This window comes from Motacilla alba, chromosome 2 (assembly GCF_015832195.1).
Source record: "Motacilla alba alba isolate MOTALB_02 chromosome 2, Motacilla_alba_V1.0_pri, whole genome shotgun sequence".
Lineage (NCBI taxonomy): Eukaryota > Metazoa > Chordata > Aves > Passeriformes > Motacillidae > Motacilla > Motacilla alba.
In genome coordinates, this window is record NC_052017.1 from 16,181,374 (window position 1) to 16,456,603 (window position 275,230).

At 40.2% G+C, this 275,230-nt stretch overlaps 5 protein-coding genes across 17 annotated transcripts; 3 read left to right on the plus strand and 2 right to left on the minus strand.

Moving 5' to 3' along the window:
• Positions 1 to 20,622: 20,622 nt before the first annotated feature.
• Positions 20,623 to 97,776, plus strand: ABI1 (abl interactor 1). 11 transcript variants are annotated; one of them, XM_038128175.1, is made up of 12 exons: positions 20,623 to 20,889; positions 43,553 to 43,720; positions 69,444 to 69,620; positions 79,322 to 79,336; positions 80,063 to 80,163; positions 83,281 to 83,421; positions 85,155 to 85,255; positions 86,180 to 86,254; positions 87,857 to 88,033; positions 90,876 to 90,962; positions 95,082 to 95,267; positions 96,890 to 97,776. In XM_038128175.1, exons 1-12 carry the CDS (start codon positions 20,773 to 20,775, stop codon positions 97,063 to 97,065), a joined length of 1,521 nt encoding a protein of 506 aa, XP_037984103.1. In that variant the 5' UTR covers positions 20,623 to 20,772; the 3' UTR covers positions 97,066 to 97,776. The 11 variants fall into 11 exon arrangements, with proteins under 11 accessions (XP_037984103.1, XP_037984094.1, XP_037984098.1 ...); XM_038128166.1 differs by lacking the exon at positions 90,876 to 90,962 and having other exon boundaries at positions 20,624 to 20,889; XM_038128170.1 differs by lacking the exon at positions 87,857 to 88,033 and having other exon boundaries at positions 20,624 to 20,889.
• An 898-nt stretch (positions 97,777 to 98,674) lies between these two features.
• On the minus strand, positions 98,675 to 122,198 carry PDSS1 (decaprenyl diphosphate synthase subunit 1). Of its 2 annotated transcripts, XM_038128176.1 has the most exons (11): positions 121,908 to 122,198; positions 119,884 to 119,948; positions 118,925 to 119,048; positions 118,403 to 118,533; positions 111,601 to 111,742; positions 110,440 to 110,551; positions 110,242 to 110,351; positions 103,694 to 103,774; positions 103,371 to 103,484; positions 99,929 to 100,009; positions 98,675 to 99,198 (listed from the first exon to the last, which is right to left on the minus strand). In XM_038128176.1, the coding sequence occupies exons 1-11, from the start codon at positions 122,196 to 122,198 to the stop codon at positions 99,058 to 99,060; spliced, it is 1,392 nt and encodes a 463-aa protein (XP_037984104.1). In that variant the 3' UTR covers positions 98,675 to 99,057. The 2 variants fall into 2 exon arrangements, with proteins under 2 accessions (XP_037984104.1, XP_037984105.1); XM_038128177.1 differs by lacking the exons at positions 118,925 to 119,048; positions 119,884 to 119,948; positions 121,908 to 122,198 and adding an exon at positions 113,244 to 113,338 and having other exon boundaries at positions 98,730 to 99,198; positions 118,403 to 118,526.
• LOC119697413 (protein adenylyltransferase SelO-like) lies at positions 122,195 to 144,884 on the plus strand. The gene is made up of 19 exons (XM_038128178.1): positions 122,195 to 122,371; positions 123,557 to 123,675; positions 123,912 to 124,040; positions 124,770 to 124,834; positions 124,939 to 124,995; positions 125,095 to 125,193; positions 129,261 to 129,328; positions 130,003 to 130,090; positions 130,943 to 131,012; positions 131,672 to 131,744; positions 132,308 to 132,391; positions 134,418 to 134,547; positions 135,078 to 135,122; positions 135,211 to 135,292; positions 135,382 to 135,474; positions 138,865 to 138,944; positions 139,901 to 139,944; positions 143,789 to 143,868; positions 144,211 to 144,884. Exons 1-19 carry the CDS (start codon positions 122,197 to 122,199, stop codon positions 144,331 to 144,333), a joined length of 1,704 nt encoding a protein of 567 aa, XP_037984106.1. The 5' UTR covers positions 122,195 to 122,196; the 3' UTR covers positions 144,334 to 144,884.
• Positions 144,885 to 145,039: 155 nt separating this feature from the next.
• On the minus strand, positions 145,040 to 210,415 carry LOC119697410 (amyloid beta precursor protein binding family B member 1 interacting protein). Of its 2 annotated transcripts, none has more exons than XM_038128162.1 (14): positions 201,511 to 204,637; positions 195,750 to 195,821; positions 193,543 to 193,630; positions 191,471 to 191,757; positions 185,864 to 185,941; positions 182,829 to 182,988; positions 179,139 to 179,260; positions 172,265 to 172,339; positions 170,998 to 171,141; positions 167,500 to 167,610; positions 155,266 to 155,364; positions 154,217 to 154,334; positions 150,294 to 150,391; positions 145,040 to 148,314 (listed from the first exon to the last, which is right to left on the minus strand). In XM_038128162.1, exons 1-14 carry the CDS (start codon positions 201,547 to 201,549, stop codon positions 147,778 to 147,780), a joined length of 2,028 nt encoding a protein of 675 aa, XP_037984090.1. In that variant the 5' UTR covers positions 201,550 to 204,637; the 3' UTR covers positions 145,040 to 147,777. The 2 variants fall into 2 exon arrangements, with proteins under 2 accessions (XP_037984090.1, XP_037984091.1); XM_038128163.1 differs by lacking the exon at positions 201,511 to 204,637 and adding an exon at positions 210,188 to 210,415 and having other exon boundaries at positions 147,778 to 148,314.
• Positions 210,416 to 228,331: 17,916 nt separating this feature from the next.
• LOC119697403 lies at positions 228,332 to 244,320 on the plus strand. Its single transcript, XM_038128147.1, has 5 exons — positions 228,332 to 228,462; positions 228,661 to 229,177; positions 234,110 to 234,648; positions 235,925 to 235,991; positions 240,809 to 244,320. The coding sequence occupies exons 2-5, from the start codon at positions 228,673 to 228,675 to the stop codon at positions 242,326 to 242,328; spliced, it is 2,631 nt and encodes an 876-aa protein (XP_037984075.1). The 5' UTR covers positions 228,332 to 228,462; positions 228,661 to 228,672; the 3' UTR covers positions 242,329 to 244,320.
• The last annotated feature ends 30,910 nt before the right edge of the window (positions 244,321 to 275,230 follow it).

A 275,230-nucleotide genomic window follows, 5' to 3' on the forward strand; every position in this document is an offset into this window, starting at 1 on the left:
ACGGGAAAAATTCAAAACGTGCCATTGCCATATTCCACCCGTTTTACGGACCTCAGCTATCTTCAGGACACCTACCACCTGACAGCCCTCTGTGCTGCTGCCTCCCCTCCTCACAGCCGTCCTCATACCCACACCTAGTCACACACAATTCACCTGAATTACCACTGTAGACACATTTTTTAAAAATCGTTTAAATGACTCCTATTTACATTAACATTTTAGGCATGCCTAGAACCCAGGGAACAACTATTTCCATGGTACCAAGAGATGTGGGTGAATACCAGCACAGTGCTACCAGTTAGCTCGGTAGCTAATAAATGAATGGCCTTATTCAAAAGCGCTGTGCATCCAGCACTCTGCAAAGTCAAACAAAAGTATGCTAAACCAACTGCTTTTGTAGCAAATGGAATAATTTACCCAGTGAGCAACAGGATGAAGTAACAGCCCCATTGAATAGAATTGAGTCCAAAAACTTGGCATTCCAGTCAGTTCATTTATCTAGTACACAATATATATTTTAAATTCCTCTGAAGGCAGTTGTGTGCTCACAGTGTATGCCCTCTGGTGGGAAAGAAAAGCTCCAGAGAAAGGGAATTAGAGCAGATCAGCCCCAGCTCTGCTGAGCTAGTACATTCTACAAGGTCAGCAGCCAGCTGGCCTAGGGAGGGCTTTGCTGGAGAGAAGCTGACACTTCCAGAGGTGTTTGGAGAGAAGCTGACACTTCCAGAGGTGTTCGGACAGGATTCCCCACACTGGGCAAATGATGAGCCCGTGTTATGAGCACTGCTCCACTCCTGAATGTTACAGAATAATTTCTCTGCATTTTTCATTTTGAGTGCTAGATTTCTAAAGTACTTGTAAGCTTCATACTAAGCTCTATCATCTTTTTTATCCATGAAGGTAGGAATGACAGAAGCTCAGATCAAAGGGAAGGGCTTTTTGAAGATAAATGGGTCTCTCTATTCTTTGAGCATACAAGGAGTTAATTTCAAAAGTAATACAAAAATTAGGAGCCTTTTGTGAAGCCAGCTGATGTGTAAATTCTGTTTATCCAAGACAATCTATAATGATGTTTGCCTTTTAATTGATTTAAGAGAAATACAGTCTGCATTTTTATAATGAATGTTCCCAGACTTTCACTGGAAGTAGGCTTTAGAAGAGATGCAAATGACAACCTATTTAATGGCTGTGTGCAGAAACAGAAGCTGCCCTCTTTGAACTGAAGATGTGTGAGGGTGTAAGATCTGCAGATCCAGAATGAGGTAATTGAAGTAAGCCAAAACAATCAGTATCATCATGCTCTGACACAAGCATGAAATAGTAAATGAGAGGCAAATTTTGAGCACTGATGAACATTTTGTGAGAACATATCACAAATGACTAGTTAATTTTAATGATCATATTTAATACTAATTAGCATTGTTAATAGATGTCTTTATGCATATTTTGCATCCTCAGTGCTGTGACGTTCATGAAGAGTTAGCAATTAACTGTGGAGTACAGGTAATAAAGGAGACCCTCTCATCTCTCACAGACAGCCAGGAATGGATCTGCAGCTTTAATTCAAGGAGATCCTAGGCTGTGCTCTTTATGGAACACAATTATAATACATGCTTGCAAAATCTATTTATTATGTATGTGTTAAACTGGGCTGTGTTTCTGTTGTTCCACAACAGCAGTTTCCAAAGTAATCATAAGTATGACTTGCTCTTATTTTTTTCTGATCCAGTGTATGAGAAGCAAAACTTTGGGAACTGTTACAGAAAGAGTGGCCAACGATGCCCATCAGCTGGGATGCGAGAGAGGACAGACCACGGCTGGCTCTGCTACCAGCGTGATTTGGCAGCAAGTGCGATGTGTGACACTTGACATGTCTGAGTGATCTGCAGTCCTCATGCTCCTCTCCACTTGGTCTTTCACAAACTACTTATGGAGAGCCTGTGAATCACCAATACAAGGCATTCCTGGCAGAGTTGACACACATATAATCTTGTATGGAGGCATGCTGTTGTAGCTGCTGAAGGAATACTTTTAGGGGATCTCTGAAAAAAAGGCAGACAAGCATGATTTTGAGTGTAACCTGGGATATATCCTTCACAGGTACATTAGGATGGTTATCGAGTTCAGTGCTGCTATGCCACAGGATAGTGTATCAAAGTCTGATGTGCAGACCTCATTTTGTGCTATTCGTGAGCTGCCACTGTCCCTTCATATCATTTTCATTTGCATCCTACTGCATTGGTTTTCTAGCAGTTGCTTCCAGTGCTGAGCTATACCCTAGCCCAGCTTGAAGAGCACCTTCATTTTACTTGAGGGACAAAGGAGTCAGTTAAATTATGCAAGTGAAAAGCTGAAACTGGAACCAATTATGCCTATTGCTCCCTCAAGGGTCTGAATCACAGCAGTGTATTTTACAGAATACTTTAAAAATGGTTCTCAAGAAAGTGGACCATAGTCTCATATGCATTATGAGCAAGTTCTGTAAGCTACCAGATCCAAGAGCATGTAATTTTAGCAAGGCTTACTTTTTGAAGTATGTAATCCAGCAGGGAGGAAAAATGAATTATTTAAAACCTAATAGTCATAATTATGAAGAACGAAATTAGCATTACAATTTCTCAGTCAAATCTACATGCTGATGAAGAATGGAAAGATGTTGTCTAAGAAGGGAAGAGCTTTTTGTGAGGAGCAACTTCCTACACTGTTTACAGTAGAAAGGCTAATATTTCAAATAACATTTACTTAGAGGATTTTTAATGAAATCATGAAGGATATTTGTGTCAAAATCAACAGATCTGGAAAAAGAGAATTATTTGTTTACCATGAATATGAACAGCAGCTGAAATTTGTTCACTTATGTAGGCCAATCCCTGTTTCTCAGCAAAAGCCCTTTGGTCAAAGGACTAGTTTGACACAAACAAGAATGCTTTTGGGATAGAAGTTCCTTGTGAGGTTCAGTTACACCACTTAATAACTCAACTAGAAATACCCATTCATTTCACAGTTGGGGATTAAGTAATGGAATTATTTTCAACTATTACTAACGGCAGCTTCTCAGCCTAAGGATTAGGTAACAGATCCCATTTCAAATCTCTTTTTGAGCTATTCTATTCAGGTATCTCAGGTCTTTCAGTGATCAATATTTCAACCTGTGTTTTTGTTTTCCTCCATGTTCTCCCACTTCACACATATTTCAAAAAAGTAGATGGAGTAACACGAGTATAAGCTTAGATCTGTTTCATGAAATGCTCTTTGAAGAACAAAATATGATCATACTTCCAAAGACATTCAGCAGCATTTGACTTTGCATTGAAGTGTATAGCACTTATGAAAAAGATAAATGGTCAGAACCCTTTACAGGTTTATATCACTGTAGGTTCTAAAGCATAGTACAGTGCCAGATTTTGTATTAAGCCCCTCTTTTTTTTTCTCCAAGGCTACTATTCATCTCTTTGATGAAATTTTTAATAAAGTTCAGTTTTCCTTACTGCCTCAAGGTATTATTCTTGTAAAGCCAGCAGATAGTTATAAGAGAATTGTTCAGATTTTGCATATTCTAGAAAGAACATTCTAAAAATCCCATTCCCTTACAGAGCCATAAACTGGGCTTTGAAAAGTATGTAGTTTCATCTTGCAGCAATGACAAACTGTGTCTTATTATAAACATCAGAAGACAGCTTATAATAAATACTTAATCCTTTCCCTTCAGTAAAATACAGAATTTCTGGAGGTCAAATTGTGCTGTCATTTAAAGTGATATAAATTTGGAAGTACTTGATTGATTTGGGAATATTTATGGTGTTACACATTTTCATAATGTAAATGAGTAAGAATTTGACTCTGAAAAATCGAACTGTGTCTGGTATATTTTTCCTGTTTTGACATTTGTGCTTCATGTCTTCTCAGCTACTGCTGCTAAAGTTTTAGCAGACTATCCCTGTGTAATTTGCCTCTTGGGAATAGCAAACAAAATACTGGGACTGTATCATAATAATGTGCTTATGCAATAGCATATTTATAGCCAGACAGCTCTTGTGATGTTTTCAGTATCTGGAAAGGGGAAAAAAATAAAACACCCTTACTTTATGCACGTTCTTTTAAAATTCTAGCAAAATAATTTTATTATTCTTTCTAGCAAATCTGAAAAATGAATTTGTGAAAATTTGATGATTTTAATGACATTTTTCATGGAACACATTTATCAGTATGCAGAGCCTGGAATATAACTGGCAAACATCTCAAGTACTTTCAGGCCTGTTTTTATCACTGTGGATATTTATCCAGCAGAAAATATACCACTGTGGTTTTGGTCAATGGCTTTCAACAACCTAATTCAACAGATAGGTGAATTACTGGAGTGAGTCCTCCAACAAGCTGTCAGAAGGACTTGAGACTGAATTTAATTGGGTGTCTCAGCACAGGACCCCCACTTCATTGCAAGCCCCATAAGCACACAGCTCTTTTGCTGTACCAGTCATAGTAAAGATCAGACTTCTATAGAAATCAGTGCCAGCTAGTCCCAGTTATGAACCATGGATTTTTCACTCTCATATTCAGATCACGTTTGCAGCAAGCATACCTAACAGAATTTATCTGGGAGGCTTTATTGAGAATGAAGTTTGACATTCAGGAGCCATTTCAGTTTATACTGTTAGATCATTTCTGCTATATAAAGGCATATATTGCTAAATAAAGGCATATATTGCTAAATAAAGGCATTGTCTTTGCTTCACAGTTTTGGGAAGTTCACTTAGATGGGGAAAAGTAAGGAAATCAAGTATCTTAGGTGGTTTTTTTTTACTTTTCTTTGCACTAAAGTATTCTAATCACAATAAAATATGTTCAGCATAAGAAACTTAATATCAAAGCTTCTGTAAATGATAGGTTAATGATGAAAGATAGCTGTCAGTTTTTGTTTCCAAAAAACTAGAAAAAAAAAATAAAAGAACTTGCTGAATAGATTTCCAAGTAAATTACTGTTGGTTTTTAAAAATAACCCAAGAGATAGAGACAATTTAGCTACACAAAATGGAAATTATCTTTGAATCCACAGAAGCCTTTGAATGCACCTGAAGAGAGGTGTTTAAAGGTCTGCTGCAGATAAAGACACAAATGCAGCTGTGAAATGAAGGGGGGAGCTGAGTGGCCACATCACTGTGACAACAATTACATTGGAATCTGTCACACTGAGGTGTCTAACAGAGGGCAGAGGACAGTTTTGGCAGGCATTACAAGTCTCCAACCAAAGATGTTCCCATAAAGAGCCCAAGTCTTCAGTGTCATAGAAATTACTTTAACACATCCTGAAATCAAATATTAATACTACATTTTGCCATGCAAAAGAAACAGAACAGTAAATTATGCCCTGCATAATATTAAAATGTCATGCAAAGTATTAAAAATATCAGTTTTTAATCCTTATGCAGCCATGTCTTCTAGATTACTAAGCTCCCTATTATCCTCCTGAAGGGTTCTCCAACAATCCTATGAACCTGTATAAATAGAAATCAAGCAGCTCCTGGATTTCTTTTATTTAGAATTTAATTCAACAATTTTTTCACTCCAGTGAATTCACTCTTTCACTGCTATGTCTTTTCAATATTTTAACATCTTTTGTGAGTCATTGATAATACTACTAGGTACTTGTATTAATGTCAGAGGCAATAGAAGACTGAAATATTTCCTCCTCCAAACTCAGTATTCTCACTCTTACATCCAGAATTCATTGGCCCGTTTGGATATAGAGGTGGGTGAAGGCCTCAAAGCACAGGATCTCTTTACCCTACTTGTATTCGAGGACCCCTGTTATAAGTGTGTACTCTTAAAGCTGTTGTTTGGAGTGGTAGGAACAAGACTGGGTTTCAATCGCTTTTGCTGTTTGTGAAGCTCGTTTATCAGGTTGTTCTGTCATGCCAGTCTGTTCTTTTAATTATTTGTCTCTGTGGGAATTTTATCAGCAATGATTTTATTGTTTTCTTGGAGGCTAATCAAAATAAGTTAACCAAAATAAGCTAATCAAAATAAGTTAACTCCAACAAGGAGTCAAGATCAATATACCCTTTATGATCACTACTGAAGTCTATCAGCCTTTTCTTATTTAATATGCACCATAATGATTTTCTATTAAAATAATTATTTATTTTTAATTTTTAATTGTATTTTCATTAAGTTTTATTAAATTAGATATTTTACAGAATATAAATACATTTCTACAATGCATTTATCTATTCAATTTGTATTCTCACACCAAAAGATATTGAGTTATCCTGAAAATATGTATACTTCTCCATACATTCCTATTGATTTGCATTAATTAAATTGTTCTTCTTTAATTTTTCTTAGTGGAATCCCCTGTTAGTCATTCTGCCATATACTTGGGATCAATATTAAGTTGATAGGACTATAATACCTATATATCTCTTTTCAATATTGGCACAATCTCTGCTTTCTTTCAGTGCTCTGGAACTTCTCCAGTGTTTGAAAACTGTCTGAAAATTAATATTAACAGTCCATAACACTCTTTGCTGGCTCATTTAAAATTCTTGGATGTGATTAAACTGTATGTGCTTATTTAAGAAGATCTAATTTTAGAAGATGCAGATAACTAGATCGCCCTTGTTTTTCATTTTAATGTAAATAAAAATATGGGTTTTAAACACTATGATTAAAGCTTTTGATTAGTCACGCTCTCTATTCCAGACTCTGTCATGATAAATGTACTGCAGACACTATTTACTCACTTTCTTTTTAAAAAAGATTTAAAATAGTTAAATATTTGCAGAATATATTTAAGGTTTATAATAGAGGGAACAGTGCAATAACCAACTATATATTTGTGTATTTGTACATACATGATAGAGCATAAAGTACTGATGCTCTATATGAAATTGATAAGTACCTTATGAGCTATTGGTAAAAGCATAGAATCATAGAATAGTTTGGGTTTTTAGAGACCTTTAAATGTCATCTCGTCCAAACCCACTGCAATGAGCTGGTACATCTGCAACTTGATCAGGTTGCTCAGAGCACCATCCAACCTGATCTTCAATGTTTTCAGGGTTGGAGCAGCTACCAGCTCTCAGGTGAAACCTGTTCCCATGTTTCACCACTCCCACTGAAAAAAAAGTCTTCCTTTTATCTAGTCCAAATCTACTGCCTTTTTGTTCAAAAACTACCCCTTGTCCTATTGCAACAGGCCCGGATAAAATGTTTGTCCCTTTTAAGTACTGAAAGGCTAAACAAGGGCTCCCCAGAGCCTTCTCCAGGCTGAACAACCCCAACTCTCTCAGCCTTTCCTCGCAGGAGAGTTATTCCCTCTCTCTGATCATCTTCATGGCCTCCTCCAGACCTGCTCTAATAGGTCCATGTCTTTCCTGTAGTCAGGACTCCAAGGATGCAGTACTGCCTGCAGGGTCCTCCCATGGATTAGGTGAGTTGTGCTGTAGCTCACACGGCTGCACAAACCTTCCCACCACACTCCCACCACAGCTCCCCCTTTATTATGCATAAATAAATCCAAAATTGTGTGCTGGACAGGGGAAGGAACAAAAGACATTCACAAATCAAAGACCAAACTACTGTAACCACAGCCCAAACATGTCTTTTGAAGATAAAATAGCAGTTGTGTTGACTTATGCACACATTCAAGCTCAACATCCAGAGCATCCCACTGATTTTGTAATAATAAAATTAAGTCCTATGTACATTTATAAGCCCTTGGCTGTCAGGAATTATGGCATTGTGGCTTATTTTCCTGCCACCTGCCATTCCCCTTATTTCTTGACTCAGATTTGCACTCACAGCACACTCACAGACGGATATTTTCTAAATCATTGTGAAAGAGCTTCATGGTTGCTGGATGCTGTCATCTGCATGACCAAAAGCATCATGGTAATATATTTCATTAAAGAATGTGTGGCATAACTGGTATAGGGAATCAACGATAATAGAATAAATATGCACAAAAATGATAAAATTACTATATTTCTGGCCACAGATATTGAAAATATGAAGCTATCTTACATGTCTTGAAATGGGAAATTTGAAGGTACAAAGAAACAGGTTAAGCCCCCAAATCAATGGTTCTGGATATTTTACATTACTGAAAAGAGATATCGAAAAGTGATTGGGAATGACTTGAGAAAACACATTTTAAATAGTTGTAGTAAAAGCAAGTGAAAGCTCATGCCTGTCCTGGAAAGCAGCTGTGTGGTGGTGGTTCAGTCATTCCAAATGAACCTTCTTTACTTCCTCAGGTCTGCATCTCTTTCTCACATGCCTCAAATTATGTGCTTTCTGGTGGGGCCCACCATATTCAGGGCAGTTTGTTAACACACTGAAGCTCTTTAAAATGCACACCATGTGTGCACAAAATGTCCTCATTTATCAGATTAGCTCACAGATCAGGCACTATTCAAAAGAGCAGGATGGTGCCAGAACAAGGGTGTCAACTCACCCTGCAGTGTAACTGAACTCCCCCTTCAATCCAAGGGTGGGAATGAAAAACAAATACAACAAATTACAAAATTTCAAGCTTTACCTCATTTTAACTGCAGAGGCAAATTACATTTTAATAAAGTAAATAATTTTTAAAACCTCTTTCCACATTTTCAGAGTGCATTCACACATTCCTTGCTAACTACTTCAAAGAGGCTGAGGTGACGATCTCCTGCAGGATTGCTGCCCCTCTGATCTGCCTCTGAAACTGCTCTCTTTAATGCTCCTCTCCTTCTTCCAGACAGAGTGAAGGAGGTTCAGTCAGTTTAAGGGGGCTGACCAAGGCCCTGTTACAGATTTGACCTGGTGGGGGAGTGTGAGGATGGCCAAATCTTGGCCACAAAACCATTCCAGCACAAGCCTCTTGCATGGATGCAGATGTCTGAGCAAACTTCCATGGTCATGGCACAGTTGGGATTGTGCTGGGGATTAGTTACACTGCCCTGAAGAACCAGGCTCCCAAAGCTGAGCTGAAGCACTTTGGCAATACAGTAACAGGTATTTCTATCCTGCTGGAGCAGGCTATTTATGACGTAGACACATTTATCCATACACCCCTGGACAAAAGTCAAGTGTGTCCTAAACATCTGTAATAAGTAGATAGACAGGATTAATTCTTTCATCATGGAACACGGCCCTCGCTGCATAATAGATGTGGCAGTATGTTTTATAGTATTCAGATTTCTGTCCTTTTCTTTCCTTTACCTTCTACAAGCATGATATTGAGAAATGGTTGAGCAAAACCAAATAACTTTAAGTGGTAGGAGATGTGCTAAATTAGTCTGGATTAATTATTGAGTAATATAATCAAATATCAAACCAGAAAATCAAAATGTCAGGAATAGTGAGAGAAGGAAGAAATTCATACCAACCCTCCACCTAAAATCAGAGACTTATTCCTTTTGTGTCCTGATTTTAGCTTTCAGATTCCTGATTCTATGAAAATAAACCCTCTTGTGATTAAATCTCTTCCTACTAACAGAGAAGGATAAGAAATGTGAGATATATAAAATAGTGGCATATTGCTTTAATATATAACAATACATGCCAGCTGAGGGCAAAACATATCCTATCATTACTTTGCCAAACTCAGAAAACAAATTATAGGAGAAATCTGCTTGGCAAGGGAAGGAGGGGAGAAACACACAAAATCCAGCCTGCTATTGTGAGATTTCCGACATAAGTTAAGGAATGAACTTAAAACTGATATAATAGTTTTGGTATTACTCTACATATGAATAAAAATTACTTAGAATCCTAGAATTGTCAAGGTTGCAAAAGACTTCTAATATCATCAAGTCCAATCATTAACCCAGCACTACCATGTTCCCCACTGAAGTGCTCCATCCACATGTTTTCTCAACACTGCTAATGGCAGTGATTCCACCAGTTCCCTGGGCAGCCTTTTTCAATGCTTAACCACCATTCAGTGAAGACATTTTTTCCTAATACCCAATCTAAACATCTCCTGGTGCAACCTGAGGCCATTTTTTCTCATCCTGTCACCTGTTACCTGGGAGAAGAGACCAATTCTCACTTGGCTACAACCTCCTTTCAGGTAATTGTAGAGAGTTGCACAGTCTTCCCTGAGCCTCCTTTTCTTCAGGCTAAACAAACAACCCCAGCTCCCTTAGCTGCTCCTTGTAAGACTTGTTCTCCAGCCCTTTCACCAGCCTTGTTAACCTTCTCTGGACATTTTCTTTTATTTGATTAAAACCTTTTATACAAAAATGGTTATGCATTAGATAGCATAATTTATATAGTCTATTTTATGAATAAGCACTAGCAATGGATTATACATAAATTGTTAGATTGTTGCTGTGACTCCTATTCTAGGCACTTAAAAATAAATATATTCCTCTGTGGCCTTACTAAACCTTTGAAAAGTACATTTCTGCAAATGCAAATGCAAAAGTACATTTCTGCAAATGCATTTTCAGGCAAATCTGTGAAAAGTTATATGGCAGTGTCACCCTGCATTGCACAAGTTGTGCGGTACCATAGCGGACTGTGGAGCAGCCTAACAGCTGATGGATTGGAACTCCAGGCCATTTTCAGTAGGTACATTTAAAATTAGAGGGTATAACAAACTGGATATAAAGTACACAGGACAATTTTGCCATATTCAACATACGCACTGGATAATCTCATATTCGTATCTTAGTTATGCACTGATAATACACAATATTCACACAGTCCTTTGCTAACTCTTACTAACATTGCTGAAGTGGAAAAGCAAGTGATCCTCTGATCCAGAAAATGCAGCTCTCTGCCAGGCACCAAGGAAATGCCTGGCAGCTGCCAGCCTCCAGCCTAAGCCTGGAGTGTGATGGCCAGTGCTGGAAGGTGGCAGGGTTGGGACTGGCTCGCTGCTGCTTGAGCCAACACCTCCCAGCTTTCAGCTGAACCGTGGCAATGGAGCAGCGTCAGCGACAGGCTTGGGTTCCAGGTTCATGCAGTTTATATCCACAGAACTGTAACGGGAAATCCTTTTATAGCAATTTTATTGTTCTAATAGACTATTATAGCAGGAGGCTGTTGTAAATAATACTTAAAGAGGTTACTGAAATGAGGCTTTTTCAGTTATGAAGACATAATATCTTTGAATAAGGCACTGTATGTCATATTTGCTGCTCTTTTCCTAATGCAGAACAAAAAAAAATTTGAATACTGAATTCTATAATCTGGAATGAGATAAGGAACCTTTTGGCCACACAATAAAAATAATTTAAAATTATATGTATTAGCCACTTGAGAAGAGATATTCAGCCCAACTTTTTTTACAAAACTTTTTTTTTCTTTCACTGGAAACCAAAGGAGTTTTTAAAAGAGAGCCTGTTTCAACAAGCTTTTTAGGATAAAAAGGACCTGCTCCCTTTAGTAGCCTATATGATAATACCCAGCCAAGTATGACATCCATAAGATCATAAGAGATGGTAGCACTCTCAAGGGGATTAACTGCCTGATACATCATTTAAACTTGTTAAGAGTTTTGTGTGTGGCCAACATAAGTACCAACATCAAGATCTGATTTTTCAGATCTACAGCAAATGGCCTTTACACAGCAGGAATAATTGGCAATGATTGTAGACTGTAGTCCATAGATTCCTGTGAATTTTTTGGTAATTGTGAGAAAACAAGAGAAAATAAGGTCCCGAGTCCAAGTCTATATCCTGTGTAGGAAGTGTTGGTAGCTTTTTAGTGCTTTCCACAGCCCACCTGTTCTGTGCTATGATCAGACACCACATATCTAAACAATTTTCAATCTCATCATAGTTCCTCTTTACCTTCCTCTTCTCCTCTTTCACCTGTACATGCCCCTTCTATCTGGTCCTTGCAAGTGCCTCCACTATTTGTTCTCCCAGAATTCATCATACTGTTACATTCCAGATGCCAGGGAATACAATCCCTCTATGCCATTATCCATCACAGTGAAATTGTATGAAAAACAAAAAAAGTGCAGAGAAAATCCCTTGACCCTTACAATGCACAGTGGAACATTATCAACACAGCCCAGTTCCTCAGTGGATAAACTCTAGCTCTTATAAACTCTATTAAGAGTATGCAAATATATTAGTTCTAAAACTTTAGGAATGCACCAAATATTGTCAGGTTTTTCAGGAAGAGCAGGAGGTATGGCCCTGAAACTACCTTCTGCTAATTACCTTCCTCACTCAAAACAGAGAGCTCCCGGGGGTGTAACCTCTCGGCTGAAATATCTGTAATGATGCTACGGAAAGCATTTCTTCTTTTTCCTGTCTCACAAATTCCTTGGAGGGGAAAAATAAAGTCTGAAATAGATATATGTGCTACTTGGGCTAAACTAAGACTGAGAAAGGTATAAGCAACTAAAAGCAAAGTATTACAAGGGGAAACAACTGCAGATTTCACACACAGCATAGTGAGGGCTCTATAATATATCTTCAGTGTAAAACAACATCTTGATCTCTTTTTCAGTCAGAACAGCATGAGTCTTTTTTTTTTCTTAGCATGCAAGAAAAGATATCTAGTTGTGAGACATCTTTCAATTGATGTAAAAATATAGATAGGCTCTAGCTTACATATTGAAGAAATTTTGAGACATACAAACATGTCAGATACAGAATGAAGAGTCAGACATTTAAAGGGAAGTGATGGCACATATTCAGAATTATTTTAAAGAATGTTAGAAATATTTATAATACTGAGTAAGTATGTATTTATTAAATGACACTGTTTGAAAAGTCCCCAACCCTTTAGGAAACACACCAGCCAGAAAGATACTGTGGAATTATTATGGTTATGACCAAATAAATTAAAACATTCATAGCTAATGGTGACAGCAAATAGTTGAGCACAGCAGGAAGCTGTCATCAGTAATTTACATATTCACTTCTAATTGTGCCTATGCATCATTAAGATTGTTCGTATTTGCATTTGCTGTCCTCTGAACCAAGTCATTTTCCAGTGGCATATATTCACTTTCACTGCAGGTAACTTTCATTACTGGTAATTAAAGGACAATTTTTACCGCATTATTCTACAGGAAACAAGAAGTGGTTGCTGAGATTGATTAATATCTAAACTAAGTTTGAGATATAATCAGTCTCAGAGGCACAAGAGATTATTCCTGTTATGTAATGAAAAGTAAAAGGAACTACCCCCCCCCATTTGTTTTGAATATCCAAAGCTTATCCTTTAAATTTTGTAGGAATGCACTAGGTGGCCTGATTTATTTTTAAATGTTCCCAACAGAGAATAACCTCAGTCTGTGTGTAATGACTTTTTACCCTCATTTCTGCACAGTCTGTGTTTGAGCTCTGACTGGGACAACACCAAGGAGGATGTCAATGTTATCTAAGTGTGGAAGTGATTTTCTAGTATACAACTGCATCTGAAGGTTGCTGTGCATCCAGTCGAATCCCTTTTGCCTTCTGTGCTATTGAAGATGGTCTTTTTCAAACACCGCTCAACTCTACAGACTCAGCATTGCTTCCAGTAGAAGCTTTACTATTTCACTGGGAGTTGGAACAGACCCAAGAACTGTAATGTGTTTTCACTTGCTGAAAAAAACCCTATTATGTTGTCCCTTATTTTGCCATCCAAATACTGTGTTTGGTAATACTATCACTGCAAAATTGCTGTCAAATATTTATTTTTATTGGGGAAATAGTGCTCCTTCTGTAGTAGCATGATGTTATCATTTAATTATTTTTTCTTTTCTGCTTTGTGATGGAAAACTGCAATTCAATGAAGTATATATTTAAATGCAAAAGAGGCACACCAATTAATCAGTACAGAATACGAATGCTTTTAATCTGCATCAAAAAAACGGTGGTGCTTAGAAAAACACCAATCTTTTAAATAGAAAGAACATAAAAGTAATTCCTATCCATGCTCATATTTCCTCAAATACAATGAAAAATTGCAATTGTGCAATTAGATTATCTTCACAATAATATAGTCTTTCAAAGCTTTGCATTATGCTAAGCACATTTTGATAAGACTTTAATTTTATTTTTTTTTTATAATTATAATTGTTAAAAAAAATCCACAGAGATAGCTCTAATGTTGGCTCTGAAACACAGATGTTTCCTGTTTTCTGGTTTTTATTCATCCACTGTACCAAACACAGAAACTAAGTACTGAGGATAAGAAATAAATTAGTCTGGGTATATACAGGGTAAGTTAGGCAAAGACGGGAGTGTGAAGTAATCAATTCTGAGAAGTGGATAAACTAGGTGATAGCATAGTACAATCAACTCAATTATCTGGGATCATGGGAGACTGGGAACTGATGGAGAAGAGAAAAAACACAAGTAGTGGAGCTGCTGCAAGGAACGCCAGAGACACTTCAGTTCTGTGTGTGGTAATGCAGTCCAGAAGAGCTTATTAACTCTGTGTTCAGCACTAGGCCGTGGTCTCAAGGCATTGTTTGCAGTGTTGCATGAATTTGCAAAGCCATCTTAGGCTCTGCTTCTCAAGGAAGCAGTTACAGCTCTGCAAACCATGTCTGAGCCTGTGAGTCTCATTAAGCCTGGGTTGGCTCTCTATGCATTCTCCCAGGAACATTCTTGGTTGTGGTATTCTCACAGCCTTTATCAAGCAGTGCAAAACAGAACAGAAATTGTGCTAAAGGTGTTTCAAAACATTTTCCAAGACCTTAAGCAGTGTTTTTCTTCCTCTTAGGGATGCTCACTCCAAAGAGCTGAGCAAGTAGGACTGCTGATATGGGCCATCTACCCTTTCAGGGTCTGCTTTCAATTTAGAGCCACAGGAAACTTGTCTTTGGGTCTGTTATATTCCCTTTCTCTGCTAATTATGCAAATATTATTTTTTCCTGGGCAACGTGTCTGTCTGCTTTTGACCAGAAGCTCCATGGAGGGTGAAAAACCTTTCCCAAGAAAATTTTTATTTTGAATGTACATATTAAAGAAATTCTTCCATTTTAAAGGATTGCCATCCTCCAACAAACAGCTATTAACTCAGGAAATCCCAACCTACCCTCTAATGAGTATGCCAAACCTACATGGGTCTATTCAAAAAACTGACTTTCACTCCATGCCTACCCCTTGCAATAAGATGGCTCTTTTCATATTTAAATTACCTTTCCAAAGCCATAAAATAAAAGAATGAAAAAAAATGCTAATAAAAAGGATTACTGCCAGAAGCCCACCTCCTGCTTTAAGTGGCTGCTCCAAAGTCAGCCTTTCCTCAAAATGTTCTTATAACAAAACAGTTTAGCTCCATTTGTTAGTGGGGTAAGAAGCAAGTCATTTTAGCATTTGTCACACAATATCCATCTTCCCAGCTACGTCTAGGAGAAGGAAATGGGCTGTCTGAGGTTCTGCACATTTCTGGCTGTACCACCACGGTCTAGATCCCCCATTTTTCCCATGTTCTTAGGACAGTGGATGCCTTGACAGCATTTTGAGGGATTAAGAAGATAAGCCTACCTTGTGATGGGCAGCTGGAAGTGACAGAAGCAGAAGGGACCTAGATTGGGAGCTGGGAATGGAAAATAGGAGAGGAATTCCTTGATGCAGTGGAAGTGGAAAGGAAACATCAGGAGACAACTTGATGGCCAAAGGCTGAGCTGAGAAATATGCAGGAATGAAAAACAAAATTAAAGAGGCCAAAGGAACAAGGGATCCAGTGGAACACAGGAGGAGAAGAACTGAGATGACAGATGGAGAAAAGGGTAGTGGAGGTGATGGAAAAGGAGGATTGCTGACACCAGTGTACTGCTGAGGAGCGAAGATAAGCATGCAGGAAGGGATGAAGAGGAGAGAGTTTTATGAAAAATGAGGTTGAGACAGAAGGCAAATCCTGCAAGTGAAAATATATTAGAGGAGAAAGGTCATGTCAAAATACAGTACAACTATTTATTTTTTGCCACTCTTATCTTGTGCATTCTTGAAGCTGCAATTTTGAATCTTATTACTTCTGTGCTCCCCAGCAGCTCAGGCTGCCTAGCAATGCCTGGCTGTGCTGCACAGAGCTCGTGGCTGCCTAGCAACTGCCAGGGGGCTGTGCTGGGGTCTCTGACCAGCTCAGGGATGTAGTCCTGCCCCAAACACCCCTGCTCCCCTGGCAAGCCAGGAGGCAGCATCTCCAGCTGTTAACAGCTTTGATGAAAACATTAAAAATATTAATTGGGAAAAAGGGCACAAGGAGGTGACCACAAGAGTGCAAAATGCATGATAAATTGTCTCCAAAATGCAGGAACATCCCCATTCATCTCTGCAATACTCAGACAACCTGATGATGATAACCAAAATATCAATATGGGTAATTATTCTGGTTCTTAAATAAGGCTCTGTGCTAAAGCAACGGAAAACAACCCAATGCAGCTATGCACCTTCTTGGGCAGCTATTAAACAGGCGGAGGAAATACCAAAAAAGCAAATTTTGGTACCAAGAAAAAAAACCTGTTAAACTGTTAAGAGTATTAAGTATTCACAAAGGCTCATCCTAGTACAGCCATACTTGTGTAACTATCATTGCAATCAACAAAAATTTTCTTACAAGAAAATGAGACTTGGCATTTGGCAGCAGAGCTGATGTGGCTGATCTGAACAGCTCTGTGTCCTCTATGCCTCCAGCTGCCCTCTCAGATCCCTCATCTCCCTTTCCATTGCACTGTCAGAAGGGCTTGTGCAGCTAAACAACCGAAACAGGAATCAATCCAGCTGAGAAATGGTCCAACAAAAAATAAAGGGTTATTTTCCAATCAACACAACTGAAGCAAGTACTGTTCGTTCCCAAGGGAAAAACAAAGACACATGCCAATCTATGGCCAAGGAAAGGGAACAGACAGTTACAGAGCTACACAAATTACAGTGCAGGAGAAGTTGCTGTGATACTGCTACTTTGCTGCTGTTCTAAACAGCACTTAGAATATAGTCACATTTTTCTTTCCCAGCCAAAAATGGCCTATTGTCCCAGAAAGACAGGACTGCCCCTGGACATCTCATGCCCCACTGAGGAGGAGAAAATCTCAGATGTAAAGTTGAGACATTGAGAGATGTATAAGCACATTTTACTCTGGATAGGATCTCATTTGGGTGATTGTTTAGGTGGAGATTGACGGACATAATTACATGTTTTCCTCTGCCAGTCCAGCACCCCAAGCCAGGAAAATTTTAATTCCCAGCTCTTTTGCACACTTGAATTATCTTGTGTAAATTAGGTAATTTTTATTTTTTTTCTAATCAGCAGTTTATTGCCTGGTGCAATTAGAAAGTGTGACAGAGCAAAAAAGCCCAAACCCAACAGAATAAACCAAAATGAAAAGAATAACAAAATTAAACAGTTTCTAAAAAGAAACCCCAGTGAATGCAGTTTAGATACACACTACTATCTTCAGCAAATGTCAGCTCAAGCCCAAGGTTTATTGATTGTGGCTCAGCGCTGGTTCTGCTGGATTTGCACTCTTTCAGGTGCTTTAGAATCACTCGGTGTACACACCATGCAGACTCATGGAGCCAGCTTCGATCTACTGCACCTGAGTCAATGCATCCAAGAGCCTCAGACACAGGGAACACCCTGCAAAGACATTCAAGGGACCCTGCAGAGAGTTATTTAGAAAGGAGGGCTGGCATGGGGCAAAAGCTAATAAGGCCTGCTGATCTTATCAGTTGGGCATATCCACACCACAATTCCCAATATATCTTACACTGTGTGGCCCTCACAGCAGCACTGCCATGGTTGTATGGCACCCAGATGACAGGTCCTGCAGGAGTGGACCTGGTTTGGTTGTTTATCTATCCCAGGTCTAATCCGCGGGCACAGGGACAACGCCTGGCCATGCCACGGCAGCTGAAGAAGAGCCTCAGCACAGCTGTCACAAGGTGGCGACCTTTGATGTGCTCCTCCAAGGTCTTCTTGAGTTGTGAGAACATTTTGAAGTACACTTGGTGGGGTTTGTTCAGGTCGCAGCAGGGCACGAGGCTGCAAGCCCTCCTGGAGGGCTCCACTGTCGAGGTGGATGCATCCCCTGGGAGCCCCCAGTGCCTGCTCAGCCGTGTCCCGCCATGGCCTTGCAGGACAAGCTTGCTCACCAAAGTGAAGCACAATGCATTTAGCAAAACACGTGCCACTCATTTTTCTCATACTGAAAAATGTTGATGGGCAAGGCCCCGCACATCTGTCATTCCTTTTGCAGGGGCAGCTGTAACATTTTAAGAAGAGCCAACAACAATTGTGCTAAATTTGAGGATGTTAACAGCTTCCATGAAGCCAGTCTGTGATCTGTAGGCAATTAAAGACTCATTCAAGCCAATGGGTGTTAAGCAATTTGCAGCCAAAATGAACAGAGAAATCGAATTTGTCTTTGTATTAATATAGAGCTGGAAACAAGAAGTCAGTACTGGAAACAAGGAGAAGCCAGTGCCCAAGAGGGGCATGCCTTGTAAGGCTGATCTAGAACAGAGGCTAGACTGAGTTAAAGAATAAAGTAGGTATTTATTAGAAGATCGCAATGGATACACCTTGGGCAGTACAAGAGCCCAGCCAGGGCGACACCCAAGATGAACCCAAAATGGTCACAAAATGGATGACCAGTCACTGGGTCTTTCACTTTTAAAAGTTCTGGTCCATTAGCATATTGGAGTTAATTGTCCAATTATAGTTTCAGCTCATGAACTCCCATCCTTCTTGTTTTTCTCTTTTCAGTCCACATTGTTTATGCTCTTAGGCCTGAAATTTGGATTGTTTGTCCTTCTCCAGTTTGGTCCCCAGCTAGAGAAGAAATTGTTTTGCCTACCTACTCTAAGTGAAGAGAGCTTACTATTCCCTAATATGAAGCTCAGAACTACACACTAAAGCAGTACAGAATCTGAAAAATATAAAAGCTAAAACCTGAGGCATCAGGAGTTCTGGTCACATTTGCCCTGGGACACATTTAAAGCTCACCAATCTCTCAATACAAACAAACTGAATTATTTTACATTAAAAGGAATCCAAAATAAAGTGTTTTATTGGACATTACAAGCTGCCCTAAAGAGAGCTACTAAAACCCCTCTGGAAACAATTTTGCTAAGCTGCCAAGTAAATTAGCCATCAGAAGATAGCAATGTAGATGCATTTCTATCCCACAGCAAGTGCTGCAAACGTACCAGCTCCTTCTGCTCCTCAAAGAGCTCTCAAATACTATTCTTGGTACCTGTTTGGCTGTTCTCAGACAGGGGGTGTTTCTCATAATTCCAGCTGCAAAGAGTTTCCCAGGCCCACTGGTCCTTTCCAGGCTCCTTACCTTTCATCCTTGCTTCTACAGTTCTGGGCTGAGATGCTGGACTTTGCTGAGCACAGAGGTGAAGGGACATCTATTTTTTCCCTCTCCATCTTAATTTAGAGAGAGCAACAAGTACACCAAAGCATCCTGAACAGAACAGTACTGCAAACAGGAGACAGACTACAGAGGACATGTAAAATGTCACATGATTATGTAGAGATGAGGCAGTCTCCTCTTACTATAATGTGAGCTTGAGACTGCTTTTTTTCTGAAACATGCTGACTTTTTACCACTGTGTGGATTTCTCGAGGACAACTACTAAAATGCAAGGACTGACTGCATTTGTGTTTGTGACTGGAGACAAACAGCACATGCCACAAACAGTGGAGCCTTGGAGATGGTTTTTTCTGGGCCTGTTACTCATTGCAAGAGCAGGCACGGACATCTCAGCACAGCAGTCACCTGCTGTTACTGGCTTCTCTTCTGGCATGATTGCAGAATCAGGATTTTGCTTACAAAAAAACACATGCAAGAAAGATTGTACTAAGTAATCACCAGACCTTTGTCTTCCATACCTTTGCTAACAGCCAGAGGAGTCCCTGAACAATGATTAACAACTGAGGTAAAGGAGTGTCAAGAATACTGTATTTCTCCCAGTCAAGTATTTAAGCTTTTCTTATGAACCTAAATCCAGGCAGTCACTAACTGTTAGTAGTTATACTGGGCAGGCCTCGACTAAGATCTACACTGCTTGGATTCAGTATTTTTCCCTCCTCCTCAGGGGGTAACTCCCTGGAAGGGACTAGTTGTCCCAAACTACGATCATTCTAACATCTTCCCAGTCTTTTGTTATCTTTGGAATGGTCTGCCCAGGGAGGTCACGGAGTCACTGTCCCTGGAGGCGTTTAAGGAAACACTGGCCATTATATTTAGGGCTGTGGTCTAGTTGACATGGTGGTGCTCAGTCATGGGTTGGACTCGATGATTTCAGAGACTTTTTCCACCTCAATTGATTCTGCGATCTTCCAAATTTTTAGCCTGCCAGACGGTCAGATAACGATAGCAGTGCGTGCCTCGCAGACCCTTTTGGCCTCTCCTGCAGAGGCGCTGCCTCCGCGCAGCACTGTGGGGTTGGGGCTTTTCTGAGCGGGGCGGGGATGGACAGCACTGTGTCCCCCGGTCTCTGGGCTCCCAGCAGGACAGTCCGGCACGGCCGTCCGGCCGCGGGAAGCAGCCAGGCCGGAGCACTCCGGGCCCCACCACGTCCCTCCGGCCCGCGGGCGGTGCCCATGAGCGCCGGCCGCCCCGCGCATGCGACCGGCCCTGCCTACAACTCCCGGCTGCCTTCGCACAGCGAGGGCGGGCTTTTCCTCCTTTTTCTTGTTTTTTTTTTTTTTTTCTCTTCTTTTTTTTCCCCTCCCCTCGGAGGGGAAGGATGGGTGGGGAAAGCGAGCGTTCACGAAAGCGAGGCGAGGAGGAATCCCACAATACCAGGCGGGTTGCGAGCCCGGCGCTGCCGCTGTCTCTTTAATGCAAGAGGAAGCGATGCGGAGGGGTGGAAAATGGCAGAGTTGCAGATGTTGCTAGAGGAGGAAATCCCTTCTGGCAAGCGGGCTCTGCTCGAGAGCTACCAGAACCTCACTCGAGTCGCCGACTACTGCGAAAACAACTACATCCAGGTGAGGGGCGGCGGGGCAGCGCACCGGGGACCGGCGGCGGCGCTCGGATCTCTGGTGCGGGCGGCGGGGCCGGAGCCGCCCGAGGGGCAGCGGCGCCTGGCTGCCCTCGCCGCGGCTCCCGCCCCGCAGCCGGTCCCTCGGGTTTGCCTTTTCTTTCAACTTTCCCAGCTGAACGGCCAGGCTTCCCTTCCCCCGCTCCAGAGGGGAAGGGAGGGGGTTATTATGTCAGTCCGGCTCCGAGGGTGTGTCTTTTTTTTTTTTTCGGGTTTTTTTTTCCTTTCCCCCCCTCTGTATTTATTTATCATGAGTCACATCCCGGAGACCTCCCAGGGCTGGGGTGGGGGTGAGGGAGGCGCGAGGGCCCCCCAGCCTCTCCGTGCGGCCGGCTCCGACCCGGTATCCCGGGCTTCCCCACGGCTTCCCGGCGGCGGGGCTCCCTCCGGGGGCCGCGGACGGGCCTCGGGGCGGCGGTCGGTGGCGGTGGCCGGGGCGGATGCGCCGCACGTGGGGCGCGGGTGCCGGGCGGCTCCGCACCGCGCTCCGCCGGGGCCGCCGCCGCAGCGGCGCGGGGAGCGGAAGGGGCCCCGCACACGGGTGACATCACGGAGCTCGGGGATCCGCGCCCGCTCCTGCTCGGCGTGTGCGTCCCGGCGGGGCCGAGGGAGCCGCGGTGCTGCGGGTCCGCAGCGCTGCCGTGAGCGGCGTGCGGGGGCAGGAGGCTGCCCGTGGGCTGGCACCGCCGTGCGGGCGTGAGGCGGTGTTTCAAAATGGCAATCTGTGCCTCTCGCAGCCTGCCCGGCTCCAACAGCCTACAACAGTGATTGCAGACCCGGTCTCTCGTGCGGGAAACGGCTCCGTTGGTCTCTCCACCGGTCGGTGTGGATTTTTTTCCATCCCACAGATTGCCAGTGCTTCTTGGCCTTCTTTTAAGTCTGTTTTTGTGAGGCTACTTTAAGCACAATTTACTATTATTATTTTTTGTAGGATTTACATCACGTGACTCTAAGTCTCGGTCTTTAGTCTTACTGATCTGGATGCAGAACCATCCAGAGATGCTGAAACTCAGCTTTTTTTTTTTCCGTAAAAAAATTGAAGGGGAAAGGCAAATAAACTTTATTTACTAGACAGTTCGTAGAGTGAACTTGTTGAATCTAATACTAGATTACCTGTGATACGTATGTAATTCAGGTTACTAACATCTTTGGTATCCATTATTGCTGGTAAGCTATCTTACTGTTTTTAGTAATGGAACAGCAAATATGGAAGTACATCTTTAATAATATGAAGTGATTTTTTAAAATGAGATATTTGAATTAAAACTGCTTTAACAAGCCCTCTTTTCAAGTTTTGGGGTTTTTTTGTGGTGTATGAGGTAGTATGAGTTAATGTCTATTTATGCTTCCGAGTTGTTTGCTCCACCCAGAGAAAGCTGCTGATATAAATGCTTCTAAGAGGCGAGGTTCATTTGGTTTTACTCATGGGAAATATGACAAATACATGAGTATGGTAATTGCAGCACAAGTTTTGACGTGTCTCCTGCTCCTGACTTTTCCCTATGTCAGAAAGGTGCAGAGAATTTTCAGTTACATCATTTTCTTCAGAGTCATAAAACTTGTCTTTCCTTATTTTCATCAAACAAACCAAATAAACACAACACTTGAGCAAATTCCCATCCAGTCATTTGGGGTGACTTTTCCTTTCCTTTTTTTTTTTTTTTTTTTTTTTTTTTTTTAGTTTGGTAGCTCATTTTCACCTCAAGTATCAAGGTCATCTGGATGTGGGATTGGTGGGGTCTGTTTTATCTTTGCACAGCTGTGTTTATCCCTTTTGAAGGGAAGCCGGAGTTCTAAAATTCCTAATGCAGTCTTGTACAGTAGCTTTGGAAAATGTATATACCTTGCTTGTATTTTACATGTATTGTACATTTGCTCAGTAAAAATGGTAAATGTATTGATAAAACTATGTATTTTTTAAAGTGTTTGATGGAGGTGGTTTTTTTAATCAGCACTTGATGCAAAGCCATCTGCTGTCCAGTTGCACTACTGAACAGATTATACTGCCAGTGCATGTGGTGGGGGCACTGCTGGATTAGACAGTATGACACAGGGCACTGGGTTATGAGATTTGGGTGTATGAGTATTGTGGGTTGGGAAGGGAGAAAAGGAAAGGAAGAGGCTTAACAAACATACAGTACAAAATCCATGTGTTTAATGTAATTGAGCATTTTATAAAAAAGCCAGACCAGAACACAGAACCTGGCCATGAAGTGAATGTTAAAATACTTCACTAGTAGCTAGATATTGTAACTTATCTGGTAGCATGTAGCTGGTTCAGTTTAGCCACTTTGAATTTGGAGTGGTTTCTTTTTTTCTGTGGAAAAAGCGAAGTGCTCCATAGTGGTAAAAATTACCGAGTGCTGTTACCCACTCTGAGTTGTGCCACTGAGGTGAAACAGGTTTGTCAGACTATTCTGAGTGCTGGCACTAACGATTTATAGTGATTGTAATAGGAGACAGAATGATGTTCTCAGTGTTGTTGTTTATATTCTTTCCTGACTTAAGCAGGAAAGTAATTTCCGAGCCCTAATACTGCTGTATTCAAGATATATATATATGTGTGTGTGTGTGTGTGTATTTTATTTGAAAGTACAGGAATTTTGTTTTGTCTCTCTTACTTAAGCTGAGAATAATTCTGGTAAAATTTCAGTCATGCTGATTTCTCAAGGAAAACTTGTATTCAATGTCATTAGAGATTCCTTAGGGGGGGAAAAAAAAAGAGAGAAATGGGGAAAAAGCTCACCTGGCTTAAACTTGCCTGCCTGATGGCGAATGTAGCTGTGTGGAGAGTAAGTACCCTTTTACTGGAGCATTTAGGAAATATGACAGCATTCGGGAATCTCCAGTTGAAAATTGCTGTTCTCAGAAAAGCAGGAAGCAGTTTCTTGCTAAGGCACACTGTGACTATGTCAGAATGCTGGCTGGTAACGCAGTTTGCCCTCCAGATCATGTATTCTAGTTATCTAGGAAGTTTGTTTGTTACGAAGAGGAAAGAATTCAGGAGAAGCAGAGCACATAAGCTTCTAAGGAAGACCTGCAGTGCTAAAAGGAAAGTACAGTATGGTGGCAGTCTTGAAGGAGATGGGAGAAAAAGGGAGACAGAAAAAAAATAAAGAAAACCAAATGTAGAAATAGTAGCTGAAGAACATTGTGATGTTTTGGTGGTGATTTTGGCTTTGTATAGAAGGAAAAGGGCATTATAAGTACATTATTTAATCTCTGACAGTATTTAAAATCTGTGATGTTTGTGGTTGAAAGCTTCAATAACAAGCAGGTAGAAAATTAGATCCCTGTTTTAGGTCAGAGGCTTAAACTCTGAATGGTTTTAAGAGTGAGTTTTGAACCTTAAATCTGTAAGGCATATTTTTGCCTTCTGGAATAATTTTTCTTATATATAGATGTATTAATTTTTAAAAAATATTTTCAAAATGTAAGTTCCCATAGCTGATGTCTTCCCCAAATCATTTTGCCTGCAGGTATATTCTGGGACTAGCTCTTTTGGTGCGCTTGTAACCAAAAGGCTATCTGAAAATCTGTAGCATAAAGCTGAAGATGCTAGTGAGGAGTTTCATCAGTGTAGACAATATTGACTTGATCAGTACTATTTAATACAGAAATAACAAGGTGTTAGAGCATTTGCAGTTCTAGTCATGATTCTTCAGCTGAAAAGCACTATCTTCCGTAGAGATCCACTAGTCATTTTTCTGGCTGTATTGAGTTATTTTGGTGTTTTAAGGAACTTATTTACAATAACTAGTTTATGAAGCATTAGAATGACACAGGAAATCAGCTTGTGCATTGTTACTGCGCTGATGACTTCCTTTTGAACAACTTCAGTTGACTGGTGTATCCCAGAGAGGCCTCTCTGTACTACAAAACACTGCTTACAACTCTCCTGCTGTCTAAATCAAGTGTTCCTTATAACCTTGTTTATGCATATGCAGATATACGTAGTTTTTGCCAGTCTCAAGCTTCTAGACCACTTCTGAAGATCCATCTGTAATTTTTGTTTTTAAGCTCAAATATAATTTTAATATGACTGTGAGAATCTCTAAACAAATAGCTTGCACTCCTTGTATAAATTCTCATCTTGATAGTTTCAAGTGGGTAGATTTAGCGGCTTTAGAAAAATAAATTTAGAGACCTTTTAAGGAAGTAAGTGCTGTGTTGCCTAAATGTGTGTTTTTCTGTCATGTTACTTCCTTCTGTAGCTTCTGACTGGTATGTGGAAATTGAATGGTGAATTAACAAGCTATTCTGAGTAAAACAGACGAAAGCACGGACAGATTTCAGTTTAACTGCTATTGCCAAAAAACTAAAGTATCTCTGCAGTTGGTAGAAAAGTAAATGCGTGGCATTGAGCAGAAGTGTGGCATGCAGAAAGTTTCATAAATATTTATGTTATCGTCCAAGATGCATAGAGGAACTATTTTTGCTTGATAAGTTGGATGTTCTATGCTTCTATACTATAGATATTTCCTACACTAATGAACCTTTTTTTTTTGTGGCTTTTCTTTAAACATTGGTAGCTGGTCAGAAACTCAGTTTCATTGCCTGGCACATGGAAAGTGGCTTAACTTAGTTCGGTACAAAGAAGTTCACTCAGAATGTCTAATTCAGGAAATGAGCTGCTCTAAAAGGATAAACTTCTTAAATTGTCACTAATACAAATCCTTTATGTGCTGTTAGAACTTGTATGCTTTTATGTTCATAGGTTAATTAGTTTGAGAGTAAATACAGTAATATAATATTTTTTCTTCCATGAGTTTTCTTGCTAAATTTGGAACATTTGACAAAAAAAGCAAATTAAGTTCACTTTCTGTAACACCAAATGTAGTTCAAAATTAGAGAGCAATGAGATAAAATACAAATGTATCTCTTATGCTTTGTAGTTTTAAATAATATTTTTTTAAAAAAGGTGTTGCATTATACTTTGAGATAATGTTCTTTTTAAGGTAGTTTAAGCAAATGTTTGCCAGCAGTATAAAAGGCACTGGCTATTCTGTGTGTGGTTTTTGATTTTTTTTTTAAAGAATAATAATATAGGTACAGGTTGGTGGGTTAGGCTTATAGCTCTTCTGTGCCTTGTGTAGGTCTTCTGTGCCTATGCAAGTGTCTTTGTGTTTTGGAAAATAAAGCTTTAACTCATAGGAGCAATAAGACTGTAGCTCAACTTCACTGAATCAGCAAATGGTTACACTGGATTTAAAAAAGACGAATCCTAGGGTGTTGTATGTCTGGTTTGTGTCTAGAGGAAGTAGATGATATGAGCTTTTCCAAATTTGAAATGTTTCCATTAATTTTGGTATATTTGGTTTGAGAAACCAGGAGGATGTTGTCTGCTATTGCTGCTCCATTTTTCTTAAGTGCTACCTTAATCAGGTGCAGTAAAGTGGATTGGGATAAGCTTTTACAGGTATGTACTGTTTCTTGCACAAGGGAAGTGCTCTCCACCCCCTTCTGTTTGTGCATTGTTGGAAGGAAGAAGCTTGCAGGATGTCTGCAGTCAGGGTATGCCGAGTGTGATCCTTGCTCCCTGTGCTGTTCTTGCTGTGCACAGTCCTGTGGAATTGCTGGAAGGAAGAAAGAAGTATGATTAAATGGGGCAGCAATCTAATAGTTCCCTCTGGTTCTCTGCGAGGTTGTTACAGTAAGTAGCTCTCCTGGTAAAGAGAAAATAGGTGAGCCTTGGGAAGGTCTTATAAAGGGGAGAATGAAGGCAGTTGTAATGAAGGTAAGAGTACCGGAGCAGGTGGAGTACAAGTAGGAAGTGTTGTACTTCTGAGGGCAAAGTTCCTGTTAGTATCTAATCTAAGTTTAACAGAAGAAAAAAGCCTGAACTCTGAAACGAAAGAACTGATGCAGCCTCCCAGTATCTTTCTTTGGCATTTTGAAGTGTCTTCATTTTACAAAAGCATAAGTGGAGGCATGGAACTTCTAACTGGCTGATGGAAGGTCATATAGGGACATATTGTCAGATTTGGGAACAGAACCTGATTGTGTGGACTTCCAGTGCTGTTCCCCCTGCCACCCCACCCCTTTCCAGACTGCCTCTGTTATACTGCAACACAGCAAAATGTGGGTATCCACAGAAACACAGAGACAGTATGCACAGAGGCAGTGTAATGACTCTTTCAGGAAAATATGCACCTGAAACGATCATTGAACTCATTAGCAGCAATTACTTCTTAAGAATTTAACGTGCCACCTCTCATAAGAGCCTTGAGATCCTAATTTTTTTTGTCTTTCAACCTCAGGAGTTACATAAGGCTCACAGTACTGTTTGTCTGCGTGTTGGTGGGTCTTGGCAGAGGCACGAGAAGATGCCGCTCTATTTCTCATTGGTGAAAGCAGTCTGTGTTTGACATTTCTGGTGACCGAAATCTTGCTTAGCTACAGAACAGTGGGGTGGCAGCTGTGTGGACAAAGTGTCAGTCCTGGCTTAGCAAGGCAGCCTTGAGGGATAAGGGGATATCTTGCTCTCTCTGCCTGTGTTCAGTCCTTATTTAGTGACTTGGAGTCTAAAGGAGTGTAGTGTGGTTTTTCTTGTTGCATGGTAGGAAATTGCTTGTGGGACACTGCTTACTCAGTGTCCAGGCTTGTTCATAACTACCTGAGCATTCTTGCTCTCTTTAGCATCTGTGTTCCCTAGTGTGGTCTTCCTTTGATGCTATTCCTTCCACCCCTATCCCAAATCTGAGCACTGGTGACAGAGGCGGGTGGGCTTGGTCAGAGTGATCCCCCACCCTTAAGGGGAAGTAACTGCGGAATTTGAAATGGTAGATACCGTGCCTCAGTCTGGTTCCTCCCTTTTCCTGACCTTGCTGGTGAAGCAGCGGCTGCAGGGACTTGATGTCTGCTGTGGGTTGCAGAAATAGCCCTTTGCACCTCTTGCAGAGACCCCTTGAGAGCCAAGACCAGGGTGCTGTGGAGAATAGGTCTCGGCGTGCTCCTGAACACAGCTCTGCGTAAGATGGTACTGCAGGTGCCTTTCCTCCTGCACCCCCAGCCTGTCAGTGTGTCCTGATGGTGCGGGAGGTAGGCTCAGTCAAGAGTTTCATCAGCTTAGTGCCAGGTATTGAAATAGAAGTTACAGCATTTTTAACAGGTGGGCTCTTTAAAGAATCAATTTTGTATGCAGCAGATGAAAACAGAACTCTAAAATCTTCCTCCTGATTTTAGAGGGAAGGTGTTACTTTCCTTGGGTTAATTAATAAGAGTGTAGATGCCACCTTTTCTTGAGACTGTGCAAATATACTTGTGCAAGCCCTTAATGTTGTTAACAGGAGCCATGCATGCTTGCTTTGCAGAACATATATTTGTTACTATGATGCTGGTAGTTCAGAAGAAAAGGAGGGGTGGGGAATCCTGCGTGAGACTTTCAGCTTGAAGTGAAACATGAGTGTAGCATTTTCTGGTGCAACTTGTACAATTCAGCAGTTTCTATTAACGTGAGTTGGAATTGGTAGGTAACCTGCTGGCTGAGCTAAAGAAGCAAGTTAAACTAACTCTGAAAAAGACTGACTACTTAAAAAGGGACTTCATTTTAATAAAATTCTTGTCAAAGGTTCCAGATCAAATATGTTTAGTAAGTGCTGGGGTTTGACAAACTGAAAAAGTATCTGAAAATCGAAACTTCCCTTAGTTTGAGCCTCCCCTATGATAGATTCTCTTCACAACCTCCAGAGATGATGTGTGCCATGCTGTATCTTCCAACACTGTGGAATCTTCTGAAAGAACAGTAAAGGTTGTCACTTCTGCAATGAGATTGCATCTTTCTTATGTTTCTTATAGCAGATAGATTTGTGACAGTGTCATCCCTTCCTCTCTGAGTCCAAAATAATTAATTCTGTATGCTCTTTATGCAGCAGGAGTTAAAGTGCAAGCATGCTGCTGCATGTGTAAGAAAACTCTGATATTGTAGAGATGTACAGTTAAAGAATTAATGAGGAAGAGACTCTGCATCCCTGTCCTAAATTTATTGTAACCTCAAAGACAAATAGGAATAAAATATGGTACTGTTCCTACTTTTGTTAAGAGCAGGAAGACCTCTCAGAACTCAGACAGAGGAGTCTTACTAAAACAAATGTTGGTTTGACATCCTTAGAGTTGAATGTAATGTTCCTACTGGGTGGTCTTAAAGTTATAAATAGTTCCAAGAAAAAAAATGTTTGTTTACCACTTGAAGTATAACAATTCTTGGAAAATAATTGAAGTATAGACTCTGCTGGCTACTTTCACACCAGTGTTTCACATGATAATACTTTTTATAAGCTATGCCTTATCAGGCAAGTGTGGGGTTTTTTGTGGCTTTTTTTTCATGGATAATCTTTTACCAGATGCATATCTTCACTTTCATTTTCTGATCTCCTTGTTGTACTTTGGGGTCAGCAAATCTGCCAAGCAGTATTTGTCCTGCAGCAATCATTGTCAGCTGTGCACCTTATTTAACTTTGTTGTAGCAGGTGTGCTACAAGTTAGTACTTGAGCTGTGGTCCTCATGCAATAGTTCTGCGTTTTCTGAAGCCTATGATAAGAAAACATCTGCATAAAGCAAATAGACAAGAGAAGAACAAGGTGTCCAGGCAGATGCATCAGATTACTGCATCAACATCTAAGTAGCTGCAGAATGCCATGCCATGGCTTGTCTTTTCACATACTTAGTAATGTCAATTGCTCTTATGTCACTAAATAGAACTAGTATAGTTTCTCTCTTTCCATGTGCTTCTCCTAGGCTGTGATCTTAATGTGAATTTGCTGATTTCTCTCTCCCTGTTCAAGTCTTCTGCTTGCTGCAGATTGCTTATTAGACCTTTTGTCTCATTTTCATGTTGTTGACTTTGTGTCATTTCAGATCTGATCTGAAAACCTATTCTCCCTTGGCTATTTCTTTTAATTAATCTCTTTCTATTATTTAACTGCATATTTTATTGCCTTGCAACTTATATTATGCAACTATTTTTCATTATGCCTTTCTGACAGTTTCTACTAGCATGGGTTTGCTAGCAATTTGAAACCTGCAGCTACCAAAGACATTTATACACATTTATTTCTAAAATTATCTTGATTGGCACAGAGTTGAGGCACTAAAGTCTTATCTCTGCAGTAGTCTCTACCTGAGGAAGCCATGATGACCAGGGTACAGAGGAAATGGAATGCAGCTGGAAAGACGATGTGGAATGGGACTGATATGATTCTCCCCATTAGTAAAATTCTTATGAGGCCTCTTATATTTATATACAGCCAAACCTTTCCTTTATGAGAAACCTGTCTTCTTCAGGAAACTGATCCTTTTGTTACTCTTTTGAGACTAAGGAGTAAAATAGGCATAATGAAACTCCTCTGCTTGGAGGGCTTTGGTTGTCTTAACAGTGAAGGAAAGTGAATGTGGCAGGAGGAATGGTGTTCTCTTTACACGTGTGTGTCCACAAAGCAGAGCTGGACCGGATCCTTAAAGGGTTTTATAAAATATGGTTATAACCTGCAAGGTTTCCACCGAGAAGCCTCATGGCAGGTGGCTTGGATGGTGTTTCAGTCAGGGTCCAGTGAGTGTCAGAGTAACAAGTAGAGATATGGTGGATCGATGCACTTAAATTGGCAAGATCTTCGAGACCTGGCTGGGGATTGTTCAGCTTTTGCTTTGCTGTCTGACTTGCAGGATTTCTAAATCTCTGGGAGGAGCTATTGTTTCTATGATGCAAACTCCTGGCTTTAGCTGCGTTCGATAAAATATGCGTCTGGTTTGGAAGTGCTTGGCTCTACAAGGGCTCTCTTCAAATACCGTGGGTGTGTTTCCTGCTGCAGCATACCATATGTTCTCCCAGCACTCAAATGATGTGGTTGCCGCAGTAGTCCTGGGATTTGTCTTAAATGGCAATAGATTTAAAATCTAATTTCTAAGGTGTCTTTAACTTTGACTGTTAGAGAAATTGTGGTTGTCATAGATGTATTTGAAGCTCGGGCTCATACAATGAGCTGACTTCGTAAGAAATCTTGTATCTCTTCAGTAGTGGCTGTCAGTTCTAAATGTGTATTTCATTCTTCGTTATCAGTCTGTCCTTTAACCAGTGGAGAATGATAACAGCCAGTGGAAAGCTTTCTAGCACACATTCCCTCTTTGAAAACCTACTGTCCATGAACATGAACTTTAAAATCAGCTGTTCTCAGTACTCTGCAGTGAGTGAATATTGACTGTTCAGAGACTGAGGGAGACATTTTTGTAATTATGAGAGAAGCTTGTTTACTGAGGATAGAAGCCAAGTATGCAGGGGTATGGTACCTGCTAATTTTTGGTCCTCTGCTGGAGAGAAGTTGCTGGTTTTGGTCCTGAATGTCATATGTATAGAGTATTTAAATGTGTTCCTTGGGCATGGGAGGAACTTTAAGAGTAGATAATCTATGTAGAATAACTTTCTGCCTTGCTTATAGAAAATGGGAATGGTTTGAATGATTACTGAAAATCAGTTTGAGGGTCTTGAGAAACTCCCTAGTTTCTGGTGGGAATAAGAGCACAGGAAGAATGGGGAAGAGTGTGTAACTTCCTTCATTGTGTTCAGCCACTCTCTCTTGCTAACTGTGGTTCTGAGAAGGACAATATGAAAAGCAAATACTGTTACTATTTGTTTCCTGCCTACAGCAGAGAAATAGCTTTACTTTTTCCCCAGATTGCTGTAAGGGTTTACTGCAGCAGCAGTGGGCGTGGGGGAGTATGAACTGGAACAGGTACTTTTACTGGCTGCATAACATCCCACGAGGCCTGGGGGAATGAATGTGGGGAATACTGTGAGTCATACTTGTCAGTCTCATAAAGCAGGAGGCTTTTTAAAATCAGCCTTGGAGAGGAAGAGGTGTTTAATGGAGCAGTTGTGCAGGAGTTAGGCAAATAGAGAACATAAATAATGAGCAAAGGTACTCATTTAAGCTTCTTGCCTCCTCAGAAAATGACTAAATGCAAACAACCATTGTGAAAGTTAAGAAAAATGCATCATCATTCAAGTATAATGGGTGCAAAAATGTGGCCATCCATGATGATAAGAAAATTCTCTTTTTGTGAATAGCAAAATTAATTTCTGTAGTTGTTTAACAGAAAACATGCTTGTTGTCGGTCTGTTTGGTTTCTTGTGCTTTTCAGTTTCCATTGAAAAACAACAAGGCAGGAAGATGAAAAGCAGTTCCCTAACCCAAGAGCTGGTGGGGAGGGGAGGTGGTAAAAAGACCAGTTTCCAGTTCTGCTTTGGACATATCTTCAGTGTTTAGGCTGGTTTTGTAGAAAAAGTTTTTTCTTCTCTGTCCCCCTATTCATGCAGGATTTAATTTACATGTAAATACTGTGTATTCTTCAGTAAAACCAAGAGCATGTTTTTAGTGTACAGCTGCATTTTTTTTTCTTTACTGACACAGCCACTTATTGCTGTTTTAAACTAAAGTTTTGAACAGGGCTTATGAAATGTACTTGTTCCAGTCCTGGGCTTACTTGCAGATGCTCACATCATAGTGTATCATAGTGAGAATCTTATCTCTGATACTAAGCCTTACCAGCAGACTTAATGGGTATAAAATTTTCTTGGGCTACTACTTCTGCCTCTTGCAGTGTAGAGAGGCCATCCCAAGCTTTGAAGTAGCTGGAAACGACAGATCCACCATCCCAGGTGCTGCTCCACTGCTGTACATGTCCTCCCGTGGCCTCTCCTGTGTTTTAGCCCAGCTTCCTCCAGGGTGTACAGCTGCAGAGGTAGTGGCAGTGTGGGTATGGGTGGATACATAACTGCAGCGATGTGTTCCTGTTGTCAGGGGACTTTCTCTGAGCACAGCTCCTCTGCAGCTCTAATAAGGCCACTCAAGCTGATGACAGAGGAGATAGCAAGGTGTCCTGATGGCCCTATGACAAGTGCTGAAATAGAATAGTTCAGGTTTTGTTTTATGGCTGGCAGGGGGAGACAGACTGATGTGGGTATGACTCTTCTTATGCATCTGTTTGCACGGAAATGCAGCTCTATGGTTGTCTGTATGACTCTGCACCTCCTGCATATGCTTAAATCTGACCTCTACATTGTACATGAAGGGGAAGCAGTCTTTAAAATAATGTGAAGGTGCATCTTAAAAAGTGCAACTTCAACACTGATTAGAAAACTTTCCTGTCTGCAAGAGGCATTGCAGTCTGTCTGCAGTAGCTGTATTTCTAGAGAAAGCTACTCACTTGAACTACTGCTGTACTAGCTAACAGCACAGCAATTGTCTCACCAAGGACTTTGTTTGGAAAAGCCAAACAAAGCAATTCCCTCGCTCCTGAACTTGATGCTGTACTTCCTATTAAAGAATTTGCTTGCTTTCTTCTGTTGGTTTCTGTAAGTTAGGTTTTACCTATTGCTGGATGTGAATATTACCATATTTATTTAGTTCTGGTTATCTATTCTTCTGTTCACTTTTTTTGGTGGGGAAAGAAATGACTTGCCAAATTGACTAACCATTCCTACTCCTTCTCCTCCATACTCCTGTGCCATCTGTTTTGTTCTGTTGTGTGTGGTTTTTAGAGGAGATAAATTCCTACTTGTTGCAATTTAAATAACCCACTATGTAAGTGAGCTTCTGCGTGTAAGGTTTTGGAATGTTGTTGCTAACCATAGGATAAAATTTTAACATCATAAAAATAATTATGTAAACAGAAGCTGAATGTAGTGTGCTTACAGCCACTATCAAATAAAAATTGTACCGTCAGGTGCAGGAGTATGTCAAAGTCTGAGCAGTATTTGCTGTTTATGTGATCAGATAGAAACAGAAATTAGGTTGATTTTTTTCCAATTACATGCAAGTTTTTATAAAAACAATCATTCCTTGTATTGCAGTCCATTACTTTATTACCATGAGATCACTGTACAGCCTGTGTGCTATGTGAGAGTATGCCTTGTGCTGGGAAATAAGCTACTACAAAATTGTGGGAATCCACTAGTTTCTGGTCTAAGTACTGTGAGATACGTGATGATTTTCTGCTGGACTGAGTATATTCATCTTCAAGACACTAAATAGTCAGCAGTGTAGCGATACAAAGCATGAGTAGAGAATTTGATCCTATAATGGCCATTGTTTTCTTTGTTTTTAAAATACTGTGATGTTTGGGAACTGCCTGAACTGTAAAATCTGGGCAGCAGCTGTGTATCTAAAGTGACTCTCTTAAACATGAGAACTGTTCCTGAATTAGGAACACGTGCAATCCAGAAATTGCTGATTGTCTGAAAGCCAATGTAACTCTAGGCTCTACATTTTGTTGTCTTGAGATTCTCCCTGGAGCTGGACAGACCTGCTTATGACTTTCTGTGCTCTCTTTTCCCCCTTCCTTCGCTGCTTTGTTGTCCTGCAACATTTCTGACATCTCCATGGGGAGGAACCTGTTGCAGTGCAGAGTTTAGCTTTGAGCCTCCTTGTTTTTGGACCAATCCTTTAGCAGATGCTGATGTTCAGTGTGTTTGTTTTGCACACAGATGTTGAGATTACCCTGTTGTGTGGGTTCAGAGCATTGTTGACATAACATAGAATACCAGGTTGGAAGGGAACCTTAATAATTATCTGGTCCAACTTTTCTTGGGCAAAAGAAAGCATTATGTAGATAAGATGGCCCAGCACCCTGTCCAGTTGAATATTAAAGATGTCCAGTATTGGGGATTCCTCCACTTCCCTGGCAAGATTATTCCAGTGACTGACTGGTTGTTCTCATTGTGAAAACTTTTCCTGTTGTGTCTAATTGGAATCTCCCCAGGAGTAACTTGTAAAAAGGGAGATTCCATCTTTTTTATAGCCACCCTTTGAATACTAGAATGTCTTTGATAATGATGTGTGATACCAGGACATGCTGTGATGAGACTGTAATTTGATCCTTTATGCTAAATCTCATTGTTTTAACCTTGCTTGCTCAGTGCTATCTGGTAGGATTCCGGGCCTGCACAGAAGATAGAGAGGACTAGAGAGTGAGAATCTGGGAAAAAAAAAAAAAAGATAGTCTTTGAAGGTTACCTGTGAAGTCATAAACTTTTAACATGTTGCTTGTCTTCAGATCAAGATTTGCTGTATTCTGGGTTTAGACCCTCAGTTTGATTTGTCAGAACAGAAATAAGACTTCATGTGAGCAGTCACCAGTCCTTGAAAGTAAACTGAAGAGGTAAACAAAATCCATAGGAGGAAACATTGTTATGACCATAATGAAACTTTTTCACACAGAGTGAACTGAGGAGCTTTGCCCCAAAGGAGGTGACTAAGCTGTCTGCATTCAAAGGCTTGCATGATGCTTAAGTCCATCAAGTTCTGATTTTTCTCTCAGTTTGGAGAAACTTGAGTTTGGTTCTATGTTGCTGCCACTATATCACAGAGAGGATATTGAAGTAACTAATAAATACTAAAGTGTTTTCTTCTTATTCTCACAAAAGAAAAAGAGTGAAAAATAAGTCTCTGACTTATCAAGGAGAATGTCTTGCTAGATGAGTTAATATTTGAGGGTGGGTGCCATCACTTAATTAAAATGGCTTTCTGTTTACCTTCTTTCAAGCCCTATTACAAAAACAAAATCAATATTTGAGAGACATTCTATTTGTTTCTCTGTGCACTGTAAGTTCTTTAACTCGCTGTTATCTGCTGTCTGGTGTGCCAAAATAATCATATGCTCCAAAGCCTTGGGTAGCTTTCTTAGTGTTGAAGGAAGAAGACTGCTATGGAAGTGCCAAGGATTTATTTTTCTGTCTGACAGTCCAAGGGTGGCATTAGAATCACAGAATAATAGAATTGTTTGGATTGGGGAAGGCCTTTAAGGCCATCAAGTCCAGTCATTAACCCAGCATTGCCAAGTCCACTAGTCAACCATGTCCTAGGTGCCACATCTGCACGTCATGTAAATACATCTAGGGATGATGAATCAAACAGTCTGGAGCTCTGGCTGATATCTCTGATGTCAGAGCCCGCTTTGTGTCTGCTCTGAAGAAAATTGTGTTTGATGTCATAAGACAAATCAGACACTGCAAGAAAGTTCAAGGTGTAGTTTTGGACCAACTGTATGTGCAGCTATTGGGAAGTGCTTTACAGGAATGAAATACGTGGTTTCTGTACTGAAGCTTATATTGTCTGAATCATGTAAAATACAGAATGTAAGACTTGGACCAAATTTCTTGCCCTTGCTGTGTGTGCAGCCTTGAAGCCTTACTAATTGAGTGTACAAGGGTTGTGTGAAAATGACACATGGGCATGTCTGCTTCTGTCACTTGAGTTCAGTGTGGCATGCAGTTATGGCTGTATAGACAGACTGTGACAACTGACAGTAACAATGTATTGTGCCAACATATTTACTAAGACATCTCTTTGATTTCATTTGGCAGAAGAACTGAAAATTACATTTTCAACAGTATTTTTACATACAGTATATAAATTATATCTATATAGATAAGTTTTTAATAAGGGGAGTGGCTTAGTCTAGAGCCAACATGAACCTTGTTTGTTGCATCGGGCAGAAAATGCTACTAACAGAGCAGCTGGCATGTACCTTCCCAGGCTCCATCTGTCAGAGTCTGCATTGCTTTATAAATCACATTCCTAGTGGAGAGATTTATTTCTTGCTATAATGTTTGCAGCCTGGATTAAAATGGAATTCCTCAGTTGTTATTTTTAAAATTTATTTATTGTTTAAGTGAGTATACGTGTGTGTGTGTATATGAATGATAAAAGTATGTCCCTTAAACTTTCTATTGCAATTTACTTCTCCCCTTAATAAAGAAGCTTTTCTCCCTCTACCTTCCTCAAAAAAGAGGATAATTTTAAAAATTGAGACTCTTCTATTTATAGTTAATCAACAGAATGGAAAACAACTTTCTTTTCAAGTAAAAGAAAATCGGCAAGGAGACAGTGAGAGACTAAATTTTGTCTCAGCCCATAGAAATGCTAATTTGTGATCAAGGCTATTCAGGACTGGTCAGGGGAATATTATTGATGGAAGTGAAGGATTTGCTTCTAGCTGATTGTCTCCTGCATACAGGATTTGGGGGAAGGGCTTGTCTGAAACAGAGTTTGGGAATTACAGGCCCTGCTGGTTACACTGTGGTATGTGTTTGTTAAACAGTAATTTGGTGTGTGTGTCTTGACCCTTGAGATAAAGAAGCTGACTAGTCAATGTTTTTTGTCAAGATAGTGTTTCTAAAAAGAAACAGACTGAAATCTTGTTTGTGGACTGTGGTGTAGTGGTGGTGGTGATCATCTCATCTTCTGGTGCCTTGAATGAATGCCAGCTTTATTGCGCAAGGTCTTTACCTGGGGAGAAGAGATTTCAAGTTCTTCCAGTTTCTCTGCGTTTTGTATAGCTGAGTATAGCATCTTATCTGGAGAAACTCAACAGACATGGTATTATTTCATACCAGTGGGTTTTTTTGTTTTAGATGCTGGAAGGAAATTCCCTTGAGTTGAATGGCAGATGCTAGCTTTGCTGTGTTTATTGAGGATTTCTGCCTTAGTAGATGCAAAGAATTGCTGTTTACTGAATGAACTTGAAAGAATTTTAATCATGCTGGTTTTAGTTTTGAGGTTTCCATAGTGAGAGATGTCTTGGATGTCTTGCTCTTAATGGTAAGGCATCCTTCTGTACCTTACCTGGCTTTCAGATTCCTCCATACTCCTGGAACAATTAGTTGCTTAAGTGATCAAGAGCTTTGATATTTCTGTTTGATGCTACTTCTCACTATGTGAAGAGAGAAGTGTGCTGAATAGTCTGTTCTATTTCTTGTTTTCACTGTCAGTGAAGGATTGACTGCCAGCCCCCTGGAGAGGCCTTGGACAGGAGGTGGACATGTTCAGTGACTGCAATATGGTGCTATTAATAGCTTGCAGGCTGTGGGGTAATTAAAATCTTGAGCTTTTACTTGCACAAATTGCAGAAATTCAGGAATGGTAGAAAACTACAACAACATGACAAATTATGATAAAAATCACTTCAGTAAAACCCTTGAACATTTTTGTATTGCATGAACTTTAGTACTGATCTCTGTGATGCAGAATTTTAGTTGAGATTTGCCAGTGGTCTGAAATATGTGTGACTTTTTGGCCTTAGTACTGCTTCGTATGGAGGCTGGGTTGGTCCTGTCATTTTAACAGCCTGTACTTGGACTAAGTCCCTTCCTGTTCTTTGTCCCCACATAAATGCTTGATTTTTAAATTTCCCACAGTTGTTTTTACTGATGATAATAATGATATGAATGGCAGAGCAAGGGCTTCCAGTTACAAGAATATGGATAGTGATCTGCTTAAGTTGAACAGAGACATTAGTTGAGGTGTATTGGTGACTCTCTACACCCTCCCACAGCACTGCAGACGAGGCTATCTCTTGTCCTAGCACATTGGACAAGGGTTGAGTTTGGAACTTCTGAGCTAACCCTTCTGATGGCTTGCTTCACTTTCCAGTGGGGGAATTGTGGTGCTGATCAGTGGAGAACAGTCCAAGTTGTAGGCAGGTAAATTCCAGGCCAGATATAACTCTGTGGATATTGGGATGCACTCAGCACATCATCCATCCCCTTGAAGTGTTGCCTAGCCTAATGTATTGCAGAGAGAATTTCTTCAATGGAATTGCTGTATGGCACAAGTACTGTAAACCTGCTGCAGGAGACAATTGACACACCTGATTGATACTCTTATTTTTACCTGCATGGCATATGTAATATAAGCAACCCCTTTTGTAAATTTTAAAACCTTAGTTTCCCATGCCACTTTGGAATGTCATATCATACAGCACTTAAGGCTATATCTGTGGTGATAAAAACCCTGAATGCTTCCTGCTGAGTACCTGCTACTAATAACCACAGTCTGTGTAGATCTGCTTGGATAGCTTCCAGGTAGGTAGTTGGCTCCTGAAAGTTCTTCAGAGTATAGAAACTTGTGGCACTTGCTGCTGTGACTTGTCAGCGTTTCTCTCTTCTTTAATGTATAACTGATACTCTGATGTAATAACCATCCATAACAGCCAAAAAGTCTACCCTGCTGCACTGTGTTTACAAAGCAGTCTGACAAGCTCTATGAAAAACAGACTAGGTAGAACCTGTATCTGTGGGGTACCTACTTATTTCAGTATATAGCTTCTCAGTTATTTGCAGTGATCTAGGGACATGATATTCAACATAAATTACATTTAGCTCCTGATCCAAAAGTCTCATCTAGTGTATATGGCATATTTAAACCTTTTAAAACACATCACTACTGCTTGGATATGAAATACTTGGTCTAAGAACATATATTGTGAATACTTTAGAGATGTCCAAGCTTATTGCAATTAGCATTCAGAAGTAACAAATAAACCCTCAAGACCAGCTTTGATTTGTTAAATACCTTATCAGATCAGTGAAGCAGCAACTTCAGACTCACATATCTGAAGTTCCACATCATGTTACAAGCCCTTGGTTTAGGGAGGTGTGTTCCTGTTTTCTGAGTGTGGAAACCACTTTTCAGAAATCCATTCCTTCCACTTTGGTGTGTCCCCAGGTATTTCTCAGACAGGTTACAGTACTGATGTCTAGGAGTCTCCAAGGCACTTCAGGAATGTGCATCTTCAGCATTCTGTAAAAGTACCTCCTATTGACTTGAAAAATTAGGTGCTGTAGGTTGTAGTTAATACAAGCCCGTAAGATAAAAATGTTGACTGGGTGGTTTGATACAGGTCTCTGAGCTAAAATGGCAAGACTTTAGTGAAGAAAACAGGACTTGGAAACCTCGACTGTAGTGCTTGTGTTATCAGAAAGCATTCTGTAAATACCAAAGATAGATACATGACCGATGAACAAAAGAGAATACTAATGAATGTATTGATGACTTTGCATAGTTGCATTCTGTGATGCACGATAGAGATTGTTGAATTCCTGTGGCAACTGATTGTAGTAATCCTAATTTTATCTTTAATCGACTAATGATAGGTAGAATTCTTTTTCAAAAAGACCAAAGCATAAAACTGAGCAATTTTCTTGTGTTTGCTTGTGAAGCAAATGCAAATGTACTGCAGTGTTGCATTTTAAAGGGGCATAAGCAGTGACAGCAGAGGCAAATAGAACTAAGTGTAAAGCTGTTTCTCTAGCTTGATTGCTGAGAGTGGTCAAGCCCAGCAACAGAACTCCAAGCATCTGAACAGCTATTGAGCACTCAGTACTTCAGAGCTCTTTAATTATTATTTGGATTATTGGGCTGGTTTAGCGCAGTTCTCTGTTAGTAGTTTATTCTGGATGAGTTTTTCTGTGCTTGAATTTGCACGTATTCCAACAGCTTGAAGAAGAAAAATGTGGAGCAATGCATGCCACGTACTAAGGAGGCATTTTGATTTGTTTTTGCTAGGCCAGCCAGCTTTGGTGTGATCTGATAAGCTGCTTTCTGACTTTTGTCAAATGGAACCGGTTGTTCTGTGGGGGAATTTACCTTACAGAGAGTTTCAAGCACAGTGAATGGAATTGAAGTTGAAAGAGGGAGAAGAGAGATTGGACAGCAGGTCCTGAGGGTATGGACTGGTGTGTTTGTAGGGGAAAGTTTGGCTTCTGAAGATGATTTTGCTGTGTGAGCTGGTGAGATTTGTGGAGGGAGCCTGTACATGCTGTGTGCTGTATGAACTGGCACATGGTGGGAATTAGCCGTGAGAGAGATGGGAGGGCAGATGGCTTGAACAATGCACACACAGTGTTGTGGGGGTGTGCCTGTGTGGGTGGCAGTTGGAGAGGGGAAGATGTGGCTTTTAAAGATCAGCTGTAGAGTGATGGAGAGGTTCCTCATCATTTGACCTTGACATGTCACTGAACTGAAGACTCAGTAATTGAGCTTCTACTCTGTTTTTATTGTGTCAATTGCTTGGGTGCAGAACCAGTTTTGACTTCACAATAGTATTTATGTAAACTCTTCAAGGAAGCTTTATAATACAGGTTGCATTTGACAAAAATACATGGTATGCGGTGTGGACTGCCATGCAGTTTTAACTCCTTATGTACCCCATGAAATTATATGAGAGGCTTTATTTAAAATTTTTTTTTGTATTAAATCTAGTTATGTGAAGGCAGTTTGAAACAGCAATTTTGTCATAGTCACATGGCTGTTAAAGGTGAACTGGGGTAGAGATGGGAGCTTACAGAAGGGAAACTTTAAAAGCTATGATCTTCTGTAAAGAATATCCATTTTGTTATTAAAGGGGATCAAATTTTTGTTTATATCAAGGACAACTGGTGAAAAAACAATTTCTTTGAAGCTTTTAATGCTAGATTGGAAAGTAATTGTGAACCATTAGGAAAGCAGTCAGGTGACAGTCTTTGTATTGTGTTGTCTCAAAATTGTGCTTATGTGTTACATTGAATGTAAACACTTGTGCTGTCTTCTAGTCTACTTTCAGCTTTTGCTTAAGAAGTGATGTGAAAGTAACAGTTGAAGAACATTGGAACTCTCTGCTCCCTCCTGTTTCTGTCACACAGTTCTTGGCTTCTTCCTCTACCCTCCTGTCTTTGCTGTCTGTGAAGCTTTTAGCTTATATCTTGTGGGTGCCAGCAGTTCACATTAAAATAATGCAAAAGACTGTATGTCAAGTTAGTTCTAATCTAAACTGTTAATCGGCAAACTGAAATTGCCTGAGTTATCTGCAAAGCTTGAAAATGTTCCTGATCTAGTTCTTACAGGACATGAAATACATTCCACATCTCAACTATGTTCATTTAATCCTGCTGCCAAAGTAGTAATTTGAGCAAATAACTACAACGTTTGGTCCTTAGGCAAATGAGAGCAAGACATTTAATCAACAAATAATTACAGATGAAAAGAAACTTACTATACACTGAAGTTTTCTTCTTTGACAACACTCAGTAGTGGAGTGCTGTGACTTCGTCACCTCTTAGTGTTTAGCCTAATAGCATTTAATTGAAACTTTGTAATAAGAAAACTGATTAAAGGTTGCAGATCTCCACTTGAGTTTATATGAAGTTACACTAATGTTGACTGCTGCTTTATTGGTTGTATCTAGTTCAGTAAACCTTTTATTTCCGACACCAGTGATCTGCTACCTGCATTTTTACCGTTTTCCACAGTGGCAGAAGTTCAGGTATGAATTATCGGTTGTTTTCTTTAGGCTGTAGTTCAGTAGGGCAGTGTTTTTAAAGTCACTGCTAGTTGTGAGTTGAAGTTTAAAATTCCTCTTTGGAAAGCCAGCTTTCAGAAATTGGTTTCTTGAACCTTTAGTAATTGTTTTGCAGGTTATGTTTTCTGAAGAAGCAAAGTGACTTTTGCTAATTTTTCCTGACAGCTAGAAATGTCAATACCTTTTTTTAGATGAAAGGTAACTTTGTTTGCATTTGGAAATACTAAAAAATGGAGTTTTACATAGTCTGTCTGTAGTACATTCAATAGCTGTTCTGCCTTTTGGCAGCAGATTACATGGAACCAATTCTTGCTGCTTCACATTTTAGAAGGCATCTGTATATGAATTCCATTTGAAGGATGGCATTAACCAAGTGTCAAGTGTCACTAATAAGTGTCAAATATTACTAGGAATGTTAGTCACGAATATGAACAAAATTCCTGGACTGGGGGGAACTCACTGGTGTTTAAAAAATATATAAGTAAAATGTAGCATAGCATAACATGTTGCAGTATTTAGGTAATGATGCAACTTTTATAATGTATGTGAACAGCTTGCCTTCTGGTTTTCTTCTTAAAAATAAGAGACAGGATTTGTCTAAAAATGAATGAGTGTTTGGAAACTGGAAAATATATGGCTCAGTTGAATGCTAATGGAGTGTCTTTGTTTCCTTGCTTTGTGCTTAACATTGTAACTCTTGCATACAATATGTGTAGAGTGTTATTCAAAGAAATAAACAATAAAAATAGAAGTCTAATTAGAAGGGGCTATTAGTATGGACTTTTTCTATTGGTTTCTGAGGTCTACTGTTTGTTCCACAAATACATAAAATTGAGAAGAAACTGGCACTGAGTCATTGTGTACAGCAAGCTCTTCCTTATGCGGTGCATCTCTATTGCAAGTGGAAGGAAATTCTGGATAGTTGCAGTTTGCAAGTTGGGTGACAGATGAAATATGTGGCTTCCACTGCCGTCTCCTAAGTTGTGATACAGGGAGTACTTCAAAAGGGGTTCTGTCTGAGTGTTTTCATGGTAGAGGTGGTGTTGGTATCTCCCATCCTGTCAGAGAGGAGGGACTTACTTGGGCCATGCAACTCAAAAAAATATTTTTCTGTCTTAATTAGCCCAGGCTGCATGACCTCATAAGAAATGGCAAAAGGAGCATTTCAGTGGTCATTGGGATTTGGAGGCTTTTTGAGAAATGAGGGATTGGACAGGCTTTAGAAAATCAACTCTGACAAATCACAGTAGTGTTGTTTTTCCTACTGAATGAGTTGTTTCTTGGAATCTAAATTTATTATTGTTAAATATTTTTCAAATACTTTCTCACCTCTGTATGACTGAGATTTTTTTAAATCTCATGCAGATCAAGTACTTTGGCTGCTCAGCCAGACTTTCTTGATTACTGATTGTTCCAAATACAGGTGGTATTTTTTGTTCTTGTCCTTTTTCTCCATCCTCTTCCTGCCCTAAAGCAGATGTCTTGTTGTTTTGCTTTACAGGCTCCAGATAAAAGGAAAGCATTAGAAGAGACCAAAGCCTACACAACTCAGTCTCTAGCCAGTGTTGCTTATCAGATCAATGCACTGGCCAACAATGTATTGCAACTGCTGGACATCCAAGCGTCCCAGCTACGGAGGATGGAGTCCTCCATCAACCATATCTCCCAGGTAATCTCTTTGTTTTTTTAATAGAGGACTGACAGTATTGGAGGAGGCATTATTGTGTCTCTTATTACGGAGTTGGATAGTTTATGTTGGCTTCTTTATTGTGATAGAAAATGGTAAGGCTTTTTTCTTTCTAATATTTATGAAACATGCTTTGTGCTTAAGGTCATGACCATAATAAAATAGTTCCTGTATCAAGAATGCTGCAATTATATTTGATTTAAATTAATTATTAAGGTTTCAAGATCTGAAGCTGTGCTTGAGGGAGGGCTTGAGAGAAGTATTCTGTTTCTGAAGGAAATCCAGTTAGAAGTGCCATATGGGAGGTGGTATTTTATTTAACACATGCAGTGAGTTCATTTGTTTTCATAGCCTTGCAGGATATAATTTCGTGTGCTGTGTGGAAGGGGAGAGGGGTTCACATGCTGCCACTACCTGTTCAAGCCAGACTCCTTCCCAGCCAAGGCAGTTGAATGAGTGAGGTGACCTGACTTGAACTGTGACTGCAGTATTATTGGAGTTTCTGCAGTGAGGACATGGAAATAGATGACAGGAAAGAATAGGTCTGTCCCTCTCTGTGGCAGCCTGTATTTCCCTGGCTGAAGCTTCGCCCTGGCTGCCTGCTTCTGTGGGGGGGAAGCATTGCTGCTGCTGCCTGCCTCGTACCTGATCATTGGCCTGATTGTATGCTAACTCAGCCAAAAATGTCTGCTGTGTTTAATCTGGAAGTGGCTTGCTGCATAACCAGGTGTGTGCCATCTTAGTGCCACTGGAGGCAGGGACAAGACTCAGTTATTTCACTCTTACATTGCTGTTCTGAAATGGGCTTGAGGGAGTTGTTAAAAGCCCAGTATCCACTCTCTTGTGCTCTTACTGAAATTCAGTCAGATCTTCACTGGGCTTTGTCCTACGTCTCTTTGAGATGTTTTGTAAACAAATAGCACAGGATGCAGCCTAAAACGTTCTACAGTGTAGCCAGTGATTTAAAAACCTTAGTTGGTCAACTGGCATCCTGTTGGTGATACACCTTAGACCAAATACGTGAAAGAAAATGCTTCTTATGGTCTCTGTCTCCCTTCCCAGCCCTGCTAACTCTTAGTGGTTTTTTAGAGTTGTGGTTTCTACACATCTTTGTGAAATGGCAGCACAGTGGTTTTATCAAAAGCATGTCAGCAGGGTGAAGATTCCAGTGCATATGGAAGGGCCCCCCTAGTAACAAACCTCTCAGAAAGGCATGTGAGGTTAACATGTGCTGAGAACTAAACAATGCTAAAAGCTGTGTGAAGTATTTAAAAAGTACCTGCCACTGAAACAGGAAAGTAGGAGGAAATGAAATTGCTGTAGATAAGCATTTTTTTTCTGCGAAGTATTCAGAGATGTTGGGATCATGACTACCTCTTAAGAAATGGCTGAAAAAAGAACTGAATCTACAGATTTTCCCAAGCATTGGATGCCCTCTCATACTGAGCACATCTTTTCTTAAGTGTTTGAGAGCTGCAGTGTGTGTGTGTGAAGCGATTATTGTTAAATTCTCATTGGCCCACTGGTATGGCTAACCATGGAAAAGGCCAAGATGTTTGATACTAGCATAAAAGGTGTTAACTTACTGTACTATTTGCTGCTTGGATTGAAGGCACTATGCTGGAAGCTATTGAGTCACCTGATACATGAACTGTTTGCTAAAGGCTGTGAACAATCAGTGCTTTGTAAAGCTTTTGAGGAGTGTTTAGCAAGGTCACTTGCTTGTAGTTTCTGTCCTGGTTGGTCTTGCCTGAAACTAATCCTTGCTTATAAATGAACCTCTGCAGACTAATTTTGTAGAATTAAACTGGATACAGATAATGCATACATACCAGCTCAGCTATTTGCTTTGAAGTGTTTCTGCTCAAGAGCTTCAACTGCCTTTCTTAAATCGGCTGTACAATTGCTGTGATAGACTGTTGTAAAATGTTTTGGCATCTCCAGAGTGTCCTTCCCTGTGCCTGTATCAGTTGTGAATATTTTCATGTTCTAAAGTCTGAGGATGAACAAATTCTCAAAATGGCATTCTTTTTCATCAAAGAAGTGTTGTCTGGAACCACAGAACTGAGGCATTACCAGGTCAATTACATGATTCTGAGGTTTGCAAAAAGGAATAGCTGTCTGTGAAATAGGGTACAGCTTGATAGTTCTTCTAAGGAGGAAAGTCCTATGGCTCTTCTGAGCCCAGACAGTTTCTGTTTCCATACTGCTTTTCAGTTCACTATGCATATTCTCCAGAATGACTCTAAGCTAAATCCCTGGATAGCTAAGCCTGATTAGTAGCCACTCTGTATTTTTCCTAGCTTTGTATCCTTTTCACTGGAAAAAACACTCATGAAAAGTTAGGTGATGAACTAGTGTGTTATATTGTTACTAGAGCCTAATATTTTAGATGGAAATTGTGCCTGGTTTTATAGGAAAAAAAATTTGGCTTTGGTTTCTGGTTGAGCACAAACACAGAGGCTGCACATGAGTAATCACAGTGTGGTGAGGGAGCACTTTTTTGAGGTGGAGGCATTGAACAGCTCTGGGAATGGCTTTCTCATAGCAGCCAGAGCAAAAATCTGCCCAGCTGCATCTGTGTTTTTTGTAGTTACTGTTGTCTTTCAAGCTGTAATGCCTGGGTCTGGAGTGATCTGCCATGTGATTGTTTACTACACCAAGTACAGGGGGCTGTGCACATGGGGCTCAGCTCTTTGGTTTAAATCCTTCATGTTGACCTGGAGCGTTGCCAAGCTGACTTGACCTTTCCAAGGTCTGATATGGCAGAGCAGAGACTTGGTCACTCTTCTGGAGAAGTTTGAAAAACCGTCTGGTCTAAGGGATCCTACTTAGCCTGTTAGGCAAGATTTGGGGGGAAAAAAGATCTAAGTTTATACTTTGCACCAACACGAGCATCGAGACTGCACTGATGGCATTAACTTAACAGATGTGCTAGACACCATCCTACAAGAAGGGCCAAATGCAGGATCCAGGGAACTACAAGCCTGTCAGCCTGACCTTGGTGTCAGGGAGGGTCATGGAACATGTGACACATGAAACCCGGGAATCAGGCCCAGCCAGGATGGATTTGTGAAGGCAAGTCCTGCTTGACCAACCTGATCTCCTTCCATGACAAGGAGACCCACTTAGTAGATGAGTGAGCAGCTGTGGATATGTCTACCTGGACATTAGTAAAGACTTTGACACCATTTCCCACAGCATCTCTGGGACAAACTGGCTGCTCATGGCTTGGATGGGTCTGCTCTTTGCTGGGTAGAAAACTGTAGAGATGGCCAAGCCCGGGAGCATTGGCGAATAGAGCAAAAGACCTTTCTAGCTGGTCTCTGGTCACCAGTGGTGTTCCTCAGGGCTTGGTATTGGGACTGGTCCTGTTTAATAGCTTTATCAATGATCTGGATGAGGGGATTGAGAGCACCCTCAGTTTGCAGACACAGCAAGTGGAAGCATTGGTCTGCTGGAGGGCAGGAAGGCTCTGAACAGGGATCTGGTCAGGCTGGATGGAATGGAACAGGCTGGTGGTCTGAGGTTCAATGAGACAAAGTGCCAGCTACTTGCAGTTGGACTACAGCTCCATGCGGCATTCCAGGCTTGGAGAAGTATCTGGGAAGCTTCCAGCAGAAAAGGACCAGGGGGTGTTGGTCAACAGAAGCTGAACCTGATGCAGCATGTGCCCAGGTGGCCAAGACCACCGGTGCCATCCTGGCCTGTATCAGAAGTAATGAGGCCAGCAGGACCAGGAAAGTGATTGTCCCTCTGTACTCAGCGCTGTTTCTTGGTTGTACTCAGCTCTTCTTCTCGGAAATGGAAGTTGACTTACAACATGTACTTTAAGATAAATTTTTTGTTGCTTCATTTCCATAAAGTTCAAGAGAATGAAGATGGGACAGCCAGATTTCTCAGAGGAGAGAGGTTGACAGGGGCATCCTTGTTTACTGTGTCAAAACTGAAAAATGTAACAGATCAGCGCTCATGTTTATGTCAGAGCTGCAGCACTGAATGTAGCAACTATTCCTTTTTTTTTCCCCCCTCTACATAAACAGTTTTTAAATAGCTCAGTGTTTAAATCCAAGCATGAAGAAAGCAACAGTCTCCTTTTAAAGAAATTATAATTTTCACCAGGAAACACTACCCCCCTTAAACATTCAGTGTGAAGATTTTCTTTTGCATCTGAAACTCTCCTATAATGCGAAATAGGGATTATTCAAAAAAAAAAAGGTGTTCTGAAAACATCACTGTCAGCAAAAAAAAAAAAAATACACACACATTTTTTGTTACCATTTAAAGTTAGAAGCTTTTAGAACTAAAAAAATAATTTTAAACCTCCCCTGAATTAGTTCAGAAGAATCTTGCCTGTTACCATCCATATCTAATTAATTGCATGTGTAATTCAAGTGCTGTATGCAAGCAGAAAGCCAAATGCCTTATGTTGCTATGGCGTGGGTTGTGTAGGTAAAGTTGGGGCACCTGTGCAGATACACAGATGCCTTCTTGCAGGCTTTCTGAGTCCTACAGCTGTAGCCTGTGTTGAATCACACATAGACAATCCCACATACTAAGGCCTTTCCATTGGGTTAGCTACCAGTCAGGACTGATGTGCGTTAGATTCCAGAGAAGTCCTGCTGAACATGTTCTGCGGCTGTAAGGGGTGAGCTCCATAGTAGCAGCAAGTTGGTGTCTGACAGGGAGGAGGAGCACAAGAGTTGTTACATGCTTAGCCCCTCTCTGGTGTTTGAAGAGGCCAAAGGCAGTGCAGGTACAGTGGTGACTCTTTATGATGGAGTTTTTGTGGGAAAGAGCTTTCAGGGTGTGTGTGTACTTTGGATTAATGTGATAACTGCATTTAGGTGTTGCGGTGTATGATCACAACACAGTTTAATTCATGTTTGAAAGCCAAGAAGTAGAAACAGGGTAGAAAATGTGACAAATCTCTTGATGAATGTGGATTGTCATGCCTAGAAACAAGCAATTACATGAAGTACTTTAGTACAGTTACAGATGGGAGCAAAAGACCTTTTCAGATCCTCTTAATGGTGACTGTGCTTGCAAAGTACAGTGTTCCAGGTTCTTCTATGCTGAAGTTGCCTCATTAAAAAGAAGTAAATGCTGAGACCCCTGACCTTTGTCTCTGGCCTAAAGAACATATGGGCTAGATGTTAATTGGAGAGAAGATTAGCCAGAACTAGCACATGGCTGACTGCTACTAACAGCAGGGTCAGTACTGGAGCCCACAGTGTTCAGAACATTCTTTGGAGACCATTCAGAACATAAAGCATATCCTCAACAAATCTGGGACTAACTCTAAGTTAGGAAAGGTGATTCATACTCTGAAAGGCAGAGCTTCAGTACAGAGGACTCTTACTGAACCAGCAAAAGCCTTGGCAAACTGGGCAAGGTGCAAGGTCCTACACCCTAGGGTAGGGCCCGACATGCATTTGTATGCACTGGGAGGTGACCATGTGAGTAGTAATGGGTTGGAAAGGAGCTGGTGTGCTGATGGGTGCTGTGCTGAGCATGAGCCAACACCACAAGGCTATCTGAATAAGTGAAGCAGTGTGGGGCTGCCTTGGGAAGATTGTGGCTGACAGATGAAAGGCAGTGATACAATTTCATTGGAAGTGTTGGGTTTTTCCAACTGGGAAAGTGCTGGGTTTTTCCAAGTGCTTCCAACTTCATTGGAAGTTTGTTGGGTTTTTTTTTTGGTTTTTTTTTTTTACTTCTGCATTGTTCAAGAGTGATTTAGGGAAACCAGAGACAGTCCAGCAGACAGGGATGCAGAGATGGTCAGGGGCATGGAGCATGCAGCCTGCAAGGAGAGGTTGAAGGAATTGTGTTTGTTTGCTCTGATAAAGAAAAAGCAAAGCAGTAATGTTATGGTAGCCTAGTAGTACTTAAGTCTGTTTCTGTCTCTGCAGTTAGTCTTTTGCCTGATGGTGACAGTTAATGTTAAACAGCTAGCCATAAGCTGAAGCCTGGCAGATTAGTACATGGAGCTGGGAAAAGCCTTTTTATTTTGGGCTGTGATGCAGCACTGGATCTCTGCTGTGACTCCTTTTGGTATTACACTGCAGCAGCTGGATGTATCCTAAAAGCTGACTTTGTATCCTTGAAAGGCATATGATAAGTTATAGAAAGTAATTGGTGATTGGGGAAGGGGGGAGATAATTACAAAGTCAGGGCAGAAGCTGCCATCACATATCTACAAATGTTCTAAGCTCTACTTCCATTCAAACTTTCCTTTCCACATGTCCAGAAGTGTGTGGAGAGACCAAAAGTATCAGCAGGAACTAGTGCATCATCTAATGTTGTATACATTAGAAAGATAATGACTTCTGTCTGGTTCTCTTGGACTGCCTGTGCCTGTCAGCAGCCACAAATACTCTAAATATGGCAAGAAACTTGCACCTTTTGTTTAGATTAAGCTTGCCTTGGGTGACATTCTCCCTCCTAACAAAGTGCTGACAGTTATCTGTGGCCTTTGCTTCACATCCTGTTCTTCCTGTTCTCTCCCTGATAGAGGCCAAGGCTCCAAGAAGTTTTGCTGTGCTTGCTCTGTTTATCTGTCTGCTTATGAAAATTGTTGTCAACTTTGTGCATATCAGCTTCTACATAAAATATATAAATTGCTCAGAAAATAGTATAATGTCTAAGAGTTGCCTTGTCAGCCATTCAGCTGAGAAATTCCCTTCATGTCCACAAATGAATGCATGCAGGATGCCTGTAATCCCTGTGCAGTTCAGCTGATGCAGTCAAAAAGAAAACCCCAGCACATTACCAACGAACAAATCAAAGCAGCCCTCCCATGATACTTAGTTATGAACACCTATGAGAGAGCAACCACAATGTCAGCCTTTCTGTAAAGGGGAAGAGCAGTTGCTTTGATGAAGAAGAAACTGAGCCAGAAACTTTTGTTGTACTCGTTTTTTTGGGATTTTTTTGCCCTGTGGAATGCAGGGTTTTGAACATATTTTTGGGGAATGAGCAAAATTGTTTACTTTAATAGCCATTGGCTGTCATTAATTCCTTCATATGCTTATTCCCATTCCACTGTCTGCTAGAAGGGCAGTCGGAATGTGTAGTTTTCAATGTGTTTTAGACCATTAAAACTTTTGTTCTGCTCAATGATCATTTTGCTGTAAGCTCTAGATACCTCATTAAATACTAAATTAAGAGGCCTGATGCAGCCTCTTGTTTTCTGAAATCAAAGCCAAAAATCCAGGACTGTGAACATGACTCTGAAAGGCCTTTTTGACAATTTTGTGTAACAAAGGACTCATCAGTGTTTGTGCAGTCTTTTTAATGAAAACCTCTCATATCTAGGAGATACACCACACAGACAAAATGCGTCACTAACCTGATATGAAGTCACATATTGGACTGTCCAAGGAATCTTATTGTTTTTTTTTTCCCTTCGGATGCATCTGATTAGCTTGCTGCCTGAAATTGATTTTCCTTCTGTTTCAGGTCTTAGTAACCCACCTGTCTTCACATATGAATAGTTCTTGCTTTACATCAAATTAGTTTTATCTCTGTCATTGTTTTAATTGTATAAATGCAATGTATGAGATGATAAGAACATTGTGCCTAAAAAAACAGCAGGTAGCCAGCTACCAAAGCATTTACTCAGTTGTTGTACCCGTGCCATCCAGTGCAGCTATTTGAAATTTTGGTTTTTGTGGCAGCTGAGTAGTGGTGTGCTTTAGCTGACATTTTGGGGGGAATGGAGAGGGAAAACTGAGTATAAGAAGCTTACTGTGAAGAAGATGAGCAACAGCATTCATTGTACAGTATCACTGAAGCTGCCACTCAAGCACAAGAACAAATCCTGCTGGGTTCTTGTGGCTGGACTTCTTGTGCTGTTCAGATAGGAATTGCTTAGTGTTTTCTGCTGGCTGGTTCTAAGTGCTTAGTTAACTTTGATCTGCAGGTGGAAAACCAAGTAATGATTCACATGAGTGTTTATCAGTCAGTAACAACACTGCCACTCTTTATGCTGCTGCTGGTTTGACTTTATTCTCTTTATTAGTAGCCTTTGGGACCCACTGATATATGTTACACATGTCTTGTAAAAGCCCCCTTACAGGTCATATACATACAGAGAACACTTCGTTAGTTCATGGGAGGTCTATGAATTACTTGGTAGCTGCTCTTCTAAAGCTGGGACAACTTCTGTTGTTTTTTTGTAATTTTGAAAAAGTGTGTATGAAGTGTGAAAATCTGTCCAACTATGTTAATCTTACTAATCACTTGTTGTGTGGCTCTGGAGCTCCAGTCATCATCTCTGCATCACTGGGACAGTTACAGAGCACAAAGGGAAGTTTCCCTTTACTGTTGCGCAAAAAAATGTGAAATGGTGTTGGGTGATATAATTTATGGCTAAAGAACTTAATAGGTTACCCTGAACATTGTTTATTTGGGACAGATTATTTTGCTGGAGAATATTGTTAATTCTTCCCTGATTCTGCTGCTGGTGCCACCATAGAGAAATAGTGGAAATAAAACTGTAAATTTGTTTGTTTAAAAGCTGTATTCTATATAGGGTTTTTATTTTTTGACAAAACACAGAATGTGTTTTGAATGAGCACATTTTGAGTGACAATTAGCTAAGGCCATCATTTGGTATTTAGTCATTCCTGCTTGGAATGTTTACCATGCATATAGAAGTAACCAGCATGAAAATATGTGTGACTCTTTCTCAGTTCCAAAATACAGATTACTAAAGCTGTCATTTTTGTCTCTAATATTAAATTCTGGTTCCAACAAATAGTTATATTATTTAATAATTTTGGCTAATATTGTACCTAATTCCATCTTACGGGCATAAAAATGTAAGTAATATGTGACCACAGAATTGCATATTGATTGTGATGGTTTTGTGTGTTGTTTGCTTCCTCTTTGAGAATCTGCTGAGTAGCTGTGACTTCTTAATGAATGTATCCTTGTATGAGTGCTAATGTTTAATGTAGCTTCACCTGTTCATGCCTAAAAGCATTTGCTTCTTCCCCTCACACAGTGTCCTGGAATGATTATTTACAATGGATCCAATGGTACAATTCAGCATGGTCTCACCCCAGGACTGAAGCACAGCTTGCTATTTCTTCAACTGGCTTCTCTGTCCTTGCTTACAAGAGAGAAATAATAATCAACCTGATCTTGTCATGCTATCTCAAATTCCTCTGTGTGGCAAGACCAGGAGCAGCAAGGGTATGATTAAAAGCTATTAGGCTTCTAAATATAAAGTAAGAACAAGTAGGATGGGGACCTTAGAGTTGAGAGGGGTCATGATGAAAATAATAAAACATATAATTGCTTCAGGAAAAGTCAGTTGGGCCATCATTTGAAAATATAAAAACAAGGAAATTGAATAATGACTAAAGGGCTTGATTTGAATGTAGGATTTTCTGCTTGCATGTTGAACTCAGTGTCTTAGAGGATTATTTTTTTCATTTTAAATTATTATTTTTGAACTGTGTTCAGAACTAGGCTTTATAAGGTAGCAAGATAAGCCTTCAAACCACAAATCAAGCTTTATCAGACTGGAAAGAAGATAAACGTCGTCTTTGGGAAGCTGATCCTTCTTTGTCCATTTATAGGATTTTCTTACGTGTGTTGTTAAGTCAAGTATTGAGCAAGATGCATAATTGTCAGATGTAGTACAGGACTAGAAAAGATGAGTTCTACTGTGGAAAAGGCTTGTCACCTAAGCTAGGCTGAAAAACTGAAGTTTTTGAGCAGGGTACATAATTTTTACTCTTTCATAGCTCATGGGTAGTGTATGATAAGCTAATAAGATGCCTGCTGTTGTGAACTAGCAATTTGCGTATTCCTCTAAATAGTTGTTGAATTTCTTTTAGTTAAAACTTAGATTAAAAATAAGAAAGAAACTTAGCTTGAAATTATGCAGTTGACCTGTGCATGTGTCTTGATAGATTATGGCTTCTGAGAGTGGAAGAATGGTAGAAATATTATGTTATTTCAGTACTCCATCTCATGGCACTTTTTGCCTGCTGTGATGAGTGAGATGCTGGAGTAATTGAGGACAATCTCCTTTTGTGAATTGGAGGAACCTCCAAATCATAACAGAAATGTTCTAACCTCATGCGTGTTATTATGAGTCATTAAGGTAAAGAGAGAAGTCCAGTCAAAAGACCTGAAACAAATCAGCCTTTGTCAGCTATCTAATCCCTTACCTGTGTCACTGTATTTTGATTTAGTTTCTTCAAGTGTTCTAAATCTCATGTTAAGAGCCAGCACCAACAGGGTTGTATCACCCATAAGCTGTTAAGAGCCAAATCATCCTTTATTTTGTTCTACACTTCAAACTGAGGATGGCCATTGCACCACTTCCATATCCCTGGTTTAGCCTCATTCTAAACTGATGTGTAATTAAGCATATCTGGTTTTGTGTTATTGATGGTATTCAGACCTGTAGATATGTCTACTAGTGCCTTATTTTGACGGTAGCATGACAGCTGGCCTCAGAAGTGCTGCATCTATTACAGTTTCAAAGCACTCATGATGTAGTGGTTGTGTTTGATGGTACTCTGGAATCTGAATGCTAAAACTAGAGGAGAGAATTTCTGGGGGTGTTCATGGTGCTTTGGTTAAAATAACAAGTTTTTCCCTTTTTTGAGCTCGGGCTGTGGCACATGAATAAATAACAAAAAGCTCAGGAAGCGGGGGATGGTTTCCATAAGCCCTCACTGAGCAAAACTCGAGTTCAATCACTGGGGATTTTGCTGCTTTAAGCAGCAAATTCCTCCTGCAGTGCAGTGTGCTTCTGGGCTGGCAGCAAGAATATCAAGCTTCACTCCCAGTAAACTTGCTTCATACTTTTAGACCTCCAGATGTGGGAGCAAAAGGGGAGTGAGGGGACCACAACTCCAAGTTACTGGCATCTTATTTTCAGCTCAATGACTTTAAGACTGTATTTCCTCAAGCTGCATTAATATGTAGCCCTTCAGTCAATACAAAAATTTCTTCAGAGGCGCTCTCTACTAGAGCTGGCTTAAATCCTTGGATTAAATATATCTCACATTTAAAAATTATTTGGAAAACTTTTAAAATACTAATTTTCATGTGAAATATTTGCCTAGAATATGTTTCAGAGAACGCTGCTGACTGGTCATTATTGGATAATGACAGGTCACCTACTTTGACAGTATTGAAAAGCATCACATAATCAGTAGAAACTGATTTAAGAAAATGTGGAATGGATTTTTCCAAATGCATTTTTAGAAAGCAGAGGTTCTGCAAACAATTATGTGACTTAAGCAAACATCCTGGGAAAACAGATTGTGAGCAGTCTGCAGATCTTACTTGGATAATTTTCCTGTGTACTCTTCCCCTCCTTCCCATTTGCTGAGATTTCTTAGTTGTGGTAGCTCTTAAAACAAATGTGTAGTTGTTGTTTATATTAGCTGTATACTTCTGGGAATAAACACACTCTGCATTGCTGAGTGGATATACACAGTTTAAATCCAAAAAGTGCATTGACCTCCCCAGACTCTACCAAAGCAGTGGGGGGAGGTAGGCCACGGAAGTTTGCACAGCTGTCTTTAGTAGCCCAGTAAATAGTGTTGTGATGTACCCCTTCATCTCTTGGGGAAGCCAGCAGCACCTCCCTCCCTGATTGAGGTAGCTGTCTGTCAATCCCCATCACTCTCCTGTGCACTCGGGTTTCCTGCAGGCATTCAGTGACTGTTCAGTGTGTGTTTAGCTGTCCAGCACTGCACGGGTCAGTGGCCAGTCGTGTACATGTCTGTGGTGGTTGTTACTGTGGTATGGAAGAGCTGCCTTTGAAACTCTGTGGTGCCATTCAGAGGCTTATAACCCACCATGGTGTTTGGAGTATCCTCAACAGGGCACCCCTCTGCCCTCCTCAGTTAGCTGTAAACATTTCAATGGTCAATGTTTGTGTAGCGTATGTATAACTTCTGCCTAAAGTGACAGCAGGAGATGGCCAGTCTTCTTTTTTTTGCCATTCTCTTGCGACAAACAGTGTTTTGTTCTCTGCCCCTGTTCCCTGAATTGTGGGCTCAATTATCCTGGAGACAAGGAAAACTCTAGACTTCCAGCTGTTTCTTTGACTGGCTTCATTCTCCATGTCTTCTCCTGTAGCTAATGCTCTGCTTCTCCCCAAGTGTTTGCAATCATATTTAATCAATATGCTAATAACTGCACAGTGGAAATTGCTGATTTCTGAGCACATTATCAGTCTAATGAACTGACTGCAGCAATAGTAGGATGATACATTCAGCAGCAGGGATGTAGTGGTGTGCCTGTGTCTCTGTGCCTACACACAAGACTTCTCCTCAAGACTTGCATTGTCTCTTAACCTGCCATCAGGCTGCAGTGTCTGTGTTCAGGTGCTCTTGCACAGGACGAAGTCAAGATCTCGATTTTGGGTGTGTGCATGTACAGGCCTGAGGTGTGATCCAGGTGGAGGGGCTGAATTATGTCACAGCTTCTTCTTGGGCCAGGCTCCCTCTGCCAGTAGGCCCTGCCTTGGTTAGAAAAAGTTTAGGGTGGATAAGGTTGTGGCTCAGCATGGGGTAAGTGCTGCTGCGACTTCTGAGGCCATCTGGATGTTACCTAGAGACGGAACTGCAGTATTTTATATCAGTTGTGACCCAGAGTTGGGAGGCTAAGGGAAATCCATTTACAGAAACAATGTGCAACTTCCTGTTTGAGTTGTGTGTGGAAATAAAAATGGCAATGGAGAATTAGAGCAGCTTTAGCAATTCCATCTCTGCCTTGGCCCTTCCTTCCCACTTTGTTAAACTGGTAAATGTCATACATGCTTGTGATTTGCTTGTCTGTCTTCTGCTTTTACTTAATATATCCCAAACTGCAAGAAGTCTGTATGACTCAGTCCAAAATAGTAGCTCAGTCTTGGGAAACATGTGAGGGAATTTTTGTTAACTCTCCTTTTTAGCCTGAGTATCTTAAGTTTGAACTGATGGAAGTTTATTATGCTTCTAATCTTGTCCTGTGTTGATGTACCTTCTTGCTGAAGGGAGTTTGAGAAAGGACAGGCAGTGTAAGGAAGTTGATCCATTCTGTTCTATGTTTGTCTTTGAAAACAAAAGCAAGAAACTTGTCAGATCCAGATTGTTTTGGTATTCAAGGGACATGGAAGAGATCTTTGCTACAAGAAGATGCAGAAGATAGTACTAAGTGAACTGTAAGGTAGAATTTGTGTACTGAAAACTTTTAGATTGGAATCTATAGTGGCTGAGGATTGTTCCTGCCACCCTATTTTACTCATTTTACTGCCACAAAGTTGTTTGCTGTAGCATCTTGCCTACTTTTTTATTAAAATAATATTTTAAAAGTTTTAAAAGAACTTTAGTAGTTCTCTTCTGGACAAAGTAAAATATTCAACCCTTGAACATTTAGGAGATGAGAAATAGACATTTCATGTAGGGTAAGCTGTGTTTGTGGCACTAATCCAAGAGGGTTTGTGGTGTAGATAGTGTGGCCTTTAGCCACATGATGGCTGTTGAATTAATACTCCTGAGTTACTCCTGGTGCAGTGCTGACCCAGCTGAAAACCAGCACATGTTCCACTAGCTTGTATCACTGCCATCAGATGACATATGATCAAAGAGGGATAGAAGGAACATTGTGCCTTGGGTGATTTGTAATCAGACTATGTCTGCAGGTAGCTAAAGGATACCCATCATCATTGCAACATATTGTCCTTGTTTTATGTGTGGGGGAAACAGTCTCTCTGAGAACTGAGCCTTAGATGTCTGATAGGCCCTGAATTCATTTGGAGAAGGGGGGTGCTTGGGAGAGGCATTTTTGTGTATGTGTTTGTGTATTTGTGTTTGTATGTGTATTTTTTGTTGGTTTTAGGTAATTTGGTGGTTGGGAGTTTCTTGTTTTTTAAACAAAATGTGTCTGAAAATGAATCCAGACCACTTTCAAGTAAATACATGGGATAAATGAGAATAGCTTTTATGTGTGAGTTTTTTACTCTCTAGCATAAAAATTATTTCAAAATATACAATAGATCCACTATCCCATCCACATAACATAACCTTTATTTTTGGAAAATATTTAATTTTTGCTATTAGAGCTGATTAAATAAAGCACTGAAGAGGTGATACATTAAGGCTAAGGCAATATTAGCTCACTTTCTCTTGGAGTGGGTTCTGTTCCACGCTCTTTCAAATTTGACTTGCTAACTTACAAGTAAATGAGAAGTTTTGGGCTTTGGGCTTTTTTTTTTCATTTGTTCAGGCATGAGCATTCTGACTCATCATTGTTACAGCTTTATTAGCCTCTTACCTCAGACAAACTTTCAGAAAATTCAGACTTGTTCTGTTGAGTTTATTTTTCATAGGCTTTTTTTAGATGGTTTCCTTTTCAGCCACCTGCAGTGCTCTTTGCAATTGCACATGTTCATCTCCTATGAAGTTGCTTTTTTTGGCACACAAAATGCTTTTCGTTTGACATACAGTTTTGTTCTACTCCCATGGTGGTTCTTTAGCGAGTTCAAACTACTGAAGAAGCTGTTTAATTTTTCCTTTCTGTTGTGCTTTCCTACATCAAAAATATATTTAGATTTATATGTTTTTTTTTTTTAATTCTAGACAAGTGCATTGCTTCCAGTAAGGAAAAAAGGGACTCAGTCAACTTCTTTGTGATGCTGGCACACTTATGTGGCAGCTTGCATAAGCTTACATATTTCTTTTTCTTCTTTTTTTTTTTTTTTTTTCCTTTTGAATTGACTTAGTCATGACTATCTTCAGGAATACCCCAAAAAAAAAATTGAAGTTACTGATATCTAATTTCACTGAAATACACTTACACATACAGCTGGAATTTTGACTGCATAATCAAAAGCATTTATCTGCTTTTTAGGGCTGAATGCAAATGTAACATGACTACACATCCTAAATGTTGTTCTGTCAAAAATCCATCAGATTGTACTGTTGAAACACTTCTCTTTTGAAGTGTCTTCCAATTGGAAGACTGATTTTAATCAGCAACTGGTGTTAGTTAAGCATTGAAATGTCTGTTCAGTTCTCTGTGTAGAACACTAGAGGAGAGGGGGTGTACCTTGAGAGTTCTCTTATTGGAATCCTGTCTTGGTGAAGGGGAAGTGGTGGGCCAGAGGAAGGGCTGAGTAAAAGAACTGACATTCAGAAAGATGTTATGTGGCAATGTGAAACTCAAGTGAATGGTTACCAGTTGTTAATTTGCCATGTGCTGTAGTTTTGATCTGATGCAGAGCTGGGTCTGTACTTCCTGTTGTGCAGCGCTTCTGAAGTGGTGGGGTGTGGGATTCAGCCGCAGCTAAATCTCCTGCAAGTACTGGAAACCATATTCTAGAGTGATCAGGGATTTTGTGTCAGAACAGGGACTAACACCATGCAAGCTATTTCTTTCTCTTCCCCCACTCCTGACATTGGGTGCTGAAAAGCCATAGACTTTAGGAGGGAAGTGGAAATAAATGCCTTGTCTCCTCTTCTCTGTCTCCCCACAGAGATCTACATAATTGATGGATTTTTTTCTGTTTATCATACTCAAGCTCTTGAAGAAGGTATTGAAATAGCAGTTGCATTTGAAGGAAAATAAAGTTATCTAGAACACAGAAAAATTGTTATACTCCATATAAACATGTATCACGGGTCATTGGAGGGCTAGTGGTTTTTTCTTAATGAATAATATTCATAATACACTTCTTCCTTCAGTGTATGTACATTTATTTTGCTCAAATGTTTAAAACTGATGGTAAGTTTTGCCAAAGCATAGGGAGCATCAAGTTATAGGAGCATCTGTAACTCACTTGTGGGGTTTCATTAGCAATTAAAAACATCAGTGGAACATGTTTAACAGAGAAATCTGGGCTGTCACTGTGTGTCACTGTGCCCAGAGCAGGCAGCTGTGGCAGTGCTGCCCGTACCTGTGCCCACCTGTACTCTGTCTATTCCTGGTGCAGGTGCACAGCTCCAAGCCCAAGCAGCAAAGCTCCTTGCTTGGCATAGCACAGGAAGTCTGGCAGAGCCAGGAATAGAACTTCAATCTGCTGTTTTCCAGGCTCTTGCTTTTAGCCACAGCCCCATCCCACCTCCTCACTCGCTGACATCCTGGCAGACAGCCGCCTCCTGCGTGCGGGGCAGCTGCTTCTGCAGCGCTGTCTGACCTCCATACTCCAGATGTTTGAAGTTCCATTTCCCCCATGCTTATGTGAACTTTAGCAAAGTGCTTCTGGCATTTCACCAATGCAGTGGAGAGGAGGGAGGCCTGTTGTCTTAACTGTTTTCTTTCCATAATAAGGGCCTCTCTAGAGCTGTTAAAAATCTCTTCCTCTGTAGGACTTAAACTCCATTTGCCTTCAGTTGCCATCTGCCAGTCTTACTTCCCACATTCCTCTCCCTGTTCCCAGAGATACTCTGTGGACCTTCCCTCCTTATGCTCTGTGTTGACATCATCTTCCTTTCAGCTGGGGAAAGTGGGGAGTAGTGGGTGAGGGTGTGATGAGACTTCCTTGTGTCTCTCCAAAGATGCTTCTCATTCATAGACCCTAATTCTGTGAGGTGGCATTTCACAGGTGAGACCTACTGGCTTCTGTCAGGTGCCCCATTTTATCAGATCAGCCTCTTGCATGAACATGCCTGAAATAACCATTAAGAGAATAATGTGAGAAGCTTCTTTCCTTCAGTGCTGTCTGAGGGATGAATATGTATCCTCCACAGCAGTCCTCCCATTTGCACTTGGCACCAGGCATGAAGTCAAGCCTGGCTCTTGGACAAGTGGGCTGGTTTCTTTGCTCTGATTCTTGTCCTAGAATGCCGTGTACCCGCTCCCAGCCCCTCTGGTCTGTCCTTGCCCTGTGTCCCCTTTCTGGTCAGCTTCTCCAGCAGAATGCATGACTAGATTTGCTAATAGGGTACTCTAAAAAGCATCTATAGAAATAATCCTTCAGCTGAACAGGCCTCTCTTTTTCCTTTTCTGTGCTGTTGTGTAGGTGTATGTGCCACTCCACAGGTTGTGTTGTAGAAATTGGGATCCAGTTGGGGTCCAATTCTCAGTGAATCCTAGTCTTCCTTTTGGAAGAAAGGTAGCCTCACCGTTAGCCTATCTATGGCTAGTAATCTTTGAGCCTGTTTCTCTAGCTTCTGTTTTCAGTTTCTTGATTTTAAAGACACTTTTTGTCTTTTTTAAACACTTGTAAGCACATGTTCTGTTAGTCAGGAATCGGTTTTTTTGTTAAGTATGTTTCTAAATGAGTGCGGCTTAAACTTGCTATGAGACTCTGTGCATTATTGTTTTACATTCTGTGCTTCTGAATTCTAAAAATGTACAATCCTGAGTGAATGGGATGGCTGTGGTATACTTCACTACCTGACCACTCATCCCCTGTAGCTGTCCTGATATCCTAGGAAAAGAAGAACTGTGCGAAGGTAAAAAGTATCTTCAAATGTTGCTGAAATCTGGTATGCTTTGTGAAAATGGCAATTGCTAGGAGAATCTGAGACAAAAATGCTAGTGTATATAAAGAAAGATTTAAATTCTAAATCAGGGGCTAGCTCCATAGGATTAACTGTCATATAATCTGTGTTCAGACATAATTGAAGAGATAATGATAAACTGTCAAAATAAGGCCCACAATCAACACTTTTTAAGCCCTTCTCTCCATTGGATATTAGGAAAATGCATTGTTAGCATTGTGATTTTATTTTTTTAATATATATTTAAATTTTATGAATAGAAATGTATTTTAAAAGTGTACCTTTACATATGAGTTACTTCTGGAAGTGGGACTTAGTATTTATCTCATTACTTTTCCTTTGATCTCTCTAGTGCCTTTCCCCCTCTGCTGGTGACAAACATTTTTATGTGGACTGTGAAAGTTGCTGTATATATGTGTATTGATGGCCTTAGTTCATTGTGTCAGCCTGTAAAAGCTCTTGAATGTGAGCCCTCTGTGCAGGAAAAGGAAGGTGGCATATCAGATTACATGAGATATGGCTTATCTGGCTCCTCTAGCCTTTTACCTTAAGAGGCCTGGATTTACCAGGACTTCAGGAGATGAAGCTTTCTGGAGAGCCTGTCCTACTATTGTTACTTGTCTGTATGCTGAAGAGAATATGTGAGAAACTTCTGTCTATAAACCTACCAAAAACATTGCTGGGTTTCCAGCTCTGGAAATACAACTCTTAAATCTATTTCAGTTTCTTCCTACATTGCCAGCACTCCATACAAAGCAAACACACAGGTGAAACTTGGATGTCCAAATGCTTCAGAGTGATAGGAAATCTTAATTTCATGGTGCAGGTTCAAAAGGCATGGCAGGATAATCTGAGGATTCTCACATGAATTTAAGTAGTGGTGTTCAGGCAACTATTAGCCATAGTGAAAATTGAATGATTGTTTATGTGAAATAAAAAGGTCTTGAAATCCTTATATTCTTAAAGGAAATTGGGGAACTGCCAAAGCATCTGCCTTTTTCTTTTCATCTAGTAACTGTTGCTTGTTGCTAGCACTGGGTTTCTTCTGTGGATTAACTGATACATTGATAATTAGACAGTGCTTTAGCAGACTTGATTCTGGTCACTGTCCAAGAGGCTGTTAAAATGTGTTGAAATTGTCTCTTGAAGAGGGAATGGTAAGAAAGGCCACTCCCCTTTTTACTATGAAAGTGAAAGATAACCAATATAAAGTTTGTAGAACAGTGCCTTCATATGAAATTTGTTCAAAGTTAACTAGGGACTTGAATTTCACACAATTGATAGCCAAGTGGGCATGACAGAAGATTGAATCAGTCTTCTACCTTAAGAGACAGGATTGACTCCACCAGTCCCTGATAACAGAGCAGTACTTCAGTCAAAGTTGCTTTCAGTTTTTTTATATGCTTCTCAGTTGTTGGTTAACTTAACCAGGTGTCTGTGCTGAAGAACTGGGAAGAGGCAAATGCTCACCAAACTGACCAGTTCTGGTCTGTAACTGAGTTGGTGTGGTCACAGCTGGGGTGTTCAAACAGGTTCTAGTCCATGGAATTGGGGGTTTCAGTTCCCAATGCCAGTACAGCCTCATGCTCTGGGGGAGGTCCCCATGGAATAAATGTGTGTGCACAGTGATGAGCAAGGGTGGCCGATGCCAGTTGCGCCCACGCTCTGCTCTCCGTATCTCCTGTGAGGCCAGGCCTGGACTCTCCTGGACAAGAGAGGGAAGGAAACTATTTTATTTCTGTCAGTAAACTTCTTGAGTTTCTTGAACAGTATCTTGGTGGCGATCGGACAATATGTAAGCAATAGTTTCAAGTCAAATACTGGAGTTACTAGCACTTTCGTCGAGAGTTTGTGAAATGTGTAATTTGTAACATTGTGTAGCTATCTGATTATGCATGATGTCCTAAAACCCCAAACTACCCCCTTGAGCTTTCTCATGCCTGATCTGCCTTCTGCCCATAATTGTTCTTCTCTGTAGAATATTTGTTTGCAGTTTAAATACGTTCATGTTTCCCTGTGTTGAATTTTCTTTACCAAATAACAGCATAAAATGGTGCTCTCACTGAAGAAGTCAGCTGTCTGACTGAGCTCATTAAAGCTGGGGATTTCATTGTTCTTTTTGTAGGTCAAACTGACTTCTTTGCGGGTGGCCTGTGCAACGTGCATTGTCCAGGTCTCTTCAGTGCCTTTACTCAGCCATAACTCATTTATTTAAAAGGTCGTACTAAATATGCTTTCCTTCTGGAAGTAGCAGTGGAATAGATTTCTATTTCTAAAACAGAGCAAGCTGATGTTCTTATTCTCACCAGTTTATTTTCCTTTCAGGGAAGCTTATTGTATAAACTATATAGGAAGACAATGAAATCTCTAGCTTTGGAGAATGACACTAAGGGTTTTATTAAAGCTGAATTTAGGAACAGATTGCAAAGAGTGAGGGTTTGGGTTGTTTTATTTATTAAGGAATGCTGAAAGCACCTTAGCATTTGTTTCTTGTTTCTTTTGGTTAATACACTTTATAGTCTGGGTGTGTGAACTTGTAGAAAATATTTGTTTGTGTTATAAAGTTTTTAACTATATGTATTTTACTGGTATGTATGACCAATCAAATCTGAAACTGTGACTAATTTTTTGTGGGCAGTAGAATGCATACTACCTTTCATACTGAAACATAGAGGTAAGCTTGGAATCCAGACAGTTGTACCAGTGGTTGAGGAAGGAAACAAAACTTTGCACCACTCACTGTCCCATGCATTGCATAGTTCTGTTGACAAAGTTCAGTCTGAAACCTGTGCCTTTGTCCAGTATTTTATGTCACATCAGGCACAGTTTCTGCTGAAAGAAGATACTGTATTTGATGGATTGCTGTGATATGATATGTCAAATGTAGTGTTCCAATTGGCTTGTCTTTGACTAGAGGTCTTTGGGGTTTTTTTTTCTTATGCAATTCTTTTATCTTGTACTGCCAGCAATGCCCTTTGGTTAAGAGAATCTCACTGCTCAGGTATAAAATCAATGAAATACTGTTCTCTCCATTAACTTGGAATTCAGTGATGCAGTGTTTAGCATACAATCATTTAAAAATTAGAAGGGACCAATAAGGATAGAGTCCAATTCCCCAAAGCTCAACCATATGACTTAGTGTCATCTAGGTGCTCTATGAACTCTGACAGGCTTGACCCTGACCACTTGTCTGACACCCTGACCACTTCCCTGGGAAGCCTGTTCCAGTGACCAACCACCCTCTCAGTGAAGAATATTTTCCTAATGTCCCGTCTGAAATTCCCCTGACATGGCTTCATTCCATTTCCTTATATCCAGAGGAATATCAGCAGCAGAGCAGATCAGCACCTTCCTTTGAGGCACTGCCCCCCTTGAGGAAGTTCTCAGCTGTGATTAGGGCACCCCTCAGCCTTCACTTCTTAAGGCTGAAGAAACAAAGTGACCTCAGCCACTTGTATGGCTTTCCCTTGAGACCTTTGACCATCTTGGTCATCCTTCTCTGGACACACTCTGATAATATGTCCTTCTTGCACTGAGCTGCCCCAAAGTTCACACAGGACTTCAGGTGTGGAGCAGATTCCTTTTGGGAAGTACAGCACCAAGTTTGTGCAGAACAGTTTGCTGAGCCTCAGGACATGTGATTACAGCGAGTGCAGTAGGAGGATGAGAGTGGCAAGTGGTAGCAGGTCATGCTGCTTGCATGGCTGATACGTCTGGGTTTTGTTTGTATAAAGTAATTGTAATCTATTCTGCTCACATTTAGGTATGTATAGCACTGATGCCCTGTAATCAGGGCTCTACTTGCCTGAAATAAAGTCTTACTATGAGACCCAACCCTATATTTAACCAGAAACTGAAAAAGCAAAAAAGAGAAACAATGTCAAAATTACAGAAAACTGTTGCCAATAACATTTGCTTAGTCTTCCTTGTTTCCTTGCTTTAGAGAAATTGGCATCTTAAGGAAGTCTGTGGATTGTGATCCTACATGCCTTCTTCTCTGAGTGAGGTTAGGGAAAAATTGAAGTTACTGGCTTGCAGCTCTGTGTGGCACAGGGCATTTGTTTGTATGATGTGAAAGTTCTTAAAAGTATTGCATGAAATGGCCTGAAAAGCTGTCATTAAAAGCGGTGGCGTAAGGATTTTTTTTGGCCTTATGTGTTTGAATGTTAGGTTTTTTAAGATCAAGGAAATGTCCTCGAAGTGACTTTTTGCTCTTCCTTAAACTTATAAAGTTGAGTTTGAGTTGCAGTGGTTCAGGAGTAAAAGGATTGTCGAAGTTTTACTTGTTTTTCCTTTTTTATTTTAATAACCCCATATGTGTGAGCTTTATTAAAATGTCTAGATACCCTTATATTAGCTTGGCCACAGATACTTCAGTCTCTGTTTATTGTAAATTGTTTGTTCTGGGCTAGCATGCTCCAGCACATGAATAGAGTGGTGTCTGCAGCACAGGATAATAAAAGAACAACTATTTGCTGTGTCATTACTGTGCTTCACTTGGCCTTGAGGCTACTTCTGAGGAAGCAAACAGTTAAAATTTAACTCTACATCCTGTTGTTCAACTGTCTGTTTTTTAAAAAATTTTATATGATTTAAACAAGACAAATAGTGGAGTCAGCTAATAATTAACAGTTCCTTCAACCTCCAAGCTTCTGGGTTAGCTGGCATAGTCCCTGGCACTCAGTTGTAATGGCGAAGGGGTTTGTTTGACAGTTCATTTGAATTTGCTTCCCTAAGGAAACACATTGTGCTTCTGGAAAGACAGTGTTTTCCCTCTTCTCCAAATTAATACAAAGCTGGGCTTTGTCTCACTGGATTATGTTGTCTAGGAGTGAAAATCCCTGCCCTTTTCCCTAAATTTTAAATTATGCTATGTATTTGTTTCAGCATAGGTCAAAGATGCCTGAAGCTGGTCTGACTGCTTGCAAGTGCCTGTTAGCCTGTGCTAAGCCATGCTGGTTAGCCATGCTTTGCTCCTCTCCATCTTTGATATCTGAAAGTAGGTTTTGTGCATGAAATCACAAACCAACTACTGTTCAGCTGGCTTCTTACCATATCAGAACACTCACAGTTGCAGATGTCAAGTGTGACCAGAGCTTTGAGAATGGTCTGTTTTGGCTGTTACCTGGTTTATGTGGCTTGTCTGTCTTGGAAATTTAACTGTTGACTGGCTGGAAAGCTTTGCTGTCCCGCTAAAAATTGCCTGTGTGTTGAGTTTTTCCTCTATTGAAACTGAAAAATATCGCCTATGACTAAACAATAAACTTCCACATGAACATCAAGAAATAGATATAAATGAAAATAGAAGAATGACCAGTTGTTGTGTGCTTTGTTTTGCATAATGTTCACATATGACTTAATAATATGCAGATCTAAAAAAAGCCCAATAATTTCTTGAAGAGGTAAGATGCTGTCTGGTAGCTCTGACAGGCAGCCTATTGCTGTGGGCAAAGCCTTTGCTTTGCCTAGGGGTAAAATCCTGCCTTGCTTTTCCAGTGCACCAGATGTGGTAGGAATTCAAGTTTTGTTTGCTTTGAACAACAAATTAGTCTCTTGCACAGGCATATCTGAGTGCCTTTCAGGATTTACATATGTGCCCTGTTGCTGGCCCTGCACTGTGGTACAGATACTCTTTCTCACTGAAATTCATGCCAAGACTTTACAAATCTTTGCTCCATACCTAATTTTGGATAAGCTGTCTGATAAAATTAATATGCTGTATTTTCCTGTTCTAAGAGGTATTTTCATTAACAGCAATTTGTTGCAACATTACTTAAGTTAGTTTCCAAAGCATGTATGGTACAGCATCTGTTCCTGGAATTTCTTATCCTCTGTTCCAGTAACTTACAGAATTTTCATTGTCCATTGCAGGGAGGAAAGGTCAGTTTCATGGACTAGCTGCTAGAAAAATATGCTTTTTTTTGTACTCTGAAGGGCTTTATTTTGTTTTACCTTTCTTCTTTTGCCGCCAGTGTTAAGAGAACTCTTAGATTAAAGATGCATTTTTGTCCATCCACTGAACAAAAAATGAGTTTCTTAGTAACAACAGATTTCGTTTGTGAGGATGAAGTAGAGACATGGATTTATTTCTAGGGACCTAGCTGTATTTTAGAGAACCCTACTTTGAAACATTGTTGTATGTTTTTTTAATTGATGGTCTCAGCCTCCTAAATCGCCATGTTATTCAGGGGACTCTAAATTTTGGTTCTTTTTCTCTCCAATGCAGTGCTCATGTATTAGAAAATATGGAGAGTTGCTTATTATTTAAGAGTTTTGTAAGATGGTTTGAGGCCTGCTGTTATCATTGAACAGAAAGGTTCAGGTTGTGCAGAAAAATTGGAAGAGAGATGAACATGTAGCACAGCCCTCGTAATTCTTTCAGCAAGATCAAGAAAACAATGAAAAGGCAGAACTAATATGTATGTTTCAGTCTCTGAGAGGAAAATAACAAATAATAACTGCATTTGAAAAAAATTAGACTAATCTCATTCTTTAGTCTTCATTCTGTCGTCTGTGAAATCGGCTGCCAGAGAAAACGTGGGTGCAGGGGGTGATACCTAATGCTGATGTAGGTAAATACTTGATGTATTGGATTGTCTTATTTGGAAAGGCATTTTTAAAATTCCTGACTTGCGTGAGCATTTAGAACAATAAAGCTTGTTCCAAAGCTTTACTGTGATATTTAATTAATTTATTCCAAATAACATGATGCAGATATACACACTTAATGTCTTGCATTGCTCTGGAAAATTACAACTCTTATTTCTATTAAGATTCTGTGTGCTTTCAAAGTAAAAGAACCTTTTGCAGTGTTACAAGTAGTCTGTTACTTAGCTTGAAGCTGTGAAAACAAGATTGCTTGGTATCACTGTTTTTAGGTGCTTCTCTACCTGTATTCCTGCTTGTAATCTGCAGAGCCGCCTATCAGAACTATTAAGGAAAGGTTTTACATGTTTATGTCATTTTGTAGTCAGGAGAATTTAAGATTATTTGAGCATGTGTAGCAGTTAATGAAAAAAACAGTTCAGCTGAAGACATTTCACAGTGACCGCTGAATGCTGCTTTCCAAGAAATGTTAATTTCCTGAATACTAATCTTGCTTTTTTTATCTTGCCTCATATAGGAGGAGAAATATCAGCTAATTTTGTGCTTCATCTTTGACTTTGCTTCACTAAACAAAACCTTGCACATCACAATATTCCTTTTAGATTAAACCATTTCTAGATATGTACCTAAATGAGGTAGGATTTAGGATGACAAGGATTTTTCTTTCTTTCTGAATCTTCACTATTTTTTTCTGTGATAGCCTTTCTGGGAGGAATTGATGCTTATAGACTAAGATTTATTATCCTCAGTGGATAAAGTTGCGGCATGAGAGGTTTTGCTCAAAGGGGCATTTCGTTGTCAGATACCATCTCCTTCAATGATCCTGAGGTTCTAGTAGGTACTTAAACCAGTACATTCAATCCCTGAATCTTGAAATAGGCTTCCTGGAAATGGGACTTCTGTGGCATCCAATGCTTGATTTGCACTTGTTCTTCAGCTAGGGTTTAAGCTGTGATTATATTCCATGTAGAAGAATGTGTCTGTTGTGTGAAGCTTAGTTTGATTTTTCACAGACTGCTGGACTGATCTTTGTCTCTTTTTTTTTTTCCCTGAATAAAATGCAGTGTGTTTTATATTCCTTTACTTGCATATTTAAAGCTTTGTTTTATTCTTTCAATAAAGCTGCTATGAACAGTATGACTGAAACTAGCCCCAATGCTGAAATTGGTCCCTACCTGTGCAGACTCTCACTCTGGTATGCACTGATGGCTTTGCTGAAAGAAATTACTGCACAGACTTCCCAGGCTTAGTCCCCTCCGGGGCTCTGAGCAAATTGCTTAGCTTGTCTGTCCTGGTTTCCCAGCTGTGGAGTTAGAGTAATTTATTACCACTGTCAGTCATAAGAACACTGAGGGTTAATCTGTGAGGACTGTATCTGCATAGTGTCTTTAGGGTGTCAAAGCAGTAACATATAATTGTAATTTTATTATTAATACTGGTTATTTCATTAAGGTGTAATTTTCTTACAACGTTTGTCTAGATTAAACTCATTTCATCAATAAACCGGCATCCTTCCAGCAGCATTAACATTCAGACTCTTTGTCTAACAGTGAAACCTAAACATGTAGCTAGCTCTATAAAGAAAACAGCAAATGCCTAAAGAAACCCATACTTTCTTGTTTTTAATCTAGACTGTGGACATCCATAAAGAAAAGGTCGCTCGCAGAGAGATAGGCATTTTGACGACCAATAAGAACACATCAAGAACTCACAAAATTATAGCACCAGCGAACATGGAACGTCCTGTAAGGTATATTCGAAAACCTATAGACTACACGGTGCTGGATGATGTTGGCCATGGCGTGAAGGTAAGAACTCCTGGACACCTGAGGATTCCAAGTAACACAGACCAGGAGCCAGGGTCGGGGCAGAATGTTACTGATACTAAAATGTTCAGCTCCTTTATGATAGGAAGGATTATGGGTGTGATATGCTCCCACATAAAGGCATTTCAATAACATAATGGATTGTTTTACAGTGAGGGTTTTTTTGAGCAATGCTTTCCTAACCCTTGAGACTGTGACAGTCACAGTGTCAGGAAATAATGGCTCATGATCTTAGGCTAATGACTGGTCAAAAAAAACATGACTGGCTTTTAAAATTATCACTACTTCCTCCTCTACCTCAAGTTATCACTGCCACTCAGTTTTTCTAAATAACTAAAGAAATAAAGGAAGTCATCTCTTATGGGGAAGTTGGCTGGTGGGGTTGGGGTTTTTTGGTAGGTTAACAGAAGAAAAAGGGGCTGCTATTTTGCTTTTAAATCTCAGTGGCATTTGATGTCTTACTCCCATTGGACAGCCTAATTTTCCTTTTCTCTAAATAAAAATCTTATAAGATAATGTCTACTTCTCTTGAAATGGTTGTAATTGGAGTGAATTAATATAACTCCATTTGCTCCCTGGTTATCTTTTTATAAAAAATGCTTTTGTATTCCTCTAGACCAGGTGTTCAAGGTATGTTCAGTTTGCAACAATCTTCTCTTGGATGGCATTTATTCAAAACCCGTGTATCCTCTAAAGCATAGCACATGCTCTTGATGTGCCCTGGTCAGTGAGTTGTGCAGCTGTATCAGCCCATCATGTGCCCTTTGAATGAGCTTGAGGAACAGATCTTTGGAATGACTTGGCACAACAGACACCAGGGTACCTCCTGCTTCGTAGTAACCCTCCAAATGTCCACAGGAGTGTAATTCCAACACAAGTTGTAAAGCAGTCCTATACCCTGACAGCTGTAGACTATGAATTAATGTAGTGACTTTAGACTGCCTGATTTTTTTTTTCATTTATAGGTGAACCTGTAATAAACCTATAACTCAGGATTGTTTTTCAGTAATAAATTAAGCCAGTCTTGATGAGTAAGTCTTGTGTAGAAGCCTGACACAGACAGACATGTTCTGAATTGCTATAAAATAGAAATACTGGAGTCGGAGAAACTGATTTTTCAGTACAGCCTGCATTTGAGGAGAATATTCTATGCATAGAGCATACAGAAATTCAATGTCAGGTTATTGGTTTCTGCATTTAAGTGCTCCAGGGATCAAGTGCTGTAGAAGACTTTAAAAGTCAAATTATTACTGTTAGTCTCTGAAATCAATGCTTTGCTGCACTACTTGTGTTATGCAGACTCAAGACAGGTTGCTTGATCCATGGAGGCTATTAAGGGTTAGCTGTTGCATCTTCCAATATCAGTATTTGCTTTTGGGGGTACTGCTGTTTTTATTCATGTGACCTTCTTTTTTTAGTGGGTGCTGTTTACTCATTTCTAGGTAGTTCTTATGGAATAGTTTTGGTAAAGGGTTCTTTTGAAGGTTAGTGGTTTATTCTATACTGAAAGCTTGGTCTTTTCAGAGGTAAAAAAGACTCTAGTAATAACCAAATTGCCAACTCAATTACAAGACAGCTGCAAATTATATCTTGATATTGTTTCTTTGAGTGACTTGCCTAAGTCTGTTTTACACCTGTCAAAGGCATGAAACAGTTGGTATTTTCTATGTAGACTTGTTACACAAATGAAATAAACTGCCAGCTAGACCTCAGGTATTTAGTTCAAGGTGGCTGCCATGTGTTAGAGACACTGTTGAAAAGAGTGTGCTGACTTAATGACACAATTAAATGTTTTAGCTGTCCTATTACACATATCAAGAGTGTAACACATATCAAGGTTCTGATGGAAGTAGCTTACTTAGTCACCTAGATGTAGGCAGTGATGTTACCAGAGGATCAAATCAAAACAACTTCAGAAGCTGGATCAAGTCCTGTTGGAAGTCAGCATAAATGAAAGATGATGCTGAGAATCTGAGTTGTCTCTTGAATCTACAGTTAGGGGAGAACATGCAATAAACTGAATTACAAACTTTTCCAGAGTGGTCTTAAAAGATGCTTCGGACTCTGTTAAGTCTTATTTTCTTAAGCAAAGATTTCACCCTAAGTTGGACAGCAACATGTCCAACAAGGCCTTAGAAAGCATATTTTTCTAGAGAAAAAGAAGTTTGAAGTCTGCTTAGAACAGTTGACAGTTTGACTGACTTGCAGATCCTTGAATGTTTTCTGTTGTACCAACTGTCAATAAGATACAGCACAACACATATATTGGCATTTAGGTATTAAATAAAAATTATGCAACACTTTGAAATCTGTAGATGACAATTATTGCTGTTAGTGGGACTGTGTTCTGGTGTAGGATTTTATAAAGAAACATAAAGGAAAAATACAAGGAGGAGAAATCAAGGATATTGGATTCAACTGGATTATACACTGTTTCTGCTTTTATGTATTTAAATATTGATCCTAGGAAAAATGTTGTTTAAATATGCAGTGTATTTTATGGGGTGACCTGAATTGTTTCATGTAGAAAGTGTAGATAAAAGTAATGTCTCACAGAGTTAAATAATGAAATTAGGAAGGTGTGTAATCCTCAGGGTAAATGCTGTCTTCACCATACGTCTTCCATCTGAGCAAATGCAAAACCACCTCATGTGTATACTCACAGTTCATTTTCTTTGTTTGTCTCTGCTTGTCGTGGCTGTGTAGAAAGGATGCAAAAGCAGATGCATGTGCTTGGGGCCTGGAGAAGGGCTCTGCATGCTCCTTGTGTCTCACATGCATGCACCAATTTTTGTGGGGGCAGGTGAGGGTGGAGGTGGCAGTGATGGGTGAGCAGCTGCTCTCCGTAGCAGTTTCCTCACTCATGGGAGACACTTCCTTGGCAGGCAGTGCTGTTTCCTGCTCCAGCACGATCTTGGTCAAAAAGCTTTTGTGGAGCATCCTAGGATCACAGAGGTGCTTTCTCCTTCAGCCTGAAATCTCCATGGCAGCCCCAAAGTGTCCCAGTTGTTGCACTCCCTGCCCCTTCCCTTTGCAGGGACAGATACAGACAATGTCTCCAAAAGTTGCTTTTTAAAAAAATATATGTCCCTATGAAGCTGAGGCTGGCATCAGTTCAAATCAGGAGGGCTTTTTAAGTTGGTTTGCTAGCAAGAAGGCTTTCCTTTGCAATACAGATATATGTTGATGGCTCCAAGAAACACAGGGAGGCATTTTTGCTGGTCTGTTAAATGGTTGCTCAGCTGTCACCCTCTGGGCATAGGGGAATGTAGCTAAAGTAATTCTTTGTAAACAAGAGTAAGTGTTGTTATCTACCTTCCTGTGTAGAGCTTGGTTTAAAATTATTAGGCAGAGGCTACTTTAGCATTTCCTTCCTCCTCTTCTCCTTTTTTTTTTTTCTTTTTTTTTTTTTTTTTGTGAAAGGAAAAAAAATACTGTGCCAGCAAATAAATAGGTCAAACACAATTACTCATACAGAAAATCCTTAGTTTAAGAGTGGGGAGGAGGAAGCTTTGGAAGCTGCCTTAAAAACCTTAAATTTCCACTTAAAAACCAAATTCCAATTGGCCTTTGAATTTATAATAATCTTCTTTTTGAATAGAAGGCAGGTGGAATTGCAGCAATTTGTAAAATGGCAGCTAAGTAGGAAATTGAAGTGATGATGCCTTATGGTTAAAGGCAGATAAAATGTTGAGTGCATGCCTAATTGAAATGCCCAACAGCTGTAATTGGATCAAGTTTATTTTATGGAACTAATAGTTCTTCAAAACCAAACTTCAATTTTATGTGAAGATTGATCCCTTTTTAGTTTTATTTTTAAGGAAAAAAACTGTAATTTTGTCACCATAAAGAAATTTGCATTTAGCACATGAAAGCTGTAAGAAGCTTTTGAGCCCAGAAAGTTAAACAGGAGTTAAGCATTCAGAAATCTTTCTCAAGCAAATGGAAGTTGGAAGGACTCCCTTAAAGTAGGGATTGGGCCAGAACTTGACAAACACTAAGCTTAGAGAAGGGAGTCTTGCTCTTACCCTTGTGCTTCTCAGCATGTCCTACTTTTCTGCAGTCCATATGCTTATATCTATGTCAGTGCAAAAGAAAAATGCAGATGAGATGCTGATGTGAGGGTGAAAGGCTACCTAATCAAGCTTACTTACCCTCTAGGATAAGACTTTTTCATGTGTAGCTGCTGGAATATTACATTTTAAATAATTCACCCTAATAAAGCCCAAGTGAGATAGAGATTCTGAGTTGGAGCTGCTGCTGCCTTTGTCCCCTTACCAGCCTCTGTCAGACATTCACGCTTCAAAGGATGTCATGTTGCCAATTTCATTAATGTCACATCGTCCCTCTGGGGTCACGGCCAAACTGTAAATATTGCTGTAGGGTAAAGAATGCTTCTCTGGGGGAAAAAGGAACTTCCTGTTGCCAACTCTAATGACTGTTGTGAGTGTTAACACTGTGTGCTTTCCATAGGGCACTTGCTACTGGAAAGTCAGAAGTGTGCCTAGTGTCATCTGACATAATGTAGTTTTTAAGCATTTCAGCTTGCAAAGAAAACTCAACACTTTGAGGTCTCTTTATTTTCTAATTTTTTTTACTGCTAGTCTTAGTTTGTTGTAATTAGATTCAATGTCACCAACTCAACTGGAAAATCTTGAACTATTTAAAAGCAGGAATCAAGGTATCTTTCTCTGAACAAGACTAGTGAGTGCTGAGAAAGCAATGCTAAGTTTGTCTATCATCCACAACAGATTTTTGTATGCTAATGCTTTTTAATTGGAGAGTTAAACCAACAAACAAACAAAAAAGGATAGAAGCAATACTGACAAAATACATCTGGTTGCTGTTAACAGAAGACTAATGACTGGGCTGCAAATATTAGCAGGAGAAGTTAAATCTCCTTGAAGAGAGACTTACCTACAGATGTTCAATTTTTAAAGAAATACTAATTTGAAACCTGCCTTCCCTGAAAATAGTCTGCTTTACTATAGTCTGTAAGGAAATATAGACATTCTGATAAGAAAATGGAGACACGGGCATAATTTCTTTAAAACTGCACTAAACTAGTGTGGCAGAAGTGTTTTACCCTGAGTGTCTGACATCCATATACAATCTGCCCGCTGACCATCTTTGATTACATATTCTACCAAACTCTGTATCTTGATTTCTGTTAGGAAACCATGTTCTAGGCTTGGTGCTTTACTCTATCATTTCCAGGCAATCCCTACCTTCACATACAAGCACCTTTCCAGCTTCTGTTTTTCTTGCTCTGTGTCATCATGTCGTATTTCAGAACTGCCCCACCAGTGAGAGAAGAGGCAATCTTGTGCAAAAATTGCCTAGCTGCACACACATAATAGTATTTCAAAAGGTATTTTGGCCAGTTATCTTTCTGTAGGGGCATTCTCCCATGACTCATAAATGAAGTTCCTTTTTAAGTAAAAGGGAAGTTGACTAAACAGTCAAGAGTGACCATGTGGGGTTTTTTTCTGTTGACAACTGTGATTATTGGTCAAAGATAACCTGTCTTAGGCTGAAAATTGCTTTTACAGACCCCATGTATAAAATTTCAAGTTTGCCAGATACTTACTATTAATGGAGATCTGACACTTTAAACCCTTGTTTCCATTGAAGAGCATTTATATTGGGTGGTCTTTAATGACCTCTTTCAGTCATCCTAAATATGGCAGGATATAGAGTGAAATTGGCTCTTTAAATTCAGGAGTCAGAGAAATAATAAGTGAATACAGCAGGGGAAGTACAACCTGCATAGAGGTTTGAAGTTTCTGCACTCTGAAATTGGAGAATTCATAGCTGGAATGTGCAGGAGAAACTTGCTGAATCCTTATCAGCATGATAAGGATTTTGCTTCTGTGTGCAGGTGGTCTTTTGTGTCCTTACAGATAAATTTGCTCACATAAGTGAGTTATTTGCAATCATCCCTACCCCTAGTTTTCCAAGCACAGTTTATAGCTCAAATGATAGATTTATAGTTCCCTGAATCGTGACTAATGTTCCCCCATGACTTGTTATTTGGCATGAAAACTGTTAAAAACAGTTAGATGGCTGCCTCCTGAGGCCAGCCAGTGGAGTCCCTTGATGTCTTGACATCCTCTGACTACTAGTGGGTACTTCTGATTTCCTCACACCCTTCCTTTTCATGCCATTCTTGGTCTTGTCTCTTTGACCTCAGGTACAGCAGCCTGCAGTACTGCCTTTGGCAGCAGGTGTTTTTTGTACTCTTCAGACTACCAGAACTGAGTATGCTGAGAATTGCCAAAAGAGAGAGAATTGCCAAAAGAGTTGCCTTAAGCAAATAAGTCTCTTGGTACTAGCAGTCATTACTTGCCCTTGCAAACCCACAGCTGAAGTTCTGAAGTCCAGGTGCTTTGAATTCCTGGCATGTGTTACAGGAGCAGCCTCAATTTTGGCTTTGATAAATGTCTTGCATGGCTGTTGAAAACACCTGTTCTGCCTGTTGCCTTAATTGCTTTGCTCCTTTCCAGCCCTTTGTTGGCTCTCAGTCCCAGGCCAGCCTGCTCTCCCATGCTGTCCAAACCCTATGGATGTGTCACTGCCCTAGCTGTAACATTTTGGAAATGAGCAGCATTGACTCTTGTTTCTCAAACCTGAGATTGTAGTTTTTCTCCTACTTTTGTGACAGCCCTTAAAGCTTTATCCAGGACAGCCACATGCTTGTTGGGTTTTCCCTGGAAAGGCAAGATTGTTCTGCTTGCTTCCTTAAAATATGATCTGCTATGTCATTGCAAGAAACCCCAACCAATACGGCTGCCTATCCTGTTTCCTTTCTGGGAACTTCTGGTCTGTCTAGTTCTCACCCTCAGCATCACAAGCATCCCCAGCAAGCCTACAGACTGTTTTTGTTCTGGTGTGTGTCATCCAGGATGCTGGTATTGGGTTGAGAACTGTCTCCTCTGTGTGCAGTAATACAAGTAGCAGGAGGAGAAGGGAATCATGCTCCTCACAGCTTCTGCTGGAGTTCTCAGCGATGCTCTTCATTTGACTAAGCTTTTCTCATTTTACACCTCTTGTCTTATTTTATACCATCTCAGAACAATCTCTTCCCTCTTCAAGCTGTGAACTGTGTGCATGCTACCACTTCTCCTCATGCCCTGCATGTCCCTCCTTCCTGGTACTGATCAGGCACTTGGTGATGGTCATGTTCTCCCAACAGGCTGGCTGGCCTAGAGGCATTTGTAGAGAGATACACATTAAGCATGTTGCAGATACATTAAGCACATACCTGCCACTGCTTTAGGTTTTCTGCTGCCTTTTTTCACCTTCTTCTTCAAATCAAACTTAGTCTAGACTCTGCTGCATAAACTGTTCTCGATTCCAGGCAGGTTATTTAATTGCTTGGAAAGCATCACATTTGGTTTTCAGACCAAGAAATGCAGCAATGTTGACCTAATAAGCTCAGCCAATAAGTAAAAAAAAGAAAAAAGTCTCCTCCTAATTAATTAGCTTGTTAACCATGATTAAATAGCCATATGGTTCATATTGTTTTGGTTCATTTGCTTTCCCCCCTTACTTAGGTCTTTTGGATCAGGAGCTGCTTTCCCATGTGAATCCCAGTTCCTTTTGTGTTCTGGCCTTCTGTTTTCCAGCCTGTATGACTCTTGTTTATATTGACAACAACAGAGAAGGCATCTACAGACCTTTTTACATATAGAAAGCAGTATGAGAACAGTTTTTAATTCTTCTGAACAGTCAAGTGTGTATCTGTTTGTATTTTGTTTAACTGGTAGCAAAAGAGATGAAGTTCATCTGATGTAGTCCTAGAGACAGGAATAAAGGTCAAGAGCTGTTGGACTTCAGATAAATGTTTAGTGTACTTAGCAGTAGAAAGGTTTGAAATAAGAGGAAGATTAGGTGAATCATTGCTACATGTTGATATTCATACTGTCACTGCAGTGTAGACAGAGTATAACAGGGATTAGGAGGGGAATGGAAGTACTCACCACAAATGCTGAGTGACACTGCATAAGGGAAGGAAAGGAAGGGAGCTTTTTGGTTTTGTATTTTTGAGGCAGGCAATTTTAGTAGTAGCTGTTGGATAAGGAATCATGCCACCCTTCCTTTTAAGCCTTCAAAAAAGTTTCTAGTTATGTCTGCTGGGGAAGGACAGAACCAAGAGTTTCATTTTTTTGGCCTCCTTTAACAAATTCCTTGTATTATGCCATTGCTATTGGCAACTGGTGAAGTAAGGGGAAGGGTCACCTATTCCTGTGAGATGAGAAAGCAAATTTCGTTACTAAAGGCCTGTTTTAAAAATACACTACTTGGGAGAGTACTCTGGCATCTTGGGAACTGAATCTGCATGTTTATCCATGAAATAAGTATATAGAGACAGAGGTGGTTTAAATGCCTGTGAATTCTGCTGATGAACTTCTGTCCAGGCTTGGGAGTAAATGGGTTGACCTTCCAATTTACATACCAGAGCTAAACTTTTAAATCTGAATTTTGGAACAGGATTTATGTTCCTATTCTTGTAATATGAATAACTTAAGGGCAGAGGCTTTCAACCTCATTTGATTGGTAAACCAAACTTTTTCAGCTGTAAACAAGCTGGTTTTCATTGGTTTTGCAGACCCTGTCAGAAGTCTCAAATGCTCGTTTGCTGTATTGCATGTTTTAATTACTTTTTTTTTACTGAGTTAATGGATGCCTTTAAACTAGTCTGTGTTTCCTGGAGGGGGAGGAGAAGATGCAGACTCACAGTTTCAAATGCTCTTCCTGAAAAGGCTTGTTCTGGAAGTAACAGTTTAATTCCAAACAACCTCAAAAAAAGCATTGGGATCGTTTTGGTTTGGGTATTTGTATTTGCCTTTTTTCTTTTTTAATTGGTGAAATTAACCCTTTCAAAAATATGAGTGCCTATCCCCCTGACCCCCTTGCTCCCCCCAAAAATGAGAGAAATTGGCTTGAGTTTATTTAAAATGTTACATTTTCCTCATGAGGCTGAGTTTTGATATTTTTTTCCTCTGCAATCATGAAGGCTGCTAAAATGATACAGTGGATTCATATAATGACTTGATTCTAAGAGCTGAAATTTCAGAATAACAATCATTATATCCCTGCCAAAACAGTTTTCAGCAGCCAGTGTTGTGCTGGCTTGAATCAGATTTCAGTCAATAAACCAGAGGTGAAAGGTGCTGCTGCTCATCCTGTTTAAAAATTCCCTTTTCTTTATTTACCATTCAATGCAGCAGCTAGGATTTCTTGAAAACATTCGGAGGTTAAGTGTAAAAGCAAAGGCCTGTCAATATTCTCTGCATATTGCTGAAACTGTGGTTTTGTGAACGAATTCCTAGGTGCATATTGCCATTGAAATAGCACTGATTTGGTTTTGGACTTGAATGATCAGCAGAGGGCTTTTCAGCCCGTTACTGCCCATGAGGAACCTGGCAGACATGTCTGGCAAAGCTTAGCTAAACTTAATTTTGACAAGAGTGCTTTTCCTGTGGTCACTTCCTCAGACACCGAATTTTCATTAACTGTCACAGCAGAATCTCTCTTAGTGTTCTGGGATGAGCTAATTATCAGTAGACACAAATGATTTTTTGAAAATGTAATTATCTTTAGTTTAACCTGTCATATCAGTTGTGATGGATCTGCCATTAATTTCTACCTTTTTCCCCCCTTTTTTTGCCAACGTTAAGTGGCTAAAAGCCAAGGTAAGAAGTGTTATTTCTCCTTTGACCCACAGTGCCTCATGTGACTGATAGTAGAGGCTGCAGAGCCATTAAAACTGAAAACTACTGCTCTCTTACACTCTCTTCTGCTTTCCATAGGATATCTAGATTAAACATGCTTTACCTTTTTTTTTTCATTTACAGCATTTAGCGTGTCAATATATCTGTGATACATTGACATCTGCATTTATACATAGATACATTAATTTCTCTAACACATATAGTGCTTTGCTCTGAATTCAGTAGATGCCTTGATTCCCTTCACTTACATTTTTTGCAGGAGACTTCCCAGACAACCTGAATGACTCTGCTAGTCATATAGCAGGGGCAGATTGAGAAATTCTGGGCCATGCTGCCTGTATTTTACAGTCAGTGTTAAAGTTTGATTTAAATTATTAACATCTGAATGGCAATGAATACAAATGTGGCTTCCCTTTAAGGAAGAACATGATAGAAGACATTTGTGCATGAACTTGTCAATTGCCTACCTTTCTGATGTCTATTGTTAATTAATAGTGAAAATAACATTAAGCTTGTGTTTAGACTCTTTGTATTTACTGGTGTCTGTCTCGTGTGTAGCTGAAAACTTGCTGTTTGACAGCTGTCTGGGAATTCTCACTTCATATTCTTACACTTAAAAAAAAAAAAAGCTGTCAGTAATAGAGCTGCTCTGTTATAAAAATAAAATCATGTTTTCCCTTATTTCAGCATGGAAATAACCAGCCTGCAAGAACTGGCACCTTGTCAAGAACAAATCCGCCTACACAAAAACCACCAAGTCCTCCCATGTCAGGCCGGGGAACTCTGGGGTAAGAATGGACTGGCTGGTCCCTCCTGTGTAATAGAAATTTTAAATTGTGCCAGTGTTGGTGTTTCTTAAATTCATGATAGATGGCAATTCTGGTTGCCTTTAGCAAAAAAAGTCACAATATCCTTTTCTTGAACTATGGACTTCTATGAACTTCTTCAGCTGCACGAACTCTTGTTTTCAGGATGACTGCAAGAATTTTTTTTCACAGGGAAGGATTTAATATGGATATGGGTAAATGAGGAGGCTATTGTTATTCCTGACTTTTGGGAAGAAATTCTTAGTGACAGAAAAAAATCTTCAAGTTTTAACTTCAGTGGGGGAAGGACTTCACGAGTAAAGTTCTTGTCTACTCATTTCTTAATATTAGAAGAGCTATGAAGAGGCTGTTTGTGCTGTAGTTGTTGCATTATCTAAGCAAAATTTATGTCATTGTGAACACAGTGGCAACATCGATTCTTGCTGGCTTGTGCATTTTCATATTTCATACTTAAATGAGGAAGGATTTTGCAATTCCCAAGTCCCACTTTGAGCAGAGTTCCCTGCATCTATTTTGCTGCTGTGGACCTGTGGGGAGTGAAATCTGCTTATCTTGGTGTGCCAGCAAGTTGTTGTTGCTAGAGACCGAAACTTTAGTACTTGAGAAGCTCAGTGCACGTGCCATATGGTTTTGTCAAACTGCAACATCTTTGAAAAGTCACACTCAGCCTTCTCCTTATACTGTGGGGGACTGAGGCACTGTAAAGCTGGCTGGCATGGTTGTGGTGGCTTCAGGTATGTTTTCTCAGGAAGCTGGAGAAATGAGGAGTACTGAGATGGAGCAGGGTGGAGATCAGGAGCAATGGTCAAGGAAAATTAGAAGCAGCGACTCCTTTTGTTGAGGACTGAGCAATTTTTAATCCCTATTTGATGCTTTGGTGGTAGCATTTGCTGCATGCTCCACAGAGAAATTAACCTAGAGGTTTCCTCAGCGTGTTTTCTGAAAATTCCCGTTGCTCAAGGGCATGAAATCAGTATTCCAATTGTGTCTCTTATCCCAGCTGAGAGAGTTGTTTATCAGCCCTGGGAACCTGGGTAGCGCTTTCATGTCCTCTTGGATGCTTGCTAGTGAAACAGAAGCATTGATGTACTGGTGAGCTGCCTCTCTCAGTAGTCCCCCCTGAACAAGCCAGAGCTGTTTGGTTGCCTTGGCTGATGCCTGATAAGGATTAATCAGCTGAATGTCATTTCCAGATGAGCTTGACAAGCGGCAGCAGTTGGCTGAGGGGGAGGAATAATGTGGGTTTGTAAGAGAGATTTCTATCTGCCCTTCTTGTTCAGGAAGTACAGTTCTTGTCTTGAGCAGCCGTGTTCTGCCAAAGCATGAAATATCACAGGCATGACTTACCCTAATTTATGCAGAAAAATCGCTAGAAACCGCAAGGATGCGACTCTTCTCCCTTTGATCTGGAAAACAGAGATAAGTATGTAAAACCAGAATGAGCTTAATGTGCAGCATCGGTCTTTAAGTAGGTGCTGCCTGTTGTGCAGCTTGTCCCTCCAGGGCAGGACTAGCTAAAGGGAGTCCTGCATGGAAATCAGCAGAATGAAAAGCAAAGGGGGCTCAAGTAAGCAGGGGTCTCTTCACAGGACCAGAGAGAGATTGTGGAAATCATTGGGTGCTCTGGTTTGAAGTACCATGGAAGAATAAGTGAATTGCTGGAGCTGGATGTGGTGGGAGTAGTTGAAGTCATTCCTTGAGGGTCCTGGAGCAAAGCAAGGCTCTGGGCTCCCTGTAGCTCTCCCTGGTGGCAAGGGCTCCCAGCATCACCCTGAAACATTGGGGGACAGTGAGGTGGGGAGCTCTGGGCAATCTTCCATCTATAATAGTTCTTTGTCTTCCATCTATAACAATTTATTGTTAAAACATCTTAAATAAAGTGGAAATACTGTAATTTTTTTCCAGATACTGTGGTGTTTGTAAATTAGGTTGTCTGTATGAAGAACTCTAGATGATTTTAATATGCAGGGTGTCACCACCTGTTGATCTGCCAAAAGAGATCAGTTGTCGAAAAAAGAAGAAATTTTGTATGCCAGTTGTAAGCAATAGAGATCCAAAGGCTACCAAATAAAAATGATAAGCAGGGAAGACTGTTAATGTGCTTCCAGCTGAAATAACCTTGAAAAGTAAGTTTAGTACTGTTGCTTTTCATACTGTAGAGAGAAAGTCAGTAGGTTTCTGAAAATACCAGGAAGCTGTATAACTTAGCAACTCGGTTATAACCCGTAATTGAACAAATTATTAAATGCCAGCAGTTCAGTATATTTTTGGTTTTGCTTAGCTCTGGTGCATTGCCAAATTCTGTGTTTTGCAATGGACCTGTCAGTTACTGCTGAGAACTGAAGAGCTCTGCGATTCAGTGCAATAAGTGTGCTGTTCTTATGGCAGTAATGGGTCTAGTAAATACATCTTAAAAGATATGTGTTATATTTTTGACTTGATGCAGCCTGCTCAGTTGGAGTCTCTGGGCTTTGATTTCTTGGGCCACAAAAGAAGACAATGAAGCTCATCTGTGAAGCACTTTCAGATCTGCTTATGTGAGATGAGGTTGCTTGATTACTGTGTGAAGCAGTGCTCCTAGGAGAAGCACTGGTGATTGCAAATGTCACTTGTTCTGTGAATCTTGATTTAGCCTTGCTGATGTCTTAATGAGGTGAATACCTTTAAGCCAAGAATACTTTTGGAAAGGATTCTGATGGGAAGGAAGCAGGGGGAGGGAAGAAGAGATTACTACAACGGAAATTTGTCATGTGCTGACAGTTCACCCAGAGTGTTATGCAGATGTAGCTATTGTATGTTAGGTATTTTGGGTGGTTAGTTTAGTTTAGGCTTTTTTGACCAGTCTGTGTGCTGAAGGCCAACTTGTATGGGTCTGTCTATGTAAGAGTACTTTGGGCTGTTGAGTGTGACCTGTCTACCCTGCCCATTGGAATTTTAATATATTGCAGTGTGGGTCACTGCCATGATCTTTCATGAAAAATTTAGAAAACAAATGGATTTACAACTTTACTTATTTATCCTTTTAATCTCGAGTTTCTTTATCTTTTCTGTCTTCAAATCTTTTTTTGTCTTGACCAGACGAAATACTCCTTACAAAACCCTGGAGCCAGTCAAACCGCCAACAGTCCCGAATGATTACATGACCAGCCCTGCCAGGCTGGGCAGTCAGCACAGTCCAGGCAGGACAGCTTCCTTGAACCAGAGACCACGCACACACAGGTAGGCTGTTCTCCACGGTAACTCTCTCCTGCCTGGCAAGCCAATGCTTACTAAGTCACAGAAAAGCCTTGAAGCTTTATGCCTCTTAGCTTTTTATTGAAAGGCAAAAAGATGAGTTATTCTACCACTGCATCAGCAGAGTTTTACTGCATTGCTGATTTCCCTAACACGAAGAAGTGCCTTCATATTCAATATTCTGAATGCAGCTTTTTAAAACTTGTTGTTTTCTTCTTGAATTGCAAGGCTAAATGTTTCTCTGAGTCTCTTGAGTGAGTTCATTTTTTTTTCAATTTGATTTTTATCACAGGCTTCAAACTGCAGGAGAAAAAGCAGATTAAAGAATTCAATGTAGTTAAAAGGTTAGCTTGTATTTTAGAGAGCTTCTTTCTTAGTATTTTTCTTATTTTAAAAACTCCCAGTAGGCAGTTAAACAGGGTCGGTCACTAACAGGGACTGAGAGAGTGTTTTAGACACAGTTGGTGATATGAAATACTGTCAGGCTTAAATAACTTCTAAATGTTGCTGCATGAGGAACTCGTTAGTCTGTTTAGCTGGCTACCGTGAATGCGCCTCACTCCTCTCTCACAAGATCTTCTTTTATGTAGGCTGCAGTTAGAAATTCAGCTGCAACCATGGTGACAAGATCAAGGTCTTCAGCAGACAGAACACTAATTTTGAAGGAATTATCTTGGCTTCCATTTCAGATCATCGATTTTCTTTTTCGTAATGTTATTTTCAAAAGATACATATTTGAATGATTTGCACTTGACTTTTGACTGATTTATAGATACCCAGGAGTGCTAAATAAACTAGAACTTCACTGAGTACTCTTATTTAATGTGGATGAACTAAAATGAAGTTTTGGCTTCAAAACATTTTATGTGCTTAGTTTCCTTTACATTATCTATTTAATGCATATAAATTCAAGAATTAAACTAAGGAGTACTCTTAGATACAAATAAGGATAGATTCTGCCTGAATTTTGATTCTTTTCCATTTCCCTCTACGAAAATAGATGTTACAGCCTCCGAAGGCATGTCTAGAAATGTTATCCAATAGTTTACTATGTTTCACATTGCTGGCCTCTGATTTGCATATCATATAACATTAGTTAGACAAATTTTGAGCTGGCTGTACTGTTAGCTTTGAGACCATCTTAGAAACAAACTTATACGTAAAAGGTGTGTGCATGGGTAGTGGGGAGTGTTAAATACACAGAAAATTAAGCACACCATGCCCCACACCCCACCCCGGGTGGTTTATCATCTCCATTCTCAGTTGAACACTTAGCAATCTAAGCTTCTGCTCTGAGTAGAGGAAATGTTCATTCAGCTGACAGCATAATTAATCCTAAATAATTATTTAGAGTTTAGCCATGAAGTGTTCCAGCCCCAGCATACTACTTTCAATTATTACAAGGCCCCTGAACTACTCCTGCAGTTGTTACTCCATTGCCTAGAACTTGCATGGTTGATTACCTTTTTATTTCTTGAAGCATTTAATTGCACATTTTATTCATAGTGATGTTTATCAGCTTAGCTAATTCCATTTATTAGGAATGTAATGCATCCAGACTTGATTATCTGTATGCAATTGTAGGTAAAGGCAGAGGCATTTAATAGGGAGTTTTTCAACAGTCTGTAATTGAGTTAGGCTAGAAAAGCTCACACAAGAAGTGTGACTGTTGATCTGCTTTCATAGGAGATGCTAATACTTGTGTTTTTCCTCTGCAGTGGCAGCAGTGGAGGAAGCGGCAGCCGAGAGAACAGTGGAAGCAGCAGTATTGGCATTCCCATCGCCGTGCCTACACCTTCACCGCCAACCATCGGGCCAGGTATGTGGGACTCCTCCTGGCCTGACTGCAGGCTGCTTGCTACTTCCTTGTGTTTGCACAGGGACTTTGACTAAACATGATGGGGTAGAAACTGTCCTGAAGTACAGTCCTACTCAGGAAATCACTTCTGAGTGCTGAATGATGTCTAAAGTTTTAATTCTTTACCAAGAGTAGCTGCAGGACAGTCAGTTACTGAATAATGGATGGTTAAAATACCTTTGGTCCATGTTTTTACAAGACAATCAGGGGTGTACAAGAGGAGTAAAAGACAAATGTATCCTTTTAAAGCTTAACTGTAATTTTAAATGTGTCTACAGTTTGGCATTTCTGGATGCCCTGAGAGCAGCAGCAACTATGTACATGTTTAATGGGAAATAGTGGCTTCTGAAATTGTCTGCTAACTTTTCCATCTGTGGGGAAAGAACCTTGAGAGATCTCTCAGTGTTGGAGGTACACTCCCTTGTGTTTAAGAATGATGAATGGTGAGATTGAGTAGGGTCCTTCATGACTATTATTATTTTAGTAATAAACCAGCCCAGTCACTTCGTGTTTTGCAAGCCCATTAGACAAAAGAAAATAGTGGAGTTTTGGTGTAATGTGATTTTGCTATTGCAGAGGTTTCTCTGTTTCTTGATGACAAGTGATGACAAGTCTTCACTTCCTTATATACATGTAGGCTTTCCTTTACCAGGACCTTTTCTGGTCTTGCATGAAATCTTACTATCATCTGGCATCCTGTAAAACTCAATGAGAATAAAGATTGCTGTGTACAGAGCCCTGGATAGGATCAGGGTCAGAATTTGTATTAGTTAACTGAAGTTGAATTTTCATATTTGTTTGGGAAGCCTATCAAGTGCCTGTACTTTCTTTTTTTAAAAACTTTTAATAATATGGCCTAATTAGGAATATAAACTATTTTATTAGCACACATTTCTGTTCCTCCTGGAGCCCCGCCAGCACCACCACTGCCTCCACCTCTCCCGATGGGCAGTCTGATAGGTGAGATTTGTCAATGCTGCAGTGATTGCAGACATGCTGCATAATCAATAATCACCTCTTCCTAATGAACTCAGTGAGGGTGCTTTTTCTTCTGTAGTGGGACCTGCGTGATTTTATTACAAAAATCAGTTCTGGGACTTTTTGGTTGTTTTTTTTTTTTCAACAAATCTAATCTCCACTAATTTCCTGTGGTTAAAGCCTCTGAAGCTAAATGCACTAGGTATGGAAAAAAGGCTACTAGTTGCTTGAAATCTGCTCCCCATTAAGCTAAGATCCAATTATTTTGATCTATAAGATCTCAGAATCTGCTTGACTATTGGTATTAGACTGAGTAACTCCTGCAGCAGAAACTAAGTCACAGCAGTTGCACTCTAGCTTAGAAATGGTCGTTTATGTGGGGGGTGATGTGTGTGTTCTGTTCTGTGAGCATAAAGTGACTGGAAAGCACAAGTGTCTGTCACACTAGCTTGGCTTTGATTCCATAATGCTGCAGGCAGGTGTCAAACTGGAAGACTTGAGGATATGAGCTAGCAGTTCTTGAGAAATTGCTTCAAGCACTACATACAGCAGTTAGGGTGGGATCTAAAAGTAGTACTTTTCAAAATAGACAGGAAAAAATACCCCACCCTTTCCTGTCACAGGCTGATGACAAGAATAATTGATTGAGTTATGAAACTAGCTTTGGAGGCTTTGACCCATATAACCCTTTGCACTCTCCCTTACTGAAATGTTAAGTGAAAGTCACTTTGAATAGCATTACACGACTGCAAACTTCTGTCTGCTTGCTGTTTGTGTCTTAGATAATTGTATGATATATGTATATAAAAACACAAAACATTTTATTGCAAACTAGTTTTTGCATTTAAGAATTCCATTAATTCATGCAACTACAATATGTGAGATTCATTAGTTTGCAAGGTGTGATTTTCTGTCTGTCAGAGGTTAGTCTGAAAAAAACTTAAACTGTTTTGTTAACCTTGAAGTTTGTGCAGCCAGTAGGTGGAAGGTAAATATGGGTGTTTATCATGAAGAATGAATGACATCTTTGTCAGCTGGAATTAGTGATTCTGAGTTGTTAGTACAAATTCCACCAATATAAAAGCACAACCAGCAAATATGATTGATAAATGTGCCAAGTGTCTGAAGCTCATGACATTTGTTTCACTGTTTTGTTAGAGTGTTGTTTTATATTAGATTGGAGGCACGTTCAGCTTTGCAATCAAAATAATTTGTTTTGAGTAGAACGTGGAATTTTTTTTCTGTGTGCTTTTTAATAAAGGGTATTATTGCATGTAGTATAATTGAGATACACTTAAGAGTTGGATTCAATTTTCCAGTCCAATCCAGTCTCTCAAAGTACTCTCAGCATTTCTCAATGCCCTTTATATGAGTGTTGGTTTATGTTCTGTGTGTTTTTTCTCATTATTGATTGTAATGGGGATGTTTGTTTTGTCTGTTAATCGCCTGTTACTGATCTTAAATTATTGGAGAACTGTAATCAAGTATTTTCCACGTTCTGGACTTTTTCTGTTTTCTGCATTCTATCCCAAGTAATTCTCTGCTTAAGTCTTTTCCTTGGTTCCTCTGGCTAATGCTTTTCAGCTGCTCCTGGTTCAGCTCCTGGTTCCCAGTATGGCACAATGACCAGGCAAATCTCACGACACAACTCTACCACTTCTTCAGCATCTTCTGGTGGATACAGACGGAATCCTTCTGTGACTGCCCCATTCTCTGCTCAACCTCATGTTAATGGCGGGCCTCTTTATTCTCAAAATTCAAGTAAGCTGCTGAGCTCTGAAATCACAAACTGTTTTGAGCAAAATTATTGTTAAAGCGTGCATGGCATTTTAATTCATTTATGAAAAGCATCAATGAGATTACTACTTTCTTTCCTGAAATAGAAGGAAAAACAAACAAGAAAAGCCATATTGAAATTGCACAGTGATTGCACTATATGCAATTATACTGTTTTTCCCCCTGACTTGTTTGCTGTTACTCATGAAAAGAAATTATTAGGATTGCCTGTCTAATTATAGGCACATTATACTTGGAATTTCAGGTGTGCTTGGAGAACATAAAATAACCCAGGGTTAGTTTTTTTGTGGGAGACCTAATGTGATTGTAGCATACCCCCCCACTATTTGGATAGTGGCAAAAGAATACTGAGCACAAAGTTCATGTTCCTGTCACATAGTTCCTCCCTGTCTCTGTGTCTTTCTTAAATCCTTTCCTGATTCCAAGTTTCTCCTTTGTTCTTGTCTTTAAGCTTGACTATTAAAGAATTCAGTCTCTCTCTTTTAGCAGACAGCTTCTCTGTGCTTTCACACTAGTAGGAATATCTGCTGAAGGAGATGAGTGAGGGAAGGGATATTTGCCATGGGCAAGTGAGCAGGTTTTAGTCAGCAGCCTCCTGCCTTCCTACCCCAGAAGGGCAAACAAGGTTCACTGCAGAAAGCTCTGCAAAATAAGGATCTTGGCTGCTGGTAGGAAGCTCTATCAGGAAACTTCTGCTTTGCTATTTCCATAAATTTTGATCAAGTACACATTGAGGAGTGGTAGTTGTATATTTTTTTTTTGTAGTGTTCAGAATGCCAAGTCTTTAAACTTCAGAGGAATATTTCTTTTTTCAAAAGTAATATTGATATTTGAGTTTAAGATCTCTTTAGACCAGTGTTTGCTGTTGTGTACTTACTCTTAAGAAAAGAATGCTTTTAAAATACTTGAGACACGGCAGTGAAGAGTTTTCTGAGTAGTTTAGAAGTATTACATTTGTCAGAAAGCATTTTTATATGTAGACACAGTATCTATCTTTTCTTTTTTCCAAACCTGATTGTCCTCCTACTCTTGCTCACCCATACTAGCATTTCATTTTCCTCCACATTCTCATTCCTCCAAATTAATTCACCATAACAGCAGAAACTCCCTCCTGCTTGAACAGTTGAGTTCCATTAAATAAACAGGATTTTACTTCTGAGAATAGTTCAGTTGTCTTAAATGCTGTGCACACCACTGTTTCTGAATGTTTACATTTGTCCAAAGCAATTTTTTGCTCAAATGCAGGTGTTGTTTCTTAATCTAGCCTCTCTGGTGTTTTCAAAATACTGATAGTCAGCTTTTTTAAACAGTATTTTGATGGGTGTGTTTTGCTACTTGAAACTGTTTTCCTCTGTTTCTGTAACTGGTGATTATTTTTTTAGTGCTACTGTCTTGACATTAAACCCAGGTCCCATGTTGCCTTAAGATTTTACTTTTCATGCTAACAAATGCTCTGGTTTTTCTTAGATGTTTACTTCAATTTTGTGAGACACTGTTTGTTCTCCTGCTTTTATATTGATCATTTATCCCATACAGTGTATTTGATTATTGGTTTTGTAATGAACTAAATGCTTCATTTTAATTCATCAAACATTAATCTTAGTTAAAGCTTTATTTAAAACTGTTGCTTACTTGGAAGAACAGAACCTCTTTCAAATTTGGTTCCAACTGGATTATTACCATGCTGAATTCCCACCTTCACAGGAATTTCTCTGCTCCATTGCAAGAGAAATTCCACTGAGAAGGGACACTGTATAAACAAATGAGTTGATGTTTTGTTGAGTTTCTGGGTGGGGTTTTGTTTTATGCTTTTCATTCCCGGCACTTAAGGGGGAGATACCCTGCCAAAGCTGATAGTTTGAGTGGCTTGCCTTACTGCTCCATTCTCCACCTGTGCAGGGAGCAGTTGAACACTGGGGCCATCAGCCCGGTGTCTCTGAGCACAGGTGTGGTCACAGGTCTCATTACTCACCAGACAGGCACATACTTCACAGAAGATGAGCTTGCAAGGGCATCCTGGGGAGCTCAGCATGCTCCTGTAGCCACTCAGAGCTGTTGAAGCCTTGACCAGCCTTTTAGGTTGCTGTGTGTCCTCTCACCACAGAAGACTTCATAAAGCTCCACTCTGCTCTACACCCATCTATTTTTTTCTACCAGCAAGTAACAAGGTCCCTTTTTTTGAGAAAAACAAAAATGCAGTAAGTTAGCTGACTGCCCCTGTCCCAGCAGAGCACAGTGCTGGGAGGTGCTCTCTGTGTAAATGTGAAGTATTGATGCTGGAACATTGTGCCCCTTGCAAAAGTTGTCTTTGCCCTGTGTCAGTGCTGCTTTGCTGCACTTGATGCAGCGCTCCACTTTGCTTTTGGAGGAGGAGTCCAGAAGCCTGCAAAACATCACCTCTACTTCTAGCAGCTCACTTTGAAAAGAGAACTGCTAAATTGAGTAATCCTTATTTAGCAGCAAGACAAAAGCTCAATTTTATGTGCTCGCCAGGTGAAGCACACAAAATGTGACAGAGCAAGAACCTTCACACGCACGCTGTGAGCTTCCAGCCACGCAGCCTGCGCTCGGCTGCTCCTGGCTGAACACGGGCATGCTTTGCTTTTGATCCTCCATTGGCTAACCACGAATTCAGCCTTGTTGGAAACACAAACTTGAGGAAGGTTCTTTTGTGTGTGTGTTCTTGTTGTTCTTTACGTACTTTGTTTTGTGGTCCTCGTTACTGACGGCTGCTTTTGTTTGTTCCCCCTTTTTTTTTTCCTTTGTCCATTTGACTTTCCCGATATGGTGTGTGTGTTGCTACCAGTTTCTATTGCTCCACCCCCTCCCCCTATGCCTCAGTTGACTCCACAGATACCTCTCACAGGCTTCGTGGCCAGGGTGCAGGAAAACAGTAAGTTTGGACAAGCTGAGCTGTTAAAGGGTAGAGCCTACTCTCTTCTAGCATGCATGGCTGGCAAGTCAGACTCTATTTTGTTTCCTTTTCCAGAAGCTAATACCATCTTGCATTCTAGTGTCAATATGCTATTGGAGCTGAAGGGCACACTCTTCAATATTTTATAACACGTGCATGATTATTACTGACCCATTTAAGTCCTGAACTGCAAATTTATTACAGAAGTACAGTGTGAAATGTGGCATATGTTTGGTGTGAATATAAAATTGTATTTTAATTGAAAATATTTCATGTTGAATCACCCTGACTTTTTCAGTAGGGATAATTGATTAGTTTTTATTAGAAAGGCTTATGTAGACTGTCAGAATGTGTCATGTATAACCATTGATTCCAATACTGTAGCATTTTTGAGCAGGCTGTACAGTCAATTCGAAATGTGCAGTCTTAAGATCTAATCCATTACAAAGGAGCTTGTAAGGCATCTCTCCTCTTGGCAGCCTTTCATTCTCCATTTGTTTGTGTCCTCCTATTTCCCTGCTGAGCTTCTTGCAGCATAGCTCTGCTTGTTAGGTTTGTGAGAGGTGCTCTCTAGCTGTGCTGTGTTTATACTGGTAACCCTGCTTTTACCATTACTGCTTGATTCCCTTCAGGGGAGTGTTACTGTCTCAAGTGCTGTGCAGGTGTAAAGTCATGTTTCTGATCTGGACATATCCTTTTCAGCTGGAGTTTGCAGTTCTCTAAACAGCAGATTAAATGTGATGTAGATAGAGTATGAAGTAACGAAAAAATGCTTTTAAAGTGTTTTGGAATGATTTTGAGATTTGCTGGGATCTCAGGGACTACTACTACACAGTTGGCTATATAGCTGCAGCATCCATTGAGGCACCCCAGGTCTGAGTAGTGTTGCTGTTCTGCTTCTCATTAGAGCTTTTAAGTGGTTCTGTTCTGAGCATTCCCCATGAGATCAGAGACATTTCTCTGGTTCTCTTTCACAAAGAAGGTATTTTGGTGCTGTGCTAGGTAAACTGTAAGAATCATGTTGATATAGATCAGTGTGCCACAAAATTGTGTTGAAAACCTTTCCAAAATACTAAGTGTAGAGGTAAACCTGCTGAAGATGAAGGTTACAGCATATCTTCACTTGCAGATAAACTTGAGAAAATTGACACCTGCTTCTGAATTGTTGTCCTCCTGGAGATAACACAGCCCTTGGGAGAGTGGAGGTGAAAGGGACAAACTGACTTGCGTGTGCAACAGCAAAATGCAAGCTGACTTGTGGATGAGGTTGCTGCAAAACAGCTGAAGCTTGAAATCTGGTCATAGGAATTGTTCTTTATTTTGTTTCTTTTAATAGTCCCTTGGGTTGGAAAGTTATATAATGAGTATGGCTTGGAGCTGCTGCTGCTGCCTCATTCCAGAGGCAGGGGTGTGTGTGGCAGCCTGCGCACACGCTCAGCAGAACCGGCTGTAGAGGCTGCTGTTGAGTTTTGGCATTGGGTACTGGACTTTCATCAGTCTTGTTTTCTCAAGAAGTCTCTGGTGTTAAGGAGACATGTGGGTAGACTTGTCTTTTCCTTATCATAGGGATCTGCGGGTTTGGAAAGCAACATCCTCTGCTTGTGGACTTCTTTTGGAGGACAAAGACATAGAGGGCTTAGAAACTATGCAATGCCTCTTTTTTTTTCCTGTGTCCAAACTGTAAGCATCTCCTCTAGAGAGGTTTTCCAGTGTGTCTGATGCTCAGGGACAGCTGATTCAAGTTGCTGTACTCTCACACCCAGTCCTTTCACAAGGAGTCTGCTGGTCCCCATTTAAAGAGCAAGGATGGGAATGCAGGCAAGAGAAGATCTCAGTTTGGAGCTATATAAATACTTGTCCCTTTACCCATTCTCATTTAGAGTGGCTTTTTGCATGCTTAATTTCCCTCCCCTGGGAGAAGTGATGCTGTGCTAGAGTCTGGCTCAGTTTAGAACCAGGAAAAGTCTAGATTAAGGTCCAGGAGGTGAGGGGATACTTCAGTGGAGTGGCACTTGTCTACTTTTCTGTTCCATTCTCTCCCTTTCTTTAAATGCAAAGTTGAACTGTTTTAAATGTTTCCCATAAAGCTTGCAGTTCCTGCACTGCATCTCAGTTAGAGTATGTCTTGGTGCTTTCACACTTGTGTTTCCTGCTCTCTTTCCTTTTCAAATACGCAGCTTCATTGTTGAATAAATGTAACTTTTCTTTGCATTTAAAATTTTTTTTAAAATTTTCTAAGGTAAGGATTTCTCAAGATCTCAAATGATTGTTGTTTCAACTCTGGGTTTTTTTTTCCCTGGCTGCAGACAGAAACTAAGGGGAGAAATACATTTGTGGAAGATGTGCTGAACTGCAGCACAAAACCAGTCCATTCATAAACGGTGTTGTCATGTGTCTGTGGTGGATTAATGAAGCCTGTCTGTGAGTGCTATTCAGTAACGGGCAGGACGTAGCATTCACTCTGCCAAAGACTTTGTTAGTCTGTCTCCAAGTAACATAAATGGGCTTCTGTGTGGGAGAGGAATCACTAATACAGTGGCAGCCAGTCTTAATGATGCAGAGAGCTGTGGGGTGCTCAGCTCAGCTGGTCAAGTTGAAGAGGAGCTGGGCTTGCAGGTGAAGCATTGGCCCTTCAAGGGAAGGGAGCGGGCTGGATGCCTGGGCTGAGGCAGTCCCTGCCCCAGCAGTTCCTGCCCCCTTATGCCCCTGGCAGGAGGTGCCAGACCTGTCCCAGTGCAGCCAGTCTGACCCACACAGGACATGGGAGCTGTGCCCAAGTCCCTCGTCAGGGCCATGGGGCTAAAGAACAAAGGTTAAGTCACCACTAGAGTAGTGACCAGCCAAAAGTAAAAAGTGTTCAAGCAAACAAAAAACCCTATTTCTAATCTCCAGTGCCATTGTAACTATCAGTAGTTAAAGCTTCATTCAGTGCAGTGTTGGTCTTTCTCTGTTGCTTGGCTTTCTTTTCAAAATTTGTGTGCTGGAGCTGTACATTCTGAGGCCTGATGCCTTGTTCCATCAAACTCTGCCTAGAGCAGTGGTTTTTAGCCTATGTTTTCAGTGTGCAGAATTCCAGATCTCTTGAAAATGAATCTGTTGCTATGTAACCAAATTGATGTCAGTAACAGTAGCTTCCTTTCAGTAACTTGTGGCTTCATGGTGCTTACACCAGGTAGATGTGTAGTGGACCACATCTCCCTAGGAATAGGATAAGTGACTTGATGTCCTGCATCTGAGTATGCCATCTCTATTTTGCTGCCAGCTGCTGTCAACATTACTGGAAAATAATTTAATGAACTGATTTAAAAAGTGATTTTTACCATAATGACTTTCTCTTTTTCCCTTTCCCAAAGCAACTTGTAATTGTGCTGATTGGACAATCTCAGGGCAGGGATTTGACATTTTGGATTATACATTTAATTCCTTGAGCACTTTTTCTCTTAGAGCAGCAGCTGCCTGTTGTTGTTTTTCCATTTATTAATTGACTCCTGAATGTGTGCACACACACAAACTAGTCTGCAAGATAAGGATGTGTACAATGCTTTCCTTCTGCAGGATTACTTGGCCTCCTCTTACCTGGTTAAATCTTAAAAATGGGAAGAGACTAGTATTTATGATCCACACCAGATCTTCTAGCTCTGGGAGAGAAGGAATCCAAGGAAGCAGTGTTCAGAAGTCAATTGAAGTGACTGTTGGGCACAAAGAATTTGTTAAAAACCAATCAAGCTGCTGGCCCAGTCTGAGGCTGTTGCTGCCTGGCTCAGAGGGTGCCACTCGAGTCCTCCATAGCTAACGCTGCAGCGCATGGACATTGGAGCAGGAAGCTTTCCTCTCTGCTGATGTTCAGCTTATGCCCCGCAGCATGTGCTTTGACTCTAGTAGCATTTACACATAGATTGGACCACTAATAACAAATAGAGTTGTGTGTTGTAGTTGTTAATTACAAAGCCTCTGTTTCTAATCAGTGCATGGTACTATAGTGCATGCTGTGTGTGTTGTCCCCCCAGCTCTTTTATTTACAGTGTACAGCCTCAGGTTTGTTTGCATCTCCACACTGTCTTGATTTAAGAAAAAACAATGATCTCCAAATGTTTCTAGTTGCTGATAGCCCAACTCCTCCCCCGCCGCCGCCTCCCGATGAGATGCCGATGTTTGATGACTCTCCTCCTCCTCCACCCCCACCACCTGTGGATTATGAGGATGAGGAGGCTGCTGTTGTGCAGTACAGCGATCCCTATGCAGATGGAGATCCTGCTTGGGCACCTAAAAACTACATAGAGAAAGGTAAGAGAAGCATTGCAGCTGTGTTAGTGCAGTATCAGGGGATTAATGGTGTCTGAAGGGAACGAAGGACTTACTGTGGGTCTGATGAAAACAGTCATTGTCCCTCCTAAGTCAGAACTCAAGCCATGCTTTCCTTAGTTCATGTCTACACCTAATGTGGTAAGACATAATCCTTCTTTGGACAAATTATAAAATACCTTCAGGCATTCTAGAATGGGTGAAAAAGGAAGTTTCTTCACGGGAAGCAGGTGCAAATTGGATGGCTTTCATCTTTGATGAGCTGGACTGTCTGTACCTCAGGATTGCTGGGCTGTCATCTACGGACTGCTGCAAAATGGACAGAAATTCCAAGCTGTATTTATCTCTTCAAACTAGATTACTAGAGTGGATTATTAGACTTAAAACTATAAAATGAGTTGAGGTCTCCTTGGAGATTTATCAGTGACTCCAGATCAGCAGACGGTGAACTGTGCTTAGGTATGAAGTGACGTAGTAAACCTCTCTTTCCATAAATAATGGACAAGCAGATTTCCCGCCAGTGGAGTTGTCTGTGTTGTAGCACTGACCATTTTGTCAGCAGCAGTGCTGCCAGTTTTCTCATAAGCTGGCTGGTGCTGCAGTGAATACAAAATGGGGCCAGGTACTTGTGATAATTGTGGCAGAGCTCCTGTGTTCCCTCTTCACTTGAGCTGGTCTGTGTGCAGGACATACCCATAAAAATGAAAATAACTGATGCAGCACAGCATTGCTAGGAATTAAGACATCAGATAGCTGAGAATATTTGTAGGTGTAAAATAGTGGATTCTTAGAATTCATAAAGCTGATAAATTGCATAAATCCATATTACCTTCTAAAGGGTAAGGCTGTGATGTCTGAAGTCTGTATATTCACAGTGGTAGGTTTTAACTCCAGTATTGGTAGTGGCAACATTCTTTTCTTGGGGAAATCTCTTGCTTTGTTAATGGCACACAGCAAATTGGAGGTTGGTAAGAGTGAGGTGGTACCAAGCAGGTACTGAAAAGAGCAGATGTTGCTTCTATACTCTTCTTCAGCAACTTTCCTACTTGCACTCAGTGCAGCTCCTTGAAAAGTAGTGCCAGAACTCCTTATGACACAAAAGCTCTGTAGGAATGCCCTTTCTTTTGTGTGCAGTGGCTTTAGCAGCGACGTGTACAAGGCCACGCTGATGTGCCAACAGGGGCCTCAGTGAAATGATTTTTATACAATTTTTTTGTTCTTATCAAGCAATTCATAAAAAGAGATCCACATGCCATTGAGGTCACCTGGTCAGAAATGGGTAACACACAAGTCAGGTGTTCCCTAGCTCAGCTTTTAAGTGTCCATAAGCCCCACTTTACCGTGTCACAGTGGGATGTACTTCTCTGTCAGCAGTTTAACTGAGTGTTCAGTGTAGTCAACACGCACTTCTTAGTGCTAGCCAATGTTGCAAGGAAAGTGAAATTCCATTTTCTGGGCTTAGTGTTCAACAGGAAAAGCATGTGAATTCATTATTGAAAATCCCACGAGCGTGAACTAATCTTTTAATATTTTCTGAAGTACAATTGTTTTTTAATACTGATGCTATTAATAAAATGCTAAATGTATCCCTGTTTATTCCACAGTTGTTGCTATATATGACTATACAAAGGACAAAGACGATGAGCTGTCGTTTATGGAGGGTGCAATCATTTATGTGATAAAGAAGAACGATGATGGCTGGTATGAAGGAGTTTGCAATCGAGTAACTGGCTTGTTTCCTGGGAATTACGTTGAATCAATCATGCACTATGCCGATTAAAATCCTTTGCTTTTCAAAGTTTGGTCTTGTATTCAAGTCATACCATGATTATTTACAAGGGGTAACTAAAAGCTAACAGAATTGTCTTAATATACTTTGAAAAAATTGTGCCCATTTCTTCAGGCCATACTGTTTTAATGGTATGATTGAATGTCCATCTCTGAGTCTCTGGGGACAGTATGTCTTACCTGATGGCAATTTGTAAAACAAGCAACTGTCTATAACTGGTTATACTTATTTACTTATGCATTGTTAATTTTATGACCAGCCTAATTATTATGGGGAAGTAGGGTATAATATTTAATGAACCATGATCAGATTGTGCCATTACATTTTTCAGTACAGCATGGTAACTAACACTACGTTAGACTAACATATTAAAACCTGGATGAGAAGTTTAATGTTAGTGCTGGTCATATTACTTTTTGTTTAGACTCTTTGCTCATTCTTGAATTATATTTGTTTAAAGCATGCATACAAACTTATGTATTGAAATATACTTTTTTAAAAATCCAAGATGCTTCCAATTGTTGTAATCTTTACCTGGAGTATTCTCACTAAAGTCTATTACGATGAGTTGTTTGGGTCTAAGGTGTCCATGTGATTCAAAAAATGGGTGGTCTTATGTATGTGTAATTTGTACCCAAGTTTTTTTAATGAGTAAATTTACATTATGACTTTTTCCATTCATAAATATATAAGTGAACCAAAGGTCTTGTCCATTACTTTGTTGGTTGGCTTGGCAAAGAAGTTTGGAATGCTAACGTGGCAAAATCACGGCTGTGTTATCCCAGGCAATGTACTAAAAAGCAATTGTTTGTAACATGACTTTATCACTGACAGAGGGAAAATAAATTAGATCTGAAACCTGAATTACACACTTATACATACTCTTAAAAGTTCTTTTCTGCCAACACTTAGTTTCAGTGAGGGTTCTTGATTGACTCTAGCTGCCCGGATGCAGTAAGTTGGACACCATCCATAGCTGACAGTTCTGCGTGGGCCCTCTCTCTGTGTGGCTCTGGGATGTGCCCCTCGGAGCAGAGGGAGCAGGAGCAGGCTGTCCTCCACGTAGCACCCAGGGGAACACAGTGACAGGAACTTGGCCATTGTTAAGGGATCACAGGCAGAGATAGCCAGAGAGGGTGTGCTTTCCTGCTCTACAGATTCTGTGGCTGAAATAACTTGAGAAGGAATGTGGTAGTACTGGGTAATTACTGTGAGAGGAATGTCTCTGGGACTTCAAAGGCAGCTTCTAGAGTGCTACAGAATATATTCTATAAATGAGTGATGAAAGTGATGGAGTTGCAGGTTTGACTGGCTGGTGAATCATTCATTTTTAGTTTAAGTTAGAAATACTCAGCCTTTCATTTTCTGAACAAAAACATTCATTTGGTAACAATCTCAAATTCTGCATCATGTTAACTGCTAGCAGGTAGCCACCGATAGCATGAATTAAACTCATTGATGAATAACTAATTAAAATCCACATGTAGTCTTTTACAGTAAACCGCTATCTCTATCTATATACAATTCCAGGTGCTTCTGTTGAGGAGCCAGGGAAACATCCAAACCCTCTCTCTTCAGAGGAGTTTACCACCAGCTCCTATACATGCATGCTCTCTTTATTAGTGTAAACAAGTGAAATTTGGAACAGCTTCAGTTTTCATACACTGATTTATATTTATTCTCATTGTGGCCTTCGTGCATCAACATGTAAACATCTTCCCCATCCCCCACAATCAATAGCCCCCACTAAAACAATTGTACAGCACAGTTTGATTTGCTCTGAATTGCATGGCTTCCTGCAGTAAAACACTTTAAACTTTTGTTTAAAAAAAAAAGAAAGTAAAACTTCCAAAAAAAAAAAAAGGGGAGGTTTTCTTTTAAAAAAATAATTTTTGGTAGCTTGTGTTGGAAGCAAATAACTTTTGAAATAAATGTAGGCACAGTCTGGTAAAGTAGCTGCCAGAAGGAGTGGAAGGAGTTCTCTCACTTGTCTCGCATGAGAACCATTTCTGTCAGGTGCACCAGGGCCTCTCTCTCGGGGGACGGCCGCAGCTTGCGGATCTCGCGCGTGGCCGCGTGGCAGTAGCGCTGGGCGAGGTAGGTGGTTTGCTGCACACCATCACTCTGAGGGAAGGAGACGGAGAGAGGAAACGGGGAACTGATCAGCCTCCTGCTGCCTTCTGCCTCTTCCGGTCACAGGGGGAATTCTAAGGTCAGTAAGTACCCTAACACATTACATTCTGATGGGGAAAGGAAGAGGATGCATTCTGTACTCAGGGAAACCCACCTACCTGCCCCAAACTGTCAAAGTACTAAAACTCATCCATGCTGAAACAGCAACTCATCCATTACAAAACAGCACTGGTACTAATAACAAAGTAGAAACTAAGGGTTTATCCCTCCTCTCCTGCCCTAGAGATGTACAAAACCCCCGTGCTATTCTGAAAAATAGGTAATAATTTTGCACAGACCATTACTCAGTCTTTTTAGACCAGTCATTTAAAACTGGTATAGGGTGTGCACTGCAGTTACAAGACTGACTGGAAATTACATGCCATTTATACCAGCTGTTGAATACAGCTGTGCCTCAGCTGAAGGAACCGAGTTCATGCATAAGCTTTACTTATGCAGATTTTATGCTATTGGAGGGGAAAAAAGAAAAAAAGTTCTTCAGTACCTAGCACTTTTGCTAAAACACTGTGCCAGTAGGAGAACCGAGGAGTTCTTACTTGGCATTGTACATTGCATGCTACTCAGCAGGTATTTGCCAATGCAGCCTTGCTATTTTACTTGAGAAGCAATGAATTTCAGACTGAGCAGCAGGGAGAGCACAAATATTTGATATCAGTCTTACCTGCAACACATATTTCCATGCACGTTCAACATCTCCTGGCTTACTGAATCTCCTCATTATCATAGCATTCATTTCTGGAAACTAAGCACAAAGGGAGAAGGGTTTCTACTTGCTTTTGAGTTGTTTTCCATGTAGCTGCCTGCCATTCTAAGGTCAGAACACCACCAAAGTGCAGCCTTCTTCCCCTGCCACTGTTGCTGCTACAGGTATAGCTTTAGGTTTGTACTTGCAGTCTGCGCAGGACTATAGCAGAGCACAAGCATTTAAAACTTAAACCTGGCTCTGCTGGCTGTAGCCAGTTGGTAGCAAAGTCAGCACCTGCCATTTTATCATGTTAAGCAGATGTTCCAGTGTGGTTACTTCTGATGTGGCTACTACCTGGTGTATAATCTGCATCAGATACTCTATCACAGATGATGGGTTGGTGTTGGCACTCCTAGAAGAAGCATCTCTGCCCCCACAGGTACAAAAGAAACCAGGACATTGGTTGTTCCAGTATTGTACAGTTCAACTTGTAAAATCCCCTCATGGTAACATTGGCTGTTACATTCTCTTATATTTTCCATTGTGCTGGTATTTTATATAAACAGATTTTTTTTTTTTTTAGTAAGACAAAAATGACAACTATAAGGTATTTTGTTTTCAGTCACGTAGCATGTGTAGTTAGCACTGCATGCTCAATTCCCTACAAATCAAGCAGGTAACTCAAGTCAGCTTTGAGAAAAATCACATCACTTAGGTAAATATGCAGCCTCTTTCTTCAGACAGCCTAGAAACAAAAAAACCTAGGGCTTAACAAAATGAGGCTACAACTCAAGGCAGCTACTCCACAGAAGAATTCTTTTTTAAGGGAAAGAGCTGTTTGTTCAGGTTGCCTGAAAGGATTAGAGTCAAAGAAAGATGATTTTATTGCCATATACTTGTAAACAGTGATCTGCTTTCCTTGCACACCTTTGGTCCTGCAACTGCAGCTTTACCACCTCGTTCAGGTACAAACATGTAGCACCCATCAGTGCTGTGACAGTCTCCTATTACTCATACACAGTCTTGGAGATGCATGCAGCTGCTCAGTGATGACTTATACTTTATCTAAAAGAAGAAAATCATGGCTTTTTCTAGATCCTAGCTTCTTTCCCAGGTAATGACAATTTAATTGTAGTGTTCATGCAACCAGTTTTCACATTATTCATATTTACAGTTTTATAGGATGCATATGGGATCACTTTTTATATTTAAGCAGTAAAGGACAGGAAAATGCCCAAACTTGTAAGGCAGAGCTGTTATTAGCAATTCTGCATATTTAGTGGGCAGCACATCAGCATTTAACAGGAACACTTCAAATAAAAATCAACCTTCATTCTTCAGCTGTACTTGTTTAAAAGGAGCTTTAGAATCAGCATACACTAGTGTATTTTCCTTAAGAATAAATGGGGTGTTGTTTGTTTTTTTTACTGAGTGAGCTAACTTCAAATACTGAATAAACAGGTATTATATCAAGGTAAACATTTTTTTTTCTCCTTAATATTCTAATGCACAAAGGTGTATTTTAGAGGGGAGAGGAGAGGAAGAAAAGGCATCTGTCACCGAAGATCCAGAGCACATTAAAAACTAACAAATGTTTGTCAGGAAGACAACTGGAAGAGTACCAGCTGCATGAAAGGATAGCAGCAATACTAATCTGAAAAGACAGCCTATAATTAATAATTACACTTTGGAGTGTCTTCAAGTCCTGGCTCATGAGTTTTTTTTCTCAGACACAAATATATGAACTGTCTTTTAGTAGCATCATAAGTGTCTGTCGAAGCTCCACATTTTTTAGCATTCATGCTTTGTTTATAGATCAGTTAAGTCTGTAGTGCTGTTGTTCCAGTTTCTTGAAAACAGCAGGACATTTGCAGCAAAGAAGCCTTCTGGTTAATGCAGAAAACTTTATAGGATGGTCAAGTTATCTTTCAATGCAAAAATGTCCCTCTATCAAAGATATAAATGAGGAAAAGCATTTAAAAGTGGCCTACAAAGAAAAAGATTTTAAAATGGGACTGACAGATTTTATTTTATTTCTATATTATGAACTAATTTATCTTGTAAAGCTAATAAAAAGATAGACGAAGTTCAAAGTCAGAGACAGACAACCCAAACAAATTAATAACAAAGAGTTTTAATTTAAAAATTGGAATATTCAACACCCACAGGACAATGTCACCCATTCTCTGCCAAAATTGGGTATTTGCAACATGCCTTGTTTCCTTCTGCACATGGCTGTAGCACAAAAACAGTTTTACAGCTCCATCCTCCCTCTCTACCTGAGTGTCTCACTGCTCTTTGGACAGCTCCAATTGCTGATGACACAATTCTGAAATAACAATTCAAGAATATGCTTGTGAATCCTCCAGACGAGTATGGAGAGACACCGAGGACACAGAGAAGGTTGTTCTCAATATGCGTTCATCTGCTTTGTCAGTTGGCTGATACTCTGTGCTCCCCTGTTCTGAGATACAGATCCTTGGAAATGCCCAAAGGATAAGGAGGCAAACAGATGTGTATGCTCCACCTCCTCCCACAACAGGCTCTTTTAGAGCGGGAAGTAAATGTCAAAGTTGTTGGGTTTTTTAAATGATTTAGAACTTTTCCCATGTCAAGCTCTAAGCAATTCCACTGAGAGATCATAGATGAGAGCTCTGCTGGAACTAATTGTGCCAGCTTTTGTATCACACTGTGAAGCCTGGTCGGAAGGACTGCTTTTTAAGTCCCAAATCTGCTTGCCTCTGGTGAACAAGACACTGGAGCAAGGAATTAAACCAGTTTCTTTCCTGTTCATGGATTAGCACCAATTTTAATATTTTTTCATGCTACTCACACTTCTGTTTTCATTTTGCTCCTCCAAATAATTTTTAAGGCACTGAAAATCTTGACCAATTTTAAGCCCGTTTTCTTTATGACACTCCCTCTTCTCTTACCCAACCTTCAGATGGGAAACCTACTCATGTTTGTAAATGGATAATACTTGAGGACAAAGTGATGAAAAGATCAAATCCAATAAATAAATGTACCCACCTAAAGGCAAGGCAGGGATTTCAATTCTTGGCCCCAGATGGACACAAAGCCCAGAACAAGGCAAAAAAGCCTACATACAGAGTCAAGTCTGGGAAGAAGATGTCCCAGGAGAAAACACAAGCAAAAAGCTACTAAGGAATAAGCTACACAAAATGTGCTAAAACTCTCTGAATACCTAAAAGAGCCTAACAGTAAATAGAGTTGTGCAGGAAGGTGTTTCTCGTAACTTGTGTGTGCACAGAATCCATCTGATATTGAACCCACTGATTTGTCACATGTGCCCAGGGCACTCTCATCACTGACACAGGAGATTTGAGGTGTTTCAGCTGGTCCTGTGAGGAGCAGTTTACACTTTTCATTTTGAACAAACAGCTTCCTGCTGACTTACCTGTCGACAAGCAAATAAGACGGGGCCTGTGGCCAATCCAAGCTTGAGATCTGCTGCTGTTGGTTTCCCCAAATGGTCAGCACACGATGTAAAATCCAGCACATCATCTATCAGCTGGAAAAAATAAATATACAGATTATTTAAAATTAAAATAAAAATAAACATACAGATTAATTAAAATTTTTAAGTATTAGAGCTAAATACAGAATAATCCTTGTTAAAGACAAGATTTGTAGGAAGGATTAAGACAGCCCACTCTGATTTCTAAAGCACTTTGGAGAAGTTTAGATTTTAGATTCCATTTAGTTCAACAAAAACACTACCTGAAAAGCTATGCCAACGTTTTTTCCATACTGGTACGCAATCTCATGAACTTTGGGATCAGGGCAGCCTAGAATTGAAACCTGAAAAGACAAAAACCCCAAATAAATAGAAAGCTTTAGTTAGCATCCACTTTTAGCCCCTGACCATAGGTGTGACACAGCCAGCACAGGCTGGAGGGATCTGGGAAAGGCAAAAAAAGCTGACTCAGGCACATTCTGGCTTATCTCAGTTCAGGGAGACACACAACTAGCCAAGCTTACTAGAAAACAAGGCTGAACAGCAGTGCAGTATTAAAACTACATTCACATCTGCAAAGAGATTAGCTTCATTAAATATTTATCAGGCTTAGAAATTACAATGCAAGGATACAGCGAGAAGAAACGTGGATGCACTTTACATGGAGGGTAGTAGTTGTATCCAGTCCAGTGATGGGGAAATTAAACTAATTACATACATAAATCAGCCAGGGGATAATTGGAGGTCAGACGGCAGATAAATGGACATTACATGTCTCATAAAAGATCACAAAGCTGGATGTGTTGAACCTGGTACAGTAGGGGCAGTTGACATAAGGATGATTATTTTTAAGGTGATGTTAACAGTATCTGACTTGCTCAGGAAGATGACTTGATTAGCCTGCAGGCAAAGGTACTGAGGGATAATTAGTGGCAAAGAAAAGACAGCAAATGAAGAAAGCACACCAAGCTCACAGAGGTATCACTGAACTGAGATAAACAAAACATTTTACTCGAATGTACAATCAACTACTTGAGAGACAGAAATTTTGCTGAATAAACTCCACAAAACTAAAATACGGGACATTAACTAAGGTTTGAGAATTAATATCTTGCCTCAAAGTAAGGGCATTTATGCTTTTGCATTTATGTACCAATTATACATTTTGCAAAATGAGGTTGGTTAAATACTCAGATTTATTTCAACCTTCAATAAACCAATTAGAATAGGGGACAAAAATCCACCCTGGTTTATTGCAGGCATTCCAAATCTGCTGTGACCAATGCGAGGCGTAAAGATACATTTTGCTTAAGACTAAAAATATATGCCAGGAAAACACAATATAAAAATAAGTATGCGTGTGTTTGTAGGTATATGTATTCCTCTTTAAGACTGTGTAAGGCAGGATCATAAAAAACCCCTCCAACCCCAAACTAAAAGCAAGTCCAGCAGGAGCTTTGAAGGTGAATGGGAAGATGGAAATAAGAAACAACATTATATCCTAATAAATGTGATGCAACTTGCACAAAATGAGAGATGATTTCATGCAGCAGTGCACTCTTCAAATCTGAGCATCAGAACACTTCCCAGTCATAACCTGCATCTGTGGATAATAACTAAGCCCCAGAGGAATCTGGATGACTGAGAAATTAACAGCATCGTACATTCTCCACTTTTATTTAAAAGAGGACAGTATAGCAGGAAAATAATGCTACTTATCTCTAATAATCATACAAAATCCTGAAGGCTATTAAATAGAGTGAACTGCAAATATGAGATATTTAAATAGATGTTGCTAGGGACTATTGAAAGTAGAACATTTTGCCTTTTCATCCTCCTTTTGATGTTTGTCTCTTAAATAGCAGTATTTGCCCGAGGACCTAACATCTACTGCTGCACCATGCAAACTTTTGGTTGCTTCTGTAATATAAATCACGTAACACCAGCACGGCAGGGGGACTGCAGCCACCCTGTTCCAATGAAATCCTTACCTACCTCCACATTTCATTCCCTGTGGAGGATTAAAACACAGGATTAAAACACAGAATTCAGTGAGAAAATCGTGGTTAATGGCAAAGAGTCAGAGTGGGCAGTAGCTGGCAGAGGATGGGAGGAAGTGCTGTGTAAAGAAAAGAGCTTCCTCATTTAACCTGAAAGGTCAATTCTTGTTCATAGACAAAAAAAGGATTAAAAATTCAGGAAATTTGTTTTGCCAGTCATCCTCAAGTGAGCAACCCTCTGACCACGGCCACAAAATAAACCTCCGTGTTGTGTCTATCAGGGAGTTCCTTCAGGATGCAATTTCTCAAACTGCTCTTGTAGATTGTTGCCCCCAGCTGGACACTGGCCGGGCTGCAGCCAGGCAGCCTGTCACTCCCACATGGAGTTTAACTGGAGCTGAACTGGGATAATGTTCTGGGATAATACCCACATTTGCAAATACAAATCAGGATAACCAAGTCAGGACAGTGACATGTGTTTAAATGATAAAACTCCCCCTTTGAAAACAGCCTAGAGCTCTCCAAATAGGTATGACTGGCTCATGACAAATTTAATCTTGCAAGAATTCAGGCCTGTCCTCCACTAAATCATGATGAAAAATCCTTCCTAATACCAAGTGGAACAAATTCTTTAGAAAAGTTCTTTGAATTCAGCAAAGCAGGACAATCTCTTTAGTGTTATTTCAAATACACTTTTTGCAAAAAAAAAAATTGTTTCTGTTATGTTGTAGGAGAGACTATAAACCAATTTTGCCTCTTTACTGAATTTAACATCCATAAAATACATCATCAGCTCTGGGTAGATATACCCTGCTCTGATATTAAATATGTGACAATATGGCAGCTGGAGTTAAAAGCATTTGCACATCTCTAGCAGTGCTCTATAGGTCAGAGAGGAAAACCTGCTGCTGGGCCAAAATTTGCTTGAATAAACTCTACAAGAGATGTTTGTTCTTGTAGTCCTACATTTGTGGACTCCATGGAAAGGAAAAGGTTCTAAAATGTTCCACTTTTCCAGCCACTCTCCTCCATGCCCATCTCCAAAAGCAGTCAGGTTCCTGCCTTCTCATTCCTGGCTCATCCACCACTGATTTTCTAGACAAGAGCAGTGTTCCTCTTTCCAGGAGAATCACAGACTAGTTTAGGATGGAAGGAAACTCTGAAAGTCATCTGCTCAAAGGAGAGTTTACTTCACAGTTAGATCAGGTTTCTCAGCGCTGTGTCCAGTTGATTTCTGAGTATCTCCAAGGATGTAAAATCTCACACTCTTGCAACGTTTGACCAACCTCACGGAGAAAATTTTCCTCAAACCTAACTGAATTTTTCCACAGTACAACTGGTCCTTTCACTGCACATTTCTCCATCCTCTCTATGCCCTCCTTTACAAGCTGCAGACAGCAGGATTCCCCCTTTGTCTTCCCCACTCCAGACTCCAAGCAGCTCTTGGCACATCATTGCTCCAGCCTCTGCCCTCATGGTGGCCCTCCACTGAACTCCCCACAGAGTGCCCGTGTGTGTCCTGCATGCGGTGTCACAGCCACTGCCCTGGATGTGCTGCTGCCCTGGCAGTGATGCTCCCTTCCCATGCTCGTCCTCCACTGCTGCTGGGAGTGCCACCGACTCCTCCAGGCTCCTCAAACCCTCCTGGCAACTACTCTTGAGGATGGGGTGATGGAGGCCTCCCTGCAAGAGGGACTCAGGACAAGGCAGACAACTATCTTGTCCTGAGTCTGCATTTTCATGCATTTGACCTTTTCTCAAGTAATTAATGTTTTAACAGGTTAACCAAGTACTTGTTTATGCAGAGTTGTACTTTTCAGTAGCAAAGATTATCTGCCTGAATATATGTGACATACTCATTCAAATCTTTTTCACAGCAAAAAAAATACCCCCAAAAGGATTTATTGTATTTTAAATAATAAGTAAGGAGATTTACTAGCTGACCGTAGTATCTGATACTGCTGTGCTATTACCCTACATCTGCCTTGGACATTATTGCAGCCTGCAGGTCTAGTTGGGCTGGGGGGGTTCAGTTCTGCTGGTGGTGGTCAGAGGTCTTGTTTTCCTAGGCAGCAGTTCCACATGCTGGTAGGGTTTCTGATGGAGCCCTGTGCACACACCAAACTAGGAACTGGTTAGAGCAGGAGCTCACAGGAAGATCAGAGCTTCAGACTATTGGTTTCTTCAGTCCCTTCCACAGCCCTGCCTTACACAAGGAGGCACAAGCTTCCTCCTAATATGGAAATCAAGAATCTCGAATGCACCCTTACACTCAAAGCAAGCAGGATTTATTCCATCATCTGAAAGTATACCATGCAAAATATAAATAGCTTTATGAGGCTCAGGAATTCACATTACAGCAGGATTTAAAAAAGACAGAAAACCTGCTCAGATGATTTTGCTATTTCCAGCTGGCCTGATGACTAAACAGAAATTCCACTCTAGCTTTATTGTTTCTGAATTCTTGAACTAAAGTCACCTCATGTTTCTCTGAAAAATGCCTTGCAGTAACTAAGGTTTCAATGACTCTGGGCCATCTGCCACTGCCTCCTTTTACAATACACTTTAATTGAAACTTTGGTAACATTCCCCCATGCAGAACTGTTGTAGAAATAAACTGGAGACTGGGATGGCTCTTAACATCTTGAACAGACTGTTCTCTCCCTAAGTCCTAACTTGAAGAATTTTGATTTAAATGCAGTAATGCTTTGGTGGTACAGAATGTATCAATTACAGTGTATGTCTTGTTTAGACCTTTTTGCAGGAATACTCTCCTCTTCCATTTCTAAAGCATGGCACCATGGAATTCTAAGGTGCCACCTGAACTTGTTTGACAACTTTTCAGTTAATAATTGTATTTATTCAATCACAGCAATGAATCAGGTTTTTCCTATCATTAACAGGAACAGAACTGCTTCTAAAACCCATAGTCTCTCCTCTTAGTTTTGTCCCTGAGAACAAGATATGAATACTCTTGATTCCCTAACTGAATTTCCTTTCAAGATAGAACTGATGATCCTGCTTATCACTTTTGCAACAGAAAACAGAAATCCCATCTGATTCCATTTCTTCAATAGCCAAAGCCATCTAAACGAAAAATATCTCAACACCCACATGCAACAAAAAAACCCCCAAAAACCCAAATCCCTCCCCCCCAAAAAAATCCCTTTTAACTGCCATCAATAGAGCTCTCCTAATCCATGCAGAAAGAAACTGAGGGAAACATACATATTCAACTCATTGGTACTATGTGCAGCAATAAGGATTTGCCATGAAGAGAGACTTCTCCCTCGGTTTTCCTTTCTAATTCAAATTTTACAGCACATAGAATTCCAGCAGTTCAGCAATGGAACAACTCAGACCAGCCACTAGAAGAAAAGCAGCCAAACATCCCCATGACCAGCATCACAGCCTCAGTCTTGAGGGAAGTGCTTTAAATCTTTAACTCTGGCAAATCATGAAAAGGAAAAAGCTTAAACTAGCACATCTGTAGGGAGAATCCACCCTGTGGGAATGTGTTTTCTTCCATCTGCAAAGATTCTTTTAGGCAGACTGTCAAAATGAATATTAAAACTAGTGTATTTTTCTGGGGTAGCAGAATAATGAGATGCTCTTCACTAGTACAGGTGCCTACTGATATAAAACAAGATTTGCAAAAGGAAATTGTCAGGGTCATATTGCCATTAATATGAGCAATCCAGAAGACTTAACTTCTTTCCTCCAACTAGAATAAAAGGTATTTTCCCTCCCCCAAAATCCATGTGCCTCATTCTGTGTGATCATTTTGACATAAGCAGTTTTCAACTGCTGTCTGTTGCACAAATGCACCAGTTCCCTGAGAACAAAGGAAGATGATTAACACTAGCACAGATTTTTAGTCTAATTCTTTAAGAATTCCCATTTTCTATAGAATCCATTAGCTATACTGCCTTTCACTAAAAAGAATAAACAAAACTCTCTTTTGGGGTGAGATTATTCCCCACCTCTATTCTCTGCACTAAAACTGAACATCTACTTTTGTGTAAGAACATAATCTTGAATTGGATCTTTTTGTAATCAAGTAAAAGAACTGAGTGACAGGGTTGGATAAAGTAATTGGTAATTAAAACCCCAAGACAAATCAAGTACATGCTTCTGGTTTTTTACAATGTGATGTAGAGATACCAGGAAAATGTTTTCACCCAGAGGGTGACTGGGCACTGGAAAAGGCTCCCCAGGGAAGTGGTCACAGCACCAAACCTGACAGAGTTCAAGAAGTGTTTGGAAAATGCTCTCAGCACATGGTGTGACTCTTGGAGTGTCCCATGCAGGGACAGGAGTTGGACTTGATGATCCTGATGGGCCCCTTTTCCAACGCAGCTTACTCTCTGATTCTATGAATTAATTGTATCCTCCCACTGTAACCACTTCAGGTCTCACTCAGCACCAATGAGTAGGGCCAGATGTCAAAGATTTAAAATCAAATTATAGCCTCAAAAATGATCAACTGAGTTTAAACTGCTGTCTCAAAGTTCCAGAGTTTCATAAACTGAAGATTGCCACTGTTATGATTATTTGAACCTCATTTTGATTCTTGAGAACAACAATATATCTGTGTATAAATAAAAACCGCAGGGAAAAAGTGAAAACCAATATTGGAGGCTACACAGCTGAACTGTGATAAAATTCACAATCTCAAACCCATTCACTTGCTGGCAGAACACCATTCCAAGCTCTTGCTTTGGAGGGTCTCCAGAGCAAACAGCAATACTAGTTTAGCTGTGAAGCTTACAGTATGGTATGTTAACTTCAGAAGAGACAGACGTACATACTGCTTTACAACTGTTTGCTATCAGACTCGCCGTCTTCTTAAAAGTCTTCTCGAGGTAGTGAGCAAATCTCTCGTTCTCGTTTTCCTTGGAACCCAGCTGGAGGAATTCACCTAAAGAGTTGCACAGATGGGAGGTTTTATTTGTGGGTTTATTGCTTAGGCAAGCAAACTGGAAGGTAAAAATAGGAAAAGACCTTACCACGCACCAGATCTTCAATCACCTGAGTTAGAACAGAGATGATAGTGGTATTTCCAATTCGTGCTAAAGCTACAGAAGCAGCTGAGAGGATGAAGTCGCCAGCTAGAACAGCCTAACAACAACAACAACAAAAAGATGATCCCTTAAGTCTTTTCTTGTATTACTGTGTTACTACAGACCATACAATTCCCTTTATTTGTCAGATCTACTCACATTACGAAACTTGACTACATAAAGCACAAATACCTCATTTTAAGAGCAAAAAAACACATAACCAAATATTGAAATCTGAGTAATTTTTGAGCCCCTATCATATAGTACTGGTGATATTTTTCTGTATAAGCACTGTCACCCCTGTATGCAGTATGTGTTTGCTTATGAAGTTTTTTTGAACATTAGTTCTCTGTTTGACCATTCTCTTGTGGCTGTTATGCCATGTGAACTCTGAATTGCCCCAAGTTCCTTCCTTGCATTTTCTGGTGAAGATCTTTCTTGAAATGCTTTGTGAAGAAAACACCAATTTCAAAAAAATTTCCCACTGACTGAAAACATTTTTGTGTTCAGCATTCAGGATGAGGTACAAGTTTAAAGTATTTCAACAGCACTGCAGAGAATGGCACAGGGAATGTAAAATCAGTAATAATCACAGAATGGGCCAGGTTGGAAGGGGCCAGAGTCATGTGGTCCAATCTCCCTGCTCCAACAGGGTCACCCAGAGCACATGGCACAGGATTGCATCCAGATGATTCTTAAATCTCTCCAGTGAGGGAGACCCCAAAGCCTCTCCAGGCAATCTGTTCACGTTCAGGTGGAACTTCCTGTGCATCAGTTTTTGCCCTCTGCCTCTTGTCCTATTTCTTGAGAAGAGCCTGGATCCATCTTCTTGACACTGCTTTCAGATATGTACAACAAGGGCCCCTCTCAGTCACCTCTTCTGGAGGCTGGACAGGTGCAACACTAACACACTTCAACCATTTCTTATCTAATGCTTTCAACAGCTCAGAAAAGGAAAACACATTTGTCTCACCCACAAATTGTGCACAACTCTTCATTTGTTTTCTGACATATTTCAAGACCTAGCCATAGTAACATTACAAACCTCTAGGTATTTGTGCTCAGCTGAAATTCAAAGGCAAGTCCTGCATGTATTAGCAAACTCACTTTCCTTTCTCCCCAGATCTGATTAAGTGTCCTTTTTCCTCTGCGAGAATTTGCATCATCAATAACATCATCATGAACTAGACTGGCTGTATGGATCATCTCAGCAATTATGGCCACAGAGCGCTGGCTTGCTTGCACCTCCCTGAAATAAAAAAAACAAAACCAAGAGCTGTCAAATAATTAAATCAATTATATATGCTGCAATACACTATTAAAAACCTCTATTAAAAACCAAACAAAAAATTGTTCCTCTGAAAACAGCTGTCACAGCTTTTTCCTGGTCTGACCCCCTTCGTTCAAACCTCGAATTAGGAAGACAAGAGAAAGTAAGATCACATGAGTACAGAAAGTGCAGAGGGATGAGTCCATCCTCATTAGACCTATTTCTACATTGCTGCATTAACAGTACTGCAAAACTCCTGTGTTATTGACTTTAATCCCTCTAAATCCAGACTGCAATAAATAGCACAGCATCAAGGATGCTTGGCTCCAAGACTGAAGTCTGGAAAACAGCAGAGAAAGAATGACAGGTAGCTCTGTAGATGAGTTTTAAGTTTTCCTTATCTCTGTTGCTCTACCTATAAACATGGCATCACAAACTCTCTACAGACCGATAACTCAACTAAGCAGCAAGCTGGAGAGATCAGAAAGAACAGAAACCTGCACTCTACATTTGAAAGACATAACTCATAGATCTTATACTTTATGTTATCTGATTACCTGAAAACTCCAGAAGTTCTTCAGAAGCCTGAGGAATTAACTAGAATTCTACTGCAACCACTTTAGGACTGTGAACACCAGCTACCTAACACTTATTGGAACTCAGCCTTTGGGAAGTTCTAACATAGATTATTGAACTCTCTAGTTCACACTACTTTTTTTTAACTAGGTGAAAAGAAGGTAAGGGAAGAACACAGAAGCAATTATCTAGAGAAAAAAAACAGCAAAAAGCACATACAAGATCCAACCTAGCTCACACAAAGCACCATCTCCATTAGAACCCAGCTTCCACTGTCTTCTGGTATTTTTCTGCTTTCATCATGGGTTACGTGCAGGATCCCAGAAATGGCTATCCCAGTCAGCCTTGCCTCATAGGTGTAACAAGTCCACATGGACATTTAAAATACCCCACTAAACAAAATAAAAACGCAAAAAACCCAAAACACAAAAAAAGAAACTACTTCTGATATATAAATAATGTACTTCTGGAACACAGACAGCAGAGAAAATCATACTATTTTACAGGAGAACAGAAAATGAACTGCAACAGAAGATAATTTCACCTCAGCTAAGGGAATTTAAAACTTTCCTGCACTGCCGATGTCCTTTAAAATGTAGTGATTAATCACAAAATGAAAGAACATATTGCAGTCTGCTGACATAACACTGCATTCTGACACCTACCTCTATACAGAACTCTGCACTGCTGTCAGTGGGAGTTCTACATCCTGAACAATAGCAGGATGAATGGGTAGCTCATAGGCCATGAAAATATGGCTTTTACACAACAGAAAATAAGAGCTGGAAACCTTCGTGGTTTTTGGAGGCAAGTCTTAATGTGGACTAGTGATTTAATCAAATGCTAGTTCAGTGTAAATAGTTTTCCAAAACAAATTACTCTTACTAAGTAGGAGAAAACTTACCTTCAAAAAACTGTAAAGGTCTCCAGCCTCTTTCCTGCACTGTTCTCCTTTTGGGGTTTCCCTTTTTCATTAATTATGTCAGCAGACTGGACTTCCTGCTGGGAAGCAGCAGTAAAGACTGACACACTGAAATATTTCAGTAGTATGAAGACAGCACAAAACCAGTTATTTCAAAAGCAGGTTCTGAAAAGTTCTGCATTATACTCTATCTTATCTCTGACAATGACTAAAAATGGCATAGGAATGTTCATGGTTTCCAGAATGCTGTATCATATGTGACAATTTAATCTGAAGGGGTTTTAAAACTATTTCCACAAAGTCTCAAGCAAGGTTCTTCCCATTGCTGGCAAAAAAAGTTCTGCAATAGTTTCCTACATGCATCTTGTGAGACTAATTCTAGATCAGAGCATGCCTACTTTTAGGGGTAAAGACACAAACCCCAGGATCCTTCTCATCCCCTGCCATTTTTCATTCAGTTTCTCCTGCAAAATAAAAGCAAAAAGTGGCAGTAACTCAGTAGATAACAGCAAACCCAGCAAGTGGAAAGATGCCATTTTTATGTCATTCTCAAAGTAAAGATGCCCTGAGATGATGTGCATTTACAGATATTTTATACAACCAATCATGTTCTGTTTTTCAGTAGGACCCCTGCTTGATTCAGTGGTAAGGTTCTATAGATCTGCTGTACCCTGAGATGTTTGCCATTACGGAACTTGTTTTGTGAACACTGAACAAGCCAAGGTGGACCATACAGGTTAAGAAACCCCAAATGTCTCCCTCCAAATACCCTTGTCCAAAACCAAAACAAACACAAAACAAACAACCAAAATCATCCAACAACAGTGAGGGGTGAACTCAAAACCACACAAACCAGTATTTACACTCTCCAACACAAAGCTTGGAGGCAATGTGTTTGCCTGTAAGTATATATTGCCAGTTTAGGGACAGGAAATGAGCATAAGAACTTGCAAAATTATTGTGCTATGGCCGCAGTCCTTCAAGCATCATTCTCCTGCTAAGGCCCTGTGGCTGAAAGAAGCAACCATCTCAGAAACAGAGTCTGTGACACAGAAGGGCACTGCAAACTAGGGGAAGCACAGAGACTGCATGTGCTAACACCAGAGAAAACTGCAGAGCAGCTGACACCACGGGCTTTTGACAACAGCCATTTGGAGGAGTGAAACAAAAGGGAACTAAGGTTGTTGGCAGGTTCTATCTTTAGGAAATACTCCATCGAGTTTAGCCACGTCATTTTATTTGTTTCTCACACTACTCTGATAAAATTTATTTCCCTTCTCTCCCTCCCTCCCCCCAACCTTTTGTGCTCACTGTTTTATGTATTATCGTTGTATTTCTTCGGCCCTCTCTTATTTGCCTCTCTCTTTTTGGTTGTAGGAAAAGAAATAAAAACTCTCATTTGCAAACACCTTTGGAGAATAACGAAACACTAGGTCCTGTCAGGCTAAGTGATAATTCTGTGAAGTTCTTCACAAGCATGTGAAGAAATCCAGGCAGTGGATGTGTGAAATTGAGGGTTTGCATGACCCCACCTTAAACTAGCTCTTACTCTCACATAAAGCAAAATTGCTATCAATAAGCAAAAAGCCACTGCCCAAGGGACTTAAAGACTCAGGGTAGGACTTAGGACACTTAAAACTTCAAAAGCAAAGAAACAACACACTTCAGTCACTTATCTTTTTGGAATTCAGATAATTCTTTATACAACTGACATTTTCCTTATTATGACCACAATAAAGTGACCTCACTCTAGAAAAACAGTTAACCTGCTGAGGGTATAGTAAATACCTCACCTTGTTCAAACCTAAACATAAATGATCAATGTCACCTAAACTACAAGCAAAGCCACCTAGCCATTCCATTCTCCTGAGAAATCTCAGCTATTCTGGAGGGACTCTGTGAAGAGAAAGAGGTCTCTTGGGACTGCCTTGTAAGATCAGGACCTGTAGCCTTCCTAAACTGTTATTTTAACAGCCAAATAAGGAAAAGTATTGCCTTTTATAAAAAAATTGCAGAAAAGAAGAAAAGAAAATGAAAAGCAGGCAAAAACATGCTGGGTCCAGCAAGTTATATTACAGTTGAGAATGGCAGCAAGATGAAGCAGAAACTGAACATCAGCAATACAAACCCCAGAGGCAAAAGTAAAAAAAAAATGCTAGGGCTGAACAGTACAGGATATTGGCTCACCCTACAAGCCTACAGATACTGTGGTCAGTCTCTTCAATCACATCTGTGGGAACCAAAGCCTCAACAAAGGAAAACAAGCCTGGGAGAAGAATCAGTATTAGGTGAGGAAAAGAATGATAAAATGCTTCAAGGGAAATGACAAATTGAAAGTGAAAAACATGCTAAACACTGGGAGAAGCAGAATGTAAGGCAAGTATTTTTCCCCCCAGGTTTGTAGAAGAGTAACAGAGTTAAAAATATGCAGTATTACTTCTCTACACACACAATTTTCCTCACAAACATAAAAAAGTTGGAAGAACAACTTGCCACCCACAGATAATGTTGCTTTAAGAAAGTACAATAATGAATCAATCATAGTATCAATGTGAACTGAAGTATATGTATACCCAGAGCAGGTGTAAGACAGCTTGCTGCAAGCAGCTTAAAAGCAAAAGAGAAGAAAATGCCCATAAAACTTTATCAGCTCTCAGGAACTGGGTATCCACAGCACAAATGTAAATTCCTTTTGCACGGCCTTGTCAGCCCTCAGAAGCATTGGTCACCATGCAACAACCAACAAGCAGTACAGTGAAGACTTGTATCAACACATGGGATAGTTAATTACAATCACAGGCTTGGAAAAACTGGCACAGGGCACAGAACAGGAAGGTAAATACCCTGAGATTTCATTACATTCCTTTGCTGAAACATTTCTGTTCTTGCCACTCAGATTTTCATTCTAACAGCAACATGACAAAGGTGGTGACTCAGCCTGGTTTGTACCAGGAACGTTCAGATTATCGAGGAGGATTTTAAACACTGAACATATTTTGGAGGTGCTGATTAGAACCACAACAGATGTACAAACACTGCCAAATGACACAGGCATCTAGAAATCAGAGGACTTATGCTGAGGGCTGGCTACTGCAAAGCAAACACTTGCCCCAGGCATATGTGGCACTTTCTTACTGGCATAGGGCAGGTCTCAAAACTGGTCCTGACAGATTTGATACAGCATAACATGTGGACAAGAACATGTCCATGAGCATAAACATATGTCAAAAGACAGCAAATATGCCTTGAGAATATAGGCAAATTCAGTCTTTCTACTGCTACCTCTCTTTGATTCATCGTTCTACTCCCACACTGTATGACATCAGTTCCAACCTTCTCAGTACTGCACACATGATTTTGTTCATAAGCTTTTCATGCTGCACACTAGAATGAGATAAAACTATTTTTACCATTATTTCGATTCCAAAGATGCTCCAAAAACTCACTGTCCTCGTTGTTAAAAGTCTCCTCCTAAATTTCCATTCTCTTAGAAACATAATGCTTTGTCTTAAGTAGCTCTTTCACCCCGTTCCTGATAAATCTGTAGACCACAAGCCACAAGTCTTCAATCTTCATGATTATCCTTGCAATTCACCCCTGAAGCCAGCTGGACTTAACTTATTTTGAGCACAGGGATCAGGCACGCTGATGATTTCAGGAAGAGTGATATACAGTCCTGTAGCTGAACTGGATGGCTGATGCATGCTAGGATATCTTTGAGGTTTTTCCTAACAAAGGTGGTAGCAAACCACACTTGGGTTATGCCCTAATGGGTCACCTGAGACCTACAAGTTCAAGCAGAAAGTTTTGGTTTACTGTGCTTCCTTACCTTTCACCATAAATGGATGATCATCAAGAATGACTCTGCCATCAAAAAGTGCCATCCTCACCTTCCTGTTTTTCATGTCAGGATCACTCATGAATATATTAAGCCAGTCAGTGGCAAAAGGTATCCCTGAGGATTTTCACAACCAATACTGTTCCTTTTGCTATCTCAGAGCTGATGACAAGAAGCAGTCCTGAACTGACAACAGAATCTGGCTGAAGCAAAGTTCATTAATCCTGGATGATTTTTCCTAAAACAAGGGGAACTGGCACACACAGGAAAGGATGCTGCCAGCTCGGTTTTGCTTTCTCCTTCAAAATTATATTCACATAGAAGGGGGTCCAGGGCGGAGGGTGCTATCCACGCAACAAAATACATGCCATGCTCTGAGGTAGTAATCAAGTCCAACAAGGCATTAAACTACTCCTACAGAGAGAAAACTGTGCAAGAGCTCAGAGAAATCCCTTAAGACTGACAAATTAGTCTAGAAACACTTCTGGAAAGGGACCAAAGATTATCTACTTGAAATTCTATACAAGGCAAGACTGGAAGTGTAGCTGGAAGGCAGAGAACACTCCAGCCAACATCTTTCCTCAAAATGCAAACATAGCAGTTGACAGGAACGTGTGGAGTGAAGCATTTGCAATGAGCCAGACTCAGCAGAGAAACAGCATACAGGCCAAGCATGATCTTCTGCTCAGTTAAAACTGCTTTCAAGTAACTTGGAGATCACAAGGATTACACCAGACTAATTAGCTTAGAATCTTACATAAAGTGTAGAAACTTGCTACTGGAGGGTGGGAAATAAACCTCTTACTGTTTTCAAAATCTCACAGCTTTGAATATAATCATACCATCTCTTTAATAGCTTTTCTGCATAATTACTAAAAAAATCTATGAAGAGCTCTTCTCACAGCAAACCTCTTACCTGTGACCAGAGTTTAATAGGAACAGGAGTGGTTACAAATGAAAAACACTTAGTGAAGTTTATAAAGTTTCAAAGAGTATTAACGGTTCTAATAAAGCATTTATGCAAGAAGGTAGAATTGACTAAAAGCCTTACAAATATAGTAATTCAGCAATATTATTTATCCCCTCTGCTTACAAGTGCAGTATAGTCCATGACTTAACACATGGAAATATGTAATAAATGCAGCATCTCCTTTTGCACTGGCCACTACAAAAATACAGCTTCAAGATGGAACTTACATTCAGATTTTACCGAGGAGCATTTTATTTTCATAAAATATTTTTCAGAAACACAAGAATGGTAACTTTCAAGCATGATGTGTGTATCTGAAAGCGACCAACTCACTTGGAATTATTATGGTGAATGTTGCAAGCCCGAGCCATTAGCACCACAATCATTGGTCGAAAGGCCTTTCCCTTCCCATCAAAGTAATAATCACACATTTCCTTAAGTTCTGCTGCAGAGACCAGCAACTCCTATAAAAAGGACAAGAGCATTTCAGCACAGAAGTCACAAAGTCAGTCTGTTTAGTGTAAGTAAAACAATGTGCATGTATAAGGTTAGTGCTTCTTGCATTCATTCCACCCAGTGTAAGCTCAAGTTATTTTTAAAATTACTATGAGTAATCTGAAATGTAAATTATGCATTCCAGTACTGCAAATCAGAAGAAACAATTGCATTCTGGTTCTACAAAATATGATAAATGCTCCATTTCCCTTCAGTTTAAGTTTCAGACAGCAGGTCATAAATATAAATAACATTACTTCAATAATTATCCATAAATATATTTCAATAAATATCCAAACTGATGGCTGCTATTAAAAACAATCATCATGACATTCCAGCATAGTCACCAAAATCCCTTACCTTTTTAATATCTTCATAGAGATTCTTCAAGTCTTTTCTACCAAGCTGAAAAGGGTCTTGGTATTTTTCATCACTAATTGTCTTACTGCAGCTGCACCAGTGGGATGTACTCGTATGATGAAACCTGGTGACAGTGTTTTTCAAGAGAGTAGTTTTGTTAGAAATCAAGCTCCCCTGATTCCCCATAAAGAAACATCTGAAAGGATTTCTCCTTCTCCCCTCACACCCCATTTAACCAAATGGCTAAAATAGATGAAGACATCAAAATACTGTTTTTCAGACAGACAGTAAGGTGCAAGGACAGAAGAGCTGTGTATTGATGATCATAAACCTTTGGGACCTGGCAAAGTGCATTTGGCAAACACACTCCACCCATCACAGATCCCAGATCTTCTGAGACATAAACACCACCTTGCTCTTGATCTATTCCTTTTGAATACACTATGGATATTGTAGCCTACATTTGGAGATGGAGCCTTCACTTCTGGAAACCCAACCATTCTGTTACTTTCTTCCCTCTCACGTAAAATTCTGAAAAAATATTCCTGACTTAGATTTGATATTTTTTACTTTCTATACCCAGCTACATAATAAATTAATACTTCCAGGTAGCGTGATGGTGCTAGGAAAGTTCATCAGAAAAGGGTGAAAGCTCCACCTGGATGCATTAAGATCCATTTAGCTTAGGAGATTTGTTTGGTTGTTTCCTGGATTTGTAGTTTCTTCCTCTTCTAATGTTTCCTTTTCCAAAGTGAACCGTATGTATTTTCTTGCAACATTCTTGCTTTGCCCGTTACTCTCCATGACAGACAACTAAGATTCAGACTCATCACTACAGCAGCAGTCTACACTGGTTAATAACCTTATCTTCAAAGTTTACAGCTCAGAGGTGTAACTACCCAGTTCACCCAATAATTATGTCCTTACCCGCTACACAACAATGTGAATCTCCAACTTACCGCCAGAATATACTACATATTTTTGGAAACGAGAAAGTTGAACTTCTTTGGGTAATGTGACACATCTGCACAAAATAAAACCAGGGACAGTTTATTAGAACTTTAAACTGACAGAAAACATTTGACTACAAAAAAAAAGTACCCATCACCTATTGAATCAGGGCGTCCCCCACACGGCAAATAATGGGCTCTGACTCCATGATTCAGAAGGCTGAACAATTGCTTTATTCAGCTATACTATATTACACTAATAGTATACTAAATTACATACTAAAGAGATACTATACTGCAAAGATAATAAAGAAAAACCCATGACTGCCTGAGACAGTCAGGACACAGCTTTGACCCAACTGGCCAACCAATCCAAACAACCCTCACCAGCATCCAATAACCAAATCACTTTGGGTAAACAACCTCCATAACACATTCCACATGTGCCAAACAACAGGAGCAGTGAATAGACATAAGAATTGTTTTCTCTTCTCTGAGCTTCTCACTGCCTTGCCCAGGAAAAAGCCTGGGAGAGAGTTGTGGCTGCTGCTCTCTGTGAAAAGAGCTGTGGCCACAATCACCATTGCTCTATTTCTCCATTTTAACAACCCAGCAGCACAGGGAGTCTCATAACCCCTTCCACACCACGTGAGACGTGAGTGCACACTTCATCAGGCACACTGAACTGACTCTTCTGCTCCAGAGCCTTGGACTTTCTCCCCTTGCAGGCCCAGCCCAGGAGGCTTATCACTTAAATTACCAAAGCTGCTCCAATAAAACCTTGCTTTTGCACTTGAGCAAGGTGCAATTTTCAAACACTCCCTGCCTGGCACCAATCAAGGCACAGAGAAAAGGACGAGCTGTTTCAGGACACAAACGGAAAATCATGTCCTCGTTTTCCCCTGAAGCAATTTCAATTCAGCCTGCTGTTTCTAATTTACATCTGCCCATCTTCCCTGCTAGATGTCCAGAACCTAACTTCCAAATCTAGCAATCTCTCCAAGGATGCCTCCCTGCAGACAGAGCCCAGGAGCATGAGGGAAGGAAGGCACAGCCCCAGGTTCACGATTCCAGGCTGAGGAAGGAAGTACAGCTTTTACTCTGCTCCTGGGAGAGATGCCAGGAAGTACCGAGCCCTGCCCAATGCCGGGCTGAGCCAGCCTAAAATCACTGCAATCCACGTGTTCACCAAACTGCCTCTGGAAAAACTCGCACAGAAACGCTCAAGGAGACCTGCTCCTCGTGCCTCAGCGGCTCCTCATACGTGGATTAAAGTAAAGCCTCTCGGCTCCTTGGACAGTGGGAGACAAACAGGGCACTCCTCCATCCTCCGTGCTTACACAAGACCATGCAAGGAGACAAAGGAATGCGAGGAGCTCAAACTTATCACAGATCTGCAACCCACTGCCCTCTGACTTCAGTGTCCGGCCCTATGGCTGAGACATTCCTAAGTCGCTCTATCGGACCTCTCACCGCGTTCTGTTGCTAAAAATAGCTGATCTCTTCCAGCTCTTCCTTCAGCGCGGGCACACACACAGACCCCCTCCTTTACACCGCCGCTTGACCCCGGAACAGCGGCTGGCGCGGGATGCTGGACACGTTCGCCAGAACACTTTCCCTGTCCCAGATCAGAGCACCTGAGCGAGGCTCAGAACAGCAGCCTGGCCTTGTGAAGAAGCTCCAAACCAAGGCAGTGAGTGAACTGCCCCCATTACCGCTCACAACGCTAACACACACAAACGCCCTCAAAAATCTCACACTAATGAGAGCCACTTCCCCTGCTCCCACCTAGGGCCGGCTCCGAGAGGCTCACCCATTGACCAGTGCTGAAAACCCCTAATCCGGAATTTAACCTTGCACCGAGCGCGCTCCTGCCCCCAGCAAGGACCCTCCGGCAGAGAGCCGCCCCCGGGCCGTGGCGCTGCCCGGGCAGAGCCTGCGGAACGCCGAAGAAGCGGCGGCCGCGGGTGCCCGCCCGGCCCGGCGCCCCCCGCCCCATTCATTCCGCGCCCGCCCGGCGCCGCCGCACTCACCGCCGCGCTGGGGGCCGGCGGGACGCGGGGGCCGGGGCTCGGCACGGAGCCCAGCGGCGGCGCCCGGCGGCACCAGGCGCCGCTCCGCCACCACCACCGCAAGGCCATGGTGTCCCCCAGCCCCGCCGCGCCGGCACCGCCTCCCGGCACCGCCGCGACCCGGACGCGGAAGCCCCGCGCAGCCACCGCCCTCCGGCCCGGTGCCGGGCGGGCACCCCGACGCCCTCCTTGAGGGCGGGAGACCTCAGGCCGGGTTCGTGGGTGATTCTGGAAGGCGGGGTCTGGGGACATGTGGTGGCGGCCCTGGCTGCCCGCCTGCCTGGCCTGGGGCTGTGTGGCCGCGCTGTGCGGCTCCCGCGGGCTCTGCCCGGCCCCGAACGCCTCCCGCCCCGAGCCGGGTCAGTGCCCGCGGCGCCGGGCGGCGGAGCTCTGCGCCTGGGCCCTGTCCTCCGACAGCCTCCTAGGTACGGCCTGCCCGGTCCCGGGGCTCTGTACTCCCGCCCTGCCCGGCGCTTTTGCTTGTTGGGTTGTAGCAGCTTCTGAAGTAGTAACTAAGTGAAGACCTGATGCACGCAGTCAAATATAGCTTTAAAATTAAACTAGATTGGTCATAAGGAGCTTTCCCCTTCCCGAGTCCCAGTTATGTATTAGTGCCGAGTTGATAACCTGACACATGTCTGGAAGTACACAAAGTATTCTAGCTCTTGGGCATACAAAACTGCTTGTAATCATAGTGATAATTTATGATACCATTACAGAACTAATTTCATCAGGTGATACATTTACTTGTGAGCATTAAGAGATAATCATCACTGATCAATCTTGTAGCAGCTGGTTATAACAGGATCTGTTATTAGAGGTGGTGAGAAACATGGCTAGCAGCAAGGCTCCAGAGATGCTAAGTAAATCAACATTTTTACAAAACAGCGTCTATGAGGTACTGGCACTTTATAATTAATGTGGAATTGTTAGATTGTTGCAAGCAAAAGTCCATAAAGATGGTAAACCACACAGTTTTAAAACAATATTTGTTGTCTGTTACCATGGAAAAGGGCACAGAGTAGGTGTGAAGGAAGAATGAAGCACAACTTCTGAGTACACATGTATGCTACAGCAAGAGCTACATCTTCTGACCCATTCATTCCGTTTACATCACTCAGAAAAGATTAATCTGTTTTCTTGGGTTGTGTGGTGATCATTGCTGCATATGGACTGTACACAGCAGTTACAGGTGCACGGTGACTTAATTTTGTTACACTACATTGTTCAGCTGCGGGGAAAGCTGAACTTCTCTGTCTCCTGCAGATATCTTTTAGGGTGTATAAAATTGAGTGCAACACCAAACTATCCTGAGACTGTTCCAGTCACAGTCTATTCAATCTATTCTTAAATATGGTTTAGATCTTAAAACTAGAATGCCCTGATAGATTCTTTAACTGCAGAATTCAGTCCTTTTCAGAAATTCCAAACAATAAAATCCTAAATTTATTTGGGTTTGCTTTTCATGAAGGCATACATTGGTAAAGTTGTAGTACTACAAGTTTTAATTATTTTTAAAAGTATTTTGGCTGGAGTTAAGAGGAAACATATTAAGAATAGTATGACTTATTGTTTTTATACGGCATTTGTTGTCTGTTTCATGTTTACAGATCCTTTTCCAGTTGATGTAATCCAAGAAAATTATGTCCGTAACGTGAGAAATTGCATTTTTTCAGTTGTCTATCCTACACCTTTTAAATCTAGAGTTCGTCTTGTAGCTGTTTCAAAGGTTGGCTATTGTTTTTTTATTCCTCTCTAATTAGTAGAAATTATTAATACATGTACTAAAGTATATTTTAATATTCATATGCTATTTAGTGTGAAACATCTTCTCAATAAATACTTTAAACAAACAGAGCATTTAAAACATATTGTGAGTTTTCTTTTAATGATGAAATCTGTAGAGAAACCATGTTCATTACCACTGAAAATTTGATCATGTTCAAGTAGTATTTTTTTCTCCAGGAAGTTCTTGAAAATGTTTTGGATCTTGATATATCTGTCAAAGGATCATCTGATTTTCTGGAGTTCATCAGTGGTGGGAAAGTGATTTTTGGGTCTGTTCCACTGGCCCATAGGTATGGGGGTCACCAGGTAAGTATGGCACTCATTGTTCCAGGTGAATTATGTAGGTCTTTCCTTGTGAATTACTCCTGGATAATACCTGTGAGTACATGAGTATATGTCTGTGAGTACATGAACACTGACTAACAGTTTGATTGCAGACTTGTTGTTCATAACAGGCTGCAGGTAGAAAAGAGCTATCATATCCTCCCACACTACCCTGTTTACTTGCTCTGCTTTTGTTTATGCCTGAAGCAAATTATCTTTTTAATTTTTCAAATTAGCTTTCTGCTTAGCACCCCAGCAGCTTGGCCAGCTATTAGTATCTAATACTAATAGCTCAGAGGAGCAGAGAAGGACAGACACTCACTGCAGCACCATGATTACTAAGGTTCAAGTTTCATTGAAATGGCTATGATTATTCCTGGAGAAGAATGCTAGAATTTGATTTGTAATTTCCAATTAAAAAAACCAAAACAAGCCATGTGGGTTTAAAGGCTCATTATACAAAAAAGACAGGTCTGTAGCTGTACGTGTTAGCTGGAAGGTAAAAAAAAAAAAAAAAAAGAAAGAGGATTACTGGTGTTACTGTGGTTTATGATTCATTTTTGGGGTGAGTATGGGAAGTACAGCTTTAGGGTTCAACATTTTAATGAGAGCAAATATGTCTTTTGTGAGGACCTAGATTTAATCTGTATTGTTTCAAGTATAACTTCTATAAATGATAGAGGACAATAACTTGATTTTAATTTTTGTCAGTTTGGTAGCTGGGCAGGTCAGCTGGGGGATGGAAGAGCCCACTTGATCGGAGTATATACAAACAGGTGTGAATTTTTTTTTAAGTGTCTGATTAAACCCTGTGTTCAGTTTAGCTGATTCATGGTTAACCTGAGGTCTGTTTTTATAAATGCCAATGGTATTTTTGCAGGCATGGTGAGAGGTGGGAACTGCAGTTAAAAGGCTCAGGAAAGACCCCATACTCCAGGTAAGTTGCAGTTACTCTGTGTCCTCTAAAACTGAATGTTTTCTTTTTGAAATTTGCTTTGATTTTATGACATATTCCTTATTTCTGTGTTCTCTGTAGGAATGGTGATGGGAGAGCTGTGCTTCGCTCTTCTGTTCGAGAGTTTTTATGTAGTGAGGCCATGCACCATCTTGGAATTCCTACAAGCAGAGCTGCTAGGTATTTTTCTTTCCTTTGTTCAGAGTATACTAAGTTACAGGTAATTTTGTGATTGAGTTTCACTGAACATTAATAAAGCAGGGCAGTTAGTCTCCAAGATGAAAGATCTCTTCAATATGTATGCAATCAGAACAAAATATATTCTCCACAGATTTTTGGATAAAACTTTCCAATAATAATAAACTCCAGCAATTAATTTCATTACATAGTTTGCTGGATGCTAGATACACAACTTAACTTTAGTGTAGTAAAGACTCATTTCTGTAAAGTCAATTCAAATTCTAGACTCTAGCCAACTAGGAAAATGTTGGAAGTGGCTATTTTTGTACTGTCATTTTTAGGATTGCTGGGAAAAATTGTCAGTCATATGAACAAATATTAATATTGGAGGTAGAACTGAATGTAGGCAATTACTCTCAATTCTTTATCTCTGCAAACACCCCTTGATCAGAGAGAGTTCATAAAAAAAAAATTAAAACTAATTCTGTGTGAACCAAAGGAGACTAACACATTCATTCATTTAGGTGATTTTCTCAGAATCAAGTAATTGAATATTTTCAGATTATCATGTTTAAAAAACCAAGTTCATTTTGTGTTCCAAGTAGTCTCAAATCTGTACTGCAGTGTTTCAGGCTTTAAAGAAAGCAAATGTTCTCCAGAAAAGGCCTGTACTCAGCTGCTACATGGCTAGGTGTCTGTATTTGCAAAGTGTCTGCAAATCTCTTTAGCATTAGTTCTAACTCATTTGCTCTGTTGAAGTGCAGTGTTTGTAAATGACATTTTTGATGGTTTATTCACTGACTTCATCTCGAGACTCTTTGCTGTTGGCTGTTAATGCAGAATTTTAAATCTGTCTGAATATCAGCAGGAAATCATATGGCAGGTTAGAGCCTCTCTTTGCTGTTGTCTCAACAAATTGTTCAGTGCAAAACCAGTATGAAATTACCCCTTTACTGTGCACGACTTCTACTGAGCACACAGTGTGCTTTAGCTCTCTGCTGGCAGATTGGTTAAATGCCTGGCTCTCTTAGCTGTTGTACAAGCTCTGCAGACTGTTTGCAAGACTTAATTTGGAAAAACCCCAGCTGACAGCCATATTCTTCCCGATGGGGAGCTGTTGTACTGAGGCTGGTGGGATGCACTTAACAGAGGTCTTGTCAAGTCTTGGCAGAAGTGGGAGGAAAAACCTTATGGCTTATCCCAGAACACCCAGCAGGTTGGTTTGCTCTATTAATTTTAAGTACTGTGTTCCCAATGGGGTGCTACAGTTTATGACTATACTGCCAGATACAGAACACTTCATACAGTACCATTTTAGTCACATCCTGAGACTACCAGTGAGCAGTGTTACACTTTAAGTCAAAAGAGTGAGCCAATATGCATAGTTTTCTGAGTGTCTTTAGTTGCATAGGGCTTGATGTTCATGCAGAACAGCAGGCAGAGCACTGGGAGTGTGCAGTCAAGCCCTTAATAAGAGCCAGGTAGAGAGGTATATCAGCCATCCATCCATCCATCCATCCATCCATCCATCCATCCATCCATCCATCCATCCATCCATCCATCTTTCTGTGAGTGCTGTTCTAGCTTCTTTGGTGTGGGAGCAATTTCAGTGCTCTGTTTCCTATGGGTGAGTGTCCAGCTGGTCTGCTGCTGCCTTCTCTCCAGGAATGGTACTTACCAACTGCAGGGACCATTGGAGAGCTACTTTTCTAGTGGGAATGTGTGTCTGTGTGGCTGCTCAGCTACCTGGCCAGCTCTCAAGGGTTGCACATCCATACTAACTAAATGTTGATGCCCCCATAGATTTTTTTTATCTGCAGTAGAGGTGCTGGTATTCTGTAGGAATTTTGCAGAGAATCGGCTAAGAGCTGCACAGTAAAAAGAAAACAACGTTTCTGGCAGAGGTCTGTTCAAACCAGTAAAGTTTAATAGCACAACTTTCATGCCTTCTGTCCCTAGTGCTCAGCTGCACACAGTATTTTGTAGGTGTCTGAGGTTCCTTCTCTGTTTCTAATTTTTTTTTTATTCTTTTGAAGGATTAAGATTTTCTTCTTCCATCTCATTTACATCAGAACTTTTTGAACTTAATCCTACAGACATACCAGTTGGTTTCAAATGAGTATTTAAAAAAAAGCAAAACCAAAACACCCTAATTCTGCTTGTGTCAATACAGCTCCAATAAAAGGAGCAGATTGATTTCTGTATATTTTTCCCCTCCTGAAATAATTCACTGCCTGTTTGCAGTTAGCAGAATATTCAGCTTGAATAGCTACTAGGTATCTTCAAAAATACTGAGTACAATAACAATAATTTAGTTTCAAACCCACAGTTACTGTTGCAAGCAACTGCACTGGGGAAGACTTTATGCTATTACTTTTCATTACCTTTTTGTACATATTTATCTTTATATGGATTTCCCTCATTTTTGGTTCAACTGAATTCTTTCTAAAATTTCAATGCTCAAGTATGTAAAACCAGAATCTAGTGTACTTCCAAAATTTAACTATTGGGAATTAACTCTGTGGCTGTCTTCAGTCATATTTATGAATGGAATATTAGGTTTGTCTCTTGTTCTTTGCTGTGTACCTCAAAGAAAAGTTTGGTTCTGTCTTCTCTGCTGTCTTCAACTACCTAACAGCAGATGTAAATAACTGCATTAAATATCAAATAGCATGCCACCCAACTATGTTTTGAATCATGGAATCGTAATTTGGGTTGGAAGAGACTTTTACTGGTCTAGTCCAATTCCCCCTCAATGAGCAGGGACATCTTCTGTAGATCAGGTTGCTCAAAGCCCCCACCAACTGACCCTGACTATTTCCATGGATGGGGCATCTGCTGCCTTTCTGGGGCAACTTGTTCAGTGTCTCACCACTCTCTGAGTAAAAAACTTCTTCCTAGTATCTGATCTAAACCTGCCCTCTTTGAGTTTGCAGCCATTCCTCCTTGTCCTGTTGCTGGAGGCCCTGGTAAAGGGTACCTGTCCAGCTCTTGTAGCCTCCTTTGGGGCCTGAGGGGGCTGTAAGGTCTCCCCTTGCTCCCCATGAACAGCCCCAGCTCTCAGTCTGTCCTCACAGGAGAGGTGCTCCAGCTCTCTGGTCATTTCCAGACCCACTCCAGTAGGTCCATGTCTCTCCTGAGTAGGAGAATGTTTTCCAGTTAACGAGCAAAGATAAAGAAGAATTATACAAAGTGAGCTAAATTATCCTCCTGCTAGAGTCTTGAACAAGGAGTCTTCTGTGCCTATTGAGGGGATAAAATCTCTTTCAGGAGATGGCACCAAGCTGGATTGTTGGTGTAATCCCAGTTGTTTTGGAGAGAAAACTTCCTGCTTGTTAACCTTAGAGGAACATGATGCCCTTGTTTGTGAGGATTGTGAGTTTGTGAGGATTGATTTTTCCTGACAGAAAATACAAGGAGATTACATATTTTATTTAAACAAATTAATGCAATTTGTGAAATATCTTAAAGCAAGTGCACTGAGCTCTCACAAACCTCAATATTTGGATAAACATGAAAATGTATAGGATGTGCAGAATTTTAAGGCAAATGAAAGGAAGAGATTGGTTTTAAAAATCCAAGTACCAGTATCAGTGATTGCTAAGGGTCACAGACCTGTCCCTGAAGTTTCTGACATAATTTTGGCTCATGTAGAGGGCAACCTCCATCTAATGCAACAATTTGGTTTCTAATTTCTCTCTCCCCAAAATTTTCATGTTGTCCCCAGGGAAATTGGGATTTAAGTAATGTTACAATCACACTAATCTGTCACTGAGGTTCCAAGTGAATGCACTTCTCTTTTTGAGAGCAGACATCTCCCCAAGAACAGTGAGAGTAATGAAATTGGACAACACTGTATTAAATACAAAATAAATGCATCTTGGCCATGAATCTTGGTAAGCCTCAGCATCTTCTTTGCCTGTGTCATTTGTAAATACAAAGCTATGCCACCAAAACAGTCTTTCATCTTATGAAGAAACTGAATTTATATAAAATATCACTTGGATCTTCAATATGAGTTACTTTTGCTGAGATAACTTTTAACATTCATTTCTTGTTTGCTACAGCTTAGTTGTAAGTGATGATGATGTGTGGAGAGACCAGTTTTACAATGGAAATATTAAGAAAGAAAGAGGTAATGAACATATTTTAAAATATTACAATGTTGTAACTTAATTCTCCATGAAAAAATGTGTAATAAAAAGTAACAAATTGGCTTAATTTATTAAAATATAAAACCCCTCCAGAGAAAATCAATCTGAAACATATCTTGGTTGAAGAAATTAAGCCCTCTGAGTTGGTCTTCTATGATTGTGGCATAGGTATTGAAAGAATATAATTTGGATTTTAATTTCCCATTACAAAAATGATATTAAAATCTAGGGAAGTTTTCCATTGTTTTGATAGCAATACCAGGATGGGTGGAATGCTACTGTGGCCGTGTCATTGCTACATCATCTACACCTGCTCTGAAAAAGAGAGAGATGGCACAGCATGGGGAAAAATCTGTTTGTGTTCTTTCTTTGAGGCTGGCATTTCTGGAGTGATTCTAGTATTAAAGCACTAACAGTATTTTGCCTGTGGTTGCTGGTATAGCAAACCAAGCTTTATCATTAAAATGCATGTGTAGTAAAATAATGTTATACATATTCATCTGTTATGTGTTAGGCCTACTTACAAAAGTACTATTTTAACTGTGTATGTACAAACTGTGTCTATAGAAACAACACATGGTGGCTTTTGCTATGGAACTGTTTTATTTTGCTGATGCTCTGTTTACATTTAAACACACTTGTCTTCATATTTAAGGTGCAATAGTGCTACGACTTGCCAAATCGTGGTTTCGTATAGGATCCTTGGAAATCTTAGCTCACTCTGGGGAACTGGACTTACTAAGGTTTGAACTGGATCTTCACAGTAACTGAAATAGTTTTCTCAACCATCAAATTACATTAGAATTCATGTATACAGTTGGAATTTAGACATAAATTATTTAGCAAGTGAGATTACATAATTTAGAAAGGTAACCTGCTATTTTTATACAGGCATACCAAAGATCTTACCTCACAAGGGTAAAACCCTTGAGAGGTTCTAAAAGCCTGGATCTTACAAAATGAGGAAAGTTTTATACCTAAGTACTTGTGGTAACTAAGCACTAGAGAGGAGTTGTTTGTTTTGGAAAGATTTGTAAGTTGAAAGTGTAAGTTCCTACATTTCTCAGTTTTCTGTGACAGCTCCTGCACATTTCAATGCATGTATCCCATTTCCCTAAGCCTGTCTTGTAGGAATGTGGAGAACTGTTTTGGGAACAGCCAGCTGCTGTGGAAGTAACCCTACTCCATAAGAATTCAGCCATAACATTTTCTTTGTGAGAATTCTGATGTAGAATGGTTATTCCTTATAATATTATACTGTTTTTTGGAAATGCAAACTCTTTGTTTTTCCTAAAAAATGGATATTGCTGCATGCAGAACTGTGTCCTGGTGTGCTCTGGAGATATAATGTGGGGATAATTTTAACTCTGTGTGGCAGCCGCCAGTCGTATTTATGACGACAACCTTAGGTTTTGTCTCTAAGCATTTTGGAAGAGCTAATCTAATGAATAGACTAAGTCTAAATAGACTGAGCTTTTTAATAACTTTTTGTGGCAAGCTGCAGATCAGCATTTTGCTGTTTGAAAACAAGAATTTTTAATGATCAGTTCCAAAGTACCAGTTTTGTTTAAAGAATTCTGTTTCTGCTGTTACAGAAGATTGCTAGACTTTATCATCCAGGAACATTTTCCATCAATAGCTATGAATGATTCAAATAGATACCTGGTAAGTCTTTTTTAAGAATAATTTTTATTTTCCACAAGCATGTGAACAAAAATTACAGGAAGATCTTCACAATTTCAAGTTTTACAAGATTTTAAAATTTGAAGTGAGCTTCTAGGTTTTATTAGCAAAAGTTTGTTAATTCTCTGCAGTAAAAATCTGCTTCTTGATTTTCTTTTTTTTCTCTCAAAGTCAAATGTGAACATTTTTTACCAGTTTCCATTTTGGAAATGTTTATTGTGACGCTTCCATTTTCTGTTGTATTTTGTTCTCTTACTGCTCAGGTTGTCAGCCATCAGTGGTCATGTTGTGATGAGGTGTGCTTTTGCTAATGTAAATGCAGTGTATATATAGTATATTCTAGTACACTGCCTAGTATATATAGTGTCTTTTGTTTTGGTTTGGTTTTTTTTGAATTTTACTTCCTAATTTCTTTAAGGGCATCTTAATTTCTTAAGGGCATACTTATTTAACGATAGTCTTTGCTGGATAAGGTTATTATGTCTTCACATAATGTAGAATGGGAATGACAAGTCCTGACAGACAGATACCTAAATTTGAAAAATAGAATGTATTAAATATTTCTAAAGTGAATAAAATGCTTATGTATTTCAATATTTTTGATACAGAGGACTTGAAGTAAAAGATGTATTTCATTTCAGGAATTTTTCTCTACAGTCGTGTCAGAGACTGCAAATCTCATTTCCTTGTGGATGTCTGTGGGGTTTGCACATGGTAAGGTGCCAGATGGCATTGGCTGTCGGGGAGGGACGCTTCACAGTAATGTACTTAAAAATGGCTTTTATTTGTCACCTTGGTATTTTGTTCTGCTGCTGTCTTCACCTACAGCTTTATCTGTCATACGAGGGGCTTTTGTAACTGAGTTACGCTGTCTGATCTCTCAGAGCACAGCTCTGATGGGATGAGACTAGGGGAGCAAGAATTCTCAGAGCCGTTGCAGCAGTGCAGTGTACAAAGACAGGGTACTGATGCCATGTGTAAGTTGAACTGCTCTGAATTTGATCCCTCCACATACAGCCCTGGCCTGTTACAGTGCACGGGACACAGAGCTGTCCCGCTCTGCTGCAGATTTGTGGGATTAACCCCAAAACAGCAGCAGGAGCAGCAGCCTGGGTGTGCTGTGGGGCATGGGCTGGGGGCAGAGGGATGGGTATGTTTTCCAGAGCCCGATTCAGAGAACTCTCTAAATTCAGTGCACCTGTTACACAGCAAATTGCCTAGAGCCTGGGGTTCAGGTGGAATTTTAACTTTTGTTTCTCCTTTCTGTTTAACTGTAGGTGTGTGCAATACAGATAACTTCAGTTTATTGTCCATAACAATAGATTATGGTCCATTTGGATTTATGGACTCCTATGATCCAAGTGAGTGTAGCATTTTTTTTTTTACTTAAAATAATCTTTTTTTATTAAATTATATAGTTTCCATTGCATGAAAACTCCTTTCATTAAAAACCCTAAGCATGTGTACTGTTTGAAGAGCTTTAGGAAAAAAAAATGCATTAGTGACAAGTTTTATGATACACTATATAGGTTGCATTCAAGGACTAAAAGTCTTCTTAATGAAATATTACTACTAAACCTATTTCCATGAGAGTGTTTCCACTTCAACATCATCACTTCAATAGATACTACAACAGAAGCTAGAAAACGAAAAATTGTGTATTGCTGGAAGCAGCCAAAAGCAGAAGTGGAATACAGTAACTTTGCATGCATGAAAGCTCTAGTTTTGTAGTCACAGCAGCTAATTATGTGTTGGAAGAAAAGAAATCAAAGCTACACAGTCATGGTAACTTTTCTTTGAAAGTCTTAACTCAGTCAGTCTGGGATTGATTGATACAGGTTCAGTATGTGCATAAATGTCTATTCTTAGAATATTGTTTATAGTTTGCGACTAAATAAACTTCAGAATCAGCAGTGGTTATCTTGCTATGCATTTTCGGGCCTGCAGCATCAAATGAAGGAAAAGTCATGAGAATAAATGTCATATTGTTTATATTGTATTGAACAAAATAGGGCTTTTTTGCTTTTAGATCTTTCTTTATAGGGTGGGTTGACCCCAGCTGGCACTTAAGCATCCACAAGCCACTTCTTCACTTCTCCCTGCTGTGGGCTGAGGGAGACAATTGGAAAAGTAAGGTTAAGGAAAAGCTTGTGGGTCAAGATAAAGATATTTGTATAAGTCAAAGGGGAAAAAAAAATGGCAGGGGTGACCAGCAAGAGATGCAAAGACTATCATTCACCATATGTCACCACCAGACTGATGCCGAGTCAGTGCCCAAGCAACAACTGCCTTGGAAAAGCTACCCCCAGTTTTTATTGCTGATCATGTGTTACAGGTGTGGAATATCCCAGCTGAGCTCAGCTGTCCCAGCTGCATTCCCTCCTAGCTGGCCCATCCCAGCCTCATTTTCTGGGGTTACAGAATGAGAATAGAGCCCTTGATGCTGGGCCAGCCCTGCTGAGCAATGTGTAGAGCATTGCTGTGCTATCAGCACCATTTTGGTCACAAGTCCAACACATGGTGCCAGACAGGCTGCTGTGAAGAGAACTGACGCTGTCCCAGCCAGACAGTGCACCCTAGAGCCAGATGAGAGGTGTAAGAGTCAAAATTCAGATTGGAACCACTCACCAGATCTGAGCAATGAGTCAGGAGTCTCCTCCTTAAAGCTCCATTTGCTGTCAGTGTCCTCTGAGGACTCAGGTGATGCTGTGTGCATTGATCAGCTTATCTGGGTTTGATCTGAGTGAGGGGTTCCCACTGATCCCCTCAGAGGCTGCTGCTGTAGATAGGATAGATTTTACTTCTGGATACTTGTAACTTGCATGACAGGTATTTGTTATCTTCCAGATAATGGATTTCCATTCTGGAACACATTAGGCCTATTTTTTATGTTAATACAAAGCTTGTTTGTCCAATTGAAACAAATCTTGCTTAGGTGGCCTATTAAATACATGTTTACTATATGTGTGACTTTTCCATAAATACTTAAATCCTGAATCTAGTTGGACATTTGTTTGCTTAATCTATGTGCTAAATAGTAGCACTAGATGTAGTAAAAATACTGGCTTTAAGTGTGAAAGGCTATTTTAAATGTTTTTTTCTCTGTAACCATCTGAATTTACCTTGTATCTTCAGGTAGGAAAATGTCACTTGTAACACGTGGGAAATTGTGTGTGAAGGATGTATTCCTTAGATTTGCAAATAATAGATCTTGAGTTAACTCACTTTAAATAAGTATTCTTGTGATCTGATTTTAAATATTGAGTAGTTTTAGATCTTCTATAAGTTTTCTGTGTAAGTATAAAAATGAATGTATTTCAGTATTTTAACATTGATTGTTTATTGTAATTACTCTGTTATGGAAAAGTAATGTTTTGTTTGAAACAGATTTTGTTCCAAACACATCTGATGATGAAAGGAGGTATAAAATAGGAAATCAGGCAAGTGTTGGGCTGTTTAATCTGAGCAAGCTGTTACAAGCTCTAAAACCTTTATTGGATCCCAGGCAAAAGCAGCTGTAAGTAATCCTTAAAATATCATAATGCTTAAAGGAACTAGTGAGATGAGAGACACTGTAATCACCATATGCTTAGGAAAGAAAGGGATTTGCTTTTAAAATATTTTTTTTTAAACTGGAAATTGATTCTGGATTAGTTGTTGGCCAGAATAAGATTGGAGGGTGGGGAGAAAAGTTTTTGTTGGTCAGAAATAGTAGTAAAATAGGACCTTAGGGAGGTATTAGATGTTGTGTGATCCTTTCTCCTTTCACTGAAGTAGGACCTTTGCCCATAGTTTTCTGTTCTAAGTTTGCCTAGCTTGTTTTGTAAGACATTTACTCAGGAACACCAAGCATCCTCCTGAAGTAATGGTGTAGTATTTTAGTAGCCTCTTGTAAATATTCTTATATAAAGAACAGACCCCAGATGATTCAGAATATCAATGTTTCTGAGAGAGCAGGCAGAAGTTTTCGTTGTTTAGCGTACAGCAGGATTATACCTGCAGCAGCATTTTAATTCCTTAGAACTTGACATTTCTTCTGTTTTGCAGAGCTTCCCAGATTTTGGAGGGGTATGGTGAGCACTATCACAGTCGGTACGCACTTTCAGAACTGAAACCTTCTAGTCACAGTACTATAAAATATATAATGTTCACAACTTCCATACTTTGTTGCTATTTTCAGTTTCACAGAACTATTCAAAACAAAATTGGGTCTTCTTGGGTCGAATGAGAATGATAACTATTTGATTGCTTTCCTCTTAAAAGTGAGTTTACTTTGCTAATTTTGTTGGCAAACATCTGAACTGGTACCCCACACTTGAAAAGCACTCATAGAAGTATCTTTATTCACTAGATTATGGAAGATACAAAGGCTGATTTTACAATGACATTCCGAGAGCTGAGTGAAATTACTGCAGACCAGTTAAAGGAGCTCCATATTCCTGAGGTATAAATACAAACACCCAGTTCTAGGAATACTTAAATATAAAAAAGAGTAAATCAAGTTGGATATAACTCTGATATAGTAAAGGCTATCTCAAGCCATGATTTGTCTGGGAAATATGTTATTGTGTCATTATTAAGGGACAGAGGGACTTATACACCTGTGTCAGGCTGCCACCCTTTGTTAAGCCTGTATCTGGTAATGATGGATATGTTAATGAAAAGTGCTAATGAAAGGTGCATTCATGAAAAATGCTGAAGTCAGATTTTCAGCCTTTGGTACAGGCCTGATATGAGCAGTCATAAATACTCATACACAACCAGGAATGTGATTTTTGTCACATTTAATGTGGGTCTACTACAAAGAACTTTCTTCCCCTACATTTCCCTGGTTTTTTTTTTCTTTTTTTTTCTTTTTTTTTTTTTTTTTTTTTTTGTTGTTGTTGTTGTTGTTGTTTTGTTTAAGAATACCTTTTGTCCAACAAGTGAAGTTGCACAGGGATCATGAGGAAAATTTAAGCCTCAGGTCCACCAGACTGTTCCTGATATGGCTTTACCAGGTGGCCCAAACCTCTGCTCTCAGGCATATTTGCTTGTCTTGGTATCTAAGTGAGATTCCATCTCAACATAAACTCCTGCTACAACTCTGCCCAGAGTGGCCTCTGCCCTGAGATTGGTCTTAAATATAACTTAAAGCATAAGAATACATTTTGCTGTTGTGTCCTGCTCAGCCTGCTATCTCCAGTGTTGCTCTAACTTAGCCTAAACATATTCTTCAGGACCAAGTATAATCACATATAAAAGACATGAGAGTATTTAAATTTTTTATGTGCATATAGTGCAATCTTTGAAAGTGGAAATATAGCTGAAATATTTGAACTGGACTGAGATGCTAGGCAAGTCATAATTGAATAAAAAAGCAAACGGGAAATTCTGAAAAGGAAGCTTGTAATCTGGTTCTGAAAAGGAGCCTAATCTGGAAAAAAATAGCCTTTTTGCAAGAGTCAAAATTTTTTTCTTTTATTCTTTAATACAGTGCCTTTTCCACACCTTATTTATGTCTGTTTTTGAAGCCAATTTAAAATGAGAGCAGGTGGACTTAGGAGGTTGTGTTTAGGCAGCAGGATGACAACGTAAAACACAGAATGAAAATGAGGGTTGATGGTTCTTTTTCCAAGTATAATTAAGTGGTTTTGAGCAAATGTTCTGGTTTTCCTTGTTTTCTTTTGTTTAGTAAGAGGTCTATCCTGACCTTTTCAATGATTTTGAAGCCATTAAGAGTTTAAAAGTTTAGATACTCTAGAGGTAAGCAATAAAAAACCCAGGAGCTGTGGCTTTGGAATTATTTGTTTGCACAGGAGGGTGATAAGAGGATGGGTGTATTTGTAAGAGCAGGTACTTTTGTCACAGAACCCAAGGGATTTTTCCATTTATGGCAACTCCATCTTCCCACCTTTGAAGGTGTTAGCTGAGGAACCAGCAGCTGTGATGTAGTTGTGATCCTGCTGCTACACCAAGGGTCATTTCCAGCCTTCACTTGGTAGCAACCTGATCTTTTTTTTTTTTCCACTCAATGAAATGATTTAGCCCACAAATTCTGTGTTCCAAAACTGATGTGGAAAAACAAGTACAGTTTTATGCTGGTAAAAACTTTTCATTGTTTTAAAGAATTTCAATTTTAAAGTAATTTCACCTCTGTTTATTTACACACCAATACTTTTATGAGTAAGTTTTCATATTGATTTGTACATCACTTAAGATTTTTCAGCTGCATACCAAAATTGACTAAAAATGCCAGAATCCTTTGGGAACACTGCAGGAGTCCTTATATTTAGTATTAACTGAAAACATTCTGAAATTCCTCCTAAAGCAGCCTAAGTCTGCACATCTTTGAACAAATGCTTGATTCTCATACTCACCTGTTATCCACCTGCCTGATTCCCAGCTTTTAGTTGTTTCTATGCTCATTTTATGATCAATATAGTTTTCATGTATTTTTTACTCTTATTCCTCAAAAAAACGAAAAAAATACAGATGGGATCAAAACTTTTTTCTTCTTGCTTTTAATTTCCCTTACCTTTTTTTTTTCCCTCGAAAATGTGCTGTTTAGCTCCTTTTATCTCTGTCTATTTCTTCCTAATCTGTTCTTCCTCTGAAGTCCATTTTTTGTCTGTGAGCTTTGGCTGCTGTCAGCTGAGGAATATGAAGCAGCTGTTAGCTCAGTGTAATCAGCCAGGGAGGCCTGGTTTGTGTTTGCTGTCCATCACTGGAGGCAGTAACCCCAAGCTCTGATTTCTTACTGTCAGCATTTTCCAAGTCCTATCTCCTCTCCTGCTGCCTCTATTCTTCTCAGTTTTCTCCTGTCCCTGTAGACTTTAGTTTCTCTTTCTCTCCACCTTTTCTTTATTTATATATTTTGCTTATTGCACAATTTTTGATGAAAAACAACTCTTTGAATATATCTGACCCATGTATAAGTCTCAGAAGAGAGTGAAACCTGTAATTATGTAGCTTAAAAATCATATAGGTCAGACAATAAACCAAGGAAGAACAGGGGTGAAGTGCTAGAGGTGTTTAGGTAAAATTTGTCATAGCAGAGATGGATTCATGTGGATGTATCAGGCTAGCAAAAGCAAAGAATTTGAATACAGAGGAAAAGATACTAGAAGAATGTTTAGGGAGAAAATTCTTTGAGTGGTCATAATACGTTTGCCTTTTAAATCCTTTTATTGTTCATTGTCCTGGTTTCAGCTGGGATAAGAGTTATTTTTTTTCCTACTAGCTGGTACAGTGCCATGTTTTGGATTCAGATTGTGAATAATGCTGATAACACACTGAAGGTTTAGTTGTTGCTGAGCAGGGCTTACACTAAATCAAGGACTTTTCAGCTTCTTGTGGTGCCCTGCCAGTAAGGAGGCTGGGGGTGGACAAGAAGCTGGGAGGGGACAGAGCCAGGACAGCTGACCCAAACTGGCCAGAGAGGTATCCCACAGCACTTGGTGCCATGCTCAGCAAATAAACCAGGGGAGAGCTCGGGGGGATATCCTGCTTGGGAACTGGCTGGGCATAGGTTGGTGAGCAATTGATTTTTCATTTGCATCACTTGTTTATGTTGGGTTTTATTTCTCTCTCCTTTTGATATTCTCATTTTCATTGCTATTATGATTGTTATTACTGAATTATTTCTATTATTAAATTGATCTTATCTCAACCCCTGAGTTTTCTTACTTTTAACCTTACTTTAAGCCCCAGTTGAGGGGGAGCATGAGCAAGTGGTTATGTGAGGCTTAGTTGCCAGCTAGGGCTAAAACACACTATTTGTTGCTCACTTTAGTTTTTGCTTAACAGAAAAATAATTCTGATTATCTGTCAATAAATGTTTCTTTCTATTTAGGAGTTCTGGGCTCTCCAGGATCTGGGTAAACATAAATTATTTTCAGAATGGGTTACTATGTACCTCCTGAGATTAAACAGGTAATTGCAGTTTAAAGTGTGTATTTGCCAGAAGCAGGCAACTTTAATCTGCAGTGATTTTGCATAGTCTTTAATAGGTCTAATAAACTGGCCCAAACATGGTTTCATATGCCTTTTTTGTTTTCTTGATTCTACATTGTGCTGGATTCAACAATAATTCCTGTTGTAGTTCTGTTTTGACACTCAGGTACATAAAAATGACATGGTAGGAGTAATATCTATTCTTTGTCCTTCATTGAGCACCTGATCAGTTTTCTTTGATCAACAGTTTTTCTTAAAATACCAACCCTACAGATTCAGTCCAGAATCACAAACAGTGATTAGGAAATAATTAGGAATTAATGGTGTTTAATTACTGTTTATATATATATAATTACATTATACATACATATACACTATGTAATATTATGTAATTATCTTGTAAATACTATGTAATATTACACGTAATTATTAATTAATTATATAAATATAAATATTACTATGTAATATTTATATTTAATTTGTATTGCTTTATGATGGCAGGGGATGGAAGTTGAAAAGTAGCAAATACACAGATTGTGTTTGGAAACCATGGTGTTGCATAGGTAGGAATGCACAGGATTCTTTTGTGTTAAATCAGTGAAGAATCTTAACATTTTTTCTTAGTTATATATGGTATGCATGGCTAATAGTAGTGAAAATAAATACATATCAGGTACTTGGAAATTCTATTCAGTAAATAAAATTCTTAGGGGAAAAAAATCAATACAAGGCACAAAACCTACAAGAAAGTGTGCAGTTTTTTTCCAAGTCTCATTATTTGTAGAGATTCACACCGGCTTCTGCCAAACACAAATTAGAGCACTTAATGATTTTAATGGAAGTCAAATAAGATATTTCTAAAAATAAATCAGCTTAATCCTCACTAGCTAAAGTGCTTTCTGTTTTTCTTCTTTTTGTTTGTTTTAAATGTGTAGTAACAATGGTGACTCAGACGCCAAAAGAAGAACAAGGATGGCAAGTGAGTAAAACAATCCAAAGGAATCATCTGCTTGCAGATGGCAAATATCTATTTATATATGTTTCTTTAGTGTTACATATTTTTCTTTTTGGGTAGAACTAAAATACAGTATTTTTCTGAAGAGAAGAAGCTCTCATTGTGCTGCTCCAAATCTTTTAACCCTATACATTCATTCTGTCTGTCTCTGCCCTTTCTACATGCTACACAGAATTCAGATTTGATAGGGACACACCTTTTCTTTCTGTCACCCAGAGGAAAAACTCCTTGTGAAAGGACTATCTGGTCATAGGAGGCAAAGGAAGGTGCTTTGATTCTCCAAGTTATTCTAAACACAAAATGGCAAAGGTACTGCAGTTAGGTGTCACAGCAGAAACAGTGGATATGAAACTCTGAGAATTGTTCAGCAGGAGATATTTTTGATCTGCAATGAGCTGTGGTAAATTTGTGAAATTTGCTTATAAGAGAAAATGAGCAACTGAAAATCAATGGCCAAAAGGGAATAAAGGGAATAAACAAGATCTGATCAAACTCTGCACAAGAGGCTTCACTGTTACACTGCTTTGCGGGGTGCTTCCTGCAAAGCAGGATGGAAATGGCTGGACTCTTTTGTGAGATATTGATTGGCCACTTTCTTCTAAAGCTCCAATCGATCTGCTAGGAAAATGGCAGGAGCTGGCACTGACTTTCAGTAATGAGGTAGTAAAACTACAGAGGGCACAATTTATAGTTTCAGGTTTGCATCCCCATTTTCTAACAAAGGCTCTATTCTCTTTAAAAAACACTTCTTAAAATTCTATATGCATTTAGAAAGTTAATATGAAAAGAGCTAACAAGAAGAAAAAATTATTTTATTGGTTTTCAGTAGGGTTAAGAAGCTTCATCTGTGAGTTCCTGAGGCCCTTCACTCAATTATAGTTTTGAATTTTCAAGCTCCTGTTTTCCTCAGCTAAAATTGTATGCTGAAAACTGTCGATAAACATTTCTTATTTTTCTGTATCTTTTAAATCTGCTTTTAGAGAAAATCATGGCATTCTGTGGTTTTATTCCAAATCAGAAAGGATCCTAATTTGTCAATGATCTTCTGCAAACCATCATTATGTTTTTTTACATGCACCTCAGAGGATCTCATAGTACAGCAGATGGATGAAACATGGAAAAGGGTTTTTGCCTTCAAAATCACACTTGTGCTAATGGTCTTAGTTTTGGTAGCAGTCAAAACCTGATCTGCAAAGATTCATGGTTCAGTTTGTTTTCTCCCATATAATCAACCATCACTCTCTATTCATACTGCAGAGCTGCAAAAATTTATAATAGGCTACTGATGTTAGTTTGTTATTGTTTTATTTAAAATCAACAACCCTTGGTGGACTTTTGCTAGCTGCTTGATGTTACAGTGTGACTGAAATTTCTTACAGAGGTTTTGGGGATTTTTTTGGTTATTTTTTACATTTTTATATCCATGGATTTAAATAGATTACTTAGATGCCCCTGTGATCTCTTTAAAAATTATTTCAGCTTTTGTTTTGTTTGTTTGAGCATTTGCTTGTAACAGCTGTCCTTGTCAGCACAACTTGCAGCAGAAATCTGGCTCAATTCAGTCAACTCTGCATTTTTACCCAGCATTTCATGTTGAAGACAAATCTGTCCTGGCTCCTCGGATTCTCAACTGGGTTGGGAAGTTCCACTAAATTGTGTACTGCTGTCTTTGATTGACCTTGAATATACTGGCATTAACACCTCATTATTCATCACCCTTCCCTAATTGTTAGTGTCATAAAAAATCTCACTTCTCAAAGTACATTAACTTGAATCATTTAAAGTCATCACTTATTCATTATTTTTATTTTTTTCTCCCCTTTTTTTTCTGTTCTTAGTAGTGTTTTATCTTGCACTTCCTAAACTTAGTTCTTCTGGAGTTGATCAAAAAGTTTTGACAATCCAAGTCTAAAATTGTATTTCTTTACAAAAGCAGCATGTAAAAAAAGTAGATCATGCTTATAAGGGCACAAAAGTTCTTTTGCTTTGTCCTTTTCTTACCTGCTTGTATTACTCTTTCATAATTATCTTGTCACTTGTGTTAAATACTGTTATTTTTAAAACCACTGTGAAACTTGTCAATTTGCAATTGTTAAGAATTTATTTCTGGGACAAATATTCTCCTGCTAAAATGACTCACAGCTCTAATGTGAATTACCATTTTTTGAATGAGTCATATGTTAACTTTTTCACCTTTTAAAATATTTTTTAAATAGCTATCACACTTTACTATTGATAACGCATTTACTGGATTAAATCAAATACTTGGCCAGAGCAAATTGTTTTGTCAAGCAGTAAAACACTGTTCTTTAGCAGTTAGGGCAGAGTGTTGTTATGCCTGTGTAGAAGTTACTGGGATTCCCAGAGGTACTGGGATTCCCAGTAGACAGTTGTATTTATTGACTTTTTTAATACGTGTAATTACATACTGGACAGTGGGGATGTGAAAAAGAAAAATATCTGTGGCCCCTTCTAAGATATTATTTGTATATAAAATAATGTAATAACTGATTAAAATACTTGAGTAGAGGGAAGTTTGAGATGGTAATTTTGATGATTCCTCTGCTTTTTCCAGTACCTTCTTTCAAATATGCTGTAAGGGTATTTATAAGAATATTTTATAAATGTCCATGGGTTATTAAAAAGAAATATATAAACCTAACATTTATTAATATAAAACCTACTGGGACATTAGTGGAAAGAGAAGGAGATGAAGTTTGTGTATGTCCATAAATCACAGACTTTTGGTTTCAAGTGCATGAGTGAAACACCTTTGGTATCACTAATACCTTAATGTAATAAATGCTTACTGAATTGGGGAAAATATACAGACCAATGGCAAATTAAGACTTCAAAGCAGGCTTGAAGTGTTACAATGATTCTGTAACATTGTTTTGATCATTAGGTAAATGGAAAACTTTCTGAAGTAGAATTCTAGCCTTTAATTGCAGAACAAAAATAAGAATTTCATTGACATAATCTGCTAGAAAGTTAATAGAGCCATGTGTGCTTATTGAATTGTCCCTGGCATATAGTTTGACAAAACTTTTATAAATGGGGAGAGGCTCTGCTGTAGGATGTATCCTGGTTCACTAATTCAACAATTTCATTTTCCAGTGTTGCTACATTCTCTTTACTGCTCATTAGACAAAAGCAGCCTAAGCAAGGCAGGGAAGCAGTGCAGCTGTCATGAGGGTTTCCAAAAGCATACAACAGGCAGCTGTGGAAAAAAATGAGGAACCTCTGCCTACCTCCAGCCAGGAGATTAAAATGAAATTTGAAAAAGTAGTTTCTAAAAAATACAGCTGAAATGTAACATTAAAGGCTTTTATGGCTAAACTTTTGTTACATGCCATAGAAGAAGTATCTATATACATATGCTTTAAAGGATATCTTAGTATTACTTTTTAAATTAAATAATACAATACTTATTTTTGTGATCTCCAGGAAGGTATTGACAACACTGAAATGTTTCCATCAACACAGCAGGAACCTAGGCCATGGTAAACTCATTGCCCTTGAAAAGCCTGCTGGTGTTCCTGACAGGAAATCCTTCCTCTATCAATGTCATGTTCTGTGCTACTCTAATTTCTGTTTGGCACTTTGGCACTACTGATAGTGCAAGTTTAAAAAATCCTTTTAGCAACTCACAGAATTAAGTAGATTGATAAATTCCTTTTCTTTTTTATGCATTTTTTCTTGAGCTGCAAATTTACCTCTTGAAGATTTCAGTGACATGTTTCAATGACTGTTTTCCTTTTGTTTAATATGTCTAACTAAATTTAACATTATTTACTCTTGGTTTCAGCTGTTAATCCTAGATACATCCTTAGGAATTGGATGGCAGAATCAGCAGTGCAAAAAGCTAATTTGAATGATTTCTCAGAGGTAAAATTAATCTTTGTTTTTTTCTTGACAGATTTAATAATAACTAGCTTAACAGCTAATGAAACAATTTTTTTATTTACACTTTGAACTGTACTACATTTTGTAGTACCAAAATTGTACCGTGTAACACCAACTGCTATTTAAAGTATTAACAAAATTATTAATAGTAATCATTATAACATAAATAATAGTGACTGTATTAATAGAAGTACAAACAATACTAAGCAATTCATGTGATAGTTTCTGGAGCCAGGAAGGTGCATAAGACAAAGTGGAAAAAATTTTCCTTGTTTACTGGAAAACATTTGGTATAAAAACTTACCCATTTTCAATTGCTTTCAGGTTCAGCTCCTAGAGCAGGTTTTACAGCACCCCTTTCAGAGGCAGGAGGCTGCAGAGAGAGCAGGGTACTCCCTGCGCCCCCCAGCCTGGGCCAAGCATCTCAAAGTCAGCTGTTCATCCTGAGGGAAATTCAAACAAGCAAGAAAAATGATCAAGGTCAAAGCTCAAGCCTTCAAATAGGGCTAATGGATCAAGCCACAGGAACTTCTCTCCCTTAGACTTTGTGGACTGGAATCTGCTACTGTTCTTGACCAACTTTGGAAGTCTCAGGATTAAAGAAGTGCATCACTATGTATGGTTGCATCATTAGATTATACTGGCATTGACAACTCTGCCTCTCACATTCAGCTGTGCTTTACTTTGAGTCCCAATATTTAAGTTCTGCCAAACTGTAACACTTGACCTCTCAAAATTCATGGCTGATCAGGTGGGTCTTACTAGCTTTTAGTGACTGATAAATTTAAACTCCATGTAAGCTAGTTTTAATAATGCAGTATTTTGATGAATTTTCCTTTTGCTATTACACACTCGTCAAATACAGCCATGTTCTGCAGCCATAAATGTCCTTAAATCTTGCAGACCTGGCACAAAGGATCATCTTAGACCTTGACACCTTTTCTCATTCTGATTATGTTTTGTCCCAATAAACTGACAAAAGATTTAAAGGAAATTCAGTGAAGTAGTTTGCAAAGATGTCTTTCTTGAGAGAGACAAGAGTCTTGTCTTACTCCAGAGTAAGTTTTGGTGTCTTTGCTGGTGTCAGGTGCTTATTCAGACGACCACTGCTCTTTGAAAGTATCTTTTAATAGGACCAGAAAGATTATTGGTGCATAGATATGAAGTCTCAAGAAAAATTCGCTGTTTGGCCCTGGAAAAGGACTGTGTTGGGAGCATCTCAGCTGAGACTGCTTCCATTTCAGGTATGGAGGAAGGTTAAAAAGGACACTCTGCAATTTCAAATATTTTCAGGCTAAAATATTGTAAGGTCTAGTGATGTGCAGACCGTTTAGAAGGCAATAAGTTAGGTAGAAGTAGAAGGATTAATTTCTTTTTACAAATGCTTTGAATTACAGCATTGGAACAACTTTTTGTGTTTTGCAGCATATTTTGGTGCCAGATCAAGCCAGATAATTGTGCATCAATAAGAGGCAGCTTTGTTCTTTGAATGGAGTTTAAATCTTACATTTAAAAAATTCCATGTAACCATGTACCTACACAAAATAGTTGATAGAGGTCTAATCATCACAGCATTTTACTTGATTTTTGGAGTTTTCTGTAGGCTTTGATTTTTTTGTTTTGAACAAAGTTCAGCTTCTTTTGTGCAAGATTAAGTGCATGAATTATGATCGACTGCAGACGTAAAATGTATTAAAATTGATTTTTTTGTGTTGTAACAAAAGAGAAGGGAGGAAATAGGGTGGGAGGCTGAACATTCTGGGGAGAAAAGTGAATGCTAGAAAAGCCATTGTCAAAGTCTCAGTGGTTTGTGACTTTACTGTGCAACATTTTTCCAAGGACATGTTCTGCTTTATTTTGATGCTGGGTGTATATTTCATAAAAGTAATTTGATTTAAAAATAATTGACTCACAGACAGCTGTTGTCACCTAAGTATGTCAAATATGTGCACTCCTAATACCTAGTCAGAAAATGATACCTAGCTCTTCAATGATTCTGCATAATGCTTCCTTCAGTTATATATGGAAAGGGATTGGGAAACAGTAATCCTTTCCTCATTTTTAATTTTTTTTAAACTCCTGGTTTTAACCCTCTTACTTTTAGGCCATTGGTGTTTTTCCCCTCCACTTTGAACTGAGGCTTGGATGAGCCTTGCACTGGTCTCGAGGGCATTTCTCAGTTTGGCAGTTTGAAGGTGCTTAGATACTTTGTGAATGTCCCAGCATGTCAATCCAAGACTTCCAGGTGACACTTTTGTTAATGGTGGGCACAGTTCTCTGGTGAGAGCTTTTTGCTCAGTTCAGCTGAAAGCAAGGGAGCTCAAAAACCAGTAAGAGCTGGATGGACTCTCTCTGTCAGCTTAACATAGTGTTTGAAGCAAAATCATTTCAGGAAGAAATGCATGTGGTTTTAAACAATGTTTTCAGCTTTTAATAAAAAAAAAAAAAGAAAATTGTTTAAAAGTAGTAATTTCAAAGGGAAAGGTTTTTTATGAACACATGGTTACAGCTTTCTTATTTCTGCTAAGCATTCTGTAATGCAGGTATGTAAGTATTGACAAACCAACCTTAAGCCACAAATAAGACCACCCAAAACCAAGACCGTGGCACTGCCACCAGCTTGTCATTCTCTTGCCTCCACCACCACTTCTGGATCTAGGAATCCACTCTGTCAAACACAGCAGGCTCACCCCCTGCTCTGTGAGCTGCTTTCATACATTTATTTATTTCGACCACACACTACGCTTTTTATGCTTTTTTATAATTCAAAATACAGAGATATACTGCTGATGGTATCTTACAAGGTCAAATGTGCATAAAAAGAGGCAAAGACCAGAATAAATAAAAACAAAGTTCAGAAGGCATAGGCAAAAATTCTTTAAAATATTTGAAGTTCCAATTGCCAGTAAAATGGCTGTTAATTAACTGTGACACTTTGTACAGAAATAAAATAGAAGCTATTTTTATTTAAGAGCTAACAATGAATGCTGCTTAAATGAGCAGTGGAGAATTAAATGGGGAGAACAAATGAAAAAAATGTAGGAGGAGACATTTCTATCAGGTACAAAATAATTACAAAGTCTTTCCCAGGACAAATCATTTCTAGGTAGAGTTTAAAGACAAATGTTAACCAAGAGAAAAAAAATTTCCTGCTTACCATAGAAGCATACATGATTTCAAAATAAATTTTTTTTCTTTATCTAAGGTAACCAAATAAATGAGATTTCAAAGCAGCAGTTGTGAATGGTGACAGATATGACTCAGTTGCATATAGAAACAGGAGTGGGGTGACATTTGGGGTGACACTGTCTGGAAATGGTCCTGGCCCTACTTGCGTCTCACAATTATCTAGCTGAGGTTTTAATTTTTAAGACAGACTGTTTCAAAAAAATTTAAAAGCATATTTGTATTGGAAGAAAAGCCCCCACAGTTGGAAGTTTTCTGATAAAGAACTTTTAAAGGCATTTCTGTGAAAAGGGATCTTCCTTCCCACTTCTCAAAATTTGCATGAGGACATCGTATTTTTCCTTTAACTCCAATACCACTAAAAAGGCAGCCAGAGTAGATGCATTGCACTTTCTGAAATGGCTGGCTCCAGAGTGCTGCTCCACCATCCCTGGCTGTTCTTGTGGAGGGAAGCAAGACTCTCCAGCTAATTCTTACCTTGGTCTGGTGCTGGAATGGGAGTTAAGAGCAGGGGATGGTGAAGTGCACGGGGAAAGGAGCAGGGTACAGGGACAAAGTGGTGGACAAAGGGTGCCCCACCTTTTGAGACCCACCAAGAGGAACTCTGAAGGAGAATTCCTCCTGGAGAAGCTTCATCCAACATGACCTTCTGCAATGCCTCACAAAACTAGCTATGTCTTAAAGTCTACTCTACACACCCAGAATTCAGGAGCTGTTCCCCCTTTTCTTCTCAAGAGCTTTCATTAGGTCAGACATGAAATCTGCTTGCTTGCCTGCCCCTGCAATCAGAGGTGGCCCTGTTGACTGTGGCTCTCCACCTTGTCCTGTGTTTTCCAGCCTTTTTGGAGGAAGTGGTACAGGTTTCTTCATTGGAAGTGGTGGTGGCTGATTGGAGACAGGTGGAGGTGGAGGGGGGAATGGAACATCTCCATTACTGCTGCTGGAGACTGGTGGTGGTGGAGGCACAAAATCAGGAGGTGGCTCACAGAAATCGGATGGTGGTGGTGGTGGAGGAAAATCAATCTTCAATGTAGGTGGTGGTGCTGGAAAGCTCTCTGGATCTGTTAGGAAAATGCCACTGTCTCGTTTCACTTTGGAGGGTAGAACTGGTGAAGCAGAAATAGCAGATGAACGCCTTTCAGGTGGAGGAGGAGGCTGCAGTGACGTCCTCTTACTCTGGACTTTCTGTGGCCTCAGCAATGGTTGTGCCAGGCCAGGTGCACTGGCGTTATTTGTTTCAGCCTTTAATAAGCAGAAAAATAAAAGGACAGACACAGTCAGTGAACCTGTAAACTAATGCCACTGCCTAAGAACATAAAAAGATGTGAAAACACATGAGTGCAGTAGACAGGGCAATTAGGTAGAGTACATTTCACCTGACACATGAAAAGAGTATTTTGTTTTCTTTCTGAAGCTGCCCATAGAGGTTTTGACAGTGGAACCCTCCCTGTTGACAGTATTCATAGTGCTTCTTTGAATGCTGTCCACAGAAGATGAGCGCTTTTAAAATTTCAAGTGATTGCAGTTAGTAAGACTAACATCAAGGAAGTATCTTTGGGATTCATTGTCCTTGAGCCTGGAAGAAATGATCTTTGAATACTGACCACCTCTCTTGGACCCCTCTTCCCTTCAGGGTCTTCTCCCATGGGATTCTTCCAAGAAGAGCCCTAAAGATGCTAAAGTTAGCTCTCCTGGAGTCCCTGTTTGAAATCTTACTCTCTGTGCTGCTACTTCTTCCTTCAATACTGAGCTCTACAGGCTCGTGGTCACTGCAGCCAAGGCTGCCCCAACCGTCGCATGCCCAACAGGCCTTCCCTGTTTGTTAGTATAAGGTCGGGCAGCCCAGCATTCCTTGTGGGATCCTTCACTACCTGGGACAGGAAGTTGTCATCAAGGCTTTCCAGGAACCTCCGGCACTGCTTGTGCTTTGCTGTTTTGCTTCTCCAGAAGATGTCAGGGTAGTTAAAGCCCCCCAAGAGCCAGGGCCTGTGGCTGTGGGGCTGCTTCCAGCTGCCTGTAGAAGGCCTCATCCACTCCCTCCTTCTGATCAGGCGGCCTGTAGCGAACACCCACAATGGTGTCACCCTTACTAGTCCACCCTTTTATCCTCACCAGGGCAGAGCTCGGCACACTCCAAGTGTTGCTTCCCATTGAGGGCAACTTCACCACTGCACCTTCGTGGTCTGTCTCTCCTAAACAGCCTGTGGCCCTTCATGACAACACTGCAATCACAGGAGCTATCCCACCATGTTCATAATTGCAATGAGATCAAAGCCCAGTGGCTGCATGGAGATCTCTAGTTCTTCCTGTTTGCTGCTTCTAGAGAAAAGTGCTCTGCACCCCTGCAGCAGCATTAATTCTAGCATGAGCTAATTATAACATGTATGCCTCCTCTTTGTCACTCCTTGCCTACAAACATGGAAGTAAATGAGACACAGGAGGAAGGAACCAGTGGCTGAGTTCTCAGAATGTGATCTGGTCCAGAGGAACTAAGGTTCAGAACAGAGGAACAGGAAGAACTCAAAGATAGAAACAAGAAGTGTAGAACACATAATGCTGGTGACAGGAAAATCCTAGGAATTTATTTTCATTTATCCTGTGCACTTCATACATGATGAAGAGATTGAATGATGACCTGCAAACAAATGCACACTTTTTTTTCTGTATGATGCTCTTGAGGTTCTCTTACTGTACCCTTTGATATTTTTACAGCCAGATTTGGTGCAAGTACATGAAATTTGGAGCGTAACAAGAAATGCATCTAGAGCAGAAGGAAAACACGTAAGGTTTTCCTTTAGTTCTTCACAGTTTCTCCTTTCTTACACACTCATGTTCAGCTGTGCAGTGTTCCTACTGAAAACACTACTTGTGTTTCTAAGGCAAGACTTTTTTTTTTTTTTTTTTTGATGAGACAGAACAGGGCACCAAGGTTCTGGAAGCACACTTTGAGACTATCCCAGCAGGCACATTCCTATTCCTGCTACATGAACTCATGGCTGCTTGCTCTGAAAAACAGAAGCAGTGGGTGGCTGTGCCTTCACCTCCCATTGGAGGTTCCTGGATCTGCACAGCACACACACTGATTGCAGTATGTGGGGCAGCCACCTTTCCAAGGAGCCAAACCCTTCTCATTGGCACTTTGAAGGGGAAGACAGAAGGTGAAGGAAAACAAACTTGGAAAACTTGTCCACAGATGACATTTAACTGTAGTAACTGCTCACTTGTGCCTCAGATGTATCCACTTTCTTCTGAGTGTCTGGAAATTCTGCACTGGAACAATGATCACTTTGAGGAATCTGTCCATTTGACTGAACAGCACCTGTGACAAGGAGAGGAGCCAGAGGGAAGAGAGTGTTATGTTTTTGTGATATTAACAGAGATACAATTTTTTGTGATATAATCAGGGAATACCCAACTTTAAAAATTTCTTTACAACTTCTACAAGGAAACACTTGTTACAAAGTTTTTATACATAACTCAGTAAAATCTGTTTTCTACTCCAAGCTCATTTTGTGACTTTTCTTATTCAGTTTGTTACTTAAGGAAAATAAAGTACCTTACATTAAAATCCATAAGTACCTTCTATTAAAATACCTGCGTTACATAACAGCATTTTGAAGTTTGCAGTGCGCTGGAGTATTACTATATTCCCAGTTTTTATTGCTTTTTTATTTTTTTTAATTTAGGCTAAAGACTAAAAGCACCATAGTTTCATTTCAATCAGTCATTGGAGTGGAAGGTCTGAAATCCTACCGAGAGGCTGATCCACTTTCTTTAGTAAATGAGCTAAAGCATCTCCCCAGCTCTGAAATACCTGCCCCATTTGGAATCACAAAGATCTGTGAACTTCACTGTGTTCTCAGATTAGTGCAGATCTGAAAGCTGGCTGAGTTAAAGCTCTGCAAAACATCTGCCCACCATTTCTGCTTGTGCAAGGGATATGCATAAATAACCCAGTACTGTCAAATGGAGTAAGTGAATATGAGACCAAAGAAAAAATTTACAAGTTTAATTATAAAAAAATCCCCTGCCCCTGTGTAGTTTGATGAGGATTAAATACTCTCCAGTTTAGTGTAGCATTTTTGAAAGCTGTATGTGTCAAAGTAGTAGACAGTGTTTGGTGCCTACAGACCTACATTTGCAAACTTTAATGACTGCCTTAGCTGTATTATAATTTGCAGTTCTGAGATCCAGTCAAGTGCCACTCATGTACTTCTCAGATGTTAGTGAACCCTTAGCTGCCTACAGGGTAGACTAAGCACAACAATGGCTTTAATCTTAATGCAAACTTTACTGATCAGCAAAGGGGTTCCAGGAATATGACAAGAAATGGAATAAAGTATTTTTACTGCCATACTCGCAAATCCCATGACTGGCAGAGAAGTAAGAAAAAATCCGCAGTGTGCCTAATTTACTAAGGCTATTTAAGCTTCAAGGGATGACAGAAGGTGGTCTAACATGCTTAATTTCATACCTGTGCCTGCATGTTGTTCAGCATATTTAATCCAAAGTACCCTTAGGATCATTCAAACTACAGTCTTGTGTTGAAGGACTAACATGGAAGTCAACAAAGACAAAGATAAAACCAATCTTGTGGCTCTCCTTCCTCAGTGGAAGCAGATGTAAATCCCTGGGTTCTGTGGTCCAAAGGGGTTTTGCTCCCTAAAGTGGAGCAAGTTACTGTCTCACGTCCCTTTGCCTACTGTTCATAGCAGAGCATGAGTTTGGTTTTCACACTGCTCAAAGATGTTGGTGCCCTCAGTCATACTGAGATTTAAGTAAATGAAGGAGAGCAGAGAGAGATCCACTCTATCTAGTGCAGGTATGGTGTTCTACTTGGCAAAAATGATGTTACAGAAGGCTGGGACACAGTAATCTGTTTCCTCTTCTGTTAATGGATTTCATAAACACTTGATACATCATCTCCTGCCAGCCAGCTAACGGACTCCCAGACAATATAGTATGTGAGCCTATGCATTTTATTATAAAGATTTATTTTTAATTTAAATGTTATAATATTTTTACAAGTTAATTTCTTCAAAATTTTATAGTGAATTAGCATTTGTTTTAAGGAAAAAAAAAAGGTAGTCCAAATAATGCAAAATATAGATGCCCAAATGCAAAATATTTATCCTTGTAGTGATAAGGAACACCTGCGTAAAGCGACATCTTCCATATATCAAACATCATGATACTGTGCAAGACCACTACATAAACTGATTTTTTTAGTGTTCAAGGGCACACAGTAAGGCAGAGAGGGAAACAACATATTTTGACTGAGGTGCACCTGGGATGCTTCAAAGCCACAGACTACACAGGTTGGGGTACATGTGAACATACCAATGCTAGTTTCAGCACTGTGTCCAGGGAATAATGGATACATGGTGAGAACCAAAGTTTCACCTGCCTTCCTTGGCTGCCACTGAAATTAACAGAGTACAGCCCCTGCCCAGTTCACACAGGAGTGTAGTTTTCTATAGCAGATTTTAGCCTATACTGAAGTCAGCACTTATAAATGGCTATGGAGCCATCTGAAAACAGAAGTGAAGATGCTTTGTTCCTTTTCCAAAACACAAACCAACAGCTGCTCACAGTTAGGCAGTTCTAGTAGCATAGCCAGGCCCCAGGCTTTATGTAGGGCAACTACAACAAGGGTAAGATACCCAGAATCACAGTGATTTGCCTCAATTACAACCCTAATGATCCTTCAGAGAGAATTCCACAGAGACAGTATACATGACAAAAACCTTTCCAGGCTACTTAACCATTTAATGCAATCCATTAGTTAAAATTAGCAGATATTCTACTGAACACATGCAATGCTCCTGGATTCTAGTCAGGAGCTGAAGTCACAGAGATGTATATTCAGCCTTTCTAGGGCCTCAGTCCTGCCCATATCCAGGACAGATGGCAGCACCAGCATGGAGCCTCCCTGGCCAGCCCCCTCTCTACTGCTGTCAGCACCAGAACACAAATGTTCCACAACTGTCAAACCCACCCTCAAGTAAACTTCCTCCTGTCAAGGGTTGGCACTGGTCAGATGATAGGCACCTACAAAAGCTGCTCACTCACTCCTCTCTGCAGTTGGACAGAGGAGAGAAATTTAACAAACAATTTGTGGGTTCAGATAAGAACTGGGGGAGATCACCCACCAAATACCATCAAGGGCAAAACAGGCACAACTTAAGAGATGTAAAATGAATTTATTGCTAACAAAATCAGAGTAGGATAATGAGTAGTAAAACAAGCCCTTAAAGACACCTTCCCCCATTAGAAACATCCCTGATCTCAAAACAGTCTGTTACTTGGGTCTCCCCATGCCATACAAGTCTTTAGTAACATGATTTGACTCCAAGGAATAGTAGGAAAACCACCTTCTATCTCCTAGGTACACAAAAAAATGTGAACTGAAGCCCTAGAAAGGTATTTGTGTTGTCTACATGAGAAGTCAGAATATTAACTTCCAACAGTAATTTTGACTTCACCTGTGTTATGACAGTAAGTACTTGACCAGCATGCCCATCTTAATAAAGCATATCTTAAGCATGTAAACTAAAAATAGTCATGCAAGTTACACCTACTATCATTCACCGTTGTACTGGTATGATTATTAGATCAGTAACAGCAGTATGATGGAGCTACTGAAAAGTAAGGATAGAAAATAACGCGGTCCTTTCTTACTCATGTCCTAACACCCACATTGTTACCATGCAAATGAGTGAGTGAAAGGCTAGGACAGAGAGTGACTCACCCTTTCTATAATGATTTCTAATCATTCCTAATCTTTCCATAATGATCAATCTCAGAATATCCCACTCACTCCTTTTACTAATTGGAAGAAAAACTCCAATACAGCCAGTGTAGAGATGGGCAAACAGAAAGTTTCAAGACATGGACCATCAGTTTGCAAAATGAAGATGGATAAAGGATTTAGATGCCCACAGAAAAATGTCTTATTTAGTTGTGCAGATTTAAACTCATTTCCAGTGAACTGTCTTTGTGTTCTCCAAGTTCTAACTGTAAAGTGAGAGCTTTGCTGCTACACTGGCCTGTCTGTAAAAAGACATCTTGCTGAATCCATGGATAGTTTTCTGGACAAAGACTCTATGCAACACTGATGATAATAGAAGGGGACAATCAGTACCTGCTGATGAGGATCCTGCAGGGGCAGCTGGCTCCACCACTTTTTGATTTGCCCACCAAGAGGACAAGCCAGCTTTCTTCACTGCACATTTGTAATTGTCATAGAGTGTCTTGCCATACTGCAAAAGAATCAAAACAATAACATGAGCCAAGCATTCATTTTACTCTTGGACAACTTTTCTGACCTTGTTTCTTCCTACCTAGTTTTGTTAAAAGGTGTCTTTCTAGAAGTAGTGTGCCTTTTCTGTGTAGGGCCAGGTGCAAAGCATAAAGAAACATTAATCCCCATGACCAAACACAATCCTACTGATATAATTCTTACATTTCATGTTTGTTTCAGTATCTGTAAACTTCTTGAAACCTGGCTTTAAAATCAACTGTTCTCAGTATCTTTTCCCAAGTATTACATTTTCAAACTGGAGACTTGAGACACTGAATCCCAGGCTTTAGAGCAAACAGCTCTAAGACACAACATAATTTTATGTTCACCCCACACCTTTCTTATATGCCACCCTGCAGCAAAACTGTCAGGAAAAAGCCCAAACTAACAACAGATAAGAGGAGTAGGTTTATGTGGGAAAATACAGCCAATACCAAGACTATGTATAAATCCATCTACCTTAATGCTTTGTACAAAGAAAAATGGATTGTCAATTAGGATCTTTTTGAAGAAAGTGAGGCGGACAATTTGGATAGGACTGTCTGAAAAATGTCACAAATGGACGGACCAGAGCTTGCACACTTTAGCTACAGCATATTATTATTGAGCCAGATAACTGTGCAGTAAGTTTTATGAATACATGAGTTTTATAGCTACTGAACTCACTCCTGTGTTAATAAGAAAAACATGCTGATAGCTAAGGCACAGGGACATTCAGCAAATCCATCCTCATCCTGCACTTCTGATCTTTGTTTCTGTGGTAAAATGAATGTCAACGTGAATGTCCATTATTGTCACAGCATTTCCAGTTGAGGTGATGACAGTCAGCAACCTCAGGAAGATTTGCTTTTACAGAAAATATATTAAAGTAAATTTGCTTTTAATCTCACCTTGGCAATTCTTATTCCTGTTACCCACTGATGCAGGGTTGCTTTATCATCACAGCACAAGTACTTGATATATTGCGACTCCTTTTGAATCTGGGGGTGCTGAAAGATATTGATTTATAAAATAAGACAAACACAGAAATTAAATCACTCTATGAAAGCCTGAAGGAACCATACAATGACCCTGTGAAAACACATCATTAAGATGATTTGAAAAAAAAAATGCAGCAAAAACAGAGTATAAGAAAATATAAAAATTATGGTGATTATGAACAACACACAAGTTGACCACTGGCAGCTTTTGCTTGAAACCACTTAAATGCATTGGAATGTGAATTCAAGGGTTTCAGAAATGTAACAGTGATCTAGAGCTCAATGAAATCTATAATTGCTCTGGTTTAAGGTCTAACACTCAATGTACAAACACTAGAAGGAAGTGTGTTTCTCATTTTGTGGTTTGTCATACATGAGGCACTTAGACTGAACTTTGAACATAATTAGTTTTCAAAGACTATGTTAAATTTGTTTAAGTATAAACTTACAGCTCAAACAGATTTTTCCTCCTTACTGACTGCTTTTCTTTGGGCTCAATTATGGCTTTCTTCTTATATATTTTTATTCTGCTTTACTCTTGCTGTTTTTGCACAAATTATATATAAAACTGTGATACGTTCTAGGTAGAGGATCATTCAAAATCCAGCACCACTGGAAGTATTCTTTTTCATTTGTACCAGAAACCTCTACAATTTTAAAACCTTGCAGAGAATGGTGGAAGTCTTTAGTAACTTGGATGGAATAACATACTGCCATCTCTTGATATGCAAAGGAAAGAATGGACACAAAGGAAAAACACTTCATTATCCCTTATTTACGTGTTCATTTCTATCTATATTCTTAAAAATTGTAAGTGCACAGTTAGTGAAATATTGTGAATGCACAAAGAGTAGCTAAATATGCTCCAAGGATTCACTCTCTTTTCAGCCTGTGCAGTTAAATATTCAAAGCACACCTCCACCTAGCAAGGACACTGGGTTTAGAGGTGTCATTAAGCCCCCAAAACAGAGCAATGTTGCACATGGGGAACTCAGCAAGGTCACTCCCTGTGCTCAGCACAGAGCACTGCCAGCCTCTGGCTCATGTAGGTGCCACCTTCTCACAAATATCTGCTGGTGGCTGGGACGTCCTGCTGCAGAGGCCAAACCTGCCCACAGCTGGGTGACCCAAAAGCAGAGCCAAACACAGCAGACTAGCTCCTCAGTCCCTTGCTCCCTGCTCAGCACTGCAAACACCAGGCTTCCCTTGCTTGTGCTGACCCAGCTGCTCAGGTGGCCACATTCTGATTTTAAAAAAATCCCCAAAAACGGAACTGGTGTGGATTAAATATAACCCATTTCATGATGCTGTAGTTTTGGTTTATTTGTTTTTAAACCCAGCAGTCAGCAGCATGACCTCACATAGGGTGAGGGAATAAGGAACATTGTGGCTTGGGGACAGAATGAATAGCAAGGGATAGATGAGAGGATAGGACTGCACAAGCCACTATTGCTGCCAAAGCTCTGCATCATCAGATTATGGAGTGAGAGGGAACATACCATGGAGATAACTGTGAGGAGGAAAAAACTAAAGGGATTACTACTTGTAACCATGTTACAAATTCCTGCATGTTTGCACTCACCTGCTCACACAGGTCCCAATCTTGCTGCAAACAGAGATGGCCATCTCCCCTGGACAATGAATCTGCTTCCACCTCTGGAAGTGCCTGTGATGGTTATTCCATCACCTTGCTCTGGGGCACTCCCAGGTTGAGAGCAAGGGACAGCTCCCACTGCAAGCCCAGAGGTGCCAGCTCACTGTCACCACGTGCCTTAACTGCAGAGCAGGGGCCATGCCCGTCTAGTGGACCCTCACTCACCTGGTACACTCACACATCACCCCTTCACACAGGCAAATGTACAGGGTTGTATCTTGTTTTTATACACCTCTGCCACGTATCAAACCGAGGCAGTAACCAGGCCCCTGGACAAACAGCCTGCTCCAGCTCCCAGCATCTGCCTGTCCTTGTCCCCACATCCTCAGAGAGCCTGAATGCTGCTCAGAGTAGCCTCTGCTAGCACAAGACGTGGCTAGGACACAATGCCCAAAAATCCTTGTTTCCTTCCGCCATTTCTCCATTAGGTGACCAAACACAGTGAAAAATCAGAGAATTCAGCCTGAATGGTACCTTTAAAAGGGAACTGTAAGCAGGCAATTTTTTATGTGGCAGAGTACATCCCACATACCTGGGTTATGTTATCACCAATGGAGACAAATGAACCAGGAGGTGCAAAGACACTGCAACCCTTGGTAAAGTCAGTTCTTCAGGCACTTCTCAACCAGCAACTAGCAATTTTGCTCCAGGGTGTCAGGTCCTACTGAACCCAGCAGATGGCACCCAAGCCTTTAAAAAAGGAGCTTTTTTAAAGGAGTTTTTCCTTCCCTGTCTTTTTCAAGGCAAGAAATCCATTGCATCTACATATTTCCCCTCCCCCCCCGCCCCATTTTTAAACACCTACCAGAGTGTGTTTTTATCACAAGCAAAAATAGAAGACTTGCATAATTTAACAAATTATTCAAATATCTGGAAGACTGTCCACACTGCATAAAAAGGCACAGAAGGTCAAGGCCTAGAGTGAGCTAGGTAATGGTGCTGCACATACACACGGCCCTGCCATGGGGATCTGCTTGAAAGGCTGCTGCAGACTTCTCCTCTGGGGCACCCTATGGAAATATCAGTTCCACAAGAACACCTGTACTGCATCAGATCAAAGGTCCCTGAACTCAGCACCTGGACTCTGAGAGTGGCCAGAAATGGGGGAAGAAGAAGTACAAGATAAGCTATATGATACTTCCTTCTCTGCAGCTCTGTCTACAATGATTTTCAGCAGTTTTATGAGACTCACAGTTTCTCCATAAATAGGTTCTCTTCCAGGTACTACTTCAGTTTTTATTGAGCACAAAGAGAGTTCTGGCATTCACAACACCTTTTAGCAACAACTTTCTCAAGTCTGTCACACACTCTATGAAGAGCCGCCTCCTTCTCTGAACCTGGCTGCCACTAGCTCTGTGTAACATTCTTGTTTTGGAAGAGATGCTGAATGCCTGACCCCTAGCCAGACCTTTCTATGCCACTCCTCAGCCTAGAGGTCCTCATCATACTCATGGCAAGCTGTCTCTCCTTTCTAGCCCACAGGCTTCTAGTCTCTTCAGTCATTCTTCAAGTCAAAGTAATTCTTTACCTTTGCTTACCCTTGTTGCTTCTGCTTGATATTTTACAAGTTTATTATATATTCTCTGACATGAGAGAACCAGAACTGCACAGGTGAACAGAAACCATGAACTTGTGCCATGGTAAGGCAACACTTGCTGTTTTATCATCTATGTCTTTCCTAATAATTCCTAATGCTTGATTTATATATCTGACAACTACTGAGCACTGCACCTCAGTCTCACAGAATTCCTCAGTCTGCCCTTTCCTTGATCATCTGCATAATATATATCATCAGCAAATTTCCTCAGCTCACTCCTTACCCTGCCTATGAATATTTTCAGACTGTGGGGGGTCTCACAATCCTGAGAAGTTGAGGGGGAATTGTCAGTGAACAAGGTGACAGGGTCCCTTGCTGGATAACATGTGAGTTACTTACTGGCTACCCTTTACCCTGTCATTTGCTGGCTATTGTCTCCACCAGGCAATCCATCTTAAATACTGATATTCACCAGTGGGACCTATTCCAAATTGCCCCAATCAGTTCCTTGATTAAATTACTCCAATCAGCAACCGTGATTAAGTGCACAGTCACAAATATGTGCTGTCAATTAGGGACCAAACTAGCAGGCTGCTGAACCCCCAGCTCTGCGAAGGACGGTCAGACACCTCAGAGCCATGCAGGCACCCTGCATAATCTCTTTGTTACAGCTGAGAACTGTATTGTCTCTCATTTTCCAAGAAGCAGCAGCAGCACTGGCTCTTTTTACTTTATGAATGATACATAAAGCTTAACTCATTACTGGATCCAAGCCCACCAAGGTCAACTGGAAATATACTCCTCACCTCACAAGAGCTTTCGATCAGACCTAAGGAGGACTGTTCCAGGCTGCCAGTACAGAGGCTGCCTACAGCAGCTGTCTGCAAGGCCAGACCACAGGAACAAACACCAGCAGCACCAAGCTTAGCCCTGAAGGTTTCTACCCATACAAGATTATTAATAACTAGCTCAGATGAGGACATTTGGCTTCCTGTGGTTTTTAGATGCATGAAGCATGCCACTTTAGGTAAGAAAGTAAAATGTTTCAGCCAAGAATTGTCCCAGCCCACTCAGCCCATCATTTGCTCACTTGGAGGAACTGTATCATAGTGGAATTGCTTTGGCAGTACAAATGGCAGAATTCTCGGCTCTCAATGCTGACCTTTTCAAGCTCAATTTTCCACTTAAAACTTCACATAAAATCTACTACATAGTGCATGAAAATGGTGACTCAGAATAAGCAATTTGAAAAAGAACCTAGGCAATTGGAAGTGCCTGGAAATGCTGACTTGGTGTGAAGATCCCTAAACGATTCTATGATTCTGTGTGGACCAATTTCCTCCTTTCACAGCTCCTGTGTCTCAGGAGAGTGTTTAGTCCAGCACACAGACATAAGCAGCTGTAGTCACTATGCAAGTCTGGTTTTACTAAACTAGATTCAGAGTCTCTGTAATAACTTGTCTGTGAGACTAACAGAGGTCAACAACATCAATAACAGCCATGTGAGAAATACTGTACTGTAAGGCAAAAAACCACTAACCTCTGTATGCCCCACCTCATACATAGACAGATAAATTATTTTGCTATAGGGTGCATACCATGTCTTGAAAAGATCATTAAAATCATCTGACAGCAAAGTGAAAACATCTTCTCTGGAAAGGTTTAGCACCTTTGCCTCTGAAATATGCAGCACCAAAACAAATTATGAAAGACAACTGCCTAAACAGTAACAACTCTAGAAGTCATCGTTTAAAAGAAAAGTGGAAATATGCAAGTAGAAAGGCTCTCCAGAATTTTTTTCAAATTAAAAAAAATTAATAGTGCTTTGAAATAATAACGACTATAGTGAACTTTCATCTATCAATGTCAAAACTCTTAATAATGATGAATTAGTCACATCATTGAACCTGATTTTGCAGGTACTAAGATCTGAGCATCTCAAACACCAGGCTGCAAAAGGATGTCTCACCCAGAAAAGCACTGAAGAGGTTTGGAACAGAACCTCATATTCTCCCCTGTCCCACTGTCTCCCCTGTAAGTATCAACTGTCTACAGATAAAAAAAAAACAGAAGCACTTGAATATAAAGAGTTTGTTTTCTGGAGAGGTTAAAAAAAATATTTGTCCACAGATAGCATTTTAAGATATAAACTCTTTGCCTAAGGAAAAAAAGATAAAACACATTGAAAACCTGAAGAAATGGGAACTGAATTATGTGGTTTCTGTGGTGTCTGCCAAAACAAATGACTGAAGGCCATGTGTGCATGAAATTGGAGATTATCCCAATAAAATGTTCTTTTGAGTTGCCTTCTTCCAACACTAAACATGAAAAGTAAACTGAAGTTATTCAGGCATCTCATTGCATTCCCTGCCCCAAAATATATGGATCATTGCTCAGTCTCTGAGGCAGAAACAATAGCCAGAAGCATAAAAAGTGACTAACTTTGTGTCACAAGCTTTGGCTTTTGGCTGTATTTTCACAAAATGCTCAATGCTTTTGGATACCTTAACTACTACCAATGAACTTGTGCTGTGTTGAACTAGCTTCTCTGAAAAGCTGAGACCCTTCTGGCTCCCATGGCTGGAAGAAGAATTAAAAGTCATTACCTTTCAAAAGTCACAGTGAAATGGTTCAAATTTGCAATCTACTATTCATCATGGTCAAATTCAGATGCTAGGCACCCCTTGCATGAAGATGATGATACTTAACTGATCTCTTGAAGATGTGTGAACTCTATGTATAAAAGAGTAATTGCCCTATTATTAAGGATTTTTTTTAACCTATATTTCTTTAATGACCTGAGACAAAATTTTTAGGTCATTAAAATATACATGTATAATACCCATTGTAACCAAAGAGGTCTGCTTTATACAGAAGTAATATTTTCCAAAACTATCATATTCAATTGCTCCCTGTCTATTCTCTGTCCTTATTTTCCCTGCTGTTTATACATTAATCTAGCAAAATTGTGCATGTACATGAATGTAATCCCAGGTACCTGAAAGTGTTCTGCAATAAAAAGTATTTCTACTTCTGCTTTCTCAGTTAATCTAGCAATGAATTTACTCTGAAACTCTTATCTGAAGCACTCATACTAAAACAATTTCCAAATCTTTCACATAAAAAAAAAATCTCCTGCTTTCTCTCTTAGTTTCCTGCACTAGCCATTTGTTCTACATAGTTGTTATTCCTAGTGTTTTCTGTCTCAAACACTCTAATTCTCACCTTCTACCTTTTTAACTGTCTTTGTGTTGAATGCATTATGTACATGACTCAGCCTGCATGGAGCACACAGGGCGTGAGGGAGGAGGGAATCAGGAGAGAAGAAACTAAATACCAATCACCTGCTAGAATGATGCTGCTATTGCAAACATGCCATTCTTTTTGAAAATTTACTTCCAAAATTCTTTGGACAATTAGAATTATTTTTTTTTTAATAATGGTGCCAAACGATGCCAGGAAAACTTAACTGTTTTGACTGCACAGGAAAATGTACCCAGCTGTAGAAATAGAGGATGATTCGCCTTTGTCTCAGTTTATCCCCAGGAAACCAATTTTTTTCATCCTAGATTAATTCAGCATTATGCACCATTACCTCCAGATTACTCAAGCATAACCAGCAGCAATAAACTATAATTAAATCCACTCTTTGTCACAGGCACATCAGACTGACTAAACCAGCAAATTTGCATATAGATTACCTTGCTATTTGTCTGCTTTGAAAGATTTTTCAACATGGTGTGACAAAATCGGCTCCTGGACGAGCAGGCGTGCGCATGCACACACACAGACAATCCCCAAAATGAACATTACGGTCACCATTTCTGCTCAGAGCAATAGATGCTGTTGCTAGCATGATGACAGATCCCTTCCTTTCTGGTGAAATACCTTATTTTTGGGGGTTTTCAGTTTCAGAATATAAAATAAATCATTAAAGGTGTCATTTACTTCCACAGCATTTCCCATATAACATGAGATGGTGAATGAGAAAATTTGCAGGGAATCTAGATATAAAACCACACATTTGTAAATGCAAAGGTGGCTCTGAGGAACTAAAGCATCCCTATTTGCTGTGTGCAGTGTGTGAATATATTTTTGCTGGAATGCAGAGAGAATTTTTTTCCCTCACCACTGCTCTCCCAGGAATGGCCAGTACTCTGTGCAGGGTGGCACGGAGAGCTGTGCTGTGATCCTCTTCTGCCTCCTCTGCTGGGAACAGAGTCGCAAATCCAAACTTGAGAGATGCAGGTTTGAGTGAGGGTCTTTGTTCAAACTTGGCTGACCTTTCCTTTCCTCTTCTCTGCATATGGAGATCTCTATTAGGAAAAGATCACTTTATCTGATGTCAAAGAAAAGGCTGGGATGTTTAAATTTATGAAAGCATAAGACTTAGGCTGAGAACAAAATAGGAAGAATCTGCATATTTACAAGAGCAGATGTCTAAAAAGTATTTCTTATACTCACAGGCTCTGTTTTTAATATTCTGAGAGCTCTTTGTGTTGCTCCTGGGTTTTGAAATGTGGGACTTTGGGGGAGGAAGGTTTGTTTAGCAGTGGTATAGAACAAGAGCACTGAAGAAGTTTAAAGCTCAGCACAGACCAAATAGCCACTGGGAAATAAAGCACAGTTCAAGTTTTTAGTTGCCCCAAAGCCTAAGGATTCCTGAAAGCCAACTCCATTGGAGGCTCTGTGCCAGGATGCAGTCTTGTCCTCAGGACCCAAGCACACCAGTCTTGGTCTGCTGCACACGCACAGCTGAAGGTGGCCCTGCTCTCATCTCCAACCAGCCAGCTGTGCTCTTTCCGGTTGGTCTTTCTGGGCTTTCTGGTGAAAGCTTCTGAGGAAGTAGCTGCTTTGTTCTGTTATTGCAGTTGTGTCCTGAATCATCCTGAAAGGAAACTTCTGAATAAGCTCAGCAAAATGCTCCCTCTTTTGCTAGTAAATACTGTGATGTTTAATTGCTTCTGGCACCCCACCCTTTTGCCCGTTATCTCCTCATTGTCTTGATTATTAACAAATAAGCAAAGGACATCCCATTTTTGTACAGTATATCCAGTGGGGTGCTGACATAATGGGAACAAATGATACTCAAGGAGCACTCACAACACATCGTGCTTCTCTAGCTGTAAGAGAAATATCCTACAGCATGGATCTGCAGATCAGAATACTTATATCTGAGCTAGTTGAGGTGCAGCTCCAATATCCCAGGCTGCATAAACCACCACAGCTTCAGGCTAAGTATCAAAGCAACCTGCCCATGATGTGCATGGTCTTGTTGCTACACTAATACCAGCACCCAAATGAAACACCTAGATTATATAAGAAACATAAGAGGGAGCAGCTCCTGGTGACTGGATGCATGTTTGCTGGGACAGGCACTATGACCAAAAGCTCACTGTCTCTGCAAACCCCATACCCGACTGTAGCCAAGGAGAAGAAACTGGAGAAAAAGCCCACATCCCATTTAGAGAGATTAAAGTAAAGCAACAGTCAAAGAAATGTCATGAAGACTTTGAGGCAACACCCATATTATTCAGGGCTGTGCCAGTCAAACTGAAAAATCTCATTCTGGCTAAAACCAGGTCACCAGGACTGTGGTTAACATTAGTTACAGTGCTGACATTCTCTTTACATTCTTGGCAATGCCTGGAACATAGATGTAAAAATGACAAGAATGCTCTGCTCATTCTTAAAATTTTTCCCGAGCACTCTTCCCTCGATAAAGACACAGCATAAAGATGACCAAGACTGGCGGGGGTGGGGGGAAGGAAATGCTTTCTCTTTTCTCCCTGCTAAAGTGAGACAAGACCTTCAAAGCAGGAACAAATACTACAAACATACATATTTGTTTAGCAGCCTCATCATACAACTGGGGACTACAGGAAAAGAAAGAACACTTCCTTCAAGTATTAGGCCATATTCAACTCCAAACCAGCCTACCTTACTGGCCATTCACTGCCATTTGAATGAACAAAGGGCATGTCCCTGTTTTTGAAGTAAAGATGCCAATAGCTTAACCACTGAGAAATGAATATGGTATTTTTTCAACTCAGTTCTCAAAGCTGGGAAAATACAGTTCTGAATTCAGCAGGATTTTCCACCTAGCACAGAAGCAAGGTACTGCTGAATCTGTTACACCCTTGTATTTCTCCTGTACTGTAAAGTACAAGCTCTTGCCTCTGAGCTGGGCAGGTTCTTTTGATACATTTGAAACACAGCAGAGCAAGTAACTTGGCTGATGACTGCTCACTGTTTTGACATAGCAGTTCTTAAGGGGGTCCTCAGACAGAAATTTCTGAATCCCTAAATTTTTTTACTTCTTTAAAAAATGTAGTGGCATGCCATTCAAAAACTTTCCAAGTGGCATTACAGCTTGCTGGAGCTAATAAGGGCTTCCAGACCTTTTTTGCCCCAAATATTTCCTTGGCTTTACAGCCACCTCAGTGAAGAGCTAGCATGGGCTGTGGCTGTTACTCTTTCAATTACCTTCCCCCATTTGTTGTAAGACAGATAATCTTACCCTGCCCTCTGTGGCAAGGCACAAATAGGGGAATGGAAGAGCTGTGAGGACACAGCAGAACTTTGGCTGTGGAGAAATTTCCAACTGGCTTGGACTGAACTGGGCATCCAAATGTCTTCAAAATTACTAGGCTGCCTGTATCATAAAAACAAATGTTTACCCATTAAATCCATTGCCTTTTCCTCACTGCACCTGTCTGTGAGAGTACTGTTATTTCTTCTTGAGGACTTCATTTGCAAAATATGGCAGGATGAGAAATATCTCACGAATGATGGTTTGTTTTCCTTTGACATGTCAGGACAAGAGATATTATCTTCTGGGAGACTTACAGATCAAACCAGACAGGGCAAAAATGTGACTAACTGTGATAAATGGCTCAGTGTTACCGTCCACACACTCACGTGTCACCAAGGATCCAATCAGAGAGACTGACATTTAACGTTGCTCTTTCCCTCAGCCCACAGATCTCAAGATGTATTACATCCTCAGCTCCAGCCTCTGAAGGTAAGCCAAGGATATGAGAGAACTAATTTCAGCAGCATGGCTTTAAAAAGTAGAATTAACACTCTATTTATATATAAAATTCAAATTAATGTACAGAAATTATAATAAATATTAAACTATCCACCACCCTCAGAAAGCCACCCTAAGTGGGAGACTATCACTTCTGAAATAACAGAAATATGAAGACATCAGTATTTGCCTGTATTTCCTGATCAATTCCAGCCACTCCAAGTCAGCCATTAAAAAAAGCCAAGTCTGAAACGGAGAGGGTAAAGAATCTACCAAATGATGATTTGTAGTAATTAAAAGGAAGAACAAGCACTGTAACATAATCTATGCATCACTAAGTTGCATTGTTCAGAAATAATTATTGATACAATGTTTTTTCTAGCATACTGCAAACACATTTTAGAAGCATTAGAGCCAACACGATTTGCTAAGTAGTTTTCATTCATTTATAAACCTATTATACATGAAGCTTTCCTGTGTAAGCTTTTGATCTTGCTCTTCCAATTTCACTTTGAAGGTACAGCACTAACATTACACATGAAATAAAGCAAGAATTTCAGTTGAGGTGTGACTTTTTGCTAGTGTAAATAGCATACCTCTCTTCAGAAAATATGGCAGTAAGGCCAGAAAGTTTCCCTAACTATTATGAACAGTTAAAAACATTGCTACATGCATTCAAAAATCATACTTTTATTTTCATCTGAACAGAATGTGAATAAGTGTTATTAAATTAGTCAGATAGTTCTTAGACCAGTCATCTGTTTAGAAAATCAATTTCCCCTTGTTTTTTACATCAGCTCCCTTTTTCCTTTTTTTTTTTCATTAAAGGTTGTACTTTTCAGAAGCAATGCTTACCTGTTAGCTTCTGAAAGCTCACCTGTGATTCCTGTAGAGCGTTTTGTGGAGGACTAGTATTAAAACTGTTCATATGTGTTAATTAGATACATCTGTTTCAGAAAATAAATCTGCCTATAAACCACTTCTGCTTGGCCATATATAAATTAGGCTAGAAGACATTTTGGAACTGAATAAAAAAAAGTGCTGTAAGTGTGCAACTATAGCCAAAAATGTGGTACTGTAAGTGACCTCTGATGTGAATGATTCCTGTACTTTTTTTTCTGAGATGGCAAGATACTGTGTTTTCTGATACTTTGTTCACACTACACGCCTATAAAAAGAAAAGCAGCAACAAGATTATCTTCTGTCTTGTACAGTGATATAACAGATAGCAAGCAAGGCCAAATTGCTACAACCGCAAAGCTTCATTTCTGCTGTCTAAACTAGGTGAGAAACATGGGCTTCTTTTCCTTTCCTGAGAGGGATGCAGAATTCCCAGCCTATTTGCAGTGCTATTACCTGGAGAGGCAGCAATGAGATACTTATTCAAGAACAAGCATTGATTTTCATGACTGGATGAGCAACGTATTTTGCCTTCCTGCCAGAAAGAGCAGTGCAATAAAATATGACAAATCAGATGCCTATTCCTGCAAAATTTTGCATCTCAGTTCAACAAACCCCTCAACACGTATGACTAGACCACAAAAAAAAAAGTAGACACGCTTTTTGGTGTATAATCCATGGTGCTCATAACATCAAAATTAGAGACTGCCAGACTTGTCATCATACATCTGCCCTGGGTGTGATCTGCCCAAATGTGTACAGTCACCTAACAGTCAGCATATTCAGCCCTGTTTTGAAGACAACTTTAGGATGCAGTGTAGACATATATCACAGGACCACCAGTAATAAAAATAAGGTCCTAAATGTATGCTGCTGATAACAATGTAGCAACGAAGAAATTGCACATGATTTTGCAAGAGTTACTCTGTCTTATCAGGATCCTTGAAGATTCAAACTGAAACATATTTGCATATAAAAGAAACTGTGTGACATTTGCAGAACATTTTTTTTGTACTTTACCTTTAAGACAAAGCAGTGATCTGTAGGTGCCTTATATTTCACTTTGTGTTGATAACCATAATACACGTTCACATTCTCAAACTGAAGAAAGCATGCCAGATCCCGTGATGTCTACAAAAGAAAACCAAGCCCATCACTGTTACAGCAAATTGAATTTTGAGGTGAAACTAACTCATTTATAGGACCTTTATCAAATGCATGAATACCAATGAGGCTGACTGAAAAAACAAGGATTAATTTTAGGTGTCTGTTTTCTTCAAATAAAAATTGGAAGAGGGTCAGTACATATTATGAATAATCTCTAACACAGTTCATCATTTTGCTCGTGTTCTGGTTATGCTATGTTTCATTGCTTTGTGTGGAGATTTTAGCTCATGTCTAATATGACAAAAGAGAACACCACAGTAATAAACCACACCCTTAAAATTCCGAGTTAAGAAGGCTTGGGGTTCTAAATTGCTTTGGGAGCTTGTTTTTCTTTTGTACATGTAAAAAACAAACCCTCATCAGGAAATAAGCACACGATTAATCTGTTTTGCTTTGAATTTTCTCAGATTTCCTGGCATCATTCTATTTCTATTTATCCTAACATTTCCTTGTTCAAAATATATTGTTAAAGTAATAAGGTTTCTGTTGCTGGCATGTTTCTCAGTGATGACTTCTGCATACAGTAACTTTTGCAATCCGTTGTGTGGAAATGCAAAAATAGCCATTTCACATGGTCACTTTTGGCTAAACTGAGAAATCAGGAAATTGTGGGGGGAAAAAAGGAAAAATAAAACAACAAACCACAAGCTCCCTCCACCCCTAAAAATGGGGTATGATATGATATGGGGGTATGTTATAATATCCACATGATGGTTCTTGTCTCCTGCTGTCATTCTTAATGATATTTTCATTTCAATATGCCCTTGAGTTGGCTTTATTTATGAATTGATTTTGCAAGTAAGATGTGTGGTGAAACACTTCCTACTAGATGTAGACAGGACTTCTCTCTTTCTCCTGTCTCTGCTGCAACTGATGATGCCAGAGATTTTGTCAGTGAGTGTGTGGACCTCGGTTTTTCAAACATCCTTAAGTTGCTAAATGTGCTCAAATCCATCCAGTATAATGTTGTACTCCTTTCCTTTAGGAACCAGGCAATAGTGATTAAGACCAATATGAATGCAGTTGTTATTATCTTCTAAGGAACAGATTTTTATGCAAGGGACAGAGGCTCTTAATGTATTTGTGCAATGTTAACATGACACAGCAACGTTAACATGGCAAAGCAACACAATTAACAGAAATAGATTTTTAATTATCAGTAATTCTGATGCTTTTGTTTTGTGACCCTGTCCATTAACAGCACGTTTTTGAATGGGATGTAAGTAGAGCAATGCTGAAGAAAGAAATTGAGACAGCAGTGCTGACTGGTGCTGGTTTGTCAACAAATAACCCTGAAACAAAATCCACCACTAGCATATGTATAAAATTATCTGAATGTGCCCCTGTATTTTCACTTTTGCCATGTATTTTACAGCCAGCACAAAGTGCCAAAGGTATGCCAGATGTCTTTGCTTTTTTGTAAATACTGAAAACAGGAATATATCAGATGAATTTTAAAACAGCTGCAACAATTGTCTGCCAACTGTTCATTTCTGCACCTCAAAGAAAGACTGCTCTGCCCACAACTGAATGATGTGCAAGGTGCACGTGCACTTTTCATGCTACCCTGACATGGGATGAGCTCTCATAATTTAAGGGCTTTAACTGAAGAGCTCTACTAAATTCTACTGCAGTGCTTACAGATGTTTAACACTCTCACAGCATCCTGCTCATGTCCCAGAGATTAGACCTCCACAACAGACATGTGTACCTCATCCTCTGCTGTTCCAACACAGAGTGCAGTAATCACACAGATGAGCATTAAGCACAGACTTGAGCTAAGACACTGGACCGTCTCTGGAATGGCTAAGACATGGGCATAGGCATCCTTTTGGTGAAGGTCGTTACAGACGCAGGGGCAAACAGATGACTGTGCTACCGTTTTAAAGAGCTGTGACTATCTTCTAAAGAACTAGATTTGTTATGATAATATAGTGATTTTAAAGCACACAATCCCTAAAACTGCTCAGTTTTAGGCAGGGCGGTACACAGGCTGTTACACAGGCTGTAATGACGACAGGCAGTAAAGTGTTAAACAGCTGTTACAAGGGGACTGTGTTGCTCCATCTGAGCCTATGTTTACAGCCTATCACCTGAAAAAAGAAAGCATTTCCCTCATTTGCACTATGATGAGAAGTCACAGGAACAGGTATCACTGGATGATGAAAAAAGGCTGAATAACTCTCAGGACATGCTCGTCTTGCTTTGGCATTGTACTACTGGTCAGTGTTGAAGGCATGCTACAAGGAAATGTCCAAGATGGACTTCACATTTGACTACTCTTACACTTTTTCCACCTTAAGTGCCTTCTAAATAGCATTCTAGATAATAATTGATAGGATGTTGTGTGTACAACCTGATTTGAGGCATGAAAACCATTATCTCAGGGTCAAGTAAAGTCAAAACAAATTGCTGTGAAAGCAGCAAGGCAATCTGTGTTTCACTGGGGTTTGGTTATAAAATAGGTCACTGGAGCAGCAGCACAACATCCCTCTACAACATAATTTCTTTTCCTTTGTACTTTTGTCAGGAAATAGCAGAAGAGTTAAGTTTCAAAGCACAAATCCCAACAGTAAAGCTTCACCTGCAGCAGCATTTCTAAATATGAAGCATTAGCAGAGTTGTAAGTGGTAACAGAAGTGGTTTTCAGAACACAAAAAATACCACCAATCCCAGAATCCACTGTTCTACCTCATCACTGTGGAAACGAAAAGCCAGCTGCCCTTATGTGCAATACATCCAGTGCTGGCAATTCAGACTCTTTAGATATTTTGTAATACTGAATGTAAGTAAATTTGATTCAGCCGGGTAGATGCTTCTGACTCACTTCTTTCTACACAAAGGGCAGTCTTAAAAAGCCATAAAAGACACAACACATTCTCTAGGTACAAATCACTGTATTAAAAAAGTGCAGCATTTCATGAGCTGGTTACTGGTGCAGAAAGTCTGTATCAAGCAAAGTAAAATTCTACCTTTTTTGTGACAAGAAATTAGTTTACTTGACAACTTTTTAAGATTTTCTTTCACAGGGAACCCATATAACAATGAAGCATTTTGGCAGCTCACCACCAGCTGATGGGCGCTATGCTTTTCTTTCCTCTCCTGCCTTCCAGAGGAGCACTATTTTATCAATGCTTTTATCTATCCCTTGAAATCAAAAGGAGAGAAACGTGACAGGATTGAGTGACTGCATTCTAGTATTTGCACAAGTGGTGTAGTCAAAGTTGAACCATGGAAATCTCAGCCTTCTCAGATGCACCAGACAGTGCTCTTCAAATGTCACCTTGGGAGTTCTACACTTTCACCTCCATGAATTATTTTATTGCTAAAAGGATTATTTGGCTTCCTGACCTTGGTTTTTCCTCTGGGTACATAATAAATTCCAGAAGCTCGTAGAAGAAAATAACGTCTCTTCCAGGACTTTTTTCCATCTTCTTTTAAATAAAGGGCCCCTTCAAGCTCTGGCACAATGACAGATGTCCCACAGAAGCTTTCCTGTGCAACAAGAATAATAATAATAATGCACAAAATAAATCCATTTAAGCACAATCCTATCAATATATAGCAGAAAAATGCTCCCTTGAAAAATAAAGACATTTCTTGTGACAGTGAACATGGGGAGTGCAGTTACTGGGGAGATGAACACCTTAGACAGGCAAAGGAGGCTTTTCCAAGCTAATGCTGGGTGCTCACACACTGATAAAGGCTTGCTAGACCTCCATCCCTTAGGGTCAAGCAAAGACCTACAAAGGCTTTTAACTAGACATAGATGTCCTCCGTAAAGGCTATAGAACAGAGTGGTTGATATTGTTGTTGGTTTTTTTTCTCTACTACAGTGTTTATAGGTTCTGTAGAGAAATACTTTGGTGATTCTTTAGAGACTGCTTATAGCTCTAAAAACATCTCAATCTCTGCCTTCACTTTGAAATACATGCTAGCATTTAAAACACTGTTTAATCAGATATACTAATTGTTTGCTTGAAGGACTTACTGTTGGGTAATTTTTAATGCCAACACACTTATCACTTAACATTTTCATTTAGAATTCACCAGGACTTCTGCTGGTTTACATCTGGTGCCTTCATGAGATGCACTAATTTTGAAATGTGAGTTCTTAGTCACCTGAGAAAAGCATTTCTTTGTGAGCTTTTACCAAACTGCTTGCCTGGAGAACTGTGGTAATCTTTTCTTTCAAGTAACTCTGGATTTTTCTCTTTCAAGCCAACATCTGAAGTAAAACTTGAGCAGGAAAGGCAAGAGAATAAACAGACTTTCTGTAAAAGTGAACGTATCTTGTTCTGTTGTAATACAGCTAATAAGTTGAGAAGTAAATCCACTTCTAACCTAAAGATAATTGTTTGGTATTGATCAGCCTTACTAACAATAAAAAGTCCCAAGGGCTGGCCTAAGAGAGAATAATCTGCATTTTTAATGAGGAGCAGCTGATGGAGAGGAAAGTCGACATATTAAACCCGAGATACAAAGACACCAATGATCACAGAACTTCCTGTTGTTACACTATTTCCCACAAAGAACTACATGATGTTACTGCAGAGCAGATGCAAATGGTGGCAGAGTTTGGTGACATTTGCATCAGCAACCTAATAATTTGGCTTACCTCCAGCAAAGCCTCTTTGTTTTTATCATTCATTTCTTTGCTTTCTTTCTTCCCTTTGTTCGCCAGGTAGAAATTCTAACAAAGACACAAAGAAGTTCATGTTAATTATAAAGCTGGCAATACAAGTAACTAGATTGCTACAAACACACTCAATAGTCACTGAGTCTTTAAATGCTGAGTACCAACCTGCAGGTGCAAGAGACAGATGCTTATGGACTCTTCTAACAGATAAGTTTAATCACATCTGCTGCTCATGAATTTTAATTCTTTATTCTGAATATAATTCAAAGGTAATACAAGATTGGTTTTGCCCATGTAAATATAGCCTCCAAAAATTTAAACCAGTGGCTTTTGTTTTTGGCTGTTTTTTTGGATCAATGGGTTTGGGTTTTAGCATTCCCATCTTCATTGCTTCCTATATTATTACAGGTTGTAGAGAACCTAACAGTTGATTGCATGCTGATGTACAATTAATACAAGGCAGTATCAAAAGGCTAGAAAGCTTTTTCCCTACAACCCAATATGGTAATTTGCATGCTTTGTATCTTACACTCTGGATATAACTCAGCTGTCAATTTTTAGTTGAAGTGCTTATATGCCAAAGCCTTTATCCAAAGTTACTACTTTCTATTTTTGTACCCCTGTTCATGCTCTTCAAAATACTTTTATGCAGTCAAGAAACTGTTCAAAAATTTAGAAGAAATCTGAAGAAGTGATCACCACGATATCTTGGCACATGTGCTCCAGCCTACTGAAAATAAAGCCTGTGCTCCTCTGTTTCTGTGATGCTGCAGCTGCCCTCGGAGGACCCAGTGCCTGCCTGCCCCACAAATAAGGAACCACTGTGCCTCAAGGAAATGCACCCATAAAAACAAATTCTCCCACTGTTGAACAGCAATAACCAGTCTGCATCCTTCTGCATTGCACAGATGGACAAAAGGACAGCACTTGGACTTATGTGCAAATTCTGACAAGTGGGAAGGATGCTAGGACTTATGTGCTGAAGCATGTGCAGTGGCTTTGCTCCACAGCAAACAGGGCCAGACAAGCAGAGCTGGCTGCCTGCAGACTGTAAGGCAGTCAAAGAAGCAGGGAGATCAAGGATGGAAGCAGCATTTGGATCCACAGCCTTGAGGCCAGAATGCTTACACTCAGAGTTCTTGTGGTTTACAGTTTTTCAATTTATCTGACTTTTCATCTCTATTTTTTTCATGTCTCGAGACTATGAAATAGTGACAACATATTTACATGCCTAGAACTCTTCAACACCTAAACTGCAACATAAATGCAAACATTACCAAAATACAAGTGAGAAGTGTGCAAATAAAGGAACAGGCTGTTGCCATAGTATAAGAAAGAAACAAACAAGCAGCAAATCTGCTCTGCCAGTAGACCACATTTACAGCTGTGCATTTATCTGAAGTAAAACACTGCTCTTCCACACAACCACATCTTCTTTTCCAAGCAGTGCTGTGAACAGATGTTTGCCAGAATGCAAGCCTCAGAGCAGACCGTTTTTGGAAGGGCACCAGGAGAGGAAGCAGAAGAGGTCTGGATCTCAAAACCAGTTCTTTAAAAACTGCTTTCTTAGAAGTTCACATTAAGTCAGGGGAGCTCAGAAACACAGGCAATGTGGCCTATGCTGATGCCACATCTATAGTGTGAGAAACTTTAACATTCAATACAACAGACAGTTATCCTAGGAAATGTAGCTGGCTTCAGACTGCCTGGACAGAATCAGTCCAAAGCTGTAGGTAAGCAAACACTAAGGACCACAGCTTCCCAGTCACATCTAAAGACAATATTCAGAGTGGAAAAAACCTGAAATCAGCTCAAAACAAAACCCACTTAAAAGTTCTGAGCAGCTGCAACCCAGTGATCTGCGCATGTGCAACAGCTCTCCTTGACAGGCAGCACTACTGCAGCCCTGAAGCCTCAGAGGGCACTGTTAGGCTGGGTTGGGCCTCCAGACTTTGGGATGGATTTGGAAGGTACAGGGACATGCAAGCTGCAAGGCTTCTTCTCTAGATCATTATAAAGACATAGTACAACCACTAAAATACACAAGGAAGATTTATCAAGGTAAGCACACTGTCTCAACAAGGCTTGGCTCATCAACTTTACTCCTAGTGGAGAGAACATCCATCTGACTTAGTCAGCCTTCTATGCATTGATAATACAAAAAAAAAAAAAAGCTCCTCTGACTACAACTGATTCATGTTCAGGCATCTGGCATTTATTTAGCAGAAGCCCAGACCACCCTGTACTGAAATAATCAATTGTAAAGAGAGAAAGTTTGTAAGGATATCCATGCTGGATCTCTAATGCCACAGCTTTTTCATTAGGGAATCAGGGCTCTGTCACCTAACCCCATGTTACACAGATGTACACTCTTGTCTTTCACCTGTCAACACACACTTCATTTATTACTGATTACCTCCTTTATGTCTCTTTCCTGAAATCTGGACGTACATATATACATATTTGTCAGTGGCTAAAAAACTGGGGAGCAGACTGAACACTGTGCTTGTTTCATTACTGTGTGGTCTTCTATTTTTGATCAGAAGCATTCATCCTAGAGGAGGCAAGAAGAGGTCATTTCAAGTCCAGTAGTCAAAGGTCATTGTAAAAGGCAAGCTCTTTCCTGTGTGAGGACACCACTGGGAAATGCATGTTTGGTTTGGGATGTCAGGTCATTAATGGGACAAGATGTAGCTGCAGGGCAACTTCCTACATATATCTACAGATTTGAGAATTAACTATTTCTTACATTCAAAAGATAAGGCTATGCATACAACCTTTCCACTTAGGGACATACCCTTCTCCTTTTGTGTGGAAAGACAGGTAAAAAAATAATCAGAGCATCTCTCTCTACACTGTATAATGCTCAAACAGTGGAATATAGAAAGTGTTTTCACTAGTGTCCATGACCATCTGTGTTGGCATGTAGGCAAAGCAAACCCGGATCATGATAGAAACAGTACTTAACTGGTGCATTATCAAACTTTCTGATTGATGTCTCTATACTCAAAAAATGAATTTCCGAAATGAAATAGCACCTCTCTCACACCTTTCACTTTTTTCATTCATAGACCCATCCAAGTGGGAATGCAGCAGCAACTGCTTGTTGAATGGCAATAAACAGGTGCTCCAAGACAGCATGCTCCCTCTGCCTCCTCTTACACTGAGGTTGCATTTTTGCTTTCAAGCTCTTGAGACTGATTTTCCAGAAGATCTGAAAAATCCACCGCAGCACAGATCAAGCAGTGTGCATAAAACAAGGCAGCTGCTTCATACTCATGACTAATTTCTTTGAGCAATGGGCTGCCTGCTTATGCTCATCCAACCTGCACCCAATATGAGGCAAGAACTGGCCAGCTCACATCCCATTTCAGATCATTGCAACTGCTACTCAATGCAGCATGGTTTGTGCAGAAAAAATAAAGCAGAACAAGGTCCTATCTGCAACTCATATCATGGCGTATCCCCTAGGAAACTGCACATTAAAAATATTAGAAGATGCCTAAAATTACTTTGAAGATCATAAAAGTAATAAAAACATGAAGGTAAAGGCAAAGCTCTTTTGAAAGCCCAAAAAGAGAGAGAAATTAAGATTACAAAACAATGGGAGTACAGTGAAAAACACCTCCCTTTTCTCACTTCTATTTCTTTGCACTTTTGCCAGCATACTCAATAACCAGGTTCCCTGTCACCCTTTTATGTTTCCATCACTGGGTAACTGGAGACCAAAGGAAAACCTTGATTCATAAATGTGGCCAAGCTGGTGAAAAACAAAAGTATCACCTGGTGGATAGTAGATAAATATTCAAGCATGAAACTCACTATAGCTGTCTTGTAACTAAAGATGTTACAAATTCTTACTCCACCTCCTTCTGAATGCTGTTGAGAACTCTTGCTCTTCAGAAGAAATAAAATATCAATTCAGTGTATGGGTTCTCCATTGGAAAGTGTAGATCTAGCTTTTGGCTTACATATAAGGAAGCATAAAGTTCTCACTGTACAGAGTTTCAATAATTTTCATAAATACTGTCCAATAATAAAAAACAAACAAACAAAAGCACATGTAGGCGGCGTTGCCTGCACTGTTTGTCTTTATCAAAAGAAAAACACAGGAAATGGAAATTCATGAAAACAGAAGTAAAAGACAGTGTTCGAAGAGCATGACCAGCATTTACAGCAAGGAGTTTAGATTCAGCTACACCTTAAAAACAACCACTTTCCTTCATTTTTCTTCCTTTTATAGTATCTTTTAGCTGAGAATCATTCTTTGAGTTCTTTGAAAAGAGGTGTTGATACCTGACAATCTTTGCTTTCAAGAGAAAACCAGCATCACTCAACCATATGACAAAGCATCACCTTTCCAATGTTGTAAAGGCTCTCTTTATTTGCCCATGTACCAGTATTATTTTTGTTTCACTCTTAGGTCACAGACTTGTGATGCTCCCTCTCTGCAGATGAGTCACTGATGGCATTCATGGAACAGTCTTTTACTGCAAGCTCCCTACAGGGTCTATTATATCACAGTGAGCAGAGGGCAAAAATGTGCCTCTCTTCATGGCAAGGAGGACATCTGAGAATTTTGTAGAAGTTTTTTCTAAAAGGTATTCAAAACACTTAAAAACAATATTTCAGAAACAAAGCTGCAGAAAAACTACCAAGTGCTGCATGACAAGAATGACAATCTTCAAAAAAAGTCACAGGCATTAACTGAGCAACATATTACCAGCATATAGAGAATAAATTCTGCATTTCAAAACTTCAATTCCCCCTCAGAAAATGGAACACTTTTAATTTGATGTTGTTAAATAGGCCTATAACTAGTTCACAGAAAGAAACAATAAACATTGGCACAGATCACAGACCTTCAGAGGTCCACCTGTTTTAGGAAGGCATCTGCCCATCTTTATAAGATTTTTTTTTAAAGCACTAATTGTGTCAAATCTTTGTGATGAAAATTTTGTATCAATAATTTGTCTAAGAATAAACTGTAGGCACCTGGCCACCACTGGAATTTGCCTCTTTTTTTTCCCCAGAAAAAAGATATGCAAGATAAAAACCGGTGAGATCCCCACAAAACCCTTCCACAGAATGAGCATGAAATAAACAAGGAATTCAGCTGCTTCAGCATTAGCACCACTGGGTGTGTCAAAGAAAGCATTCTGCAATTTGTGTACACCCAAAATGAGTTTTATGTGGCAGCCTTGACTGAGCCAGAAGGAGGCTGAATACACTGAGCACAAGATTTCAGTTTCCCTTTGGTTACAACATAATTTCCATACGTAGTTAGCTAGGTGATCACACACTACCCCCCCACAACTCAGCATTTCCACTTGGTTTGCCTTTTCAGGGACTCACTGCAGATGTATATTTTACCATGTTTCAGTATTTAGTTAGAGCTCTGTACAGTGCTGATTACTTTCTGCCACAAAGTGCTGATATGTACTATTTTCCCCATTCACAATGCTTGAGTTTACCACGCCTGACAGATGGTCAGACTTTATTACTAGCAAAATACTTCAACAGTGTGGTAGCCACAACTGATCCAGTTTGTTCAGACTGCTCATTTTAGAGCTCATCACAGAGGAGCTAAAGCTCAATGACTGCAGACTTGTCTGGATCCAGCTGACACACGAGGACAGACCTACACTTTTGTTTGGTTCTGGTTCAGGTCACACTTATCGCTAAATTTCATTGCAACCAAAATGTAATATTCATCAGAGCAGAATATTCATCAAAGCTTTACCTCCTGTTTGAGGTTCAGAGCCTTGCTCTAAACCACTTACCCAAATAACACTACAGTGTACGAATCAAACAGGGGGTTGATCCTCTGCTGCTGGGTAGGTTTATGTGCTCTGGACAGGAGGACACTTTGAGCCAGCACACTGTATTTCCAAACTTGGTTTTGCTGTTTCATATTAAAAATCAACATGAATCCATGTACACTGCAGGATAAGTTTTCTTTCCCTGACTGTGGATACTTATATCAATGAAATAAACTTCTTTTCTGTAGGTTTTATTTGTAATACAGGCTCATTCTATAAAAAAACAATTTCCCAATGAGCAGCTTGGTGAGATTTGCTGCCAAATTACATATTTGATGCATTTTTTTTCGGCAATGCTGAATTGCTCATTTTTCTCTTGCTGCCCTTAGAAACAAACCAGATGCTCAGTGAGCTAACAGTCAGCTGACATGGGGAAAAGATCCTGTGCCCCAGAATCCAGCAACTGTATGTTCCAGATGTTTGTACATACAGCTTTGACCACAAAACACAAGAAATACAACAATTTGTGTATATACTTATCTGAATAATTTGATGCAATTCAGTGTGCAGACCCTCCTTTACAAAGTTAATGTGCACAAGTTACTGAAAACCCAATTCTTCTCAGTACAAACAAAATCCAGTAAATCCTCTGTAGCGCTCAGTATAACCTTTATGAAGTCTCATGTACAACTGGCAAAAACTGGGCCTTCAAGGAAACATTTATATTCACCAGCAGAAATAGTGTAGAAGCTGCAGTAAAAACAAAGGCCAGGTTTTTACAGCTGTGCCATCTCACACAGTTTTAAGAGCTGTACCCAAGCAGTGGCTTGTACTGGAGGTGAACTACATGCTTCAGTTTTTTTCTTGACAGACAGGACTCTAAAACAATATCAGAAAAAAACCCAGAAAACTCTAATTTTCAAATCCTTGCATTCAAAATCCTGGTGGGTTTTTTTTTTTTTTTTTGGTTGAAAATAAAAGTTTTGCTTTCTCTGAACTGACAGAGCTGAAAGAAAATATTAATGTAATAGGCAGCATGCAGACTAAATGACCTTAGTTTAGACTTTTATCCAAATACCATGTTAGCTTACCTGGGGATTTTTAAACAAAGCATATTTTTGACTTTTTTCCAAAAACAGTATCTTATTCTCAGTGTCTCGAGTCCAGTCTGATAACACTTCAACAACATTTTCATGGTCTTCAAAAAACCTTTCTGGAGAGACAGAGAAGACAACGTTAAGACATTCAAACTGTTTCTGCCCTCTCCTGAGGCTGCAGAAATTGCTGCTCAAGAATGGAATCATTATCTGATGCTCCCTCACTCAGGGCTGGACAGCCCAGCACTCTTTTCCACTGCACAGATGGGTGCAGAACCCGTCACACACCACACGAAATTGTGTCAGATGGAAGGGCAAAGCAGCTACAGAAGACACCTTATGGAGCTGTGCCATGCTCCTGGATTCCTCCTGAATCTCTGTGCTGCTGCTTGAAGACTGCAAGGGATGGAAGCAGTGACCCACCACCAGTAGACAGTCACCCCCTTGTATTTCACGGCTTTCTGCTTTTGATTGATTTTGGTTTTTTTAAGGTTTGCAGTACTGCAGACTGGGGGATGGAAGAAGGGATATAGATAAACTTTGGCTAATGAATTACAAAAATAAATGTAAAGACTTAATTTATTTGTCTTTTTACTTTACTTCTTTTACAATGAAGATTTGCTTTCTGTCAACAGGAAGAATTCTATGCACTGAAAATAAAATGTTTGGCTTCAAGCAACTGTATTTAAAACAACAAATAGCAAAGTAGAAAAAATACAGAGATAGACTGAGAACTGATGTCAAGATACACTGCTTCACCCAGCATCTCTGTAGTTAACCTTGCCAGGGATGTGAGAGACCTAATATCAGCTCTGTCCCCTCCTGATCTGCTCTGAACCCCACTCCTCCACCCAGGAAAGCCACAGGGTGTGCTGAGATTAGGTAACTCTGAAACCATTTCAGTTTTATTTACATAAGATTGCTCAACATAAAACCCTTTTTAAAGGAAAAGGAATTGAGCATAACTTGACAGGTCATTTTGGAGTGTCCCAACCTGCACTTTTCTACAAATTCAGTACTGGGGTAGGGAATTCACCCAGCTCCAATTTTCAGTAGAATTTTGGCAGTTCCTGGGAACAGCCGTACTCCCATTCCTGTGGTCCCTGGTGGTCACATCTGCCAATGGCCTAGACTGGCCTAGCATCAGAGGAAGTAACAAAGCATACATTTTGTAGGCTTTCTTTAACACTTGTTACTTTTGACAAGGGTTTAGTACATCCCATCCAACCTCTATCTTGTGAATTAACTGAATTCACAGAATGAGATTAGCTTCGAGACCCATTCACATGTACCCAGTAACTTTTAACACCAACCACATAACACTCCTCATTTAGCAACTGGTACTTCTGCAATGCACTGGAAATAGAAAGCACTATATAAAGCCCCAGCAATGGTTTGAAGGGTGAACAGTACCTTACAGTTCAAGATAGGCAGGAAACAATTCTCAGACAGTAACACTAATGTTTGCCACATATATTTTTGTTTGTTCATTTGCTGCACCAGGATTTTCTTGTATGAAAAATGTGATTTTATCATCCTCAGAAGGATCTTTCTAATAATTAGTTTACCTAAAAAAAGTCATATCTGGATGCCTATTATAAGATTACTATAGTCTTTATTGCAAAACAGATTCTGATACGTACAGCCCAGTGTTACATCACCATCTCACTACTGAGATTATCTGTGATATTTAACATGTATTTAATTTTAAACTATAGTTTATTTTATTTACAATGACAATCTTTCAAAATAACTGTATATGTAAGACAACCTGTCAACGATCTTGTGATATAAAAGTAGCTTGGACCTTCAGTTTAGCAAGAATTATTTGCTGCGCAGATTTGCTTCTTAAAGTAAACATAATTTTATTGTCTTTAATATTAATGTGGAAAGCAGGCAGAAAGATGAAGTGCAGAAAAGTTCTGTCTTTCTGCTGATAGTAATAGAGTTATCTAGAGCAGCCAAGAAGTATACTGATGAACATAAAGAATGGCTCACATTGTTCTGATTTTGAACAAAATTAACTGCATGTTGCTGTGCATTGGAAGCAGAAGAAAGAACATGTACCATTCCATTCATATTGAAACTGCCTTCTGCAAACAAAAAGGCTCCATCCTCAGCAGATCTGGACCTGGTAATAGATCACTGCATCAGGAGTTAATAGATTTTTCCTTTTTTTCTTGATCCAGATACAAGTTTATTTCCTTTAGTATTTTTCTTCTGTCCTAGCTTTTAAAATAATTTTTATTCATTATGAGAGTAATTCCTTACATACCAATACCCTAACACTAACTAAATCACCTAGCATCAGCTGGGACTAAAGTAGCACAACTAATTTTCACATAAAAATTCCAATCACTTACTCCTATGTTTATAGCAAACAATCTCCTTGACACGTTTAGTTTCAACTGCATGATGGGAAATTCCAATATCTATCCAGATTTTGAAGAAACACAAGCACATTCTTTTTATTGACTATGGAGATACAGAAACCATGTTTATTGTGAAGCCATCCTAATACTCAGACATGTTTGTCCAAGTCACACTGGACAAAAAGGGAGCAACTTTCTAAGACAGGGAAACACTCCAAAATTGTTCAGTGACTTTTGTCAGATTTTTAGGGTCAAATGACATTTCCAGTCTTTTCTTAGTTAAGATAAGAATGTACAAAAGAATGCAACACCATTATCTTAATCAAGTAGCAAGAACAGTTTGGCAGTAAATTTCTGCACCACTCTTACAAGCAGATGAGCATCTCCTTGCTCATGACCAGTCAGGTTTTTTTCCCATTATTTTTAAATTTCTATTGTTTAATTTAGCAGAATGACTACACCTGGGGCTCTTTTAAAGTGCAATACTGATCTTTGACTTTATTTGAGAATTTTTCCATCTCTGCTGGGAGACTGTAAACTGAGAATGTTAAAGGCTGTTGGACAATTTCCCATTTCTTGAGGTCAAATGTGACTCTGAAATAAAGTTGTGGCAATTTTCCTTTTCTTTTTGATGTCAATACCTTTTCAGTCTGGCAAATAAAAGATTCTGAAATATTTCACAACTAGATAATACTGTGTTCTTAATGAAAGAAACCTTGAAGCTTTTTTCAAACAAGACTTATTATGTTGCACAGAACAATTTCTAAGTTTTGCTCAGCTGTTTCCTACACCCGGAGACCAGGTTAATTGCTCCAGCAGTCCTAACTTACCATCAGCAGAGCAGTGCCCTGTACACAGCTACACTTAAAAAAACAATTACCACAAATGAAGAGCATTAGAAATGACTGAAACACTTCTCACAGAGTCTTGTTTAATGACATTTGTTTGGCCAGTATGTAATACATGCCTGCTGACAACACTCCAGCACTGCATCCTCTCCTCAAAAAGTGGATTTGAGTACTGGTGTGTTTGGGTTTGTCATCACCTTGAAATTCAGATGGCTCCTTCATTTTGTGTAAAATAAAATAATGGAAATGATGAAAAGCAAGGGCCTTCTGCAGGTCACAGCACAGCTGAATGAACTCATTTCTATAGTATGAACACACCAAACATACTCCTGCTGCATCCCTCAGCTTAGAGTCTGTGATTTTGCCAACACCAAGGGACACATGGGCAGGAGAAATTTTCAAGATTACCAACACTTACCTGATCTTTCAAGATTACCAGCCCTCTATGTGACTACACCACTTACCAATCTGCAGCTCTGGGTACATCTCATACAAACACCAGTCGACATTGCAGTCACAATGGGTTTTCTCAAAGAGATTGTCCAAAACATCCCGTGCCACCTGACGCTCATCCACCATTAGGGACTTTGTGCTGTTATCATTCATGTGCACCTTGATAACAAGCTGAGAACAAAGTCACAGAACAGTCAGTTAATTTCAGAAGCAACAAAAGGACTAGTCTGAATCTGCCAACACAGATAAGAAAGATAAAGGCTGAAGGTTATTACTGATACCTGTCCCACAGCAAGCTGTGAGAATAAAACAGCTCCAAAATTTTAACGTTATAATTTTCACCAAAATAAAGATCTTTTCTTTTAAAATAAAATTAAGCCTTGTCCTGTGCATGACTGCAGGAAAGGTGAAATTACTCTGAAGAAAAAGCAGAAGTTAATCTCTTCTCTAAATCTACTAGACATGCAATTAAAGAAAATGCTTGATAGGCAAACCAAGTGCAAAAGGACAGTGTCCTTAATGCAAGCTACAAATGTGGAAAATTTAGTTTTAAACAGAAAAAAAATGGAAGAATCTTGCCATGCCTACAAAATAACCTGAAATTGAATTGTACTAAGATGGGCCATAGTCCAACCGTCATCAATAAGAAAACAGATGAGTTCACAGAATATGCTGAGTTGAAAGGGACCCATCAGGATCATCAAGTCCAACTCCTGGTCCTGCACAGGACAAGCCCAAGAGCATTGCTCCATGTGCCCAAGAGCATTGTCCAAATGCTTCTTGAACTCTGTCAGGCTTGGTGCTGTGAACACTTTCCTGGAGGGCCTGTTCCAGGCCATTCCCTTGGGCTCTGTCACTGGCCACCACAGAGAAAAGATCCCCTCCTCTTCCCCTCATGAGTTACTAACTGACCAAATTAACCTAAAATACTCATTACTTCTTTATATGGTGAAGTATTTGTTAAACAAGAAACACAGTGAACTTTCTTCAGAGAGGAACAATGCAAGAAAATGCTGAAGTACCTAAAATGTGATAAAGAACTGGAAGTAGATTATGAGAAAGTACTTAAAATGCTTCATTAGTACTGAAAACAGTAGAATAATTCTCTACAAGGTCTGTACATTGCTGGTGAGTTGGGAGGACTTTCCATATTTTTGTTTAAATAGCTCTTTATTTTAAAATGTGTGCGTAAGAAGCTTTGGTTCTGTAGACACAATCTGTGTAAAAGGTCAGGTAGAAGCAGAGTTATGATCTCCAAGAGAAAAATCTACACTATCTCTGAAAAGCAAAAACAAATGCAAGAAAAGCCATGATCTTGTTTTGATTCCAATCCTTTTAAGAAGAATCTTCTGTCAAACAAGCATTTGAGCCATAGCACAGATTATTCAGAAAAAGAATGCTGTACCTGCATCATCTAACAAGTTTAAGGCAAAAGGGGATTTTTGTCTGGTTATAACTGACTGCTCAGAAACATGCCTGCAGCTTCCATCTCCACGGAATCACAAAGCAGCTGAGCTTGGAAGGCACCTCTGGTGGTCATCCAGTCCAGTTGCCTGGACAAGCAGGACAACCTAGAGACCGATGGCCAGGACCCTGTCTGGATGGTTTGTTATCTTCTCCAGGGAGGGGGCCTCCACAGCTTGTCTGGGAAACCTGTGCCAGGCTCACCCACCCCCACAGTGAAGAAGTGTTTCCTGGTGTTCAGAGCCTCCCGTGTTTCAGTGCCCACTGCCTCTGGCCCCATCATTGGGCAGCACTGAAGAGAGCCCTGCTCCATTCTCTTTGTACCCTCTCTTGAGGTTTTTCTAGAGATAGACAAGCACCACACAGACCCCTCTCTTCCCTAGGCAATCTCAGCCTTCCCTCACAGGAGATACTCCTGATCATGTTCACAATACTTTATGATCATCTTCCATTGGGATGGAACTCTCGAGTTTGAAGGAGATCTTTAAATGTTAACCAGCTTTCTTGATTCCCTTCTTCCCACCAGGAAGTTCCTCATGGGACTCTTCCAAGAAGATCTCTGAAGAAGCCAAAGTCTGCTCTCCTGAAGTCCAAGGCTGTGAGCTTGCATTTCACCATCATCCCTGCCCTCTGCTTTTAGTAAAAGAGGGAAAAACAGTTTCCTTGACAATATTTAGTCAAATTAGAATTCAAGAATGGCACGGTAATTTCATTATAGTGACAGTCACAAGATTGAACCTTACTTCTATCATATGGTTCCAAATATTTGGGGAGGGCAGGTAAATTGGGAAAAAAAGTCTTCCAAAGGAGAATTGCTAACATTACAAGGAAAAGAGAGTGACCAGTGAGCAGTCATAACTTTAGTTACAGAGCTTTAAAAAGACAACATCAGTGAAATCCTCCCAAAACATTCTCTCAGAAGGAGCATTTGTACATGGACATAAAGTCTTCTGTGGGAACCATCTCAAGACTGGATATTCCCAAATTTATCAGAAAGTTCCATTCTTCCTGGAAGCTCTGCCGGCTCCCATACTTTCCATCTTCTTTGAGCAAGACTGAAAGGTTATGACTGTCTTTAGTTCACATTCATTATTCAGAGTTACTGAACACCTGCAGCTTCTAATTTGTTGGTCTAAAATAATTTCTATTATGCTAGTATATTACTAGACTGCTGTGAAAAGATTTAGCAAGACCCTCATTATTTAATAGGGTTAGCTAAATCCACCATATCCACTATAAAGTAAAGTTTAATACTCTTGGAATCATCACAGCATAAGTAAGACACATTTTCATGTACACTCTGCTTGCTCTAAAGCAACTTATCAGAACAGTGGGTTTTGCCCCAACACTGAAAAAAAAAAGAGGTAGCACTTTCCAAGTCCTCTAAAAAATAAGTCCCTTGGCAGTAGCATTCACCCAGAGACTTCTCTTGAGGTGGATGACAAGAGATCCACAGAGTATGTTTACAGATAAAATATGGAAAAGCCTAGTCATTTTAGTAAGAAATTTATTTTTCAAGAAGAATGTTAACAGATATTTAGGTGGTAGCTCTTATGGTAGCATTTACTATTTTATGGCTCACCTTTTTAACTTTGGCTTCCTTCAATTTCTCCAATGCCAGTTTAATCTTGTCAGCTTTAGCCTTTGCCTCTAGTTCTTCCTGAAAAGACACAAGATATTTGGTATATTTCTTGTTAAGTAATCTCAGCAATTTACATTTACTTGAAAAGTGTTGTTTCTTGATATTTACATCCTGAAGATAAAGCTTGTCACAGCAAACTTCATACACACAGATAATTTCCAGCCTTCCTTGACCTAAGATCCTTCAGCCAAAGCTTTGATTTACAAGTCCAATGCTCCCTGCTGTTGCTCAGCCATATAGTTCTTACATGATCTGTTCCTCAAATGCTACGAGAATGCCTGAAAACTGGACTCTTCTATGTTTCTGTACATACAGCTGATATAAAAGAGAAGGTTAAGGAAGATCTAGCCTCAGGGAAATAGCATTGTGGATGCAGCTGCTTGGAAGAAAACTTGCTTCTCATTAGGGTAAGAGAACTAGGATTTGTAGGATTTTACTGAAATTTTGGCTTGCAATTACACCACTTATAATTTTATATTCTGTGTTCAGTACATTAATTTACTTCAATTCTTTGACTTGTCACATATGGTCTCTTACTGCACAGATACTTACTGAGAGGAATACCTCCATTAGTTGGCTTTTATTCTATGAAAGGACTACTATTCATATTATCATATCCATATTATCACAGACACAGTAAAAGCACACAAGTTCAGTCCACAGTAAGAATCGCGAAAATCTCAGTATCACCCAGCTCTCCTTTTACAAAGCAGCTCTACCAATATCATGCCTCCCTCTTAATATCAATGACATTTGTGGTCCAAGAAGACTCTGGATCCCCAGGTGCTAGGAATTTTAGGTGACTAGTGTTGTCTCTGTGACTGCTGTACAGAGTGGGACTGCTCCTTTATGCCATCACTCTTCCAGAACTTTCCTCCAGTCACCTTTGGAGCTGGAAAAGCACATTTTGGACAGCAAGTGAATGTGGTTTCTGGGGCTGCCTTGGACTCCTCCAGTATACTGGGGGGTTCAGTTTCTTTCCAACTTAACATCCCTGTTGCCTCTACTGAAGACGGTCTTGTATTTGCTTTTTCACCTCTCTGCTGATTTTTGCTGTCTCTGTTGCTCTCTTACTTTCAGTTTCCTTTGTTTAAAAGGGGTAAGGATTTTGTGCTACGCTACTCACAGGCTACCAACTTCCAGTCAAGGACTGTGGGAGAAAGTTCCTGTTCTGCTTCCACACAAGATTTCTGTTACCTTCAGCCTCCCTTTGCTACCTTAAAGTCATAATTTTTAGTGGTCTTCACACAAAGAGAACTGACTGCAACTCATGGAAGATGCACTTGCAAGAAACTAAGCCTAACTAAGCATTGCCATCACTTCCCTGTTACTGAGATATCATACAGTCACAGCAAAGAAGAGAAAGAAGGTTATCTTATTCATCCCAAGTTTTGAGCCATGTTCAACAGTAGCTGAAGTACTCCTGACTGACATCCCTCCTGCTGAACTAAACATCTTTTGTTTTATCACTGCTTCAAGCGTGTTTCCTGTTATCAAATTCTCCACTATAAATACCATGCAATCAGTTAAAAATATCTCTTTTTTTTTTTTTTCTCTGCAGGTGTGGAAATTTGCATTGCTATAGCTCAGCAGTGCTTAACTTAGAGAATCCAAAAAAAGCCTCTGTAGTTGAACACAAGCAGTTGCACAAAGGTGGCTGCTGCAGTGAGGCTGACGGCTGTACAGAGGGAAAAGCACACAGCCTCTCACACTGTGACCCTCCCCTTCTCACCTCTATGCAGCAAGCAGGAAAAGCATCTTAACCAAAGTGGGTGAGTGTGGTGTGGGCAGGCTTTCTGATGAAAATTTTAGGCAGGCATAATTCTGGCTTCATCTGCATGTGACCTGTGTTGAACAGAGTTCTCACACTGTATAATCTGTGCAACAGAGCTCTCACCTGACAGCCTTCATGGTTTCATAAGCTTTGACTTCATGCAGAAAAAGGAAATAGGCTATCAGATGCAAAATTTTAGCAGTGTTAGAGAAATGCTTTGACAAGCCACAGGATTAGTTTTCTCCCTACAGGATCATCACCACTTTTTCTGGATCTTTAAACAGAAGAACATAAAGTCATCGTGTCAATAGCAAATGAAGAAGCCATATTTAGCTTAAGGACAGTTTTAAAAAGAAATGTCAAAGTTGATTGAAACTTATGAGACATCTCTCCACTTCCCTGAAAGAAAGGCTGTACTTCTTCATTTTGGCACACCTAAAGGTTAGAAAATAGGGTCTTAATATCATGGCTGCAATGGGAACTGCTAACACTGTTCTATTTGACTGTGGATAACCAGAAGTGTTAAACACAACTTCAGCCTTGATTGGCTCAAGAATCACTTATCAAGAATCTGGCTAACAGGAACATGGATTTTGATGACACAAAATACATTCCCCTTACAGCTGAATTTCATTCTACTGAGCAGAAATGTCATGTCAAAACAAATCCTAATCAAGACAATGAATATTAATTTGAAATGGATTCTTTCCATATTAATTTTAAATGGTTATTACCTCCATAATTCACACTGCAGCCTGTGTAATAGCCCTGTGGGCAATTTTGTGGACAGTAAGCCACAGTGGGTATGCCATTAATATTTGAATACAACCTGTATCATAAAATGAGGCAAAGCCTGCAGGAAAAGGGAAAACAATGCCTTAATGAGGAAATAAAGTACTGCCATTATATTCCTTAGAAATGCTCTACAACCTGTTCCTATCCTTCTCTGACACTCCTGGAATCTGGAAAGAGACCAGAATACCATTAGAGATCAGTCTCAGAGGAATAGTTCAACTGAGGGAGAAGTGACCTTTGGCTACATTTTTTTCATACAGAATTCCAGTTGTGTTTACCAAGTATATACTCTTCCCACTCTAAAATCTTGTTTGACCCTCAGGTAATGCCTCAGGTAATGATGCCAGCTAATAAAGAATTAGCTCAGTACAACCCAATGGAAAGAAATTCATCATGGTTGAATTCAGTGAGCTTTAGATCCCAGCATCAATAAAAATGCTGCCTGGAAGAGAGGCCTGAGTCAGGCCTCTGCCCAAAGTAGGATGGTCACCAACATTAGATTAGGTCAGTCAAGATTTTGCCTAGCAAAGCTTGGAAAACCTTCCAAGAAAGGGAATCTGGGATCTCTCTTGGTCACCTATTCCAGTGCTACACCACCATCTGAAGTGGAAAAAATTTTTCTAATGTCCTCTCTGAAACCATAAAGCCACAATATGTAGCAGTTGCCCCTTCCATGTTGCCGACCTAACACTGCCATGGAAGAATTTGGCTCCACCAGCTTTGCGTCTATCCTTCAGGTTTGTTTAGGCTGTCATTAGATCACTCCCCAGCGTCCTCTGTCAGACAAGCACAGCTCCCTCAGCCTGTCCTTGCTGGCCCCTGATCACTGCATGCCTCTGGCCATTCCATCAGCTCTCTGATGGACACTCTCCAGCATCTCCACATCTAGAACAGAGTGCAGTATTCCAGCAGTGGGACCACCAATGCCAAGAGAAAGGAACAGTAACTCCTTAGTTTGCTGGCCATACTCCTCCCAACGGAGGCCAGTCTCCTCTACCGAGATGATTTTTCACTCATGGTTCTTATCCACTGTGGTATCCAGCAGGATCTCCTTTGCAGCAGGGCTGCTGCTCAGCCTGTCCTTTCCCAAACTGTACAAATGGTTATTACACCCCAGGTGTGGGACCTTGTACCTTGCTGGGTTTCTGAGAGTTTTGCTGGCCCAGTCCTCATGTTTTAAGTCCCCTTGTGTTGAAGGTCTGCCGGTGATCCTGACAGTCAGTGCCCTTAATTAAAAGCATCTTCAGCACATCTGCAGATGGGTTTTTATGTCATCACTCAGGTCACAGATGAAAATTAAATGATATAAACCCCAGTACTGATCTCACTTGCTACCAGCCAGCAAACATTGCCTTACTAGCCCTTGAGTCTGGCCAGTCTCAGCCCACCTAACTAGCTACCCTTCCAGACCATACTCGTCAGCTGACAAACCAGACTACTTAGAAGTTTGGTACTTCCTTATGTATCATGAATCTAAATCAAGATTGGGAAATTTTTGAAGGAAATGGATAGAACTTGTCTTGATAGCATCTCTTCTATATCAGTCGTACTAGTTACATAAAATACTTCAGCTTTTGAAGCTGTTTAGCTGGTATTTTGCGAATGTTGATATTCCTTTAAGACAGGAAGTTAACTATTATCTTTGAGATGCAGAAAAATTGCAAAGCTTCTCCCATATGTTTATGAGTTTCATTCTTCAAACAGCGTTGAAAGGTTGTATGCATCAAAGGAAGCTTTATCTAGTGAATCACTTTTTATGTCATCAGACACATCCAATTTTCTTATCCAATTTTCCGTTCCTTTTGCTGAGTATGTCTGCTGTATGATTCCAAACACAGGAGCAGCAGTGATGTTGAGGTGATTCATATTCAGTTCACATGGGCTTTTAAACAGCAATGAATTGACCACAGTTTTAAGCAAAACTGACTGACACTTTTCATGTTCCCTAAAATATTTCCGTTCCCTAAATGTAAATACCTTCTCTCAATCATAATTACTGTGAACATGAATACTGAAAGAGATATATTTGTGTATTTCATTATTTCAGATTAATTTTTTGGGGGGCTGCATCACTCTTTTAATGCCTTCTCTTCTCACAGGGCTATGACAGGGCAGAATCCTCACATTATCTACCTCCCTGCAACCTCATGTCAAAAAAATACTACAAATATCACATTTTATTTCAGTTATTAAAACAGCTCTGCCAGAAACACAAACATGGAGGAGGTTGTGCTAAATCTGAACTTTTAGATACAGGTAAGCCAGTTGCTCACAAATATTTATCAATAGTTACTTACTGATAACTCTGGCACCTCCTAAGAGCATTTGTCCCCTATTGCAGATAGTGTCCATCACTTCCTCACAAAGGCAAAACCAAGAAGAGCAGTAATCTCATGTTAGGACCAGGAGAGGTACTTCTTGTGGTTATCCTTGGACCTGGTCACCTAGCAAATACTGAGTTTTCCACAAATGAACTGCTTTTCCTATTGCAACAAATCACTTAGGCCAGGGATGGAGCTGATAAACATCCACAGAATTTTCTCATCAGTACAAACAGCACAGACTGCAATGAACACACATAGTGACATCTTCACAAAGTGGAGATCACTGGCCATGCTTTGCACTGATGCCAAAACCAAGCTCTCTATAAGAAGACATTAACTGATCAGTGCTTCTTAAAAGAATTCAGTGATTGATTTTCTGTTACAATAAACCATTTGCAGTGATTATACCTGTATTGGGCTATAAAAATGATGATTAGAAAGATGAAGGAATGGGCAATAGGTCAAGGAATGAGCAGAAACTGCTGAGGCCACAACAGTAGAAATTTCACTCCAGAGTTCATGCATGTTTCATCATTGTAGAACCTACCCAAGATGCATCTACCTGGGAGATCCATCGGTGCTCCAGTGCCAAATACCACTTGCAAAATGACAAGAACTAGTGAATGTTTAAAATAAAGTTTGACACAGACTTACCTGAGTAAGTGGCTCAGGAGAAGGTGGTGGTGGAAGTTCTGGTTCAGGGTCTGGAGGTGGAGGTGGAGGGGGCAAATCATCCCCAGGCTGTCCAGTAATGGTAACATAGGGACTTACTTTAGAATAAATGTTATTCAAGCCTGTTGAAGGCTGAGTGACTGTACTTTGCTGGTTGCAAGAAGACATTTTCTGGGCTTGTAAAGTTTTCTGTTCAACATCATTAAGGTCTGCTACAAGATCAGCCATTAAAGCATCCAGGTCTTTGTCCTCTAGGGCATTTAGTGATTCTGTAAAGAAAACCACAAAATGTGTCAGGGAGTGAGTGCAATGCAAAGCACTGTTTCCAGTTCAGCAGAGTTCAATTGCAGAAGGCATGATTACAGGGTCATAGGAAAGGAAATAACATTTTACATGGGTTCAAGAAACAAATGTGCTTTTGAAACAGCCATTAATCTGGTCATACTGAAATTCAGAGTACAAGGAACTCTAGGAATACAAACTAAACAGGACAGGAAGCTTCAGTTCCAGTGATACAGTCTCAGGCTCTTATGATGTTACAAGATCCAGCAAGGTTACTGGGTACATGCTTAGTGATATGAATGCAAGGAATTCCATGAGCTCCCATTAGGCTGTAAGCACACACATAAATGCTTAGCAATTTCTGGAACAGCACACAACAAACCATGTAACTAAGGCCTGGATCAAGAATATCTCCATATATTATTACTATTCTATAACTCTGAAATTAAAATGAAGCAGAATCAAAGAATACTAAGAGATAAAAAACTGCAAATAAACTGCATGGTATCATCTGTAGCACAGCAGTGATTCTGTGATCTGTGACACATGCTTTTGAGGCTCCTTTAAGCAAGGAACAAACAAAAAAGTATCTTTTAAAAGTGACTTATAAACCAGATGGAAACATTGTAACTTTTTCTTTCTGGTTTCTATTCTGACAGAGTAGAAGATAAAATCCTGTACCAGAACTTCACATGTAATTTGTGGTTGTTTGAACTAGCCACGGTGTGAAGATATACTGTGGAGTAAAACCCTCTAGGATGGTTTAGCTTTCTAGAACATAAGTGTTCTTTAAGACTGAACAGAGTCAGTGGTTTAAATCTCTTTAAAGAGTCTAGTTAAGAAATAAATAAACAAATAACTGAGAAAACCTTTAAGTGCGATTTTTAGAGCGATGGAGAGCACTGAATTAGACACTCAAAAGTGCCAGTATAGTGCAATAAAGAATAGTAATTCATGAGACTAAGTGTGAACATGTCACTAGGCCACCTCAGTTTACTCTGCTCTCCCTGTTATGTTAGTATAGTATTTAGTAAGTTTTTCTTTATGGTGGGACAGTTGGCTTATGATCCTCTCTATGAAGACAGTTCTACCCACTTTACTGATGGAGTCTTTAGGAAGTCCAACAAGGAACTGATCCTGGGACAAAACCAACTCAGGTTAATGCAAACAACCAGCCCTCAGTCAAAAAACCCTCCAAAAAACCCCAAAATGCAATCACAAACAAAATCAAAGGAAGGGTTTTTACTTCAAACTCAGACAAATCCCCTCATTTGGTTTGCCATCAGCCTCAGCAAGCAGCTGTACCTGCAAAAGTGACAGTGCAAAACGAGAATAAGCACTGAAAAGTGGAAGCAGCTGAAGCTGATATTTCCACTGGACAGAAATGCTTATGCAGCTCTGACATCACACTGAGGAACTTTGTGTTTCACCAAGTTAAATCCTTACATTAAAAAGGTTACATTTCAGAAAGTTTTTTGGGAGACTTCTCAAGTTTGTTTTCCTCTACACTGAGACATTTTTAAAAGTCTAACTTGTATTTAAACTGAGTAATGCTCCAAAAAATTGTTCCCTTTGAAGTTTCCAAAAGTGAGACACAAAAATATACCTCCCCCTCCAGCAAAACAGGAGGGGGAGGTATATTTTTGGTATATATTCTTCTGTTTGGTTTGGGGTTTTTGATCAAAGGTATGTAAAGATTTTCTTCTCATTTGTTGCTGTGAGGTATTTTAAGCAAGCATAAAAGGCATGAAAGAGTCCATTCAGCTACTTACCATTTAAATCTTTAAAACCAACTGTAAAGCTAAATTCATTGTCGGACACTTTGGGACATGGAGGTGGTACAGTCTCCACTCCTAAACTCTGTTAAGGTAGAAGAAAAACAGGTATCTGATGATATAATTACTATTACATACATTACCATTTGAAAAACGATTTCCTGAATTTATCTAATGAAATAAATTCCTCTTCAAGAACAGAATGACACGGACTGGTTTCTGAGATTATGCTGGACTGGTAGACTAACTAGGGCCAGGACAAGGGTTCAAGCACTCTCCCACAATCATGGCAAGGGTTTTGCACGCTTCTCAGTCCAATGTTGATAGCAGCAACTCCCGTCAGGCAACACTTGGGCTTGGTGTGGGGAACAGTAGAGAATTGGACTGTTTCTAATCAAGACAGAGGGCAAAGCCAGCATGATTTTCAGCTTCCTTGGGTTTTTTGAAGGGGGGTGTGGAAAGAGTTTAGCTGGGTACACATTTGAGCCACAGCGTCGTTTTCTTTCCAGAGTGCTTTAATTACCAATATAAATCAAACCTAGCTGTTGCTTTTTGCTATTGTTTGAAAAAAACCCAAACCCAAATACAACAAACCCATACCCAAAACCCCATGCTATTGCAATGTAAACTGCAAACCTGTGAAAATAGAGATATCCTAGTTTGCAGAGAAAACCAATTCTGAAATTTCATTTCTTTTTCAGCCCTGTTATACCATGTAGAGCTATCTCTGCATGCTTCTATCATTTACACTTACTTTAAGAACTGATAGACTGGTGAAAAAGTGTGAAAAACTATCTACAATCTTGTTAGTTGAAAGTTAGTTAAGAGTCTGAGGGAATTAACAGATCCAGTTCAGTTAACTGAGAGTCTTCAGGCTTTCAGACACCCCTGCCTCCTTCTCCTACACCATGCTGATGTGAGATGTGATGCCAGAACTTTAGAGAGGAGGAGAAGCCTGTCTCAATTTCAGGAACACCCTGTCCCACCCAGTACTGCACTGGGGAGCACAGAGACAAGAGACTCACTCTCTTACACTCTTTGCACCACTGCACTTGTAACACTGCTGTGTCCAGTCTGAGGAGGTAAAATTTATCACAAGGAGTCTTTTGTTCTTTTGAAGGCATAATAATGAAATGAGATTACCATAAATCCCTCCATATATATATACATACATATACATACATATATTTATTTATTTTCATATACATAGATAGATATACATACATACCTACACACACACACATATATTATATATATATATATATATATATAATATGTAAAATAATTATGCACATTTACAAAAAGCCCTACAGAGCAGAAAGGCTACCGAGGGAATAGGTATTTGTGATTTGATGGCTAACAACACCATGTGAAATCTTGGCTTTCGCCCAGTTTAAACACAATTTCTATTCCGTGCCTCAGAATTATTGGTATTTATTTTGTCAAGCACTGGCATTCACCAAGAAGAAAGACCCCCTCAAAACAGAGGCTGTAACCAAACTCACACATCCAAGATGACAACTTAAGTGTTTTTAATCATGCATTTATTAAAATAGAACAAATGTATTCCCTTTGTAGATTTTTTTTCTTGAAATAAAAACTCTCCTTTCATCAGCTTCTGCAGGAAGTATGTCATGATTAGAGCTTTAGAAAAGGTTCATGCTGTTTTATACTCTCAAGAGTATATTCTGCAATGGGAACAAAATCTCAATGAATTCTTGAATGCCACACTCACTGCAGCTTAATATTTTGCTATATCTAAAGAATCCTTTAAACATATATTCAAAATATTGCTTTCATTTCCAAAGTTCACATTTGACACTCAGGCTACATCCCATTTACCCATGTATGCTAAGCATTCATACCTGAAAATTCAGATTCAAAGTCTTCCTGTTTTCACAGAATCCTTTAATTTCTTTGGATCAAGTCCAGAGGAATTTAAATTGCTGGGCTGTGGTTTTTTTCAGAAAATGTCTTTCACAAGCTGTTAGGTCTCTTTAACAACCTACCCTGTACTGATATTACCTTATTCTTTGGGCCACTGGTTTTAACCTTCAAGCAGAGAAATTTAGCTGAAGGTTTACCACAATAATGTAACTGTATTTATTCAGAGTGGAAGTGTGTGAAAAATGTAGAATATTCCCTCTTTTCTCTAATACATAATAGCTATTTTTTTAATCTTGATGAAAAAAAAAATTATTTACCTGAGTCAGCATGTCCATCTCCCCAAGTAAATTGCTGAACATTTCATCTATATCATCACAGGTTTGCTCCATCTGAAAGGAAAAAAACCACAAACAAGAAGTTCATTTCAGTTCATTTCAAAGCCAGCAATGGTCAAAACCAGAAGATACACAATGCTCTTTTATACTGTGTTCACAAATAACTTTAAAACAATTGCTCATGACTTGCAAAAACCTGAATCTATACCTTAGAAGTAACTACTAAGAGTTTGGAATCCTTATCCTATATATGCTAAAACACACACTTGAGATGTATGTTTACAAGAAGTTCCAACTATCTCCTTTTATCATTTACATTTCATACAAAGTCACCTGCTAATAAACTATGGTTGTGTCTTAAACATAAAAAAATGCAGCCTGTGAGAGAGAGAGAGAGGGAAACAAAGTTTGATATTGAGAAATTCTTGAACATTTCATCTTGAAAGCCTTTTTTCTTTGGCTTAGATAATTAATACTACAGGAATTTATTGAGTGTTATCTAATGCAAAATCAGGTTATGGTTCAGTACATGACCAACTTTTTGGCTCAATATTTCTCCATTTTTCATTCAATTGTTACTGCACTGAGAGAATTCCAGTCTTACCTAACCTCAAGAGATCTGAGGAAGCACACTGAGACAAGGAAAATGCTGCATGACCATCAATAGCAGAGGGCAGTGTGAGAATCCCTCAGGATTCAGGATCCCACACCACTGGTGCTCAGCTGTGGGGAAGACACAGCTTCTGTAATAATCTCTTCCTCATAATCTGTTCCTTTGCATGGAAAGAAGCAGTGTAAAGGGGTGTCTGCCATGGAATGCTACCAGAGACAAGGACTAGAAACATCATTTTATAAAGAGGCTCAAGCCTGCAAAGGATTGAGAACTGCGGAACCAAACACATAAAACCAGGGTTCAAACTAAGGCCAAACTTTAAAAGTGTAAGTAGTCCTATCGGTTCCCTGGGTTTGTGTGCACAGATTGGATTTTGTGACAAGGTTTGGGGGATAGGGGGGCATGGCTGCAGTGGTGACTTCTGTGAGAAGGAAGTTCTCCCCATGTCAGAGAGGGACAGGAGTTCAAACTGGCTCCAAGATGGACTTGGTGCCGGCCAAAGCTGAGACCACTGGCAATGCTGGTGGCACCTCTGTGACAAAGCACTTAGGAAAGGGTAAACAATGCTGCACAGCAGCTGTGAAAGAGCAGTGGGAAAATATAAAGAGATATAACCCTGCAGACTCCAAGGTCACTATTGAAAGAGGGAGAGATGTTCCAGATGCTGGAGCAGAGATTCCCCAGCAGGCCATGGTGAAGCCCGTGGGGAAGCAGGTTGTTCCCCTGCAGCCCATGAAGGACCATGCAGAGCAGCTATCCATACTGCAGCCTGTGGAGGTCCTCCTGCCACAGCAGGTGGACATGCCCTGAACGAAGATGAGGACCACAGTGTGCCACACTGAAGCAGGCTCCTGGTGGGAACTGCAGCTTGTGGAGAGGAGTCCACACAGCACAGGTTTTCTGGTAGCACCTGTGACCCCATGAAGAACCCACACCGGAGCAGGCTGCTCCTCTAAGACTCTACCTTGTAGGAAGGATCCAGGCTGGAACTGCTGTTGAAGAACTGCAGCCTGGGGGAAGGTCCCAGGTTGAAGAAGTTCAAGAACAACTGTCTCCCTTGGGAGGGTTCCCATGCTGGAGCAGTGTGAAGAGGAAGGAGCAGCAGAGATAAACCATTATGAACTGACTGCAAACCTCACTCCCCATCCCCCTGTGCCACTTGAGTGGGAAGAGGTAGAAGAGTTGGGAGTGAAGCTGAACCCAGGAAGAAGGGAAAGCTGAGGTGAAGACCTTATTAGTTTTCTTCTTATTTTGCATTATCCTACCATCTTATTAACTGGCAATATATTAATTTAATTTCCCTATGTTGAGCCTGTTTTGCTCAAAGGTAGTTGGCAAGTGATTTCCCTGTTTTTACCTCAATCCATGAGCTTTCCATGGTAATTTCTCTCCCTGTTCTGCTGAGGAGGGGAAGTGATAGAGCACCTTGGTAAGCACCTGGTAGCTAGCCAAAGGCAACCAACCACAGCACCTTACAAGAGGAGGACCAGGCTGATGCAAGAAAGCAATCAACTGAGGACAGGAACAATTCCAACGACTATAAAGACTGGTAAGAAAAGAAAACTGCAAGTTTCCTGTTTTTCAGTCTTAACGCTTTTCCTTTAATAGAGCATCTTGAGTCATGTAACAATTCCATGGATAAATTATAAAGGTCACTAAACCCTGAAATCAGTATCTGTTTTTTGAGAATCGTGATGTAACTAAACAAGGCACAGGCAACCAAGAACTGAAATTTCAACTTTCACATTTCTCTCATATCCCAGAAATCAAAGACTTAAAGATTTGGGAACTGGATACTCTTAAAGACATTTTAATAGGATGTGGCTGACAGAACTGAGGGCAACTGTAGTCCAGCCATGGAGATTGCACAGCTTTGCCCAAGGAACAGAAATCACACAGGACTGAGTGAGTGGAGAGTTAAAGTCATCTTATCTGCTTCCTTTCCAGCTGACAAATCCCCTCCGGATGGCTCACTCACTCTCTCTGTCTGTATCACACATCTCATACAGAGCCTTGCACACAACCTTCTGGTTTTGTAGACTCAGCTGTATGCTGGGTGGCATGTGATTACTGAATCTTAATTCATTTATTTGGATCCACAGCTGTGTAGCTTCCTACACACCTGGCACTTGGAGAATCAAATTTCATAGAAAGGCTAGATAAAATGGCACTTATTTGATCAGGCAGAGTGAAGATACATTTGTTATATGACAAAAAATGGAGCAGCAATTCATACTGACAAGTATCTCATCAGTGTTTAAATAATGCTGAATAATTTTATGTTTTCCTGTTTTCTGATTTAGGAGATCAAAATATATTCTAAGGAAATCTTATCAGTTCCAGTTATTTGTACGTTTTTGGTAGATTTTTTTAAGCAGTACCTACATCAACTTTCAGAAAAAGATCCTCATACAAGTTCTTTTGACAAACTGAAATCCTCCTTTACTATATTTTTACAGAATAGAAATATAAAAATGGCAAAAAAATTACTTGCGTTGTAATGAGTTGCAAGTTCTTATCACGAGGAGTAGTAAGAACTGTCTAAAAAGGTAAAAATCAAACATAAGGACCCTCCTCAGTAATTGACAACATAAACAAAAAAAGATAAAATCATGTTGTCATCAAGCCACTGCCTGTACTAGTATTTTATTTTCTCTTGAATTTTTATTGATTTGGTTTAGGAAGACAAAATTGTTATCATAATAAACAGATATGCTGAAAATTTATGTTAAAACACAAGGAATGATCTCTTAAATTAGTGTAAGAACTCTACATATTCACCAAAGATCTTGCCAAGAGCTAGAACAACTTAAGATAGTGATATGAGTCCCCATAACATGGAAATGCAGGAGACTGTCCATCCACTCTTCTTCTTTCCACTTATATCCATTTCTTCTATTTGATTGCCACAATAGAAAGAAACAGATAAGAAAACTTGCAGATTTGGAAATTATCCTGTTGGATGTTGCCACATTTTAGATAAGTAAATTTTTCTGAATTTGACAAATAGCCTTGAACTTATTCAAACCAGAAATTCAAGGTGAAATGTGTAGGTGTGTGAGCTCTTATTAACAAAACAAAGGAAAAGATTTAGCAAAGTGCCCAGAAGAATACTGAGCTTCATACCCAGTCCTACTCTACTATAACTTTTCCATCAGGTTTTTCTTTATTCTGTACTCATATTAGGAACTCTTAAAATTACTGCTGACTACAATAAATCAAACAGAAAAAACCCCTAACCAAACAGAACAGCACTTGAAGTTTCCCCGACTATGCATAAATTTTAAGCAGAGAAAAAAAGAGAGTTACAGAGCCATGTCATGTAGGTGAAAGAGAAGGAAGAGAAAAAACCCAGAATTTAAATGAAATGAGGAAATTGTGGTTGTCACAAAAAAAAAAAAAAAAAAACCAAGCTGAGAAGGGCCTGGTGGGAAGCCATATATGTGAAATGTATCATATTTTTGAAGTGACCGATTTTCAAACTGATGCCTTCTGGACAGTAGCACAGTTAAAAGTACTCCTTGTTTTTTATTTCCCCCCTTTTCACATTCTCAAATCTTCACTAAGCTCTTATAAAAAACTTTAAAAAATTTATTTTATTTAATACCCCTACCTTTTTCATATCTAAGACATCAGGATATTTTCTCTTCAACTTCCTATTCTAACTACCAGTGAGTCTCACTTTTAGTTTATGTAATACATAAATATTGACTCATTAATTCACCCCACTATTTAACAGAAGTCCTGCAGAACCACTTGATCTATTAAATTTTTTACCTTCCCAATTTAGATAGGAAATTGAATTGTTTGATAGAATCTTTAACGCCGCACAGGAAGAGTAAAAACAGTGGTTCAACATTCACCCTGCTTAAAAAAACAAACAAACAAATAACCTATTTAAAAATTAAATGAAATCTGAAAAAGTGACCATACAGTGTACATAAAAAACCCCAGATATGGTACCAGAGCAAGCAGAGTTTGAACTGTTAGTATTTTAGAATCTGATAGCTCTGAGAAATACTCAAAGTGAGTCCCTGTTCACAGGAAGTCACATCGTAAAAATGCTTCTGTGCAACAGAGGAGTTACAAAACAAGCTCAAAGCCCTTGTGAAACTGAACAGGAAACACCAACAACTCTGCAACCCAGGCTCAGTAGAGTTGATGCAGTGTAACCAAAGGGCTACAACAAAAAGGGACTGAGGAATAGCACGATGTCAGAAGATAAAGACAGTGGATTCATGCTATGAACAGTATCAGGAACCAGCCCACTCAGTGATCTGGTGAGCAGTTACAGACACACTCATTACATTCAAAGTATTGTTGCTATTCTTAAACTGCTACATACGTAAGTAGCAGAGATAAAAATACACGAAGTATATTTTGACAAGTCACACAGAAACATCAAAGCACACCTTCAGGTCCTAGTCTCTGCACTACAGTGGGTGTCAGAGTACCAGGACCACCAAAATGAACACTGTTTGACTGCCCAGGTGACCACTAACAGCACTGCAACCTCCTGCTATTGCTTAACGCTTAAATGCTTTCCGGAGTGGAATGAAAAGATCTTTAATATTTTAGAGAGATACTCTTTACTACCCAGCAGTAGCCTGAGGAGTAAATTGCTCAGAGATCCACCCTTGTGTACTACTGACAACACAGAGTAGATCAACCCACAGCAAAGACAGAAAATGGAAGAAAACTAGGGCATCATGATGAAAGCAACAGAGTCCCACCATAAAGTGAAAAGCTGGAAAGAGAGTAACTGATTGTCACAGAAAACAGGTATGAAACTAGTGCGATTAAAAACTGCACCAAAACCTAGGGGAAAGTTACTGAGGCACCATTTCATCCTGACTTACAACACAAATTCCACGGGATAGTAAATGAAAGTCAAAATAACTGTTCCAGGGAAACATGCACAATGTACCTGTGAAAGTCAACATCAAAACTGGTGAGTAAGCAAGCTGAGGAGTCTGTTTTCTCTACATGCAGTTGTAGCTAGCTAGCACTGCTAGTATAGCAGAGAGCTTCAGGCAAGGATGATGAACCTCATGCTTTAATACCTAAAATAAAGACTCCACCGATTTGGAACCAGAGTAAAGCTTTCACAACAGACAGGTTACACCATACCTTCCAGCACGAGATTTCTTGCCTCTTTTTGAAGTACATGATGCTAGCCACTGCTGGGGATAACCATCTGGCCAGATGGACTGCATGTCAGGAAATAGATCTAACTAGGTTTCTTACAGTGAATTTACTTTCCAGTGATGTCAAGAAAAACCTCATACTACACACGTCTCTCATATACCTAAGTGAGCCAGGATGGAAGTTCCTTAACCAGCTATTTCATCACATCCAGTAAAAAATCCTTAACAGACATTTAGGGCCACTTTTATGAAGTAAAGTACAAGAGAACATCTGCCTCTGCAGACTTCAGTCTAGAGGAATGTAATCCAATTAGTTACTAATTCTAGTAGATACTAAGAATGGAAATTGAAGTTTTGGACTGATACAACAGAAATGGAAGCTGACCCCAAGGTTTCAAAATCACAATCAGATTTGGTAATTAGCATGTTGACTTTCCTCTTTCTTACCTACATGACATGGCTCTGTAACTCTCTTCTGCTTTAAAACTAGCTTGTATTCTGAAAAGCATGGATCAAAAGCAATTAGACTTCTTCCAGCACTGTACTTACCTAGCATTGATAAGCACAGTATTTTCCAATAAAAAGCTTGCACACACTGATAATTCTGAAAGCAGTTTTTTGCTAATATTCACTATTCTTCTGGGAAATGTGGTGTGCCAATAACTGTAGGCTTATCTGTAGCTGAAGTAACACTGCATATTTATCTCAGGGATGGTGTGACATGCTATAACTCCATTCATGAGGGAATAAATGACACACTAAAACACAAGTAGCTTCAGGAAGACTGTACAACTGCAAAGTATCCTTATTAGATAATAAATAAATGATATCTGGCTTTGGATTAACATTAAAGTGGCAGATAAATACAATCAAGAGAGTCCTACTCTAATGTTAACATGAGGTACTTGAGCTCATATTCTACTAATTCCAGAATCACTCACCCAGAGGTAAACACAAACATTGTTAGATAAAAGCACCCCAAACTCACAGATCCTACTCATGTTTCACATAAATTTGATATTTGAGTACTCCATTTTCAGTGAGAGTGACAGAGGGGGTGAGGAGGGTGGGGAGAGACAGACAGACAGACATTTAATATTTTTGTAAAGCACTGCAAGATGTTGAGCGTGAGGCCATCCTCTGGATGCTGCTGCCTCAGCATCCATCACCTCTGTGGCGGATCCCCACCATCCCCACCTTCCCCTCTCTCCCCATGCACTGCCCCAAACACATATTTTTTTTTAACACCCTTGTTAAGAGGGGTGTCTGGGAGAAGCAGCCGTGGGTCCTGTTCTGAGGGTGAGGCAGGATGGCAAGATTACTGAATGGTCACTGAGGCTCATTTAAGTGAGGCTGAAAGGAACAAGGGACTACCTAAAAACTTACTCACAATATGTCAGGAAGAAGTTACTCAAGGCCAGAGGAAGGGGTTAGCAAAGGGCTCCTGTTCTGCAAGAGGAGAGGAAGAACCTATTTAACCTATGGCTGAGTTAAAGGCATATAGAGGGATATGGCATGCAGGCTGGGTGTGAGACTCCTCACTAAGATCCTCTCCCCAGTAACTCAGGCACACACACAGTCTGGATCCTGGGCTCCAGAAAATGTGATCCAAATATACTCGAGCAGTTGGGGAACTGTGAGTTAAAAACACCCAATGAAAGACAGGCAGAAAAACCAACCCAGTGTAAGGCACATATGCAAGGAGGAGAAAGCTTGGGAGCAATTTCTATGTACCAGAACTGCACTTTGTACCTTCCTGTCAGCTCCCAAAGGGGATTGTTTCTATGGAAATCAAAACAGTGTCACTTCTGTTCATTTTTATACAGTACCCTCACATCAGTCAATGTGCTTCAGTCTGGCTTGTGGGTCTAAGAACATTATAGAAATACAGCTACAGTTTCAGTCGTCTTCTTTTTCTTTTGTCACAGAATTATTTACTGCAGAATGGTCCAGTCTGGGGACTTTCTCCTCATGAGCCATACAAGCAGGGCAAACTGCACAGAATAAAATGGTAGGAGAAGAGGTATTTCCAGCCCTATGCCCTCACCCAGACTGGTAAAAGAAACAATTCCCTATTCTGTGCCAGATTAATGGCACACAGGAACAATATTTCCATTCTGCCAACATATCTTCCTCTGGAAAAGGCAGAAGGCTGGGTGGAAGTGTGTCCCCTGAGCTCACGAACCACCAGCTTACCCAGACTCATCCATTTTGAGTTGATAACGTGTCTACTTCAGCTCTACTCAAGCACAGGCAATTTCAGACATACAAGTTATCAGAACTCAGTATCAGAACCATGATGGCAGGGCAGAATAGCAAAAGAGTAATGTAACCCTGAGTAACAGAAGTTTATAGTTTCCACATTCCTTCCCATAATCTGTAGCTTGTTGATGTTGGTGCAATGTTCTCCTTCCTGTCTTTTTTTCCTGTTACCCAACACTGCTGTCCAGAATTTAAATGACAACAAGAGACCTGTCCTGTATTTTAAACAATTGCCAGCAAAATACAATAATGCAATTTAGATATTTAGCTTCACAGTCCATGAAGTAGGCTGATACCACTTTAACAGATTGTCTAACAAGCAGAAAACAGTAGACAATGAAGCCCACAGATGAGAGAGGAAGGAATACAGGGGGGTAAAAGGAGGGAAAAATCCTTCCCCTCCTCAATTCCCTATAGAATCAAGAGATGTTAAAAGTGTGGAATAATGAAAACAAAAGCACAAATTTAGGAAGAGGAAAAAAGGAAAGAAAAATTACAGTACCATATTTGAGTGCAGGAACTGCTATGTTGGATAGTCAATGGCTCAGCTTTTCCAACACTCACTTCCTCCCACAATGATCCACTAGGTAAGTACAAGATATGCTTCAAAGGTCCATGACACAACTGTCTCCCCATAAAAATAACAAATTCCTATAACCTCTCGTAGGCAAAAGCTCTAAATCACAAGTTTCTTTCTTATAATCACATGTTCTTACTCCTGCCAGAAATGCTTAAGGGATGGCACACATGGTATGGGAGAGGAACGCTGACAAAGGAAAACTCACTGACATAAAATGCTATCACAGTAAGAGTGAAGCAAATGGATGAATTTGTAAAAATTTTATTGAATCCATTTATTTCATACAAAGTTTATATATTAAAATGAAATAAAGCAAGTAATGTTTTAATATGGATTTATAGATATTTCACCAAAGTACCTTTCTCAGTAACATAGTGAATAGTAGAAAAACTACATGAAAATTTTTTTACAAACCTCAGTTTTACTACTGACTGAAGTGTCAGGTACAATTGCAAGGCCCACTGCTAACTTTTCACCTAGCAAATTTGCTTCTTTCAGTCTATACAATGCAGTGATTACATGCAGCTTTAAGCAGTAGGTTTCAGGTGTAAGGAAAAATGGAAGCCTGGAGTCCCCACAGAGAAGATGTTGTATTGGTACAGCAGTGGCTGCTTTGTAAACAACACAGACAGCCCTGAACTGCACAAAGAAACAGTCAAGAGAAGAAAATGCACCAAAAGGAGAAGAACCCTGTGACATTTCCATTTTTACATTTCTCTAAGACTTTCCATGAGAAGGAAATGTCACTGCCTGCCTCTTTTTTTCCTTCAGAAGTAGAAGAACGATGGAACACTGCTGATCTGGTCACAGCAACTCCATCATGACACAGGGGAGACAGAAGAGGCCAATCTAATGACAGATGTTAGAGGCTTTGCTGGATTTCATGTAAGAACTTAGCCCCTATGGGACAGAACTGCAGTTAAGTTTATGATGGATTCCTTCCTAGAACTGACATCCAAAACCAGTGGCTCATTTGTATTTGCTCTCCCAACCATTAGGTCTGTCACCTTCCCCTCAGTCATGAAGATATGGTCACTAAAGGACAAAACTAAGCTATAACCACAACAAGTGTTTGTGAATGTTATGTGTGTTCATGGTTTTGGCACATATTCTTGCTTTGTCAAGGCTACCTCAGGTACTTATGTCCTCCAAGGCACATGTACAGCAGATATTTCAAATACACTATTTCATCAAAAAACAAAGAGAACAGTAATGTATATTTGACTGGGGGGTTATTTTTTTGTGTGTGTTTTTGTCTTGTTTTTTTTTCTTTTTTTTTTTTTATTTGTTTTTTTTTTTTATTTGCAATCAGACAGAAAAAACATAACACCTTTCAAAAATATTTTTTGAGCTGATAATCCTTATTTATGTGCTTCAGTGAAACCCCCATAGCAAGGGAGGGAATGGGGCCTTTCAGTACTGTTAGAAAATACTACAAAAATCTTCAGAAGTACATCAAAATCTTGCTCTGATGCAGCAGTAATCATGTGTCTGCAGTCTGGGTTACCTGAAGATGCAGTCAGAGTACCAAAATGGATCAACTAAGGCCGCCAAGGAGCATGTTTTCATTGCTGTCAACATGGACTTGATGCCAACAGTTTAAATGACTATTCTGCTGAGCTTCTTCACTTTCCTGGTGAGTTTCCTTTGAGGCAGACACATCATTTTGCCTAAAACTGTGGACTCCAATGGTAATTTGCAATTTTTATCAGCAAAAGCATCCAGTGAATGCGTGTATGATTGATTTTGGCTCCTAGTGATTCTCTCTATGCTTGATGGACCAGGAATGCTGCTAAAGGCAGATTTGCTCCCCTTCCATCCTCACTCTCCCTGACAAGTGCAGGTACAATGACAAGATTTTCACCATAATATTTACTTTATCAGTTGGATTGTCTGAGGACAACTGAGGACTTTCCGTTGGCAGTGACATCAGCCATGCAGGGTGTGCTCATCACTGATAGCCGACCCAGAGAGTTTTATCTTTAATACTGATATCACATGGCACTCTTTTACATCTGCTGCTTTAGATGACGAGCAAATACAGAGTGAAAGTAAAAATGGAAATGTACTGAGATGTATCCAGTGCAAAACTCCTATCAGATGTGATTTTGTTTGCATTTCTAAATGGAGCAGCAGAGAAAAATTTGTTTTGTATGTACACTGAAGGTCGCCCTTCTTCTAGGATTCATAATGCATCTATTCCCTAAAATACCCCTAATATTTCTAATGACTTCAGCCGTTATTTATTTGAGCCTAAATTCATAGCATGATGAATCAATGTTGAACAAGAAGAAACAGAGCTGTGTGCAGGCTGGAGTAGCTCCCGGCAGCAAAAAAGTATGAAGCAATTAGCCAGTCACAAATCTAAAAGGTCACTTTGTTGGAAGAAAGTCTTTGAAACTAATGACAGACCTAAAATTTTTGAACTATCATTACCAAACTAGTTTGTGAATTCCCACAGTGAAATTTTTTTAGTCAGATTAAAGTCATCTGTGCTTCTTTTCCAATCAAAACCCAGAAGCAATACAACAAATCGAAACTGAGGGGTGTGAGGAACACAACCTCATACATGCTGCTGTAGTTACTCAAAAGTGTCCTACAGAAACTTGAGAAGAACATAGCATCCAGTTTCTTTCACAGTACAACATACATCTTCTACCCTGGTAGCTCTGCTGGTAATGTCCAGGGTAGCTATGGATCAATAGGCTGGACAATAAGAAAATGCCCCAAATGCCTGTTTTTCCAAAAGCCATGGAACACTCCTAATCATGGAAAGACATATGGCGCCATTTCTATGGTATCTGCATCTGACATGGTTGTCCTAAGCTCTTTTTAGACAATGAAGGGGAAGGGAGACAATTTTATAGAGCAAGATTCATGGCTGCTGCCTAAAACTGTGCCACCAAAGCAAGGTTCAGCGGTATCTAATCTCTCTGTGTAAGAGACTCTAAAGGTGACTCAGAGCCTCATGTGACTCAGATGCTCATGTCTACAGCTGGATGAGGAGAGTCCTGCCTCTAAAGCCCAAGAACTGTTTTGAAATGTCTGCATGGATGCACATTACCATTGCCACTAGAGACCCTCCAAAGGAAGGCTAAAGCTTCCATATTGCAGAAGGCAAATAAGAGGCCTTGTTTTCACTTTAACCCCAGATCAGCACCTGACCATGGCAAGTCATCATCAGAACAGGTCAGACCACCCTACAATGAAACAATCAAGATAAACTGCAACCAAAGATGGAAAAAATAGTCTGTGAGAAAGAAAACCCCATGTAGTTTGCAAAGAGAGCAGGAAAGAATAAGGGTCTTGACATCCTAATGATATACAGGAAGACGAAATTCAGCTACATTCCCATAAAGCAACCTCTGAAACAGAAGCATACTTTTAAGAAAATCCATGTTCCCAGATCATCTTATCAATGGTCAGATGTTCACAAATCTGCAAGAAAGACAGGTCCTCTCTTGAACAAGGCAACCCCTTCTCTCATCCGCAGCAGAATTACAGTCTGGTAGTTTTCTCACACATTTTTCAGGGCCAAAGAGATGCAATAACTGATCCCTTCATCCACAGGTTGCCCAAGTCCTAGCTCTTTCTTCACTTAGGGCAAAGCAAGAGAAGGAAAGCTTTCTGCCCCTTCTTCCTCTTACTGCTTTAAGACATTTCTTCTAACAGGAAAGGTGAAACACGGCAAAAGCAAAATCTTAATGAGTTGGATAAATCTTTTTACCTGTAAGAAATCTCGGGGCTCAGTACTGAGTTAAATTGTTACAACATCCAACAGGCCCATATGCTCATACTGTTGCCTCTTTTGTGCAAATTGTTACCCTACCAAATGTGTTAGTCTCTTAAAAAATTACAAAAAAGATCAAGGTTACACCTGATTTACAGATACATGTGTTATGGCACATGATCTACCAGACACTGCCCAAATATAATGACTTATGATCTGTAAAAAATCAAACTTTGCTGTAATAAACACACTTGATAACAAAATAAATTAGTACTTCAAAAGCATACTCTGCTTGAAGATACAACACACTGATAATCACAAATTCTAGCATGAACAATTAAAACACAATTTACTCAATAATTACATTGAACCATCAGTCATTATGCCTCCAAATACCAGAACAGTCTGTAATATCAACAGGAAGTATTTCAAAAAGAAAGATAAGACACAGGGAATGATTAAATGTTCCTTTCAGAGATAGTACATTTTTCCAGTTGTGTTCTCAGATGGATCAGAATTTTCTGAGAATAAAACAAGGACCACTCAGTTATTTGTAATACTCCACTGATTCAACCTCCCAAAGACATTTGTATGCCATATTTCAAACCAGTTATTTCAATTTTTAAGCAATGCTTGCACAAAGCATTAAGTACAATTAAATGCAACAGTCTCCTTAGAAAGCTCACTGGGGAAAACAGAACCAAAGAGGTTCAGTAAAAAGTTAAACATTCTGTTTTAGACATCAAGTTTTAACTGAAATTCATACTCTTCACGAAGTTACCAGAAAAAAAAAACCAAACCTGTAGATTTAGTGAAGACAAATGATTAGGAGACTGCACAGGTGGAGCAGGTCAATAGTATAGCTCCCTGGAGCACCAGGGCTCACCTATTTGTCTCTAAGACACAGATGGACTACATCCAGCCCAACCACATTTACTGCACTGTTGTGCAGCAGCAGGGTAATTGATTAACAGTAAAATCAACAAATTCCATGCGTGAAATAAGATGGATGCAGGTTTGGAAGGGATGAGAAAACACACATGTAATGTAATTCATAAAGGGGAACTAGAACCAAAGAGGAAAAATTACTGCCAAAGTTCTGCAAACCGCAGTTCTGAGCAGGAGAGACAAACTGGAGCCAAATTATTCACAGAATCAGAGTCCTCTCGGGCAGGAAGTGAAAAGTTTAAAGGCAAAAAAAGTTAAGCTGATAGTCCGGTGGAACGCTGCTTATTTTGTTTGTAGGCTGTGTTCCCGCAACAAATTTTTAATGACAGTTAAGCCCAGTTAGGCAGCTGGATCATATGCTGCCTAAAAGACACTACCAGATGCCTCTTCCCCGTGTGATAATGAATGGATTTAATAACTTCTCTTTTTGGTGCACGGGGGATTGAAAAACCACCCCAAGTTTACGGAGATTGCATTTCAGTTACTTCTCCGTGGTATTCATCTGAGGGTACCATGCGGGATGGACGCTCTCTAATCTAACTAGCTAATCAGGCGAGACTTACAGTTTTTCCCTACACCACGTGGCCAAAGACCACCAGCAGCAGAGAGATGAAAAATGTGTTCCTTAGAAGTCTGTACTGGCTGTTTGGCCACAACAGCACCACCTTCTACGCGCTTGGTTTCAGACTGATTAGCGCGTTCGCACGGCGTATTCTCTGTGCGCCTGGTCGGCAGTTGTCTCCCGCCTGCCTTCCCTTTCCTAGCGCTCACCCTGAAACCGGGCACGGCGCGTCCCTCGGGATCCCCACCGGCCTCAGGGAAGCTTTGGCACCCCTTGCAACGATCGACCCCCTGCTCACTTCCCCCAGGGAGGGGGCACGGGGAAGGTCTGACCCAGCTTAACCCTGCCGAGAGGAACAACGGGTACCGGGACCCAGCATCGCAGCGCGGTCCCGCCTCAGCCCGCCGAGGCCACGCGTGCCGCGGGAGGCGCCTGTCCCGGGGGAGCCCGGTGTGCGGGGCCGCGTCCCCTCCGCGGGCTCCCACCGCGCTGCCCAGAGCGGGTTCGCCGCACCTCCCACCCCGCTTCGCCGCCGGGAGCCCTCGGGGGCCCGGCTACTCCCTCCCTGCCCGCTTTACCTTGGCGGGCGGGCGGCGGCTCCGGAGGCTGCGAGGAGGCGCGGGGCGGCTCTGCGGAACCCGACCCGGCCCGGCTCGGCTCGGCTCGGCACGGCGCTGCCGGAGGGAAGTGGGGCCGCCCCGCCGTGTTCGCAGCACCGCCCTCCGCCCCCAGCCCGGCCAGAGGCGGCGGCCGCTGCCCTGCCCGAGTGCCCCGGGCTAACCCCGGCCGGCCGGACCGAGCAGCCCAGCCCAGCCCAGCCCGGCCCGGCCCGGCCCGGCCCGGCCCGGCCCAGCCCAGCCCCTGCACTCCTCTCCCGCCGCCGCTCCTGGCCGCCCCGGCCGGGCGCTCTGGGCTGGACAGCGCTGTCAGGCGCGCTCAGGTTTTCAAACAGAATTGTGTTTCTGTCCTCGCTCCCTTTAGTGACTCTACTTCTTCTCTAACGTGCAAGGCAGCGACTGCTTTCATGGCATTTTTTTGTCGCTTCGTACCTTTGGAAAAGGCTGCCTTGAAGGGTACTTAGATTTTACTGATGGAGCAGCAATGATTTTATAACACGTTATGTTCCATAAAAAGTTGTGGACGAAAAAAATAATCGAGACGTTTCCATCTGAAGTTAAAAAAGCAAGTGTCAGAAAATTCTGTGTGGCCTTGGAAGCATTGATGTCACCAAGTTTAACAGAGATTTTTCATACTGTAAGCAATGTGAAAACAGAACTCCCTCTTGGGAGAATCCTGGTTTTGGTACCTACAACTTTGCCAAAACAATGCTTTTAGCAGATTTTTTTTTTTTCTATATCTAAAGCACTGACAGAAAAGTGCAGTGAAAAAAGGCAAAGATGTCACCATCACCTCCTTCTGTAACTTCAGTTTAGAGAAGTCACCTGATAGTTCAGCTTAGTCTTGTGTTTATTGGCAATTGTATTAAAATTCCAGATTTTGCTCCAAAGCAGCCAAGAAATCATGCATTTAATTTCTCCAACACTACAGGAGATAAAATAATTATAGCAGAAGGATGGTAGCATTTTAAACTACTACCATGTTTTACACAGCAAATATGTTTCAATGCTTTTCAGCTTTGAAAAATTCCAGCTGAGACAGCTCAGCCATATTTAAGAATTATTTTAGGAAATAGTGCATTGTTCTGCTCATGTTATTTAAAAAACCCAAATTATTTCACTGATGAGATGGCTAAAATTTACCAGAGTCTTTAGTGAGGTCAGTGCTTCATTTTTGGCCAGGCACATGAAAATACATCTAAATTTGGGAAACAATATTTGTAAAATCGTGGACATAGTTATCAAACTATTAGTTATTTCTTGAGGAATTTGGGAGTCTGAGATTCCATGGGTACTGCATATTGTCTTTGCTGACTTCATTTGCAGTTGCTCCTTTTGATTTTTGGTATCATTATGGTGCCAAGAAAAGAGGTAATTTCGAAAGATTCATTGGCAATTGTTTTTTTAAATTTATCCCAAAGTCAAATTTTGAATCAGCACTTAGCACTAAACACTCTGCATGTTTTAAGGAATAATATTGGATGGTGCATTTTGTTGTCAGAAAGTATATTTTCATTTCTGTATGTGACCTACCAGTAACATGGTCACACCCTGAATACACTGGTGGTTTCACACTTATTTTGCTGTTGTTAAATACATAACCAGAAATATTTGTTACGATAATGTAGAAAACATCTATTCTGCTTGTACAAAGTAGCCTTTGTTTGCTTTGTCTCTAGATTTGTTCCTGTCCTCTCCAAGTATCCTGAAAAAGGCTGAGAGAGATGAATGGCAGTATTTTGCAGCTCTCCAAAGCTCACCTGGCATTGCCTATAAGAGGAACAATGGAGATAAGAACAGCACACCTCTAAAAAGCAAAGGAAAAGAATAGAAATCCCAGAAACTCTTGAGTGCTATCTGTGAAGTTTTTTGGTCTGTGTTCAGGAGCATGTGTTCCAGTGGGATGGGTGGAGGCCATCACATATTCATAAGCAAGAAATGTGGTGGGGGAAATGCTACAGCAGAGACAGACTTGATTAACAGTGTGTGTTCCAAAGTTTATGGGAAGAGGAGGTGGAAATAAGTAAAACCTCCTAATTTGTTTTCTGTCAGATGAAATGAACATGCAGCAGAATCATTCCCCTGAATTCCAGCCCTACATTCTGCCTGCTCTCCTCCAGAAGCTTTTAATTTTCTAATGGGAAGAGGAGACATGCACTCCACCCAGGTTACAGCTGGGCGTTTCTCAGCAGTGGCATGACTCAAGATCTAATGCCTTCAGTTAGAAATGGTTCTTTTCTTATCTGGGTGAGTAGATCACTGGGTATGCTGTCATTATACACTCGTTGCTGAGGAAGAAGAAAGAGAGATTTCCTAACCTCTGCAGGCCTTTTGTATTGCATGTGCTAATAATGTTTCTATAAACCAGCAGATAATTTAGAATTTAACCAGAACATCTGTTTTTGAAAGGGAACAAATAGATATATTTCTAGTGTCTGAAAACCAGCAATTCAGTGGGAAAAAACCCAAAACACTTTACCATAAATGTGTTCCCTTAAATTCTATTGAGATCACTTTATACACTGATAATAATCACCTGACTTTGTAGAGACTGACCTTAATTTTCTCTAGAGGGTAAATGTGCTAAGATCTTACCTGCCCAGAGTAATGCAGGATCAGCCCATTGCCCTCAGTGTTATGAATGGAGAGAGTGCAGATATGTTAAATATTGCCAAGCCATTATGCCCCTGGCCAAGATTAAAAGAGGAAAATAAATCAGTGCAATTCATTAGAACTTTTGTCATAGCAAAACACAGAGAATGCAATTGCAGTTGAAAGGGTTGTTTGTTTTGTGGTTATACAAACAAAATAACTTTCAGGTGGAAGAATGGAAGTTTTGATCATAGAGGACAAAGGCATAGGTACAAGCTACAAAATAGGATTAAAAGTATGTGTTTAAGGCAAGTGATATCTAAAGGCTGGAGTATCCTCTTTTCAAGTAGTACCATGCAAATACTGAAAATCTTGGGTACAATGGCTGGATGATCCTCTAGGGTACATCAGATAAGTTCTTTCATCAAGACACTGTTTTTCCAGAAAGCTTCAGGAGATTGCAATTAGTGAGAAGTGACTCACATCACCACATCAGACTGTAATGTCAGAGCATTCTGGAAAAGTGTTTGGCATCTTCTTAAAAGGCCAAAAGTAAAAAGTATATGTATAAGAAAGTAACAATGACAGGTTTTATGTTCTTCCAATATGTATTAATTCTACTTAAGGGTGGGTTTTTAAAGAAATTCATTTGTGATTGTGCAATACAACACAAGACCTGTAACCCCTAAAACTTCCTTACAAGAAAGATGGAAAGCTCTCATTTAAGAGCTTATATCAAAGAAATTGCCAAAAGCAACATTTAAGAAGTCACAGTAAATCAAATTGAAATATGACTGCATTGTATACAGAAGCTAGTCAACAATAATATAATATAAAGTTCTTTAAAATTATAGCAAATTAAGTAGCTGAAACTCAGTGTGCTAAAGAGCACCATGACCCTTCTGCCCATCTTCTCTTCCATCCTTTTGAAGGCATCTTTCAGCAAATCAGAACTAAAAATAGAATTATTTCTCCATTACTCCTGAGAGGAAAGCATTGGTTCTTACAGTGGAAAACCAAAAGCAAAACAAACCAGTATCTTAACCGGGATGAAAAGCTGAAGAAGATGTTCTAATCTGAAAATGTTAGCAGTGAAGCTGGCAAACTCACACTTTTAACTGCAGGAAATTAGAAGTACTTCTGAAAAGTCTATGATCAAAGCTTAGTTACTAGAATTCTATCCACCATCATAATTGTAAGACGTATTTCCATTTTTCCTTTTCTTCTGTGTATGATAGGGCCTTGAATTAGTCAATGGCTTTCATTTTCGCATGTAGAATATGTTTAGGAAACGATTTAGATATCCAGGATTTACACTGTTAAAATTTCTCTAAGGTCTTGATTAATTAGTCAGAGATGCCTGAGGGAGGCATCTTTTTTGCTGGACTCAATGAGTTTTAGATCAAAGTCTAAGTTTTCCTGCTCTCACATATAAAAATCATTGTGTATATCCATATTTCTTCTAACTGTTCAGACATAGCAGATATCTATATACATCCCTTTCTATTCCTTGTAGACGTCTGTTCAAGTCAGCCCCCTTCTTCACTGTGAGAGCTGGGCATCTGACATAAATTGCAGCTGAGGCAGGAAAAGCCTGACTAACACATCTCCTTTATTACATTTATTAATCTTATGATAAATGAAATCAGCTGCACCCTTAAAAGGAAATCTGTATACGTCATAACATGGAATACTGAAATCTCATTAACTTGTTCCGAATGATACTTGTTATTAACTAGAAAACTGTAACCTGAGGGTCTTCATTTGAAAATGTCAGCATTTATTATTGATATAATTTCTTTAGCTGTACAAAATAGGCTTTTTGATATTGCTCAGAGCAATGTGTGCAAAAGTTAGCTTAATGAGAAATATCACTTTAAACGGAGCATTTAATTTTACAAATGCTATATGTTAGATTTCACATGTATGACAAACTAAGCATGAAATGAGTAAGGTTTTGAAGCTTCTTACTGAAGTAAATATAAAAGGTACTTGGAGACAAAAGAAGAGAGAATTATCTTACTTTATTAATATAAATAAATGAATTCTATATTTTACTAATTTAAAGCTATTCAACCCTTTCTTTACTCACTTCTTTCCTCTGGGATTTATTTCCCTATATTTCCACTTTTCTTTCATGATTGTTAAAATGTTGTAAGCATGGTTTAGAATATTCTTTTGAAGTTTTGTCAATTCAAAGGTGAATGTTTTAGCTTGTGTAAGAGCAAGCATGGAAATTGGTCCTCTGGTCACACCAGTTTAAACTTTCACCTTTTTAAAATAAAAGGTGACTGTTACATACATACACGTTGACTGTTTCATTGCATTCACAGGGATATTGAATATTTCCCCATTTCCTGGTGGCCCAGGGAAAGCCTTTGGAACACTTAATAATCTTCTTTTGACAACACAATAGTAGTTGCAAACAACTTCATAACTTTATTTTGAGGGGGTTTTTTTGCTGTTGTTCAGGGTTCAAAATGACTTTGTTCTACCCCCTTCCCACTTCCCAGCCATACATTATTTTCACAGTGATTACAGTACTCTTTGAGGAGATAATTGCCAGCATTTTTTTGCTGTCAGGAAGTATCTCCAAAATCTCAGTATGTATTTATTCTTCTTTCCCTCTCAGCAGGTATTTTTTAAGTACAAATGCCAGGTTACATCTTTTTGTACATTTGATTTTCTGTAGCTGCATGTCAGTATTAGGCTGCAAAGTTTTCTGCTGTGTGTCTGTCGCTTACAGCATATGTGTAACATTTGTCCAGATGTAATATGCATATAGGGTGAGGGATAGCATGAGGAAAGCTGCACTATAAACTACCTGTATGGTTTCTTCTGGTGTGAAGAAGTGCAAAGTAGAGTTTTTGCATAATCACTTATTTCCCATCCATGTAAACACTGTCTGCAAGAAACAGATGGAAACCTTCAGAAATAGTCATCAGTACTATGTTTTACCAGTGAAGTTCCTGATAGCTCCTGCAGATTATGTTTTAAGCATGTGGCACTTACGGCTCACAAGGGGGGAAACTAGAAAACAGAACTTGCTTTCAGACCAAGTACTAAACATGGAAGCAACTGTGGGAAACTATTTTTAGGAGTTTCATCTTCTAGCCCCACCTCAAAGGGAGGTGTGTATGAAATTAGTTCATACATATGAAATTCACAGCTGGAATTTGGCTGCACATTCAATCCTTCCTGGTAGGTCCCAGTGAGCCAGATCAAGTGGTGTCATAGAAGTGCAAGTTGAGTCTAAAGAAAAAGTATATGTAATGTATATGTAAAAAGAAGCTTTGACCTGTCTTGGCCAACTCAAATTATGTTAGATTTGTGTCAGATACAGGACCATATTTAACCAAATAAATACTCTTTAGTTTCCAACCTACCACAATCTTGTATGATGAATCCTGAGAGAAAAGCTACGTGCTAGAGCTTAACACACTGCAGCAGTGGTCTCAGCTTTACAAGGCTGCTGATAAATAAGATAGCAAGGGAACTTGTTTGTTTCCATATAGTTCATAAAAAATTGCCTCCATAAAATTATAGATTTTCTGAAGGGTAGTATTTACCCTGTTCATGTATTGTACAGCTGACCTCTGATTATTACTATTAAGAATTTGGAAACCTTGAGCTTTCTATCTTCTTCTTCAGCTTTTTCTGGCTCGTAGTTGGTGCTGATCTGTAACCAAATGTCTGTGAGTCGAGCAAGAGTCAAGGTGAGACTCTCCTTCAATGGTGCAAAGAAATTAATTACAATAACCCAGCTGTGGCCAATTGTGTCACTTTTACTCAAAAAGCATCTCACTTGATTCACAAGAGCATAAGACAATGAAAGGTCTACTGGGATAGAACTAGTAATTTGTGTTTTCCAGATGAAGCTGGCAATATAGTTTTCCCATAGAATACAAGTTGAATATGAGCTCCCTTTGAATTTAATAGAATCAATAATGTTTAAAAAGAGGAACTTGACAATGGCATTGTGTTCCTCTGGTACATTTTCTTTTTTTAATGTTAGCAGAAGGCAGTGAATTCTCACTTCCTCTTTAATTGAACAACTTATGTTTCTACACTGCACTATTGCAATATAGAGTTGTATTATTTTTAGACTATGGTTATAACTAATATATTAAATGCTGTCATATTTCCCTCATATGATAGCTTGAGTGCCCATTTGTCAACAAAAAATAGTACTGTTGCGCAATGATAGAGCCATCTGCTGACCAGAACAAAGCTTTCTGTGAGAATAAGGAAAAACAAGCTTTGACCCAGCAACAGAAGTTAAAATCATTCAACGGCTTAGGTATTCCAAACAGAATCACATGCTTTTCTGGTCTTTCATGCTCCTGAGGATCAGGACTCCTGTCTACTAGCTATGTCCATGGTGGCAATTTGAAGAGTTTGTTGCAGGACACATTAAGGCAATATGTGGCTTTGGGGTAAAATTTTTGAAGAAAGTATTTCAAATAATATATCTTGAGCTTGAAAAAAGTGTTCCTTCTGCTCTAAAAATACAATAAACATGAAAGATCTTTGGCTGATAATGTTTCTCTGAAAGTAAGGAGATTACTTTTTCAAACAGCCTTAACAAATAACTTCAAGCTCTTAAACAGCTTTGTCCAGGACTTATTGGACAAGGGGTGGTTTATGGCTGTACTTCAGCAAAGCAGCTGAGCAAGTGCTTGACCTGTATTCATGATCACTCCACCATGATTGGTGCTTGTGCACTGTGCTTCTTATCCATGTTGTGATTTCTGATTCTACTCCCTTTTTGCCACAGTGACATTAATTTTCATCTCTCGTATTACATCTGAACATAATTCCGATTGTGTACTCTTCACGTTTCACTCTTCAATAGTATTTTTGCTCATTTTCAAATGAAAATCCTTTGCAATAGAATTTAGATTATCCCCAGCTGCCAGAAACTTTTCTTAGTACAGGTAGCTGTAGTAGAATAGCAAGTCTGTCTACTACATTATCCTGGATTTTAAAAAAGCTTTTGCAGAGACTTTTCTGAAGTTTCAGATGTGAAAAATAATATGTGAAGGCCGCCCTAAATTTTAATAAATGGGCAAAGAAGAGATGAGGGCTTATGAGTCTATAATGAAAGAGATGTGGTGTGGAACGTGGAGAGTACATAGAGGAACTTGAAAAAGATCAGTAGTTTGTATTTTATAGAAGTGGGAAGCCAGTGCCAGATAAGGAATGCAGAGACAAAATGATACAATGAAAGTATTAGGCCTAGAAAATAATTTTCAGAGCAAGAAAGAATAAATGAGAAGGGAAAGACCACATCAGGAAACCATGGATAAGGATATGACATGAAAGCCTTGCTTCAAGCTTTGACGTATGGAAAGAGAGCACCTATTTTAGAGGTGCTGTAAGAAAATAATCAGCAATCTCTAGACACAGCTGGCCTGGGAAAATCTGAGTCAAAGATGATGCCCAGTTTACAGCAGAGAAGGAAAGCATGTGGAAGCAAGTATTTTCTTCAATCTTCTTAGGCTCAACGTGAACTTGAGTTTACAGCTGGATAAAGAGAAAAGTTGAAAAACATATATTGCAAGTGAATCTGGAACATATAAATGTGCATTCCAAGTAAATTCAACAACTGGCATGCACTGCTTGTTTTTAAGTCAGTATTGTCACATACACAGTATGCACTTGATTTGTTTCTTTTGAAGACTGTAAAGCAAACTTTGCCTTGGTGGTAAATTGTTGTAAAAGTAATAAGACTTTCAGAGATCAATGCAGCATCCTTAATCACAATTTTCTTCTGTATTCAGGTTTTCCTTTTTCCACGCCTTATGATGCATGCCTACAAAAGGAACATCCCATTTACGTGAACATACTCCAGAAAAAAAGTCTTCAACATTGATAACTTTGCAAATATGTTCTTGTCTCATGAAGGGAAGATAGTCTTGCTTGACAACACCACATACCACTTTTTCTCTGCAAGGATCATATGAAATGAAAAATATAATCCTCTTCAACTAAAAAGGAAAATTTCCATACGCTTAATCTCTCTTAAGAGCTTCTTTTCCTCTAGTAACTGTGGGTCTCACATTCCTTCCTTCTAAAGGAAACTTGTTCTTTCCCTTAAAGCATATAATAGAGCAAGGGAGATGAAAGTGAAGGACCTAAACAAGGGTGTGGAAGACCTGGGCTTGAGGTGTTTCAAGTCTGCCACTGGATATTTGTAACCATGTTACTAGTGGCATTTAAAACGACCTAAAAATGTCAAAAGAGTTAAATGTCACCTTGTAAAAAATGTAAAAAAAAATTGATTGTAAAAAGTGTTTGGATCCCATTAGCTCTGTGACTGTGTCTGAATGCCTGGAAGTCTGCACCTTAACTGTCTAGGAATCAAATCATTATGGGTGAATAATGGAGAGAGAACACTTGAAGACTTAGATGTGTTCTGAGCATACCTGCACTGGATTGTGACCCTCTCACAAACTCTGGCCAGGTAAGTACCTCAGAGATCTAGACAGGTGATTTAACCACAGCCATGAAACTCTAATGCAGCTCCTGAAAATACAAACACAGGATGTAAGTGAAACTAATGTAGTACATAAGAAGAAAGACACAGATATTTAGCCAGCTTAACAGCCTTTTTCTTTATGGAAACAACTTTTTTTTTTTTTTGCCAGGTTAATATTATTTCTAGAAACAGAGGCCAGAACAAACACTCTCCTTGGACTATCTAATGAAAATCTATCTTGAGTAGAATAAACTCGGCTGGGTCTCGATCAATCAGTGTTTGAAACATCTCCAGTTTGACTGTTAATGTGATTCTTTTGCCAGAATCTTGGGCTTTAAATTTATTTTAGAACTACATTGTTGAGGAAAAGTCTTTGTAATTGATCCTAGCCTATTTTTGGGATTACCAAAATAAGGTCTTGATGGTGGGCAAATAGCCATACTGAAAAAAGATCCCAAAAGGTCTCACAGCTTGGAGCAAAGATCAACATAAACTATTTACAGAGGGTATTTGAGAGACCATCAGACACTGGAGCACTATTGAGAAGAGCCTGGTGTGTTACTGTGCAGATTTCTGCCCTAGGGACCACGGAAATGAATTTGCTTGTCTTCTACAGCAAGAGTGTGCCTCCTTTCTCAAGGAGAAAAGTGAATCCCTATTTGTAGAAAGGCACAAAGAGAAGCTCATATAGGATGTTTGTTTTAAGAGCTTTAATAATTGCTGGAAAACACTGAGCACCTGATTTACGTTTGCAGTAGAGCTCCTTCACATGAGGTAAATGAGGATCAAGTCTATAGTATTTAATAGCCTAAAAAGGCACAATTAACTCATTTTTGCCAGAATAACTCCCCTGTTCTTAAAACTTCAAGGCTGCATATGGAAATGCACAGATTAAATTGATAATGCTGCCTGTCTTTGCAGAAACTATTCACAGCTATGCCCTTTTCTTTGGGTATGTCTGAAAAACTTTTCCTCTACATGAAAAAGCTCAGCTGTTGTTGGATGAATGAAGATAAAGAACTGGAAATCTGTAAGCACTCCATGGTATCACTCCTGTGGTGTTTCTCCCATTGTTGGTCTGGAAAATCAGAAATTGTCATAAAATAAAAGAAAGAAAGGAAAAAGAAAGAAAGAAAGAAAAAAAACAACTTGTCTTAGTAATTATTACAACTGAAGTTTTCTTCCCATTTTCACTCTGAAGCCAAAAGGCACCAAGATGCATTCCTATCTTTCTTGTAGCTCTGAAGTCTGGCTTTTTAAAAATTACACTGTTTTAAGTTGTGTGCATAAAGATTATCTAGCTGTGTTCTTATTTGTTCTCTCTGGCAGCCTCAAGATTGACTGGTGATATTTTCAGCATTAGTGAAATATAGACAACAGTCAAGATTTTGTCATTTTCAATTCCAGGTTCAGGTCCCCATTTTTAACATTTTTTACATTTAGTGACTGCTTGTCTAAAAAAACAAACAGAAGGATTATCAGATTCAGACCTGGTGTGTCTCTGGTCTGAAATGTCCACTGGAAGATTTCACATAGGTGACATTTATTTCTTCATTTCTGGCTAGTGCTTGACATAGTAATTGTTTCTAACTGTTAGACATAAATTGATTAGAAAGAACATTGCCAAAAGCTTTTCAAAATATTAAGTATATCATTCCAAACACAGTTGGTTTTGGTTTGGGCTTTTTTTTTTTTTTTTTTTAAGTTCCAAGAAAACTAATCTTAACAGAATCAGTCGACCAAAGTAAAACAGGACCATCTTGTCCTACTTCTATACTGACAAGTACTGTACAGAAGTTTTGGAAGTGAATTTTTGATTTCTTTGTCTGTTGTTCTTTATAACATAAGACAAAATCCCCTACACATACAGTCTGTACTAAGCCAAATATTTTTTGTTTCGAAAAACATGGTTTTCTGATTTGAAGACTTTCAAAGACAATGAATCCAGTGTTGCACTCAACCAGTTCCTGTTTTTGCAGGGTTTGGTGGTTTTTTTCTGCCTTGATTTTCTGCATGACACCATTTATAGCTGTTGTTGCTTTACCATTCACTCTAGTGAATCCAGGACCTTTTCCTCTTTTTTCACTCATATTAGCTTTTAAAAATATTTCTTTAACCACCATTTTCCCTTCAGGCTCTTTGATGTTCCAAGAGTAGTTGGTACATTTTAGTCTGACCTACACCATAATTACATACGTTTCCTTTTGCAGGGGCCATGGAGTTTTGATAGGAGGTAACCTGCCCATGATTTATTTTATACCAAATATTTAACATATAAGTATGTACAAAACCAAAGCTTTCATTAAGGTTGTAAAATACAACTTTCATGACTTGGGAAATGCAAGAATTAAGGCTGCTGGTTTAAATTAATTTCTGTCACATTTTTTTGCTAACACCTGAGTATGTATTGATGCAAACAGTTAAAAACTGAAGAAAGTATAAAAAAGTCAAAACAGATTTTATAATGGGAAAATCTGAGACAATATTACTAGCTAATTACAGTTTCTGCTACTCCTGTAATGAAAAAGAGAAACAACAGGTTAGATTTGAGGTTGTCCTCTGGCCATTAGAAACAGTATATGGAAGGAAATACAGCAGCTAAAGTGGATAAGTTAGATATCTCTTGCACTTGCTGACATTGATTTAAAACACATTATTTTTGTCCAGCTAGGGACCCTGCTTCACAATTCTTGGTAACCTGAATGTACAGTGATGTGATATACCTCAAGCACTCCTTCTCTTAACAGATCTTCTGCATGAAGGCACGGGAACACAATAAAGTCTTCCAAAACTTGCTCCACAGCCATACAAGAGAAATCTTCCGTCATCATTTGCATGCTTTTTCCATTACCATGGTATAGAGACCCTGAGGAAAAAGACCAGACTCCTTGTTAAGGTGCTTTGATCAGGAGAATTTCTGGGCAGCCTGGTAATCCATGTTTAACTACAAGCCTTCAAAGCAGAATGCAAAAATATCTGTCAAGGAGATTCTCTCTAACCAAGTATGAAACCATTAACAAGGATTTTGTGCTCTGTTTCTAATGCTCATGTGGCATTACTGAAGGAGTGCAGTCAGCAATTAGGGGAACAGAAGGTGACTCAAAGATTATTATTACTTCAGGAGGCTGAGACTTGTAGCACTGAACTAATGCTGACCAGCCAGTCTAGCCAAGTCTGAGATATTTTTATCATTGTGTCATCCAGCTATGAATGCATCTCTTGGAAACACAGTTCTGTTGGCATGTTTTCTGTCAGAAGTTGCTGGTTCACTGAGAGTGAAACATTTCATGAAAGCTTATCTCAGTGAGCCTTATAATGGAATACAGATAACTTTTGATAGTCCTCTGCAAGGCGGGTCAGCTGCCAGTTTTCCATTCAGTCAGATCTACTCCTCTGTGATGGCCTCTTCCTTGTCTCAGGGATCCAGGAATACAAGGACCTCCTGGTATTCAGGGCTTCACTGCTCTTGGAAAAAATGGTTACTCTTTGGAAATGCTGTGGATCCTTGTTTCCCAAATAACATGATTAGCAGAATGTACATTTCCTAGGAAATATTTTAACAGTTTTCTTTCTAAATCGGGACAAATTAAAATTTCAAACTGGCAAGTTTTCTCAGAAAATGCAAAGTCTGAGCTCTGACCAATTCAAAGTATTCATAGTACACTCCAGCTGTAAAATCCTAGATTATGTGAAGTCTGAGAGCCTGAAGGCTTATCCACAGGGCAGATACAGCTCACTTGTAGGAAGCAGTTGCAACACAGCAAGTCTGCAGAGCTGTGTGCAGCCCTGTGAGCCAGTGTGGAGCACATTGACACACTGATATGAGGCAGCAGACTCTTTTGCAGAGAAACTACACTGGGCTGTGGAAACAATGAAATGCTACTAGTTTCAAGCTGTGGTGTATGCATTCTCCTGCTCAGTTTTAGTACAATTAAGAACTACATTGTGAAAAGGATCTAGTTTTCTCTCAGCAACTGGAGAAAAGATTTGTATTTCCTTCTATGGTCTATTTTGACCATAAATGTGGAAGCCACAAAATACTAAACTTGTACTACCAGACTAATTTGATCTGCTGTTTTTATTAACGTTCACTAAAATTATTTCAGGTGATTCCCTAAAATTGGCTTGGTTGGAAAACAGCTAATTCCCAAATTTACTTTGAAAAGTAAGAAAAGGAGAAAAGGAGATTCTTCATTTGTTTGTAGCTACACTGCAGAACTGTTGCTGCTACTTCTGTGCAAGTGGCTATTGGCAATATGTGTTGTCTGAGATCTTTGGCATTGATTCTCACAGAGAATAGCTCTTCTTTTTTCCAGATCTCAGTGCCCATATGCCAAGGCAACAACTTCTTCTTGGGTGTAACTTAACAACAGTAAAGTATGTCCCTTGAACTATACTGTTTCCCTTTTCTATTGTTTTCATGAAACCCTGAAATCTTGTGGGGGAAGGGGGGCTTGTTTTAGTATTGTCGTTATTCAGCAGAGTTTCTATATCTTCTGTCTTTGCACAGCTGTGAGTTTCCATCTCTTTTCCCATGCCAAATAGATTGTAAACTGTTACCTGTAAAGGGCTGACAGTTTAGACATCTAAGGGAGGTTGACTATCTTGTGAGATTGGATGCTAGCTCTTGATGGAGGACGTAGCAGAAAGAAGTCCTGCTTCAGTGACAGGGCTCTCTGCTCTGTTATCTAGTGGTTCAGTCATCTAAGGTCTAGTTACAGGCAAATTAGTCATCACATATCATTGCATGCCATTTTGCAAGTCTTAAATCATTCAAGGAAGGAAGGAATAAAAGTTTGAGGTCTATCCATTTTGTACTGTAAACTCTTTGTAATGGCTGTTTGAGGCAAAACTTGTCAATCCCTTGACATGCACTATTACCAGTTCAACTATTATTAGTTCATCTATACTTTGATTAGGAATCTGTTTACAATGTATGGAATTAATTTATTGAAATTCAACCTAGAAATAGGGGGCTGGAGATTAGTGGACATTTAAAAGAATTTCTAAACAGGAAATTTAGCAGTTCTGAAAATACTGAAAACGCCTTGGGATTTAAATTTGCTAATGTTCTAGAAAACAGTGAAGGATACAAGGCATTGAGCAAAATTAGTGTTTGAAATGCTGCTTGATAGCAAGTTAGATACATTCTGGCAGGATTTGTTTCTCCTGAGTTTCTTTTTCTTTCTTAGCTAATGTTCATGAAAAAATCCCATTAGCTTTAATGGCAAAACTCAAAACTACTCCCATGTTTTTCATCTGGCATAAGTATTGATTTAACTATCAATCTTCTTTGGTAATCAACATTTACTAAAAATGACAGCAATACTTGGAATTTTAGCCTAAAAATAGTCTTGTAAAAATAAATAATTGAAAACAACCAGACAAAAAATATTTATTTTGTTCTGGTTGGGTTTTGATTAGAGAAAAATGCGTATCTGGAAAGGTATGCACTGTAAGCAGTGCTGCTGGATGTAGTAGTAATTCAAATTGCTAAGTTAAGCATGCCTGTAAGGATCAAATAATTGTTCAACATTGCTATGGTAAAAGATTGTGAAAGGTGGGAAAATAATGTGGGGTCTAGATTTAGGTACCTGGCAGGGATTTTTTCCAAAACTGCTGCATGGTTAAACTAGAAATTTAAGAAAAGTAAATCCTGTTGAGCAAATGTGTTATGTATGACTACTTTGGATGTGTTTTGTCATCCATATTGCAAAATATCATCCGACTCCAAATGTTAGTTTAAAATGTTTAATGCAGGTTGTCTGGACTTTTCAAAAAAATGGCTCATGCACAGAGTGCACGAGAAAGAACATTTTACTTCATTCAGCTGCCTCAACAGAGAAACAAGCAGAGAAAATGTGCCGCTGAGTTTGGTCAAAGCCACGGGCAGGGTGCGGTGCATCCTCCGGGCTCTGCCCTCCGCGCCCGCTGCCGCCCAAGGGAGCGAAGCCGAACGGGAGCGGCGGGGGAGTGCGAGCGGGGCGAGCTCCTCGCTCGGCACGGGGGCGGTCGGGACGGGATGGCCACGGCGACAGGACGGGGACAGGACGGGGACAGGACGGGGACCGGGCCGTGTCGGCCGGGCAGCGCGGGGCCCTGCTGCCCTCTGCCGCCCCGGCCCGGCAGCGCCGCGGCCCCTCCGCCCCCAGGGGCTCCAGGAGACGCGGACGCTCCCTCAAGGGTCTCGCTGGCCTCGGTAAGATGGATTTGGAAACGGGCAAAGCCCACCTGCCGCTGCATGGGGAGCGATAGAGCTGCTGCGTCTGCCTCAAGACGGGGCTAAGTAAATCTGGTTTGGGTTCTTTCTGGGTTTGTGTGCTGGTTCAGAGCAGAAGGGCTGTTTTGCAGCAATTACCCCAGTCTTTCTTGCCTGTCACATTCAATTTTGGCACTTGCAGAGGGTGCTTTTTGGCGTATCTAACAGGATATGCTCTTTTCTGGAGAGACACCAAACAGGTACCAGTGCCTGACCAGGGCTGTAGCTGTAGCAACCAGTTCTGTGTGAATTGTAATTATTGCCAGGTCTGAAGAACACTCCCCAAACTGCAAATAGCGTAGATGTAGGAGCCCCTTACTTATTTCTTTGATCTGAGCCGCTCCTTTTGCGCCAGCAAACACAGCCAATCTGAAAAATGCCATGAAAAACAAAAGCATTGCTCCAAACCATCTTTCAAACTTGTGAAGTAGGGACTCTCCCTCCTTACACAGTGCTCACACAGGGAAGGAAAGCAAGAGTACAACAGGTACAGCTTTATGTGTATTTACAAACAAGTCACTGACTTCAGTTTGGATGTTCAGCAGGTTTGCTGGGTGATTCTGGTACCTATGCACCTGCAGATATTACCTACAAATAGTGTCATATAGCTGATATGCCCTATACTTGACATCAGCAGAACATACTTTTTTACATGTGTCACCCCCTCCATTTAATTGATGCACAGCTTTTCAATCATAAGGGAGGGCATCCATGTGTTTATGCTACTTGTCAAACTAATGGCAGCATTTCTCACTGCTGCATTCTGTGTTACAGACACTTCCAAAGTCAAATGTGTGAATTAATACTCTTGTTGGCACTATTACTGATATAATATTTGCCTATCTAAAAGCTTTTTTTACCAGAAAAAAAATTGCTGTTAAGGCTCAGGTTTGAAGGTAAATTCTATTCTTATTTTTTGCATTGGTATATAAAGAGTTCCAATTCAAGAGAGTTGCTCTTGATCTGTATAGTGTCTGAGAATATCATGTCTCATGTAATTTCATGAATTATTAGCCTGAAGTTGTAGCCACTCAATCATCCCCAACTCTATAGCCTTTTTTATGGCATTTCTGAAGATGATCCAAAGATGAGTTTGTATTTTATGGAGCTTAATATGTACTAGCACAGATCCCCAAAATAATACAGCTGTGGTAGCAATGTACTGGCTGCAAAATCTATCAAGGAACTAGAGAAAACACACAGGTATTCATTTAGAAGAAAAAAATTAGCTCATGCAGAGCTCCATACTGGAGCAGGGCTCCAGCTGGGCTGTGGATTCCCCAGAGGGACAAACTGTGGAGGTTTATCTCCATTTATTCTATGCCTTTTTATAGACCTACTGCAAGCCATAGGAAAATACAGGCTCTCTCAGGAGCAGTCGACCCTGGAATTCTACTTCAGTTGAAGGTCAAGGCAAAGAGTCAAGGAGCTGTTGGGCATTTCATGTAGGATCTGGTCTGGCAGAGCTGACAGGTATCCCTGTCCCAGGCAGGTGTTCCAGAACCTGGCAGGTCACCAGCCCTGCAGAATTCAGCAGGGGCTACAACCCCTGTGTGTTGGAGCCTTTACTGCTGCGGCTGCACAGGGCATTTCAGTTTTGACAAGCCAGTGTTTTCAACATAAGTAATGCTTGGTCAAAAAATGGCAAGCCAGTTTGCAAGTGATGTATTTGGTATGCTCTTCCAGTAGCAAGGGACCAGTAAATGAATCAGCCTGAATTAAAAACAAACAAACAAACAAACACAAACAAACAAGAAAAACAACAAAGGAGATTCCCAAGAAGCTTCAAACAGTTTTTGTAGGGGAAAAAAACCCTGAAACAAATCAACCAACCAACAAAACAATGCTGTTTCTCCTCTTTCCTGCATAAGTGATAGCAAAGGGACTGTGTGAGAGCATTGCAAAGTTACTCCGAAGAGGTTTTACATGTGTGTGAGCCCGTGGATGGAAGGAAGGTGAAGTTAATGAATCAATAAATAGAATTTTCTGTAATTCTTTTCATAGCTATTGTATCTGTGCCGGCCGACTTCCCAAAGCGGTGTCGCAGTTAGTGCTGAGCTGGACACATACTTGGTGTCGCTTTCCCGCGGCAGCATGTGGAAGAGATTAGATAAGCGAGGTGGCTCCTGCTGCGGGGAGTTATTCACGCCTCGGAGCACTTGAAAGGTATGCTGATCCTCACACCTCGGTGTGAGCGCTGCCAGAAACGGCCCGGGGAAGCTGCTTTATCAGAAAGCAAACACAGGGGCATAGCCACATGGCTGCTCCGCTCAAAATCGGTCCTTCGCTTCGGTTCCGCTGCGGCCCTCGGTAGCCCCGAGAAAACGGCAGCTGCGGTCGTGGCTGTCTTCGATGGAGGTTCCTGACGATCGAAGTAGGAACCAAGAAATCCAAACTACCCATAACTTTTTCAGCAGCGTGAAATTTTCGTTATTGGAAACTGCGTCGTGCATGTTCTTCACTCCTGTTGGGTTTGAGGTTTTGGTTGCTTGGCTTTTGGGGTTTTTTCCCCTATTTTCCTTTTATTTTTCTATTCTTTCTGAGGCTCAGTAAAACCCCTCGAAACAAAAGCCAGCCTTTTAAGACATGTACATATCCCTGTCTGGGCACCACGGGATAACGCAGCCGAGAAATGCCGGCAGGAAAGCCGGAGCCGGCGGGAGCGGCGGGGCAGCACCCGCCCCGTCCCACCGCCGCCCCGGGCAGCCGGCAGGGGCTGGAGCAGCGAAGGAGTTAAAGGGAGGCGCTTGGGAAATCTGATGCTAACGAAGCCCCAGGAATGTTGCACATTTCCATTCCCCTCCAGCTTTCGGAGGAGGTTGGTCCCCGCTGCGGGCAGCCGCTCCGAGGAGCACGGCCCCGAGGCCGCACTTGCTTCGGGCGCCGCCCCGCACCTTCCCGCAGGTTACGCCGGGAGACTCCGGGGAGGGACGGGACGGGGGTGGAAAGTTTTTTCTGGATTCGGGATGATGTGACGGTGCCTGCACAACGGAGGGAAAGAGGGGTGTGGGAGGCGGGGTTCCGCGGCTCCGCGCACCCCGGGCTATGGCGGAGGGAGAGGGGCATCTGCCCTGACCCGCCGCGGCCTCTCTTGTCTTGCAGGCGCGGCCAGAGATGCCGGGGAGACGGCTGTGGTGGGCGCGCTGCTGGCTCGGCGTCTGCCTCTCGCTGCTGGGCGCGGGGGGCGGCTCAGCCGAGCCCTGCCAAGGGCCCCCGTGCGAAGGCGGCTCCGCGCCCCCGCCGCCCTGCCGCGGACCCCGCTGCGGCGGCCGGGCCGGGCGCCCGGCGCGCTCCTTCCTGCACGGCGCCGCGCCGCTGCGGCCGTCGCAGGGCAAGGCAGCGCCCTCCGCCCCGCTGCCCGCCTGCCCCGGCGGCGACTGCGCCGCCAACGCCACCCACCGCGACTGCCAGGGCCTGGAGTGCCGCCTGCTGCCGCCCCGCCTGCGCCCGCGGCCCCGCGGCCCGGGCTGCGCCGCCCCCGCCGAGGGCTGCCCCGAGCCCGCCCTGCTGCGCGCCGCCGACAGAGCCGCCCAGTTCGCGGGGGACGACTTTGCCCACGCCGCTCCCGAGCGAGGCGGCGGCGCCCCGGGGGTGCAGCTCACCTGCGACGTCAAGCCAGGTGCGGGGCGGCATGAGGGACCCGGGGGCGGGAGGGCACACCCTGCACCCCGCACCACCTCCGCCCTTCCGTGGCACGTAGGGTTCCTGCAGCCCGCGGAGGCTCACTGAGAGCCGCAGGCACAGGGTGCTGGGTCTCCTCGGGCCGGGCAGGTGTCTGCTGGGCCAAGGGGCTTCAGCACCTCTGAGAGCCTGGATGCGGGGGCACCTGAGCGACTGCACCAGAGCTCCTTGTTTTGGGAGAGTTAGGAAGAAAATCCGGCACTGGTCTTCACACCATGCGAGGGAATTGCTGCTATGGCTCCTCTCTCTGCTCCCCTTCATCCTCCCCTCCTTAAACAGTTGCACCTAGGAGACCTAGAGCTGAGTAAACAGGACAGAATATTTTTTAGTGCAGTTTTTAAACAAGTTTGAGTCTCTCTCTTCACAGTCTGGTACTTCTGGTATTCCTAATTTACAGCAATACCACAAAAGACTTCCATAGGATGCATTCCATACCCAGCCTGGTGCCATTGGTGAGAAACCTGCTATTGGTGCTAATCTGTCTCGCTGTAATAGCCAGGGGGAAAAATGGTAAAGTGTCTCTTGCAATGCATTGTTCAGAACACTTGCCTGTCCATTGACAAGCACAGCTCTGGTGAATTCGGTATCCCTGTAGGAAGCCAGGTACATCTGTGGTTATACCCATAGGTCAGCAGAAGGTGTCTCTAATGGTCAGGGATATGTGGATTTACCAACATGAAAAGCACCAACAGGTCTTTAATAACCACAAAACATTTTAGATTCTGGTTTCGTGCCTTGTCTGAAAGATAGCAAATATATTAGGAAGGATGATTTATTTCCCATTGATGTTAAAAGCTAATGAAAAGCATGAAGAAGGTAATTTAAGCTTTGTTAGATTTGCGTGACAAATGAGTGCCATGGCTGCTTCAGACACCAGAGCACATGATAAACCTACAAGTTACCAAGCTCTACCTAGTGAAGTGACATCTCCTCCAAAGGAGGCTTCTGCACTTCATGATTCCAGCTCCAGGACTGACATTTAAGTTCCCCTGTGCATAATGCAGTGACACTGTCTACCCTCATCTTGCCTGAAACTGTTCCCAGATCTCTTGGAGAACCTCTGTATGCTCAGTGACCAAAGGTGGAGAGAAAACAAGTCAGTATGGTTAACCTCCTTTTTCTCTGCTTCTGTGCATACTCTTCTTGGTAAAGTCATCATGAATGCCATGCCTCTGTTTTTCCGAAGAACCCAGGATATTTGCATTTTCTTTGTCCATACCAAAGTCCTTCTCTGTGTTATACAGTCCTTGACAAATAGCAAGAGCATTCTGCTTGTACAGAAAAGAGTAATACTTTTGGATGGTGGTGAAAACAGATATGTTGTATCTCTGTTCAAGTCTTACAAAGGGCATCCAGCTCAGCATAACCTCTTTCTCCAAACATCTTTGGCTGTCTCTGGTCAGTCTGTGCTGCCCAGTCTCCAATACCATCAGCAGTTACAGCTAACATGGTGGGTTTCATGCACCTTTCATCTCCTGGGCCTTAGGTTTGGGTCCTTTGTCCCCTCTGATGTGGGTCAGAGGAATTAAAGCTAAAGGGTCAGAGGGTGAAGATGTTTGGAGACTCAGAGTTCGCTCTTTCAATTTTATGCTCTTTGCAGACCTGATGCTGGGTGAAGTCTTGGAGGAAGAGAAGTGTGGTTATAAGTTTCCCTTAACAAAGTCCTTGAATGCATCAGGAATGGCTTATGGGCAGTGGTGATTGTGGATTTGTGCATTCATCTTCCTGTGGCAGAGAGAAGTGCCCTATATATTGGAGAGAAAGCAGTGTACAGCCGTGTAATCTCGTGGAAGGCACTGTCGACACGGAACACACAGCGAGCAAAACTGATAACACACAAGGTTCTGTGTGAGTTTTTACATGAGGACCACTGCACTCTCAGAAATTCTCCTCTTGTACTGCTATTGTGTTGTGCCCGCTGCTGCAGTTGGTGTGAATGAGTCTTGCTGTAGACATCTTTTGTCCAGACTGGACAGAGGACATATATACATGTCATGCCCATTCCAAAGACAGGACCCAACCCAGCTCTTTTCTCCTAGGTGTGGAAGAGCAGCATACTGAATTCATCAACATCTAGCAGAAATTCCATGTATTTTGCATGTGGAACGAAAAATAAGGCATGCTGACTGTCTTTGGTTTTCTTCAAGTCAGTGTATAGGCAAGCATCCAGTGTTCTGCTCTTCTTGTGACCTCTGACATTCTCTGTGTTTCCCTGAGACCTTCTTTTGAACATAGGTCAGTGGGTTTCCTGCTGTAGTGCAGAGGAATCCCCATTGGCAGCTGGAGTCAAATACTGCAAATGAGTGTGGTTTGTATAGCAATTCCAGCATGGCTTGTCTACTGAAACAAACAGAACAAATAATGTAATAATCAGATCTCCAATCAGGAGAAATGCCTTGACAATTGTCTGGGGAGAGCTGCAACTCAAACAGGTGTAATGTCTGTGACAAGGGAGAATGGCTTCCAACTTAAAAGAGAGTAGGTGTAAATAAGATATTAGGAAGCAATTCTTTACTGTGAGGGTGGTGAGGTGAACAGGTTGTCCAGAGAGTTCATGGATGCCCCAGTCCTGGAAGTGTTCCGGGCCAGGTTGGATGGTGCTTTGAGCAACCTAGTCTCTGGTCTAGTGCAGGGTGTTCCTGTCCGTGGCAGGGGCACTGGAACTGGGTGAGCTGTAAGTCCATCTTCATTGGAAGATGAACTCTTCCAATGCAAGCCATTATACAGTGATTCAAGAGACAGGTCAGTGACTGTTCCTGTCTTTCTGTATTTTTAGAGGAACATTTCTGTCAAAGTACCATTTCAGCACATCACTAATACCAGCTGAATGGGATGTTCCTTTGCCGTTGACCTCTCCTCAGACAGCAGGAGAGCTGGAATATACTGCCTAGGTGACCCAAAGGCCATTTTTCTACTGCATTAATTCACTACACACAGGTGGAGACCGGGTGGCCCACCCCAGTCTATTTCTACCAGATTTGTGACAGTGCCTGAGTAGATTTGCAGTGATTCTTTAGTAATTAAAGTATCCCTGCTCTGGGTAACCTGCTGGAAAAAACTGTGTTTTGGTGAACCAAAAAGTCTGTTGTTCAGCCTGTTAAAAAGCCCCATTCGTATGAGGTGCAGTCTACTCAGATGCTTGCTGGGGCCATGCCTGATGCCAGCTCTCCAGTGTACAGGCCAGTACCAGGGACTCAAACTGATTCCCAGCGTGGTGTCCATGTTTGCAGGCTCATGTGCATGAGGCAGCTGCCTGTCACAGCCAGCACAGCCTGTCTGCAGGGTTACACAGTCCTGCTGTCTGGAAGACTCCTGCCAGCTGCAGCTGAACCACCACTTATTTTGGCCAGGTGAAGATGCTGGAGTGCAGGCTTGTAGTCCAATTTCACATCAGATGAGCTCATTGTCCCTGCTTTTTCTCAGCAGCACCGTGAGTGTGCCTTACTTCAGATGAAAGACTGGCATGCCAAAAGAAGGAATGCACAGGAACTGGGTTTTGTTTTCTTATCCTGGTCTTTGTTTTCTCAAATCCAGTATACTGCAAAATACCCTAATATTTAAGTTAATGCTGAAAAATAGAAATTGATGTGTGCCTTATGCTGTGAGTAAAACCAACCGAACAGCAAAATATTTTGGGAACTGTAAACAAGAGCTGGATATGGTCTTTGTTCCTTGTGTCATCCTTCATGTTCTGTGCTTGTAAGAATAAAAATCAGTTCTGCTTAAGAACAGATGAGTGATTATATGGATTGAGGATTCTGTCTGGCAGTGTCCAGCAGCAGATACTGTAGAAAGTACCACACAATATTTTCGTAGATCATTTTCCCAGCTCCAACAGTTTGTTGCTTAGATTTCCTGAATCTGATTGATGTCTACCTTTAAGCCCCAAATTGATTTTATTTTTGAAGTTTTACTGTGTATGGAACTGCTGCATTCATTTCATGTCCTTTAATTCTTGTATTGGAAGAAAGACAGAAGTGTCTTTCCACATTTACTTGCTCTAGGATACCTGTAATATAGCACAGTTGTTTGGTTTCTTTTTTTTTTTTCCTCGTCCTGAAAAGTCTTACCTACTTTCTCATATTGCAGCAGTATCATGTTAGATTTTCCTTGCTGCCCTTTTTGTGAACTTGTGAATTCTTCTTTACTCCTTCTTGAGGTGGGGAACCAGGACTGCATTTTGTATTCAGATGCTCTATTGATTAATGTAATGTCATAATGATATATTATGTTCTATGTTCTTCTTCTATTTAGTCCCAGCATTTTATTTGCCTTTCTGAACTCTGTTGGGCACTGAACTGATGATTACATGGCTCTGTAGCCCAACATCCATATCTAGATATATTACTTCAAGACCATTTTCCAGGAGTAATAATAATCTACAAGTATGACATTTGATCTAAAAAAAAAAATTGGATTATGTTTTCAGTGAGAATCTCAATTCACCTTTATCTCCTCTGAACTTCTTTTTTGTCATTTTATTGCTGCTGCTCAGTATCACAGACTCCTTTTGCAGCTCTTTGCAATTGACCCTTACTTTTACTACCCTTAATAGCTTAGTATTCGCAGCAAGTTTTATCACTTAATTTTATCACTTCTAGAGTGAAAATTGGCCATTTACTCTTTACTGTGTTTGAACATGTACATAGGAATGATTAATCTGTTATTGATGTGGTTGATTAATTTATACCCTGCTTATGAAATGGAAAACCTTGTGGTTCCATGAAGGGTCTACAAAGATAGTAAAGGAAACTGACCTTATAATGATGACTTGAATTTAGTGAGACTTTTCATTAATTTGCTAAAATGTTAATGCCTTTGAAGAGATAATACAACAAGCTTGGACAATAATAGATCATTTGTATTTCAGGAGAAAATGAAGTTCCATCTGAAGATGCCCTAATACTACAACTGCACCTTGCGAAAGGGCACGAGAAATTCACAGAAATGCTAAAAAGCCAACAGCAGATCATTGTTGATTTGCAGCAAAAACTTGCTGAACAGCAGCATGTGTTGGTTAGCCAGCAACGGGAAATTCTTGAACAGCAAAGAAAAATGTATGAGCAAATGGATCTGATCAAAGTCCAGTATGGCATGCTTTTTGATACAGTGAAACAAATGTCATTTCAGAGTTTGCAAGAAGATATTCAAAATTATTTTGAAAGTCATCTTCACGGACTTCAGAACCAGATCAGGAATCATCTCCAGAAGTCGTACTCTGTGCACAAGGTAGAAGTGGATGCAAAAGTGATTAACGTTGGGGAGTCTTTGCTGGACTGTGGCCTTTGTGAAAGTGACGAATTTTGCAATTTCCAAAAGACGCCTTCACAATGTGAAAAGTGCACATTGTGTCCTGCTGGTTTTTTCCAAATGGCCGAGTGTTCTGCAAACTCTGATCGGATTTGCCAGGTAAAACATAATTCTGTATCTTTCAGTTACTGCTTATGAAGCATTGTGTTGGACATATTGGGGTAACATTCTGGAAATAACTACTTGGAGAGCTAGAGAAATTCAGTTTGAATCATGTGTTTTACTGAATGGGTCTACGCCAGAAGGATTTTTTTGTGTGTTTCTATTCAGCATTTAGTGTTCTAAATGAGGCTCTGGTTTGTGCCTGTTGGGTGTGACACTTTCCCAAACCTGACATCTGGCAGGTCTTTGATTCTTTTCATCGTGATAGGAAAAGACATCCTAAAGCATTTAGACTTACGCATGCTAAATCTGTTTATTTGATTCCATTACAGCCTACAGGAGCTTCTAGACATCTCTGAAAAGTGCAAGAAAGCTTTACTAAGCATAAGTCAGACATTTCTTTTAAAGTTTGGAAATAGAAGTTGTCAGTTAAAACAAATATAAGAACTAGTTCCTTCTTAAACAAAACATACAAATACACAATATAGAACATGGATACCTGTATTGTTAAATATATTTTATTATAAAATACATTTTACTATACAACACAAAACTAGCACGCAAGTAAAATAAGATCATTCTTTTTTTGCTTTCTGTCATTTAGAAGTCCTAAAATATATGGGCAACTTGATATTTAAATCAGTATCTTGTTTGCTAAGTGTTGCCCACAGTTCTTAGCTTAGAGTGAGCCTGACCAGCTGGACCAGATACTGAGAACCTGGATGAGTCTGTCCAGTTCCCTCTCTGCTAGCCTCAATTTTCTTTAGTGCTAGCATTTAAAGGCAAATGTAGGCTGTTTTTCTTTCCCCTCTGCCTGCTGTAGGGTGAAAGGAGGGCTTGTTGACAGGGAATATTACTTTCTAATTTACTTTTCATGTGCGTTTTAGTTAGCAGCTTCCTCCTAGACGAAATGTCCTTAAAAGCCTTTCCTAACACTGTCATGATTGTTGCAATGTCCTTAAGATCAATTGATTGATGCCCCACTCTTGGGGATGTGTATCATAACAAGAGTTACATGTGCAACCCCTCTGTTCAGCTCATCTGCACACTGCTTGCTTTCTGTGGCATCACACAGTGGTTTTGGATACCTGGTTAAAACAGGTAACAAATCTAAATCAAAGTTGTCCTGCTCTAACATGCTTATGGGATCAACCTGTTCTCCCTCCATACATGCACCTGTTATGACAAATCATTTGTCACAGAGTCTGAAATGCCTGTTTAAAATTTAAGTTGTCATGTTAAACTGTTTCAGTATGATTCTTGTGATTTACAGGACAGAGATGAGTGCACTGAATCTCCAAGCATTTGTGGTGAGAGGATAAAATGCCTCAATACTCCAGGTAAGTTATATTCTCTGATAATTAAAGAATGAGGGTAATTAGATCTTCAGGAACAGGCCAAAGAAATAGATAAGGACTCAGGCTTGTGTGTTAGTGAGTAGTGACATGCACAGCTTGCTGGAATCAAAGGGGTTAAAAGACACTAATCTGCAAGTTGATAGCAGTTCTTGTGGACAATGGGCTGTTTAGGACATTAATATCCCTTAGAGGCATTGGATGGTCCCTTTTGCCTTATTTTCCTGGGGGTTTATATGCTTTGTTTTAAATTTTCTCTTAGGATCAGACTTTCATCTTGTTTATCCTGGTGCAAATAGGGCCCAAATCAAAGATATTATTCCTATTGGAGAAAAATAGTTGTCATTTTCTTTTTGGTGCACCTGATTTGATCCAATGAAGACTCTTACAAGACCTCCCTCCATTAATCTTCTCCTTAGCAACAATATTGTCAAATACTGAAGAAAGATCAACAGTTTCCATCACTTGGGGACAGTTTGGGGGAGTTTTTCAGACATTTAAGAACAAATCTGTCTGGTGTTTTGCACTTCATTATTTCATTACATTCTCATGGCAGTCAGACACAAAAGAGCAAAATTAATAGACGTGCTGAGCAAATTTTATCCAGGTACTACATTTCTTTATATTGGTCTAATTTTTGATCATCCAGAAAACCTTGAAAGAAACTCTGTGATCAAATAGATAATTTTCACCAGTTGTGACCTGTACCTGAGGTCTCACAGTCAAATAACCCAGGAAGGGCTTCATTAGATGCTTTGTTTTTCCTCCTCTAGGCTCCTAGACTTGTAAGAAGGGGTGGCCTCTTTGAGGGGCAAGGGCTGTTTTCAGCTGATTTTGAGTGATTTTGTGCTTTTTTTACTCAGTCACTGGTGGAGAAAAATGTGGGAGCCTAGAAAAGGATTAAAAGAGGGTGTGGGTTTTCTTCCTTTGTCCATTCTTCCTCTGGACAGGAACTGGTTGATGTTGGTTTGGATGGTGTTACTACAAACACTACAGCAAACTGGAAATGACTTGAGGAAGAGAGCACTTAGTGTCGCCTGGTGTGGTAAACATGAGGTACCATCAGTCCTACAAAAGAAGAGGGAAGACATTTTTGGAGACTCTTAGAGGTGGACAGTTGGAGGCAAGACAGTGTAGAGCAAAAAAATCAGAGCACAAAGTTTAGAGCACAAAGTCAGAGCATCAGAAAGGTGTAAGGCTTTGTCTTGTCTTTAATGAGATATTGTGTTTGCTGCCGTTTCTGTTTTGTTGGATGGAAGCCCACAAGGCCTCAGCCCTAGGAAGGGAGAGCCACCGATGTGGTTGTAATTTGGTGTTGCTCTAGTCTGAGGCTTGGAAGAGGGAAGGCTGTAATGAATTTATTCAGTGGGTTGCGTGGAGGGGAACTAGACCAAAAAAGGGTCTGTACAACTACAGGAGGAACGTAAGTGAGGGCAGAACACTGCCAAGAAACAGATGGGTAGTGATGGTGTGTCAGACCACAGAACGGCAGTAGCAATGTATTTGGAAGGAAAGGAATCTTCCCTCTCTTCCTCTTCTCCCAGTTTTAATGGTGGTGTGTAGATATGTGAAAGAAAGTTATTACCCATCACCTGCACAGGAATCGATGCCCTGTCGATGCCGTTCCCATCTGTCATGGAAGAGAGAGTGTTCCTGTTATTTTTTGTTAGAGGTGACTTTCAGCCTGTCTGTTCATGGTAGCTCATTATCTTACACAAGTGTGATTAACGCGTCAAAAAAAAAAGGCTGAAACTGAATGTCTGTTTTGGGTAAAGAAGGGGAGAAGGGGATGTGATGTGACATATGAGTTCCAGATGTTGAATGTGGTTTCTCAAGCTGCACGCAAAGGTTGTTGCATCTGTAGCAACTCTTGTTCAATGTACAGTGTGAGGGGAGACAGAGCAAATAACAGTAAAGAATCATGTAACTAGGAGCCTCTCTTTCTTCACTCTTCCACTTTCCCCTACATCATACCTTCTTCTCCTGCTGCTTTTTTCACTTCTATGTGGGATCAGAATTATTGATTTATTTGATTAAAGGCTAGTCATTAAGTCATTGGTCATTCAGTAACAGTTAGGGGTATGTAATCAGTGAAAATAGGGTTTGGTGCACCATTTTCTTCTTAGACAACCATGGGAGAGTAGTCAGATTGTTTATCCAACAAATAGAATCAACCAAAGGCACTCTCCCTGGAATGCCATGGAAAATAAAGAGGACTTACTGTAGAACTCCCTGTGGGATGCAGGGGGAAGAGGAATGAAAACCTTGACAGATAGTCCTGATTTGTAATGAACCACATTGAAATGTGGTGATCCAAATTTGACACAGAGTGTTTAAAAAGAGAAGGATTCCCATACTTAATGTGCCCAAATGTAACCTTTGCATCAGGCAGTTGTGAGTAGTAGCAGCAGAAAAATACACTCATAGCTTACTGTGATTGGCTTGCAATTACCTGGCTTCTGTGAGTGGCAAGGGCTGGGGAATGTGCTGCAGGAGGACTCAATTTCACAAAGCCAGGTTGAGTACAGCTGGACTACCCACTGTGAAACCAGGTGCAGCAGTGCTCAGAGCAAGGAGCCAGGAAGAGGTGGCAGAGGTTGTAAAGTGATAAAGAGCAGTAGGAAGCACTCCCAGCGTACTGCTGTGCTGGTTTTCTGATGTTTGGCTATCATTTGCTGCTGGACCTCTTCTGGGCAAAGGGTAGGGTGCTCCTCTTGCAACTGTGGCCACAGCAAGTCTGTGTGCTGCTTTGAAGTCACCTGTTTGAAATAAACCCAGGGAGAACACCTGCTGCAGTTCTAACCAATAAAGGACTAGGCAGTAAATTAGTATATAGCCATCACAAGTATTTGTGAAATATGATATTAGTAAACACTCAAATATACACTAAAATATTTGTAAGAAACAAATAGCATAAAAAGTGTTCCTAGGCACTGCTGAAGATTTTCTCTGCTATGAGAACCAGCTGTATGTGTGTACTTAGTTCATCCAGTATTTCTCAGTGATGGTGGAGCTACTGATACGAGAAACAGAAATGGTTAAGAAATGTCATGTGAGTAAATACATCGTGGTTAAAACTGATTTCAAAGGGAAAGATTGTCTGGGACTTTTTTCACTACTCCCTCTATAATGTTTTTAGTTGAAAAAAAATGTAATCTTATTTATTTGGCTTTTGTTTCTCATAAAAAAAAAACCAAGACACTTTCAGAGAGGAACAAAGTGTTAAGTTTCTCTTGACTTTTTTTTCAGATGGAAAAAAACCCTTACTGTTCTGTAGTGTAATCTTGATAAAATGGTACCTGATCTTAGAAGGAATATTCTCACATCATAAACTGTACAGTCCTACGTATTGGTGTTAGTGAAGAATCATCACTTTAGTGAATGAAGTGTAAATAGACAAAGTGATATGAGGGTGCATATATGAAGCCTGCATAAATTAACACAGGGTCTGGTGTTCTCTGCTGAATAATGCAGTATCAGAAGTGAATTCTATCCAACATTCTGACCTCCCCTGTGGGCCAGGTTTATGTGTACTTGCAGTTTGCAGCACGTGTGGTGAGTTTTTCTGTCTACATCAGCAGTTAGCATAGCCAGCCCCACCCTGGGCTAGCAAGGGAGAATTCATTGTTGGGATCCATGCAAATGCTTGTAGTCCCAAACTTAGAGCAAATCCCAGCCAAGGTACAGGAAGTTTCCACCTAAAGAATAATGCAAGGGTATGACATAGGATCTAGATACTAAAGGGTATTTAAGAAGATCTGTTAGAAAGATGATTACTGAGTTTTGATCATGGTGGTAAAAAAGCCTAAATGACTGCATTAGTGATTAAGTTTTGAGGCACAAACTGCAGATGGTTATTCTTTAGGATGCCTCAGATCTTGTGTGTTGATTCAGATCCTGAAATCTCCATGTACAAAGGTTTTGGGTTCTGGTTGCTCCAGGTGGAAGCACTGGCAGCTAGTGGTGCTCTTGGAAAATTGCCACAGAAAATTACAGGCTGTTTTTAAAACCTGTTTTTTTGGTATGCATTCTTTGATCCACTGAGGTCATGGTGTACCATTTAACAGCATGAAATTGCTTTATGTCAAACAAAGTAATTTCAAACAGCACATGTATATTCTTCTCACTGTTTGCTGCAGTGCTTTACTTTGGCTTGATCACAACCACAGGTGTCCTGTGTCTTAGGGCAGTGGTTTTTTTTCACTTTTAAATGCATGGGATACTGCATAATGATTTTAAGCCTGCTGTTTACAGTTTTGGTTTTCCTATTTGTCTCTTGCAGATTTTAAAAAAACTGTATACAGAGTGAATGGCGAGGTCCCTGTCCCTTGGGTTGCAGAGCACTGCTTTAGCAATCGCAGTGACAGCAGGGCTACCCTGTAGCATGGCTGGGCAGGCAGGGCACATTTCTCCCTGTGGAGGGGAACTCTCCATTAGTTGAAAGAGCTGCTCGGTGTACCAATCACTGTGCCTTTTATACCAGAGAAGGAAGAGACTGTCTTTGGAGCAGTATCATTGTATCTGATATGTTACAGATTTTGGTTAAAATTGCCCCTGTGTAGCTTCTTTTTCCCTCCAAACCATTGTGCTTGGCTTGGACAAGGTGAGTTATGCCTAATATTTCCTCTGTAACCTGTCAAGGTTTTTTAATAGCATAAAGTGATCTAACATCATAACAGTCTTCTGTTTTCTCACTTATGATTAGATTTACATCAAAGATACTTGATATGTGAAGCTGTAGAGTTCTTATTTTTAGTATTTTAAAGATATGACAATAAAAATAGTCCATTTCCTGTGAACAGGTGGTTTCCGATGTCTTGGAATTGCTGAGAAGGATGCAGCTTTGGGGATGTGTGGAGAGGAGTATTTCTTTAATAAGGAAATGCAGGAGTGCCAAGCATGTTTGAAGTGTGAAGATGGAATGGTGGCCGTGCCTTGTTCCACTGTCAGTGACACGGTTTGCTCAGCAGTCAGTGAAAACAAGCTCTCAGAGTCTTGGGCTGCAAACATCGTTCTACCCTCTGTAAAGTCTGGCGTCTCTCAGGTCTACTCTGGCTTGAACTTGAAGATAAAAGGAAAGCTCCCCTGTGATATCCTGTCCACTGAAGAGAGCAGCCTGGTATTCAGGCAGCATGGTCTGTTGTGGACTGACCTAAATTTTGCAGTAAAGCACAACTGCAGGAACTTTTTGCAGCTTTCCTTAAAGCTTAATGGCAGTGAGGAAGACCATGAACTGAGTGGTGTTCGGATTGAGCAGCCAGAAGGAAAGTATTTCCAGAGCATTAGTTTAAGCAGTGCTGCTGAAGTGGAGCCCAGCCAAACTCTTTCTGTGTATTTGAGGAGCCCTAATCAATTCTGCAATCAAAGCAAAGACTTAAATATTTATGATCTTAATACCCCACTCAGTTTGTTTTGGTTGTCCCATGACACGGGTGCTGTGGCACTCAGTGCACAGATGTCAACAGCGATGCATTACCAAACCAACTATCGACCTACCTTTAAAATAATTTCTGTTTCTGACCCTTATATGCTAAGTTTATCTCATGATGGTAGAGCTATAAAGTTCACTGAAACTGGTGTTGTCAAATTTGTGTTTCATCAAGCATTGTATTCCATGGGTCATACGTGTGTCCGGGAGGGCTTCTCCTTAATTTCTTATATCAATAGGAATGGTACCAACAGAGAACTCATGAATGTATTTAAATCTGGGGTAAATTACAGGGACACATCAATATCTGCTTCTGGGGCCACAAAGGTTGGTGCTGGAGATCTGGTCAGCTTTGAGATACTTTCTCCTGCACAGTGTAATGTTCGGTATTTTGGAGATAGTTCTGGAATTAGTATGTTCAGCCTCATCTGGATCCCTTCAGCGGTTTCTAGTGCCATATCAGCCACAGTTTCTGTTACAGGTCTCCCTACTGGAGCAGTGAGAAACAAACTACTGGATTTCACCCAGGTCTCATCCAATGAGAAACAGATACAGCTGGTTTCTTCTGGACAGCTTGCTCAGAAGTATTTTATTTTTACTGAAAAGGGAGTTGCCAGCCTTGCGTTTAACTTAAAGCTAATCCATTCGTGCAATGTGCTCAAAGTGACTCTCAATCAGCTGACCATGGATCACATGCAACCCACAGCAGTGGCTCAGCAGATTGGAGGTCAGATGCCAGAGGGAAGCATATGGACCAGTGTGTCCCTCTGTGCATCCTTTGAGGTGCATAATGGAACATTGATATCAGTTTCTCTTGACTGTGTGCGAGGAAGGATCAACCAGATCACTCATGAACATGGAACCAGCATATCTATTTTATGGATTTCATCTTAATTTCTGCTCAGTGAAGTTAGCACAGAATTGGGGTTTCAATTGTATTTGGATTCTGCTCTGATTCTATACATATTTGATACTGTGTTGACTTGAGCAGGTCATCCCACAAAATGCTCTCAATTTTAGGAATATTTAAATATAATCTTAACTGAATGAGCCCTAATTAAAGAAAACAAGAGCTTTCAGTCAAGATTTTAATTCTGTTACCATCTTCAGACAGGGGAAGGTAGAATTCAGATCAAATTCCCTTATTTTAATAACATTGCATCTTAAATTTGATTATTTCTGAACCACAAAAAATTGCAGCTGAGGGTGAATAGCATTTAGTACTGTAACTGAAAGAAGCACAGCCAAATAATTCAAACATGTTTTAATTTTTTCATGCAACAGGCTAATAAAAAGACTAATTGTACTTTGGGGCTAATTTCTCTACATCATACAAAATGTTGTGCTTTCCATAAATTGAGAGAATATGCCTCAAATAGGTGATAATGTGGCAACACTGGAGTATACATTCTTAATATTGTCAAAAGGGACTGGATGAAAAATAGAATATTATTTTTACAACAAAAACAGTGGAACTAATGACTGCTCTAATTTCATTTGGAAGTAATCTGCATTTAAGTAATTTAGGAAGGCTTTTCTCTGTTTTTAGTTTTGCCAGTGAAAAGTTGCAGAACGAGAAGGAAGGAAGTCTCGTCTAACAAGGAAGAGTACGTAGGCAAAAAGAAACAAATATTAAAAGAATGTCTTGAAAATTAGACTTCTGAAAATTAAGCAAATTTTTATTCCATTACTTTTAAACAGCAAAATATTTTTCTGATCAAAAACCTCCATTATTCACAAGTCTATTTGTTTTACCAAACAGGTTCTTACATTTAAAAGGTTTTTTTTTTTTGTCAAATCAGTTAATTCAACAAAATGGTGTATTCATTTATTCATTGACACTAATTTTTGTCTTCTTCCAACTCTTCCATCAAACTAATTCTTTCTTTTTCTAAACTATATAGACTGCTTTATCCCATTTTCTTCTTTCTCCTCTACAAGTGCTTTTTCATTCTCCTTTCTCATTAATTTTGTTAGGAGTGAATGATGTGCCTTCTCATATCTCTTTCCAGCTTTCTTTCAGCATTCCTACAAAAGGATACATGTTTGTGTCACAGGTGGAACTACAGGAGAGGAATGTACCAATGCACTTGCAGGCTGCCTTAAAATTAACCCTACTGAAAAGAAATATTATGCACTATATGACTTTAATGTGTCTTCCTGAATATGTATAGCTAAAATATATGTACATTGCTGTGTTTTAGTCTGTTTTGGGGTTTGTTACACTGTTTCTGCTGTATAATGGCCTCCTATAACTTTCTGTAATAGAATGAACCCAAGTGCAAGATTTCTATCTGGTCATTCATTTAACTTGTGACATTATAATTGTGTCCTTAACATCTGAAGGTATCTTTCCATCATCATTTTTTTCTTCAACAATATGCTCAAGGATTCAGGCTTTTGACAAACTGCTCTCCAGCTCCAAATAGAGAACAGTAGTTTTTCTTGCTTTCGGCTGCAAAATCTAAGCAGTCTGTCAGAGGACACCTCCCTGGTCATTGTGTTGCAGCCAGTGTAAGTACACAAACCAGTAATCCTGGTGTCCCCAAAGTCTGTCAGTGGCAGAGATCTTAGTGCCTGTGTGTAGCCACCGTCTCATTCGTTCTTGCAAGGTCATAAGGAAGGATGAATTAAAACAGCTGTTGACGGTATTCAGCATTTGCACAATACTGTTATCATTACAGAGGACATTTTGTAGTGGTAGAGAGGGACTTCTGGAATGAGAAGCATCTGTATCTGTTGTGTGCAGAAGAGCTGTGTTACCTGGGAGCAGAGCAGTTTTTCTGGGAACTTTACTCTTGGAGTCTACTGAGACTGAACAAAGATGAAATGGCACAGGAGTAAAAGTTCTTCTGACATACCCATTTCTGCTTTCTGACATACCCATTTCTGGTGCATGTGATGTAGGAGAAGCTCTGCAGAGAGCACACCTGGGTATTTTTATGGTAAGAGTTGAGGGAGAGACAATGTTAGAGAAAGGTAGAAATTATGGGCTTATGTGTTTGTTTCAGAAGAAGTTAAGGAAGCCACTTCCTCACAGAGACCCCCATATTATCCTTTGCTGGTTTGTGCTGTGCAGTTCTGTTGAAGGTTGTCACTCACTAGAATGACAGCTTAAGACTCATTCTAGATTTAAACCTGTGTAGCAGAGGTCAGGATCTGGTGTTAGAAATGCATCTGGTACATCTTTAGCAAAGTGCAAATGTTACTTGAGTATAATAAACATTTGTCAGTATGTGGCATATAGCAAATCTAATGGCATGATTTGTATGAGTATGCTTTATTTGAGTGAGATTGTGAGATTAGTGGAGTTAAACAGGGAAGAGAATGATGCTACAATCCTGTATTATGCATGCTGGTGGTACTTGTGTTTAAATGCACTATTATTAAAGGATACAGAAGGTACAAGGAAGGTACAAGTGAACACTATTACAACTGAGAGAAGTTCCAGAGAACAAATTCTTTAATATAATAAAACTTTTTGGAGGATTCTGTGGGGAGTGCCCATAATTTCTCTTAACTCAGAGTAAGTTTTTAGATGCACAGTGGCAGAAACACAGTAGTTTGCACCCATGTGGTCATAATAGTGCATCTAATAATGCTTCACTCATGTCATCTGACATAAGGCACTCAGAGAGTGAAAAAAAAAAGTCTTATCCAATATGTATTAATTGCAATTTACAGCAAGATTAGCTTTATTTCAAGCAAAAGAAGGCTGATCATTGAGCCTCTTTGGAATCTCTCCCTTTCAAGAAAAGAAAAACCTGGATCTGTTGTTGAGGGCACTCACTGACCTTGGTTATAGCAACAGGAATTTGAGTATGTTGGAATCAGTATAGATTTATGATAGCCTAATTAATGACATAGTTTATAGCCTTTGCATCTATGAAAATGATATATATTGCCTCATACCATGCAACATTAAGTGGTGCACTATGTCCTGACTAAGATAGAGTTCAAGAGGAATCAATGCACAATGAATGCTAATCTTATGGCACTTATCCCATTTGCTGTAATAAATTGCATGTTTTATTGACAGGTATCTTATTAATTATATTTACAAATTTAGAACCTTTTAATGATTTTTCCATATTTTTTCTATTAATAGTACAATAGAATACTGTGAAGTACAAAATTCATTTAAAAACTTTTATTTTGCATCTTTTGATACCACATCCATCAATATGGTTAAAATAGCTGGAGACAGGACAGGTTCTTCAATCTTTTCTGCCAGAGTAGGTCTCCAAAGGAAGGATTCACAAAGTAACAGAGTAAGTGTGAGGCTGGTAGATTCTAGATTCTACCTGTACAGAATTAGTTTAAATTAATACATACAGGAAAGCAGGTGCTTATCTCACTGTGTTATGAAGATAATGGACAACTTGTTGGTATAGAAAACTTGACCATTACAGGGGGAAAATAATTTAGGTTGGTTGTGTAGTGCTGCTTATACCAAAAAAAAAAAAAAAAAGGATTTGGCTTACAAAACCTGCATTGATTTGTATTGGGAAACATTTTGCAAGTTTAAAGGTTTTACCTGAATATATTTATTACCTATGCAAATTTTTTATGCTTTCTGTCAAGTCAATACTGGGCAGAATATGTGAAGTGTATTTTAATATTGTGGATATTCCTCTGTTCTGTGGTCTCTGCAGATTGCAGTACACTGTGAAAATGGTACTATTTTTAGTGGTGCTTTTAAAAAAATTTTCTACTTTGAAATATTAGCCTGTTTTAAAAATACTGTTTAGACACTTTGTTAATATTATACTGTAATGTAGTATGTTTTAAGAGAACTTCACTGAGATAAATAAAATGATAAAACTTCATTGGTATTCTTGTTCTCTTCTGAGGAAGACTAATGGTGGCTCTTGTGTTTTTTTACCACTGACTCTCCTGGGGTCAGCATTTCACAGATGATGTCTGAGTTAGTCACTTGTGCCTGCTGAAGTGGCACTAGCAGGAACAGTAACAGTGGACATTTCTAGAGATCTGCTTGCCCTCTGTTCCCATGGTTGAAACAGCAAGAAAGATGAAAATTGTCATAAGAACAGTGCAGTTTATCCTAGTCATGGCTAGTGCCCCACTAACACAGAAAAGAAACAAATTTGTCCTGCCTTGGTGCTTCATAGGTTCCCTGTTATATGTGAGAGCTTTTATGGTGTTGGAGGGTGGGTCCAGATCTGACTGTTGCAGTAGCACAGCTGTGCTTCTGTCAGGGTCTGGCCAAGTTAAAACTCATGTGTTCTCAGTAGAAACTTTACAAGTGTTTTAGATTGTACATCTGTTTCTTCTTTTTGGGGATGCTATTGTTTATTGGATGTGAACGGAAAGAGAGGTGCTGTCAAAAAGGGATTACAGGCATCATTAACATATTCTAAATTACCCAAAAACAACATTCAGAGGAAGGAGAAAAGAAGTATTTGTGAAATACTTCTGTTGAAAGTAGGACCATCCTCCTCCAGGCTGGATGAAAACTGCCTCTTCTCTTCTGGCCTTCAGCAGCTGACACTGTTTAAGCCCTTTCCCTAGCAGCCCAAACCATCTTGATGTTTGTCTGCTCCCCACGATGCCTCTCTCAGGGTCACCTTACATTTCTCTCCAGCGGCCTGACATTTCCTTGTACAACATCCACATGTGCAGGTCTAAAAGCACACTGTGTCACCAAGCCTGGTGCCCCTTCATCTGCTCGGAGGGTTTGCCTCCTCCGAAGATATTAACTGTGTTAGTGGTAGTGCCTGTGCTGCTTTTGCTGTGCTGCCTGACAGAAATAAGTAGGGAGTGGGCCCCAAAACTGCTGAGTTGCCCATCTGCTGGACCTCAGCATCTCCCTGTCTGTACCTGTCTTTCACTGTCTGGTTCTGGTTGGATGAAAGCCGAATAACTGTAAAAGAGGGATCCAAGAAACTCGTTTGCATTAAATAATAAAACTGTTATTGCTAAACCAGAGTTTCTTGTCCAGCTGCAGTTTGCACAGCTTTCCTCAGCCCTTCCTTGGAGCTCTGCAGGCACATCGTGACCTGCAGGATTGCATCTTTTGTTCACAGGCTCTTCAAGGGAAACAAGCTGCTCTCCAGACTTTCTAGTGCAATCCGGTTAAATGGCACCTCTTGAATGTAGCCTTAAAAGGCTGGATGTGATTTCCTTGCTAGAAGGGTGTTAATGCCTGGCTTTAGCAGAACCTTGAAGTAAAAGCCTGTCATGATTATATACACACATACATACATACATATATGTATGTATATATTTTTATAATCATCTTGGTCTCAGTTAAATAGTATTTGCTCTGAAAGAAGAACTGTGGAAAAGCATTTTTGAAAGTTCCTGCATCTTCTTATAAGATCAATGTCTTCAACTTTCCCCTTTGCTGTTTTTTCACTGGAAACATAGAGGAATGAAAGGGAAATTAAAAGAGAAGACTGGGGGAATGGAGATAGAAGGGAAGAAAAGTGGAAGAAGGAAAAAGCAATCTCCAGTGTTTAGGTAATTCCACGTATAGGAATTTAAACTAGCTTTTGTCAGAACTTCATGGGATTTCAATCAGTTGTATTTAAACATTTGCTCATCTGAAAATTTGATCACAGTTGGCTTCTCTTCTGTCTCTTCTTTGAAGCATTTCCCACCCAGTAACTTTTGTAAACTAAAGTGGTATTAGAGTATCCTGAATACGTTAAAGTACTTTACTCAGCTGGAACATTACATTGGGTAATTTGGTTAATTAAATACCAGTTTATTTTGGGAATTCTCTGGATATATTTGTGGGTTTTGGCATGCAAACCTCGGTTTTCATCATTATCTCTTAACTATGTTTATATTGGGAACTGGTTCTCATTAGATAAATGAGCCTTCTCTGAGCTCCATGTTATCATCACTTGACTGCTAATGGTACCTTTAATTCTCCTTTGGGTATTTTTCTATTATATTGCAGTCAATAATCTAAACATGTACTAAGTGTCTTCAGGAGCTCTGTGCATGTGGAATGTTGACAGAATGTCCTAGTCACAGTTGGTTTTTCCTGACTTGCTTCATTGTTTTAAATCACAAGTTGTATTCAGTTCAGAAGTCCGTATGATAGATACGGGCCTTCAAAGCAAGTTTGGCCTGGTGAGTGATTTAGACTGGTTATCACATCTGAGTTGCATGATTGCAGCCTTCTCTTGCAGAGTATAAAAAAACATCTGAGAATACTCACAGATTAAATGCAGGTGTCTTGAGTAAAGAGCCAGAGGAGCTTTACATCAAATTCAAATAAAAACCTCATACTCTACTCAGGAGGTAAAAAAAAATAAAAAGACTTAGTATATACTGTAAAATACACTGTTTGCTGAAGGAGAAGTACATTTGTTGGTTTTATTAGGAGAGGAGAATGAAAATGTGTGCTTTATACCAAGTAGAGAAGACAAATTGCTTAAGATGCCTTTATGCCTGAAAATGCTCTATATTTCATTTCTTCTTGAACAAGTACCTAGATTTCTGTAAACCTTTGCTTCAAACCAGTGCCACATCAGTAACTTTAATACAGGCTTGATTTGTGCTGAAACCTTTTGTGGATATTTTTTCCCCGTGTGCCAGACAAATGTAATATGTTTTAAACAGCACTGAGCAGTCCTTGAAAAATAGTGTCCAATACTGCAAGTCTCCCGACAGGTACAAGCTCTGTGAGGCTGTCTGAGGCAGCAGTTTTTATCCTCACCTGCTTTATCCTCACCTCCTGAAGCCCTTTGTCCCAGGGTGGTCAAGCTTTCCCCCGCCTTTTGTCCTTGCTAGAGGTGTGCAGTGACAGCTGTATTGGGTGGGAATCTGCAAATACTTGGGTTTGACTTGCCGTAAATGTTTTTTTCCCTCTTATTTATCCATTCTGCCTTTCATCCTCCTTTCATGGTTAGTCCTAAGGGTGAAAATCTACTGTTCCCACATCTCCACCCCTGATGTGCACCTGTGCTGCTGCTCTCTCAGGTTTGGGTGTGTGACAGGGGTTTCAGTTCTTGGTTTTGTGTTGTCAGGCTTCCCTCTCATACTCGTCTGGGAAGCACCACATAAACACTACATGCCTCTGAAAGCTCAAATACTGCATAAGCAGAGGTGATCTGTCCTGTTTGGACTGGAACAGCCCTGGGAGACAGGGAGGTGGCATTTTCATACCTAGAGGTGACCTGTTTCCATGACAGTGCTCTTTCAGCATTTCACGCTTTTGGTATCACCCCCTGCTCTTGAAGTATTGATGTGCTTGAAAACTTCTTTCAGGTTCTGTGTTTGCATATGCACTTGAGAATTCACTTATATCCCAGGAGGAGAGGGAATACCTCTTTTTGTCTTACCTTTGCGATTACTCCCAAAGCCAGCTGTGTGGAAAAGATCTGCTTTCATCCAGTCTTCCTGGTATTTGGTTTCCACAGGCCAGAAGACAAAGTGTGTTTCCTACCTTGCATAAAAGATCGTAAATACCCACAGTGTTATTGGTGTGCTACTGATAAAATATATTTCAGAATTGACAATCTCAGAATTTGGCCAGCTCTGCAGGCATATTTAAATTACAATGCAGGTATCAAAGTCTTTGAAGATTTGTTTCTGTCCAGGTTGGACACAATATTCTTTGATAAGAAACAGGTTGGAGAGCACATGGAAATATTGATTAAACAGGCCAGGCTTGCTGTGGGACCCCTGCTGAAGCTCAGGAGTTGACATGACTGAGGGTCCTGCTGCAGCCCAGCCCTTGCAGAAGCAGGAGTCTGTGGGACCTGAGCAGCCCCCAGGACATGCCAAGGTTTAGGGATGGCTGGGGTGTGTTGAGGTTATTTTGCTGTGTAGCAGTTTTGTTGCTTATTGCTGTACTCCTAAATAATACTTTCCTTGGAAGGTTGCCTGTATTCAGGATCTAACAGCAACTTAAGGGAAATTTGTTCCAGAAGCCCATCCTGGTTTGAATACCTGAACAAAGTGCCTAGAAGTTGCAGATGATGAGGCATGGAGGTCTTCATGAAATGGGCTGAGTTTTCACAAATCAGTAGGAGCACAGGACACATCCCTTGATAATAGAGACTTAGGCTGGAACAGTAACAGTTGCCCTTCTGCTAAACCCAATGCAAGTATCCAGGCTAAGGTCTGTATTAGGGATTGGGGTATTCTTATGGGTAGTTCCTGGCTGATAAATAAAAGCTATTTCTGACTTAACTCAAAGAAGACTTCCTTCTATCTGTGCTGTAGTTCACCTCATCTGTATCCATATCACAGTGCCTCCCAGAAAACCAGCAGATACAAATTCACTGGACTTGACACTGATGGTGAAGTGTTGAGGGCTCCTGGTCACATGTATCTGGATTTATGGAGTGAAACGTGAAATCTCCTCTGCAATTATTCCTTCCAGCTATCTGAAAGATCTACGTGGATCTGCTCTCTTCTAATAAATAACCCCTGTGAAGCAGGGATTTGAGTTACACTATTTTTGGTAAATTGAAAATCCTTACTTCATGTATGGTTACTGACAAGACTGACTGTGGTTACTGACAAGATACATCACTGAGGTCTGGATCAGGGAGCAGATACTCAGTCTGTATTCAAGCTCCCAGTGCAGACTTTAAGACTAGGATACCCTTACCCATCACCAAAGGAGCACTGTAGCCCTGTTAACAGCAGTGTCTTTGGAGCTGAGCAGTGGCAGTGGCTGTTGCTACACCAGGAGGATGCTCCAGGCCCATCCCCCCCAGAACACCTGGTGTCCCCATTCAAAAGCAGAAACTCACCCACCCAACACTGACATTTCCTCTGCTACAGCAGCCCCAGCCCGTGTGCAGGACCATCTCTCCAAACTTCACATCCTTACAAACAAGCCAGGCCCTGGCTGCAGCATGTGCCCAGGTGGTGGGGTTCCCTACGAGCAGGAAAGGCTGTGGATGGGGGCTGCTGGAGCCTATTGAGGAACAGAGACAAGAAAGAATTTTTCTGGTTTCAGGGCCACTAAATGCTGATTGTGTTCATGCTGCCCTTGAGGTGTTTCTGTGCCCTTCAAGGCTGCTAGTTTGTCTGCTAGAGAGGACTTTTTTTTGTTCCAGTGAAATACTCTGAGAAGGGCAAGGTCTTATTTATCACTGCCACAGCTGAGCAGTCATAAAAGTGGCAATAATAGTTAGTTGATAAGAGCAGGAAAAAGGCAGGTCTCCAGCCCTGGGGAAGGTTTTGACAAATGACTGCTCACTGGATTGGAGGTGTTGCTGGCTTGGAGACAGATGGGCTCATCAGTTGTATGCAGGTAATGCTACAGGTAAATGAGAGAAATTACTGTAGGTGTGGTTGAGGTCATTACAGCAACCTCTTTATCTGCCATTGGCATCTTTTGCCTTCATAGCTAACTCATTTTTCTTTGAAATGAGGGAGTGAGGGATGAGTGAACTCTAGGCACAAAAAAGAGGATGTCTCTTGATTTTGGTGCCATGCATTAAACAGGTGTGTATGTGACAAATCTTTGCCCCAAACTGTTTTGTTGCAAGTTACATGGGCTCCTGACTTGCAGTCAGGTAATGACAGATTTAATCCTTTCTTTAAAAAAATTTTGTCTTTTCTATTTCCTTAAGTGTATCACAATAAGTGTCAGCTGGTATTAACTGTAATCATTTGTTAAAAATTTCTGTACAGATTTAGGTGAGTGGTCATTGAGTGTTAAACCCCCATAAAGTCCCTTCCAAAAGGAGACAAACAGTCTGTAGCTTGCCTTGTACAAAGATTTGAGCAGTACAGATTTGTTATGTTTCTCTTCTCATATTTCTGAATGAACAAATAATTGTAAAAAAAGATTGTAATGTTTCAGGTAGGTATTTTGGGGGCTTTAGTCTATTTCTTAATGTGAGATCTATGCTGATATGACTTAGGTGCTCTGAGGTCAACAGTTAGGTTAACCTACAAAGGTTAAATGAATCTGACAAAAGAAAATACTCAGAGTAGAAGCTGTAAGAATGAAAACAGAGAATGTCACAGTCACTCCCTTTCCTCATTTTCTGGGGATTCCAGCTAAACGTAAATTTTATTTGATGCAACAGGATGCATTGGTACTTTATTAGAAAGAAAAGGGGTTTGTAGGGAAAGAAATCTGGGAATTCCTCCATCAAAGATTTTGGAAATGTTTTTGAACTTAAGTTTTAATGGTAGAAATATTTAAGAGTGTTTCTAAAGGCAGATTGGATGGGATTCTCTACTCTTAACACTCATTTGTTTTGATTTCTTTTTGCAGCTTGTTCATATTTTAAATTGGAGAAAAATATTTCTCATGAGCAGATGAAGAAGTTTCTTTAAAAAAAAGCAGGCAGTAGAGATCATCAGATTTTTTTTTTAGCACACTCATAATTTTTCCTTTTTGAGAACTATTGAAACAAGGTCTGTATCAATAAAGACAAATGTGTAATCTTCAAAAATCTAAGTGAATTAATGGCCAGTTGCCTCTTTTGTCAGACCAGACCTTCAAAAAGGAAGCAGCACCTTTGACAACGCAGCCAAAGACTGGCAGGACAGGAGGTGCCATTCCCCCTTGCCACTCCTCACCTTACGCTATTGAGCCCCAGTTCAGAGAGCCCCCTGTTTTGGAGAAAGGCTGTTGCCAAGCTTTTGGAGGTTTTCAGAACAGGTTCTGACACTCAGAGCTCAGAACAGAGGCACTGAACCCATCACACAGCCTGAAATCACTATGGACTACTCTATGCACTGTGGATGATTACTTGGCTCTTATTGGTGCTCTTTCTAGTTATCTCCAGATTTCTTAAAAAGGACTGAAAGCCCATTACCACAGCCTGTGTTTTCAGTGCATTTCCTGTCATCCATAGCATGCCCTGAGAGTCCTGTGCTCTTTCTTCTCCTTTAGAAATCTAAAAAATATGTGTCTCAGCACAGCAATTTTGACTATTAGAGTAATGAGTTCTAATTGTTTCTTTGTTCTAAAGAGAACAAAATTTGCTGGACATGTAATAGACTAAAAAAGAAAATTGAAATACAGAGCAAGGAAAATACAGCCTGAGCACTGGGTATCAGTGCCTATTTCCATATAATTGGGCCATTCCTTCATCTTCCCTAAATTGAGAAGACTTTCCCCTTTCTTCTCTTCCAAACTTACAGCAAGCTGTGCTGGTTTGAAGGCAGAAGTGAACAGAGCTTGATAAAATGTCAGACTTTTATGGGTAATGTCTGCTCATTTCCTTATCTCTACCTTTCCAGTTTTGTAATAAAACTACTGATATGCAGATGAGAAGAGACTTTTTAAATACCATTACTTGATTCTGAAGTACAGAGCCTTGAATGACATCCATGTTTCCCTGCCACATTCTGAGAAGAAAGTGTTGCATATCCTTGGAAATGAGCATGGAACCATTTGCTGGCAGTAGTCTGGTGGCCTGTATCACAAGCTGGGGTTTTGTTACCTTTTCATTCTTCCCTGGCAGTTTATTGTTGAACCATATAAAAGACATGGCACTGGCTGGATCGTGGCTACAAATGCTTGGTTCTTGTTTAGATTTCAGGGATCTCACCACAGGCTGCTGGGGTGACTGGGCTGGTGGCTCAATCTATTTGCTTTTGCTACTTTAAAAATGGGATAAAGGACCACTGCACCGCTACAGGGGTGTTATGAGGGTAAAATGCATTCCTAATGGCTGTGAGGTATTCAGATGCAGTGGTAATGAGGCTATATGGATGTCTGGAGTATGTGCTTCACTGCACATCTGAAGCAAAACACGTCTGTTTCCTTGGCAACGCCTCTGCATCTGTACCATTGTAGCTGCTCTCCACCGGATGTGGAAATATTAAGCATCATTACTGAATTGTACTCACATTTTGCTCCATCCGTATTCTGCTATTAAAAAAATTCTGTTTGTTACATTGACACTGGGCTCTGAATGGTGCAGGCCTATTCCTCTGTCTCCCTGCTTCTCCCTCCCTCCAGCCCCCCTTTTCCTCAGCTTAGCCCTTTCTTCTGCTTACAGCAGAAGCCTCGAGGTCACCCCACCTTTGGTGGGAAGCAGCAGCACTTCTCTAAGCAGTGCATAAATAGGGTAATATGGAAACACGTCATGTACATGTCCATGCACTGCCCTTGAGGAAATTAAAACAACATGAACTTCCTGAACAGCAATTAGTGCTGCCATCTGTTACTGTCAGCAGACATAGATGATAACCTTGTGTTCGCTTTCTTGGAAAGAGCTGTGTGTATTTCACTTATGGTATCCATAAAATCTTTTCCTTTTTGCAATGTAGATGTATGTGATATTATCTAGCAGTTTTATCCTGATGTGTCATGGTTGTATGAATGCCTTTACATGAAACAAATACCACGGAGATCTGCAGCTCTGAGCTGCGTGCAGTCACTGCTTCAGTGAGACTTGATATCCCATGGAAGCCCAAGGACTGCTCCTGTGATGAGCTGCTCACCACAGCCTGGAGACTGTGGACATCATCCTAATGCAGCCAGTGTCTGTGTCCTCATTCGAGCTGCTGTGTGTTAAGATGAGTGGTGGCTGCCAAAGATCCAATCCTATGTATGGAGAAAGACAAATGTGTCATGTTTAAACAGTTGTCACCAATTCAAAATAAAAACTTCAGGTTTGAGGGTTCTTCTCGCTGTCAGTCTAGCCCATTTACCATGTGAAGATATAAGGGAAATGCAGGAAAAAAGAAGTGTTGAAAACACACCTAAGTTCAGATTCTCATGCTCTGCTTATTCTCAGCACCTGCATCTCTTCCACTCAATTTCCCTGGGATCCATTGCTCTGAGCACTATTTCACTTGCCTTCACCTCTGCTCATGAACAGGTTTGCAGCTCTGTACATTTGTGTTGGGTAATGTACCATGAAAAAATGCCTAACAAAAGGGTTAAGGTGTTGCAAGACTGAACATAAGAATCAATTTCTGCTTAAGAAATGGAAAAGGAAGCACAGAATGTGGGCCACAAAACCTGTTCTGTAAATCTGTCCAGTCATTCAGTGCTTATCTGAGCATGATATTGCCACAATTATATCTTTAGTGTGAGAGAGACCTCCATCCATTTTCTAAAAGCTGGAATGTGAATATATACAAAAGAAATGAGAATCTACCTTATTTCTGGCAAGCTCTGAAGACAGATAAAGGAGACTTTTCTCTGTGAGATCTAGGAAGATTATCCTAGCAGTTCCTCCTTACAGGTTAATGTTTATACATCTCCTATTGCCTAAAATAGGTTGGTCTTTACTAAACTCTGTTTTCTAGAGCAATATCTGCTGCAAATTAAGACATAAGGAATTGCTCTACAGTATCCTGGGAGACCATTTTCCATTTCAAAATCAATGCTGATTAAGTTTACCTACTTTAATGTTGACATAAATCAGTTCCAAATTTACACGCTGCCAATACCTTACAGAACGTCATTTACCTCGATTCTAATGAGCTCTTACCTCAGTGTATTTTGTGCAAGTCAATTAATTGCCTTTGTTTTTACATAAACATAGATACACACACATATAGTATCTACATATGAAGAGGAATAGAAAATAATGGGGATTTAGGTCTTTTGGCTAAATTTGATTGAAATTCCCCTTAGCTGTAAGACTTCTCTGAAACCAAGTCTTCTAAAACATCCTAAGTTGACTGTTGGGTAAAATCAGAAATCTCCTAATGTGTTTTTATGAGAAGCCACTGACATAGATGTCTAATTCTTTCTGCAGCTTTCCTGTAAGAATTCAAATTCCTGAAGAAATAGAAGTTCTCCCCACTTCTTACATTTCATGCAGTTAGATACACTGATTTTTGTTAGGATGTTCTGTTTCTCTGAAAATTACTAAAGGATTTGAGCATTTTCCCAGCAGGTATTTTAAATAGCTGATCATGGACACAGCAGCAGAGCTGTACTATAGAAAGTGTACAGAGAATAGCAGAATGTTCTTTGCATTTGAGTAGGTAGCAAGAAAGCTTTGCCTATGTGACAAAGAGATTTTATGGTACACATGTCTAGTTTAATGAGGGGCAGGGTAGGAGAACATATATACATACACATTTGTGTGTATATATATACATACAGACAAAAATATACCCCAGAAATATGGGAGCCATATGGAGGAACAGAGTAATTCCTTGTACTGGGAAAAAGGCTCAAGTGTGACAGAAATCTCAGTGAAAATAAACTTCAAGATTCAGTAGGCACTTCTGCAAGGGATTAACAAAGCAAATGTAGACTTACCTCTCACAAGAAACAGAGTCCCACATTTAATGAAAAGCAATTAGACCATTATATTTTGGTCATGGTAAAACTGTGAGAACCAAGGAAGCACACCCTTTCATATTATAGTTCATATTATAACTGCGCACCACATTTCACTTTGATTGGACTTCTAGATTGCCTCTAATAAAAAAATACCCCAGGCTTCTTGATTGTATGGTGCCTAATGGACTGCACTTCTGCAGGGAATCAAGTCAAGCCTGTGTGCTGCCTTCAGTGGCAAAGCTGGCTTAAGAAACTCCTTTCTTCCTTCATAACAGCCTTGAACAAGAATTGCAATGCACTGCCAAAGTTTACCACCTCCAAGTTGTGAAGTTATGGCTGGTTTTGGGGCCATGCTGTAAACCAGGTCACTGAAATGTTTAAAATAGTCTCAAGAAGCTCCAGGGCAGGTGGATTTGAAGGCAGCTTTGTCATCACCACTAGCACTGCATGACTGCACAATAAATGTCATAGCTGAGTCCAAGTCCACAAAAGAAACATGGAAATCCATGGAAGCACATAAAGAATGAAGAGTGCTGTCTACCCTTGCCTTCCATCTGCATGCTGATCAGCTACTGGGCACAGCTACAAAGAGGAAAAGAAGCAGCATCCAGACCTTGGTTTAGTTATATGCAGCACATCTGATCACACCACATTATTGGGAGATACAGATTTGTTAGCAACCTGCAGTTGTTTCAGAATTTCATCTTGACTTTTAGAACTGTTGGTGGGAAAAGCCCCTGTGTGATTATTCTCATGATGCTCTTTTCTGACTATTTCTGAATGGAATGTTTACTTTTTATTAAAAGGTATTTTGATTAAATAAATTGCATCTTAATAAGTTAAAATGCTTCTTTCAATTTATTTAGACTTTGGCAATTGTTTTGAGAAGGAGTGGCTTAAAACCAGATGTAGAATCTTGTATGGAGCCCAACGATTCTTCTTTCAGAAAACTGCCTTCTTGCAAATCCAGCAGTGATCTTTAATACATTGTATTATACTTTGACCTATGATTTCAGCATCTTCTAAACAATAATCTGGAATAGCAACTTTTGTATTGGTAGCCGTCAAATGCTTCCGTAGGATTAAGGAATGTAGTCATAGTGTCGAAACCTCTGATTTTGCAGATTTTGCCAAGCTGCTAGAAATGTACACTGCAAACAGCTTTGGGACATTCTCACTTGAGTTCCTGCCCCTACAAGCAGATCTGGAGCGTGGAAGTTAAAAATCTCTATCCTCTTTCAGAACAAGGATCACTTAGTACAGTCTCAGTGGGGACATGCCATAAGACACAGTGTTCAGTCTCTGTGTGCGGGCATTACCTTGGACCAGAACTTATTTTAAAAAGTGGAATAATGCAGCAGTAACACAAATCCTTTGCTGCTGGTGGGGCTACAAACCACTTCATGTGTCCAAGAGATTTCAGTGGGTGTGATGAAGGCGAGATATGGGCTGTTCAGGTCACTGTAGGTGTGCCTGGTTTCAATGCTGGGTCATCACAGGCACACAGAGAATGGAAATTTAACCACGTGCCAAGAAGTATTGCCTTCAGTTTATATTTTCCATAAGTTCATCTTCTTTTCCAGTGACTGTCAAGTGTTATAATCTGTCAGTTTGAAAAATATTATTCCTTTGAGTCTATTCTTGAAGAGAATATTCTTAAAGAGAATCCATTCCAGCGGGCTGAAAGAGTTTAACACCATCATCTGCTCTATTCTTGGATCACTGTGTGTGGGTAATTGCCTGGAATCCCAGCCTTTCCCATCTGCTTTCACTAAAGGACAGTGTATCTCTGCCTTTAGGAGATTAAAACCAGACACTTACTATTTGGGCTGTGACCATCAGGCATCAGAAAGAGACAACACCGAAATTTTGTTTGAAACAAACTATGTGTAACAGGAGCTTGCTTCACTTGAGTTGCAGAGTCTGTACATGTTTAACACATAAATGATGCTTTATGTTTCACCAAAGCCAAAATATTGATGGAATTTGCACTTTTTGAAACTGCCTCTGGAGAAGTGCCCTAAAAATTCAGTTGAGAGGGGTGCAAATACTCATTTTTTTCTTTAAAGACAGAGATTGAGCTTTCCTGGGGACAAGTCTGAAAATAGTCATGAAGAGTTTCAGTTGGGGTGTTTCTTCAATCAATTTGTCTAAATTTGGCATAGAGCAGTAAGGAGGTCAAATTCTCAGCCATGTAGCATCCCAAACAATACAGGACACACACATTCACAGATAGAAACACACAGAGCCCTAACAAGAGTGGTGACAGGAGAGAAAGCAAAATACACACCCAAAATATTACCTGCATGACTTGCTGCACTGCTGGAAAATGTCCAGATTCCATGGTATTACAGGAGTACACAGCATTTTGTTTTAACAATATCTTTATTGTTCTGTTCTGGTTTGGTTTGGTTTGATTTTTAAACCACAAGCTACGTTTTTCTTGTATTTATGGATTTGTACTTATCCTTTGTACTCCAATTCTTCTTGCATTCAGACAGAGGCAACCATCTTCATTCACCTAAAAGGCAACTGCATCAGGGCACAGAAGATACCTCGAAGAACTATTGAAATCTCTAAATCTGAAGACTTGCAGGATAGTCCTGTGGATATCCTTGTGGGTAGTCCTGTGTTTCCACCTGCCTTTGCCTCTGACTGGTCCTTTTCAGTCAGACCTCCAGCAGACACACATGCCTCAGAGGCACAGCTGTGTGTTTGCCTGCCGTTCACCTCACACTTGCATTTTCTGCTTCCCAAAGCTTCCTCAGGGTATCTTTGTAAAGTAGTGGATGGTGGTATTTCCATAGACTTTTAAAAGACCATGATGGGAGATTTGTTTTTCTAAAAAATAAGATTTTCATTTTCTTCAATAAGTTTTGAAAGAGGTGCTAAAACAAATTGGTAATTAGTCATTCACAAGCAAGATAGTGCAACACATAAAAATTTAAAAATTTAATTCTGCTTCCAGCAAAACCAATGGCAAAGTTCCCACTGACTACACTGGGGCAGAATCTGACATTGGGTACTTGACCTTCTGTCTTCTAAAGGCAAAGAGTTTTTCAGTGAATATAATGAACACAAAAATAGCCACTAGAATAGCTGTACAACATTCAGGAACTAAGAAACTCAATACTCCTTGTACTTAATTAAGAACCAAAAAGAAAAAAATCACATGTCATGTGCTCTGGTCAAAGGAGAATCAGATTAAATTGTATTTTCTCAAAGCTTTTTTTAGAATAATGACTCAAATATCATTGTTCAATGAAATTGAATTACCAATCCTGCTACTGTTTCTATTTGTTGTACTCCAAAGGGTAACATGGGTAAGCAAATGAAAGAAGGCTGTGAATACATGTATCTATTCAATACAATGCAAGCTCTATGTGCAGGTGTGTGTAGAGATGCAACATGTGTGTATATAGATTAAAATAGCATGTGAATGAAAAGATATGATTTGCTAATTATCTTTAGGAAATGGGCACACTCATACAAATCACTCAGAACTAGAAGAAAGCATATTTCCCCCCAGGATAAATATATTTCTGTGGAGTGAGGCTCACTAACATTGTTTTACTCAAAATCCTTATATTTTTTTCATGGAAAAAAAAAAAAAAAGAAAAAGGGTCCAACAGTAAGCACCTAATAAATTATAGTGCAATGTACTTTTCCTTGAGGTATGAGATTGAATTAATTGAAGCAGAGGAGAGAATGAAATGCTGTTGTCCCATCTCTGATGGGGGATGCTTGGATAAAAGATGTAACTGCATCTCCAAGACTATGTCTGGCTTTTGCATGCAAAGGAAGTCTGTGGGAGAGGTCTATGGAAGAGATAGTAAGAAATCCAGTTTGTTGTCCAGAAAGGACTGCATTGAGTGAAATCCTGCCCTGCACAGCCACACCAACATGCAGCTCCATGAGCCAGGCTCAGGACACCCCCTGGCAACTCCTGCAGACTGGTTGCACTGGGGACCTCTGTGCCTTCAAGTCTCTCGTGTTTTAAGGTGGGGTTGCAGATTTTGAGCCTTTATTAATGATTTAATCCTAGTTGGTTTTGTCCCATCCCTCAGTCCAAATTAAGCCTCTAGTTTGCAATGCTGGACTGGCCACAGAAGTACTTCTGTTCAACTGTCTAGACATTAGGAATCATACTGGTGTTTTGAGATACACAGATTTCAAATGCTTATTGTTGCTATGACAACTAAATATACAAATATCCCTGACACTTTTTCACAAAAAAACCCATCTCTTAGAGTTCTTGTCATGAATGTCTGGACATGATAGGTTTTTGCTTTATAGGAGATAAGAGCAATATGGTATTGCAGTGATTATCCAAGATACCCCCTTGAAGAAAAGCACAGTTAAAGCAGCTGTTGCTGGCAGGCTTGTACATACCTTGTGGATGCACAGAGCCCCTGGAATAAGCTTAATTCACCTTCTGGTGAGAAAGTAGAATGTTTTATGTTGCTCTTTCTCACAGCTTTTCTCACCCTACATTTTTTCAGTGGTGAGAATTTCTTGGTGCCCCTCTGACTTTATCTTGCTGCTGAAGCAGAACAGGAGCACTAGCAGCAATGTCATTCTACATGCACCAATAACAACATGGAAGAGGCGAAAGTTCAGCCCAAAATATCATTTGCATACTAGTATATTTAAGAAGAGTTTGAAGTGAATAATCACCTTGGCTTTATTTTGTTTTTGTATAATTTTGGATTGATTTTTTTTAAAAGAAACAATTGCTTGCAAAATTTTCCAAACCAAAGCCCATTAGTTTTTCCTCAGGTAATTTTTTTTTTGTTGGTAGAAATGTATCATTACCTTTGGCAGAGTCTGAGTATGTTCACACTTGCCTTTGCACAGTTACTTGAGCTTTCTACAGCAGTAGAAGGTAAGATGAGGGTCAGTAACCAGAAATTGGGGTCAGTTTTCCAGATATCACATTACATAGCTCAATCACTATCTCTCTCTAGAATGTTTCATCTAAAGACAATAAAGTTGATCTGCCTATTAAGGCAAGGTCACTCAGTTTCTCCTGATTCAATCTCCATTCTGTAACTTTTTACACAAAGACCCAAGTGAGACTTGCTCACAGCTGTTTACCATGTGAGTGGCCGTAGTTTGATGGGAGCTGATTTGAGTATCTGCAGAAATGGAAACAATGCTGAGTTACTGCTCCAGTCCAGTGTCTTCTTAATTTAAAGGAAAGGGAATTAAACCTGAAAAGAAGCTACAATATCACAGCCTGATTTCTCCCGTGGGAATTTGCATACAAGTCCCAAAAAATGTGTGCAATTCAGAAAGCGTATTTTCCTGCTGTTAGGTGGGAGAGATCAATGCATTAAGTAATTGGATAATGAATAAAGCAACAGCAAAGAAACACTTGTCCAAGTGTTGTGAAGCTGCAGGGAAAACAGAACTTTCCCTGCTGTGCTGTAATGTTTGACTTTTCCCTTGGGGAATTCCCAAGCCCTGGCCCTGACCCTCGCAGAGAATGGCAGAAGGCTCCATCGGGAGCTGCTGCACAGGGAGCTGTGCAGCCAGCCAGGGGTGAAGGGCACAGGCAAAGACAGGGCTGAAATATCCCTGCGACTGACTCAGAGGGGACCCATGTAGCCAGCTCCTGTTCATTTGCATGCTAGTCTGCAATGCTAGTCAGCATTTCTCACAGGAGTTGTTTAATGATGGAGCCCTGAAATACAGTCATTGGGTGACATCAGAGCAGTGAGATACAGCTCCTTGCCATTGCTGTCCAGATGATTTGTGCTTTTCATTACAGCCGTGTAATAATAAAATCAGAGTCTGGAGAAGGAAAATGACAGACAAAAGCAGATGCTTGCCAGCAGTGTGGTATGACAAAGTCCCTTGTTCTGACTGGAAATATAAGCCTTTAACATCAGTAGAAAGCTATTTAGTTCATTCTCATTAAATTTATTGGTAGGGTGACTTTATATAGGTCTGACAGAATGATTTGGTAAAGCTGGCAACAGCATTTTTCTAGGGGTCTTTTGCTCTAATGCTGAAATAGCCCACCAGGAAGCAAACCTGGCTTTAGTGGTCAACTTCAGCAATTAGTGGGAGAAAATAGCCAGAAGATCCTGAGGTCTGCAAAGCAATTCCTTTATCAGTTAATCACATCTTTATGGAAAGACCCTGAAAATCTGAGGCTGTGCTACCGCAGGATCCAAGCTCCAGTACTTTTCTCTATACGTTTAAGGATCTATATTAGGGAAACCAGAACACAAGAAAAAATGTCACATGATTGAATGATTTGGGTAGAGAGGAGAGGCTTGACCATTGCTTAAAACAGAATAGTAAGAAATTGAAACTTAGAAAGGGTCAGGGCTTTTTTTTTTTTCCAGTGGAAAAAAGCCGATGTCCAGATCACAGCAATTTGTCACATTCATTTGCAGGAAAATCCATGAGTGAAAATCACTGCAGGGGTAAAACTGCAAGAGGCTTGAGAGGGATGTTTAATGAAATGGGGGTATCTTCAGAAGCAGAAACAGAAGATAGGCCCCTTAGGTAACCATTTCTAATGCAATAAAGTAATAACGCAGGAGCCGGGGCAGACTGCTCAGGGTGCTCATGGTCTCCTACTGCACGTGATGGAAGCAGACCTTACAGACTCTGCAGCCCAGCAGGGACAAGAGGGCTGCTCAAACCCTGTGGCACTTCAGCCCCAGCAGGGTGGCCTTCCAGGGAGCAGTAAGATGGTCCAGCCTGGCCTCACTCCAGCCCTTGGCTGCTCCCAGATATTGCTTTTCTTGCTCACTGATCCATGTCTGTGCCCAGATCTTAAGGGACATTTGTTCCAACAGGAAAGCCTGTTCTTTTGAGAAGAAATAGCTTTTCTGGTTGGTTTCCTGAAATGAGCAACAGTGCTGGAGACTATGCAAGGATGAGAGGGAGCACACACCTGAGCATGGGCCACAGCATCTTTTAGAGCATCCACAGATACTGCAGCATACGCAGAATAAGTCCAGAAGCAAAGACTGAGCTAAATTAATGCTGGATAACTTCTTGCTGCATATTAAAATGTCCCATTTAATTTAATGATCAGTGAGTTGTGGTGTTAGGTCTTGGCAGAGGAAAGCTTGGAGAAGCATCAATAGAGTTGTGCTGTAAGTTGGGGTATGGCGCTGTGTGTTGTCATTTAAACATTTGGCCACTTGTACTGAAAGGAAAGCATAAGTTACCTGCTTCCTATTTGAAGAAGAATATTCAAAGATTACGAAGAACCAGATAGAAAATGAGGACTAGTGAGTGCTCAGAACATACTAGGCATTATATAGCAAATACTCTAATGGCCACGATTACTCAAGTTTTGAGTTTTGCAAGATTTTGTTTCTGGCACTTTATCCAAATAAGAAGTAGGGGAAAAATACAGTAGGGTGTGTTGTAAAATAGGGTTGGATCTGAAAATAAATACTTCTCTTGCACCATTTCATGACAGTCTAATTTACAAAGAAGATTAAACAAATTGAAATCTATTAAAAATAATAAGCGTATGTCTAAGAAAGTAATTGCCCATACTAGAATCAGACTAACAAAATAGTTTCCATTTGTAGCTGCATATGCAGCCAAATCCCTGTAATTTTCATAGTAATCTAAAAACTGAGTCATGACCATCTCAGAAATATCTTTGTCTTCACTGAGTTTACAGAAAACTATAATGAGTTTAAAACCATCATTTAAAACTGAAACACATGGGTTTTTTTCAGAATACTGGAACTGGGAGGCAGTTAAAACTACAGTTCTTGTTTTGGCCTACACAGGCCATTTCATCTCTGTGTAGTAAGGCCTGTTGCTTACTAAATATTATGACTAAAGACAGCTATGTTTATTTCTTTTTTAAGAAAGTAGCAGCTAGAAGAAAAAAATTCCTTGTTCTCTTTTAATTCACACTTAGAAAATGTAGCGATGTCCTTGTAATCTTAGTAGCTCATAAAGAGAAAGAAATCTGCAGCATACTTCAAGGCACTTTCAAAGTTATTTTGATATAGAGAAAAGAAGCAGATCAGCCACTAGCCATGAAATGCAGCTGCCTTACTGGAGGTTTTTTTAAATGCTAACAATCATTAATGCCTGTTAAATAATAAGGCATACAGGAATAATCCACTTTTTTCTATACATGAAGACACGTGGGCTAATGTGTACTCCGAGGTTTTCATCACCCTGGTTAATCTTCTCTTGATCCCTGTCCTTCTGCTTAAAACATCTCAGGCACATTCCATCTAAAGTTCTTTTAATAGAAAACATCAGCTTAGGGTAATGAATGAAAGACAGTGCTTCATTGACCCTGGCAGTTACTTTACTTCCATCTACTTTCATAAACACTTGATTTCCATATATATATTTTTGTATATATATTTTAGGCTCTGAGCTGTGCTATTACCTATTCATGAAACATTTTCAAAAGACTTCTGTTACCCTTGCATTATGGAATTTTGTGGGAAATAAACCACCCTGCAAAATTAACAGAAAATGTAATCTTGGCCACAGAGGCCTTTATGGGGCTTCAAAAAACACAGGCAGGACCTCACAGTCTCCAATGAATGCTCCAGTTTATATATTTTTTAATATAGCAGTGCAGTGCTTCTGTATTTACTATACTTTCCAAATGCTTTTTAAAACATTAGAGAGTCATCATTTTATAAGTAATTTAAAGGCATTTCCTGCACTCCTCTCCTATGCAGAAACACAAGCTTCCTTGTTTAATTTTTGGTGAAGAATTATTTTGTCACAGTACAGTCCACCCATAAAGGGCAATGGCTCACTGTGCTGTCCAGGGCCTGGGCAAACTTTCACAGTTCCAAGTTCTTGTTTCTCTTTGCCTTCCTTGGAGAATAAATCAGCATCCAGCTTTTTGGAGAGTGGCTGGCAGTCCTCTCAGCCTTTGCCCTGGAGTATGGACCTCCAATCTGTCCACCTCTGTGCTTGCCTGCAGGTTTCCCTCCATCACTCTGCCTGGGAGCAGCAGGTTGGAAGCAGCTAATTTTACAACCTCAGGTCCTTTCTATCCTTTGTGCATACCCAGGACGACTTTAAAGCTGATTTGTAAAAAGCCAAATTGCCAGTCTGTGACAATTACATGACAAGTACAGGGTCAGGGTGGGTTCCACGTTATCCACTGCCAAGCACAGCCACTCTGTCACTGGGGCTTGTGCCCATGTGAAAACACCATCACACCCAACCAGCCCTGGGGCCACCAAGCAACAGAGATTGGCCATTGGATCCAGGGACTTCTGGAGTCAGCAGCACTTCTGTCTCTGACTTCAACGCAGTCAGAATTTCAACCACCGATCAAATTACACAACTTGTAGGAACTTACTTGTCTGGAGTTAGCTTGAAAGCACCTCCTATACTTGCAACTTTTAATTTTAACATCATCTTCTGACATACACTGTGTTGATCTAGAGGAAAGCACTGCCCTAACAGCCAGCTCTATGGTGCTCTGGGATGCTCACCTGTGCTGCAGCCCAGCCCCACTTTGCTGCCTGTGGTACTTGCAGCAGAAGGCTTGGCTGGAGGTGGTGGGACTGTACTCTCCTCATTCCAGCACAGCATCCTCACATCAGCTTGCCTTGACTTTTAAAAACCTTCTCACAGGCTTAATTTTTATTGGAGCGGGATTGAGAAATAAAATCATGAGAAATTTTTCTTCACTTTGTTGGTGTCCACCATAATTAACACCCCTCCTATGAGCCACTCCTTCTTAGCAGGCAATTAATGCCTGAAATGTGAAAGCTTGACTTCATGCCCTGCCTTAATCTCTCTGACTCACTCATCCCCAAACCAGTCCACGTACCTATGCTCTGAGCTTTTCTTTTTTAAGTTTCATTATGTAAAATATCTTCTACAGAAAAGAAAATGTTTCTGGGCAGAAAATTAACTGCAAAGTTCAGCTAAGGTTTTATTAACAGTTTAGCATGTTTAATTCCACATCGCTATTTACCTCTGTTGTGTGCCTCATTGATAAAAACATTATCTTTATAGACATGTGGTAGTAAAATGTGGATGAAGTACGATGTAAGTATAAACATGAGAGGAAAAAGAAATACAAGAAAATCAGATACTGGGAATAGACACATATTCATGCCTTAGAAATGCAAGAAAGCAAAATGAGAGGAACAGTTTTGTTTAATGAGTTTATATGTATTGGTTATTAAAATGCTTACATGAAAATGTGACTAGGAAAAAAATTAGGAATCACCCCAATCATATATAAAATAGTGTTTTATTGTACCAGCAGCTTTCTCCAGATAACTAGAAATGGTGACGTATATCTCAGCTGCTACCAATATATTATTAGTCTGCTTACAAATGTAACAATTTAATTGCACAGTCCTGCATCAGCTTGTCTCTTTTGAAAATAATGACATGGAAGGTGAGAATGAAACAAATAGTTTCATGTTGCTAAGTGATTCACTATGTCAAAACTCTGAAGTCTTCTGACTGCACAGAGATACAGACAAATTACAGGAAAGACTAACAAAGAACTCCATTTTCTTAATCATGTCACATTTAGTGGCCCTCCTGCATGGGTACCAGTGTGTCAGGTAAATCCTTCAGCTCTTCTAGGCCAGTGGAGCTCTGCATTATTGATGTCTGCTTCTCACATCAGCTTTCTGTCCCTTCTCTTGTCAAATTCAGGCTTCTATTAAGTAGTCAAACCTGCCACTCACTGAAGGTCTTCTTCTTGTGAGTGAAGAACCAGATCACAATTGTGTGCTGTAGAAAACAACTACCTAGTCTGAAAACATTGTCCTTTCCATGGAGAAAAACCCATCAAGCTCAGAAGGGCCAGCACATGATACCTTTTATTTCCCTCTGCACCAAGGGAAACACATGGCTATTGCTACCATTCGTCTCAGTACACAGTTTAAAAATGCTTTACAGTCTGCAGTTGTGAGGGGTGGACTTTTTTCTTCCACGGTGAATGAGGTGAATGACTGATCTCAGCATAATGTGATATTGCAGCATTTTTTATGCAATATCAGCTTTTCCTCCTACTCCTTCAGCCAAATTCTTAAAAAGAGTCAGTGGAAGACACCTGCAGAAAATTAGACATCTCCCCCCCCTACCCTTTTCCAATTTAGAAGAAGCAAATTACAGCAAGTTAAAAACACATGAACAAGTGGCAGTGGGAGTGCCTGTTGCCCTCTCTCCTGTCTCCTGCCATGGTGGTGTCTGCACTGTGCATTTCAGCTCTTGCCTCTGATCTCCTCTCACTGATCCGATGTTTTGAAATTAACCAACAGCGTTTGGTGATCTTTCTCTCACTTCTTTTCAGCCACAGAGATCTGTGTCTGCTCTCCAGGGTCTGAGTGGAGGGAAGGCTGTGTGGTCACAGTGTACCTCACTGCTTCACCAAATCATCTGTGCGATGCAGGACAGCTGCCAGGCTGCCTCCACCTCTGCAAACACACCTCCAAGGAAACTGTCACACAGGGTGAGAAACAGATTTATGACTTGATGAGACTGAAATGAGGGAATTTACACTGAGGAAAAGCCACATCCATTGCAGAGGACTCAGTCACTGTGTGGTGGCTGATGGGTGGTCAGGTTTAAGCTGCCTTACCCTCACCAACTTGACACAGGCAAAAGGGTACAAAAATACAGAGCTGACTCACTTTGCTGTATTCAGTGCACAAACAAGTCCCATCAGGAGGCAGCGTGCGACCACCTCAATCTCCAGCTGCCTCTTAGTGATGGACTCTTTCCCAGGGGCTTGGCAAGTGTCTGGGGCAAAGGAGGGACTCTTCTAGACATGAAGTGGGAATGGAGGGAGAAAAGGGATAAGTGAGCTCAAAATACAGCTTGGATCAAACCAACTTTGATTGATCTTCTAGCTATGCTGGACGGAAGTGTGGTTACAATCTCAACATGTTTGGGGTATGTAATTTCTGAGATGAATATGGGCCATTAATTCTCAAGTTTTTGTTGAGAACCTTACCTGTGTAGAAAAATTGCAAGTTCAATAGACTAAATAGTCTATAATAAATAGAAAAATACATTTGTTTTAACATGATTTGGTTGATCATAAATTAAACTGTGGAGGGACACAGATATAGTTTTTGTTTCCTCAACACAAATTCATTCAAATCAACTTGAATAGATTTTAAAAAAAAATCTTTCTCATATCATTGAACTGAAAATCCATCGTTCCTCATGTAAGTCTCTTCGTTTTGTTGTTTCTTATTTCTTTTCCTCTTCATTTTTAAATGAAGTAGATATGTTTTCTTATTTGGACTGTCAGACCAAAGTAGTTACCCAGTTCCTGGTGCCTCTTTTAATGTATGATAGTCATATCTACAAACTGAAATTTGCCTCCAAAAATGTGTGCAGGTCAGGAACCCTTTAATTAGTCCTGTAGTCATTTGTAATGGCTTGGCAGCACTTTATGCATCTAGAAAGCAGACAAATACCCAACACTGGGCACCACCTGCCACAGGGCATGAGGTCCTGGCAGGATACTGCAAGGATGGGCAGTAGCTGGATCCTCCCACTCCAGCTGACCCCAAAAGCAACTCCCTGTTTGGGCAACCCCTTGGCTGGGAGGTGAAAAGTGTGTGAGTCCTGCCCTAGGAGAGTTCCCTGAGAAATGGCTGTGGCTGAAGAGGTGCTTTGCATCAGCAGTGACAATCCAGGCTTCTACTTGGCATTTGCCTGTCAGGCCTTCCCTCATCTCTGGGCTCAGCTGATTTGTTAGGTGCCACAAATGGCATTGAAATAAAGGGACATTAGTTCAGGCAGCCAAGACATCCTGTAAATCATGTAGCTCATAAACTCTGTCCAAGTCCATTTGCAGTCAGTAGGAATTTTGTCATTGATTTGGGCAGGGCTGGATGAAACTCAGCTTGTGTGGGTGGAGAGGGGTGAGATTCACAGCCACCTTCCTTCAACACATATCTGTCAGTAGTTGGGACTATAGGGATATTTTATCACCTGTTCACAGCTGCCCTGGGTTAATTTTCAAGGTGAGTCAGGGTGAGAGAGCATCCAAGATCATCCAGCTGGAAAATATGAATTGGAGTCATCACCAGCAGGATCTGGCTTCTGTATTTCATCCAAGACTAGACCAGGGCTGTGCTTTGATGTGCAGCATCAGTGCCTGTCCCCCTTCTCCAGACCAAGGGAAATTGTACACCCTGTCCTGCTACCTTGGTCCTACACCCATCCCTACCTTCTCCCTCCCAGTGCCCTGTAGGCAATGCAGGGAGACTGTCAACTCCATGACCTGTTTTATCTGTTTAAAATCTTATAATAGCTGTGTAAACAAATTATTAGTATGGTCAGAATACATAGGCAAGACAAACTGACAAATTTGAAATCAATTCAGAAGACTGAGTTTGTTTCCCTACTCCTGGTTTTAAGGAGTCAAAATGAGCACCCAAGCTACTCCTCCACCAGAACTGCTGGGAGTCAATTCAAACTCACCCCCTTCTCTCCCTCTTCCACTTTTTATTTTGTTACATTCAAATTTCAGTCAAAATCTGGATTTCTGGTTCTGAACTTGTCTCACGGTACTGAAATTTGAGAATTTTTTAGGCAATTTCTGCTGCATTTTGCAACAGTTAATGATCTAGGAGACAACCAACTCTATGGTTAACAGCAATCTGGGGAGCTGGCAGGTCAGCAGGCAGGTCAGCCTTTGCCAGAGGACGGCAATACATACAGCTCCTTACATCTGTTATAATACTGATTACCTGAGATCTCTGCAGCTTTCTTGCTACAGTGGATTTCCGAAAAATTACCTTCATGCTGATCCACAGCACAGACAGTCTTGAAAACTGTCACTGAAAGGCACTGCAGGTAGTCACAGATCAACCCAAGGCTGCTGCCTTGAGGCACAGAAAAATACAGCAGGAGAATCTCAAAGAGAGTCCCTGGTCCTTGCCTCTGCCTCAAGTGGGATCCTCTGTTTCTTGCTTAACATTTGTCCACCCTGTTCTAAAGACCTCCAACACCCTGTGGTTTCCCAAGGTAATCTGTTTTCAGGCTTTATTTGCTTTAACACTGAAAAGCTGTTTCTAATATTGATTTGTATAGTTCCTGATGCAGTTTGAACACACTGTTTCTTTTCTGAGCCTTCATGACCACAAAGAAATAAAAATCCCTTCCTCTCTACAGCAGTCTTCTAGCTATTAGAGGACTTTCATCATAAATTTGACATGGTTTTTAGGCAGACAGTTTGACTTTCACGATTTCTTTGAAGATTATATGTTTTTAGATTGCTAATAATTATTGCTCACTTCTTAGTGTCTTCCTGGAAGCGTGATGCCTAAAACTGAGTACTATGTCCTTGTTGAGGCTGTACCAGTCCTCACTGTTGACTAGGTCTGGAGGATGACTCAGTCTGTGGTGCAAGCCATTTTCCCACTCATATATTCCAGGCTGACTATGTACTTTTTCTCTCTGATAAAACATTGTTCAGCAATAATTGAGACCCTTTTTGAAAGGCTGTTACATAAAGCACCTTCAATCTATGACTGTGATTACTGGCAAGGTCTTGGTAGCAGGAGGGGCTACAGGGGTGGCTTCTGTGAGAAGCTGCTAGAAGTTTCCCCATGTCTCACAGAGCCAATGTCAGCTGGCTCCAAGAGGAACCCACCACTCTCCAAGTCTGAGACCATCAGTGTTGGTAGAGCCTCTAGGATAAGATATTTAAGAAGGGGAAAAACAATGGTGGAAAGAGGAGTGAGAATATGTGAGAGCAACAACGCTGCAGACACAAGGCCAGTGTAGAAGGAGGGGCAGGAGGTGATGCAGGAGCCAGAGGAGAGATTCCCCTGCCCCGTGCTGAGGCCATGGTGAGGAGCTGTGTCCCTGCAGCCCATGGAGGGCCACGGGGGAGCAGAGATCCCCCCACAGCCTGTGGAGGAACCCACCCTGGAGCAGGGGGATGCACCTGAAAGAGGCTGTGACCCTGTGGGAAGCCAGAGCTGGGTCAGACTCCTGTCAGAACCTGTTGACTTGTGGAGAGAAGCCCACAATGGAGCAAGTTTGCTGGCAGGATTTATGATCCTGTGGGACACTCACCCTGGAGCAGCCTGTTCCTGAAGGACTGCACCCATGGTAAGGACCCACACTGAGCACTTAATGAAGAACTGTAGCATGTGGGAAGAGCTCAAATTGGAGAAGCTGGTGGAGGATTGTTTCCTGTGAGTGCAACCCCACAGTGGAGCAGGGGAAGAGTGTGAGGAATTCTCTCTCTCCTGAGAAGGAAGGAATGGCAGAGATGACATGAAGAACTGACTGAGTTCCCCACCGTGCTACTGCAGGGAGGAGGTAGAGCAAATGTGAAGTGAAGCCCAGGAAGAAGGGAGGGAGAAGAGAAAGGTGTTTTAAGATTAAGTTTTTATTTGCTCATTATCCTACTCTGATTTGATTCGCAATAATTAAGGTAATTTTTCTGAGGTGTGTCTCTTTTGCCAGTGAGAGTAACTGGTGGGTGATCTCTTCCCAGCCTTATCTCAACCCATGAGCCTTTAGTTAAATTCTCTGTGCATGACTCCAGGGTATTTTCTGCGTACCCAAGAGAGAGCAGGAGTGTTTTTTAATTGCAATGTCCTCTGTGATGCAGAACTCCAACTTGCTGCAGCATTGGTGCTGTCTGCTTGGATTAGACCCTGTGGTGATCTCTCCTGCCAAATGTGTCCAGTTTTCCACAGAATTGGTTTAATTGGTTCACTCTAAAAACAAGCCTGGAAGCAAGTGAGGCTGCCTACAATGTGAGCAAAGAGGAGGCTTTGGAAATACGAAGGAAATATGAAGGCTAGTGATCAATAGCTGCAATTCATTTAAGAGTTACTGCCCTTAAATTGCTTTCAAGGACTCTAATACATCAGTAATTTCAGCTGTGTTACAACTGAGGCATCTGCAATCAGCTCCAATCACTGTAAGGCTTTTTGAGTTTGATCATTTTTATCTCTTCTTTCATAATGATTGTAGCTAAACTAGCAGAAGAAAAGGAGAAAGTGATTGCAAATTGTCATCTGTAGAAGACAAAGTCTGTCACTGGGACAAAAAAAGGGCAGCATGTTTCAGAGCCAATGGCAAAGTGGTGAGATGATCTGTGCATACCTCTTGGGTGCCAGTGTCTTATCAACAATACATGATTTGCTTGTAGATTTTTCTGCAACACCAGCTCCTAAAACATGAAATAAGAGAAATGGCAAAGGGAGAAATGAATCAACACAAATTGAACTGTGATATGCACAAACAAGGCCCTGTGTGCCTGAACAGATGATTTTGACCACTACCATAAATTGTACGTATTTTGTATTTCACTTCAATATGATTATTTCTTTCAACTACTAAAATCTACTGAAATTTTAGTAAATGTGAGATGTAATGTGTTTGGTTAAGCAAGGAAAATATTTCTGTAGTAGTCAGTATTGCAACTCATTTGTATTGAAAGTAAAAGTACAGAGTGAGATATGGAGGCACTTGCACTATATCATAACACTGCCATTTGTCATTTACTGTTGGATATGAATTCCTGAGGCAGCTTATTGGGTCTGCAGTCTTAAAACAGGAAAATATTTTTTTTTTCATCCAAAGTTATTACAGAAAATAACACAATGATAAACTTCCAGTCTAAAAATTTCTATTAAAGCTTCTATTCAGAACTGTCATGAATCTCACTGAGTAACAGGATCTTACTTATGGCACTCTGCATTTTATTAACATCCTGCTCATTAGTATCACTATGAATACAGTTTAATTCTCAATATTCCAAATTTAATATAGATAGACTTATTTGGAGTAGCGCCCAAAGTGTTGGTGCAAGAGCCAATAACCATAAGGGTTATAAGGGATGAGGGGATTCATAAGGATAAGGGATGGGGATTCATAAGTCATTTTTGTGTGTTCTGATCCCAGCAGTGATGCAAGTGCCTGCTGCAGAAGGAAGGTGCACAGTCCCACCTGCCCCAGGAGTCCCCTCTGCAGGCACTGTGCAGAGCTGTTGTCCTTGTTTCTCTGAACATTTTTGCAGCCAGGAGGGTTTATCACACTGGTGAAACATGCTGGTGGAAGTCAACACCTACTCTTTTACTCCCTGTCCTGCATGTTAGTTTAATGTTTGTATCTTTTTGTTGCTATAATTAAAATCTGACATGGTTTTAATGTCCAGTGCAGGTCAGATGTCAGTAACACACTAGATCCTGTTACTTGTAATGTGAAATCTAGTGTTTTAGAAGCAATTCCTTTCTATGGAAGGGGAGGACTCCTTTAGAAATTTCACATACTTCAGAGCAGTGCATTGAACTTACTCTTCATGATCGCTGGTCACAGACCTATGGAAAATTACCCCTGGGGTGTTACAGGTCACAGGCTAAAAGTGAGTACTCTACAGGACTGGGATTAAGCAATCTGGGTTTAGATAATTTAAAGTTAGATATTTGAATGCTTTTGGAATTCTTAGCATCAGCCATCAGCTGGAGTGAGAACATGTGCTGGGACAGCTGTTGAAGAGCAGTGGGAGAATGGGAGGATTCCATCCTTGCTTGACTTGCGACTTTTCTGTGCCTAAGGAAAACAGCCTTTGCCCTGTTCATGAAATGGGAATTTATGGAACAGGGGTTTTTCATCTTCACTTACTGTGCAAGAATTTCAGCAGCAAGGCTTTTATTCTATTACAGAAAGAAGTAAATATTCATTTTCTTCTAATCTCAGACCAAATTTCTTGCTCCAAAGTAAAATCTATACACCTGCATCCCACAGTGCGGTAATGAATGGTGCCATGACATTTAGGTGTTCTGTCTTTTCAGTGAAGAGCAAAGTCAGGTCTGTAATTCTTTCAGCTGTAGCACTTGGCTTTCCCTTGATGGCTGAATTAGTCCCTTTACATAGGCTGGCCAGGTAGAAACATGATGGTTCAGACACTGTAGGACTCAGACAATTAGCACATTAAAGGCAGAGTTTTGTGGCTTTGTATGGGGCTCACTTTCTATCTAGAATGAATTTCTTCTTGGCAGTTAGCCTGGCTAAGTCAGATAAAAGATATACATCTTGAGCTCTGTCTTGTTTTGTTCCTTCCTCAGCCATGCTGACACATGAATCAAGTACAACTAACCTGGGTAGGGGAGGGTACCCTCTCCCTGGGTCCTGTCTGGAGGTAATTTTGCAGAATGAGCAGCATCCACAAGGAACCAAAGTCATCAAGAGCCAATGACCCAATCAGCCACATCCTTGGGTGGCTCATCATGTCTTATCAGACTAACAACTCAGCTGGGCTGACAACTTCTTCAGCCTTTCATCTGCCCCTCAGCCACTCTCATGGCTGACAATAGGGCACCAGGGCCAAGGATTTGCAGAAGCTGCACAAGAGCCCACCTAAATTGTTTTTTTCTGCATTAACCCCCCAGCAATTATTAACTACTGGGTATTGAGGCAAGCCAGTCACTTTTACAAGCCCAAGCTTCATCCACAGCTGTGAGGGTAGTGCTCAAAAAGGCTAAACCAGTGCTTCCCTTCCCAGTGCCAAGTGAAGAGCTTCATTGGGATGAGGATAGTTAACTTAGTTAACTTCTCCCTTTATTTCCTTACAGATCTCCTAGCTGGGTTCTGTGCAACTATTCAGAA

What these genes read in the sequence shown, in the direction of transcription:
- LOC119697403 (XM_038128147.1), top strand. Translation starts at nt 228,673, where the DNA reads ATGCCGGGGAGACGGCTGTGGTGGGCGCGCTGCTGGCTCGGCGTCTGC. An exon ending in CACCTGCGACGTCAAGCCAG is followed by an intron (nt 229,178 to 234,109) that starts GTGCGGGGCGGC and finishes TTTGTATTTCAG; the next exon opens with GAGAAAATGAAGTTCCATCT. An exon ending in AAAATGCCTCAATACTCCAG is followed by an intron (nt 235,992 to 240,808) that starts GTAAGTTATATT and finishes TCCTGTGAACAG; the next exon opens with GTGGTTTCCGATGTCTTGGA.
- LOC119697410 (XM_038128162.1), bottom strand. Translation starts at nt 201,549, where the DNA reads ATGTACTTCAAAAAGAGGCAAGAAATCTCGTGCTGGAAG. An exon ending in CTTTGTTTAAAAATCCCCAG is followed by an intron (nt 172,340 to 179,138) that starts GTAAGCTAACAT and finishes TGTCTTTGTTAG; the next exon opens with AATTTCTACCTGGCGAACAA. An exon ending in TGGATACATCTGAGGCACAA is followed by an intron (nt 148,315 to 150,293) that starts GTGAGCAGTTAC and finishes TGCTTATTAAAG; the next exon opens with GCTGAAACAAATAACGCCAG.
- LOC119697413 (XM_038128178.1), top strand. Translation starts at nt 122,197, where the DNA reads ATGTGGTGGCGGCCCTGGCTGCCCGCCTGCCTGGCCTGGGGCTGTGTG. An exon ending in ATCGGAGTATATACAAACAG is followed by an intron (nt 124,835 to 124,938) that starts GTGTGAATTTTT and finishes GTATTTTTGCAG; the next exon opens with GCATGGTGAGAGGTGGGAAC. An exon ending in AAATATTAAGAAAGAAAGAG is followed by an intron (nt 129,329 to 130,002) that starts GTAATGAACATA and finishes TTCATATTTAAG; the next exon opens with GTGCAATAGTGCTACGACTT.
- PDSS1 (XM_038128176.1), bottom strand. Translation starts at nt 122,198, where the DNA reads ATGTCCCCAGACCCCGCCTTCCAGAATCACCCACGAACCCGGCCTGAG. An exon ending in TCTATGAAGATATTAAAAAG is followed by an intron (nt 118,534 to 118,924) that starts GTAAGGGATTTT and finishes TCCTTTTTATAG; the next exon opens with GAGTTGCTGGTCTCTGCAGC. An exon ending in CATGGAAATATGTGTTGCAG is followed by an intron (nt 99,199 to 99,928) that starts GTAAGACTGATA and finishes TCCTTCCCTCAG; the next exon opens with AGTGATGGTGTGCAGCAAAC.
- ABI1 (XM_038128175.1), top strand. Translation starts at nt 20,773, where the DNA reads ATGGCAGAGTTGCAGATGTTGCTAGAGGAGGAAATCCCTTCTGGCAAG. An exon ending in CCATCAACCATATCTCCCAG is followed by an intron (nt 43,721 to 69,443) that starts GTAATCTCTTTG and finishes TTTTTAATCTAG; the next exon opens with ACTGTGGACATCCATAAAGA. An exon ending in GGCCAGGGTGCAGGAAAACA is followed by an intron (nt 90,963 to 95,081) that starts GTAAGTTTGGAC and finishes AAATGTTTCTAG; the next exon opens with TTGCTGATAGCCCAACTCCT.